Genomic DNA, 257,143 nt, shown 5'->3' with positions numbered 1-257,143 from the left:
GTGCATGGGTGCGCGTGGTGGCACGGACCCTCGGGCTGTCCCTGTGCCTGGCAGTGCAGCGCGGTGGCCCCTTGCGGCATTAGCGCTGCTGCCGTCCGGGACCGTCCCGGGACAGGCGCCCCGGCGCTGGCAGACTCCGAGACAGCGGGCCCCAGCGGTCGGAGATGTGCTGGCACCACCTCTGGAAGGAGCTGCCCTATCGCCCTCGCCTTGCTTCCCCTCCTACGGATGACCCTTTGCGTTTTCACAATTAAACAGCACTTCGCTGCTAAAAATACTCCAGGAGACATGGGCATGTGATGGGGACACAGCCGGGCCAGCTCAGCCGGGGGGAGGAGGGGAAAAGAGCTTTCCCCAGGGGGCACCAGCCTCACGTGCATCGCCTTTGTGCCCCACGGTGCCCTGCCCTCAACATTGCCCAATGCCGCAGGGGTGACAGAGGGGCCAGGAGGTCCCAGCCCTCCTCCTGGCAGGGGAATGGCACGAGCTCGTGGCACCGGGATGCTGTCAGGCAGGAGGAGCAGGGGGGCACAGCCAGAGTCAGGAGCACCAGGACCCTCGCTTGGGCCAGGAGACCCCACAGAGCCAGACTGGTCCCAGTTTGGGTCTGAGCTGCTGTCCTGTGCTTCAGGCTGATATCTGAATCGTAAAATCCTGGAGAGAAGGGCTGCAAGGGATCTGAGAGTGCCTGGACCCCTCCTTTGCCCCAGGTGCTATCCGGGCGCTGCAGCTCTCCGTGCGGTCTCTCCCATTGCTTCTCCACTCTGACCACCTGACAGCAGGGAAAGCTTTCCTACCGAGCATCTCCCGCTGCATCTTAACCCAGTATCATGTCCTGCCTGCAGCAAGCAGGTCAAGCGGGTTTTTCTCTCTCTCAGCAGAGGTCCTTTCTACACTTTTGTACAAAGTCTGTTTTATCCTTTGCCATGCGACCCTTACTCCTGCTCAGCTTGTGAGATGCAGTGACGCAAGTACTACCCAGAAAATAACTTCCCATGAAGCACTGATTAATCCTGCCTAAATGCAGTACCTTGCGCTGGTGCATATTGAACTGCACCCTGTATTCCCAGGCTGCTTCTCCAATTTGTCAAGACTGTTTTGAATTCTTAGCTTGTTCTCTAGTAGGTTTGTAGTCCCCTCCCTCTCCGGCTGTGTCTCCTCTGCAGAATTATAAAGCAGAGTCCTATTTCCACCATCTGGGGTGGTAATGGGCCTGTCGAGGGGTACCAGGACACCCCTGGACGTGCGTGTCTGCTTTGACTATGACTACCCTTCACCCATTGTGAGAATGGTGCTGTAAAATGCCATTTAGGAGGAAACTGGAAGTGGCAACCAAAAGGATAAACATGCAAATACATGAAAATGCAATAACGTCACTGTATTTGAAGCTCAGAATAACTATGTGCCACCTTTAAAAGGAAAACAACTCTAAAAAAAGAAAAAAGCACCCAGTGTGATCTGATCTCTCAATGACAGACTGACATGGGAGATCATCTCAAAAACACAGCAGGGCAAAATATCCTGTTCCTCATTATCTGCGTTGATAAGCAACCCAAGATGCAAAGTCTGATCTCCAGCAGATGCAAGAGCACACAGCAGACCACAGTTGTTGCAGACTGCACAGACATGGATGCTTGTAATAATTTATGTTATTACAAGCCTAACAGACCTAAGAACATGAACCTTTCCCTTCCAGCTTGCTAGCAAGGCCATGGCTAAGCGATGCTCAGTGCAGAGGCAGCCTGCGGTGGCCCCCACCAGCAGATTTTCCCTGAGACACCCAGCTGATGGATAGACCTCAGGACCACCATGTCCTGCTTGGTGCCCCCGCCAGCAGGAGACACAGTCAGCCCATGGACACTGCCTAAACTTCACGCCTGGGCAGGGGGAGCTGAGGCAGCACCACTGCTGGCAGAAGGGCTGCAGGTGCACATATACCAGTGGGAGCAAGACCTCAGCTTCATTTGGAGGTGGAGGTCATGGCTGCACCAGGAAATCAGGGCATGGGGCAGATGTGGGACCACTGCAGGGCAGGCACAAGTCACTGAAGGCATGAGAGCGTAAATGGGCACACTTGCAAGTATACTGGAAGCAGGGAGCCAGCTAGATAATCTGCAGGGCTGACACACCATCACGGCAGAGTAGGAGGGCTCAAGGAAGACAAAGCTCTGCAGAAAAGTTAAATGACGTATTCACAGTGCTGCGAGTAAAGTAGATGTGAGGAGGCTCCTGCACTGCAGCTTCCCTCCCAATGGGATGGAGCTGCTTCTAATCAGAGTAACGATGAAAAAAGGCTTTTAGCGCAAATCAGCATAAGGAACAGACCTCCAGGATCAGCAGCACTCACTCAAGAGCCCTGACGGAGCTCAAACACCAAAACGATGCAGAACCAATCCCTCAAACTAGCCCCAGGGGGAGGAAGGCTGGCAGCGCAACACCCACAGCCCCCAGGGGGGCTGCGGAGGTGACGCCGGGACCACAGGAAACCCCGAACCTCCCTCTGCAGAGCGGCAGGCGACAAGCAGGGAGACACGGGAGCAACACGCAAACACCATCCACACGCAAACACCATCCACACCCACCCGCCTTAGCCGCCCGCCGCCAGCACACAGGCGCCCTTATCCCCGGAACCCCATTATATAGGGCCGCTCGGCCACGCCCCTACGAAACGCTCCTATCACGACGCCGTCCTGCGCGGAGTGGCAGCTCGCCGCCCAATCAGATGCGGAAGCAGGCGGGCCGTATTTGCGGTGGGCGCCGTTGGGAGTTGCCCAATCGTTTTCCGGAGCTGCGGCTACGCTGACTGACACTTTCCCCTCCAATCAGCATGCGCCTCCCCCTCCCCGGGCAGCGCCTCGCCAATGGCCGCCCAGTGACGCGCGCCGCTCTCCCTCTCTGCCCCCGCCCTCCCACGCCTCCGCCCGCCGCGGGCCGACGGGAGGGCAGTGGCGCAAGCGGAGGGGGCGAGGCTTCCTGGGGGGCTGGGCCAATGCGAGCGCGGCGCGGGAGGAGCGTGGGCCGCCATTGGCGGGCGCGGGGGGCGGGGGCGGGGCGCGGCGGCGGCGGCGGCGGCGGCGGCGGCGGCGGCGGCGGCGGGGGGGGAGGCGGCGGGGCGCGAGCGGAGCGGCGGGGAGCGGCGCGGAGCCGGGCGGCAGGCGGCGGCGGCGGCGGCGCCGCCCGGGCCCATGGAGCTGGAGAACATCGTCGCCAACACCGTCCTCCTGAAGGCCCGCGAAGGTGAGCGGCGGCGCCGGGCCCGCCGCCGGGCCGCCCTCGGCGAGCCGGGGCCCGCGGGGAGGCGGCGGGCCCGGCCCCGCCGCAGGGCAAGTCCCGCCGCGGCCCGGGGGGCGCCGGGCGCCAGGCCGCCGCCGGGGAGCCGGGCGGGCGGGCTCGGGCGGGCTGGCGGCCGCGGTACTGCCTGCGCCCGGTGCCGGCCGGGAGGGCCGCGGCCCGGTCAGCCCGGTGCTGCGGGCACGGGGGCGGCGGCGCGCAGGTCTGGCCGCGGCAGCCCCGGGGGCCGGCGCTCCGCCGCGGGAAGCCCGCGTTGCTCCGCACCGCCGGCCGTGTGTCCTGGCCGCGGCCGAGGCGAGAGGGATCGCGAGCGGCCGCCGGGCAGCGCGGCCGGGAGGCGCCTCCGGCCGCGGAGGGAAGGAGCAGCTCGCGGTGTCCCGGGCGGAGAAGTTGCTTTCGGGCTGAAGAGCTGCGCCCTGGCTGCTCCGGCCCCGCAGAGGCCGGTGCTAAAGCGGGAGGCACCCGTAGGTTCTGGGCGGTACGTGGGTGACAGCGGAGCTGTGCGGGGAGCCGCGGGACAGCTCCCCGAGAGCGCTGGGAAGTCTCTGTCTTACCGCCCAGGAGGAGCCTGCTCGCCTGGAGAGAAGATCTACTGCAGCCAGGCGTCGGGGAGTTCGTTAGGTCACATTAAGTGAGGGGGAAGTACGGTCTCTCCTGGCGCTGAGGAGAACTTTCTGGCCCACTTTGTGCAGCTTTTCTGAGCCCAAGGGCCTGCTAAAATCTAGTTAGAGGGCTTTAGACATTAGATTTGTGGGAGCAAAGAGGAGTGAAATTAAATCTGCACAGACAGAAACATTTTTGAGCTGCTTGAAAATCAGGCTTAGTGTAGATACTTCAGGCGTGGTGACCACAGAAGCAGTGTGTCTGTAAGTGGGGAATCTAATCCTCGCCATTATGGTTTAGATGAAAGCAAATTTAGAGAGAACCAAACAGCGGCAGTTGTGACTTCTAGACATGAGGCGCTGCTTCACGCAGAGTAAACCAGTGACCAGGACCCTGGCCTCTGTCGTCTGGTGCCTTCAACAGAGTGGAGTTTGGTTAGTGGTGCAGAGAGAGGAGTTGGACAACTGCTGCGTTATCTCTGTGTTCCTCCAGTGCCTCTCTGCCCCTGTGGGTAATGGTCACTTTGGCTGCAGCCAGGTGTGCTCCACTCCCATGCACGCGTTGGATGTATGCGATAGGTGTGCCGGGGCAGAGCAGGCAGCGCGTGCCAGTGCCTCGGGTGGGAGATCCAGCTGTACCCCTGTGTACCAGGCAGTTCGTGGCCTGTAAGAGCGGCAGGCAGCGCAGCTCTCCCACCTACAGCTGCGTGGCTGTGGTGGCCTCTGAGGTGAGCTGCAGCATCCTGTGTAACAGGACAGGGCTGCTTTGCTGGCCAGGTCTGGAAGCAGCACATGCTTTGCTCCAGCTTTTTGGAAGCCTCCTGGTCTGGTGTGGGAGTGCAGGGCTGAGGTTGCCCTGGACCTGCTGAGGAGGCTGCTAAGAGCAATCTTTAGCTGCTGCTGTAAGATGACCAGACTCTGCGTTTCCTTTAAACTGTTCCAGGAGCTTAGGAGGGTCTGGGCTGAGGAAGGTGAAAGATCTGTTGTCCTGTCCCTGTTGTCCCCCTTGCCCTGTTAGCCTCTGGTGGAGGGACAATACACCAGCTTGGAGATACCACCAAGCCCTGAAACTCTCTGTGGGGAGCTTTGGATGGAGACTGCCCTGGGTGGGGTCTGCCCTGTCCCCCAAGGGGGGAGGGAGGTGTGCAGGCAGGAGGTGTGCAGGCAGCACCTGCACAGGATGCAAGTTCCCTGCTCGGCTGTTTGCTGCAGCGCCTGGAGGGTGGGGGAGAACCTTGCTGAAGAGCACTGGAGCCTCCTCGCACAGCAAACAAGTCAAGGAACTGCAAGGTGCAGATCCTCATCCTCAGCGTGCTGTAGAGCCTAACTGCCTTTCCTTAAATGCTCATGGGGATGGGGATGGCTTATTCTCCTGTGCCTTCCCTTACTAGTTGTCCCTGTCCGTTTTGTTGCTGCAAGCTGTGGCTGACAAGAAGGTGTCTGTGCTGCTGGTTTCTTCCACCCCTGCTTACCCTTGAGTCACTTCCTTCCTGAGTTTGTACAATTGTGCAGCCCAGCTGCTGGTGTGGGGCAGATGTAATAGTGCTACCCAGAGTGTGCCAGGAGGTCAGATGTGAGGCCTGCGCTGCAGAAGGCTGGTTGTGATGGCCCTGTCCCATGGGCCTGTCCAAGGCTTTGTATGATGGTGGGTGCAGGATGGCAGGAGAGTGGCTGCAGGGACTGTCTCGGCTAGGGGCAGCCTTGCATATGCAGTGGAGGAATGTGTTCTGAAAGTGTTTCCCAAGAGCTGATAAATGACATTCAGCACTCCCTGATTTCAGAAAGCCATGCCTTTGGCCCAGCTCAGCACAGTGGTTTAATACACTTCCAAAGGGGATTGTGTGTTTGTTGGGACTGAGCGGGAGGGAAGAAAATCCCTGGAGGTTTGCTGATCTGAGCAATCAGGCATACAAGTATTTCAGTACTTAGTGCTTGCTGTAATGTAAATTTTTCGGTCTATCTAGAAGCTTTCCCACCCTGTCCTACGGCAGTGGGCATTTACTGCAACAACTGAAGCTGGAATGATATCTGGCTCTTGGATCTTGCTTTTCTGAGGCTAGCTTATCTCTGGAGAGAGGTGGGAGTGTCCCCACTTCACAGGTGGGAAACCGAAGTGATGAGCCCCAGGCAATGCAGTGAGTTGTCTGTGGAGCAGGGATAAGGGCAGGAATTCCTGTCTCCCAGCTTCATGTCCTTTCTCTAAGAGCCCCTCCCTAAAGTAAGCAATCAGTCTGGAATGAGTAGGTGGCATGAACATCTTAACTACAGCAGGAAACTCACAGTGAAGAGCTTCACACCGAGCAAGGCTTGGTTTCGAAAGGTGATTACTTATGCGGAGGTCCCGAGGACAGGCCTGGGAGCCAAGAACTCTTGTGCAGATGTAGAATAACCTGTGGCTTTGGGCACTCCTGTCTCTATGCCTTGATTTTCCCATCTTAAATATAAGTAACTGAAATGGACAGATGAAGGGTGTCAGTGTTACTGATTGTGACTTCGTGCTGCCTTTGAATAGCCAGATTGGTTAGTCCTTCTATTTCCTGCAGTAGTCAGGCTGAGACTCTGGCATGTTTGTTCTGTCAGCCAGAAGCAGCAATACAGCCTCTGTCTTGTTTTCCTGCATGGACTTTTGCCTGGACTTGCTTGTGTAAATGGCCAGAAGGGTGTCACCTCTGTTGGCTCCTAGTGCTGTGAGATTGGGCTGTAATTGGATCTCCTTCATTCATAACTCATAATGCCAATTTTGTATCTCTTGCAGGTGGTGGTGGAAACCGGAAGGGCAAGAGTAAGAAATGGCGTCAGATGCTGCAGTTCCCCCATATCAGCCTCTGTGAGGATCTTCGACAAACCCTTGGTGAGACATGGCTTTTGGTGGGAGCTGAGCGATGCCCTGGCTCTGCTCTGGAGTGGTGCGTTTCGGTGAGCGCGTGCAGCTGATGGGGCTGTTCATGCCTGGTGCTGCCAAAGCTGGATGCGCTTAAATGCGACTGAGTCATGCAGAGGTCAGGGATGTGTAATGGGGCACACGTTGGCCAAAGCCCAGCCAGGCTCGCTCAGAGTCAGGGGTGCAGGGAAGAAAGGATGGGTAGGTAAATCACAGCTGCATGGCGCTTGCTGGTCAATACCTGTTGATGTAGTCACAAGCCTTCTAGACTGCGATGGGTTTCACTAAAGATTAGCACCTTTCTCTGTGGAAACAGACCTGCTCAGCGTTGTGGAGCTTTGGAGCATAGCTCAGGGGTGCCTTTGCATTAACAATACAGGTTCTGCTAATGTCCTCTGGACTCTCTGGCTAGGACTCGGTCCTGAACTGTAGACCTGAGCTTCTGACACTAATGTAGCAGCTTTACTCCAGGCAAAACTGTGTTCTTGCTCTATAGCATGGATGAGAATTGTGCAGTCGGGCAGGGCTTGGTCTGTCATTTTAGTATTGCACTTTGTACTGTTCATGGTTTTAATGTTGTTTGTGCAGCAGGCTTGGTCCTGATATCATGTGAAATTGTGTTGGGACATGGCTTTGGTTCTTGAACAGGGAGCACTGGGGAGCGGGAAAGCTGTGCAATAAACCTGTGACATCTTTTGGGGAAAGGGAGAGCTTCTTTAAGTTGTCAATCTGGATTCAGCTGCCAGCTGGGGTGGTGACACACTGGTTAGCCTTGCTTCAGAGCAGGTGTCACTGAGCTGGCTGAGTCTGGGAGGTTTCTGCAGCTACAGACCCAATTCTACTCTGTCCAAGTGTTTCAGAACCTGGTAGCCCCAAGAAGGGTCTGGCTCCATTTCAGGGCACATTGGACTGTAGCAGTTGGTCTAACTCCACCTCCATCATCCACACTGTACCTCCAAGTCTGCAGTAGCCCAGGTCTGCTGCCCGTATGCCATTCACTATCTCCCTCGGATGGGCTTCAAAGTTGAGTGTAGCAAATCAGATGCTCTAGCCCTGGTTTTGCTGAAAACTGCATCTCTGGAGCAACTCCTGACCCCTGAATGCATTTCTGGTGTGGGCTCTCCTTGTGCTTCACATCTTGGCCATCCCAACCTCTTTCTCCTTTTCTGACTGTTGTGTGCCCTCAGCAGAGCTTTCCTTCAGCTGAGGCCTCTCTTCTGAGTGCAGCTGCCCTTCCTGTGGGTGTCTTGATATGTTTTCCAGCACTGAAGTTCATCTTTGTTATGCTGCCCGTTTGCCAGTGGTGAGTGCTGGTGCTCCGTCTGTCTCTGTTGTCCCAGTGTCCAGGACAGTGCTGTTGTGTTGCTTTGGGAGGCAAGTCCCTCCCCACCTCTGGCTGTCACAGCCCATGCCCCCACTTCCCCTCGAGGAGGCACGAGAGACTTGCTTCTGCCCCGTGGCGGCTGTCTTTCTCGGTTCCCCCATGGGAGAGACGGCCCCATTCCTCGTGCGTTGGTCACCCTTCGCTGTCTTTGTTTTCCTCTCGCAGCCTGCTAGAAAGACATTTGCTTCCTATTCCAGAGGTTTGGCAGGATCGCAGCATGGTGGAGCTGGCTGCCTGCTTTGCATGCCCTGCCCGCAGAAAGCAACCCCATGTGTGCCTGGGCAGCTGCAAGGGCACCTGAAAACTTCAGATCTTGCTGGCTGCAAACCCGTGTCTTCCCCAGCTAAAGGGAACTCCTTTCCCTGCAGACAAGGAAACAGCCAGGCACGGGCCGAGCCGATGCAATGGCCCCCTCCCCCACTGCAGGCCAAGCTGTCTCGGCGCTCTTGTACACCCATCAGGAAGCCACAGCTTCCTCGGGAGAAACTGCTGTGCAGGGCGGGGAAGGCCTGCAGTACCCAGCACCGGAGAGCGCGAAGGGCCCAGGGCAAGCCGCAGGGCAGGGTGAAGCACGGAGGGTGCTGATCAGGGTACCAGGCACTGGATGGATGCTGCAGCAGGGAAGACAGAGGTCAGATTTCAAGAAGAGCTTTCTAACAGCATAGGGAGCTCTGAAATAATTTGGCAGGAGAGGGAGAGGAAGAGGATAAAAACCCCCAGCACTGGGATCTTTACAGACAGATGAGACAGACCTCTCTGGTGTTTGGTTTGGGTAGCAGAGCAAGTGTCCTGTTGTGTCACACTTACGGGGAGCATTGAAGAGTCCCCAAGAGCCAGAGACTGGCTGCACATCCATATTCCAGGCAGCCTGTAACTGTCCATGGCAATGACTGTAATAGAAATCTGCTCTGGCCCAAGGCTAGCTGATAGTTTACTGGTGACCTGGAAGGGGAAAAAGCCCTACTAATATTCAGGAGAAAAAAAAAAACATTTTAAAGGTGGCTGGAGAAATGAGGATAGATCACTAATCTTTCATTGAGCTGGAAGTGCTCTAGATAGTCAAAGGTGTTTGGGCCTGGCATGCCAGAATGCAGAGGACCTTGGGGAGAAGGGCATGGGGAATCACGAGAGGAAACAGCCCCAGAGGGCAGTAGGAACCAACGTCCAAACAGGCGGCTGTCCAGTGAAGCAGAGGTGGTCTAATTGCTGTATTCAACATTAACAGGAAATACTATGGAAATAATGCTCTCTATTTCGGTATTACTGTTTCCAGAAGGACTGTGGTAAATTTGAGGTCTTTGTAAGAGCCAGCAAAGCAACTCCTGCCCAGGAGATCTGCCTAGGAACAAGCTTGATGTGTTTCTCTTGTCCCAAAGAAAGTTGTGTGTCTGGAACAGTCAGTTCATCTCTGTGAGTAGAGGATTGAGAAGAGAGCTTCCAGCTGGGCAGGAGATACGAAGATACCTTCCTAGAAACAAGAAGGGGCAAACTGTACAGAAAAGCTGTTAAAACTTCTTTCAAGGAAGAAAACTCTTCTGTAGGGTGATATAAAAGCTCAGTCGTGCCAGCCTCTTGTCCCTGTTGGGTGTATTTCGCTGTCCTGGGAGTCTCAGGCTGGCAGGGCTTGTGTGAGCAGCCAGCTGATTAGTCAGGACCCTCTCCATGGCTGCCTGTGGCCAGGGCGGTGGGCTGTGGCTGCTCCTTTGGGGTTGGCAGTGCGTGATCTTCTCCTCCACATTTGCAGAGCGGGACTACCACAGCCTGTGTGAGAAGCAGCCCATCGGGCGCATGCTGTTTCGGCAGTTCTGCGAGACACGACCTGAGCTGTCACGCTGCGTCAAGTTCCTGGATGCCGTGGTAAGAGCAAAGCCCATCGTTCTTCTCTGGGGGGAGGTAGGGATGATCTTGGTGTTCTGGGCACAGACCAGCTGGCCCTGGGCATTGGAGCTGTTGCCAGGTACTTTTGGGCCTGTAAGGTTTTCCCGAAGGAAGAACCTGTGAGCTGCAGTTTCTCCAGGGCTGGGCCTTTGCTTAGGGAGGTGTTTGCTAGAGATCTGGTTCTCCAGGAAAGCATAGGATCCTGGTACTTTGGGCAGGGTGTTGCTGCTGTGCAGCTGTTGCCTGGTAGCAAGGCTTGGTTACTGGCTGGGCCTGCTCCTGACGGTGTTTGCTCTGTGCAGGCAGGGTACGAAGTGGCTCCAGATGAGAAGCGGAAGGAATGTGGGCAACACCTGATTGAAAAGTACTTGAAGCCAAAGGTGAGTGAGAGGGCTGTGTTTGCTGCTTGCAACAGTAGAAAAACAGTTGGAAAGCCAACAATTGTCATTACCCGTGTCCTGCTGCAGTGCCTGTCCTGGGCAGCGTGGGGAGTACAGCGCCTCCTGTCGCCCCACAAGTGACTATGCTGCTTTTCCTTCTGGCCCTAAATCAGATGGGCACCTGTGTACTGTTCCCGTGGGTTTGTCTTGCTAGGCTGGGCCCTCAGGCTCTGCTCCCTGTGTCTGACTTCATCCCTTTGTCCCCAGAGCGAGGACCATGTGCCTGAAGTCTCCTCACAGTTGGTGAGTGCCTGTTGTGAGAGGCTGGAGCAAGAACCTTCCAAGGAGCTCTTCAAAGAATCCACTAAGTAAGTTGGAGGGCTGGGGCCTGCCCACAGGTCGCACCATGGTCCAGTGATAGATCCTGCAGCTAACTCACCTCATCCATCATGGTCCCTTCCTCGAGGGCAGTGAGGGCTGGTGCTAAGACTGAGACTGCTCAGGCTGGAGCCTGGGGAGTTTCAGGCTAGCAGTTTGCAGCAGTCCATGCAAGTTTGGCCAGCTACAGGGAGCTCCTGTAGGCTCTGGGTGCCACATGTTGCAGCAGAAACCTTTGTCCCTCCTCACAATCTGCCGTGTGTCTGAGTTGCCATTTGGGAAGACCCCATTTTGGCAAGCCTCAGCATCTGGCCGTGCTGTTTCTGGTCTTGTGTCTGGGTCTCGTAGTCACCCGTAATGCAGTGCTGATTGGTGCAGTCCCAGTGCCAGCTGTCCCCTCCCACTGTCCACAGATGTGGCCGTTGGGGCTAGGTTATGGCAGCTGTTGCTGCAGGAATCTGAGGTCACCTCTATTCCTTGGACTCGTTGCAGAAACAGTGACTGAGGTCTTGGATCTGGGTGTGAAGAGGAAGCTGTTAGGCAAACCGGGCTTACAGCCTCCACCCCTTTCTGAACAGGAGCTTGAGCACATTGCCTAATCGGGTGCAGGGCTGTGGCAATGGGTTTGCTGCAGTCTTCTGGGTAGCGTTAACTCTGTGTGTGGTAACCAGTGTCACTGTCTGAATGCAGAGCCTCCAGGCTGGGCCCTGCCTTCTCTTGGCAAGCTCTGAAAGGGAAAGGACCCATCCGCTTCTCCTTGATGCATGTCTCCAGTCTAGACACTATGTCTAAGGCTCTTTACTCCGCTGGGCAGCCCTGGCACCAGTCTCCAAGGCAGTTAGCTCTCTCGAGCAGGATCCCCTGTGGCCTTTTGTGCCGGATATTCATCTGAAACTGAACAGCTCAGCGCCCTGTGCTGAATGTTGCTAGCGGCTTGAAGCAGCTGATTACAGCCTTGTGTGTGCATTTGCCATGCAAGCAGAGGGGCAATTGCAAAGAGCCCCATCGTCCCCCTTTGTCCTGCAGTCAGGGCTGATGCAGAGGCCGTAATTAGCAGTGCCAGCCCAGTCCCAGGGTGCTGCTTTTGTCACAGCGGTACCTCCAACACATCTCTTTGCATCAGGCTTCTGTGTGCTAGCGCAGAGGATGGGCTTTCTGGGCCAGGGCTGCACAGGGTATGTGGGTGATTCAGCGCAGCACCAGGCTGGGTGAGGGGATGGCGAGGTGATCAGGCTCCTGTTGGGGCTGCTTACCTTCTCTTTGCTTGGACCGCTGGCCTGTTCTGTGGCTGGCAACAGCTCTCAGCAGCCTTGCTGGCTCTCTGCTCTCTCCTAGGCTTATCCACGATTACCTGAGTGTGGCTCCCTTTGCTGACTACCTCGACAGCTTGTACTTCAACCGCTTCCTACAGTGGAAATGGCTGGAACGGTAATGTTCCCTGGCATCCCTGAGAGACCTGAACCCTGCAGCACAGTGGCTGCCTTGAGGGATCCCTACAGCTCCTTCCTGTGCTGGGTCCTGGCAGGAACTGAAGGTCTGGCCTTTGCCTGCTCTTGCTCTCCTTCAGGGCCCTTTCCTGGCACAAGGAGCCTTTTCTAACTACGCCAGCTTGCCTGGGGAGCAAGGTCTGTTCGAGCAGGGGTTCTGGGGTGAGCCACAGTACCTCAGGCCAGGGCATGGGGGTGGCTTGGGCTTCAGCCCCTGCTGTCTCCCTCCCTGTTCCCATCTCACTCACTCCAGTTTCCTTTGCCTCACAGGCAGCCAGTGACCAAAAACACTTTCCGCCAGTACCGTGTGCTGGGCAAGGGTGGCTTTGGAGAGGTGAGTGACCATCATTTCCTCTGCACTCAGGCCACCTGGCAGCCACCTTTGCCCACTGGGAGATGGGGGCCCGGGCCTGCCGACCCAGGCTGGAGGCAGGTGCTGTGGCTGGCTGGGCTGGGGGATTTCACTGGGATATTCTCTTGGGCTCTGTGCTGGGCCCCACTGCCCTCTGGGCATTGCATTATCTGTCAGTTCCTCTCTGATGGGCTGGAGATCCCCTCTTGCTGGACACAGGACATGCGGGAGGTGGTTGCACAGGTGGGTAGCATGTGCTTTGTGGTGCACACTGCTGCCTGGGTGGAGGGCTAGGTGTATTCCCAGTGTCTTGGCAGGGAAAACGGCAGTCCAGAGAATTGTCACTCTCTCAGGCTTCCTTCTGTTTCTGGAGTGGCCTCCTGTCTTCCCAGGCGCCAGGCCTCAGACACCTCCTGGGTGTCTCCTAAGGGATCTGTTCAGAGTGAAGTTATGACAAGGGCATCTTTGCCTTCCCATGCCTCTTTCTGAGAGCAGGACATAGACCCTCGTCCTGGATGCAGCAGTGGGAGGTTGTTGAGCCTTGTCCCTCCTCCAGGTTTGTGCCTGCCAAGTGCGTGCCACAGGGAAGATGTATGCCTGCAAGAAGCTGGAGAAGAAACGGATCAAAAAGCGGAAAGGAGAGGCCATGGCCCTGAATGAAAAGCAGATCCTGGAAAAAGTGAACAGTAGGTTTGTAGTAAGTACATAGGAGCTGCTCTCACTTTGCACCGCGGGGCTGCGGTGGTTGATTTCTCCTGCAATCAGCCAGCCCAGCACCTCTGTGCTCCTCACCCTGTGTGGAGAGGCAGGAGTAGGCCCTGCCCATGGGGTAGGGTCTTGGTGGCTGCTGAACTTCACTTCCCTCCCATGAGGCTGGGATCTGGCAGGACCTCCTGCTGCCTCCACAAGGTGACCTAAATGCTCCAGGAGGCAGGTCGCAGGGTTCCTGTAGGCAGGACTGCACTGAGGCATGGACGGCCTGACACCTCCCATTGTGGAGGATTCATCAGATGCTGCCCTGGGGTTGCTGTTGGGTACTGCTTGCCCCCAGAGGGGAGCAGCTTTGGCTCGGAAGAGCAGCATCCTCCCCATCTGCGGAAAGCTGGGGGTGTGCAGGGGCTGCTGGGCACTTCAAGGGTTTCAAACCCTCCCTGGGTTTGAACAGTTCCCCCTCTGCCTCCTCTGCTGGCAAAGACCCTGTCCTCAGCCCCTCTGCGTCTGGTAGGGGATGGGGGTTTGAGGCAACTCCATCCTGCTGTGACTGGCTTCTGGGGTGACAAGGTGCCCATCAGAGTGTGGGCACCTCCCTGTTGCAGCTGTGTCTTCTAACAGCCTTTCTGCCCTGAATTGCAGGTGAGCTTAGCCTATGCATATGAAACTAAAGATGCTCTCTGCCTAGTGCTGACCCTCATGAATGGAGGGGACCTCAAGTTCCATATCTACCACATGGGAGAGGCTGGCTTTGAGGAGCCCCGGGCAGCGTTCTATGCTGCCGAAATCTGCTGCGGCCTCGAGGACTTGCACCAAGAGAGGATAGTGTACAGGTGCGTGCTGCCTGTCCCCCACTGGGAGGCCTTGTACCAGCTGCAGAGGCAAGAGGGGTTCTGCTGCTCTTACCAGCCCAGCTGGGTCTGTCTGCTCAAGGAAATAAGCTCAGACTTAAAACCAGCACAGAGCTGGATGAGTGGGGATCAGGAATGAAAAGCTGATCTCACGGGAGAGACAGGAGAGCTTGGCTTCTTATACTGGTAAATGAGCACCAAGAACAAGATGTGATCGTGCTGTGAATGCCTCAGGGTGCATACTTGGGTGCTTAACTCTACAGACAGTATTGACACTAGAGCAAAGGAGAGTAAGCTTCTGTGCTACACTCAGGCTGGGAGCTGAGCACAAGGAAGAACAAGCTGACTATACTCGTTGAGTTGTATGATACAGCATTAGGGATAGCATGGCTGCACACAGAGCCAGAAAGTCCCCTGTAGTCTTACCTTCTGCCTTTCCCAGGGTTGGTCTTGGAGCATGGGCAGGGCAAGCAGAAGTCCCTGCTTCTTCGCTCTTACAGGGCCAGCTCTGTGCTGAGTTCTGCACCAGCGAAGAAGGAAGCAGCAGTGTGCTCACCGCTTCCTTCTGGAGGGTTGAAGTCACTGTCATGACCTGCCTCTGTGCCTGGGAGGGGGGAGTTTGCAGGGCTAACCCCGGGAGGAGGTTATCTGTGTGCCTGGAGCAGGAGCCTTATATCCCTCTGCTGCTTATCTATGACTTTGATATGTTGCTGCTTCCTGTGTCCTTGCTTTGACAACAGGCTTCTTGCTAATCGAGTCTCTTCCTCCTTAGGGACCTGAAGCCAGAGAACATATTGCTAGATGATCACGGTGAGTGCAGGGTGAAGAGACCTGGGTCTTTCTCCCTTCTTGTGCTTGAACCAGGGTTGCCCTGTGTTCTTGGCAGCTTCAAGTACTGTCCTTTGGCCCTGTCCTGTTAACTTGCCCTTTCCTTTGTGCAGGTCACATCCGTATCTCAGACCTGGGGCTAGCTGTGCATGTGCCAGAGGGCCAGACAATCAAGGGCCGGGTGGGGACAGTTGGCTACATGGGTAAGTGGCCCCAGTTTAGTCAAAAAGTGTGCTCTGACTGCACACATGCTCTCCCTGCCCTCACACATCCCTTTCCCCTGCTCCTGTGCAGCTCCAGAGGTGGTGAAGAATGAACGCTACACGTTCAGCCCAGACTGGTGGGCTCTGGGCTGCCTGGTGTATGAGATGATCGAGGGGCAGTCCCCGTTCCAGCAGCGCAAGAAGAAGATCAAGCGGGAGGAGGTGGAGCGGTTGGTGAAGGATGTGCAGGAGGAGTACTCAGAGAAGTTCTCGCCCTGCGCCCGCTCCCTCTGTACCATGGTACGAGTGGGCATCCGTGTCCCTTTGCACCCACCACCCTTTTGCACATAGTAGCCGAGTGTCGGGGCTGTTCACCGTGGAGGTGCTGGTGGCAGCCAGGTTCCCTTGCTCTGGCTCTGATAAGACAGCACAGGAAGGTTCAGGATGCCCCAGTTCCTCATGGTCTTGGCTGGCTAGTGAGCTCATGCTATCCTTAGATGTACCACAGGAGCCCAGCTGACCTCCGGGCTGCTTCTCCTGCAGATGACCCTGTCTGCAGTGCTGATTCCCTTTGTGTTGCAGCTTCTGTGCAAAGACCCTCTGGAGCGCCTGGGGTGCCGAGGAGCTGGGGCCAGGGAAGTGAAGGAGCACCCTCTCTTCAAGCACCTTAACTTCCGGAGGCTGGAAGCAGGCATGCTGGAACCCCCCTTCAAGCCGGATGTAAGTGCCTGCCCAGGAAAAGCAGTCCGTCTCCCAACCTCTTCAGTCCTTGATGCTGTCAAGGGAAGCAGAAGTCCTGGGGTGACTCACCTGAGGAGGGGGGGTCCTCCCCCTGCCCTCCTGTGCAGGGATGTTTCTGGAGCTGCTGCTCTGGCTGCTGGCAGGAGGGATGCTGGTTGCAAGTGGATCTGGCCAGTTCTTCTAGCTGGCAGAATGGGGCTGGAAGCCCTGGGCTGCAGGGAGAGGGGGCCCTGGCTTGGCCGGGAGCCACAGTTGTTGGAGTGGGGTGGCATCACTGTGGAGCCTGGCATTAGGGCAGTGTTTGTGCTCTTTAGCCCCAGGCCATCTACTGCAAGGATGTTCTGGACATCGAGCAGTTCTCCACAGTGAAGGGGGTTGAGCTGGAGCCCACAGACAATGACTTCTACCAGAAGTTTGCTACGGGAAGCGTGCCCATTCCTTGGCAGAACGAGGTAAGTGGGGACTGGTGTGATGGGGAGCCCCTTTTCGCAGGGCGGGTCTTCACTCCTGCTTGTGCTCGCCCGGCTGGCTGAGCACAGTGTCCTGCGGGGCGCAGGTTCCGTGCTGTCCCTGCTGCTCTTGCGCTCTGCCAGGCTCTCCATGCTGGGCTTGGCATGCAGGTGTCTGGCAGCTGCTGCAGCCATCTTTCCCCTTTTCCAGATGATTGAGACAGAGTGTTTTAAGGAGCTGAATGTCTTTAGCACAGATGGCACAGTGCCCCCAGACCTGGACTGGAAAGGGCAGCCTTCTCCACAGCCCAAAAAGGGCTTACTTCAGCGCTTCTTCAGCAGACAGGTAAGAGTGTTAGCTCAGCATTTCCTCCACAGCAAGTCCTCTAGCAGCACTGAGCCTGCTGCCCACCAGTGCCAGGCAGATCTGGCAGGGAGGTGGGCACAAGGGAGCAGCAGGCACAGCGTCTCCCTGTGCCAGGTGGCCTGACTCCGGGGCTCTCAGGAGACCTGTGCAAGGCTGCAGAGAGCTCCACTGCCTTCTCTGCACCGCTCCTCTGTCCTGCCGGTGAGATAGGCCTGCCACAGGGAGCCAGCCCTCACCTGGCTGGCACTCCCCTTGCTGCACGTGAGGGGACTAGGACCAAGTGTCCCAGCTAAAACATGCTGCAGTCGGTGGGGGGATGGTGTTGAAGGCACTAAAATGGCAAGTCCTCTCCCTTCCTACATGAATGCTTCCTTCCCTGAGGAAGACCTTGCTCTTGGTATGGGGCTTGTGGGCTCCCCAGAGCAGTTCTGCCAGATCTGGAAAAAGCAGAGTACTTCTTGGAGCAGTGCTTTTGAGGGATGAGGAGGATGAGAACATCTTGAGTACTGCTGTTGATTTTCTTGCCTGCCTGTCTCCTCTGGGCCAGAATAGCCTTTGCCTTTCCAGGACCGGCAAAGTCTGGGCTGCTGTCCTTCAACAGCTGCTTGCAGCTGTGGGACTTGAGCATGGTTGGCTCTGGCCTGCTCTGGACCCACTTTCAGCCAGCCAGTCCTGACTCCTCCCTCGCCTAGCTCCAAGTTGTGCTTCAGTGGTGGGAGAATTATGTCCTGACCTAGCCGGAGCCAGCTCTGGACTGGGGTAGCCTGCTGTCTGCTCTTCCCTTGGCAGGCAGAACCTGCCCAAAGATGGACTGCCTGTGGCAGGGGTTGAGCTGTGATTTGCCACGTGTTTTCTCTTTCCAGAGGTGAGCAGTCTCCCTCCTGGCTGCTCTGCTCAGGGAAATACCTGGTGGCCCGTGGACATGGCAAGATCTGGGAGAGAGGAGTTGTCCTTCAGTGCCTGACCCCTTCCCCCAGCAGAGCACATGCTGCTTGTGTTCTAACTGCCCCCTGAGCCACTAATCCTGCTTTCCTGCTCTCGCTGCCTTCCCCGCTGCGGGGGAGCCTTGCCTCCAGCCTGAGCCGAAGCTGCCCCCACACTGCCGCTGCTGGGAGCCCTGCTCCCAGGGGGCCTCAGGAAGCTCAGGGTTCTCTTTCCTCCCCTGTTGATGTCCAGGACACACAGAAGGGCTGAGAAACTGAAGGGTTTGTCAGTGCCCTGTGCCTCGACTCCAGCAAGGGGGCTTCAGTTGCCTTTCTGGCCTGGCAAGCCCTGCCTGGGACAGATTGTATCTGCTGGCACTGAGCTGTGCGCCAGGATGGCTATAGTCTGGGGAGCCCATCTTCCCCCCAGCTTCTGAGCTAGTCAGCTGTGTGCTCATGTGTATGTCTGCCAGGAGCTGACTCCCAAGATGCAGCTGCACTGTTCCTCTGCGGACCTGGGGTCCCCTCTAGCCCGTTCCCTCTGTGTAGCTCTGCTGCGCACAGGCTGGGGAGCCTGGTCCTTCCCTGCCAGAGGGCAGCTGTAGGCTGGGTTGTGTGACCATGCTCACCCTCTGCTTGCTGTGCTCCTCTCTCCCTCTTCCCTCTCATTGCCCTTCTGACTTCAGGACTGTTGTGGAAACTGCAGTGACAGCGAGGAAGAGCCCACCCGGCTGTAGAGCACAGCTTGTTCTCCAGCCCCTGGGACCCTCTTGCCTCTCCGGGTGCCCAGCAGAACAACAGGCCAGCCTGAAGGACAAGGTAGCAGCGGCTCCACACGGTGGATTTGTTTACAGCTTTGCACATCTGTATTTGAAGACTGTGAGGATGGCTTCAGGGCTGGCAGCAGCACATACCGTCTGCCTCAGGCCGAAGAGCCTCTAACTATTGGGAAACTGTCATCCCTAAGACAGACCTGGATGCTCCTGAATCTGCCGCTTGGGATTGTGCTGCTGCCCGCTGGCTGCTGCTCCCCTCCTGGGCTGAGGGTGGGAGGGAGGGATGGCGCTGATGTCGGCAGGGGCCAGGCTGGAGCAGCTCTGTTGACACATTCCACGGTGCTGAAGCGGCACTGCAGGTTTGGTGTATATTTATATACGTTGGTCTGTACATATCACATGTTGGTTTTTAATCTATAGGTGGGGGCCTGCACTGCCCCCACCCTGTCACAGGCACAAATGTCCTCCTATGGGGGGAGTGACAGTCCCAGCTTTGTACCAGGGAGTCCTGGGCAGAGGCCTTCTGTGCCTTGAGGTGTCTAAAGCATCTTTCCTGGACCTTTCTGGCCATGCTGAGGCGTCCCTGGCTCCAGAGGAGTCCATTGCTCAGCCTTGAGGCACAGGAAACTGCTGTGCCAAAGCATCTATCATCGCATCCTGGCAGCAGAGCGTCACTGCTTCATCCCTGCTTCCCTGTCTGCTGGAGCCTGCTTCCTCCTGCCTTGTCTTGCACATGCTGCCAGCTCCCGGGAGCTGATCCCAGCCCTCTCTTCAGACCGTTGGCAGGCTGCCCCCAGCACAGCAGGATGTAGCTGCTCCCACAGCACCTGCACAGAAGGTAACTGCTACTGGGTCTGAAGGGTTGATCTGATGCCCCGCGTGGTGCGGGAGGTCCCCAGCACAGCCCCACCAGCTCTGGACCAGCCATCTGTGCTGGCTGTGGGAAGCTGGTGGGCGCAGGCAAGCCCTGGGCCCAGCGTGCTGTCTCTCGGTGGCTGCCATGCGGTGGCATGGGTTATGTCCATGCAGCGGGCATGCAGTCAGACCTTGGACACATAAGGGGCCCCACTCTTGGGCGGCAAATCTGTGGTAAAGGAAACGTGCCCTTCTGTGGCCATGCTGTGTGCCACTAACCAAGGGTGAGCAAGGCCAGGACCAGCCCACCTGCTGCCTCCAGCACGTGGCCCCAGGGGCTGCCGGCGGCACAGCTCTTGTGCCGTAGGGCGGTGCAGAAGGGAGAGGGGCCTGAGCCTGCGCTGGAGCCCCCCACGTCTCTGGGGAGCAGCGTCGCTTGGGCCTGATCTCCCGTCTGTCCGTTCTGCTTGTCTGGTCCTGTGCACACGTGGTCCCAGCTGTGTCCCTAGCAATAACTGGTCTGTTCTGTGTGTATGTACACATGCACGTGCGTGCGCGCTTGCGCGTGCGTGCGCGCCGCTGCCTCGTGCTCGTTCTGAGCCAGGCCCCATGGGTGGGCTGAGCACCTACTTGGACCTGTGGTATTTGCTTGCCTTGCACTAAAGTTTGAGAGTATTTAAATTTTTAACCTTTTGTTAAGTGTAAGATTTGCTGTGTCTTGTGTTACTGTCACGCAGAGGTGAACGGAGTGAGCAGCACACGGTGCCTTGTGCTTGCTCCCTTTCCCCGCCTGGTGCTGGCCCGGTGCGGTTGCAGCAAGGTGGCCCTCGGTGGCTTCCCTGGGTGGATTGCACCAGCGCAGGGCAGTGACAGCTACAGAGCCTGGTGCCAGTGTGCAGGCACTGCTCATGCCTGCTGTGCTCCCCTGCTCCGGGCACGGCCCTGAGCTCCCTCACCGGCCCTTGGCACGGCCCCTCCTGGGTGCTGCACACCCCGGGCCATGCTCCGGGGCCAGGCGCAGAGCCCCGTCCCTCTCCCAGGCCCTGCACCCTGCTCCCCTGCACCATGGCCACAGACAGGAGCTGCGCGCGGGCCTTGTGCCGGCACTGGGTGCTGCCTCCTTGGCCCAACGCACAGGGCTGGGGCGGCTGGGGCCGGGGCCGGGGCTGGGGCCGGTGGCAGTGCCTGCAGCAGCGGCCCCAGCCTCGTGTGCAGCGCAGGGCGGCCAGGCACACAGCTGCACAGGGATGAGAATAGCAAGTGCGGTGCGGTAGCTAGGGAACCGTTGCTATGGGAGCGGGCCGAGGAGTTCTCACACTCGGAGGGGGCATCTTGGGGTAAAATCCAGGAATTTTCTGCAGCCGTGGAAAAAAGGAAAGCACAGCGGGGGGATGGGGACTGCCTGGGGAGGGCCGAGCCCACGCGCCCACCGAGGCTGGTCGCGCTGCCCTTCCAGCACTGCCTGGACTGCAGCAGCCTGGCACGGTGCAGGGACTGGGCCCTGGCCCTGGGTCACCAGCACCTTTACTGGTCTCCTCCCAGCCCCAGTAGCTCTGCGGGACAGGCTGGGGGTGGCTGGGGCCGAGTGACGAGGACAGCCAGGGAGGCCCAGAGCACGGCCTGCGTGTGGCGAAGCGCTGTCCTGGAGCCGTTCGCACCCCCAGGTGCTGGTGGGAGCTGCGCGGGGTGAAGGGGTGCTGGTGCACGGCCCAGCACAGGCCCCGGCGAGCGGGTGAGGAGGGGCGCTGCGGCGCCCGGGCTGGCTCAGCCTCAGCACGAGGGTCCCAGGCTTTGGGTGCCCCGGCCACAAGGTGGGGAGCTGTGGAGGCAGCACCGGCACACGATTTTCAGGGGTGAAGGATGCTCTCAGCCGTTGCCTGGGCAACAGCTCCTCCTCCAGCCCACCATGTGGCTCGGGGAGCGCTCCCCCGCCTGGCTCCCCCCGCCGCCGCCGCGGGGAAGGCAGCTCCCGGCCCCGGGCTTGGCTCCAGCGGGGCCCGAGGCCTGGCCGCCACCACACCGGGGGCAGCCGGTCCCCGCCTCGTTCACCCACCTGCGCCCCGGCCTGACTGTGGTGCCCGTGCCCCCAGTGAGCGCCCCAGCCCCCCTGCATGGCCACGGCCTCCTGCCCGCCGTGGGTGCTGGCCGGGCGCCCCCACGGCGCCGGGCTGCCGAGGCCGCGCGCTGAGAGCCTCCCGTGGGAGGCAGCTTCCAGCAAGGTGAGTCAGGGCCCGAGCGCGCCAGGCCGGGGGGACGAGGCCGGCGGCGGGATGGGCTGCCGGCGCCTGGCTTTCCTGGGCCCTCTGCTCTCCGGGAAGGGAGGAAGCCTTTCCGGCCAGGCCGGCACAGAACAATACGCCAAGTGTGAGGCCACGGCGGGTGGGCGGCCCACGGCGGGTGGGCGGCCCACGGCGAGGAAGCGGCCGCGTGTGGCGGCACCCCCGCACGACACGGCGGACGAGTCGCCGGAGCGGCCTCCAGCCCTGCATGGCCGGGAGGAGAGCAGGGCCCGGTGACGAGGGCGCCCGCCACCCCGTGGGATGGGACACAGCCCCTCCGCTTCGCCCGGCGCCACCCATGCCCCTTGCCGTCCCCAGGGCTGCGCAGGGCTGGCGAGGGCACGTGTCTGCCCGCGGCGTGCCGATGGGTCCCCGCGGGGGGCCGGCGACCTCGAGGGGCGACCAGGTCACATGCTGTGAGGGCAGGAGGGTGGCCGCCCCCCCCGGGGGCCCCATGGGGCGGCTGGTACGGCTGACACCCCCCCCCAGGGGCTGTGGACATCATCCCGGGGGTTGTGTGGCTGTCACCGGGGGTGGTCCCGCGGCCGCCCCCCCCGGGGGGAGCCGCCGCCGCGCAGCCCCGCGGCCCGGTGCCGCCTCGCGGGCCGCGCCGATGCCCCGCCGTCTGCGGTGGGGCCGGGCCGCGGGTGCCGGCGGGCTGCGGCGGGGGGGGGCCCGGCGGGTCCCGGACGCCTGGGTCCCTCCCCGCGCCGAGGGCGGGGCGGAGCGGCGGGGCGGGAGCCCGGGCGGGGCGGCGGCGGCGCGGGAGCGCTCACCGGAGACAAAGGCAGCGCCGGGAGGCGGCGGCGGCGCCGCGCACCGGGCGCGCACCGGGCCCCCCTTCCCCTTCCCCCGCCGCCACCGCCACCGCCACCCCATGGAGCCGCCGCCCGCCGCTGCCTGAGCCACGTGCGCCGCCGCCGCCGCCGGTAACGGGAGCCGCGGAGGGAGCGGGCGCGGCGCCGCCGCCTGTTGCGCGGCGGGGAGGGCGCGGGGCGGGGGCGGGGGCGCGCGGGCCCGCCGCCACCGGGAACCGGGCGCCGGGGCGGGGGGCGGCGCGGCCCGGGGTGCGCGCCCCCGTCCCGGCCCCGACGGGCGCGCGCTGCCGGCGGCGCGGGCAGGCGGGGGGGGGATGCCGCGCCCGGGAGCGGGGAGGTTCCCCGGGCCCCGCCGCAGGCACCGGGCGCGGGTGGGACCCGGGAGCGGCGGCGCTGGGGGCAGCAGGGCGCCTGGGGGTGCCCGCGGGCCGCGCCGCCTCCGTGGCTGCCCTCCGCGGGCGGCGGCGGCGGGGCGCCCGCCTGCTCCGCCCGGGGGAGCCGCGCTTGGAGTGGGCGCCCCCGGATTGCCCGGGCCCCCAACAGCCCCAGCCCCCAAAATCCCCGGGGCCCAACGGCCCTGTGCCCCGGCCTGTGCCCTGACCCCCATCCAGAGCCGCAGCCGCTGCCCACGCTGAGACCTCTCCGGTGAGGTTGGCAGCGGCGGCCGGTCGCTGCCCCGTGGCCGGCGAGACAGCCAGGCCTGGTGCGCTGAGCCCACCACGGCGCCCAGCAAGGGGGTCTGGCGCCCCACCGCCGCCTCCCGCCCCGCTTTTGTCTGCGCGGCGAGGCGGCCCCCCTGCTGTCGCCGCTGCCCTGGCGCCGGGACTGCCGGAGCGTGGCCAAGGCTTCCCGGCGGCCTCCTTCCGGCCGCCACTCGGCCTGGCCCGTGGCCGCCCGGGCTGCTCGCAGCGCCCTCCCCGCTTCCCCACGCCGCCGGGGTCCCGCTCGGCCTTGCGCCAGGCAACGGAGGCATGCGTGGACCACGAGACCCCGCTGCTGCCCGGTGTCCGCAGGCGACGGTCACGTTTTCTTCCAAAGCAGAACAACGCTCTTGATGCATGGCTGCAACCAGAGCCCTGTGGCGAGCGGCACCCATGGGTGCTGCTCCCCCTTCGCTAACATGCAATGTGCCTCCGTGGCGCTCACTGGCCGCGTATGGTCTGGTTTTCACGCAGCGGCCACCCGCCACCCTCGCCTAAAGCCGAGGCCTCCGCCAGGGCACCGCTCCCATCGCCACCAAACCCCCCCGCGGCACTGAAACGGTGGCTCCCTGGGCTGGGCCCAGGGGTGCCGCCGTCCCCCGTGGCGTGCTGTGCCCCGCCGTCACCGGCACGTGCTCGGGCTCCCGCGGCGGCCGGCTGCCACGCGGCGCTGCTCCTCCCCGCGCGCCTCCCCGCGTGCCCGGGCTGTGCCCCCGGGCAGGGGTCCGGCGTGGGCGTGCGTGGGGCCGCGCGGCTCCCCGCGCATGCGGCGCGCGTCGCCATGGGAACGGGCCGCTGCGTCCCCGCCACGCTCACGCGCGCTCTCTCCCCGCCTGTCTGTCCGTCCGTCCGTCTGTCTGTCTCTCCGCAGGGCACCCTCGGCGGCGGCGCCGTCACAGCGATGGGCAGCAGCCGGCCCCGCGGCTCGCCTCAGCCCTCCCACCGCCCGGCCCAGCCCGGCGCTCGGGGCGCCGCGTCCCGCCGCCGCCCCCCCGCCTGAGCCCCCCGCTGCCCCGGGCTCCATGGCGCCGGGCGCCGCGGGCCCCTGAAGGCAGCCCCGGCTCGGCCCGCCGCCGCCTCGGAGCAGCCGCCGCGCGGGGCATGGGGAGGGCTCCGGCGGCCCGGCCCCACTGAGGCCCCGAGCGCCCCCCCAGCCAGGGCAGGGAGAGGCCGGGGCACCCCCCCGGCAGGCCCACAGCGAAGATGGTGATGTCCCAGGGCACCTACACCTTCCTCACCTGCTTCGCCGGCTTCTGGCTCATCTGGGGCCTCATCGTGCTGCTGTGCTGCTTCTGCAGCTACCTGCGGCGGCGCATGAAGCGGCAGCAGGAGGAGCGCCTGCGGGAGCAGAGCCTGCGCACGCTGGAGCTGGAGCCCCTGCACTACGAGGGCTACGCTGGCAGCCCCCCCGGCATCGCCATCCCCCACCGGCTCCGCATCGAGCCCCACCACCCCCACGTCCCTCCCCCGCGGCCCTGGAGCTGCCGGCACGGTAAGGAATCGGGCCCGGCCCCTGGGGAGGCCGCGGGGTGGCGGGGCGATGCCACAGGCCTGAGCCAGAGCTGCCTGCAGCCCCCTGGCTTGCAGCATCTCCACAAGCGCGATATAGCGAGGGCCATTTGCAGCCCCCCCAGCTCACAGCGGCTCCACAAGCACTCTATAGCAAGAGGGGTTGCAGGCCCCTCCCTCCCCCCCAAGCTTGCAGCATCTCTATGAGCATGCTATAGCAAGAGCTATTTGCAGCCCCGGCTCCCCCCCCCCCCCCCCCCGGGTCTCGCAGCATCTCCAGCAGCACACTATACAAAAGCCATTTGCAGCGCCCCCCCCCCCCCCCCCCCCGGCCTCACAGCGTCTCCAGCAGCCTGCTATTGCAAAGGCTGCCTGCAGGCTCAGGAAGCAGGGTGCAACCCAGCGGACGCAGGCAGCACACGGGCTTCGGTGCCACCAGCAGGACGAAGGAAAAATAAACCCATGCCTGGGACAGACGGCTGGGTCTGACGTGCCCGGGGGCGGGGGGGGGGCCTTGCCTTGCAGAGTCGGACCTGTCGAAGCCGCCGTGCTACGAGGAGGCGCTGCTGATGGCAGAGCCGCCGCCGCCATACAGCGAGGTGCTCATGGACACGCGGGGGCTCTACCGCAAGATCAACACCCCCTTCCTGAGCCACGAGCGGCTGGAGAAGCAGGAGCAGCCGCCCAGCTACAAGCCCCTTTTCCTGGACGCCGGCTACGGCTCGGCGCTGCACCTGCCCCGCGCCGCCAGCCCGGGGCCGGCCTGCCCGGACCTCTACCTGCAGGCCGAGTGCTCACCGCGCATGTTCCCCAGCTGGACGGACTCGGAGCTCAGCAGCAGGGATGCCTACGAGCCAGGGCCGTGGCACCTGCCCGTCTCCATGCCCCTCTTCGGCAGGACTACGGCCGTGTAGGGCCCCGGCGGAGCTGCAGCACGGCCGGCAGCCCCCGCCGCGCAAGGGGGCACGGGGTGGGGGGCTCGGGCCCCCGCTTTTCCCGGCGATGCTACCCCCCGGGACAGGCACAGCGCCCCGGCCCGCGTCGCCACTGCCGTCAGCGCGTGAGGGGCTGGTTCCCCATCTCGCCCCCCCCGCCAGCCCCCCCCGCTGCGGCTGGGGGGGCTCGGAGCTGGGCCCGGACTCTGCTCTGTTTCTTATCTTGTTTGTTACAGTTTGAGAATAAAAGTTTGTGGAAGCGGCTGGCCTCCGGCCCGGGCTGGCATCGCAGGGCCCCCCCGGCCCTCCCCAGCGCCCCCACGCAGGCGGCAGCCCCCCTCGGGAGTCGCTTTATTTATTAACATACATGAGCACACCGCCGTTACAGAACTTGTGCTTTCCAAAAAACAGTTACCGTACGTGAGAAAGGGGCCAAGCGGGGGGCGAAGCGGGGCAGGAGGGGGGCTGGGATGGCGGGGGGGGGCCGGCGGGCATGCCCAGGCTGCAGGCGGCCCTCGGGCGAGGAAGAGGAGGGAGGGGGCACCGCGCTGGCGCTGGGCCCCCGGCCAGCCCCACGCAGGGTCTGGCTGCAGCCAGCCCAGGGGGAGGGGCAGCGGGGGTTTGGGGGATGGGGGGGGGGCGCAGCCTTGCCTCGGTAGGGTCGCTTTATTGCCATATTCGTTTATTATTATTATTATTCCTCTTTTGAACTCGTGCAAAGTAGTCGGGGGCGCCGGGGGGGAGCCGGCGGGCAAGGAGCGAGCGAGGAGCCCGTCCCACACCCAGGAGTGGGACACCACGGGGCGGCACCGTCCCCCCGGGACGGGGGGCAGCGAGGGGGGGGGCTGCTAATCAGGGCGGGGGGGGCTGGCGGACTGACACGTCTCCTACCGACAACTTAAAAAAGAGAGAGAGAAAGAGAAGGGGGAGCTGTAAAAGGTGCCCCGGGGCAGGGGCGCTGCGGGGCGGCCCCCCGGCTCGTGGCCGGAGGCCTCAGCCCACGGGGCTGCAGCGGGGAGGGGGCCAGGGCCGGACCCCAGCTGCGGCCACCGCGTGCCCCGCGCCGGCGGGGGCTGGCTCCGTGCGCCGGGAGCGGGGCCCAGCCTTACACGCCGCCCCCGAAGCTCTCCTCCTCCTCCGGCAGCGGGTCTGCGTCCCAGCACGTGATGTCGATCTCTGCAGTGGGGGGTGAACAGGGGGTGGGGGGTCAGGAGGTTGTGGGGCGCTCCCCCAGCTCGGCGCAGTTGGGGGACCCCCCCCCCCCTTTCCCCAGACCGCCCCACTCACCTGGGGGCTTGTTGTAGAAGATGGGCTGGGGGGCTTTGGCCGACAGCTCCTCGGGCTGGGGCACCTCCTCGTCCTGCGATTGGCTGAAGTAGCCCTCGCTGGCCTGCGGGAGGGACGGGGTGCCGCGCTCAGGCTCCTTCCTGTCCCCTGGGTGCGTGTGCATGCCCCCACCCCGTGCTGAGGCCGGCCACACTTGTGACAGCGATGCTTATCTGCTGCCCCCCACCCCCGGCGCTGAGGCCGGCCGCGCTCATGACAGTGAGGCTCACCTGCTCCTTGGGGGGGGTGGTTGGGGGGGGGGGGGTGTATGCGCATGCCCCCACCCCGCGCTGAGGCTGGCTGCGCTTGTGACAGCGATGCTCACCTGCTCCCCGCGGCCCTGCGTGCCGTCCTTGAGCGCCATCTCCCCGTTGGTCATGAGGGGGGTGTCGGGGCCCGGGTGGCCCAGGGTGGCCTCCTGCAAGGCGTGCTGGTAGCCGAGCGTCACGGCGTGGGGTCCCTCCAGTGCGCCCCCGCTGCCTGGCTCCTCCTCCTGCTCCGCATCGCAGAAGGTGGCCGGTGGCTCCGGCAGCTCGTCCAGGCTCAGCAAGGCACCGTCGTCGCCAGGCGAGGCCTCGGGGACAGCAGGGGGGGGCCCCTGTGGGGCAGGGGCGGCGGGCAGGGGCCAGGCGCCGGTGGGGGCCGCCCCATCGCTCTGCCACAGCTCGATGAGGCTCTCGGGCTCGGGCATCCCCGCGGGCTGGGGCTCGGCCACTGCGGGCGCCGGGGCCGGCTCCAGGCTCGCCAGGTCGCCCAGGGCATCAGCCCCCGCTGTCCACGCTGGCCCGGGGCCCGGCTCGTCCCCGGGGGGCTCCGTGGCCTTGTCCTCACCCCCCGCGAAGGCCCAGTGCTGCTCGGCGGCGGCTGCCTCTGCCTCCCGGGCGCCGGGGCTGGGGGAGTCTGCGGGGGGACAGCGCCGTCAGCAGGGCCATCCCCAATGGGGCCAGGGCCAGGGTGCAGCCAGGGCAGCCTTGGGCCTGGGGGTGCTGAGGGGACCATCCAGGGAGGGCGGGATGGGAGGATGCCCCAGGGGATGGCTGGGACACGCACAGGGCAAGAAGCCCTCTTGGGGATGCTGGTAGCTGCTGGGGAGGGGCTGAGACACGTGGGGGGTGCAGAGGGAGTGGAGGTGCGGAGGGGAAAGGAAGTCTGCACCAGTGGATGCGGGGGGGGGGGGGGGGCTGCACCAACATATGCAGAGGGGATTGGGGGGGTGGCCCAGGGGCTGGTGGGGATGTGCTGAGGGGATGCATTTGGGGGAGGGGTGCACACTGCAGGGAGGCACTGGGACAACAGGAGAGGCACCAGGGGATGTGCTTTGCAGGGGCAGAAGGGACAGCGGGGATGCACGGGGGACGGCAGGGATGCACCGGGGAGATGCACGGGGGATGGCAGGGAGGCACTGCGGGGTGCAGAAGGGATGGCGGGGCTGCAATGGGGAATGCGGCAGGGATGGCAGAGCTGCACCAGGCGATGCAGGGAAGACGGCAGGGATGCAGGGAAGACAGCGGGGATGCGGCGGGAATGCACCGGGGAGTGCAGAAGGGATGGCAGGGATGCGGCAGGGATGCACCGGGGAGTGCAGAAGGGATGGCAGGGATGCAACGGAGAATACGGCGGAGATGGCAGAGCTGCACCAGGCAATGCAGGGAGGATGGCAGGGATGCACCAAGGATGGCGGGGATGCACCAGGGATGGCGGCAATGCACTGGGAATGACGGAGATGCACCAGGGCATGCAGAGGGGATGGCAGGGATGCACTGGGAACAGCGGGGATGCAGAGAGAACAAGGATGCCCAGGGGCCAGCGGGGATGTGGCAGGGATGCAGTGGCGGGGATGCAGCGGCGGGGATGCAGCGGCGGGGATGCAGCTGGGACGGCACACATGCCCTGGGGGCTGTACGGCGGGGGGCAGTGGGGACCTGCCGGGGGGACAGGCAGGGCCAGCCCCGCGCCCACCTTTGGGCGTTGCCGGCGTCTCTTCGCCCAGGGCGCGGGCAGCCTGCTCGCCCCGCGGCGTGGAGGCCGGGCTGGACTCGCAGGGGCTGCAGCCCGCCGCCGAGGCCTTGCGGTAGGCATCCGACTGGCTGCCTGCAAACAGGGAGACACGGCTTGGGGGGGGACGCCTGCGTGGGGCAGGGGGACCCGGCCCCCCCAGGCCGACAGCGCTCCTGCTCCCACGCCAGTCCCGGCCACGAGCAGTGGGACGCGCACCTCCATGTACCTGCCGCCACATTGCCCCCCTCCTGCAGTGGTGGGGCAGAGGTGCCCCCCAGCTGCCCTACAGCCAGAGCCCCCCCATGCCAGGGGGACGGGCAGTCCCATCCCAAGGTCCCAGGCACTGCCCTTCCCACAGTGTCCCTTCTCTGCCCTATGGGCACAGCCCCACACAGCCCCAGGCACTGCCCAAATGTCCACCTCCGCCCCACAAGCCCAGCCCCAGGCACAAGCTGCCTGTCTCCTCCTGCCCCAGGGGCACAGCCTGCCCTGCACCCCCCTATGCCATGGGCACAGCCTGCCCCGTGCCCCCCCCCCCCCACATGCTATGGCATAGCCTGCCCCATCTCTTTCAGCCCCATGGGCACAGCCTGCCCCATCCCCATCTGCCTCATGGGCACAGCCTGCCCCACGCCCCCCATGCTATGTCACGGCCTGCCCCATAGGCACAGCCTGCCCTGTGCCCCCCTATGCTATGGCACAGCCTGCCCCATGGGCACAGCCTGCCCCATCTCCATCGGTCCTGGGGGCACAGCCTGCCCCATGGGCACAGCCTGCCCCATCTCCATTGGTCCTGGGGGCACAGCCTGCCCCATCCCCATCTGCCCCATGGGCACAGCCTGCCCCATCTCTGTCTGCCCCAGGGGCACAGCCTGCCCCATGCCCCCCATGCTATGGCACAGCCTGCCCCATGGGCACAGCCTGCCCCCCTATGCTGTGGCACAGCCTGCCCCATCTCTTTGTGCCCCATAGTCACAGCCTGCCCCGTGCCCCCCTATGCTATGGCACAGCCTGCCCCATGGGCACAGCCTGCCCCATCCCCATGTGCCCCATGGGCACAGCCTGCCCTGTGCCCCTGCCCGTGGCTTGCAGGGTGGCCCTGGGGCACAGGCGCAGCCCCTGCAGTGCTGCCCGGCCCCCCCGGCGGGTGCCGCGGGAAGCGGGCGGCTCAGCCGCCGGCTCCGTGCCCAGCGCGCCCAGCCTCTCCCAGCTACCTACATGGAAAGAAAGAGGAGAGATTTGGGGTGCGGTGGCAGGAGATATAGGGGAAGGGGGTCCGCGGGGGGGAGGAGGAGGAGGAAGAGGAAGAAGGCGGCCCACTGTCAGCTGTCTTTATGAAAGGACAGTGCAGACGACCTGCCGAGAGAAAGACAGACAGACAGACGGACGAAGAGAGAGAGAGAGCAAAGAGATGGGTCAGTCCCTGCTCAGAGTGGCCGTGGCAAGGCCGGGGCACCGGGACGCAGAGGATGGGAGAAGGATGGAGGGGAGGAAGGCAGTACTGAAATGAGATGGGGAGGAAGGCAGTGTGGACAGCGGGACAAGGAGGATGGAAGGGTGGATGGAGGGGAGGAAGGCAATGCTGAAATGAATGGGATGAAAAGGATGGGGGGGAGGAAGGCAGTGCCAACAGCAGGATGGGGAGGATGGAGGGGAGGAAGGCAGTGCTGAAATGAATGGGACGAGGAGGATGGAGGAGTGGAAGGCAGTGTCGACAGCAGGATGAGGAGGATGGAGGGGAGGAAGGCAGTGCTGACAGCGGGACAGGGAGGAGGCCGGGACGTGGCGGCAGCACAACCTGCCTGCTCAGCCACAGCGCAGCCCCCCAAGGTGAACCCACAGCACGACCCACTGCACGGCCCCACGACGCAGCCCCATGGCACAACCCCCAGCACAGCTCCACAGCATGAACACGCATCACAGCCCCACACCACAGCCCCACGGTACAATCCCCAGCATGGCCCCATGGCACAGCACCCAGTGCAGCCCCACGGCAGGAGCCTCCGCGCAGCCCCACGGCACAGCACCCAGCACGGCCCCATGGCAGGAGCCTCTGCGCAGCCCCACGGCACAGCGCCCAGCACGGCTCCACGGCAGGAGCCTCTGCACAGCCCCACAGCACAGCACCCAGCATGGCCCCATGGCAGGAGCCTCTGTGCAGCCCCACGGCACAGCACCCAGCATGGCCCCATGGCAGGAGGCTCTGTGCAGCCCCACGGCACAGCACCCAGCACGGCCCCATGGCAGGAGCCCCTGCACAGCCCCACGGCACAGCACCCAGCATGGCCCCACGGCAGGAGCCTCTGTGCAGCCCCATGGCACAGCACCCAGCACAGCACAGCCCATAGACCAGCCCCACAGCACAGCCCCACAGCCAGAGGCTCCCACTGGCCAGACAGACAGCCCATGTCAAAGAGCCACAAGTGGGGACCCCACGCCGTGGGGCAGACCAGCCTCCGCGTGGGGCAGCCTCCCACTGACCCCCTCTCCAAAGGCAGCCCTCCACAGGGACAGCCCCACTTCCACAGCCAGAGACCTGCCGGCATTGCCTGGACCCCACAGAGGGGCCCTGCCCTCCGCATGCATGCACCCCAGAGGTGCGCGGCAGGTGCCCCACGGGGCCCATGGGTGCCCCACGCCTGTCCCGCACATGCCCAGCTGGGGGCAGAGCCGGTGCCCTGCATCTGCCCTGCAGGCACCCATGGGGCAAGCAGAGCTCCCACGCCAGCCCCATGTGCCCCCAGGCGAGGGCACTCCGGCTGCCCCACGGCTGCCCCCCAGCCCTGGCAGCTCTGCCCTCCAAGCTGCCCCAGTGGGCCGTTTCCCCCCCCGGCCCTCAGCCTGTCCCCCAGGCTGCCCCCCCCCACCTGCACCCCGCACCGCTGCACGGGGACAGGTGCCCCATCCAGCGCGGTGGCTTCCCCCGGCCCCACACTCACCTGCTGCACAGCCCCCGCAGCCCCCGCGGCCCCTCACCTGTCCTGTGGCTGCCCGGCGAGACGGCCTCGCCGCTGCCCGACGCCACCCGCTCCTGCTGCTTGAAGAAATCCCGGGGGTTGTCGGGCCGCTGGGCGATGATGGCGGCGGCCTCCTGCGGGACGGAGGCAGGCTGAGCCCCGTGGGCGGATGGGGGGCCGCGGCCCATGCCAGGTGCCTGTGGGGCTGCCGCCCTGGCCGCCGTGCTCACCTCCACCTCCGACTCGGATTTCCTGAGCTGCTGCCTGTCGTCCTCCTCTTGCTGCTCCCCCTGGGCAGAGAGGTGGCCTCAGCCCCTGCGCCCCTGGGGCACCCTCGTGCCCGGCAGCCCCACAGTGGGAAAAGTGGGGGGAAAGAGGGGAGCTGCCCCGCGGCGGCACTTACGAAGATGGACTGCTCCTTCAGGCGCTGCCTGGCCTCCTCCGCCTCCATGCTCTGCTGCTTCCGCCTGTGACGGGGGCATGGCGAGAGGGGCTGAGCCCCGTGCACCCGCTCCCGGCATGCCAGCACGCGCACATCCTTGCACACAGACTCCCATGCACGTCCTTGCACACCCAAAATGCCTACGGATGCATCCTTGCAAACGCACGCGCTTGCACCCGAAAACGCCCCAGCCCCATGCATCCTTGCCCCCTGTGCCCCCTGCGGCGCCGTGCCTGTGCTCCTCGATCTGCTCCTCGCGCTCCCGGTAGCGCCTCTCGCGCTCCTCCTGCTCCAGCCGCTCCTGCTCCATGCGCTCCTGCTCGAAGCGCAGCCGTGCGTCCAGCGCCTTTTTCCGCTCCTCCTCCTTGCGCAGTTCCTCCTCTTTCTGCAGGGACGGGATGGGACGGGGCAGCCCGTCAGGCCGCCCGCGGCTCGCCCCGCTGCCGGGGGTGCCCTGGGGGCGCCCCTACCTTGGCCTGCTCCCAGAACTGCTCCCGGTTGATGCGCTTCATCTCCACGGTGGCGTCGGTTTTCTGGTAGGTGGTGCCCTGGGACGGAGGAGAGTCAGGGGGGGAACAGGGGGGCGTCCCGCGGGACGGGGCTGGGATCAGCAGAGGGAACAGAAGGAAGCGGCCCATGGGGCGGTGGAGGGGGGCAAGGGGGCAGCCCCGCTGCGCGCCCCACTGCGCCGTGCCGGCGACGTTACCACGGGCTCGGCGGTCTCGTCCTCCCGCAGGCGCAGGCGGTGCAGCACGGGGCTGGAGACACGCGCCAGCCCGTTGGAGAGGCGCTGCCCGATGGCACCAGGGTCGATGTCCTCCACGCTGCTGGCGTTGACGATGACGTCCACGCCCTGGGAGAAGGAGCCAGCAGGGGGGACACCGGCCATCAGGGACCCGTGGCCGAAAAGCAGGTGCCCCCAGGCGGGGTGCTTTGGGGGGCATGGGAGACCCCCACGCGCCATCCCCGCTGGCGCCCACCTGGAAAAACTCGGCGATCTTGGCGACGTGGCTGGCGCAGGCGCACTTGCGGGCGTCGGGCACGTCCTCACCCACCTGCAGCAGCGGGACGGGAGGCTGAGCCGTGGGCACGGCCCCCCGCGGCCCCCCCAGGCTCAGCGCCGGAGCACCCACACGCGTCCCACCCCATCTCCGCTCACCCAGTTGACGAGGACGTATTTGGGGAGCACGGCCTGGGGGTCCTTGACGCTGCAGAAGCCGTACATCACCTTCTGGATCTCGAAGTGGCCCGAGAGCTCCAGCAAGCCACCGCCTGGCGCGGCAGAGAGTCTGGTCAGCCCATGGCTGCCCCGGCGGGCACTGAGCCGAGCCGCGCCACACCGCGCCGCCCGCGGGGCCTTACCTCCCGACGCCGCCAGCTTCAGGTCGTCGGAGTCATCCTCGTATGTGTAGAGAGCCCTGGGGAGAGAGGCCGGGTGAGTGGCCGCCCCGCCGTCGGGGCAGCGTGGCACCCACCGGCAGCCCCACCGCGGCCATCAGCGCCCGCCGGCACGGGGCACGCGGGGTGACAGCGAGCTGCATCCGTGGGACCCGGGGCAAGGCTTCTCCCCCCAGCACCCGCTCACGCCGTGGGGCAGGGACCCCAGGATGGGGGCGGGGGGGGGGGACACAGTTGGGGCAGCTGGGCGTCACGGCAGGGCTGCTCACATGCTGGGCTGCGTGAGCCGCCGGCCCGCTGGGCCCCAGGCCGGGGGAGGACGCTGGAGCACCGGCAGCAGCAAATCAATGTGCCGCCGGGGTGTGATGGGGCCGTCATGGAGACCGTCTCTTGGATACCAGCCCCTCGCCTGCTGCCGGTGCCACCGCCGGTGCCGTGGGGAAACCCCCCTCCGGCTCCCGCAAGAGCCCCCCATGGCGGCGCAGCCGCCCCCCCGGGGCAGGTGGTGAGGCTGGGGGTGGGGGCCAAAGGGGTCTGGGCATCGTGGGCGCCGGGATGGAGATTGCAGCTTCTCCAGGCAACCAGCATCCTCTGTCACCACAGCAACCCCCGGCGCCCAGCCGGGCCCCGCGCCCGCTGCCGAGGGGATTAGCGGAGGGAAGCGGGGGAGGCAGGCAGCGGGGACCCGCCGCGGCCTGGCAGCCTCCCAAACCGGGGCGCTATCATCACGTGCTGCTCCCAGAAAGCCGGGGCAGCCCGCACGGGACCCCCCCCCCGCCGGCCGATGCCCGTTTGGCTGGCGAGCCCGGGCGCCCTGCGGCCGCCGGCGAGAGGATGAGAGCGGGCCCGGGAGCAGGGCGACCCCGATTCGGGCCTGGCTCTGCCCGTAGAGGCCCACCCGACTCCAGCCCGGGCCTCGCCTGGAGCCTGGGAGCTGAGACACGACGGGGATGAAGCATCAGGGCTAAATATGGAAAATCTGCCCCAGCAAACGGGGGGGAAAGGCGCCTGCCTTCGGCGCCCCGGGCTGCCCTGCCGAGCCCCCCAGGCTGGGGCCTGGCCCTGCGCCTGCAGCCAGGCACAGATAATTGCACCAACGGGATTGACTTTAATCTGCACGTCCGAATCCGGCTAATCGGCAGCCTGGGCCGGAGCCAGCCGAGCGGGCGCGAAGCGCGCTGCAGCCCCTGCTTTACCCACCCCCGCCCGGGAAAATGGGGCGGCTGCGACCTGGGGGAGCCCCAGGCTGCAGATGGGAGCCGGGCGCCGGCAGAGGGGGACACGACCAGCCGTGGAGGGGAGGGAAGGGCAGAGCCGGAGCCTGGCGGGCACTGGGGATCCCCGACCGGGTGCTGGGGACAGAAGCCCCGCTGCCCTCGCGCGCACCCCACCGCCCGGCTGGAGGATGCCCGGAGCAGGGGGTGGCGGACCCGCACCCATGGGTGCCCGGGGTGCCCGCAGCCCACCCGCCCCCCCCATATGGTGGATTGGGGGGGGAGTGGTGGCCCCCAGCCCGCCTGCCCCAGCCTGGGCACATGTGTTTCCAATGTGGCTGCGAGCTCCAGGGAGTCGGCGTGCTCCGAAAGCAGCACCAAATTCCTTTCCTATCGAGTAATGGGCCCCAGCAGCCTCCGCGAGGCCGGGCAGGGGGAGGGGACGCTCGGACCCTCCAGGACTCGGCTTGGGGCGGGGGGAAATCCCAGACTAAACATCCTTCCCCCCCCCACCCCGCGCGGCCGCGGGGATCCCAGCCGGGCGACAGCACGGCATCCCCCGGCGCCAGCCCCACTGCCTGCAGGGAGCCCCCGCCCCCCCCAGCGCCCACCGCTGCCCTGGCCGGTGCCGTGGCCCCCGGCCACTGCACGGCCCCCCACGCCGCTCCGTGTCCTCGGCCCCGGATGAGTACAAAGGCATCAGGCCCTGCAGCAGGGATGCTGCCGCCTCCAGCCCCCGGAATGGCCTGCCCCAGGGGACCCCAGGGCCGGAGGGGCTGGGGAGGACAGGGCGAGCTCAGCCCGGAGGATGGGGGCCGGCCACAGCTTGCACCCCGGCTGGGGTCCTGCATCGGGGGGGGGGATGGGGGGGATGGGGGGGCCCAGCCCTCTCCTTGCCGGGAGCCGTTTCTGCTGCTCTCAGCAGCTTTGGCAGGGAGGGAGCCTTTGCAGCGGATGCCGGGAACTGAGACGTACCCAGGGCTGACAGCTGCCTCCTGGCCAGCAACCGGCGCCGCGCTCGCTCGGGGCACCCTCGGGGCCAAAGGGCTCCCCAGGGCCCGGCGGGGAGCACCGGCCGGCCCAGCCCCAGCTTGCTGTGGCCACCGCCACCCCATGGGGCCCCCCTGGCGAGCAGGGCCTGGCAGCCCCCCCGAAAGGCGAGCGGGTGCCCGGCCTGCGCCCCAGGTGGAAAGCAGCGCGCCGCCGGGGCACCCGCAGCATCCCCCACCCAGGGGCGGAGGGGAGCGCAGCGAGGGCACTGGGGACCGGGGAGACAGGGCCGCGGCCACCTGGGTGGGGCCGGGAGACGCATCCGGCGCTGCCTGCGGACTGGGGAGAAACGGGGTCGGAGCGGCGTGGGGGAGATGCTCCCTGCGGGCCCCCACGCCAGGAGCCAGGGCAGAGGGGCCTGGAGGTGGCCGGGCCCACGGAACTCCCGCAGCACGGGGGCACCCATCAGCACCCATCACCACGGCTCCACGTAGGCACCCAAGGGTGGGAGCACGGGAGCCCTGCGCGGGGAGGCCCCGAGCGCGGCAGCCCCAGCCCGGCGGTGCTGCGGGGGGGGCTCCGGTGCCCTGCGTGGCACAGGGGCACCCGCGCCCCCGGCCCCCCCCCGCGGGGCCCGGGAGCAGGAGAGGGGCGGCGGCGCCGGGGGGCCCGGGGTGGCCCCACACAACGGCGAGGGAGCGCGGCCCCGCCGGGCCCCCGCCGCGTCCCGGGCCCAGGGGCCGCGGTGCCCTCCCGCCGCGCACGGGCCTCCAGCTCCTCCCGGTGGAAGCGCGCGGGGGGGCGGGGAGGGGGTTGCCACCGGGGCCCACCCCCGGGGTCCCCGCCGCGCCGCCCCCCGGCGCTGCCGGGGGCGGGGGGTCCCGGCGCTCGCACGTGCCGGCCCCGTGCAGACAAAGCGGGGACCGCGCCCCGGGGCGGCCCGGGGCGGGCGGCGGCGCGGGCAGGTGCGGGCCCGGGGGCGGCGGGCCGGGCCGGGCCGGGCCGGGCCGGGCACACCCCCCGCGCCCGCCCGCCGGCCCCGCCCGCCTTTGTGTGCCTGGGCGGCCCGGCACCTACCGGCCCGGTGCGGCGGCAGGTGCCGCGGGCTGCCGGCGGCCGCGGGGCGCCCCGCGGGGCGCGGCCCCGCCGGCGGCGGCGGCGGCGGCGGCGGCGCGCCCGGTGCACCGGGCGGCTGCGGGCACAAAGGGCCCCGGCGGCGGGGACAAAGGGGCGGCGGCGGCGGGCGCGCTCACCAGTCGGTGGGGCTGTCCTCGCCGATCACGTCCTGGTAGGAGGCGAGCAGCTCCAGGCGGTGCGCCGCGAAGCCGACGCCAGCCATGGCGGGGCCGGGATGCTGCCGGGGGACCGGAGGGACCGGCCGCCTGCCCGCCTCCGAGACACTGCCGCAGCGGCCGGGCGGAGGGGCGAGCGGCGGGGAGGCTCCGCCCGCCGCCGCGCCCGGTCCTAGCGCCGCGAACGGCGGCCCCCCCGCCCCCGCCCGCCCCGGCCCCCGCCCCGGGCCGGGGGCGCCGGCAGCATCGGCCCCTCCCCGGGCTGTCCCCGCGCCCCGGGCACCCTGCGCCCTGGGGACCCTACACCCGGGCTGTCCCGCACCCCGGGGACGCACCTCGGGTGCCCTGCACCCCTGGGACGCTGCACTCCAGGGACCCCGCAGCCCGGGCTGTCCTCCACCCTGGGGACCCTGTGCCCCGGGGACCATGCGCCCCAGGCTACTCTGCACCCCGGAGACCCTGGGCTCTGTCCCCCATGCACCCAGTGGTGCCTCCGCTGCCACACAAGCCGCGAGCGGAGCCAAGCTTTTGGGGGCCCCCTCTGCTGCCGGGCTGCTCCCTCCATCCCTGCCGGTCCCAGCTGCTGCCTGACACATCCTGCTGTGTCCCGGAGTGGCTCCAGTCCCCTCCGGACCCTGCCAGCGGGGCTGCACACAGCTGCTCCCTCTGCACACGTTTTTGCCTCTGTGCGCCCACTGAGTTGCTCTAGGACCAGCCCCACTCACAAGCCCCCCAATGGGGCCCAACCCAGGGCGGGCTGGGTGCTGCAGGCCCCCCAGGGCCCTTGGACCCAGCTCTGTCTGCTCCCAGTGAGGCCCCATGAAGCCCCAGGAGGGGCCCCAGGACAGGCGTGAGGCTTCGTCCAGAGCAAAGCTCTGCTCCTCAGAGACGGGGGCTCAGGCCAGCGCCCTCCCCGGGCTCCCCTGCAGCTGGGCTCCTGCGGGAACCAGCCCTTGGGAGCGTGAGCTCAGGCGCCCCCAGAGCAGCATCTGCCTGCTGGGAAAGCTGGAGTCACCCTGCACCATCCTGCACTCCCAAGCCTGGGCTGGCTGCCCCCCTCCCCCCCCGGCCTACGTGCCCTCCTCGCCCCGCGCCTCCGAGCCGGCCAGAGCCGCCCGCGGGGCCACCGGAGCAGCGAGCAGCTGGCGCACAGCTGCCGGCGGCCAGCGAGGGGGCAGGCGGCCAGGTCTCCGGCAGGCGCCTTGCAAGCGGCCCAGCTGCCCTCGGGGGCGGAGGTGGCAGGAGCCCGCGCAGGGACCGCCGGCGCCCACATGGCTTTGTTCTCTGAGAGGCACAGCCGCAGCCCCTCCCCAGGCTCCACCTCCGCAGCCCACCCGAGACCGTCCTTCCGCTGCCTGCGCACAAGCCCCCCGCTCGCTGTGCAGGGCTGGTGGGCCAGAGCTGCTCTCTGCGCAGCACAGAGCAACGCCGGGGCTCCTCAGGGCAGCTCAGCTGGCAGAGGCCATCAGTAGGGACCAGAGGCAACAGGGTTTCAGAGAGTACAGGGGCAGAGACCCCAGTGAGTTCAGGCCTTGCACTGTACCCAGATCACAGCAGGGTCCTGGGGAGCTGCTCTGCAACCATGTAGCCATCACCTGCCTCAGGGGGAGGCAGGCTGGCTCCAGCTCCGCAGGTAGCTCGCCCGGCTCTGCCCTGGCCCTGCTCCAAGGCTAGGCACCCTGCGGCTGAGCTGGCACAACCTGTTCCCAGGACGCGCTACCCCGGCAGCCTGGGCTCTGCTGCGCGCGGCTGCAACTTCCACCCCGCGTTGCTGTCCCCGCCGTCCCCCAGGCCGATCCCCTGCCTGCGCCAGCTGGCTGCAGCTGCCCCACCTCCCCCTGCCCGCTGCTCCCGACCTTGGGCCCGCACCCAGGTGCTCCTGCTCCACCATTCACCTTCAGGCACTTACCGCAGCCTCGCGTTTCTGGCCCTGCCAAGCGAGCACTGGCTTTCCGTCTCTTTTTGCAGCCTGGCCCGTTGCTCGTCACCCTCCTCACCCCCCTGCTCCCCCGAGCCCGCATGTAGCATCCCACTGAGCCCACGCTGCCCCAGTTATTCCTGCTCTTCCCCCTCAGTCTCTGACAGGGTTTCCCAGTTCTCCAGGGGGCAACGCGGAGGCGCAGCCTTGCGCCTTGCCGTGGCCTCCGGCCGGCTCTCAGCGGTGCTGGGAAGGTGCTGGCTTCCCGCAGCCCACCCCAGCCCCGGCCGAACCTTCCAGCGGATTGGCGCAATGCAATTTTCCTTACAATTGCTCATCGCATTAAGAGCTGCAATTATTAATGACCGTTACAGCTGCCAGAGAGGAGCGGCAAGGCCGGCTCGGCCCCACACCCACCAGCCCCGGGGCCTGCTCCGAGCGGAGGTGCCAGACCTGCCTCTCACCCCTCCTCCAGGACAGCAGCTGTATTTAATGAGGAATGCTTGGCCGCTTTGCACCGAAGCGCGTCCAGAATCGGTGCGTTTGTCCCACTCGGGCCCAGGGACTTCCCGTTCCCCGCACCAGCCTCGGTGCCGGGGCGCGGCGGCAGCAGGGCAACTCCGGGGGGTTGGAGCTGCGCTCGGCTTCACGGGGTTGCTACCCATTAAAAACGGGGAGGGACGACCCAGCCGACACGGGGGTCCATCCAGCACAAGCTGGCTGGCATAGGAGAGGAGAAATGGGAGTTTCCCAAGAAAGCTTCAGGGAGCCGAGTGAGGCCCCAGGGCACAGCTCCAGCCGGGAAAGGGGCATGGGCCGCGCACGACCTTCCGGGCTGCACCTCCCGCAGCGACCCCACAGCCCCAGGCAGCCGCCGCTTGCAGAGACGTGTTTATTCAAGGCACTAAAAGCACCGTGGCTACATCAGACACAGCCCAACTGGAGAGTGTGGGTTTGGGAGAGGCGTTTACAGCTCGGGGACAGCAGTGGCACACGCTCTTTGGTAGGAAGCCATTGCCGAGCCTCGGGGGAGCCCGCAAGCTGGACATCAGCACGAGCCGCCAAGGCGGGCTTGGCACGCAGCCCTGCGCCCCGGGCCGCGGCTGGGCAGCCAGCTCCTCGGCCCAGCCTCGGCGGAGCAAGGGGCAGGAGGCAGCTGGGTGTGGGGATGGGCATGGACCCCCCTGACTGCGCAGCCCTGGGGGGCGGGCTGGGGGAGGAAGCCACCGCAGCAGTTTGCACCGTGGTTTGGCTGCGCGTTTGCCACAGGCAGGGCCCCCGCGGGGAGAGCAGTGGTTCTCCAGCCCCGCACAGAGTCTACTGCTTGAAGCGGGCGAGGTGGGGACAGCTTGGCACCACTGCTGGGGGGCTGCTCCTCACCCGCTCAGTGCTGAGCCGCCGAGGCAGCAGGGCCCCATCTGAGCAAGGGAGCAGCCCGGCTGCAGCCTGCCCCGACTCCGAGCAGCTCAGGGGCAGGAAACCAAGCAGCGCTCCCTTCCCGTGGCTCCTAGGGTCAGCCAGAGGTGCACAGAACAAGCGACCCAGCCAGAAGGGAGGGGCTCAGGGCACTGCGCTGCCTCCGGGCTGGAGCAGGGCCAGGAGACGCCAGGAAAGAGGTGGGAGCAAGGGGAAGGGGCGAGTTCCCAGCCTGGCTCCCTGGGGGCAGGGGAGGGGGCAGAGGAGCATGCAGGGCCAGGGGCATGCGTGGGCACAGCTGGACTCTCGCCCCTCACACATGGGAGAAAGCATGGCTCTTGCACAGCGGCTTGTCCTTCTTGGAGTAGAACGTCTTCCCTTCCAGGTTGGTCTGGCAGATCTGGGGAGGAGAGCACGCACGGTCAGGGGGCCGAACCAGCGGGGAAACCTCACCGCAGCAGAGTCCCAGGGCGGCAGCAGCCCCCACGGGGTGCACGAGTGTGGGAGGGAGCTGAGGCCCCTCACTAGCCCCCCGCCAGCGCCCAGGGAGGCAGGCAGGCAGGCATACGGCTCACCGCGCAGACGAAGCAAGTGTCGTGCCAGCTGAACCCCAATGCCTCCAGAAACCGGTCCCCGGCATCGATCTTGAAGTCACAGCCGCGGCACTTGGTGCCAAACATCTTCTCATAGTCTGTGAGGGGAGGCAGAGCCCAGGTCAGCAGTGTCCAGCACTGCAACCCCTCGTCCCAGGGCCACAGGGCTACAACACAGTCTGGCGCCCACACGCGCAGCCCGGGGACCCCTCGCTCCCAGCCCAGGGGGGGCCGAGGCCCCACGTGCCAGCTCCACGGGGTGACGCAGCTGGGGCAGGCCAGGACGCCCCCGTGCCGCACAGGGTGTCCCCGGCTGCCCCCGGCCACCTCCGGGCCAGGGGAAGGAGGCGAACCTCATCTCCCAGGGTGCAGTGCTCGCCTTTGATGTACATCCTCCATCGTCACCATGGCAACGCGGGAGCAGCGGCACCACCCGGCAGAGCACAGGCACCCAGGGCCGGCGGGAGGCCCCTGCCCTCCCCATGGCCGGGGACAGCCCCGTCGCGCAGTGCCGCTGCCCCCACCCTGGTGAAGCCCAGCGGCCACGGGGGCAGTGCGTGGGGGCCAGCGTGCGGGGGCCCCGGCTCCTACCTCTCTCGCAGTAGGGCTGTCCCTCCTCCATGTAGAAGGCACGGTTGCGGATGGGCGTTTTGCAGGCAGCGCAGGTGAAGCACTGCACATGCCAGGTCATCTTCAGCGCGTGCATGACCTCCTGGGGGGGAAATCGCTGTCAGCTGGGGCAGGACCCGCTGTGCCACGCAGGACCCCCCCACACACAAGGCCAAGGGAGCCTGGGGGCAGAGCTCCAGAAAGGTGCAAAGGGACAGAGCCAGGGACACATGACCAGGACACCAAGGGAGCACAGGGCAAGCAAGGGCTAAGCGATGCTCACCCCGGTGATCTTCTTCTTGCACTTGGCACAGCTGGGCGCGTAGCGCGAGTCATAGCACTTGGGGCAGAAGATGGAGCCCTTTTCCTCAAAGAAGCCGCCCTCATCCAGCACCTTCCTGCACTGGCAGCAGATGAACTCCTCCGGGTGGTAATAGTGTCCCAGGGCCACCAGGTAGCGTCCCCTGCAGCGGGACAGAGCCAAGTGAGCCACGCCACGGCCTGGCACCCCCAGGACGGTGCGGCCAGGGCCACCAGCCAGAAGAGGCCGTGTCTCACCTGATGACCTTGTTGCACTTGTAGCAGAGCGGTGTGCGACCGGGGCCCTCGGGCGCCTGCTGGGCCGCCTGCACGATGGAGCTGCGGTTCTGCATGGGGGTCGGTGTGGCCGGCTGGCTGTGCTTGCTCAGCACCGTGCTCGTCTTGTCCGGGGCGTAGCGCTCGGCGAAGGACGGGTCCACAGCCCAGGGTGGGCGGCTGGCAGGGCCGGGGGTGGCCGTGGGGGTCCTGGGGGCTGTGCACACACAGAGATCTCCATGATGCTGCTTTCAATCCCTTTGTGGCCCCCTCCCAGCACCCTCATCCCATAACAGGGCAAGAAGCATCCCCCAGCGCCAGCCCTTCCCTTATCTCCCCCCAGACCTGAAAGACCCAGAGGAAATTTTCTGCTTACCCAGTCCCGGCTCCGTCTTCATCACTGCTCCCGGGGATGAGTCCGGCACGGATACCTGGCTACAGAATAACTAGTTAATCCAGCCTGCCACGCTTGCCCCCGTGGCCCGGGCTGGCTGCCCCGGGGGCCTGCGCACATCAGCAGGCCCCCACCCCACCACAAGCCCCCGCGCCAGCCCGGCAGCTGGTTTGGTGGCAGGGGACCGAGCCGAGTGCCACCAGTGCCGCAGAGACGCAGCACCCCAGGGTCTCTGGCACCCAAAACAGCACCCTGGGGTGCTACAGCTGACCAGGCTGCTGCCGCCCGCTCAGACATGACAGGCGCCAGACGCCCCTGGCCTTGCCGGGGCTTAGAGGGGCTTTGCTTGCAGCTGGCATGGGCAGCCCAGGGCCCAGCGCCAGCACAGCCGGGGAAATTCAGGGCTCCGCATCCCGGCCAGCAAGGCAGGACCAGCTGGTCCGGGGAGGCCAGGCTGCGCCCCCCACGGCACGCTGCCAGCACCGGGCTCGTGAGCAGCCAGAGCGGCGGTGAGCCCCGACAGCTGGCGAGCAGTACCCAGCTCCAGCCAAGGTGCGGGCAGCGATGCCCACCCGAGGGAAGGGAGAGCCCGGAGGCTCCACACCCTAACAGCGCAGAGACGGAAAGGAGCTGGCTACAACAACAGGAGCATTTATTTGCCACAGCACAAACCAGACAGGCCCAGAGCCCCAGCACCATCGTGGCACCAAGGCCGAGGGCAGTGCGGGAAGGCCGAGGGCCAAAGAGGTGCCGGAAACGGGCTTTGCTCTCCCTGGCCCCTGCTCCCTTCCTTGCTTCCACGCGCGGCCCGAGCCCCATGGCGGCACCGGCAGCATTCGCTCCGGCTCTGCCTGGCTTCGCAGCCTCTCCGCAGCCCCAGCACCAGCCTCCCAGGGCAGCGGGGTCTCATGGCCAGGGTCCAACTACCGCCAGCCAGTTTCCAGCACCCAGAGCAGGGATTTTGCCAGCACCATCAGGCTCCCCCTGCCCCGCTTTGCCCAGGACGCCGCGGTGCAGCTCGGCCGCCCCAGCTCAGTGCCAGCAGTGCCCAGAGGGTCCTGGCCGGGACAGCCGGCACAGACGGGGATGGCCCACCATAGGGACGCCCCAGCTGGCAGCGAGACGGCCTGGGCAGGCCCGGCCCCTCACGACTTGACGTTCAGAGCAGTGGCCGAGCGCTGGTGGTGCCAGTCGCGAAGGCGAGCGTAGCGCGGGCTCTGCAGCTCAGTGAAGAACTTTGCTCTGGAGAGAAGGAAGGACAGAGAGGGAAAGGGAGGAAGGAGGAGGCAGGGAAAGAAGAGAAGTTACAGCGATGGGAAGAAAGAGGGTTGCTGGAGTCCCAACAAGCAGCTAGCACGAGGGCGAGCCAGCTGGGTGGGCTGAGCCCTGGGCACCCCGCACGGTGCGGCAGGGGTCCCAGCGCCCGCGCCTCGGCCCCTGCTGCCCAGGGAGCCAGGCCCCCACGGCCCAGTAGCTCATGCTGCTGCCCTGCTGCGCACACCCCTTACCTGGACTTGTTAACAAGCTCATCATCAGGATCTTCCACTGAGAGCAGCGGGAGAGAAAGGAGGAAAGAGAGTCAGTCTGCTGCACCCAAGGCCCTCAGCAGAGCAGGAAGAGAAGAAAAACCTGCCGTCTCCTCCCTCACCCCTCCTGCCCCAAATGCCCCGCGCCCCTGCCAGGCCACAGGATGAAGAACGGGCTCCCTCCGAGTGGCACCACCACGTGCCCACACGAGGCTGGCATTCCACGGACGGCCCAGGGCGGCTCCCTGCCAGCTGTCTGCTCCCCAGAAAGGACAAGACGGTGCCAAAACTAAGGCTGGGTGCCACCGTGCACCATGCAGCCCATGCTGGGCTCCAGCTGCCCGGGTGCCCTGCAGGAGCCAGCGAGCACCAGGGCCCCTGCAGGAACTTACTGCAGTCTGTGCCCGTGAGCCGGGCCAGGATGCGGAAGGTGCGGGACTGGGAGGTCCCGGTGCGGGGCCGCCAGTCCTCCGTGTCCTCTATCAGCCTCAATTTGCCGGGGTCACAGGGCAGGAGGCCCGGGGGGCTCAGCGGCCGCAGGGGGTGCCTGCGAGTGACAGAGGGCAGGGCGCTCAGCCAGCGTCGCGCACAGCGCCCGCGCCCTGTCCCTGCACGACAGCACGGGGAGACACTCCCAAAGGGAGCCGGGGGATCCCCGCGGCGGCAGCTCCCCGGGGGCTGCCCCAGGCGAACAACGGCGGCACAACAGCGAACGTTTGACAGACGGCACATCGCACCCCCCCCCCCCCATCTTATTTATCCTCCAAGGTAAGGCCAAGGTAAAAATCATACCCAGGGGAGCAGCGCGAGCACCCAGGAAACACCGGTGGTGCCAAGCCCGGAGGCCCCCTGCCTGCCCGGCCCTGGGCAGGGTGTACGGCACAGCCAGGCACCCCAAGTCGAGGCGAGCCAGGCGGAGGCGGCAGGGCCCCAGCTCGGGGAGGGAAGGGGACCAAGCGCGAGGATGCTCTGGGGCCCCAGCAGGCACAGGCAGCACTCGCACAGCTGGGCCCCAGCACTGCAGGCCAAGGACAGCTCATGGCCAGGAGCGACCGATGCGGCCAGTCGGGCGTGCTGCCAGCCTCGGAGACACAGAGCCCATGGGCTTAACCCTGCCCCTAGAGAGCAGGGCACTAGCAGGGCACTAACAGGGCAAGAGGCATGCAGGAAGACTAGAGAGAACAGGCAAAAGGCTTACTGACTTGTCAAGGCTCTGCACCTGCAGGAGAGAGAGAGGGAAAGAGAAAGGGAGGAGAGAAAGAAAGAAAAGGAAGGTGAAATTAGACCCACAGCACCCAAGATGTTTCCAGAGCTCACCTACACCTACTGCACCAGTCCCCTTGCCCCCGAGACCCATGCCCAGCTTGCCCAGGGCTGAGAGAACACTGGGCCACAGGGGCAGTCACCAACAGACCAGACCGTACCTCCCTCAGCCCCCCAAAACAGGCCTGGGTGTATGGGGCAGCCAAGGCCCCGGTCTGGCAAGGCCACATCCCTAGTTCACTTAGTTTCAGGGTGTCACAACCACCCTGGCCAGGACGGGCAGGGACCGGCAGCTTGCTGGACACGCAGCGGCCTTGTGGGCAGCGTGCAGAGACAGGAGCTTCTTCCCAGGGCTCCGGCCCAGCCTGCGGCCAGCGGGGCACAGACAGCGCTGCACTGGGTTTGAGGGCTCCCCCTTTCCCAGCCCATTCCCGCAGCCTCAGGGCTACAAGAGCGTCCACAAAACGCAGCTGGAGCTCCCCCCCAGCTCTTGCTGCAGGGCTGTCACAGACGCCAGCGAGTGCCCTGCGTGAATGCAGACGCTGCCAGGCTGTGCCCTGCCGGGCTCCCCAGCGCCTGCGGGAGGAGGACACGTCCCCCAGCGAGGAACAGACACGTGCGTGTGCGTGAGTCCCCACGCATGACAGTCCTGTCATGCAGTCACAGCACCAGCCATCAGGGTACCCGAGCAGGCGGCACAGGTGCCATTGCCCGCTCCCACCTACGGTGCCTGGCATGCGGGGCGCAGCGGGGCCAGGCAGCGGGCAAGGCAGGGCTGCCCCAGGCTGCCCCCAACCCATCCTTGGGGAGCAGGACAGACAGCAACGTACCCGTTGTGCTGGGGGGTGCAGGCGGGCGCCAGGGGCGCGTACGTCACGGGTTTCGTCACCAGCCCGGGCCGCGGGTTCGGAGGTGAGCTGGCCCCAAAGGGCCGAGCTGTTTTGTTGAGGGCGGTGCTGGGAGCGAAGTTATATTTCGGGGGCTCAGAGCAGGGGAGTGAGTCCTGAGCGAGACAAAACACACGGACACGGGCTCACACGTCAAGCAGCATGCAAGGGGCAGCCCCGGGTCAGGCAGTGCGGCAGGCAGCCAGGTGAGAAAGCCAGACCTGCCCTCGCCTGCAGGTCCCTGCACGGACACACATCCAGGCACACAAACACAGACAGCACACGTGCCTCGGGCACCAGGCTCCGCCAGGCAAGGTCCCTTCTCCGCCGGGCGTTCAGGCCACAGCCATCAGGCCCTGCAGCACAGCTGCTAACCTGGCCCAAGGGTCACCAAGAGATTAGTAAGTGCCCCGTGGAGGGCCCCGCATGCACACACGCTGCTCACGCACATCCCACAGGAAGCAGGCAGGAGAAGGCATGCAGGTGGCCTCTGCCAGGAGCCACCAGCCCTGTCCCTGCCCCCCTGTGCAGCAGCGGCAGGGAGCGAGCTCTGTGCCAGGGCACTCCCTGGCGCTAGGAAATGTGGGGCCCAAAGGCAGTGCCGCGGCTGCCTGGCCTCCTGCCCTGCCACGGGCCTCTCTGCAACCCGTCTGCGCCCAGGACCAGGGCAGGCCCAGAGAGATGGCAGCTGGGTCTGGGGCACTGCCAGGCTGGTCCTGCCCCTCGGTTTCCCTGCAGTCCCGGGGTCACAGCTGCTCTTGCAGAGGGGATTTTTCCAGCTCTCTGAACAAGCCCTGCTCCCCCAGAAGCCCGCAGGCCCCAGGAGCAAAGTCTATTCCCTCTATCTCAGCTCAGACGTTTCCCCTCCCCCAGCGCAGGACCAAGCTGCTGCCGGCAGCACCAGGAGCAACACGTACCTTCTGCTGCTTCCCCAGGGCATTCGGGACCCTGCAAGAGAGGAGACAGCGAGGCAGGTGCTGGAACAGGCCCAGCATCCACCAGTGCCCGGCCGACGACACCAGAGAGACAGGGCACTGGGGGAGATACAGCCGGCTGGCACTGCCTTGCGGCTCAGAAGCGATGGGCTTGAGCCAGGATCCTTGCAGCCAGGCTAGGCCTGCATCCAGCCGAGTGGGGAAGCCCAAGCCCAGGGCCAGAGCCTGCTTCACACTGCCTCAGGGCTGCAGGGCTCTGGGTGAGGAGCAGCAGCGCCAAGAAACAGCGCTGGGCCGAGGGCCCCGGCCCTGCTCGCGCCCCCCCGGGGCCACCCCCAAACCCTACCTGCTCAGGGTGAGGCAGAGCCTGTCCCCGCAGGCGCGGATCCTGTTCTGGGCCTCGATGTGCGTCATGGGGCTGGTGAGCTCCCCGTCGATGCTCAGCACCCAGTCGCCCACTCCCACGCCAGCCTGGGCCGCCTTCCCGCCCGGAGTCAGCTGCAAAACAGAGGTGTCAGGGAGAGGCAACTGGGACGCGGGAGCAGGGGACGCTCTCGCCCCCCACAAGAGCAGGGGTCTGCCACCAGCCCAGCCCCCTTCACGCAAGGCCCAGCCAGGCACCGTACCCCATGGCACGGGTGGGAAACACCAACCCGGTCCCTTGCCGTCCCCCCGCGTTCCCCCCCACCGATGCCTCGGTGCCACAGTAATGCAGGGCTGGAGCAGTGCTGGGCCTCACCCAGCGGTGGGGACAGACCCCCAGGTCACCCCACATTTCCCCTTTTGTTAGCCCAGAGCAGCCTCTCCCTCTTGCAACAGGAGAGGCCTGAGCACTGCCCAGCCCCTGGACCCAGGACGGCCGGGGATCGCCCCAGCACTCCCGGCCCCCTGGCCCTCACCCCACAGATGGCCCTCAGGAAGGCCCAGACCTTCCCGGGCAATGGCAGAGGGCAGGGCGCGGAGCCGCGCCGGCTCGACAGGAGGCCCTGGCCACCGCGCAGAGCCGTCCCCGGGGTCCCCGGGGCAGGAAGCGAGGCGGGTGAGTCAGGGCTCGCGGCGCGGCCCACGTCTGGCCCTGTCAGAGCTGCGAACCACAGGCATTTCCCAGGCCTGCGCGGCAGGAGGGAGAGGGGGCAGAGGCAGCGCTCCCCCGCCGGTCCCGCAGACCCCCGCTCCTCTCCTGGTCTCCTTCTGGCGTCAGCAGGCGCAGACGTTACCTCATCCCGCCGCAGAGCAGCACCAGCCACCCCAGGGCAGGGAGACACCCGCCCCCACCCACACCGCTTCCTCCAGCCCTCTCCCAGCTCCAGGCAGCCGCTGGCGCTGGGGGGGGGAGCGGCCGCCTTGCCGGCGGCAGCTTGGGCAGGTCTGGCACTAGCTGGGCCCTGCTGAAGGAAGGGGCAGCCGGGAGCAGGGCCGCGGGCTTCCCTTGCCCAGCCCGCGAGCAGTCTCACCCGCGCCAGCCCGCTCATGCCCAGCCGCCTCGCTGGGAAGCCGGCCTGCCCTCTCCTCTTGCCCAGGTGTCCGGCGCCGGAGGCGAGCAGGCCCGGGGCACGAGCACGCTGCCGTGCATGGCTCCCAGGCACTGACAGACAGATAGACAGATGCAGGCAGACTGCAGCCATTCCTGCTCCTCCAGCACAGAAGAACTCAAGGCGCTTGGACCAGGCCCAAGTATTTCCTCAAGTCCTGTTCAACATGAACATAAAAGGAGCGAGCCAGATTCCCAGCGCTGTCAGAGGGCTGGAAAATCCCTGCCACTGAGCATCAGGCGCTGCTCGCCCACGCGCAGAGCCCAGCCCGCCCCAGTCGCAGCACATCCCTTCCCCAGGTACGAAGCGTGAGCCCTGGCCCTCCATGCAAGGCCAAGTCCCACTCCCGGGTTGGATAAAACCCAGCTTGGCTCCAACTGCATCTCACTGCTGTCCCCTCTGGTGCCCCATGGCTGCCCGGCACTCACACCCATGCCGGGCAGGATGGTGCCCTCTGGCCCCCAGCAGCGAGGCCGGCTCCTGGCCACCCCAGGGCCCGGCAAGCTCCGGCTTGCTGCCCTGGAGGCTGGGGAAGGAGCCGAGCCGCGTGGGCTTGGAGGCAGGAGCTGGAGCAGTGAGAGGTTTTCACACGGCTGCTCGGGAAGGGGAGAGCTCGGCAGGCTGCGTCACACAGCCACACCCAGCCCGCCCCGGCACCACCGCGCTCCCATCGCCTCCAGCACCGGCACACCAGGAAGCCCCTTCTGCAGGTGCTGGCTCGGCCGGGAGCTGCTGGCCTCCCGCGGCGCTGGCCCGAATTCCCTGCCCGGCCCCGCTAACCCAGGCTTCCTTCCTCCCCTCTCCACCCAGCCTGGCTTTTGTTCTTGGAGCCAGCACCACCGTGCCCAGCAGAGCGCCCACCGCCGCCGCCGCACCCTGCTCCCCAACTGCTAACTCTGACCCCAGCCCGACACCAGCAGCGCAGGGCCGTGGCCTGCCGGCACGTCCGCTCCTCAGGGAGCACCTCGCAGCCAGGGCCCTGGCAGAGCCCCGGGAAGCGTCTGCGCAGGGGACAGGGGCAGCCCTGCCCCAGGCTCTGCCACCGCTCGTAGGGCACCCAGCTGAAGCTGCCTGGCCAACAGGCCTCCCGGTCCACCCCACGCTGCTGTGGCGGCGTACACGGCCCCGAGCCGGAGCGCGGACCGGCGCCGCTCGTCCTCCGCATCCCTTGCCCCACGGAGCAGGGCACCACTGCAGCCCTGGGGCTCGGCCCAGGAAGCCTCCTTCTAGCCGGCTGTGGTGGCCTCAGGCCTGGCAGGACAGTCTGCACCATCAGCATCACCCTGTCAGGGCAGAGCCCTTGCTCGGAGCAAGCAGTGGCAGAATATGCCAGGCAGTAACGTCAGGAGAAACACCTTGGGGGTGCAAAGCAGCACACAGAGGTCACCCCTTCCCCCCAGACCGGGACCCAGCACCCCACGACACAGCCCAGCCATGCCAGAGAGCCCCTGCCGCCGAGCCCAGCTGGCTACGCCCCCCAGGAACGCTCTCGCTGATCCCCGCAGCGCGGCTGCCTGGCCCTGGGCTCGGCTTTCTCAGGAGCCGCTTCCACCCCGGAGCAGGCAGCACGCCTCCGCCCCAGGCCCCGCACGCTGCCCTGCCCTGCGCAGGAAGGCAGCGTTTCCCCAGCCCTGACAGCAGCGCCGGCCTGCGCGCACATCAGGCCGCCGCTGTGCAAGGCCCCTGCCCCGGGCCTGCAGAGGCTCCTCCATCTGATCAGACCCTTTGTTAGGCGCTGGCTCACGGCCAAGAGAAACATTTTTTTGAGAATAAGCTCGCTGGAGCCGTCTCAGTGCGGAGCCCTCAGCTCAGCAAAGATCGGCAGGCCCCGGGGGAATGGCACCCCCAGGGTCCGCACTCCTCGCCGGGGCGCTGCAGTGACCCGCACCCTCAGGGGTGCCTGGCCCGTGCGAGGGAGCAGGCCCTCGCGCAGCGCTCAGCACCCGCGAGCGAAGCCTTCGCTGGAGAAGCGGCCTCCCGCGCCAGCTGCCGGAGCGGCACAGGCGACGCAGACACATTCCAAGGCTTATAAGGCAATCGCACGGCCGGAGCCGCCTGCTAGCACCCGTGCGGGGACCCGTCTGCCCAGCCAGAGGGACACGCAAGCGCCCAGGGACCGAGCCTGGTCTGGGCAAGCATCGCACTGGGAGCGGCTTGCACGAAGAGTCTCAGCCATGAGAAGCCGGCAGCACATGTTCGGCACTGGAGAAACGGGCCGGTGCCGCGGCCAGGGGCTTCCCCCCTCCCTGCCCGCTCCCAGGCCAGCAGGAGCCCAGACTCGGGCCGGAGCTGGAAGCCGAGCAGCGGGAGGGAGGGCGTAAGGGCCAACCCCACTGCACAAGCCCAGACCCTAGGGTGCCGAGCCCAGCGCCACAGCCCGGATCGGGAGGCAAGCCGCCCGTCTTGGAGGCTGGAAGAGTGGCTCCCCTCCCCCAGCTGCCGGATGGGCTCCGGAAGAGGCCTCCCCTACCTCCCCCAGCATCCAGGGTGACTCTGCAGAGGCTTTGCAGCGCTGTGCGTTTGTGCCGCACTTCTTGCCCGGAACACCCCTGCGCTGATAAGGCAGCGGGCTGGTTCAGTACAGGCTAAGCGGAGCGAGATCATGGCAGGACTCAGCACTCCAAGGGTCCTGGCTCATCCACGTCCCCACACAGCCGCCACCTCAGTCACCTGGGCCCAGCAGCCCCAGCCTCCCCCCAGCAGAGGCAGGAAAAGGTTGGGCATCACAGAGGCTCAGCTTCTCTTACCCTGGAGATGGAGAGCGGCATGCTGAAGTCCTTCCCCCCCTGCAGTCTGAACCCCCAGGGCGCAGGCCCGTCCAGAATCACCTTGTAGGACTCCACGTCGCCCATCTCTGCAAGGGAAGAAGGTGCAATCCCGGTGTTAGGGTGCACGGGAACAATGCAGGGAGAGCAGTCGAGCAGGGGCCCAGTGCCTGGTGGGATGAGGCAGGAGGAGATCGGTCACCCTTCCAGGACCAGCTCCATCCTGACCGTCCCACACGGCAGTTAGAGACGCACCCCAAATCCCTCAGCCTCTCCTACGACTGAGGGGCCCAGGCTACCACTGGCCAGCACTGAGGAGCCGGATGCAGCCTGACTGCCACACTCAGCACTCATCTGCTCTCCCTGCCCCAAACCCGGGGTGCGCTCTCCCACACGGCAGCACCTGGGAAGCTCATGCTGCTGAAAGCCAAAACTGTTTCAGACCCTGGAGAAGCGACAGCAGGTATGGAAGGATGGAAGCCAGAAGCGTTTTCACTGGGTGAATTAGCAACAGCAGCACAGTAGCTGCGCGGTGCCAACCAAGCAGACTGGCAGCGCAGCCGGGCTCGTGCTCCAGCAGCTGGCTGAGCAGATGCCGCCTGGGAGCGAGCCCATCTCCGGGCACTCGGAGGAGCTGGGGCTTTAGCAAGGAGGGAATCCCCGCGCTTCCCAGCGTGCCAGCGGGGATGGCGCTGACAGCTGTCAGCGGGCCAAGGCACGGGCACGCAGGCCAGCCCCAGCCTCCCAGCCCCTCCTCGCCCCAGAGGAGCCCTCCAGCACCTTGGGAGGTCCCTCGAGCCCCCGCTCCTGCCCCGCAAGGAAGGGGCAAGCCTCGCGCCCCGAGGGCCAGGCCCGCAGGCTGCTGGGTGGGAGGCACAGGGGCCGGGGGCCAGCGTGCCCCCGCTCCCCCCAGGCCCGCAAGGGCTATATAAGGCTTGTAAGCTGACACCAGCATGCTCCCCGCTCCGGCTGGGCGAAGGCTGCATGTCAGACATTCCCCAGCACGGAGCAGCGCACAAATTGGGGCAAGGCGCCGCATCCTTTGGGGCTGGGACCAGGGCAGCCAGCAGTGCCCCACATGCCCCAGCCTGGGGGGGCGGGGGGGGGAGCGGGGGAAACAGCTCGGGGTCTCCGGCAGCTGGGGGGTCAGAGGAACACTTTGGAGGGATGGGATGGGGTGGGGTGGGGTGGGGCGGGCCCCCTCTGTGAGGGGCTACGGCCCAGGTGGGGCTCACAGCCACGTCCCGTGGGGCTGGCACAGGGCACCTAGGGGGTTCTGGGGCACCTGCTCCTGATGGGCAGCTGGGCTGCGCCTCCAACTCTGCCCCACACGGCCCCCCCCAGCTCCACAGCCCTGCCCCACAAGGGCCCCCACCCCATATTCCCCAGCCCTTCCCTACACAGTCTCCCCCTGCTCCCCAGCCCTGCCCCACACGGGCCCCTTACCCGGACTGGTTCGGCCTCCCTGACCTCGACCCAGGTCGTCCCCCCCTGCTCCACGCAGCCCCCTACTCAGGCGGGACCGGCCCCCTTTCCCGTAGCTCGCCCCCCCATCCCGACCCAGGCTGGCCCCGGGCCCCCAGCCCTGCCCCACACAGGCCCTGCCTGACCGCTCCGACTGCCTCCCCCACGCCCGGCTCCGCCTCACGCAGGCCCCTTCCCGGCCCCATACTGGCCCCTACATCAGGCCGGGCCCCTACCCTGCCCCACATCGCCCCCATCCCGGGCCCCACCGCTCATCCCCCGCCCCGCAGCCCCGGCCCCCGCTCACCTGCGGCCGGGCCGGGCCGCCCCAGCAGAACGGAGCGGGGCCGAGCAGGCGAACGTGGGGCTCGAACTCAGGGCACCGCCCCCGCCCGCCCCGGCCCGCCTTTAAGTAGAGCAGAGGGGGGGGCTGTGGGCGGTGCCGGAGGCCGGCCCGGCCAATCAGCGCGCCCGCCCGCCGCGCCGGGGCGGGCACCGCGGCGCTCCCTGGCGGCTCCGCGCGGGCGCCCCCTCCCGCCCGCGAGCAGGGACGGAGCCGAGTCCGGCGCAGGCTCTTTATTCCCCGCAGCGCCGAGCCGCAGCGGCCCGGTCAGAGCCAGTCCCGCTGGCCGGGGGCGGGGGCCTCCCTGCTCAGCAGCCGAACGAGCTTGGCCTTGAGGTTGCTCTGGGGCTTGGGCCCGGGGGGCTCGTCCTGGGCGCAGCGCCCCGCCGGGCCCCAGCGCTGCTCCGGGGGGCCGGGGGGCTGTGGGCCGCCCCAACTTGGAGCCGCTGCCACTGCAGCCCGGTTGTCGTAGATGGGGCCCACCTCACCGCTGCGGCCCTCAGGGGCCTGCCGGTACCCCAGCTCCCACCGCCCGCCCTCCTGCTCCTCCTGCTCCTCCTCAGCGCGCGCCGGCTCCGCCGCGAAGATGTTCTCGTAGAGGTGCTCGGCGGCCGGCTTCCCCACGGCCCAGGGCTGCGTCGGTCCCAGAAGCGGCTGCTGGCCCCGGGCGATGGAGGCGTAGATGATGGGGCCAGTGCTGTCGGGCTCCGGAGGTGGGAAGCGGAGGAGGCCCAAGGGCGCCTGGGAGTCAGGCTGCGCCCTCCCCGCGGCTGGCCCGGCTGGCAGCTCCTCAGCGCCAGGCCCCCGGGGCTGGGGCTCAGTGCCCGGGGCGGGCAGCCGGGGCTCAGGGGCCTCCTTGCCCTGCTGCTGGCAGGCAATGGCGGCGGCTACGGCCCGGCAGAGCTCCGGGGCCCGCGGCGTGCTGAAGGTGAAGGTGCCCTCGCCGGAGTCGCTGCGGCGGCCGGCCTCGAAGGTAAAGACGGTCTGCAGGGCCAGAGGGCAGGGTGAGGGGCTGGCGCCCACCTCACCTGCCCTGGGGGAGCCAGGGAGCAGGGCAGCACCTACCTGGTCCTGGCCGAACTTGCGGAGGAAGGGGTAGGGCCAGGTGAGCAGGGGCTGGCGGGACTGCGGGTCCTTCAGCGTCAGGCTCTGGGGAAGGGCTGCGAGCAGGTAGTGCCCGTGCAGGCCGCAGCGGGCGGCCGCGTCTGTCCTGAGCACCAGCACCAGGAACTCGGTCACTGTGGGAGCAGAAAGGGCGCCGGGGTCAGCCCTGCCGCCCGCCCTGGCCCTGTCCACCACCCCAGCCCATGGCACGTACGGTCCTGCCACGAGGAGTAGAGGGAGTTCTCCTCCATGTGGATGTCAGGGTTGGGCTGGGTCCTGGCACTGCTCTGCGGCGCCTGCTTTGCACCCTGAAACAGAGGGACATGAGTGTGGCCCCCCCAGGCACCCTTATCCCGCAGCTCAGCCCTGGGGCTGCCCTGAGCAGGGCATGCACAGGGATGAGCAGCGCTGTAGCACCTCTCCCTGCTGCGCAGGTGCAGTGGAAACTCCCAGTAGGGACCCGCCTCCACAGGACCCCAAACCAGTCCCCCTAAAGGGACTCATCCCTTCCCCTCCTACATCCCTGCCGCAGAAACATCCTCCACCCTAGGGTGATGGCTAGGGCCTGGGGAAGGGTGCCCCCAGCAGCCAGGAGCCCCCCCAGCTCACCTGAACCACAAGTGGGGCGAGGGGGGTCCCAGCCGTGCAGCCTGCCCCCCCCGCTGCTCACGGCCTCGCTCACCCCGACTTTGCAGTACCTGGAAAGCCAGCTGGCAGAGCTGCGAGATCCACTCGTCCCGCTGCTCGGCCGCCAGCACATAGCTCTTCTCCGTGGTGTTGAGGTAGAAGGCAGCGGTGGCTTTCGGGCAGCTCTCGGTGCTGGCGGGCCCCACGGAGACGCAGTCCGAGAGGCGGATCACCCGGCGGGCGCACCTCCGCAGGGAGGACTTCTCCAGCGCCGTGCCGTCATCCCGCACATCAAACTTCTCCATCCGAGCCACGCCGGACGGGCTGGCAGCGAAGAGCTGGGCTCGCATCTTCCTCCAGGACCTCTGGGGTGTGGGAAGGGAGCAGACGATGGGAACAAGGGTCAGCAAACAGCTGCCTGCTGCCTCTTTGCCGGCGCTGCCCTCCTTACTGCAGCACCAGCAGGGTAAGGGCTCCAGCCCATGCTTGGCAGGACAGGGCACACTGGGCACAGGCAATGCCCTTCTCATACCCTCGGCGAGGCCCGGGAGACCGCATAGGCTGGGGGAGGACACAGCAAGCAGGGGCCTTCGCAGGTCCCCCAGCAGCTGCAGGCCAGGCCAGGCCCAAGGCCAAGGCTGCCGGCCAGCAGGTTGGCGAGGCGGCCAGCCTGGCCTCCAGCGAGCTTGGCTTCGCTCGCCCAGTGCCACGCTCGCCCTCGGCCGGGAAGGGAACACGGGCATCCTGCTTGCTGCTCCCTGCTGCAAGCGTTGGCCTGCCACTGCTGCAGCTGAGCCTCCTGAGCTGTTTTCAGGACAGACCTCGATGCAAATTAAAGCCATTTTGAGCTGCCTGGGCTCCTGCAGGCAGCCCCGCACCTACCGAGCACAGCTAGTCCCTGCAGCTAGCAACCCGCTTCCTCCCAGGGGAGCCTCTGCGGTACCCAGCACCTCCCCAGCCTGTCATGGGATAGAGGGGGCACTTCCCCCCACGCGCCTCAAGAGCACAACAGGGCCTCCACCCCAGCGAAACCAATGCAGCCGGGCACCCAAAATACCCGCCACCGTAGGCCCACCTGTGTCCTGTATGGCAGGGCGCTAGCCTCTGCTCACACGGGGGTCTGCCCGCTTCAGCTCTAGGACACGGCTCTCGCGGGCAGGGAGACTGGAGCAGCTCCGTGAGAGTATTGAAGGCAGAGTCATGGCCCAGCATGTCTGCTGGGCACAGGGAGGGCTGTCTGCACCCCGTGGGCTGCAGGAAGGGGCACAGCCACCCTGCTGAGGCGGTGGGGATGCTGCTGGGCACGGCCAGCGAGCTGGTGGCACCTGCCTTGTAAGCACCATCTTGCAGCTCCATGGGGTGGCTCGACCCAACCAGGGCTCTGGCACCATAAGGCATCATAACACCCCCAGAGGGTTTCGATGGTCAGTGCCCATCCCCAAGGACCCAGCACACAGAGCAGCCAGGCAGCAAGTCCAGCCCTGCGGCTGGCTTTTCCCACAGCACTGCCCTCCATGGTCAGGCTCTTTGAAGGCTTGGCGCACAGCAACTTCCTACGCATGGTCCCGCCACCCCCATGTGGCGCGAGGGGCTCCCAACCCTGCTGCCCCACTTGCACACACGCACCGGAGCTGTGCCTCATTAACACGTTTATTGTTTCATTGCAAATCGCATGGCGATCAAGCGAAGAGACAGACCCTGTACATGGGGGTCAGCGTGAGCAGGGGCCCATGCGGGTGAGTCCCCTCAGCCGTAGGGAGAGCCCCCTTGCCCCACTGTTACAGCTACAGAGCCCAGGGCCCCCTCTGCCCAACGCAAGGGGTCTGGCTCTACATCTCCCCTTCCTAGGCTGTGGAGAGCCCAGTTCCCCCATCCAGCGAGGGCCGCCCCCAGGGCCTAGCGTCAAGGCAGAACAGGGCAAGACAGTGCTCTGCATCCCACCCCAAATCCACCCTCCACCTTTTACCTTTCCAAATTTGCTGTGCTGCACATAGAGGATCCCATCCTTCACAGGTCTCTCCATGGGCACAGCACTGCCCTGGCAGCCGGTGCAAGGATGTGGGACTCAGACCGTCATCAGCAGAGAAATGTGACTGCTGCAGCTGAAGCAACTGCATGGGGCAGACTTCCTTTTCTCAGCAACTTCCCCTTTTTAGTGAGTGGGATGAGGGGCAGGCTGGGCCACCGGAGGTGTCCATCCTCCCTCCCCCTCACACGAGGGCAATGGGGCAGAACGCATGCAGCAAGAGCACAGGAAGCTCCTCGGGGACTGCCTGACATGAGCACAGCATGCTCTGCCCAGCCCTGGCTGCATCAGGGCACAGTTGGGGTTAAAAGAAACTGCCCTGGCCAGAGAACAGCAGAAAGAGGCAGCCACCAGCTGAGGATGCACAATCTGAGCTGGGGAGAACAGTCCCAGAGGAATCCAGGGGCTTTGGAGGGAAGCAACATAAGAACCCAGCTGTGCCACCACGGAGAAGCTGAGTAGAGACCGCAGGCAGCTGGCTGCAGAGCAGCTACCCCCCAGGCACCACTACCTGCTTGCCCAATGCTTCATGTTAACACACTGCTGATGTAACGGGCTGTTGCAGCACAGCTCCTCACGTTTCCTCCTAGGGCGGGAGCTTCAGCAGGCTGAGCTGGCAGCAGTCCTAGTGGCCTAATGCCTGGAAAAGGGGCCACAGCAGTGCAGCACAGGGCTGCAGTCCAGGGCTGGTCTGGGCTTTGGGAAGTGAGGGCAGCTGGGGCAGCGCAGTTGGCCCAAAGGGAGCCAAAGCACAGCCCTCTCTCTCAGCCTGGGTGGAGGCAGCGCTGGGCAGCATCGTCCCCAGGCTAGAAGTCCATGGAGCTGTGGGCCAGGTAGTCCTTGCGGCCGATGTTGCTGACTTGCTTCGTCTGCATTGCCTCCAGCTTGGGGCAGTCGGTGATGCGATGGCCCAGGCCGCCGCAGAAGGCGCAGCCCCGTTCGCCTGCAACGGGAGGAGCGAGGTCAGGCAGAGTCACACCGCACCAGGGAGGAGAGCGGTCCCCACCCCAGAAGCAGAGGGGCTACGCCTGCAACTCCCACCCTGTTGGCAGCGCTGGGCCATCCACACAGCCAGGCAACAGCCCTGAGCGAGGTGGGAACTGGGAGCCTGGAGCAATGGGAGCTGGGGCTTCCTATTTGCAGCCTGCGTCACTCCAACAACCCTCCCAGAGTTCCCTGTCCCTTGGGGCTTCTCACCTCCGATGTCCAGCATGGTCTCATCCCCACAGTGCAGCACCTGGAGCACAGGAGGCACCTTCTGCTTCGCCTCCAGGAGCAGAGCCTTGAGATCCATGAGCACCGACTCATCTGGGGGCAGAGACACAGATCAGACACAGCCCAAGCAGGGGCCCAACGCGGGAGTGTCCCAAAGGATGGCCTGCAGGGCCTCGAGGCCAGCCGGAGGCAGGGGAGCACTGTCTCCTGTCACCATCTCCCCTCCACAGGCCCTAATGACTCGGCCCTGCTTGCCTGGGACCACCACCACTGCCGAGGCAGAGGCAGCTCTTGGGGAAGCAAGTGACTTCGTCCCATCGCCACGTACACCTGCAGCCCACCGCACAGGCCCTCCAGTCAGACCCCAGCCCAGCCCCACACCATTTCTCACCGCAGGCCTTGTTGATGAAAGTGGTAGCAATGCCAGTGTTGCCTGAACGGCCCGTACGCCCAATGCGGTGAACTGCAGAGGAAGGCAAGTTCAGGCCTGGGCAAATGCAGCCCAGGCAATGCAGCAACAAGAGACAGCCCCACCCCAGCCGCTGCAAGGACGAGCACATGGCCCTCCTGGCCTGCACCCACCCCGTTGTGCTCCCACAGTTCCCACTCCCCACCGTAGTTCTCGATCTCCTCTGGCATGTCGTAGTTGATGACATGCTGGATAGCTGGGAAGTCCAGGCCCTTGGAAGCTACGTCAGTGGCAACCAGGACATCCTTCTTCCCATCCCGGAAGGCCTCGATGGCTTTTGTCCGCTCCTCCTGATCTGCAACGGACCAGCACAGAAAATCAGCAAGGGCAGAGCTCCCAGTCCTACTGAGTCCTGCGGCCTCAGAGCCAAGCATCACTCACAGCCCAAGCTCCCCCACTTTGAGAGAACCTACACATCCTTCCCCTAAATAGGGGAGCAAAGGGACATGTGGATCCACCACTAGCGGCATCCTAGACCTCCCTTGCCTCATCCACTGATGCAGAGAAAGATGCCCAGCTGGGTGCAGAGAGATGCAGCTCAGCCCCAAGCACCTCACTACAGCACAAACTCAGCCAGCCTTGCAGCAGGGGCCCAGCATGGGAAGTCCCAGCTGCTCCCAGGCTCTGCCTTTTAGGCTAAGCCAAAGTGCACAGGACCCGAAACTCTCCCTCAGATGATCACGGTGCCACTCAGCACTGCGGCAACACACAGCTCAGCTGATAAAAGCAGGCTGGCAAGGCGAGCTCACTCATCCCGACACATAGAGAGAGCAGGGCTCAGGGAAACAGCCCCGGAGACAGTCAACCAGGCACACGTGCATCTGTGCACGAGGACCCAAAATGCATTTGAGAGCATATTTAACGAAAGCCACATGGAAGCTGTGCTGTGTTTGGGCCTCCTATGCTAGTGAATGATGCCCTCACAGGCACGTCCCATCTAAAATGACCACAGCTGCTTCCACCTTGGCTGCTACCCTGCTTCCCACCCTGAAGGACAGGACACTCCTAGGTGCTCCTGACATTGCCATGGTCCTTCCTCAAACCATTGTGAACTGCTACATGTTGGGACCTGCCGTACTCAGGTGCCATAGTGGCAGGAGCAGGGTGACATCTGTCTGGGTAGTCCCAGCCTGCACCTCCCGACACCCTCACAGACCTTTCCCTCCATGGATGGCCACAGCTTCCACACCCTTGAGCAGCAGGTACTCATGGATCGCATCAACATCCGCCTTCTTCTCCGCAAAGATCAGCACCTGCCACAGCACAGGCATCATGGAAAGAGAACAGCCCTTCTGCCTGCTGGTACTGCTAGGAACCAGTACAACCTCCAGAGAAACTCCCTCCCTCTTGCCGAACAGACAGAGCACATGATAGCTCTGGGCCCAAAACAATACATAGAGTCTGGGTCACTTGAACACCTACCCCCATATGTGGCACTGCCTTGAATTTTGCCCTGCAACATCACCGTCCCGTCCCCACTGCCAGCTCGGGGACACGTAGTGGACGTAGCAGTCAGCTACATCCATGCTGCTGGGCTGAGGCGCACCCACACAGACCCAGACATGCTGCCAGGGCAGCAGGAGCACACTACTCACAGGTGGCGGGGTCTTCTGCAGGCACTCGAGCAGGTACACCATCTTGGCCTCCTCCTTCACATACTCCACTTCCTAGGAACATGCACAGGGACCACTGTTGGCAGGTATTACATGACTTGCTGGGAAGGTCTGCCAAGGAGGGCCAAGAAGCCCAGGTCTCCAACAGGGAGAAGTATCAAGTGTCCTTGTGAACTGCGCTGGCCTCCCACGCAGGCATATGGGAGCACCCAACTACCTCACCTGCACGACGTCCAGGCTGGCAGCACCTGCTCGCCCAACGTTGATAGTGATGGGCTTCACCAAGGCGCTCTTGGCAAAGTTCTGGATCTTCTTGGGCATTGTGGCGCTGAAGAGAAGGGTCTGCCGCTGGCCCTGCACAGGGAACATAGTGCAGGTAAGGATTTAGTTCCTGCATCTGCCCGTTTGGGTGAGTGCTGAGCCCCAGGGTAGGATGCTTGTATCATGCCAGCTCAGTACCTTGAAGTAGGAGAAGATGGTACGGATGTCCCCCTCAAAGCCCATATCAATCATCCTGTCAGCCTCATCCAAGGCCAAGTACCGGCAGATGTCCAAGCTCACCATCTTCTTCTGCAGCAAGTCCATGAGGCGGCCAGGGGTTGCCACCATCATGTGTACACCACTGGGGGGACAAGAGAAGGCCACAGTCAGGCACTCAGGTTCCTGCCCCACACAGCAACATGTAGGGAAAGGCTCAAGGTACAACTGTTCAGCACCCATGCTCCTCGCCCCAGAGCTCATGCTGTGCGCTGGCAGGCCAGTAACATCCGCCCGGGCCCTCGCCTTCGCCCACCAGGCCAGTCTGGATGCCAGTTCTTAGTTCCCTGCCAGAAAAAAGAGCACAGCTCCAGCCCCCCACACTAAGTCTTACTGTTTGATCGTCTCCATCTGCTCCTTGACAGACATGCCCCCAATGCAGAGGGCACAGCGCAGCGGGGGCAGCCCATCCTCCTGCAGCAGGCGGCAGTAGTATTCTATGATGCCATGGGTCTGCCGGGCCAGCTCCCGCTGCAGACAGAAAACTGTTAATCCCCACGCTCTGCTTATCCTGTCGCAGCTGCATCTCTTCCCACTAAGCATCAGTAAAAGCTTCCCACCACGCTTCACTGCACCCCTGCAGGAAGGTGCCCTGACACACTCACAGAAGGACAGATGATGAGTCCATAGGGGCCCTCTCGCTTGGAAAACGGCAGTCTCTTCTCCTGTTCCAGGCAGAACATGATAACGGGAAGCGTGAACACCAAGGTCTTCCCAGAGCCAGTGAACGCGATGCCAATCATATCCCTTCCTGAGAGGCTGTCAGAGATACAGGGCTCAGCGTGAGTGGGAGCACCACAGAAAGGCTCAGAGCTGCAGGGCAGGCTGCGTGCAGGGTAAAGGGGGTTTCACCTATCAGCACGAAAAGCACCCAGTCAACACCACTGGGGGGGCTGTAGGGAACAGAACACTCCCCACACCGGCACAGAGCACTCACATCGTGGGGATGCCTTGGATCTGTATGGGCGTTGGCTGCTGGATGCCTTTTTTCTTCAGGCCCCTCAGGACAGCTGTCAGAAAACAAGAGACATGCATGTTCGGAGACTGAAGTTTTCCCTTGCTTTCCTCCTAGCTCATTCTTCAAAAGCAGCTCTTCCACCAGTGATAAATACGCTCCAGGCCAGCAGCTAGACACCTCGGAAAACATGGCGACTGTCTTGAATTTAAACTGCGATCTCACTAACACAGCATTAAATACCTGCCAACTCTGCTCGCCAAGGTGAGTGTCCCACGAGAACACTGCTCCCCCGCCCTGCCAGCCACGCTCCCGCTCCCAGCCCACCTGCTGGAAACTTCATCTCCTTGAAGCTCTTGATGGGAGGGGGGATGCCCTCTCCCTCCACGAGGATGTGGTACTTCTTGCGCACACGATCGTGTCGTGCCTCTGACATGCCCAGGATGTAACGAGGCGCTCTCCAGCTGCGGAGGCAACAGGGAAAGGTGACGGTGCCGAACGAGCCTGGCGCTCCACAGTCAGCGGCCCCAGCCAACAGCCTGGGGAACTCCCAGTCTGGCTCTGATGCTCCACTAGGGAAAGCAGGTAACCCCGCAGGGCTCCATGGTGTGAGCATGTGGGAAGATCCAAGCCTGTCCCACGCATTTAACGTTTTCCCAGAGAGCAAGTAAGAACTCCCAAGCCAGCAACTGAAAACAGTCCAAGGATGATGGATATAATGTGCCAAAATCTTTTGGACACATCTCACTTCACCAGTTCCCTGCTGCTGCAGGGCCTTGAGCAATACTGGCTCCTTGGGCTCTCACAGTCTCCTTCTCTAGCTTAGCCTTTGCCAAGAATTAAAAATCCAGCTCAAGTCTTCAAGCTTAACACAGATGTACCCTAGCAAAGCTTACTATCTTACCGTATATAAAATAACATCCAAAACAACTCGACAGTCTTTGATCTTACATACGGCAATAAGATGCCAGGCAGCGCAGCACGAGAAGAACCAGCAGTCACAGAGCAGCACTCTACCTACTAGGCTGTGTAGCTTGTAGTTCTCTTCAGCTGCAAGGAAGTGATGTTTTCAGAAAAACAACATCTGTATTGTAAAACATACCTGGTTTTAATAGGATCATCGTACGTGATGCCCTTTGCCATCTCCTTCACCGACATCAAAGCTGCAAGAACAGACCCAACGAGATCAGTGCAAACTATCCACCTCCAGACACATACCACTTCAGCAAAGAAGTACTTGGGGCAAAGGCCTGGGGGACCATGCTCAGAGACGGATGAAAAACAGCAGTACCTCAGAGAGCACTTCTGGGCACAGACATACTGGGTGCTGCAGGCCTGGTGTGTCCAGGGGCCAGCAATGGCAAAGTGTTAAAATTAAGTCAAACACTCAGATACCCGTTGAGGGATCTGAGGGATCCTGCTCTTTTATTTTCTCATCCTTGGCTGTAAATTTCACCAAGCATGGCAAGGCAACTGACAGGCTCCCTGCTGCAGTGACAGCTCTAGAGACCAGCCTGAGGGACACAGAGTTCTCACAACTCACCTCGGCCCTCTGCCACACTCTCCAGGATCTTCTCTTCCTCTTTCAGCTGCTTCTCCTTAGCTGATTCCTTCCGAGCTGGGGAGAGTCAGGGAACAGTGAGAAGGTTTTAGTGCCCCAGAGCTGCCCAGCCCTGCCGCCAGCTGTCCCCCCACCTTCCGCCTTCTCTTTGAGGTGCTGGTGCTGATCCAAGAGGCTGATGTTGGACTGGGGCCCCAGGGGGATATCGTCCTCGTCGCCCCGCTGCTCGCTCCCACTGTCCCGCTGCTCCTCTTCTGACACCACCTTCCGCCGCATCTGCAGCAGCTTCTGCAGCTGGAAGAGAGGGGGGAGGGTCGGAGGGGGCCACGCACGGCCTCCCCTCGGCCGGCCCCCGCCGCGGAGCGCCCCGGAGCCCCGTTACCATCTGCTGCTTGCGCTGCTTGACGGGCACGTAGGGCACATAGTCGTCGTCGTCCTCCCCGGACAGGCCCGACGCGTCCGACGCCTCCTCCCGCTGCCTCTGTGGGGACACGAGACGTGAGGCCGGCCCGGCCCTGCCCGGCAGGGCGCAGCGCGGCGCCGCCCGGAGCGGAGCGGAGCGGAGCAGAGCAGGCCCGGCGCGGCCCTACCTTCCTGTCGGCCGCGGCCTCCATGGCGGCGTCTCCACGCAACGGCCGCGCCGTCCCGGACGCAGATCCCGCGCGGCGGAAGTGCGGGCCGCGGGGCGGGCGCTGTCGCTTAGCAACGTCCCCGCGCGTGACGTAGGCCAGAGGTGGGGACAGCGCCCGACGGGCCGCCTCGAAAGCCAAACTGAGTCGGAATGCGCGAACACCCCCCCCCGCCCCCTCCCACGTCCCCCGTGGGCACGGCCCGAGGCGCGGGAAAAAACCACCAGAGAGCTGGATTTAAATAAAATAAAAAATTAAAAAGTTCTTTATTGGGTCCAGCACGGTCCTTCCCCGCGGCGCAGGGAGCCGGGCGCCCAGAGGGCAAGGAGCTGGAGGAGGGGGACGGGACGGCTGGGCAGGCACCCGGGCGGAGGGATGGGCCGAGCCCCGGGGCCCCGCGGCCCGTGAGAGCACCGGCCCCGCGGCAGCGAGGCGGGGGCCTGCGGGGAGCGGGGGGCACAGTGAGGAGAGCGGAGCGGCTGTGGGTGGCAGGGGGCTGCCCCGCACCTCACTGGGCTGCACTCGAAGTGGTTTTCTTCAGGGTGAAGTTGGTCCAGTTCACGGCCACCTTCTGCCGCGTCTGCTTGGCAGAATCCAGACAGAACCTTGCCGGGGAGAGAAGGGAGCCCCGGTGAGCCGGAAGCTTCCCCACCCGAGCCCCCGCCGCAACTGCCACCGCCGCTCCCAGCCCCGCGTGGCCCCGGGCAGGGCTCCCCCCGGCCCGGCCCCTGCAGAGGGGCCTTGCGGCCAGGTGCTCCCTCACCTCTTGAAATACTCCACTTCTCTGTCAGTCTCGTCCATCTCGACCCCGTCTAAGTCCTTGGGCAGGAACACGTCATCTGGCAAAGCAGAGCACAGAGAGTCAGCCCGACGCCGCGGCCCCCTGGCTCCCTCCGAGCGGAGCGGGGCGCTGCTGTGGGAGGGGAACCCCTGCACCAGGACAGGGCAGAGCAGACAGGAAGGACACGGCGGCTGGCAGGGAAAGGACCAACTAGTCACAGCACGACAGGCGAGGAAGGGGCGCAACGCCGCGCTGGGACCGTGGCACGGGGCAGAGCTCCCGGGACTCACCAATAGAGGTATTGGATTTCTCCACCTTGTTCCGGCTCTTCCTGCTCTTGCCCTTGGGCTGCGGGGAGCCCCCCAGGGCGATGGGGTGAGGCAGCTGGCGGTCCCCAGCAGCAGCTGGGGGAGGCAGCTGCGCCAGCTCCGGTGGCTCCGCTTTGCCCTCCCCCCTCCGGCCTTTCCAGTCGCCGCTTCTCTCCTTCTCCGGCCTAGCGCCGCTGCAGCCCCAGGGCTGCCCCTTGCCGCTCTCCCCCGGCTCGGCACAGCCGCCTACCCGCTGCGGCTCTGAGGCGCTGGGCTTCGAAGGGTGCTTGGTTCCCAGCACCTGCCCCTTCGCACCAGGGCTCTCCAGCCTGGTCTGGCCGCCAGGCGCTGCGGCGCCGTCCCCCTTCTTCACCTGCCCGCTCTGCCGCTTGTTCTTCCGCTGCCGGCCCCCTGCAGGCACCTGCTCCTGCAGCTCTGGCCCCTTGGGCTGCAGTCCCTCCTTGGCCTCCGGGCTTGGCCCGCCGCCATCTGCAGCAGAGTCTGTGGCCTTGGACTGCACCCAGATCATCCGAGAGAGACTGGGCACAGCGCTGAGGCGCTTCACCACGCCGTTCTCAGCTGCTGGGGCTGGCAGTGGCTCCCCTGGCCCCTCACCCCATCGGGGGCCCAGCTCGCCCCGCAGCAGCGCGTGGCTCTTGGCGGGGCCCAGGCTGAGCGGGGCAAGGGCCAGGTCTATGTCCTGCAGGTCAGAGGAGCCATTGAGGTGAGAGAGCAGGTTCTTCTGCTCCAGGACAGCTGCCTTCTTGGGAAAGTCATTGACATCCAGGTTGAGGTCATAGACGCTGAAGCTAGCCCGGATGGAGTCCTTGATGGTGTTCTTGATCTCCTGCAGCCGGCTGCTGAGGAAGCTGTTCACCCGCTCCAGCTCCAGCTCCGGCCACTCCAGCAGCTTCTCCTCGGCGGGCTCCCTGGCCTGGCTGGCTGCAGGGGTGCGCTCAGCCCGCTTCTGGGCCTCTGCCTCCAGCTGGGCTTTCTCCTTCTCCTGCAATACAGGTGCCATGAGGATCAGAAGGCCTGGGCCGCTGAGCAACACACGCATGCCACAGCACTAGCTACGCGCTGGTCTTGCCAGGCAGCAAACCCAAGCGCCTGCTCTCTGCCCGGCTGAGCCGTGTCCTCCACAGCCCCCAGAACTATCACACATCCTCCAAGAGCACCACAACAGCCACCACCTCACACACTAGACACCGGTCTGGACATGAGGCACCAGCAAACAGCACACGCAGGCTGTCACAGCACCACCCCTCTCCACCACACACACATGGTGTTTGCCAGGGCCACGGCATGGAGCAGTTGGAGCCTGGACAGAGTGTGCAGCCCTCTGTGTGAACAGAGACACCAGCAGCCTCCCAGGGAGCCAGGCACCGGCTGTCACCTCAGGGGACAGGGGCAGCAAAGGACACAGAGTTTCAGAAATCAAATGGAGGGAAGCAAGCGAAAGTGAAGTCCTGCAAGGAGCCCCCAGTCTTGCCTTGACCTCCCAAAAAGGGGCATACAGGTCTCTCCCTTGCAGTGTGCCCCCCTGTACAGCCGGGCAGGGCACAGAGCAGTGCTTCCCTCCGCCCAGCCTCACCTTCTTCTTCTGCTTGTGCCGTGCCCGCTTGGCTGCCTTGGCACTGTTCAGGGGCTTGGGCTCTGTGCTGTTGATGTAGTCTAGCAGCTCGTCCACGTTGCGGTGGTCCACAGCAGGCTCTCCCGAGCTGCTGCTGTGCCCTAGTTTCTGTGGCAACTCCTCTTTCCTCTTGGTGAGGCGCGAGCGTAGCTTCTCCCGGATCTCAGCGTAGTTGCGGCTCGTAGGAGCGGCCGGGGGCTGCGGGGCGTCAGAGCTGTCAGGCTCAGCAGGCGCACAAAGCCAGGGCGATGCACAGGCAGCCCCAGCTCCCACACTTCTCCTCCACCCAGCTACCCTACTGCTCCCTTCCCCAAGGTCTCAACGAGACAAAGTCAGCGCAGCCCAACTGAACCGCTTTTCCCCAGCGAAGCCACAGGATTTGGCTGGCCACGCCAAGGAAATCCCCAGGGCTGGACAGGCAGGAGCAAGGGGACCACTGGGCAGGATGGAAATGAATGGGCGGGTGCACACGCTGCCAGAGAAGGGTCACAGCCAGACCTGCAAGCAGGGCCGTTCTCATCTTCACACCCTCTGTACACAGAGGCTAACGCTTCCCACCACAGAGCAGAGCATAAGGACCGGGGGTGGCTGCGGGCCAGACCCTCACTCACCGCGTTGTGGCCGAAGAACTCACAGTAGCAGCAGTCACAGAACTTCCCATCTTTCTGGTTGGTGGAGGAGGAGGTGCAGGAACTGCGCTCCGAGCTGCTGTCCTCATCCTCCCCGAGCCCCTCGTCTGCCTCACACGGCTGCGGCGGGTGGCAGCTGGTACCGTTTGGGAATTTGTGCCCTTTGCAAGAGGGGTCCCTGAGGAGAAGGGAAAGCAGGCAAGAGGTGAGCAGGAGCTGGTGGTCTCACAATCGCCCCACACTATGTGCGCAGGAACACCCCTCCCAGGGCCTGTGCCAGAGCAGAAGAATTTGCAGGGCAGACAAACCCCATCCCCTGCATCCTCCTCCAGAGGAGATGCCAGAGGAGCCCACGGCAGAAGATGTCAGTAGCTCGTCGCCCCCCAGGACCTCTGGCACGCAGGAGGCTGACGCCAGAGCTCCAGAAAGCAGTGTCCCCCTGCAAGACCACGAGCCGATTCCAGGGCAGGGAGGGTACTCACTGGGGGCGGCAGGTAGCACAGGTGAGAAACGCTGGAACTGCATGCAGCTGCCAGACATCCCCACGGGCTGGCAGGCCTGACTCCCACCGGCACAGACCACCCAGCTCAGAGACAGGGAGGCCAGGGCACGGCCCACAACGCCATTCCTCTAGCTCCAGCTGGGGACTGGGCTGGCCCTCCGCAGGGAGCGCTAATCAGCAGAGAGAGACCAGTGCCCTTGACTCAGCGTGCTCTCTTCCAAGGCACAGGCAGCCCAAAGAGGGCCAGGGGAGCAGGCGAGCAGAACCACAAGTCCACAGGCTTCATCTTCTTGAGGACCTTGGCTCAGTGCCACAGCTGCCCGACGGGTCTCATTGACAAAGGTCCTGTTGGCCAACAGCAGGTTGACCAGGCGGTTCCTTTGGGTCTTTTAGCTGGAGGAGGAGCAAGCACAGTCTCTTCTGCACCACAGTACTAAAGGACAACCGCAGGGAGAAGACACGTGGGGAGAAAGAGCTTAAGCCTCAGAGACCAGGGGACTACGGCAGTGGATTCAGCCTGCAAACACAGAGGCTCTCTGCACCACCGCTCCACGGCAGTCGATCCCTTGGCAGGGGAAAGCACATTTTGGGACAGGGTTGGGAGAAAGGGTGTGCTGCCCAGCAAGAAGAAGCTGGAAGCATGCAGGGCTGGTCCACTCACCTGTTTGTACTGGGCAGCTGGTGGGAGGCAGGAGGAGGGATGAGCGAAGTACTGCAGTGCCCGTTGCAGGGATGAGTGCAACCCGAAAGCGGAGGTGGCATCTTCAGCAGCGGCACGTTAGCAGGGGGCAGGTGGGGGCTCTTACACGAACCCGGGCTGTGTGAGACAGTGCCAGCAGGAGGGGACTCGGATGCTGGCTTCAGGGCTGCTGCCTGCGCGCTGGGCGCAGGGAAGAGCGTAGCCTGTGGGGAGGTGCCCAGTGGGACACGTGGCGGGGAGCCGAAGGGCCCCGGATGGGCAGGCGTCTGCTTGGAGGGAATCAGCGCTGGCGGCTGGGAGGGGAGGCCGGTGGGACTGTTGGGAGGAGCAGTGAGGTCCGAGTGCTGATGATGCTCTGAGGAGTGGAAGGCCTCACCTGCAGATGGGCAGAAGCAGAGATGGTCAGCCACCCCCTGCCCTGTGTGGGCCAAGGCCACAGTCGAAAGCCACCCCCACGGCCCCTTGCCACCTCAAGCCCAGAAGCACACACGTCCCTTGGCACAAGATCCAGGCTGGCCTGAAGAAGGCCCAAAAACTCCACTGGGGCTGACATGCCCACAATGCCACTCCTCAGCCAGGAGGCCGTGCTCAGGGGCCTCTCCTGAGGGAGCAGGACAGAGAGCACCCAGCACTTTTGCACAGGCTGCTTCTCTGTGGGGCTCTCCCTGCTTCCCCCCCAGGCAAGAAGGAACCTGCACTAGAAGCCACCCCTGCTTGCAAGGTGCCTCAGTGTCCCACTGTCCCCCAACACTGGATTTGGCTCTACCCCACACACAGCTGAGAAAGGGGAAAGGTGCTGAGGCAGGAAGAGAGCCCAGAGCAGTGGGCTGGGAGGATCAGGCCAGGCCTGACCCTGCGCGCACACACCTGGTGGGGTGGCCCTCCGGCACATGCTTTTGAACTGCTTCGGCAGTGTCTTGCAGAAGTCGAGTGAGGTAGGCAGAGGCGAGCCTGGGGCAGTGCCGCTGGACGCAGGGGAGGCCGTGTGGCTGTATGGACAGGCCTTGAGCCCAGGCGCCATGGCAGGAGCCTGGCTGACGCACTCTGGAGAAAGAGCGAGGCCAGGATGCTTGTCACCTGAAAGGAAAGCGCAGCTAGGGCCTGTCTCTGCCCACCGTCTCCTAGTCACAGAGGAGAACAGGAAGCTCCATGGCCTCATGCAGACACATCTATCCTCCAGCGCAGCACCTCTGCTCACAGTCACCCTGCTCTACCTTGCCCGCAGCTCAGCACACCAACACGGTGCTGGGCTGACTCTCCCGGGGAAGAGGGCAAATGCTGCAGGACCCCAGCACCCTCTGAATCCTCTGCTGTGGCAGAGGATGGAACCCAGGCCTCCTGCTGGCATCGGCATTCAAAGGCACAGCCTGGCTGACCCCCCCCCACCCACCAGCCAGAGGCCTGCGAGGAAGCAGACTAAGCCAAGGCCCAGACCAAAAGCACTGCTCAACCCCACAGCTGCCTTCAACTCACCTAGTGCAGCCGCGGGGGCCCCGAGGGGGCTGCCCTGCACGGCCCCATTGCTGTGCTGCGAGTTCCAGAGGCCCGAGAGCTTGTGGGCAGACAAGAAAGAGCTGGGGTCCCAGTCCCCTGAGTTCCCGTGGCACGAGGAGGAGGAGGAGGAGGAGGAAGAGGAAGAGGAGTGGGAGCCACCCCCACAAGACTGTGACTTGCAGGATGTGTGGGATAACGAGACCTGGCAAGAAAAACACAGTGTGAAGCTGCAGCGGGCTGCGAGGGGAGGTGGGAGGCCTCCGTGCCCTGGCACCGAGACCCCTCCGCCAGTCTCAAGCAGGATCTTCCACACTGGGGCACAACTGCACCTCCCGCTGTCTCATTCAAGGCAAACGGCCTGTCCAGCCCCCAGCGATGCCCCCAGCTCCTGGGCATCCAAGGCAGCAAAGCCAAGCCTATGCCAAAGGCCACGTGCCTGTTCCGGACCCACTCAGACCGAGTTGGCCCAGGGTTAAATAAAGCCAAGCAGGAAACAGCTGCTCTTCCCTCGAGCTCCACATGTGGCCAGGCACTGCCCGCTCATCCCCTGCAAGAGCCCCAGTGTAACAGCACGGAGCTGGCCTACAAGGGACGTGGTGCAGACCCCAGCGCAGTGGGGCAGGCAGAGGACCCGTGGCACTGCCGGCCTCACCTCACAGGCAGCTCCATCACAACCCAGGCTGCCAGCCAAGCCCCCAGCCCACTCCCTGCTCCACCGCGCAGCCAGGTCCCTCCCACAGGAGCTGGCACCAGCCCCAGAGAGGGTGGCAAGGCTGCAGGGACCGGCGATGCGGAGATGCCCAGGGCACTTGGCTCTGAGCAAGGAGGAAACGTAGGCACCCAGCTAATGCCGTAAGACGAGCAACACCACGCTGCCATGGTCCAGAGAGCTACGACCCTGGCCCTTCCATCCACACCTCCGTAACCGCTTACCGCCAGGGCCTGCTCCTGCACTGCCCGCCGCTCTTCTTCCTCCACGCTCTTCCGGCAGCTCTGGCAGATCCACAGCGGCATTTCTCCCAGGAGGTTTTGCACGAGTGTTGGCACAAAGTCCGGTGGCAGCCTCTCACCCGGGGAAACGAGCCCATTGTGGGACGGGCCTCCCCAGTCCTTGCGCTCCCTGTGGCACAGCAGGCAGCACGTCTGCACTGACTGGTTGGCGGTGGGCAGCACCTGCAGCGGGAGGCACAGGCCGCAAGTCACCCCAAGGCGCGACCGGTCCCGCGGCAGGGCACATCCTGCTGCAGGGCACCAGGTCGACACAGGCGCGGGGCAGACGGGGCAGCAAATGTTGCCCCAGGATGCTGACATCAAACCAGAGGGTTTCTCGCAGGCTACATATGGGACTGCACTTTCTCCTATGGGAACTGAGCAGCCTCAGGGCTCCCCAGCTGATGCCGGCCTGAGCTGGGCCAGCTGCCAGCATTTTTGACCCCTAGAAAGACCATGCTATGCTAAAGAGCCAGTCCAACCAGCAGTTCCCGCTTGTGTCTCCAGTGCAACAAGACCACGGGGAATGCCAGGGCAACGTGGGACCTGCAGGAGTCTCCCCACAGGGGCAGAGAGGCTGGGCCGGCAGCTGCAGCCCCCTTCCCTGCACACCGCAGACCCCCGCCCCGAGCGCTGCGGCCCCGCCGCCCGTCTCTTTGTTCCGCGCAGCCGGCAGCATGGACGTGCTGGGGCGGGGTGCAGCCCCCGGCGTTGCCCCAGCACAAGGCGGCCGGGTCAGGGCTTCCCGCCCGGCGCCGCAGCGGCAGCCCGTGGGCTCGCCGGAGGCCCGACAGCCGCGACGGGCGGAGCGCGGCGCTGGCGAGGGGGCCCCCATTGTCTGCCACCGCCGGCGGCCCCGCGACAATGAGCCGTGCGTTGGACCGCTGCTGCGAAGCAGATGGCGTCTCTGAGGCTCAAGGTGAAGCAAAGGTCAGAGGCCAAGGAGAGCAGAGCGGGGGAAGCCGCGTCCCTTCCCAGCCCGGCTGCCGTGGGGCGGAGGCAGCTCCCAGGCCACCCTGCTGCTCGCCGGGGGCGGACACGGCCAGTGCCACACACGCGCGACGACGGCGCTCCCCGAGCCACCACGTGCATCCGCGCCAAGCCAGGGCCCATCCCGCGGGCAGCTGGGCTCCTCGAGGGTCCAGCGGGCACTCGAGCCACCGGCTGTCGCCTGGGCCGCGAGGGCGCTGGGTCCCCCAGCAAGCGGGAGCATCCCTGAAGCACGCCAAGCCGCCAGACGAGCGAGCGCATGCCCGAGCCCCGGCTTTGCCCTCCGGGGAGCCCAGGCGCCCCTTGGTCAGACCAGCGAGATCCTGCCACACGCTCTGTCCGCGTACAGTGGCTGGCAGCCGCAGCTGCACTTCGGGCCGGTTCGACTCCCCAGGCGAGAGCCGGGGTGGGTTTTTGCGGTCACTGTGGGAGGGGGCTCTGGCTTGGGCCGTGCTGGGGTGCGCACGGGCGAGGGCCCCACCGGCACAGGTGTCTGCCCGACGGAGCCCAAGTCCAGCCGCGGCTTCGTGGTGCTCCTGCCGTCCAAGGCAGCCGTCGGCTCCGCTGGCGCCCTCGAGGGCCGGGCCAGGCGCTCACCCTGCCGCCGGAGCACGGGACGGCGCCGTCCCCGCCCCGCCGGGCGCCGGCCCCACAGCCCCGCTGCTTCGGGCCACGCCGCCGGGCCGGGCCGGGCCGGGCCAGGCCCGCAGAGCCGCGGTGGGGGCCAGGCGGGAGCAGGGCCGGGCCCCCGTCCCTAAGCGGGGCCGGGAGCGGTGCCCGGCGCCCCACGGCGGCCGCAGCCCCGTCCCCGCCCCGGGGCGCAGGGAAGCCCCCGCGCCGGCCCCCGCGGGGCACCGGCCGTCGCCGGGATGCTGCGGCGCGGGGCTGGCGCAGGGCCGAGCCCCCCTCCGGTCCCCCCCGCTATCCGCGCCGCCCGGCCCGGTGCCCGCCGCGGCGGGGCCTAGCGCGTACCTGAGCGGCGGCTCTGCCCGGCTCCGCGCTGCTGCCCGCCGCCACCTCCGGCGGCGCGGGCGGCTCCGGCGGGGGGGCCGCGGCGGCGGCGGCGGCGCCCCCCGCCCGCTCCCGGCGCGTCCCCGCGCCGCCCGCCGCCGCCGCCGCCTTGTTCCGCCTGCGAGTCATGGCGAGCGCGACCCGCCGCCCGCCGCAGACAGGACAACAGCCAATATGGCGGCGCGGCCCGTCCGGCCCCTGCCCGGGGGGGCGGCCCGGCGCGGGGAAGCCGCCGCCGCCATCGCCCGAGCGGGCAGCGCCGCCGCCACGGCGCCGCCTGGCGGCCGGAGGCGGCACCGCCGCACCCCCCTTCCCCCCCCCGCCGCGGGGCTCCAGCGGCCGGGCTGTCCCCGTCGCCGCGGCGGCACGGCGGGGGGCCGCGGGGCACCGGGAGGGGGAGCCGCGGCTGCCGGCGGCGGGACCCTGCCCGCCCCGACGGGGACCCGCCCTCGCCCGCAATCCCGCCGGGAAACCGGTCCGTCGGGTGGCGGCGGCCACCCAGCACGGGGGGGTTCCCGGTCCGCCCGGGTCCCCGCCCGGGTGCCCGCTTGGCCCCGTGCCCGGGGGCGGGCACACACCGCCCCGCTCCGCCCCCGGGCGGTGCCCGCTGCCGGCCCGCCCCGTCGGCGAGCGGCGGGCGCGGGGAGCCGGGCGGCAGCGGGAGCTCCCGGTCGCGCCATGCTGCCCGCCGCCCTCCGCAGGTGGCTGCACCGGCCCAAGGTGAGAGCGGGGCAGGCTGCGCCGGGGACGCCGCCCGCCCCGTCGGGGCTGCCCCGGGGGTCGCGGCGGGCAGCTGCTCTGGCGCCCTGCCGGGCACCGGGGGCTGCCTGGGGCCCCGATCCGTGCGGGCACCCCGGGCAGAGCCTGGGCACCGGGGAGGGGTGCCAGGACAGCGGGGCTGGCCAGGAGGGCGATGGGGTGTTCCGGGAGGGGGGCACCCCTCGATGGGGGGCACCGGGGGCAGCCAAGAGCACCCTGCCCAGGGCCCGGGGCTGTCCTGGCTTGGCGGGGGCAGCAGCGCCCACCGGGCACCTCACAGCGATGCCGGGAGTGAAGACCGGCCGGGCCGGATGGGTGCCGGGCAGGGCTGGCGGGGCCGGGCTGTCCCGGGGCACGGTGCCAGGAGGAAGCGGTGCCAGCCGAGCAGCAAGCCTGGCCCATGACTCAAGGTGCGGTGGAGGCCATGCTGCGGGGCGCCGCGCAGGACTGGGCAGCTCAGCGCCCAGCCCGGCACCGTCCAGGCATGAGCCGCGCTTGGCTGTGCCGCAGGGTCTCCCTCCGTGGGGTCTGCGCCCCGCGGCATGGTCCATCCCTCAAGCCCCCGGCCGCGCTGCCCTTTTCCTAGCCCGCTTGGCCTGGGGAAAGTACAGGGGAGAAATTGGGCTGCGAGCTCGTTTCCTGGTGTCCTGCTCCCCAGGAAAGCCTGGGAAAAGGCTTCCCGCAGCCCTTTCACCTGCTCTGGTGTTTACAGCCATGTACGGATCCGTGCCCACGCTCCCGGGACGCAGGCGAGCTTGTTAATCCTGCCCTGCCCTTGGGGAAACTGAGGCATGGGTGGGGAGGGCAGCGCTGCTGGGGCCGCGGCAGGAGCCTGCGTGGGGGCTCAGCCCTGGGCCGGCCGGCGGCAGGCCGGGAGGCGCTGCGTGGGGCGGGAGCTGCCTGGCCGCTCATCTGCCGGCTCGGGCATGCCTGCCCAGGGCGTGGGTGCGCGGGGCCCTGCGTGGCGCCGGGGGCTGCCCCGGAGACCCTCCGTGCAGGAGAGTCTCGCCCTGTGGCCGCTTCAGCTCAGCCCCTGCCCCGGGCTCCAGGTCCTCGGGGTGCTCAGGGTCGCCCCCGGGCGCTGGCCCGGATAACGCTGCTGCCACTCTCCCCGCAGCGGTCCGACCCCCGGCTGCTCTCGCAGTTCTTCTACGCCGACGAGAGGGTGTCGCGGGTGGTGGCGGAGATCAACGGGCTGGATGCCGAGCTGGACCCGCAGCAGTACTTGGTGCTCCTGAACCAGCTGCACCTCAGCCAGGTGGGGCGGGCAGGCCAGGCGCCGCGCTGCAGGCCGCCGCGCAGCCCCGGCATCGCGGTGACGGCCCCGCTCTCGCCCAGGCTCAGCTGCTGGCCGTCATTGAGCGCATCATGGAGGAGTGCATCCCCACACAGAGGCACAGCCGCGACTACCTGGTCAAGTTCCCCGAGGAGCTCTTGGGGGACAACCTGGGCAACCACATGCTGTTTGCCGCCGAGGTGAGCCCCGAGCGAGCGGCGCCCTGCGGCCGGGGCCGCCCGTCCCGGGGGCTCCTGACGGCCCCCCGCTCTCGGCAGTGTCTCCTGGCGGGCACCTTCATGGAGGTGGAGGAGGCGGACAGCGTCCAGCTGCGGCCGCAGGCCCGGAAGCTGCTGGGCAGCCTGGAGCTGGTGCGCGCGGTGCTGCGGGAGCAGAGCCTCAGCCAGCCCGGCAGCTACTCGGAGCCCGTGCGGGCTGTGCTCATGCAGTTCGACAGGCTCTTTGCAGAGTTCGAGCTGAGGTGGGTGCCGCGGCGGGGAGGCGGGCGCATGGCCCCGCTGCGCCGCTGCGTCCTCACGGCCGCCTCCCTCCCAGCTACGTCTCCTCACTGGTGGCGGTGAAATCGCCCGAAGAGATCTACCGGCAGCAGGAGCTCATCGTGCTCTTCTGTGAGACGGTGGAGAGGTGAGGCGCCCGGGGTGGCGGCTGGGCTCCGCTGCCGCGGGGGTGGCGAGCAGCCGGGGGGCACGCGCCAGCCCCGCGCTGAGGCTACCCCTGCCCGGCAGAGCCCTGCGCCTGGGCTACCTCACCCAGGAGATGATCGATGGCTACGAGCCGCTGCTGATGTTCACCATCCCTCGCCTGGCCATCATCAGGTGGGTGCAGCCCCCTGGGCGAAGGGGGTGCCCGGGGCAGGGGGGGGCTGGGTGCTGGGCTGTCTTGAGTGCGTCCCTCCCCGTGGGGAGGGGGGCAGCCCCTCCAGCACGTGCCCACAGGGTGCTTTCGCCCTCGCAGCGGGCTCCTCATCTACCCCGAGGGGCCCCTCAGCCTGGAGCAGAGCCCTGAGCAGATGTCCCGGGTCTTCAGCCCCTTCTACAACCTCCTGAAGAAAATCAGGTATGCAGGCAAGGGGTAGATGGCGGGGGGGGCTTGTGGTGGGGCCGTGGCCTGGGGGGTCTCACGCTGCGCCCTCGCCGCAGGGACCTGCTGCAGGTGCTCTCGGCGGAGGAGCTGGCCCTGCTGGAGAGGAGCCTGTGCACCGCTGAGCTGGAGGAGCCCCGCGGTCCGGCCACAGCCCCGAGAGTGGACCCCCCCACTGCCTGGGGGCTCCTGGAGGCTCCCCACACCGATGCGCCAGCCCCCGTCTGCCCGGCAGGCTCGGGCCTCCCCGGCAAGGCTGGCGGCCCAGCCACGGACAGGCACGTGGGGCACGGCCAGGGGAGCGGGGACAGGCTGGGCTCACTGCCCCGGCCGGGAAGGGGCCCCGCCGCCGCGCCGCTGCTCACCGCTGCCTCCTCTCCGAGCAGCCGCCAGGCCGCCGGGAGCAGCCCACGGGTGCGGCCTGGCACCCCGCAAGGCCAGTCGGAGCTGCGCTCCCGCTATGGCAGCACCCGGGACATGCTGCACACCCTCTTCGTCTGCATCTCGGGTGAGCGCGTGCCCCGCTGCTGACCGGCACCGTGCCCCCGATGTCGTCCCCCCCGACAGCGTGGCCGGGGCGCTGACCGCGATGCCCTGCCCGCGCAGGGGTGGCCGATCAGCTCCAGACCAACTTCGCCAGCGACCTGCGCAGCATCTTGAAAACGGTCTTCAAGATTGTCGCCTCGCAGCCCCAGCCGGCCGAGGAGACAGGCGCCAGCCGTGAGTCGCCCCGGGGCGGCGGTGCGGGGCACGGGGACCGCGCTGCTACCCACACCCTGTGCATGTGCCTCCCGCGGCTGCCGGGCATGGGGAGCGGGGAGGGGGGCTGCGGGGCCGCAGCGGCGCTGCTGAAGGCCCCTTTGCCCCGCAGAGGCAGAGGAAAGGGAGGCGCGCGCCGCAGCAGCACCCCATGTTCCCAACTGCCCTCTCTGCTCCAGCGCCGCTGAGCTCCACAGGGCAGGTAAGAAGCCATCACCCAGCTCTGGTGCCGTCCCTCCTTGCTCTGGAGGGTGCACGGGGAAGGCTCGGCCGCCTGTCGGCTTGGAGCCGCCCGGAGCCATTTGGGAGCCCCTCGAGCGGTGCTTTCGCCCCGCCAGGCGTCCTGCCCGAGTGGGTGCCGGACAGCAGCTGCAGCCAGTGCTCGGCCTGCCGCTCGCCCTTCACCCTGCTGCGCCGGAGGCACCACTGCCGCAGCTGTGGCAAGGTATGGCGGGGGCGCTGGCGGCGGGCTGGGTGCCGTGGCGCCACTTGCTCACCCCGCGCTCTCCCCGCAGATCTTCTGCTCCCGCTGCTCCCCGCACGCCGCCGCCCTCCCACACTACGGGCAGCTGCGGCCGGTGCGCGTCTGCGCTCACTGCTACGCCGCCCACCTCGGGCCCGCGCACCAGTGAGCGACGCCCGGCCCAGCACCGGCCCCGGGACGCCCGCCGCGGGCCGGACCCGCGCGTGCACCCGGAGCCACAGACGGCGGCTGCATCCGGACGACGCTGCAGACTGGGGCGGAAAAGGCCACTGCGGGGGTGCGACGCCGGCTCCCAGCCATGCCCTGCGCCCTGCGCCCGGCGCGCTGCCTGCCCTGCCGCCGCCCCCGGCGGGGAAATGTGCTTCGTTGCGGTTTTCAGGTGAACTTTGGCTGCTGTTTGGACCAGGGCAGAGTCTTCCCCTGGGGCTTGTCCTGGGAGTGCGCAAATACAGCCCTCACATGACGGCGGGTGCCCACGGGGCTGCGCGCTGTGGGCGGCTCCCCTCGGCAAGCTGGATTTTAATAAACACCTTAAACCTCGCCACTCTGCCTGCCCCGGGTTGCGCCCCGTTGCTGGGTCAGAGGGGGCTGCCCCGTGTTGGGGCATCTCTGGGTGCACAGGGACCCCTGCGCGGCTGCGGTATGGGGTGCGGGGAGTGCGGCACCGTGACAGGCCTCGCATGGGTTGCGTGCATGTGTGCGTGCACGGGTGCACGCTGCCAGCCCCGGCACAGGCACGGCCTGCCGGCACCCTGCACGGAGGTGCCGCCCCATACACGCTGCCTGCGTGCGTGGGCAGGTAGGTGGGTGCACACGTGTGTGCGCACAGGCACACCCTGCCTGGCCTGTGCACACACATACATGCTCACTGTGTGGCCCCAATTGCAAGCACACACATGTACACACGTGGTCCAGGCCTGCCCAGTGCAGCCAGCCCCACAGGCACACATGTGCATATATACGCACAGATACCCGTGTGCACATATACATGTGCGTGCGCACTGACGTGCATACACACATGGACATGCATGTGCACCCACATGGACACACCGATGTGCACAGACACATGGACACACACACCGGTGTGGGAACGCCCACATGGACACGCACGTGCGCAGACACACGGACAAAGGCGCGCGCCCGCACGCACACGCGGGGCGCACACAGACCCCGCGGGCGGGGCCGCCGGCGGGGGCGGGGCCGCAGGTGCCGGGGGGCGGGGCCTCCCCGCGCCCCGCCTCCCTTCCGCCGATTCAAATTTGAAGCACGCGCTTTCCCGCCCGAAGTTGTTTCCAAAGCGCGCCGACGTCACGGGCGCGGGCGGCGCCGCAGCCAATAGGCGCGCGACTCGCGGCCGCCCGGCCCCGCCCCGCCGCCGCTGTCGCCGACGAGCGCGCCGAGCCGGGCCGGCATCCCCGACGGGACGCCCGCACCGCCGCCACTATGGAGCCGGCCCCCAGCAGCATCCAGGTGCTCCTGCAGGCGGCTGAGTTCCTGGAGCGCCGAGAGGGCCGGGCGGCCGCTGCCGCCGGTACCGGTGTCGCCCGCCCCCCGTCGTGCCTTGCCGAGGCCGAGCACGGCTACGCCTCGCTGTGCCCCGCGCGGCGCCCGCCGCGGCCCCGCAAGGCCGTGGGCAGCTTCAGGTGAGCGGCGGGGCGGCGGCGGCGGCGGCGGGGGGAGGTGGCCGGCCGTGCGTGGCCTCACTGTCGGTGCTCTCTTGCAGGTCGGTGCACAACGCGCTGGAGAAGCACAGGTACCGCCGGACCGGGCCGGCTGCGGGAGGGAGGGAAGGAAGCAGGGAGGGGTGGTGGGCTGTGCCCCCCCGACGTGACCACTGCCCTCTCCCTGCCGCAGGAGAGCCCAGCTCCGGCGCTGCCTGGAGCAGCTGAAGCAGCAGGTGCCGGTGGGCACGGAGCGTGCCCGCTCCACCACGCTGAGCCTCCTGCACCATGCACGGCTCCACATCCAGGTGAGTGTGGTCCGCCGGATGGGGCGGCCCTGGCCTGCCAGATGGGGCAGCCCTGCTCACAGCCCTCCGGTTCCCTGCAGAGGCTGGAGGAGCAGGAGCTGAGAGCTCGGAGGGTGAAGGACCGGCTGCGCTGTGAACAACAGAGCCTGCAACAGAGGCTGGAGCAACTGCTCTCGCCCCCCAGCAGTGAGCGCACGAGGGTGGACAGCCTGGGCTCATCCCAGCTCTCGGAGCACTCTGGCTCCGATGGAGGTCAGTGAGGGGATGGTGTGCCCAGCTGCCCCGGGCTGGGCAGGGAGGGAGGAGTGGCCTCCAGGCCCTGACCCAGCCCATCCCTGTGCTCAGAGGAGGTCGAGATCGATGTGGATGGAGCCGTGTTCGGCGGGGACCTACTGGCCAGCTTCAGCACCGGGAGGGACCACAGCTACTCCAGCCCCCGTGGGCCCTGGTCCTGACAGCGCCTGGCGCTAGCTCAGCCCTGTGGTTCCCCGGCGTTGTTGCAGAAGTGCTGTGGAACTGCCTCCGCCTGCTCCGCCTCCCCACCCAGCGCACAGCCTGCCTCTGCCGGAAACGCCGCCTCGCTGCAGCTGCCTGGAGAAGGGGCTGAGGATGGGGACGGGCACCTGGCTCTGCCTCCCGCAGCTGGGCCTCTGAGCTGAACCGGCCACAGTGCCGGGCGCACAGGGCCGGGATCCCTCTGCATGCAGCGACGCACTTCAAAGGCAGGGTGGGGGGGTGGCACAGGCCCTGGAAGACAGCCTGGCTGTAACTGGGACACCCTGCCTCTGTCCATCTGCTCCCAGGCAGGCCAGGGCCCAGAGCTGGCTGCAGTGGGTGCCAGACAGCCCTGCCGCCCCTCGAGAGCCAGGCGAAGGTAAAGAGCGCATTAAGCACCTTGCCTCCGTGCTCCCAGAACTGCCTCACCCCGGCGACCTTGTACATACCCAACACTATTCTAGTAAATGCACTTAGCTAAATCTGTGTCTGCGCCTTGCCTGCGTGCCCAGCGCTCCGGTATCGTGGCAGCTGTACTGGACTCAGTGCCTGCATTCCCCAAAGCAGAGGGTAGCACAGGGCTCTGTTCCAAATAGGCCAGCCCTAGGCAAAGTCAGAGGTGGAAGTAGATTCTTTAATGATAATTACATCTTAGAAAGGATCTAACAGCAGCTGATTGTCAGACTTGTACAGTTTGTTTAAAAATATAAAATCTAAGAGGCTCCTATCTGTTCTGGTGCGGTCTTGATTCTTGCCTGTGCCAAGCTCCTCACACGTAGTGCTTCTTCTTGGTGGCTGCCTTACTGGCCAAGTCCTTGGCTTTTTCCGTAGCAGCTAGCGCTGTCTCCTTGGCTTTCTCGGTCGCTTCCTTGGCTGTCTCCACTAGTGTTTTGGATGGAGCTTCTCCTGTAACACCCAAGTCGTTAACTTAACCCAGCAGTTCTGCCCTGCCCTGGCACTGGAGAGCTGCTGGAGTGACTGGCTGACGCAAGCTAGACAAGCCTGAGCTTTGTTGCCTCCTGGGACAGAGGATGTTTCCCCATGTGGTGGGGGAAGGTAAGCTCTATTCCTGACACCCAGCTCCGTGCAGCAGGGCACGTCACAAGGGAGAAACACAGACACGTGACTGCTGTGTTACTTCCTCCCTCATTCCCACACCCCGCCACTGCCAAGCTTCATGACAGCCCTCTGAAGAGGCTGGGACTCTAAATGCTACCTGGCTGCTCTGCTCAGGAAAAGCAGGCTGTGCCAAGACATGGGGGCAAAGGCAAGGGACTAGGATTCCTCACTCAGTTTAGTTCAAGCCAAAACCTGCCTGTGGACTGGAGTGTACTGGTGTGGCCTGTTACCCCAAAAGACCTGACCTGGACAGCCAGGCTCACCCTCAGGTACTCACCTTGCATTCTTGCTAGTACGTATTCAAATCCCTTAGTGCTCTTGGTCACGTTGCTTTTGAACCTGGCCAGACCAAACTCCTGCAACAGAAGAATGTGTGAAGATGCAAGCCCAGACCCTGATTTGTACAGAGGTGCTGTCTCTGGTGTGGTGGCCCAGCTCAGTCAGTCCCAAACATCTGGTGACTCGGAGGTGCTATGCTGCCCCTTCAGTAGAGGAGCTGCTGCAGTAATGGGTCTGGGCCCCACAAGCTCACGAGGACTGGGGGAGCAAGGGGAAGAGGAGAGAAAGGACACGGGGCAGAGGTACAGCAGAGGAGGAACACCCTCCTGCTTAAGCAATGGGTGGTCAGCAGCACTCACCTGGACAGCCCGCGAGACACCAAAGAGGCTGGAGGAAACCCAGGCTTCTCGCTTGACCTCGGTCCAGTTGCTGTTCTCCGGGTTCACCTGGTAAACACACCGCTCCTCCACCACCTGCATAAGCACAGCCCTGATGGTGAGCCCAGCCTGGGGCTGGCTGGCCCGCCCATCCCCCCCCCGCAAGCACCCACCATGAGACGTGCGTGATTGATGTTCCAGGTGAATGTGGTCATGGTTCGGTTCTTGGGGTCCACGATAGAGTCCTCCAGGATGTAGACGGAGTGGGCCACGTTGGCGGGGAAGAAGCGCTCTGCCCAGCGCGGCATCCTGTTGGTCTTGGTCAGGAGCCGCCGGGAGAGCAGCTTCTGGTCCGGCGTCACTTCCCGGTGCACGATGTCTTCGGTCAGGACATGTTTGCTAAAACGGGAACGAGGGGCAAACGTCAGGCCCCGCTCCCGGTGCCACCGGGGCCCGGGGGGTGGGGCCCTTGCAGGGGAACCCCGGGGGTGGGGGGGCGGCGGATCCTCTCGCCCGAAGCGGCCCTTGGGCACGGCGCGGAGCCACGCGCGGAGGGTCCCGGCCGCGGGCGGTGCCGGTGCCCGGTAGGGCGCGGTAGGCCCCGCTAGGCCCGGCGGCGGCGCGCACCTGTAGGGGTTGGGGTAGCGCTGCCAGAAGGCGGCGAAGACCTGGTCCCAGGGCCCCTTGAGGACGCCCAGGCTGGCGCAGTACTTCCCCATGGGCCGCCGCCGCCGCTCAGGCCCGCGCCGCCGCCGCCGCCGCGCCCGCTCCGGCCCGCGCCCGCTGGGCGGCCGCCATGCGGCGAGAGCGAGCGCGAGCGCCACGGCCTGCGCCGCCACGTCCGCCCCGCCCCGGCCCCGCCCCCGACGCACAGACCCCGCCCCCGACGCACAGACCCCGCCCCGCCCTCCAGGCCCCGCCCCCGCGGCGCGCTTCCGTCGCGCCCGCGCCCGCCCCCGCCGCCGCTCCGCCCCGCTGCGGCGCGGCCCCGGCGCGGCTCGAGGATGAGCGGGCGGCGCGTGGACGCCAAGGTGGTGCTGCTGGGGCAGGAGAGCGTGGGCAAGAGCAGCCTGGTGGAGCGCTACGTGCACCGCCGCTTCCGCCCCGGGCCCTACCAGAACGTGAGTCCCCGGCCCGCCCCGGGCCTGGCCCCGCCTGTGTCCGGCCCCCCGCCGCGGCCCGCGCTAGGCCTGCTCCACCCCGACCCGGCCCTTCCTGCCGCCGAGCCGGCCCGGGACCCGCCGGGCCCCCGCCGGCCCCCCCCCCCGCGGCCCTGTTCAAGCCCGGCCCGGGCCCCTGCCGTGTCCCTGCCCCGGCCCGCTCCAGGCCCCTGTGCCCCGGTTCGCGCCCTGCTCCCCCGGCCCAGCCCCGGGGTAGGGTCCCGCTGCCCCCCGCCCTGAGGGCCGGGCCGCCCCCCCCCGAGGCCGGGCCCCACCACGCCTACTGCTTCTCTTCCAGACCATCGGGGCGGCCTTTGTGGCCAAGGTGATGCCCGTGGGGGACCAGACCGTGACCTTGGGGATCTGGGTAAGTGTGGGGACGTGGGGTGTCCCCAGAGCCCAGGGGCCATGCCGGCCACAGGTCCTGACGCCTCCCTGGTGCAAGGAGCCCCGAGCCAAAGCAGCAGCGGGGGCTGCCAGGCCCAAGCCGGGCCCCCGCTCACTGCTTCCCTGTTGCCCCCCAGGACACGGCTGGCTCCGAGAGGTACGAGGCCATGAGCCGGATCTACTACCGTGGGGCGCGAGCAGCCATCGTGTGCTACGGTAAGGGTGCAGCGTCAGCGGGGCCTCCGAGCGGAAAGGGGAAGGAGCCGGTGGCCGCGGAGGCTTCGCTGCGGGGAGCGCACCTACGGCGATGCTAGCCCTGCTCGAGGGGCGAAGCAGCAGCGCTGGGCGCAGCGCGGGGAGCTGTGCCTGCAGCTGCCTGGCTGTGAGCGCGCCCTGTTTTGGCTGCAGGTGCTGCCCCCCAAGCCCAGGTGCTGGTGGCTCAGGCTCTGCTCTGCTGGGGATGGAGGGTGGGATGGCGCAGAGGGTCTCGGGGCAGGGCAGAGCCTGACGTTTCTCTCGCAGATCTCACCGACAGCAGCAGTTTCCAGCGAGCCAAATTCTGGGTGAACGAGCTGCAGAACTTCGAGGAGGTAAATTGCAGAGAAGAGCTAGTGCTGCAGGGCTGGGAAAGACCCTCTGGATGTGCTGAGGATGAGCAGGAGTTGGGGATTCACCTTCCTGCACGAAACTGTTACCATATGCGAGCAGGATGTCTTGCCCCCTCGGGCATATGGCACCTTGCTGGGCTGCTGCGAGTCTTGTTGTGTTCGGCCTTGGCCTCAGGAGCACTGTGGGAGGACTGAGGGTTGCGATGTGTCTGGTCTTGCTTAGCCTCAGCGGCAGGCGTGTGGCTGTCTGGCAGCTTTGGGGAAGGGAGGAAAAGTTGGTGGCAATGCCTGAGCTCGCAGGTGCATCTAACCTGGCCCTTCTCTGCCTGCCGCAGAACTGCCGGATCTACCTGTGTGGCACCAAGAGCGACCTGCTGGAAGAGGACAGGAGGAAGCGGGGAGTTGACTTCCACGACGTGCAGGACTATGCGGACGGTACGTCTCCGCTGCATGGCCGGGCAGCTGCTCTTTGCTCCCTGCTTCCTGGGCTCTCGAGTCACCATGGTGCTGTGCTGCTCCAGCGGAACCGTGAAGCTCGTTGGCCGGGCAGCGTCTGGCCTTTCCGTATTTCCCCAGGGCCAAGCAGGGCTGGGGGTGAGCTGGAAGATGGAGCCGTGGGGCTTGAGGTGCAGAGTCCAGCAGCAGATCCAGCGGCTCTGTGCCTCTGGGTGAATGGCAGGAGCACGTGGCACAGCCTGGCCAAGGCTCCCTGTGTAACGAGCCTCCGGGTTTTCCAAGAAACTCCCCGAGCACAGCATGTCCTGACAGCGCGTGCATGGACCGGTGGGAGAGGGCCCTGGGAAGTGGTGCCAAGCCAGCTGGGGAGAGGGGGGTGGTGGGAGCAGCTTGTTGAACCCTGCCCTGGGCTCCAGCCAACTTGCCATCTCTGAGACAGCAGCCACAACTGCCGCTGCAGGGGAGGGGTGGCTCCCGGGAGAGCGCAACTCATGGGGCCACATCTTGCACCACTAACCTGTGCCCGTTGTTTCAGAGATCAAAGCAGAGCTGTTCGAAACCTCCAGTAAGACGGGCCAGAGCGTTGGTGAGTATCCCCCTCTCTGTGGGGCTGTGCTCTGCCCTTGCCTGAGCAGCGCTGGGGGGCAGCTCCAGGGGGCGGTTGGGCCCGGTGCAGGCAGGTGGCCCCACTAGCTGCCAAGGGGGCAGAGCACCTCGATGAGCTGCTCTCGGGGGCTAGCGGGGATGGCAGGAGTAGCCATGAGCTCAGGGGCTTCTGCCCTTGCTTGGGGAGGAAGTAGCTGCCCCGAGGTAGAAGAACAAAGCCTGGGTGCTTGGCTCCGGCACCCTGGCCCCGTGCCCAGGCAGAGCGTCGCCTGGTCCCTGCCCTCAGCCACCTCCTGCCTTGGAGGGTCCTGGCAGCTGCCTGGCTGTAGCACATGGGAAGACACTGACACACTCCCTCCTGTTGCAGACGAGCTGTTCCAGAAGGTGGCCGAGGACTTTGTACACTTCACTGCCTTCCAGGTGATGACAGGTGAGCACGTCAGGATGGAGCACTCCCCTTGCAGCACCCTCCCCAGGTGCTGGGTCTGGGGCATATTGGGTCTGGGGCATATGTTTCTCCAAGCCCCCTGGGGGAGGGCTTAGATGAAGAGCACTATGGGGTCTCGCAGGGTCCTTCCTTGTCCTGGCCCTGCTGATGCCCAAGGGGCAGGAGGCCCCAGACCCTCGTGCTGCTCTGTGGAGGTGTTCAGAGCAGGAGCGTGGTTACAGGGTCCTGCTAAGTCTCACCCACACCCTCCCTGAGGTTTCTGTGGCTTCACGCTGGGGTTTTTCCAGCAGAACTTCAGAGGAAGTTCCCCGTCTGTCGTGTCTGTGTCATCTTGTTGCACAGGACAGGCTTGCACGGCACGTCCATGCTGAGACTGAGCCATGGAGAGACCTTTGGGAAACAGGTAGCCAGAAAGACCCCTCCCTGGCTGCATTACCTGCTCCCAGCACGTCACGTTGGGCCTGTCCTCACCTGTCTGCGTAGGCTCGGCTCGGCTCAGCTCAGCTCAGCCCAGCCCTGGAACGTCTCATAGCGATGAGTCCTGCAGTTTCACTGTGGGTTGTATTAAACCTACTTGTGCCAGAAATTTCTCCCAGAGGGATATTCTGGCTTTCCAAAGGCCAGGGACTGGGGCTGACAGGGGGCAGGAAACTTCTGGCCTCTGCTTGGCATCATGGTGTAGTATGTGTCAACACCCTGCCTTACCCCACTGCTCTCTTTCAGAGGAGAAAGGCATTGACCTGGGCCAGAGGAGCGGTACCTACTTGTACAACTGCTGCCACCACTGAGACCGTCTGCCAAAAGGGAATCGCTGCTGTGGGCTGGGCAGTCCATGCTCTCTAGACTTTTCCTATTTTTTACCTGCTGTATTTTAGCTGCATGGGCTGTTTGGCAACATAGAAACGGCACACGGCCCTGCGGACTGCTCTCGTCTCCCTGGACTTGGCGTGCAGAGCAGCGCCAGCCGTAGCGGGCTGCTGCACGGTGCTGGGACACTGCTGCTGTGTGAGGAGCTGCAGACTGTGACGCCTTGGGACGCTGGCAGAGACCTCTCCCTGCAGAGGGTGTATCTGCTACCCAGTGTTGGAAAGAGCTGCTTCCCTAAGTCGTAGCTCTGGCCCAGTGCAGCTGTTAATTTATTCTCTTGGAGATATTGCCTGATTCTTTACAGATTATTTAAGCGTCTTCTTTTGAGGTATACAATGTAAATAAAATGCATTGTGGTCTGAGAATGGGCTTAGAGTTGAGACGACAACACGTGCCTTGACTAGGGCAGGCAACAGGGTTCAGGCTGTGGAGGTGTGGGGGAAAACTCGTCTCCTGAAGGGCGCGAGGCCTGTGCCTGGGGGAAGGCAGTGCCCGTGTCCTCAGCAATGCCTGAGCTACTGGGAAAGGCCACATCCTTGCCCAGTGGGAGCTGATAATCACCTTGATGCGCTGTTGCCTAAGGCCTAGTGAACTCGCTGCACCAGCTCTGCAGCCTGCCACGGGTAACCCTACCTCCCAGCAGCACAGGCATTAGCCCATTCTGCGAGGCCCTTGGGCCTGGAGCGGAGCAGCCAGCCTCGGGGTCTCTGGCCAGATTGCTGCTTGAGCCAGGACCAGTGGCAGGTGGCTGCGTGCCGCAACACTGAAAAATGCCAAACCCAGATTTGCAGTCAAGAAAGCTGAAAGAAACCTTGTCCTGAAAGGCTCCGTGAAAATGTGGGCCAGGTTGCACCATGTCCTGTGCCCTGTGGCAGCCCCCCCGTGCTGGTCCCACAGCCAGGCTCCCTGCCCAGCAGCCACCTGTGGGCTCCAGGCTCCCCCCAGCCCAGCTGCCTGAAGGGTTGCACCTCTAAGGCATTCTGGGTCAACCCGAGCTGGCTTTGGAGGAGGATTTCCCATGCCTGCCATGGCCTCTGCGAGCAGCCAAGTCGCTCAGCTGGGAGGGGATGGCTCCACACTTAGTCCTTCCGAAGGGCTCTGAGACAGGAGCACGGCTACCAGTGCGGCAGCAGTAATGCAGCCGCCCTTTGGGCCTCGTTACAGCCTGGCCTTACCCCATCCTTACAGAACAGCACCGGGGTTTTAAGGCTCATTTCTGCATGGAGATCACACAGAGGCTGCCCTTCGGGGAGCATAGAGCACCTCCCGCGAGCCCTGGCATGGAGTCGGCATCAAACACAGCAGAGCCGGTCTACCCTGCCGCCAGCCTGCAGTTCGCGGATGTGCTGCTATCAAACTGACCTTCGCTCAGCCATGCACTGGGGCCTGCTCGTCAGCCGGGCAGCACCGCCGGCTCCTGCAGCCGTGAAGCTGGGCAGCGTGTGCGGGAGGAAGATGCTGCGTTCCCAGCTGAGCCAATTCTCCGCGCTGGCCCGCTCTCCCCAGAGCAGGATACGGCCAGGCGCAGCCGGGCTCCCTCCTACGCGACATCCGCCCGGCTCCTCCCCGGGAGCACGCTCGCCCACCTCCCAAACCGCCTCTGCCCCCACGCAGCAAGACAAAACACAGGAGGACGTCGAGAGTAAAGTTAAACTTTACTTTACAGTAATTTTTCTTCTATATACAAAGAATTACAGTACATGTTCTGGGAGCACCTGGGCAGGGCAACCCTCTTTTCATTATAAGTTTCACATACACAGCCAACAGTCTAAGGGGAGCAAAATGAAAGTAATCAATGGTCCAAGACTCTCCCCTCTCCCTCTTCTAAAAATAATATACATGCTGGAAATATGTAGGTTTCTCTCACCCGCTCTGGCATCCTCCGCTTGGAACTGACGGACAAGACCGGGACAGCTCTGAGCAGCTACACGTCTCCCAGGAGCACCCACGTCCGGCATCGCCCCCAGACACCACCCTGGCGGGCGCGCGGCTCCAGCCAGCCCCCAGTGGGCCCCTTCGGCGGCCGGGCGCCCACGCCGCAGTCAAGTTTTCCTTCAGCAAAGCCTGAAAAATGGGACCCTGCGAGAGCTTCCCCTCCGCCACCTCCCGGCAGGCAGCAGACCCTGGGCCTGGCTGGCAAGCAGTGACCGCCGCAACGCCACCTCCTCCGCGCCGATGCTGGCCCTCTGCCTCCCCCGATGCCGGGGCTGTGCTCTCAGCCCCCGGCGCTGCCCGCCAGCCCCACGTCCTGCTGCTCTGAAACGCAGAGGAGCAGTCTCAGGCGCAGACACCAGCGTTAGCTCCTACCAAGCCTCCCGCCTAATGCTTCAGAGCGGCTCTGGCCAACCGCACCCCGCGTTGCTCCCTTCCGCTCCACATAGGGCAGCCAGGGCACCCCCTTGCCCAGCCGCCCGCTCGCCCACCCCGGGCTGCAGTGCTGCTCCGCGGCCAGGCTGCCCCCTGCTTGTGGCAGGGGGGGAGAGCCACCAGCACCGCTGCTCCCTGTGTGCCCCCGCGCCAGCCTGAACCATGGCCGATGCACCGACCTCGCTCCCACCCGTGCTGGCCAGGGCAAACCCTCAGCCTTGCTTCACCTTGAGCCTCCTGGTGCTGCTGCTTTTCCTTTTAATAAGTTCCCAGTGTCTAAAAAAAATACACAAAACCCAGTTTCTTGAAGTCAACAACTAGGAAACATCAGAAAAAAAAAAACCCAAAAACTGAAACCAGCTCAGTACCAAACAGACACAAAGAACATGCAGTTAGACGCCTGGCTTGCTTCATGTGGCTCCATTCGCTCTCTACACTAATGGGGCCCCACTGGCACGCTGGTTTGAGTCTCAAAACCATCATAAATCAAAGGAATTGAGTCTCTCCAAGCTTAAGAGACATGCCTTGTCCTGTTTCTGTCACACACACCAAAGCCCAAGCCCCAGCTATCCGGGGACAGGATTCGGCTGACAAAAACTCCAGCCCAGGGGCTAGGAGCTGTGAGTTCAGCCCTACCGTGCTAAGCTGCCAAACGTTTTACAATAGCACCACAATAGCCCAAGTACTTAGCCAAGGGCAAACTGATTAAAACTTTACCTTGAAATAGGACATAGCATCATCAATTTCTCGAGATTTCCCTTGGAGGTAGATTCAGTGCTGTAGGGACTGTCCATCACCGCCACTTCTCTAGCCCAAGTTCACGTACACCATACTGCCACCGTGCTTGGAGAGCACCCACGCCTGACTTCACTTCAGGAGACCCCGAAGCACAAACAGGCATCTCCTACCTCCTGCTAACTGAGGGCACTGCCACCCCGTCACCACCGCACAGGCAAGTCTTGGCTGACGCCAGACAAGCGGCAGAGTGGTCCCCAAACTACGGAGTCCCGTCTCCCAGGGCCTGGGAACCCAGAGCGCCCATCAGCAAGGCTGTGCCGATGCAAGAGTGAGCACCTCTTGCTTGCAAACGCCTCAGCTGGGGTGTCACCATCGCACGGAGTAACTAGTGTGGACAAAGCTCGGGCGATCAAACCACGTCACGAGAACTCGCTGAGCCCAGCGGCCGCCTCTGTAGCTTCCTTTCAGAGTAGCTGCACAGTTTGACACTTTGCTTTAACATTCACTCGCTGGCAAAGGCTGAAAGACTCATCAGTAATTTAGGGCAAAGCACATTACAAGCAGGTTACAATTACGGTTATTCCAAACATCAAGCAAAGTCAGAAGTTAAGGCTGAAATTAAAAATAAACTGAAGGTGTTGAAGGTCTGAGGTTTCTCAAACAAACTCTCCTCTGCCCTGCAGTGCTGCTGGCTACCACGTCCAAGTACAAGCAACATACACCAACTGCGCTCAGGTTAAACCAGCTGGCAAGATGCGTTAGGGTTAGGGCTCATTTTTCTTTATTATTCTTTTTTCAATTAAACAGTCAAAGCTTTTCCAGCACCCTAACTCCACATCTTCTCACCTTAATATGTTGCTGCTCTTTAGATTTAACCATATAGTTGATCTCTTGAATTTTAATACTGCCCCCACCTTTAAAGCCAAGCCTGAGCCTGTGGGGGGAGGGGGTTAAATCCTAAATTATAACGCATGCTCCCACAGTACTATCTGGATAGTTTGTGCATGGAAATGAATCTGTTATTTATTTTTTTTTAAATAGGAGAAGTTTTAACTTGAGAACAGTAATAAAGAATGCTACCGTGAGCTAGTTAGTATCTGAAGAGACACAGTATGGGATTATCCCTTGCAATGGTCACTTTTATGCCAGGTTCACCAGAGCCCTGGCTGGCAGCGACCAGTATGAGTGTAACGTGTAACTGGTGTAAACGGGATGAGCCGAGCAAGACGGTAGCCAGTGTCCTGCTCCTCTCCTGCACACACACCCCGTACCCCTTCCTCCTCTGCAGCTCTCCTCCTGCCACTTTTGGCGGGCAGATCTTGTCCCCTGAAGTCCATGACTGCACTATCATCCCTCAGAAGAGCTCCTCTATCAGCAAAGGTGAATGGAGACCACTTTGCCCAAATTGCTGTTGAAGTGGGCACCACGGTGCCCCAGCCGGTGGGGCTGTGACCGCAGCTGCCATGAAGCCATCACTACACGCTGCTCCGAGCTCGGCCATCCCACAGGCAGCACACCGTTTCAGCCCCCAGCAGAGCGGTGGGAAGTCACAGATGTTTTTACAAGTGGACTGTTACTGGGAGGTTTCCATGAGCATCCTCAGGATGCTACGGAGAGGGACGCAGAGCTGAGCAGAAATGACAACTACCCTCGGCTGTGTTTGTAAACTCTCCATGGCAGCACGTTAACACAAGAGTCCTCTCTCCTCCACCTTGTGCGCAATAACATCTGATCTGAGACCACTTGTGGCCAGGAGATCAGATCCCTTCAACTATCCAAGAAAGTGCCCTGGCCTTAGTTGCGGAGCTAGAGCCTGACAGCAAAGGCAGCTCCCCTCCCATGCTGGCAGCACGGTGCCGGCCATCTCCCGTGGTGCAGGACCTCCTGCATACCGCGTCGTGGGCTCACACCGGCAGCTTCCCTCCTGCATTAACGTTCTGCCAGGGCACTGCGTTACCTGCCGCTTCCTTCTACGTTAAAAACATGCAGCGATTCAAATTGACAAGACTCTGAAAGGCAGCAATGAACTTCAGAAACTGAACCGAAGGAGCGCCAGTACGCACCTCGCCCTCTCCTCCTCCAAGGAAGTGCTACCAGCTACCACAAACAGTAAGCGTCCCCTCAAGTGCTGAAGAAGCCCACGTTTTCTTCACATGGGTTTTGTCTCCTGAAGCTGTCTGCCACCCCGAGATCACATTGTTCACCTCCAGATGAAAGAGAGGCTGGTAAAAGCAGAGCACGTCTCTCAGTCTGGCCTAGAGGGACCTATCTCCCTGCCTTTTCAGGCCTTGCCCATTTTGCTGAGGTGACCCAGCACAGTCAGTTATTCCTAAAAGCATGAATTCTCCCTCTGCGAGCCCTGGGCACATCTACGAAACCCTCCTGATTTGACAAAACATTACCCAGGGGACCACGAGGGCTGGGAGGGAATGACAGCTTGTTGGCGTCCTCCTTCAATGACATTTCCCAATGCCAGGTCATGTTCTACTGAGCAGCCTCCCAGCTTTGTTGAAGTCAACTTTCCAACACGTAGCAAGGAAGGCAGCAAGCTGGAAAACTGGTTCCTCATGGAAAAGGCATGAAGGGAGACAAGAAGAGAGGTGGGGTACAGTCAGATGCAAGGAATAAGGCTGTGGGTTGGAAACGCCATGCAACAGTTCAATCTACGTTCACTGTTCAAAACAAGTTTTTAGATAACAGCTTGCTGTGTTGTGTGAAAGGCTTCTGCTGCTGTGAACCTCACCCTATTATTTGAACACATGACTTATAGAAGTAATTTTTTCAAACCTGCACTTACGAGAATTCATTGAGAACTTCTCCATTATACAGATTTAAAATAGCCTGCACCAAAAATATTCACAGTTTATTTTTCATGAAACAAATAACTAGTTAACACATGACAATGCAAAGCGGAGTTGGACAGAGCAGTGCAGATACCTTTCTGGTTACAGCTGTAGCTGGCTGGGTGGCTGGCACGGAGGTAACCCTACTTACACAATCTACATGACTAAGTCCAGCTCATGGGAAGGCCTATAAATGTAAATTCAAGATTTATTTTCCTTCTCACACATGATAAATACTTAATATACTGAACCTCATTACCATTTTTTATTTTGTTTAAAAAAAGTTAATAAATGCCCTTAGTATATCTTCTCTCTCAATGGCTCTGAGGAGTTGTCCTGATTCCCTTTGTGCAGGAGTCACGCAGAAACACAAGCTGCTTGCATTTCCCCAGTTTCAGCAGCAAGCAGGAATTGACCTGCCAGTCTTCCCGGAAAAACAACATTAAACAGTAAGTTTCCATAAGCCATAAAGCTTTTCAAAGTCGCTAGCTATTCTACAAAGGATCTGAAATGATTCGGACTAGAGAAGGGATGCACCATAGTACTGGTAATGTCCCCTCATGCCCAGCACACCCAGCCTTTACAGCAGGACATTGTCTTGGGTGCGCACAGCAGGAAAGGAGAATGGATCAGGATTTGTCTTGGTACAAGTGTCTGTCTCCCTTCATAGAACACTGCAAAGCTAAAGACCATCCGGCTCCGGGAGCAGCAAGCACTTGCAAGCCAAATGCTAACGACCACCTGCTCCCAAGTCAGGAGGAAAGGGTCAGCCTAGAGCTAAAGTCTCCCTTGGAGGGGAGATCTACAGATCTGCCTGGACCTAGAAGGATACACTGGAGCTGTACAAAAGTCGAGTGGCTGGCACAGAGCAATCCACGGCTGCGGGACTCGCGAGCTCAGGCAAATCACAGAGGTAATGTGTTGTGAGAGTGGGAGAGTGTGCTGGTCAGCAACGCTTCCTGATGGCAGGATACCGAACCCGATCAAACCCGGGCAGCGCTGCCCGGGGATGCCTGCCCTCCTCCTGTCCGCGAGGGCGGTGGTGGCCGGTGTCACAAGGTGCCACTCCTTCGGTCCCTGGTTCTACCGCTTGCCTCACGAGCGTCACAGCAAAGCAAACTTCTGCCTCAGCACTCAAGTAATGAACTGCTTTCAGCAGGCCTAGTCTGGACACCAGCCTGACAACCACCAGGTACAAAACAACTCCTTAACTGTAAAAGGGAGAAGAGGAAAAAAGAATGCTAGCCAGCTGCTAGAGCCCACCGTGTTCCAGTGTGAGAACTACTATTCAGTTGGAAGGACACACACGCGCGCACACACACGCACACACACACACACCAATACAGTCCAGTTAATTCAAGTCTCCTTTGGTTGTAGATGAGTTAAGCCAGAAGCTACCCAAGGGGAAGGTGTTGAGATGGGTCCCGAAACAGATACAGCATTCTTGCCTCTGTGCTGCAGAGCGAATGACACAGGCTTCACTTGCAGCTCTGCAGTGCATCACTCTGCTGGGAAGACCAGATATGATGCGAACACGTGTCCTGAACACGTCAGAGACAAGCGAAGAAAAGACCGCTTAGTTTGCTGGCTCATGGTAATGACAGAAGTCAAGAAGAGACTAGATGGAAATTTCAAAGGGAGCACCGACACCCTGCAGGGGTGGCGCACAGCACCTTGGGGAAATTCACTCTGCTCTACTCTGCTATTGCTGCTTTACAGGTAACAATGTTTTCAAGTGCAGGAAACACTCTGCGTGTCCTGTGCTAAAGGATTAAGACACAAGAATGAAAAAACTGCCAGATGGCTTCTTCCAAAATCTCTCTTTCCTCTGACCTCCTTCAGATTTCCCGTTTCTTGGGCCTAGACAGTCGCAGCTTTGTATAAAGGAGCCTTAATGGATATTGCCTATTGCTGGAGTAAACTGCACAAACCGGGTGCAGCTGGCTCCTCTCCTAACTCAGCTGGAGACAATACCTGTCCTTCAGTGAACCATGCACGCAGCACATCCCAGTGAACGTATGGACAAACCTTGCAAAGCAAAACCCTGGAGGGACAGAGAACTGGGCAGACCACAGATAAACCCCTTCCCTGCTTCTACAGAGTCTAGCAAGGGAATACAACTGATTGCTCACCATCTGATCCAATTCCAGGGCAGCCTAACCAATCTGCTCCCTCTAAACACAGTAAGAAGAAAGGGCCCCCTAGCTGCACTTGGGAACCCACCTATGAATCAGACGTGGAGCTTGAACATGCTGGATCAGTAATGTGACCATTCCAATGGAATTTCAGATTTTATCCAGAGTGGACTCTTTATTTCAGCTTTACCATTTGCAAAAGGAAGAGGAAAAGGTCACGGATGCTCTCTCCCCTTGGCTGGGCCACACTCAGACTTAAGTGAATGTCCTTGCTCATGTCATGAGAGAATATGGATAGGATGTGCATGGGTTAGGGGCTGGGCTCAGGGAAGTGAATAAAAATAAAAAAAGAAAACACAAAGAATAACCCCCTCCCTAAACATTAAAAGACTGAAACCTGCCTCCCATATTCACCAACCTCACTTTGGCTCTGAGTCAGCCAATTCATGACAGACAGAATCCTGGTTATGGGCTAGCGCTGTGTTTTGTTCAGGCAAAGGGTCCTGCCCCCGAGGAGTCTGTACTTTTCCAGCCAGCCAAGAAATCTGGTCAATTGTCTGAACGTTCCTGACAATCCACTGCGTCTGCTCTGGGGACACTGGCGCTTCCCTGGCAGGCCGAGGGGTCTGCTCAAATGCATGCAACCTTTCTGATGTCCAAGGGGTTTGCTCTGCGGGGGCTGAAGCCACTTCCCAGCCAGGCTGAAGAGTCGGCTCTGGTAGTTTCTCTGCTGTCCGAGGAGACTGCTCTGCAGGCGTCAGGGCTTTTGCAGCGGGCCAGTGGATTTGCTCATGTGTCTGTAGTTTCTCCGTAGGCCAAGGTACCTGTCCGACATGCGTCGCTGCTTTCCCAGCAGACCAAGAGATTTGCTCACCAGGTAACATGGTCCTCTCTTTCTGCTGGGGATTCACCTCTATAGCAGTGGCTCCTCTCTCCTTCGGCTGAGCGTTCTGGTCGACGGGCCGCAGCGCCTTCTCAGACAGCAACAGCCTTGGAGCTGACGCAACTGGAGGCTTATCCAAAACTTGAGGCCGAGGAGCTACAGCCACAGTCAGCTTGTCTGATGCCTGAGGCCACGGGGCTGCAAGAGTGAGGGGCCTCTCCAACAGCTGAGGCCGGGCCGCTCCAGAGCCAAGAGTCTTCTCTGGAGTCAGAACCCGCAGTGTCCCGGAGCCAGAAGCCTTCTCCGGAGGCAGGGGCCGCAGCACCCCAGGGGCGAGGGCTTTCTGCACAAGTGGAAGCCGCAGCGTCCCTGAGCCGAGAGCCTTCTCCACTGGCAGGATGTGCGGTGACCTGGAGCCAGGCGCCTTCTCTGGAGGCAGGGGCCGCAGTACACCTAAGCTGGGTGCCTTCTCTGTGGGTAGGATCCGTGACATCCCTGATGCAGGAGCCTTCTCCAAAGGCAGGGGACGTGGCATCCCAGAGCTGGGAGCCTTCTCCATGGCTGGGAGCCGCACAGCTCCGGAGAAGGAAGCTTTTTCCGGAAACAGGGGCCGTGGCACCCCAGATCCAGGAACCTTCTCCGTGGGCAGGATCCGTGAGATTGAGGAGCTGGCAACTTTTTCAATGGGCAGAGGCCACAGCACCCCAGGGCCAGGAGCCTCCTCAGATGCTGGGACACGTGGCTTTACAGAGCTGGGAGCCTTTTCCACAGACTGAGGCTGTGGACTCTGAGCAGAAGCTTTATTCAACAGCTGAGGCTGATTGGCCACAGGAGGCTCATCCACTGCCTGGGACTGCAGGGTCCCAGCAGTGGTGAGAAGTCTGTCCGACAGTTGAGGATGCAGGCATTTTGTTGGAAACTCATCCAGCAGCTGAGGCTGCTGGGTCCTGATGCCAACAAGAGACTTGTCTGAGAACCCCAAAACCCCAGCAGTGGCAGGAGGCTTGTCCGATAGCTGGAGCTGCAGGTCACCAGCAGTAACAAGTGACTCGTCTGATGACTGCGGAGTTCCCGGAGGAGATTTGCTTGGCAGATGAGGCTGTGAGGAGTCGCTAGGAGACTCATCCAGTGGCCACAGCACTGCATTGGTGGGAGGTTTGTCAGGCTGCTGAGACCTCAGCGCTACAACGATGGGTTGCTTCTCTGATTGCAGCCTTAGGGACAGGGCAGCCTGGGGCCTGTCTGAAGGCTGCAAACAGAGCGACAGGGTGGTAGGAGGTTTGTCTGAAGGCTGCAGCCGGAGTGAAAGGGTGGTAGGGGGTTTGTTGGATGGCTTCAGCCTCAGTGACAAGGTAGTGGGGGGTTTGTTTGATGGTGGCAGTCTCAGTGCCAGGGTGGCAGGCGGTTTGTCTGGTGGAGGCAACCTCAGGGCCAGGGTGGTGGGGGGCTTGTTTGATGGCTGCAACCTCAGGGCTAGGGTTGTGGGGGGTTTGTCTGATGGTGGCAGCCTCAGGGCTAGGGTAGCAGGGGGTTTGTCTGATGTCTGCAGTCTGAAGGCCACGGACTGAGGTAGCCTCTCCAAAGACTGAACACTCAGGTCTGTATCTGCAGACGGCTGCTCTGGTGGCTGGGTGTCATCGCCGTTAGCCAGTGCCCCTATGGGCGGCACATACTCACGAATTTCTCCTGGCTCTAGCGGGTTGGGCCCACAGGGATCATGCTCTGTGCAGCATAAACGTCCATCCAGCTTGGAGATGAAGAGCATGCCTTCTCGGTGCTGCTTGCAGAAGGATCTGGGGCACATCTCGCAGAAGGAAGCTGCTTCCTTGCCACACAAATCACACTGATGCCATGGGCACTCCCATTTTCCTGCAGTATGGACACAAGAGAAAAGACTTAGGAGTGGTACAAAGGGACGATACAAGGCCTGCTGCAAAGAGAGTTCAAGGGACAGTGCGAACACCCCTGTAACGCTCGGATATAATTCTACAGCTGCTGGTTCTTCTCAGTCTCTGCCATAGCTCTTAGGCTTGAAGGCCACTTAACAGGAATTTGCAGTCCTTAGAAGCGACAAGGGAAATCATCATCATGACAAACATACACCATGCCAGATGAGACCAAAGGCCCACCCGAGTTCAGGATGACACTAACCAGTAGGGCACATAGACAAGAGCAGACACCTCCAGCTTGCACCTCTTTGTGGCTCTAATTTCCAGACACTCCCCCTCCCCCCCAGCAATATCTGCATACAAGACATCCAATGGACTTTTTGAAGTAATTTCATCAAAATTATTTTTAAATCCTGGCCATCCAGATTACAGACTGCTGCAAGTTGTGCTTCAGAATCGGCCCTCCACACTGAATGATTTGTAGATGTTCCAGGTTCATCTAAGTCTTTATTAATTCTGGGGCCAACTTCCTCCCTTCCTGTTTATCAGAAAGTAGTCGTCAGAGGACAGCGGATATAAGGAAATGAGTTTCTCTTGTCTCCATCCCCAAGGCATCTTCCTTAACCTCTGTGTATGCCCATGATAAACATGCTTCTTAATACAAAGCCAAGCTGTGCCCTGAGGAGCTCACTGTCCACGCTGAATCTGTTCACTGTCAGTATCAAAACTATCATGGAGGAAAAGAAAATAAACATGACAGTTCATAGAGGTTATGTGGTTTTTTTCACATGAAGATGGATCTTACTGATTCAGTCCCCTGCTTCCCACCAGCCAAGGCTGCTGCCATCTCAGCCAAGCTTCTAACTAGTTCACAGCCCCAAAGAGAACGAGATCATTTGCACCCAAGGTACAGTATGCACTGAGCCTCTGACCTCACATCATGCTATCAAGTGAGGCCTCCGCAGCCTCCTGGTCCCCCATGCTCCCAGTGCCCAGGGGTGCTACATCCTGCTGCCACGAGCAGCTCCTGGCCGAGCAGCCCTCCCTGGGAGGCTGGAGCAGAGCCACGGGCCCGTCTGCTCCCTCAGAGGCAGCCAGAAGCAAGGGCAGAGGACAGCCATCAGCACGGCAGCAACGCAGCGCCAGGGCTGGAGCACTCCCCACCCTTCCCGAAACAAGCCCACACATCTGTGGTTTTGGCTACTAGCTCTTTCCAAGAAAGGCAGGAAGAGATAGAGACTCCTGCGCTGCACTGAGCAGCTGTGGTCACTTCTTGATGCACTTGTGCAACATCAGCTTTCCTCTCCCCCCACCCCACCTCACATGCTGCTTTTCTCCCCAGGCTGGAGAGAACATGCAGCATGTTTTTCTGTTCCTTTGAAGCTAATCCAAGACTTCTGTTCCAGTCTTGGAAAAAACGTACACAGCTTCTCTGTGCCTTTTCCAATTTTCAACATCATTTTCAGAGCACGGAAACTTCAAACTAGATATGGCTTTCCCATTTTGGCCTCGCAGTGCTGCAGCACAGGTATCACTGCTTCCCCCCGTTCCCACACCAACCCCTGCACCAAGCCTTTTCCCGCTGGACAGACTGGCGAGCTCTCCTGACATGCTCTTATTAAATTAGAGAGCAGCCACTTCGAACAGTCACTTCGGCCATGGGAGAGACTCTGGAACTAGTATCATAGAGGTCATTTGTAATGAGTGAAAATAAAATAAGAAAAAAAACCTGCCAGTGTGTTTCATGGAGGATAGACTGCATCAAACAACTCTAACGGCCTCTGACAGGATTAAAGGCCTGATGAATAAGGAGCCTCTCCAGAGACAGCCCATAGCAGAGGAGCTCTCAGAAGTACAATCACACAATTAGCGGCATGCAAACAAGCAGGAAATTCCTACTATTCAACAGCAATCCCATGACAGAAGAAGCTTTTGAAGTAAAAAGCGATAAACCTTTAACATTCTGCATGATATTCTAAGTTGCAGGTTATGAAAATAACAGCCTACATACAAAAAAAAAAAAAAAAAAAAAAAAAAAAAAAAGGTAAAATGGCTGTAACCAGCTCAAAAATATTCTCAAAAAGCAGCTATTAATGGTCTTCTGCCAAACTGAGAGGGCATTTCAAATGAGGTCCTACAGGAGTCTGTTTTAGTCTGTATTTTAATTTAAATTTTGGAAGCAGAATACTAAATATCTTTACAGAAACATCTGTAGATGACAACAAGGCTGTGAGGGGCTGTAAAAATTGGGTTGGACAGGCTCAGATTCCAAAATTATATTGATAAACTGGACAGATACTCTTACACCAACAAGACGCCATAAAATGAAATAAGACCAGTGCAAAGCATGATTTTAGGAAGAAGAAATAAAACAAATATGTTAACAAGATCAAGACAAGCGGACTCAAAGATAATAGGGCAAATTACAAACGAAATATAAATAAAGTTGTTTTTGCAAAACAAGTCCAATCTCATTTCCTGAAGAATTTTATGTAAAACACAAAATGTAATTACTCTGTTCTGTTCGCATTAGCAAGGCCTCAGTGGCAATACTGTTAAATATTCTTATTACTACACTTTAGAAAATATGTCGGCAAATGGGACACAATCCAGAGTAGAGTAAGAATTATAATTTTAGAAAATAAGAGCTGCAAGGACAGATTGTGTTTGTTTAATCTGGAAAAGGACTAAGGAGATAATACAAGTCTTCCAGTACGTAAAAAATTGATATCAGAGAGACAGCAAGCCATTGTTTTTGAAGTCTACTCAAAACGTTAGGCTGTTTAATGGAATAAACTTCTCAAATGTAAAGCCGGGGAACAGGAGACATGCTGGATTCTGCCCTGTTGAAGATTTGAAAGCACGGGAAAACATTGGCCAGGATGTTCCAAGGTCCTGTCTTAGCACAGAAAGGTGGCGTGGAAAGGCAATATTCAGGACTCCCTCACCCCATTTGATTACGTTTCCATAGGAATTGCCTGCACTCGTCATCGGCTTTCACATGGCTGTGTTACAGCGTTTCTTCGAGGAGCAGAACAATCCAAGCTATTCCGTACAAACGTCCTGTTCTCCCTAATGTTTAAACACACTGATAATTCCTGTCTTCTGCAAAATGTATTACTGGCACTTTCTATACTTAGCCAAATTACAGCAAATGATGTTGAATGTCCAGTTCTGGTTCCTTGGGGAGCTCCAACAGAAACGCTCTGTTGCATGCTGACTCTCCTGACCATTTCTTTTAGATACCTCTCGGTTACACACTTCTTAACCTGCCTCTGAGGTGATCAGAAAATACCGTACAGAGCTGCACAGAGAATTTCTAACGACAACGCTGTACAGTACTAACTGAAAAGACACACAAACCCCTAAACCCAATTACATCAATGCAGTTGCCTCTATTAAACAAATTTCTAATCTTAGCAAAATACTAAATTAAGTTTGATGAGTTTTTCTGGTTAAAAACCTAGTTATCCAGTATGACCCCTTTATGCTTTGGCACTTGGTCCCGTATCAACTTTTCCATCCTCTTGGCCCAGCAGAAATCAGGCTAACTGGCCTACCAAGGCTCAGGTCAGACATTTTCATTTCTGAATATTGATTAAATCAAAACACTCAAAGGTCCCTGGAACTTCTTTAGCAACCAAGAGGAACTGCAACAACAGAGGAAACACTGCGCTCAACCAGCTCCTTTAAGACTTCTAAAAGTAACTTAAATGTTTTCCTCTAATAGATGCTATTTTACATCTCTTAAGCTACTAATGAACTGGAAACTGTTAAATCATTCTCATACAGTGAGTACATGAACTTCTTCTTTCTCTGCACACAAACTAGAACTACTTTTTGAATACTTTTGCCTTTTATGCTAAATTTCTGTCCGTATTTCACCACAAAGGAGGATATGCTTTGATACTGTTCTCTTCCTTAACTATGAAATCATGGCTTTTTAGACATCTAACACATTCTTAACTCCCATTTTTCATTAAGAGTTTTTCCTCACAATTCATTTCACTACCTTCTGTTCAGCTTTTTCCAAATCTGAGTGACCGACATCTCTCCTATCGTTGGGACTGTCCTCTGCCAGGCCCAGAGGATGGGGTCAGCTCACACGCACCATTTTCCAGGTGACGACAAGCTCCCCATTTGGCAATAAACTCACCCTCTGCAGTCACAGCGAGGTGCAAACCAGGGCTATGTTGTGTGGGGCAAAAGCGTGCTAAAGTGATAAAGCTCTCTAGTTTTTTGACACGGTAGAGAGCATGCAACACAGCGAGCAGCGCTGGGGAGACTGCGAGCTAGCGCTGTCACTGGAGGCCAACACACGGAGCCGAGCTGAGCCGCGCAGTGCACTGACCTGCAGGCCTCTTGGTCAGGTTGAGGCAGTCGGCATGGTACACTTTGGGGCAGCCTGGCTTCTTACAAGAAACTAGCTGCCCTCCATCCCCACAGCTGAAACACTCGTCCTCTCGCTCCTTCATGACCTCCGCCTGTGACCTGCGCTTCATCTGTGGCCGTCTCTTTAGCTTCTTGGACTTTTCCTCAGTGAGACTGGGTTGGCTCTGCAGGTGAGACAACATCAGTTAATACAGGTCTCTGCCCCTTCCACCTGTTCCCTTCCTGCTACAGTGGATTAAAACCACAAAACCCACAATTAAAAGCCGCCACCAGCCATATCTGAAACATCTCTATTGATGCTTTGTAGTATTTGTCAACCGTGTTCCTATAGTAAATTTTTCTTACTTTTGTAGAAACACTCTGGAAGCTCTGCACCCAAAGCCTGGCTGAACGCATGAAACATGCAGCTAGCAACGGCAGAACAAGGAGCCGAGGGCTGCCCGGTGGCGCTGAGCTCAGGCCCCTTCGCAGGCAGCCTCTCACAAACTCTCCAGGTTCTCAAAGCAGTTGGGTCTCCTTGTACCCATGACTCTCATGGGAAGTTCATTCCAGGCCCTTCCTGGACATTTTGATGTTCTCACCCCTCTCCTTATTTTCAACCTGAATTTATCTGCAATCAGGTTAGACCTATTTGTTCTTGTGTCAATACTGTTCTTTTCCTGAAGAAGCTTTTCTCTCTCTCTGAAGTAACCACCAAGATACACTTGCAAGCAGCAGTCATGGTCCTTCTCACAAACCAAACTCTTCTACAGTCCTGATCTCCCCAATCCTTTTAATGGCTTTTCTCTGCCCGTATTGAGTTCACCTCTCCCTAACACAAGTTTCAGAATTACACACACTACTTCAGATGATGCCTCATGAGCTGTGTACAGCAACATTAACACCTCCCTAACTGAACTGGAAATACCTCTCTGCAAGCACCCTGACTGCATTTGCCTTTTTCACAGCTGCATCACAACAGCAGCTCACAGTCATGCTGTGACACAACAGCACAAGAGCTCCTTCTCCACCATTATTTCCCATTGATGACCTTCTTATTGCAGATTTGTTTTTGTTATTACCCTTCAGATGCGTGTTCTGCCATATCGAATCACTAAATTTAATCCCATTTCTAGTACTCAGTTACTCCTTTGCAATTGTCTAATCTTCTCCTGCACTGATGACACCTGATATCTTTGTGTCATCAGTATATGTAAATTAGCAGGCTTCCAACATCTGTGTTACAGACAAAAATGAAATAATCACAACTGCTCCCAAGGCTGATGTCTATATGGCCTACGTACTTACTTCCCTGGCCTAACACTTCCTCTTTCAATGCCCGCACTGCCACTCCCTTTGGATTGAGCCCCTTGGCAAAGGCCTAATTCCTGTAATAATGATCCTCTCCAGCCTGTCTCCCACTGTATCAAACACGCTGCTCAAGTCCAGAAAGATGACACCTTCCTGTGCCCAGTCAGTGATCTTATCAAAGACCTATTAGTGTTTATCCAGATTACTCTTTGATAGACACAAGCTAAATTTTATGCCATTTTCCATGCACCTTTGTGTCCAAGTATGTGTTCTACATGCTGCAAGTAGAATATCTCTGCATGCTGAGATGAGACCTACAAGCTGATTTTTTACATACCTCTATTCTCCATAAATATTAGGCACTCTTTTGTCATTCTCCAATCAAGGTAAAAATAAATAATTTAAAAACCTTTGTCACCAGACCTACAATTTCAGAATCCTGCAGTGGTGATTGTCCAGCTGTCCTGCCATGAATGTATTACATTTCATGTTTGCTTCCCTTTCACATGTGGATACTTCTGTTTTCATACCTGCATTCCCATTGACAACAGGGACGAGTCAGGCCTTTTTTTTATCATATTGAAACTATAGGCAAAGAAATCATTCAATTTGAAGGCCACACCTACACTATCCTTTTACCTACTCTCTCCCGCTTTTCAGCCCCATAAATACAAAGAGAACAAGAAAAACCTTTCACAACTAATTTGAATGTCCTAAACAATGTCCTACGCTAAATTTCAGCGATTCTCACTTCTTCCCTGCAGTACAGTAGACTTCCAAGCATTCTTCCAAACTCAGCTAGAAAGATCACTTTTAGAAGTGAACTGTGAGTATAATCAATGAAGTTTTGTCTTGCTGTATCTTCAAGAAGTTTAAAAATGTATCTATTGGGGGATGAAGTTTGGGGGCGGGGGGGAGATACTGCTTCTTGGGTATTTTTTCTTAGCCCATCTCATTGACATGGAATGAATTGCCTCAGTTATCACAATGGAACATTAATGCCAACTTAAGGGCACTTTTCTCTGATTTCCATCATGCAACCTGTAGTTTCAGGACCAAAATATCAGGCCACACATAACCCAGAGGCAGCGCAAAATAAATTGAACTTTAAATCACAACAAAAAAGAGAAATAACTACACCAGATGTGTAATTCACCTCATCCACCGTCCTTTGAACACTTTTTTTCTTTTTTTTTTAATCAGAAATTAATTTTTCTGCAGAACTAAGGCCCAGCTCTCTGGGAAATAGGCAACGCCTTCTCTATATTTTCATGGAGCTTAACAGCTGTACTGCTAGAACCTTTAACCCTTAACTGTGGGTAAGCTGTCAGCATCTACATGCCAGAGCAGAGGGTTTACAGAGTGCTTTGGTGTATCTCTTGAAACAAACCAACAGCTGAGACATAGATTTAGCTGAGGACAGCTGGGAACTCAGCCAATTGCTTCTGTAATTTCCTTTTCCCAGTAAGAACCAGCTCACGCAAGCATGATAATTGAAATCAATTTCTGTTACTGCAACGTTACAGTTATAAAACTAAGTTCTCAAAAGTCCGTAAGTTCTAAAAGCTCGTGATTCTTCTACTGTAGATATAGCAAATTTCCTTTTCTGTCTGATGTGTATACTTTCATTGTTTAAGTAAAAAAAAGAAAAAATATCAACCTTCTTATTGCAGGAAAGATGGTGATGCAGAAGTCTTCTGGCTCTAAGGCATTTCTAACTCCAATCTAAAGGAATATGGGTTTGCTGGCCTTCCAAGTATGCTCACAATTTACTCAGGCCTTTACTTAGGGAAATGGGCTGAGCTAAGGCTGCTTCACTCTCTGATAGAAGTCTTACATGCTTGTCCTTTCCCTCTTTAACAAGATGGAAATTGCCATGACAATTAGAAAAAAATTCTGAAAAAAACATTCATTTATTTTTTGTCATAAAATACAGCTTCCTGTGTTTGTTTGTAGCAACTCCAGCTCTAATATAATTGGGGTCTAAGATCTGAGATTGAAAGCCTGGATATTCATCTCAATTCAAGCAGTGTTCTCATGGCCATGTGAAAATGGATTACCCTTCCTGCAATCTCTGCAGCAAATGCACCACTTCTATGCAAAGAGATCATTTGGAAGAGTTTAAAGGAGGCATCATACCTTCGGCCGTACTCCCAGGAAGCCACTGCAATTTGGGGCACCACATTTGCAAACTGTCTTTCCATTTCCCAAACACTCCAGGTTGTAGTTAAAAGTCAGCTCAGTTCCTAACACAAAAGCAAATCAAAAACAGAAGATGAGTTGTAACAAACTATGTAGCAGAATGTCTTATTACTACTGCTAAAGTACATTTGAAATACAATGACACAAATGACTGGCAAAACTATGCAGGGATTTCAACTACTATTCTTCCTGTAGATCTGTGTGGATTGAGAACTCAGTGCAACCCCCCTCTCCTACCACATACTAGAGCTGAAAAGGGCATTTAACCCCATGCTGTGGCACACTTAGTTCCATTTCTTGGTTCTGTACATTATACACATGAACCTCCATTTATACCATGGACGTTTGTGTTTCACTATGTCAGTGCTGGTGTTTTGTCTCATGGAGGCCTATGCGAAAACAGAAAAATTAAGTATGTTCCCAGTGAGCCACAAACCTTTCCCTTTCCTTACAGACCCCCCCACTCCATTCCAGGTCCTGACAGGGGGGTTCCTTACCAGCTTTGATATTTACAAGCGCGAAGAGACCAACCCGAGTGTCACCATTCACACACCATTTCTGAGTCTCACAGTTTGGCTGGCAGCAATGGTTCATGAACCGAGCGTAATTGCCCTTTGGCCCAGCATCAATGATTCGATCCTAGAATCGCAAAGGAAAAGAAAACCATGTTTAATAAGTGATATTTCCGGCTCAAGCCATTCCAGCACAGGTACTGGTGTGCCAATAAAGCATTTTATAGCAGTGAAAAGTATGCACAGAGACATCTGGTGACACTTGCAAAGCACTTGAGAACCTACGTACAGTTTAACCAAGCATAAGTGACAGGTACCATGCTGTGTTCCTTGGACAATCAAGATAACCATTTTCAGCACTCTGACGTCTCCGGACAAGGCTGGCAGATCATATGGCAGTAGTGTCTCCTGTGGGACATCATCTTCCTCTTCAAAAGATATGCTCTCCCAAACAGCTGGCAAAATGTTACCACTGCTTTCTGGGAACTTAGCTCTTCTTGTAATATCAACACTGGATAAACACCACAGCTGCACATATCCAAGGCAGCACTTGCACTTCCTGACCCTAACTTCTGCTTAAAAGCAAAATATCAGCTCCTATTTCTTATAGTTTAACAAACAGCAGGTAACAGGAACAGTATGAGGTGACAACATCCCTGTAGAGTGAACTAAGATTTGTTAGACGGCATCACAGAGGACAGGGGAATTGCAGCTGAGATTGGTTTTGTCACAATGAGTCACTGATTACTGAAATGATTACTGAAATTCACCCTGTTACACACTGAAGCATGATCTACAATCCTCAGACAATTGTCTCTAGACAACCCTCTCACCTCTTCTGTATAAACTCCAATGAACTTGGTTCAGATTTTGCTCCTGATCCTAATATCCAAACTGAACCTTCTCCACTGCACAGCAAGTCCATTCTTTCAGTCTTCATCTTAGTGGAAACGCATACCAGCTCATCAGCACTCTTATTACCTTTATAATTACTGGAAGACTGCTATCACACAGCCCTTGAAAAATCATTTCACTTCTGCCTAAGATCTTGGCCAGAGAAACTCCTTCCATGTACCTTATCCAGTGTCAGCATGTAGAAATTGGTGATGTCATGCTCCTGAGCATAGCGGATTCGGGCTCGGCACTCTTCTTCATCAATCAGCTCCCCAACATACTCATTAACAAATTCACCCTGCCAGAGAGAAAACAACAGGCTGATGATACAACAAATTCCCTCCAGGAGAGAGGGACATCCATCTCTGTGCTAAAACTTAGTGCCTGTTTCCTTTGTAGAAACATTTTCCTAACAGCCTTCCTCTGTGCTTTGCAGTCAGTTTGACCTGCAACCTTCACTAAGAGCTCTGAATTATACAGCCATTTCACACGCTCAACAAATAACGTGAAGAAAATTCAACAAAGCAACAACAGCCATCATATTATTCTTTGTGCTATGGAACGAATGGACATTCAGAGACAGCATAAAGAAAAGAACAGATAGCTGTTTTTTCTGCAAAGCTGAAAATACTATCTAACTGCATTCCATTCGGAAGAAATATCCATTTTGGGACCTGCAACAATAAGAAGCATAATGCACTTAGGGCATCCTCTCCTGCAGTAAATCTGTGGAGTTCACCTGCAGCAAAGTACTACAGAGACTGTACTCCAGCCATCAAAGGGAACCACAGCTCTGCTCCACTGTAGCCAAGAGGTGTCTCCATTAAATAAAGGAGTTTTGCAGTTTCCACACCGACAGTTAAGAGAGAGACAAAATAGGCGCATGGAGTGGCAAAGAAATCCTTCAACCTATGTCTCAGCAGGCAGTGAAGCCTAAACAGGACAGACTCCTGCACTCTTCCTACTGATATCAAGCCCTCCCCCACAGTATGTTCTCCATGCTCCTCCTCCTTCAGACATTCTTTTCCTACTATGCTATCTAATTGTCCTCTATTTCAGTTCTTCATTTCTTCACTTTGAGGTTGTTATAATGCTCTTCTTCATTCAGCACAGATGTGTGGCCACAGAATAACTACTCTCTGGATTAAAAGAAAAATAGAAATGTTTCAGCTGCCTGGAGATACTAGTTTCAGCAATAATTATAGCCATCTCCAAAACATTCCCCCTTTGTAAGAGCCAAGCCCTGGTCTCGGTAACAAGATTCTCATGTTAGAAGAGCCTGGTTATTCAAGAATGAGAGGGGGAAAAGCCCACTGTCCCTTGTCTTGAAATCCCAAGCACTGTCTTCAGGCCAGTGTTCTAGTGTATTCATAATGTTCATCACTTTAGTGCCTGTCCATACAAGCAGCTAAATCAAGCAATCATCTGTGTTACCCTGTTACATTAACATACAAACCACATATTTAGCTAGGCCAGAACATTCTTGCCAGGACTGGAAAAGTTAAATTCATTCATTTCTTTTATAAATGACATTCTATGGCAAGAAAATATTTTTCAAATCATGGAAGACATTCGAACATATCTATTAAAATTGACACTGTGGCAAGAGAGAATTAAATGTAGAAACAGATTACTTACTTTTCTAATGTCTGTTTTGGCTTGTAAGCCCCAGCCTCGTGCCAGCGTGCGGAAAATTTGTACCTCGGGATACTGCCGTTTGGAAAAGCACTGGTTCTGACAGCGCTCCCCAGCAGGGCAGACCATGGGATGGCATTCGTAGAGCAACATGCGATTGATGCACTCCGAGTCCAGGCCACATGGGTTTTCATCTGTTGGTTTGCAGTTGCAACGTGGTATCTCCGACAGGTCTGCAGTGAAGATCTGCACCTTACCCACTGGCCGGTTTACCTTGAATGCACATGAAGGATGTTAGCTACTTAGGAACAACTGTTCATCGTGATAGTCACTGCTATACTTAACCCTTGCCTACGAGCTTACAGGCTGCAGCACAAGTTAGTTACAGCAAGGTGTAGAAGGACACAAATATACAGGCACATATGTACTTCTGGGCACATTATTTCAGGATGTGTACATGTAGAGGAAAGAGCTAAGGAGGATATAGGTCCCCCATTAGCACCACCTGGTGCAGTGTGTATTTTTTTATCCCCTGAGAGGGGAGAGGCTGCAAAGTGACCCCCTCCCAGCACCACTGTGACTACATCCAGCCCTGTCTCAACCCTCGTGGTCCAGTGCTTAGGCTGGATATGCACAACACTTGTGACTGACACCAAGCATTCACTGTGTGAAACAGCACCTTCTCCAGTCCTGGGAGTCGGGTCTTTCTCCTTAGCTTTTCCTTATAGCCCTCTTTCTGGAATCTGTTACCTTCGAGCTGTTTTCTGCTCTCAGCTGTCACTATAAGAACCAGGCTTGTGTACCTGTGACAGCATGCAGAGGGCCTACCTACACACCAGGACACAAGCAGTTATCTCCCTACCCAACTTTTCTGCAGATGTAAATGAAAGAAAAACCAGACAAGGCTGGGGTTTGAAGGCCCAAACAGTAGCTCAGAGTTAAGCCAAGGAGCTTTCTAAAAACCGCTCCTGAAGGAAGCAGAGTGCAGCACCAGGTGGAGAAGCGACTGGCTTGTCTGTGGCACGAGCAGGGTCCTTTGGTTTTGGTTAAAGGCAGCGAACACTGAAAGGCAGGCAACAGAGAGTCAGGACTTTGGAGAGAGACACTGAAGAAAAGCTCCTTGCTGTACTTTGCATGGGCAAGCAATACCATCAGGTCCCTTTCCTCTCCCAAGAACATGAAGGAGGGGATTGTTTAGCAAAACTATTCCAGTCCAGACACAATTTCTCAAATCCCACCCACAGAGCACAGTTTCTGCACGGGAAGCCTACCACAGGCTGGCCTAGGCCTTATCCTCTTTCTTTGTTTAAAAGCAAATCAATCAGACACGCCAGGTTAATCTCTTTAACACACACAGTCTCCTCTTCCTATTATTGCAGTCTCTTCCTCCTATTACTGCCTCCCATCTGCAACTTTCCTTGTCACTCTGTGTTCCTCTCCTCTGCTGCTTCTCATCTCTTACTTAAACTGTTAGCTCATCACTTCGATAGAGTGATGAGAGACTCACAAAATTAGGATTAGGACAAAATTAGGACCGTTCAACACTGGGCAGACAGAGGTGCCGTTGCTGACTCTGGCACTGCCGCTCCAAACTGTAACGCTGTCTAAGCAAGATCACCCTCTCAGCCAGCATGAAAGACTCTAATCTCAGATATTACTGGTACAAAACCAGTTCCCAAACAGGGAGATGCCTGGATGAGCCATGACCGTAATCCTGGTGTCATGAAGGATCCCAAGTGTACTTTGCAGCAGTCTCCCGTGTTGGTACTCTTCAGGTTAGACCTGAGGTGCTGATCTCCTTAGAAGGCCAGGTAAGGGAGTGGACACAGCTACCTTCTGCCATTCCACCCTAAAGCCTTGCCTAACTCATCGTATGTTCCTGCAAACTGTTTCCTTTGCTTTCGCAGAGACAAACAGCTTGTACCCAGACCTCAGAAGAACAACTGTCATGGCTAATGGCCATGACTATTGTTATTTATGTTAAAAGACTATCCAAAAGGCTCCAAACTGCTTGCACAATTTCTTTGTGTTGCAGCCAGAGACAGACTTAAAAATACCTTTAATGAGAAACAGGATTTCCACCACTGGAGCTGCATGGCCCATGCTGTTGGCACAGTGCCACAGCATTCAGTTGTATTCTTTACACTGCACAGTAAGTCATGCAGGATCTACCTGCCTAGAAATCCTAGCTAGAAACAAAAAAGGTCAGCAATCAGTTGAGCTTTCATAGTTTGCCACATAAAAAAGGGAAGGGGCAGAAGAAGGCAATGAAAAAAGGAACACAGTCCCCAAGTCACTGGGTTTCTGATCACCCTGCATCCCAACTGGGCCCACACCTGAAGTGCATGAACCTGCTCAGCCCTACCTCTCACCCTCTCAGTCATCTCCACCCTGCAGTACTCTCTTCTTTTACTGCTCCAAATCTATCTCAAAACATAGCCCTAAATCTGAACAGTTCCCCAAAACTCAGCAGAATGGCAGCATATACATCTGCTTTAGTGGTTCTGTTCAGTCAGCAATTGATACAGAAAACCCTGAAACAACAGGAAAGATGAAACAAGATACTACCAAGCTCCAGTGTGGGTTACCATATTCCCCACAGCTCTGTTCCACTGTACCTCAACCCATCTGCTTTCCCTCCAGCTCTGTTCCACTGTACCTCAACCCATCTGCTTTCCCTCCATGTGGGAAGCCCACCTTGCACCACTAGCACACAGTACTTGGGCGCACTGCACATTTTACTAGTGCTCTCCCTTAAGTCCCCAAGGAAGAGATACTTCCTTCACACCACACAACTGACATGGAACAGAGATGTCCAGATCTGTTCCAGTAAATCAGAGTACCTCTATTACTGGTGTCCAGCTTCCATACAGCTCTGCTGATACATGAATCCTTTCTGTGGAGCATGCCTGAAGATGCCAATGGGACCAAAGTAACCTTCAAATGCAGCCAGATGCGCAAACAGTAGAAATGTTTCTGTATACCTGTAAATCACCTGCACCGAGAGCTCAACACTTCTCTTCTGCACCTGTCCCCCCACACTTGCCCTCACCTTGATGTGTTTGTACGGAGGAGGTTTCTTGTCATTCTTTTTGTCTTCCTGAAGCTGTCTCAGTTCTTTCTGTGCCTTCAACTCTTCAAATCTTACTGCAGCTTCCTGAAGAGCTAAGTGAAAGGACAGGGTATGTTATGAGGAACTCTCTATGCTCACATAGAGGTAGGCTGTGAGTGTCCACCTCATGTGCAAAGCTCAGGCACTTGCACTCTCCTGAGTGGGCAGCCTGTGTTACCGTGATCTTGAGCATGATTTCTGCAAATGGCCCAACAGTATCTGAGCTGGACTCTCACAGGAAAGGTTGACCGGCAATCATGAACTGACAGCTCCACTGACAGCACAGAGCTGCACGGCATTCAAAAGGCCAGTTCTCACCCTCCACAACCAAACCTCCCTGGTAGAGGGCTGCATGTTGCTCTGGAGGGAAAAGAAGAAGTTCACCAGAGGGGCATGAAGAAAAAGCCAGTGCAGTAGGGCAGTCACAGGAGCTACAGTTGGCACAGTGCCACAGCATTCAGTTGTACTACTTGCCTGTAAGTGTTGAAGCATCCAAACCATCAGCTAGGTTTGCCTGCTTTTATGAAGACGTGTCAGACAGCTGCATTCAGAAATAACTGCGTGTTTATGTACAGATAATGATGGTATTAGACACAGGGAAGCTGACAGAGCAGCAGCTTTACCAAACTTAGAGCAGCTGTGGCAGAGCTAGAGAAGAGTTCAAAATCTGTGCATCCTGCATGAACTCAGACCTATGAAAATTTTGGGTGGACTGGATGATAGATAAAAAGCAGTTTATTCTGCAAATTTAGTCTAGCTTTAGCTCTAAAAGATCATTATCTCTCTCATAAGAGCACCACTTCTCCAAATGCGAAAGAAGAGAAACAGAACATGAAGCCATCATGCACCTCCGTGGATCAAGATGAGTTACCTTTCTTGTATATGCCATCCACACCTTTCCCCATCTTGTCTTTGCTGCTGACATCACCTTCCATGTAAGGGAACACACGGGCCTGGTGGGTCCACAAGTAATCGTTGGAGCCAAAGAACAGCACAGGGAACTCGCCAATGTCATGTTTCATTTTCTGGATGTTGACAGGAATTGTCCTGGGATGGCAAATCTCAGCTGGCCACCACCTGCAGAGGGAAGGGTGGATGAAACCTCAGACTTCCCCACTTGCAATGGGCTCATATGCATGCTACTGGGTTGAGAGGAACGGGAAAAGAACTGTGTGAGGGCAATCACCAAGGCTGGTGGGGAAAGAGGAGGCTACAGGAGGAGGAAAGCATGCACTTTACCAGCAGCTGCATGCATGGAAATAAGTCAGAGGCTGCTGCACTGTACCCTATGAAGAAGAGCAGTTTCTCATCTTGGACACCATGAGCATCCCATGAAGAAGGAATGGGGACAAGTCTGTTCTGCCTTCACCTACCTGTAGCGCCCAACTTTCACCCAGACTACTTCCTTGTAGTGTGGCTTTTTGCCTGCCTTGCAATCATTACAATACCAGCTTCCCTCTGGCATCTCAATGTTTAGACACTCACGGTGAAAGGCAGCCGGGCACGACTCACAGCATAAAAGGCTGCCCCCTACAAAGAAAAGGAGGAGATATTTATCAGAGTCACTGTGCAGAAGCACTGGCCTCTATATTTCTAGACAGAATCAAACAGCTGGCAAAAAGGTATGATGCCCTGCTGCAAACTCTTTTCAACAGCTCATGCCATACTCATGTTGCACAAAGAACCTCTTTAAGGATCCAGAAAAAGTCCTAGTCTGAAGTTAGATTTCAATGCAGATGGATAGGAAGACAACCTGTTCTCTTCCATTTTTACCGGCACACTTTGCACAGGCAAAGCTTCTGCCTGCTACAATGAGCTCTTCTGACAGCATTTCTGTTACTGTTTATCATTTACACTGAGGCCTTGCTCAGTGACAGCAGACCCAGCGCAGACTGTCTCACCTTCCGAGCAGACGAAGCACCAGCTGACGTTGACGTGCTCATGGTTGCGGCAGCCCCTCCGCGCAGTGAAGTGATTGGGGCAGATGATGCTGTTGGAGGCTAGGACCACGGACCCAGCAGCAAGGCAGAAGTCGTTGGAGTGGTATGCAACTGGACACCGCACACAGCGCATCAGGCGACCTAGCACCAGAATGTGTCAGAAACACAGTGAGCCTCTAAAGGAGGTCAAGTTATTGTTTCCTCTCAAAACTAGTCTCTGTTGGTATACAAGCACCAAACAAGCAACTGTAGGTGATTTTTGGAAAAGGAAACTGACTTTTAATTTTTATAAACAATCCATGACATATTCACTAGATTCCTATCAAATTATTTAATGTAACAAAACCTGTTATTTAGAGCTGGGCCTGTTTAGCCTGGAGAAGAGAAGACTGAGAGGGGATCTTATCAATATGTATGGGTATCTGAAGGGAGGGTGTAAAGAGGATGGGGCCAGATTCTTCTCAGTGGCACCCAGCAACAGGACAAGAGGCAACGGGCACAAACTGAAACACAGGAGGTTCCATCTGAATATGAGGAAAAACTTCTTTACTGTGAGGGTGATAGAGCACTGGAACAGGTTGCCCAGAGAGGTTGTGGAGTCTCTTTCTCTGGAGATATTCAAAATCAGCCTGGACGCGATCCTGTGCAACGTGCTCTAGAGGACCCTGATTGAGCAGGGGGGTTCAACTAGATGATCTCCAGAGGTCCCTTCCAACCTCAACCCTTCTGTGATTCTGTGAGAAGTGAAAAACCTCCTGCATGCAGTACAGAAACAGTTCATGAGCCCACAGATGAGGACTGTTTCCTATCATACACAAATAGTTAGTAAATTAGTTCAGACAGTAACTACAGAGGGGATGTTCCAAGTGCTTGGCTGAACATCAGGAAAACAATCCATGTGGCTTTTGAAAACATCAGCACTCACCTCACTACTTTACTACCAAATTCCAGAAAGAGAGCTTAGAAACTGCTAAAGACCTAATTTATTCAAAATTTTTCAGTGCTTCTGTTCAATTCCTCACTGGAGACTATTAATAGGGAGAAGAGATGAGAGGAAAGGGGTAAATTTGACCATTGAGAAGTAGCCAGAGAAACACGAGGCAAACGTTCAGTGGAGAAGAGGTCAGCTGTGGGCTCGAGGCCCTGGTGACTTCTATTACACTAAGTATCAGTATGTAGAAAAAAAAGACAGGCATAGCAGAGATGAAGGATAAAAATACAGCTAATATTATTGTCACCAGTCTTAAGATACCAAGGATTTAAAGACAGGCAGTTTTGGAAGCAAATATACAAGACACATCTAAAAGTTTTAAGTACAATCAGGGGGTAAAAAAGGTCAAAGCATTGCTGTGAACAGCTCAAACAAACATTTGCCTGAGAAGTTAAACCCAAGGGTGTCACTACAAGATGAATTTGTGTTAAAAAAAAAAAAAAAAAAAGAAAAGAAAACAATACCAAAGTTAGTACTATGCTGTTTTCTGTACCACTGCCTTGACAGCCAGTGCTGCTAAGCAGGGACCGATTGCAGCACTAGCACAGTGAAAAGCAAGTAGGAGAAATGTGAGAGTCCATACAGCTCCAGAGACTTATTCAAAAACCCAGAAAGGAATGTGGCATTGCTGGACGTGCAGGCAGCCAAGTATCTGGACAGGCAAGAACATTTTAGTTGCTACCTCTGACCATCAGGAGTGCTGATGAGCAGCAGCCTCACATTCAGACACCTCCCCCGCCTTACTCACTGGAGAGGAGCTGCTCCCCAGGACACGCTACAGCAAGCAGTGTGGCAAGGACAGAAAATCGATACAAAAAACCTAGCGGACTATGTAACAGCATAGTGGACACGAAACAGAAAGAAAAGGGTTCTGATCGCCTCCCAGGACCACTAGTACCTTTAGATGCGGAGATGTTTGCTGGGTTAGCAGCATGACAAGTCATACATATGTGCAGAGAGCATCGGAAGCCCTTGTTCTGCATGACCGTGGGTGGATACTTCTGTATGCACTCCTCATGGTAATACTTCCCACAGAGGGGCAGCAAGCACCGTTTTACATCTTCCCCACTACTCTTGCACACAAAGCAGGTATGGACCCCTGGAGAAAGAGCAGTAGACATAACACCAGTCATAAGAGCAGAACTAAATGAAAACCTGTCATGTCCACCAAGTTGCATATCAGCACCATATGACTTCCCAACCCACTGTATGTGTCCGAAAGCACAGCTCTCTGCAGCAGGCTGGTTCTGCCTGCAGCTGCAATACAACTCCAAATGGAAACAAAGATTGTTATAATTGTGATCACAGGCTGGAGCTGGGGGAAGAGAAAATAAAAACCTACAACTCCACTTCGATATTTCCCACTTTCCAGCTTGCCCTGGACTCATCTTCCCCACCACTCCTCTCTCTAATACCAGATATAAATTTTCCCCTTCTCTTTCCCACCAGGCTCTGGGCATTCCCTTCTTCCTAATCCACCTGCTGAAGAATATTTGTTCAATAATGAGACCAGTTGATTAGAAAGTGATCATCAAACATTAAGTCAATAAGCAGAGAACGGAGAGGCAGTTAACGGCCCTACTGCAGGCATAAATACTGCAGTGAAGAAAGCGCCAGGTAAGCACACAGTAAGCACCCTGTCCTTCTGCACTCACAAAGGCTGCCGTACCTGTGGAACACTCATTGCAGATGAACTTGCCCTTTGGCATCTCCGAGAGCCCAAGGCACTGCAGGTGGAAAGCACCACAGCACTGCGCCTCACACAGCAGCAATTCCCCTGGCTTCTCGCAGATCTACAGGGAAGGAAGCACATCATCAGCTCTGAGCAACCCCCTTCCCCAACTAGTCACAGACAGCAGCAGCAACCTGTGCATTGGCCAGGACTGCCAGTAGAGATCCTGCAGAAAAGTTCTGAACTCTACTTGCCCCAGTAAGTTTGGGTGGTTTCTGCACCACCATTGCCACTTGCTATCCAGTCCCTGCTACCACACACCAGCTAAAATAAGTTATACGTTGGTCATGTTTTCCTTTCTCACATCCTTAACTTTTAGCAGAATGAGACACGCTCACACCGGGAAGGCTCAGTTCAGAACAAGGGATGTTACCAGCTGAAGGACAGCCAAAGCCTCCAGAACTGCACAGCCCTCACACAGAGCACAAAAAAGCTAGTTAATTCTTTAAGAGGTGCCTTAAGGCTACCTGGTTAGCTGGGGCACTGGTGCACGCCAGAATTTACATGAGAAAATTTGAAGGTGGCAAAGTTTCAAAGACATCCCTTCAAGGACACTACCTGACACACGTTTTCCTTGAGAGCTGCTCCTCCTCCACGCTCCCCCTGCATCTTTTTGGACGAAGGCACTCCATGGTCATTCTCAGACCCCTCTTCATTACCCTCTTTGGGGCTTGCAGCAGTCCCATGAACTGATGTCTCCCCCTTTAAAAAAAAATCCAGAATTGGGGCTGTCAGTATTTCCTGTCCTGGCTTGCAAATTGCAAATTGGGCTATCAAACACATACAGGTTTGGCAGTCAGCCTGCATACTGCAGTACAGGCTTTGATACCCACCCTGGAGAGAATACCCCTACACAATTCCACCAAAAATTTTAAGGGAGGGAAGAAAAGAGCTCTTGGTTTATTAAATCATTAAAAAAATATACATATACATTCAATACAACCATTTTGCTATGTATATCCCCTTTCTGAAAATGGAAAGTCATGGCTGTGGAAAAGAGATATTACCCCACATAAAAACAAACTAGGCAGGCTGGAAGAGTCTGAAAATCATGCCCTCCACCCAATGCCAGAAGTGTCGCGCATCATGTTTGCTTGCACTGGAAATGTAAATGAGAACCTTCAAACAATCTTTACGGCAGGTTTTGCCCAGCAAATGAGCTGGTTTTCTCCAGACTCTTCTCAGCTTGTACTACCCCTGCACAATACACCTACACAGGTACTCAAGGCCCACAGTGCTATGAATGAGCAGGCCTACCCTATATGAAAAACAAAGCATGGCATTTACACTACCCGTCCTGCCTGAGGTGGCAAGTCTATAGTACGCACTTGACCTGGGTGACTGTGACAGCACTGACTGTAACACCTAACAGAGAGTGAGCATCCTGCAGAAAGACAGACAGACTTTGCATGATGGAGACGCCATCACACCCATATGGGCCGAGCTGGCAGATCCTGCCAAACAGGCCACAGCATTTCCCAAGGTGGAAGGACACCCTCTTACACACGTGCAGAACCTGTTTAAGGGAAGGAGAGCAGCAGCTGTGTTAGACCCTGGTTGCCACCCCAAGATGCTGCTGTTCTGCAGCTGGCACATGGCAGAACATCCTTCACTTTCATCAGGACAGATGATTTCAGCTAGGAAACGTGACCACCCCAACTTCTAAGCTCTTAGGTACAATATTGGCAATACTTCTGCAGTCTTTTATGAGCCCCAGCTGCTACTCCATAGTGGGTAAGCCTTACAGGACTTTCACCACTGCACCACCATATTGCTTAGAAACTGGCTAAGGGCTTTGAGCAAGAACATTTTAGAGAAGTCTGCCATTTTTTTTAATAACCCAGTCCACTGCACAGATAGCCAAGAGATCTCAATGGCTAGCCACCACTTCCTCCTTGGGTCACAAAGCCATCCCCACTGTCTGCATATCCAGACATGTACTGTACACCTCAAAGACCTTGTCAGGAATTCAAACTCCTGTCTGGAGTAGCAACCATCACTCTCAATATGCTTGAGGCTGCCCAGTAGTGGGTATCCAAATAGCAGTCAGGAGAGGGAGCCTGACACCAGTTTCTGTATGGGAGAATACCAATCAGAATTGTTGTGCCACTAATGCTAGGATGCATGTGAATACAGCTTGCAAGTTGAACTAGGTATACTCTGGACACACGATTAGCCTGGGCAAAACAAATCTTGGGAAAGCTTTATGTCCCTAAGAGGGAAGAACTTGGAGCTGGTATCCTGGTTAGATAATGTTGCTTCCTCTGCTTGTTTTTCATTCTTTGGATGCAACAGTATGCTTTCATCTGGGGATATTTTAAAGCCATGTGAATTCTGTGGAGCAGTGAAGCACAGATGCACTGATGGTATATTAAAACACACAATGCAAAGATGAATGGTACAAACTTCCTTTATTGAGCACAAAAAAGCAAATTCCCAGCTACAAACTACTGCCAACCCAATATACCATACAGTGTACAACCTCACAGACTATCATCACAAACACGCTGGAAGGCCAGCATCAATATAGCCTGTGGGAATGCTGAGAAAAAGCATTTAAGCTGCTGCCAGCACCCTAACACACAGCCCTGGTGGAGGGACAGGAAAGGTCTCTACCACGTTGGTATAAAGACCGGCTAACAAAGCTACTGCTGCCTTTGCCTCTGTACCCAATAGCATCTTCTCAAGTGCTGCCTATGATACCTCTGTTCCTGCAGCCTTACTTCTGCTAGCAAGGACATAATCTGTCACAAGACAGCCCTCTGGCCCAGACAATGGATTTGGTGCCCTAAAATTCATGAGGTTACTTCTGCCTCGAGTCTGCACGCATTGACAGCCCTCTCTTCCACATCAGCCTGCAGCTCCAGGAGAAGCACTGGAGACCAGCGCTCCAGGGACCGGATACAGCTCAGGTCCTCCTATTCCTACATTCGTGCTCCCTCTTCTGCTCAGCTCAGCAGTGACCTCGAGGTTGCAGGGGTCACTGTAACAAAGAACAAGAGCAGGGTTAATCAGCTACAGGTACTGGCAAACAATGTCAGCTACTGCTTCTGCTCACTCTGGGGCCCCAGGGTTGCAGACACACAGTGAGCTCAGCTCCCCTCACAGTCACTGAGGATCCACTTCAGGAGGTACAGGGAGCTGGTGAACAGGCGCCACTCCTGTGATTAATGACACTATCTTCCTGCTGTAGCAAAGGTTCAAGAGAGTCAGGGAAGGGCAGAGACTCAGACTTGCTATAGACAGGAATATGAGGGATTTCAGTGTGGTTCATATTTCTATCCTTCTGGCCTGTGGCTGCCAGGACTACTTGTTTTGAACCCTGATGGCCATGTTTCACGCGTTAATGGAATGGCAGAATAAAATGCATCTAGAGTTATATAATATTAACCAGCAACCCTGTCTTCAGAGCTGGTAGCATTTGCTGGTAGCAGAAGTGCTAACAACTGGGCCCACACTGCACAGTGTGGCACAGCATGCTCTAGCCCTGATCTTTACAGTCTAAATCCATCCTATTTATTCTACAAATATCTGGCCAATCTACAAGTTTCACACACCAGAAAGCTAAGTCTTATTTGAATCAAGGCTTCCTACAGCCACATAGGGAAGGGAATGCCAGAGCCGAGAAAGATAGGCAAGGCCAGATATTTGTGCTTTGAGAACAGGGAAAAGGGACTTGCCATTCCAGACAATGACTCAAAAGAACCTGTCACACTGTTCCCCCTCTTCTCCCCTACCCAATGTGAGCACTGCAAAACTACATACCTCCTACAGAGGGCAGGTCTGTCATCTTGGGTCTTCTTCCAGAGCTATTTCTGCTGCCGCATCTGGCAACATCCTCCAGAGCCTGGCCTGTTCTTTGGCACAGCCTGACCTTGGCTCACAACCTTGACAACCATTTCAACAGCATTTTCCATCCCCTTCTCTCAGTCTCTTGCTGCCCTGATGTTGTGAGCTTGCACTCCTGGCTCCATTGACAGGCAAGGACAGAGAAAGCTGCCTAGTTCAGCCCAGGTGGACAAGCCTTCCTCTGCCCTTTTTTCCTCTGAAAGCAGCTGGATCCAAGACTTCACTGTGCTGTATCATCAGACCATCTATTTCTTCCAGCACCATTCAGCAGAAAGGAGGGGCTCCTTGCCTGGTGTGTGGACAGTCACTTAGGGACCAGCGTGGTCTGAATTCCAAGTGAAAATGTAATTGCATCTCCACAGCACCCCAATACTCACCAGTACCCATGTACCCATCTAAGCCAAGTGGTTCAAGAGACCCACAAATCACAGGGAAATGGATGCTGGTAAAAGGTGCCAAGCATTGACATTACTTAACTTCAGGTACTCAACACAGATGTCTAAGGCTGGAGGCACTTAGACTCCCTGGACTTCCTCTGCAGTGAACAGTGAGTGAGAGATTCAGAGCTTTGGCCTAGCTACCCTGGTGCTCTGAACTGCTCCCTTGTTTTTTCCCTATAGAAAATACACGGATAATTTGCTCACTCTGAACTAAGCCAGCATCTTAGTGGGTATGTAACAGCAGACAGTGTTAACTACCCCCAGCATTGGCAAAGATATTGGTACAGGCTTCTTGAAACACGATTCCAGGTGAGCACACCTCAGAAACAATAGAATGACCTGTGCACTAAAAACAGCACAGGGAGGATTGCCCAGCCCAGGGTTATTACCCCAAACTTTATCACCCCCGTTAGAAATGCCCTTCTCAAAAAGCAGTAGCAGCACACAGCAGGGTGGCTGGCACTGCTCAGACAAGTGGTGTGCTGCTTGTGCTCTGCTGGAAGCTGTATAACAGTAACAAATATAACAGTATATGTCTATAATTGGCTCCTGAAATACATACTGACTATCCTGACAGAACAGCCTGCTGCTCAACCTGGGCCACTGGAAGAGAGGCGATGGTGGGAGGCCCAGAGGTGTCCCGCCTCTCCCAGGAAAAGTCTTGCTTCCCCTACACTTGGTGATACCTGGCTCATTCCTAAAAGGCAAAATGCGCTTGTCAGAGATATTTGTATGCCAGCTCTACTGGGATGCAGAAGGGAGTTGCCCCAGTTATCCCTTTCTGTTGGATGGCAGAACATAATGAGGGGCTCCTGCGAGCAATCACATATGCCCCCCACCCCCCATCCCCTCCACATGGATCTTCAGCTCACCCTAGCATGCCAAGGGCACGCACTTCATATTGGTATGTAAAATGGCAAGATTCCCACCACCAGCAGACAAGACTTTTTACAGCAAGAAGACCTTCTGAAGTGCAAAGCAACATGCCAGGCAAAACCTGGTTTTGTCAGATCAGAACAGCCTTTCTCCTGGAGAATTAGCTGAGTAGCAGCTTAAAAACTGAGCCTGAGTTAAGCAGTCACCATCAAATAGCTACTAAATCAAGGTGGTACCTTCAGCTTCAACCCCAGGCTCATGCCACTACATCAGTGGGACAAAAGTCCCAACTGAAACACCAACTTCACATTCAGCAAGCCAAAGACTACCTGGCCTTGTTTCTGCACAGGGCCCTGAGAAGCAGCAGACAGGTTACAGAGATCACAGCACGTAGGAAGACTCAACAGTACCTCAGAGTGTGGGGCCTCCCCCAGCCCTTCCTCATTTCTCTCCTTCTTGGAGTGCATCGCAACAGAGGGATGGCGCTGTCGCTTCCGCTTCCGCTGCTTCTCCAAGAGCTTTTCAGGAGCTAGGATGGGACAGAAATACCTCTCAAGGAAAATGCAGAAATAATTCTCTTGCTACAGGCACCACCAGCAAATTCTACACTCCTGCTGACAGTTCCAGGCGAGGCCCTACTGCCTTGGAGGCTGTAAAGCCTGGGGCAACATCAGCCTCCAGGCAGTCTGCCCTCTGTCCTGCAGCCATCAGAAGACCTGGACAACATTGATTCATACTGGTCTAAGCTTCTTCTGCTGAGCTGCCATAAAACACCTCTTTCACTTTTCTGAGACTGTCCCCCAGCAAGAAAGAAGGTACCACCCAAAGTTAAAATTACTAATCAAATGCTGATTTGATGCCTCCCCCCAACACACTACAATAAAAATTCTCCTCACATCGATACCAGTGTGATGCCAACATAGGGAAAAGGAAACAAAACAAAACAAAACACAGTACAACTGCACAATTCTTCATGGGACAGAGCAGCCACTGTTGAGCCTGGTCACAACATTCCATCAGGCAAAAGACACCACAATGGTACAGGACCCATGGTGATGGGTTTCCTTCAAGCACCCAGACTAAGAATGAACAGTGAACATCTTCCTGGAGAATTCTTAATCCTGCTTTTCTACTTTCCATAGAGGAGTCAGACATAACAGCACCTTTGATAAATGATCTCGGTATCTTCATCTTCTGCCACTGCCTCAGCTGAGGCAAGTACCCCCTGAGAGCCCAGGACACATAAGACCTCGCATACATGCTAAAGCCACAGGCACTAATTCAAACAGTGGCAACAGCTTACTCACATGGTCTCGTCTTCACTTACCTTCTCCCAGGTCCAAGAAGTGGGCTGGAGAGTATAGCTCAGAGCTGTCACTCTCTGAAGGGCCAGTGCCCTACAAAAACACAACACAGACACAATTCACCAGCTGCAATCAGATGCAAATTGGAGATGCACGTTCCTCAGCCACTCAGCACTTTGACAAACAACTGCAGTAAGTAACATTTCAGATCATAAATTCATCAATGATTAGAGACTGTACAAGAAAACATTTGGTTTCTGTGTTTGATACATAGCACATGGAAAAGTCAATAGTCTGTGGGAAGGCAAGAATACCGAGTTTGCTGTGTCTCATGCTGGCCAGCATCACCTACTGTTTCCTGAGCTCTTCTGGAAAGGCTGCTAACACCCTGCAAGTAATTGGGGAGCAGAGACTCTCTCTCCCGCTTTTACATCTTCATGGAGCCTATGACTGAAACACACTGGCCTCCGCACTACTGCAACTATAACTCTACCAGACAGCGAGCGAACAAGGAATGCAAGACTGCTTTTAATAAACCTTAGGAACACTGATGAGTCTTGTACACTGCTGCAACACTTGAAATAACTCTTTACAATTGTTTTTTCAAACCACATCACTGAATGAACATGGAGTATTTAGCAGAGAAGAGGTGCATTATATTTAAAAATCTGAACCAAGCATTGCATACTGCATATGCAATATAACTCAAGCCTCCATCCTGCTACAAGCTCTACACTCGGGTACCATTCACCAGCCCCCTGGAGAGGGTAACGAAAGAAACACTATTCAGAGGAAATCTGACAGAAAAGAACAAAGCCTTCAGTTCAAGCTCAAGCTACAGTGCAGCACAATAGGGATTCCCTGCGACAGAAAACCCCTGCCCAGAACATTTCTGCTCACACCTCCTCATCCAGCATTCGGACAGATCCTTTTCCCATACAAATGAATAAAGACAGGAGGTTTGACAGCCAGAACTTCCCAATCCACATTACAAGCGGGGAGGGGTGGGGAACACCTCTGTATCCAAGAGATTTCTTCATCATAACACAGCAACCAACACCTTTGGGAAGGGTGAACCTTCCCTCCTGGACCACAGCCACAAAAAACCACAGCCCATTGCATCGCATGCCTCGTTCAGGAGTGTGTGCTATCTGGGCTCATTTTCTATCTATCTTTGAAAACACTGGAAAGGAAGTACCTTCTTTGGGGGAGTCCACTCCTCCTTCTTTGGCATAAAGGCAGTGTCCAAATCATTAGATTCCAAAAGCTTTTTAGTGGGCTTCCTTTGACGCTTGCTTTCGAAGTTTCCTGCAATAAAACTCTTTTTGTTAGATAAACAAGGAATTTCTTCAATCACACTAACTCCATTAAACAAATACCAACCAACAGTTCAACACTCTCAACCTGCTTCACCTTGTCTTCTGAATTATAAACTCTTTTGGCAGAGATGCCAGTTATCTGCATCTGTACAGCTTTCACAAAAATGGACCTCTGCCTGCTGTGACCTTCAGGCATACTTTAATATTAAATATTTAAACAAAAATCTATCCACAGAAGACAGACTATGAGGTTAATGCCAGCAGATAACACATTCAGGCAGTGCAATTCAGATTACAATTTCAGAATCACTTTGATCTGGCATAAGCCAGTCCTGCCACACATGTAGACCTGCTTCCTCCTGCTCCCCCCACCACTCACACCAGCATTCATGCTTTGTATGGAAAGCAAGCTAAAGGCCCTGATCCTGGTTAAAAACTACCTGGGGAGGGGAAAAAAAAAAAAAGCATTGTTTCAACCTGCATCAGTTTCTATATCCCGCTCAAGCTTTTTTGCTGGCACTCAGGAGGTAACAAGCAACCAGACAGCAGACCAGCCACTGATTTAGGCAACACTGTAAACTTGAAATGACCAGGAAATTACAGTGCTATGAAGGGCAAGTCAATCCACAGAAACAGCCTACTCATACCCTGTTCATCTGCTTCCTTTCTCATCCTTGGCTATGTCCTTCCTACGACACACACCTCCGCTTGCACTGCTTGTGCATCAGATGCCTAATGAAGGGACAACATGACATCACTCGCAAGGTAAGCCTCCTTGCCCACACCTTGGATTGTTTCCTTTAGCAAGAGAGTTTTCTTAGGAGTGTGAAGAACTGTGTGCCCTCTGCTTACCGGCTGTCTGCTCCCACTGCTGCACTCTGTACTGTTCTCCTGTATCCCTAACCTCGGGTTCATGTCCCCATTTTTTCCTTCTTTAATCCTCTCCAACTTTCCATTTCCTTCTGATTTCTGCAAGTCCCCACAAAAAGAACAGGCTAACTGATTTCCCTGTGTCTGTACCTTTCTGCCTGCTCAGCTTCCTGCTTGGTTTATTTTTACAGTAGGCCTATAGAAGAGATACAGCGTTGCCTACAAGTTAGTGTAGCCAGAACACCAAGGCTTTTACCTTGGACATATCTTTAGACACTACCAGAGAACATACCGTTAGGTGTACTCTGATACTGACTCCGTTGAAAAGGGGAAAAGTCTATCAGATCACAATCTCTCTTCACATATTGTGCCTTGCTGAAAGTTAGTGCTCTGGCCTGCAGTCACACGCAGCTGCTGGTGCAAGTCTGTGATTTCTTCAGATACTTAGGACTGCTAAAAAAATAAAGTTCAGGAGGGAGTTCTGTGCTACAGATCCCTGAGCTCACTACAAGACCAAAAGGTCAGCCTATTACCTATACAAAAGATCACACTTTGCACATCAACTGCAGCACAGCAATGCTCATCCAAAATGTTTTAACAACAACGAGACTCCTTCAGACTAAAAATAATGTAACTGTTTGCAAGCACAAGCCAAGCAAAGATGACAAGGATTCAGTAAAGGAGTCGTGGCTATCTTCATTTGGATAAAGTGGCACTCTGTGCCTTTTAGTGTATGATGTCTTCAAAAGGAAGACATCACACTCTAGAGAATGCTGAAACCAGAAATGTAATGAATCAACTCACTGGGCCACCCACTTCACCTCTCCTCTCCCTTTCAAGCAGCAAAACAAAAAAACAGATCAACAGTTATTAACGTTTTCCACTCTGACTGGAGCAACAGTTTCCACTGAACTTGTGATGTGTTCACTTATGTGAACAGAATCACACAACCACCAACTTACCTGTTTTCAGGAATCTTTCCTCTGCTTCTGGAGAAGCAGAAACTTCAGAAACATCTGAGGAAGACAGCACGAGCTCTGGTAAGTCCGAATGTTCTTCTAAAAGTTGGTCAGTGGGATCAGTGGAATGGGATCCTAGTTCTGACAGGGAGCACTCTGCTTCAAGGATTGGAGGGGACTCTTTGGTTGAAGATGGAGTTGAAACCAAAGGACTCTGCCCTCGCTGGGCATCGTTTCCAGGACTGCAAAGCGCAGGAAGTCCTCCTTCAAGTTCAGACTTCACCACAGAATTCACCTAATGCAGCAAAATGTGGAGATGAAAGCATTTATCCTGCACAGCACTGCACACACCAAGAAAACTCAGCAAGCAAGAAGGACACAAACCAGAGCCCTAGAGTAACAGCCATGAAGAGCTTATTTGCCTTAACCTACCTTCTGTAATTGCTCCTGGCTCTTCTTTGATTTTTTCTTGGGTGCAAATAGGTGATCATATTCTTCTGCATATTCCAGAAGCCGTTTACTTGGCTTTCTAAGGCGTTTCCTCTCTGAATGTACTAAGAAAAAGGAAAGCAGCTTCAAGACTATGTTTCTGAGAAGATCACAAGACAAAATTCTCCTTATGATCTGCAGATAATAGCTGCTCCTGCCTTCTCTTCCAGAGGCTCCATGTGGAAAGAGCCCTATGACTTCATTCTCTTTGATCCCTATAACCTTCCAGCTTCATATTTTCCATAATCCTGACACAGCAGGTGGGATTTTTAAGGACCTAAGAGACTTCAAGCAGGAATTCAGCAGGTAAGAATTCAAAAAAAACATTAGCTATCCAACTGACTCAGAAGCTCCAAGGAATTTCACCCATCTTCTTAGAGAAATGACGTCTAACCTTCTTGCAGTACATTTACCCAAACCTAAGTCTGTTTAGCAACTCAGACTCTTTGCACTACTTTTCCCGTTAACCCAAACTCCTTTGGTTTTAGTGTGGAGGCAAAGGAAAAGCATTGCTCTCCCTAATACAGTATGGTTACTAGCTTCACTAGTAACACATAAGCCTAGCTCCTCCTGTTTCCTCCCTAGCATCACACCCTCTTCTACACTACAACCCTACAAGAGCCTACAATTCGCACCTTGCTGCTGCAAGCCTGCTTATTCCCTTTGCTTCCCAAAAGATTCTACAATGAAATCGGGATGACCAGGGAGTGAACAGATCAGTCTGCAGCAGACTGGAAGCTCTTCAGGGTCAGATGTCTTCTGTAAGTTTGAACAGCACTGCACCTTCCCAAGGGAAAATTCTGGTAACAGGTATTTCCCCAGTACAAACATAACCCCCATGCTATACTACCTCACAACACCTCGACACACGTCGAGCTTCAAAAAAAGAGCCCTGACACTCTGTGCCAGCTCTGCTTAGGAAGTTTCAGAAGCAAGATAATGCAAGTTTCTTTCTTTTTGTCACTTTCTGGAGTATCTCTGACCAAATGACACTTTTTCTCCTGGCTTAGATTTCAGAATTATTAGACAATATTCTCAAAAGATCACTCCTGGTCACCAAAACATTTGCAGTCTCTGCAATGCTGGAACAAACAGTAAATATCTTCTTTTCTTCTTCTTGTGTGTAGGAGGTGGCTTTTTTTTTTTCTTTAAATGGAAACATTTTATAACAAAGGATTCCAGAGCAATACTTAAGAACAGGGATGTTGGACAAGATTGCTACACTTTATTGTGGCTTTGTGGTTAAACAAGCATTAAAACGTCAAACTTGGCCAAAAGAGAAGAAAGGAACAACTTTTTCAAACACAGCTATTCTCAACCACTACTGCACAGGTGTCTGGGTGAAATATATATTTCAGTATATAAACAGTTTATAGGATGAGTATCTTCACTAGGCAACTACTTGGAGCCCCAAAGCAGGCAGCAGAGCACACAGCACCATGCCAAAAAGGCTGGCTTAATTGCATTTGTTTCCAAAGTGAATCCTGTACAAGAATCCCAAATGCAGTCTGATTGGCAATAGCAAATCACATACCTTAAGAAACTATTATTATAAAAAAATGTTCCAAGTCAGCAAATTCCAGTCTTCATTTCTGTCTTATTTGCTCTAAAACATACAAATGTTTGTAGCAAAAATATGCCAAACATTGCCCTTCAACTAACAGGAGGAATTATACTGTCTGTGCTTAGTGGAAGTTATACAGTTCTGAATGCAATCTTTTATGCTCCCTTTTGCTGATATTCTACCTGTTGTGGACAAGGATTAATCATGTCTTCTCAAAGCACTAGTAAACTCATTCTCTTAAGCTGCAGTTAGTCAAATTTCCAACATCATACGCTCTGCTCTCTATGGAATTGGCCTTGTCTGATATGAGAGAAGGAAGACCAGTTTCCATGACTTTTCACAGCATTAGAAGTTTACTCAGTACCAATATTGTGCTGCTGACCTTACAGCACTCCAGACAGCTCCTTATTCACAGAGGCTCTGGTGTCTTGTTATTGCACATTTGTAAATACAAGTGTCAGATGTGCTTCAAAGCCCATGTGCTTTTTATGGCAGGGGAGTTAGGTTAAACTACAGTTGCTGATCTGTCATGTTTCTGCTAAGCAAACCCAGGCCCTTGAAGGGTTCCTGCGTTGCATTGCCGCCTGCAGCACCTGGACAGCTCTGCTCTCCAAATGCCACCTCACTCTGGGGGCCATCTGCCTCACTCTGCTGTTTTTTTCCTTTTCTCTCAACAGCGTTACCCTCTATCAACTATTAGTCTCCAGTTCTCTCTGTAGACTTGCATCTCCATCTCGCATAGCAACAGAGAGGGATTCTACAATCACAAAAAACATGAAGCCATGAGAATCCAGCTGCATCTAGAGTAAGCCAGGAGTTCACTTCCTTGATCAGGCCATGACACTCCTCCGTGGTAGAGCCTATCTACAGAGCACAAGCCCAGGACAAAGAATATATTTTCTACTTGCTTTGTGAAGATGTTTGTACTTAAGTCCTCAAAAAACACACAGCCACAGTTCAGGAGTTAATGAATGATTAAGCTTGTCATGATTTCAAAACAGAACTTTTACTCAGTGCATTACACCCTATGAGCTCATTCTTGTGCCTGTCGTGACTTGCCTTTACCAGTTCCTATGACCACTGAGCCAGGTGCTGTCTTCTCTGTATTGAAACAGAGGTGTGCAGGCAACCTCCAGCAGCCTCTTACTAATGACACAGTATACACACATGAGAACGTGCACGCAGGCAACATAGAGCAAAGCAACAAAAGAGAGGTTCAAAAATTCTGTCAGTTATATTAATTTACAATATTACTTATAAACAGATTGAAGCCATTTAGTTTGGTGAAATCATTGCAAAGATTTCATTTTGATCTTTTCATTAAGGCTTGCTTCCCCAGATTCTTTACAGAAGCCTGAGAATGGCATGTGTTGAACATGGCCCTGCTGGACCTATTCCTCTCTCTCCCCCCCCCCCCCAACCCCAACCGCTTTATTGGCTTGCAAAGAAAATTTCCACCTTAGCTATCCCTAAGAAACTCACCTATATCTTCATGGGAGAGGCAGGGTTGTCTGACCTTGCAGCCCTCAGCAGCTTTCTTCTTCCTAGGTCAGCTTCTTTTGGATGAGGCTGCCTTACTTCTGCCTACCATCTTCCAGACCCACCTCAGTCCCAGACTCCCTGGCAATTTTCCCCTCTCCTCTATTCTCTCCTTGTCCCTCAGACAGTCCCCCATGCAAGCTGTAAATTAGGAAATCTGTGGGGTTATCAGCAGCTAATAAACTTCCACTCTAAAACAAACAAACAAGAACCCAACACAAGAAGTCTTGATGACACCCTACAGAACAAACCAAACATGGATTCTAAGTCAAACAGCACTAGAGAAGGAAAAAAAAAAAGAAAAAAGAAAAAAAAGAAAAAAAAAGAGCCACTGAACCTTTGAGGGTCAGTTTCCCACAACTTTCTAGAGTTCATCTATACAGCTAAGAACAAGCACATGCCTAGGGACCACGGTATGAAGGTATAAGTAAAAAAAGAAAAAAAAAAGCCCCAAACTCATTAGGATGAGTAATTTACCTTTCATTGTGGAGATAAATCAATCCCCATAATCAAGCCACCTCCTTTGTTCTCCATCCTTACAGAGAACCCCAAAACCAACATATCACACTTTCTTCAGCTCACAGATATACGTATCTCCATGTTGTCAAATAGCCCCAAATTCCAAAATTTATGTTTTAAATAAAAGATTATAAAATGTATACAAATATACACACTCTGGTGCAAGTCCAGCTCCCTTACCTTGTGCAGAGAATTCAGACTGGGGAGCAAAGTTGCCAAGCTCTGTTTCTGAGTCCATCACACTGTTGTTTGGCTTACCACATACATTCAAACGTTTCTCAACTAAGTCTAAATGATTCTCATAGTCCTGATCTGTTAGGTCTCCCTCAAGCACCTTCGAATGAGAGGAATGCCTACGTCCCAAGCACTCTTTTCCCTTCAGCAAAAAGCCACGAGAATTCAGGCCAAAGGCACTCTCCAAGTTTCCTTGTTCCCTAGATCTACTGATGTGCTTATTGGATCTAGCACTGCTTTGGTTAAAACGCTGCCATCGCTTTTTGGGTGCTACGTGATTCATATCATTAGACTCATCACCAAGAGAGCTCTCACTATTTGCCTCTGAATCCAAGTCTGGACTCTCCCCATTTTCAGCAGAAATGCAGCTCTCAATATTTCTACCAGGTTCAGGTCTCCTTCCAATACGATCTAAATTGTCATCAGATAAACAGGCAGAGTCTTCATCAGTTGAATGCTCTGTTAAATCAACAGACTCTTTCCTCGCAGTATCTTCTGCTTCATTACCTAGAGGACTGGTAACCAAACCACGAACACGGAATGCATGTTCTCCTGAATCTCTGGATAACCGACTTAACAACTTACTTTGCCCTCCTGGTTTTAAGTCCTTTCTGTTTGAAACTGTTTTATTTCCAAGTTTTGATGGCTGCTTAGATTTTGAACAGTTGCGTTTGGATACACAATTTGTGCCATTTGTCCCAGAAACAGCAGTATTCATGGGCTCCCTTTTGCTAGTACCAATCCCCGTTAACTTGGTTGTAGGATTGCGTGAAAATGAGGAGTTGCTTATATTGGAGTTTGGATTTACTGTTTCCTGGACACAATCACCATTTTTTTCTATTTTATATGGGGGGCCTACAACAGCCAAAGATTTCAGACCACTCGCAGAATTGCTTCCAGAGCCATCAGCCGTACTGGTATTTCGATATGGGACCATATTCTGAGTAGCCATCAGTTGCTGCTCTTTTGTCTTACTATCATGCATATCCTTCAACATCATTAACAAGGTGCTGAATTTGTAATCTGGCTCAATAGGTAAACGACTGTGACCAGAGGTGGAAGAGAAAAGTAAAGGTACTGTGGCCTTCGGAGTGCCAGAGTCACTAGCATCATCATTTATGGACCGATAAGACAGTTCCTTCAGCTCTGACAAGACATGTTTCACCACAGCCGTTTCTATTTCAGCAGAATCCCTGGCTTTTTCATGCATGTTGTTTAACAGTTTCTGACCATCAACTTTTCCACTTTTAGGAAGAGAATCTCTATGAAGGCCAGAGAAACCTTTGGTATCAGGAGAGCAGCAATTCACGCTACGCTCCTCTTCTGCAAGAGAAGGTTCCAAGCCAGCAACTTTTTCTTTATGTTTACACTTTATACTCCTGATCCGGGGCAGTTTCATGCTTTTCGGTTTTAAGATTGCTTGATTTGGAACAGCAGCCCAGGAGCTGTCCTTGGAAACACTTTGGGGAGTAGTGTGCTTGTTTACTAGGGAAAGATTGTCATTTCTCATGTCTGAAGAGCACTCAAGAGCCATCAGTGACATCTCAGCATCAGGGGAGCCTCCTTCAAGCTCCCCATCTGCAAATTCAGCATTAAGTCTGCTGGCTACTGAACCTCCCAGAGATTTGCGATCTCTGTGTGACTTCTTCCTGGCCCTTCTGTTGCTCTTCTGAGACAGATACATGGAAAGCTTAATGTTTCCACTTGACGTCATAGGAAACTCCTTCTCCATTTTATCTGAAGAATCACTAACTTCAAGAGTGCTAGAGGCTCTCTCCGAACTTTGGTCCATGGTATCTACATCACTGTTTCCATCATCAGAGAGGGAAGAGGATGTATCCGATTCGGTTTGCTTTTTCTCAATACCAGTATCAGACGCGGAATAGTGTATTTGTAATTTGGAACTGCACAGAATGCCCAGGGAGCTCTTCTCTCTCTCCAAAGATGCACTGGAAAACAAATCCCCCTGGAGTGTGTTTTTCAGAGTATCAGTTTTACGAGTCTCATACTCTGGTTTCAAAGTCGCCTTTTCAAAACGTCTTTCTCCAAAGGAGGAAAGCAAATGGTTTTCCCTGCGGCCACTGGATGCTGTTAGGCTGCTTGCAATGCGGCGAAGTTCATGAGATGCATGTTTATCTGGTAGGTCCCCAACAATCATGTTTCTAACTATGCTCTCTGACGTCTTTTCTTTGATTTCTCCCCTAGATGCTTCCCCTCTTGTGCCACTCTTTTTTACTCTAGTCCTTTTTCTACTGTCAGAGCTCTTTTTCATGTGTGGCTTAATGTGCAACTTTCCTTTCTCACTGGCTGGGTGTCTGGAGTCAAACGCCAAGGATTTAAAACAACCATTCAGCTGCCTGTCCCTTTCTGCTCCAGGGCCATTGGCATAGTATTCCAACTGCGCTTCCTTCTCGCTGTCCAGCTCGCTGGAGTTCTGGCTGCACTTTTGATCCTCTGGCCCCCCGAGAAGAACGTCTTCTGCCTGTCCAACACTGACTTCCCATTTAGCCATAAATCTTTGAGGAACCTTAAAGTTGGAGGAGACAAAAAGAAGAAAAAAGAAAAAGAAAAAAATTTGAGGGGGTAACCAACAGGATAAAAGGGAGAGAGAAACGGACAAAGCACAGCACAGAGCAACGGTCCTGCATTTGTTATCTATGGGACAATCACAGGGATTCCCAGAGACAGTGCCTAGAGGACACAGAAAACACTTCTCCTGGACAAATACCTGGCACTCCAAGTGAAACTAAAAAAAATCCATGTACATTCCCAAAACAGTAAAAAGGTTCCTTCGAGCACAGGTCTCACAGGGACCAAATGTCCTGGCACCCCAGCACATCCTGAATGCGACAGTCTGTAAGGGGAATGCATATGGATCCCTGGCATAGAAGTGCAAAGCAACAGCCAAAAGGCCTCTCAAGGCAACTGCGACATCATTTTCTCAAAATATCTGAACAGACATGTTTGCTTTGCTCTCTCTTGATTCTTCCTACATCACTTGAATTCGGAGCACAATTCCATCTGCCCTCTCCATCAGCTCACCCAGGTACAAACGTGAGATCCAGACATACACAACTAAAATACACCCAACCAAATTCAACATTTCTATTACTTAGAAGTCTCCCAGGTTTATCCCTGTACCTCTAGCATAAAACAAAAGGCGCTCTGCACATTAGAGAGGAATCTCTGCTGACATCTAAAACAAAAAGAAACTTATTTCTTATTTGCGCATGTTTTTCTTGGCTGCACAGCAGTAAACTGAAGGCTTCACAACTGCTCCTAAAATCAAAACCAATTCCAAGGCAGGAGGAACAGGAATTTCTGACACTTTTTCTTTAAAAACAAAAACACTCATCTCAGCAGATAACAAAAAGGTATGGAGCCTGGTAGCAAAGCAGCCAAATACTCTCAGCTTGCATCAGATCTTGAATTCTGGAGATCAAACCTCGATATCTATGCAAGCAACAAACATCCAATTCCCTCTGCTGCAGCCACAACGGCACTACAATTTATATACTGGATGAGACTCTAGCCCATGAAGCACTTTAAGTTCTAGGACCAGAAGAGTTACTTGGGAGCATATAACTAGTGGTTAGGAAGCTGGGAACACAAGGGGAAGAGTCATGAGAGAAGACACTGAGCATGCTCTTGGAAAAGGGAAACCCAAAGAAAGCATTACATACAGGGAGCTCAAATCTGCAAGAGCACTATATTTAATCCGGTGCTTTTCATTAACATGGGTTAAGTACTTAACCACTAATAAATCTGCTATTTAAAAAAAGGAGAAAAAAAAACAGACACCATGTTGCTCTTACAGCAATGCAGTAGCATCTGTACTCCTTCTCTTTAGCAATTCTAAAAAGTGAATTTCTCCAGTCTCCTTCCTAAAGATGTAGAACAGACCTCTGTGTCACATTACATTACACTGTCCACGACTGCTTGGGGCTGTTATGTTTGGAAGAGAGGCAGATGCAGATGATGCGATGAGCCACAGAACTCATTCCTACAGGCTCACTGACAAGGTATTTTCCAAGTCAAATCATAAATACTTACAGGTTTCTATAGAGAGAATTGCTGAAGCAGGGTTAAAAACCCCACTGCTTTATCTCACTCAGTGATCCAGTAAAGTGTGCAACTCCACCTCTACTTCAGATCAGCCAAAAGAGGCTGCCAGAGAGTAGAGGAAGTTATCTAAAAGTGCACTGTAATTGGCATCAGGAGAGGGCTATGCAGCTGAACAAATCTCATGCTGACAGAGAGACCTGAACTTCTCTACCTCTCAGAGCTCTGTAGGGCAACAAAAGCAACAGGCCACACCTCTACATAAAAGAGCCTAGAAAACTCCTGGCAGCTTATAAACTCTGCTTGTTATAAGGATACAAAGAATCACTTTGCTGGCTGTGTTGCTAAAAATCATTGCCACAAAAGAAAGCTGTCAAAGTGCAATTCCAGACACAAAGGAATATTTTTACTGTGCAGATTCAAAGAATCAAAAACATACTAGAGAAAACAGATCTTCTACCTTATGTTTGTAGCCTTTTTCTTTTTGCTTTCCTCTTCTCCGAAGAATAGGCAGCTCTTCAAACTGATGTCTTCCTTCAAAGAGGACAATAGCTTTTCCAGCAACCCAGGCTTTCTCTGAAGGCTCTCCTAAGGCATCCACATAGTACTCTCGGTATGGTCTCCGATTGGAAACTATTTCAAGAAATTTAACAGGATTAACCTCTTGCATAAAACAGAATAAAGATACAGGAAAAGAAACAGAGAAAGCAGTAGCAATTTGTTACTCAGTTCTTAACAACTTTGCTTAATAACATTCCCGTATGAATGCCAGTTCTGGGGATCTCTAGTTAGAACTCAAGGAGATCCCTTTGATCTCCACTTTCTACGTTACTTGCTGCTACTCTGCATCTCTGAATTTTTTTTCTTACAGTTGAGCAACAGATCTAGGATGACCTGTCTTCCTAGAGCAAAGACCAGAGTTTGGCTGCAAAAAAAATAGCAAAAGTATCCGAATATCTTTTTCCTTGAGAGAGATAACGTACTAGGTAGGACATTTCTTTTTGCTCCTCCCTGATCAATGATTAAACAGCCCAGTCCACTTGTCCGTTGGGAAAAGGCAAGACTGTGCTGGCAACACCCAGAAATAACATCCTTCTGGATATGATTTACTCACAGAGGTTTTACCTCCCCCACAACATATCCCATCTTGTTCCACATTTTATTGTCAAACACATTCTTATTCTGGACATAAAATGTTAACAGCAGCATTTAAACAAGCACGTCTCTGGAGCAGAAGTACCACACACACACACTACCAGGACTAAGTCCAATGTGACAAAATGCCAGTTATAATGAATATATCCATACTTTGGTCATTAAGGTGCAAAGAAAGAGAAGAAACTCCACCATAATGGCACAATCACAACCATGTTGGAGATTTAAACTGTGCTTTCTGCGTAAGAACACTGGACAAATGTGGTACTATTAAGAACTGAATCAGAAACTAGGTATGTCAGTGAAAGAGGACAGGTTAAGGGCATTAGAACAGAGCTAGCTAAGCTGGAACAAGGGATATAAACTTTTCCCCTCTATTTTCCTACAATGTCTACTTAATGTTCTGCTGGGAATACTTCCACCTTCTGAACATGTAGCTACAGTTTCACATCCCATTTGGTTTGCGAGATCTCTTTGAAGAATGCCAACACAGTGCCAGCTTGCCCTGGTGTTCAGCAACGCAGACATTTAGATTCTGACCAAGACCATCAAGAGGATGACAAATAGCAACTGGGGCAACATCAAGTCAAGGACAGACTTCATCCGTCCCATTTACAATACAGGGACCGAGCTACTGAGCCTAAATTTCTCAGCTCCAAAAACCTTTTAAGCTATGCCATTCAAGAGCTTGCTGAGAAGAGGCAAACTGCTTTAAAAAAACAAAAAAAACAAAAAAAACAAAAAACCATGCCACAGACCAAGAAGAGAAAAGCTTTTTACACAAGTGATGAGTTTGAAGCAACCTGTCTTGTTTTGAATGGCCTGTTCCCATGACAACAGGAGAGGCAGCTAAGGTAGGAGGACTGTGCTTCCTATGGTACATACAGAGCTCAGGCAGCTCCCTTCACCCAAAATCACCAAAGTTCAGATTCAACCAGTCTTCTATTTCTGGCTCAGGGAGGCAAGACAACCAGATTAAATAAAGTCACAACTGGAAAATACAATTTTCCCCAGATGTCTATTGGTTTGAACAGGGATAGAGCATGATGGGAGAGTCTATCACGTGGCTGGAGATCAGACCTTGCTGGAATTTGTTAGTAGCATGCTTCCTCCCTGCAGAATTCCCATATTAGAAATCATCATATAAAGGCTGAGACAGGATTACTGGACAGCTATATACACTAAATCCAACACAAAATTTCATTGGCCTGGGGACAGAGGGGATGGAAACATGGCTGGCATATCTTCAGGCAACATCTTTGCTACATGCTCTTCATGAGTTCAGAAGAGACTATTTTAAACCGCACATTCAGTATTATCTAGAATCAGGATGAACGCCTCCCAAAGGAAGAAGAGGGAGGCGAAGGAAGAGCATGAAAGACTGCAGCAACCAGACTTGGGGCAACACACGTGCGATGCAGGAAAAGCTACTTCATGTGTCTAGAGGAATAGCACAAAGAGCTCTGAGCTGGTGGTCGCTGAAACCTGCTCACTCTCAGCACTTGATTCTTAGGCCAGCAAGAGTCACGAAAACTGCAGACAAATATGTCAGTGAGCAGCAACCTTAACAGTTCACAGAGCTGTCAACGACAGACAGTACAAGTTGCAAGGAGTTTCCAGTTACCCACAGAACAAAGAAAGAACCAGAAGGAGAAACCAGGAAAAAATACACAAGTAATGAGCCTTTCCATTTGTGGCAGTCTCCCCATGGCAGCTAATATGATCCTAAAAGCAACCCGAGGGCCTTCAAATAGACGGCAATTTCCAAACAATTACTTCCCCTCTGTTCTCTTGATCGCTCATCTACACTTCTCTGCCTTGGCCTTACAGCACCCTGTTCCCTCCCAGCTCTCCCTTCTTTTTCCTGTGTTCAGGCACACACAGCTCTGCCTTATTTCCTTCCATCTCTTCCCCTTACACTCAGCTGCTCCTTGTCTCTCTAACACACTATGCCCTAAACTTTCACATATGTGGCTCCATCTCCAGGTTTTTCTGATATTTCCCCATAAACAGCCCCGTGCTTCTTTGTGCCAAACAAGGCAAAAAAATTTTTTTTTTCCACTTCCTCCCACACATTCACATCATACCTTCAGGCATTCAGCAGCTACACTGCTCTACCCCACACCCCACTCCACAGCCTCTCCTGCCTCCCGTCCTCCAAGTCTGGCTGACTCTCCGCATCCTCGCACACTCCAGGCTACCCAGCTCTGCTTGCCCACCCTTTTCACCCATTGCACTTCTCAGTCTCCACTTCTGATCCATCCTCCTTTTCTCAGCCTTCTCTCTGTATCACTTTCTCCATAGGCTGCTCTTTCTTCTGCATTGCCCTGCACTCAACCTAGCTTCTCATCCTTCTTATACCCTGGGAACCCGAGCCAACATGTCCACCTATCTGTGCCACATCATTCTCACTTCCATCAGCTTCAGCGCCCTTTTCCTCCTGATATCTCCCAGGTCCAGGTCTAAGTCATAGATACCACAGGCCTCTACAGTAGAGTCTATTTCTTTAGACCTATCGAGGGCCGGGAATGTTTGTTTAATCAATAAAAAAAACCTGTAGCCCCTTGCCATACACAGCTCCTTCACTTTGTGGTCTGAGTAGATACAGTACCTTTCATTTTTGAGTGACAGTCCAGCACTGGGTCATGACAAATTGTGCATGGCCACCATGGGCGTCTGTTGAACTTGGCCCAAACAAGATCCCCAACTTCATACTTCACTGGAGTAGGTTTCTTCTTGGCTCGGATCTTTGGGGAAAAACCAGAACACAAGAAATCACTAAAGCTCCAGATGCCTTTAAAGAGATTTGCCTCCCCCCATGTACAGATTACATCTGGCCACCAGAGATAGTTACATTAAAAGGCAAGCCCTGATTTTACTCCGCTGCCCCTATACCTTCAAAGAACATGATCCTTTTCCCCATCCTTCTGAAAGAGCAAAACAATAAACTAGGGCTTGATTTTTTATTATTATTCTTAGCAAAGAATGTGACCTCCGGTAAATGACTGCACTCAAACTTCATACAGTTGACCAGGTAAATATTTCAGGTTGTCACTAGCATCAAATACTTCACTAACACCGATTCACTCATTTCAAAGGTGGCAGTGTACAGAAAAAGTAGTAAGAGAAAATAAAATATTCCTCACTGGAAGAAGGTGGTAAAAACAACACAGAAAGTGTCTACCAATAGCAAAAAGAAAGGTTTACATTTACAAGCTAATAGCTGTCCTGCTTCTCAGATATGCTCAGGAAACAGTTCACAATAAAATATTCAAAATCAAAGGTAGGCACTGTCAGAAAAACTATGCATCTTCTAAACTGTGGTTTACATGAGCAGAACTGCCCCTGCTCTGCCCCAAGAACTACATAGAGGGAATAAGGGAGAAGCTACCCTGCAGTCCTTTTCTTTCTTCGTGAGGAAGACAGGACATAAGGACGTGCCCGTTTCCAAAAACTGCTTACAAATATTAACTTGGTAGAAATAAACACCCAAACCTGCTCTGCATCAGAGGCCTGGGAGCAATCGGGAGAATGCCAAAACCTCCCAGCACACTGAACCCTAATGCTGCTTAACGCCGTTTCTGCCTTATGAGAGAGGAGCAGAGAGCAGGTCCATTTTTGTTTGCTAAGTACGCAGACCTCTTTGGTTGGACACGGTGCTACCCATGGGATCTTTGCCAAAATGAGGATTCATGAGCTGAAATGTGTTGTGACACATTGAGCTGAGACACGGTACAATAGGTTTTCACATGATACGGGAGTCCCTGTGCCTGGCTGTGGGGTATCCTGCCCGTTTACCAGCACCTGCCAGTGACCTGTTCCAGGGGGTTTCAGCAGTTTAAGAGCTCTAAGAAGTGCCGCAGGTATTACTCTTCCCAATGAGTATCAGCAGTATGTTCTCCATTAAAGCTGTCAGGGCACAACTACACATCATCTCATGTCACGTTTTTATTCTGCTTACTAGTCTTTCTGAGGCATGCCTCTTACAGGTCACAGTTCAACATCCTAGTGACTAAAATGCAACAGATCTCTCTAATAAAACATATATTACACTTCAAGTCGAATTTTATGCATTTTCTTCATGTGGTTAAAGAGAATACCAAAGTCTAAACTCCTCTGTTACATGAAGAAAAGCAGGTAATTACGTTACAGACATTGGTGAAACTCTTTTTGCTCAGCCACCAAAAGCCATGCAATAACCTATTCCTGAGCAAGAGCCCAGAAACAGGCAACGTGGACGAGCACCCGGAGTGCAGGGACCTCCTAGCTCTGCCCCCACTGCAGTCATGCCACTTCTCTGCATCGCCTGCATGCGCAAGCTGCCTGGCATGAAGAATGCGCCCACGAGCTCGGCAAACGCAGAGTGCTGCCCTTGCTGGCGCTTGGAAAACGTAGATGTACATTCAGATGCAAAACCAATTTTCTTTTGGTCTGTTTCTAGCTTGTGTGTTCTTCCTGCAAAGGGCTTGAGGCATAAGTAACATTTAGTCATTTTTTAACTCAAGCGAAATTTAAGGGGCGTATGTGTAACATAACTATACAAGTATCACAAAAGCACTGCACAGTACACACACCAACTGCGTGCACGCACCTTTCTGAAAACTGTAACCTGAGCACAGTCAGCTGGACCAAACAGTACAACTATGCTGGAGATTTGCCAGAGTTATTCACCATGATTCACCTGAGTGACATCCGCAACCCCTGCCCAGAGGCAAGTCTGCATTTAAACCAATTCTTTGCTGTCTCCCTCTAATACCACACAGAGAAGCCAAATGAAAACAGAGCTTTTGAGAAATTATTTGGGCAAGGCTTACAGAGTTCACTTGATTTCCAAGCATTCAGCAAGCTTTTCACCAGTTCAGTTCACAGCTATTTTAATTCTTCACCAGTTCTGCTTTCTCATTTTCCCAGCGCTACAAGTCGGGTGTTGACCTAGTCGCTCAGCGCCACAGAAGCCCGCTCAGCGCACTCACCGAGGGCAGCTACCCGAGTGCCCAGAGTCGCGGCGCCTTGACCAAGAACGCTGCGACAGGACACGCTGACCCAGGCTGCTCTCCTGCACTATCTTCTCTCCACTCCCCCTGAATTCCCACCACGCTGCTAGAAATGCCTTTATGTTTTCAGGAAACAAACTTCTTCTAGGGAGTTTTAAATCTGTAACATTAAAAAAACAAAACAAAACCAAAGCACCCTGCCCACTAGCAGATCACCTCCAGGTACCGTTCGCCTCTTCCTTTAAATTCTGCAGCGCAATGCCATAGTTACAGCCCCCAAAGTGTATATTCCTTGGGTCAGAATACAACCCATTTCATTTGCAGTACAATTAGGATTTACTACACTAAGAGGAAATTGTTAATATATGCTGATGGTCCAAACTTCAGTCCTGCAGTGATGCCATTTATGACCTCCTTTCCATGAGTTAGGGAAAGCCCCAAGCTTAAACACAACATCAAAACACTGAACTTCAGATGCAGAACTTACATGTGATCACAGTAATGAAACTTTATCTACAGAGCACTAAAAAGTTCAAAAGTTTAAATACGAACAAAACTAACTCATTGCTAACGAGCCACTGCAGACAAGGGAAGTACCACGCTGTAAACCCTGTGGAGATGTACTAAAGCGATTCAAAGCAGGTATGAGACTGGGCTGGCAAGGACGGAAAGGACAGTGTCTTGCGCTGTTTGCAAGCGACAGCGCAGCGCCTGTACTGTTAGACACTCTCCTAAAGGGAGTCAGTACTGTCTACTCTTATCAGCTGTTTGGCATTAATTTGCCGCTTGGATGGGACAAGCTACAGACTAAACTCTACATTACAAGCAATATTTTAGAACACTTTGTTCTATTTTTGGAAAGAGCAAGAATCTATCTTTTGGGTGTTTTTTAATTAACCTTCTCCACCAAAGAATAGCCCCCAAACAACCATTAATCACTGAGGATGGGGTCACAAGCTGAGGTTCAGCAACAGGGTGACACAAATGCATCTACCCTGAGAAGCCACCTCCTAAATGTGTGTTATGCAAAACATACCAATCTCTGTAATTCACTAAGTGAAGCTGAGCATCAACTTACAATATCTCCAGGGAAAACAGGCTTTCTAACAGACATGACATGCACTCCTGCAATTCCCACTGCGAGGCAACTATAAAACAAATATTGAGCAAAGAAAGATTACATTTCTAAATGATTTTATTTTTGTAGTCCTGGACTCTGTCTCTCAGCAGTAGTCTTCCCTTTCAAATAGCCACATTATTAAGTGGTGACAAAAACAATCATCCAGTAACCACTCTTCGTCGTGTCATTTTAAGTTGCTGTTCAAGCCATCAATTTTGCTGGAAGAAGTGGCATGAAGCACAAGCCCACAAGCACACACACATGCTGCTATCCATAGGGTGCACCTTTGTGCACCACTGGTCAACCTTGCTTTAACTCTGTCTCCATCATCTCCAGCACAGCAGGGCAGGGTTACGGGTACCCCTGCTGTCCTAAGCAGCATGGCTGGGGGAAGTGACCATCTTGGCAAAGCCACAGCAACACCAAACCATGCGCAAAGAGGCAGAAGAATATATTGCTATAGACCTAGTATCCTAAGTAACATGCACCCAAATGCCTAGTTTTCCAGAGTCCAAGCACCAAGCTGCATCCATCACAGTCAGCCCTGCACACTACTAAAATTCAGGCCCATTTCAGGAAGCCGTCCCGGAAAAGTTTAGCCAAAGTAACCCTTACGGTTTAATCCTGCTTGAAAAATGTTATTTTTACAATTAAATGAAGCAAGGGACAGAACATGCTTTTGGAGAAAGAGCCTGGGACAGCAAAAAAAAAGCGGTATGTGAAGAGAAGGAATAGAAAACATTAGAGAAAAAAGATGGACACGGACACAGAAAAGAAAGAACTTACCCTTAAGGATAACGGGGAAAGATAATACCAAGCCTATCAAGGGCAAGAAGTAGACAGAATCAAAGTCAAGAACGGAGGAGGTCCATCCAAACCATAATTAAACAATACAGTATAAACAATGACACTAACAGTGTTTCCAGCTGAGCGCACAGACAACATAAAACCGCTTATTTCTTTAAAGTGCAGCAGATATCTCCTGAGGGCCCTGTAGCACAGGCACGGCCTATCTCAGGATAGATCTTACCACACTAGTAGCTGCCAGGTAACATTCACACCTGGTATGTAAGCTGATGCATATATCAACGCCAAGTGGAGAAGGCAGCCAGAACTCTGCCCCATAAGCTTCCAGCGCTTTCTTTCAAACCTTCTTTGCAGTTCATTCCTGGGGCATTGCCTCTCCCACCTCTTCGGACAGCCTGTCTACCCCAGGAGTGTTTGCAAAGGAGCTGTTCCCAACACCTACTTCACACCAGCTAGAGCTGGAAGCCCTGGTGAGGATCAGTCTGCTGCCCTTTTGTTTATTTATTTTTAAAAAACTCTGTGATCATCAGTCTTTGCCTGAATGGGACGAGAGGATGAGATCGTCTAATTCCTACCAGCCACCAGACCACCCCAGGTGTCCTAACATTGCTAAACCTGCTTAAGATCAGCATCTCTTTTTCACAGCAAAAAAATCTAAACAAGAACAAACTCCAGACATACATGATATCGGAAGGCACATGGATTAGACTGGACCAGCATGCTTAAATTAGCCTCCATTAACACAATCAACCAGGCAGTTGGTGTCACAGGTATGCCCTGCCTAGAACATGATGCTCCCACGTGCCTATCACCTCACCATCAGGCAGCAGGTTGCTCATCTTCTGCCCTCGCTACTAAGGGGAAGCAACAGGGACAAACTCTATTAAAAGTACCCCCAGAATTAGCCTCAAAGGGCATTGCTAGCAAGATCCCACGAGTTTTCATGGGATGTTGCTTCCCTCCATGCAAACTCAGGCCAATATTCTTTGTTCCCTACTCTTAAATCACCGAGTTAACTTGGATTTTAGGACAAAACAGAGAAACTTCAATCTCAGTCCTTTTTGCTCAAGCTTGTCCTTCTGTTCTGAGTCTATAGCTCCTATCACTGTGGGTCCAAATCCTTTATAACTCACCAAAGAAGCTAAGCAGCTATACTGCAACACACATACAGTGACTGCTTCTGAGTCAGCGGTAGTTAAAAACAAGACTTCTACCACATTCCTTCTCTTAGTCTTCTTTCCATCCCCCCATCCTTAAGTGCTTGCTCATGATTCCACTATTCATTATCTCAGTCAGTTCCAGCACTCGTGCACCGAGAATTGAATGAATACGGAGAGAAGGAGAGAAGACAGGACTTGGAAAATAATCTTTGCTTGTGAAATATCACATGAAAAGATAAAAAGGAGATGAGATTAAGAACAACACTGGAGCAAAGTCAAGAATGGAAATTAACTGCCTGTGATGAAAGCTCCGAAAAATAAACTCTCATTAGCAAAGATTCTTGTTTCAAATAAGCTTTTCTAGAATCAAAATAGAATCCATCAAGAAACAAAAAGTGGAAAGAAATTAAATTATATCCACTTCATAGCTTAAGTATCTGAAAGCAAGCAAAAAGAGGTTATCAATTAAAGTTTCCTCAGCACAGAGTAGCAATATAAAGCGTATGAGCTTGAAAGCTTCCACGTACAGAAGCTGCGATGCTGAACCCGCACTAGTGCGGGCAGAGCAGCAGCCCTCTGCTTGCTGGTAGGAGAATTCCTCCAAGAACAAATCCCTGCACAGGAAATGGGGCAAGCCCAACTGCAGTAAGCATTTAAAAAAAAAAAAAAAAAAAAAAGGAAAAGAAAAGAAAAAAAACACACCCACACACCACATTGTATGGCTTAACTACCGAAATCATCACCACCCTCACCAAAATAATCACACTAGCACTTAACTTCTTTAAGCTTCAATTCAAACACAGAAATTACAAAAGCCTGCTGAAAACCCACCAACAGATCCTGGATGACTGAAGACAACAGGACATATCCTTTATCTTCACTGCTCAGGGACAGATCATCAGGGAATGTCCACCCAAGGACGAAGGGAGTTGTGAAGGATACATCTGCTAACAAGGGTCACCAACCAAGACCCCAGCTCTTTTGGGGCAGCTGCCAGAGCAGGGGATTCTCTAACTGGCTTTCACTATCAAAATGGTTATATTTTTGCTCCTGCTCATACTACATTAGTCCTCCTTCAGCTTCAGTATAGCAGTTCAAAGTAAACAGACATCCGACCTACATCAATGTTTGAAAAAGTACAATACCTCTTATCTGGGACTTTCATCACAATGAAGTGATAAATGCTCACTATTTAAATATTCACTATCTAAAAATAAAGCAGAGATTACGATACAAGCCTAACTTCCGTTAGTTACCTGCTTACAGATATTTGTCGTCTTTGACTAGCTTTTAATATCCTTTTCCAGGTGGTGACAGCCCACAAATATCAAAGGGTTCTACGCACACATAAGCTACTGTGAAAGATTAAAATACAAAGAGCTGATTGCATTATATTGGGTAATTCATACATGGAAACGTTTAAATTTAGGAGTTATAAACGTATATTATTTTAAATAAAGAACATACTAACATGAGAACACCAAGTTTCAGACACAAAGACAACTGGTTAAATGCATTACGACTGAGAGAGGGGTAAAATAGAGATGATTTACCCTGTGAATTTGATAGAGCAGCAGAGTGATATAAAGCTTTGGCCCTTTAGTATCATAATAACCAGAAACGCAAGATTTGAGAAAGAAAGGGGGAAGAAGTGGGAGAGAAAGGGTACGAGGTTCTCCCCCAGGGTCCCAGAGGACAGAAGTCCCCAGACTGATACTGATCACGAACAGAAGATTTCAAACCACTGCCAAGCAGCCTGAGATAGAGGGAAACTATTCCTGGGAACATTTTAATGCTAAACTAAACTCTCTTTGAGTCTGGCTCCTTTAATCAACACCAATTGTCTCAAGAAAGGGAGGAAATGCAGACATTACCAGAACTTTGCTATGTCTTACAAAGGAGACCTATCATCAAATATTTTCTAATGTCAGCTAGTGAAAAAACAAACTGAAATCCGGTCATCAAATCTGCCCTCTTTTTAAGCTTTCCTTTTGTGTTCCTTCATTGGGGAACAATTCTTCATGAGCAAGACATCTGATAAATACGTTAGTTTTAGAAATTAAGTTTCAAAATCTGTGAATTGAAAACCCGAATCAAGATTGTGCAAAACTAAGCCTGGCTATACACCATACACCTTCCAACTTCAGCAGTAACCAGAACGAAGCAGTACCAGGGAACGGCATGTACATGCAATGCAAAAGAGCAAATACCGCTTTAGAACCTTTGACAGCTAAAAACTGGGATTTGGGGTTACCTTAAACATGCAACTACACTAACACTTTTCTTTTCTTTAATTTCATAGGCTTCTTTAAAAAGAACAAATATTTGAGTGGGGCTCGCAAGTTTCATCTTCTGCAGAAATTATGATTTGCCCACAGCAGGAGGCTGTACGATCCCACTTAGTCATTCAAACTGCAAAGATGCCACTGTAAGCAAAACCGTAACCTCCTCAAAACTATAAAGCATTCAGCATGCAAATTTTTTTCAGTCAAACCATTTTTCCAAACCAAGAAGAGACAATGAATGTTAAGCTCACATAGCGTTAAGTTTTAATTTAAGTCAAAAATGTCAGCTTCTTCTGCTTAATCCCTACTAAAAGGAAATCAGAATTTTTGAATACTAGCAGTACAATAAACTTATGGTTTTTTATTTCTTGATATTACCACTTAGAGCTATGCCCCAAGGAAGGTTCAGGCTTCAGTCACCAGTTTCTACAAACTTATGTTTAGGAGAGGCTTCCTAAGCTTTATGTTGTGAAACCGGCTTCCTAGACGTACTCGTGAGCATACCGAGAGGGGAGAGCCAACTAGAATTAAAAAGAATCCAATTTGTTTCACTGCTGCTATTTAGAAATCTGTGGGCAGTTGCAACATAATCCAGAACAGTAAGACGTCTGAACAGGTGCTTGGGAAAGCCAACTATTTATAAGAAACTATTTAAAAGGGAGATAATCACCGTGCTCCTAGCCCTTCTCGCATTAGGCAACAGGCAGGTTTCTGCCTTTTCACTAAGACTCGGAGCGAAAGAGCATCAATACATACTCTTTAAAAACAAAAGGGACATGCAAGCTTCAAGCAGGCTTCAGAGCCAGAGCCCAGCTGGACACTCAGCACTGTGGGGCCTACAGGAGCTGAAAAGAAGCTGAAATTTTCCATAGGTGCTGTCCGGAGATGTCCTGGGCAAGGAAATCTCTATCCAGTCTTTCCAAACATTCCCCCCCTCCAAAAAAACCCTAACCTAACAAAAGCACACAACCAAAGTAAAGACCCAAAACAAAACAACCAAACACAACATCCTCTGCTTACTCTATAACATTTTATAGGGTTGCTCTCTCCAACCCAACACTTTCCGTTTGACTTAGAAAAAACAATTCTGCAAGTACAAAAGTGAAAAATTAGTCCTTAATGAAGTACTTTTAATGAGTGTCTGAAAGATGAAGTTATTTTTGCTATTTTGCTACCAACTAAAATAAAACTAATTTATTTTCTGAAAACCAGAACAGTGTCAACGTCCACTCTCAAACAGCATTCATAAGCGTCGGATAACATATGTAACCCACAGAACAAGTTCTCTATCAAGAATTAATAAAAACAAAGCTTTGCTTAGCAACCGCCAGACTGCCTAATACCATCAACACTCCACCCCTTCAAACCCTGGAGAGGATGGAAAGGGACATGGGAGAAGTGTCCTGTACTGGAGGCTTGCTGCCTTCCCTGTGCCTTCGGCCCCGAAAGCACTCCCAGCAACGCTTCCTTCCCACACGCGCAGCTCAAAAAGCAGCGCATGCGTCACCTGCGGACTTGCTCCTTCGCACAGTTATTTATCACCGCAGAAGCAGCAGACGGATGCAGCTAGCTGCCCGGCAGCCCATTCATTTGTGAATCACACCGCTCTGCCGCTGCTGAGGCCATAGCTAGATAGTGCAATGTGGTCAGCAGGGGAACTCTGCACAAAACTGCTCTTCAGACTGTGCTACGGATTGAACTGAAGGCTTTACATCCCGGATCAGGCCATCTCTGCAAGGACTGGGAATGAGAAATGACATGCAAGGGCTCTCCCACCCTTCCCCTCCCCTCTTGTTTTGCCATTCTTCCTAAGACACAGGTGAGGCAAATCTTGATGTAATCATAATGGCAATTAAATAAAGTCAACATGTAAACTTTAATTAATGTTTTCCATGCTTCAAGAGAAAGACAAAGTGCACTGCTGAAATTACTCCTGGCTTCACCGGTGCTTTTGGAAACACAAGAGACTGATGGACACAAAGTGCATCTTGATCTCTGCTGAACACTGAAGAATCGCTGCTGAAAATGTTCCTGAGTAGCTAAACCAGTTTCCTAATTTGATGAAAACAAACTAGGAGAACAAAGAACTTCAGCTGGCCGGTGCAAAAGGATCTGTGTCAGCCACAGCCTCCCTCTAACACCCAGCAACATCTTCCACTCTTCCGGAAATGGGTCAGGAGCATCTGCTTAGACCAGATAGACCCATGGCCGTGCTCCTGCACAGCTCAGAGCCAGCGGGAAGCACAGTACGCACACCAAATTCCTTCAGTACTACAACTCATCTTCCCTACTGCAACTGCGTGGTGGAAGGAGCGTGCTACGCTCCCGAGGGAGCCCAAACATACCCCGCAGCCTATGCACGTCATTAACAGCGCTCCCGCTGCTGCCCTATTCCTGCATCGCCAATGAACCTCACGAACTTCGCGTGGAAGCCCCTCAAATCCCCAGGCACCGCTGCCAGCTTAAGAATCTCCCAACCTAAAAGCACAAGCCCTGCTGCAGCTCTCTGATCTTCCTGCAGACCAAGCCCATTAATTGCTCTTTACAGCCCTTACCGTGGAGCAGTGGTAAGGCAACACCTGTGACAGTTCACAGTCCTGTAACACAGCACACCAAATAACCCTAAAATCCTGTGCCAGAGCCATGACACTTCTTTGATGCCATGATGCCTTGTAGTTTCCAGCACCAGATTGAACTTAACTGATAACACAGCACTGACATCAACATACACAAAAGTAACATTTAAACTTCCAGTAAATATTTCACCAAAGCACACTGCAACTTTTATCAAACATTCTTGCAACATATTGACAGCCGCAAGTCACATATGCTTTATGGCACACCTGCCTGCTAGAGTTTGTTTTTAAAAATGACACAAAGGACAAATGCAACATTATAGCCATATGGCACCTTTTACATTTTACTCAACAAAACCACCACATAGGTCAGACACCACAACTAACACTTGCAATACATCCCTTAACCTGGTGGTCTGCAAACATGTATCCACAGAAAAATACTCTGATGCCATGAAAATACAGAAAAGAAAGCTAAGCTATTGCGGATAGGTCCAAATTCACTATACAAGAGTCTGCACCTGGGAAGTGTTTAGGGGTCCGCAAATCAATAGAGGTTGAAAACTGCTGCTCTAATTCAAAGCAGACTCTCTTACAGACCTTTTCCACCCATTAACTTGGAAATCCTGGCAATGCCTTAACCATCATAAAGGATTTAACTCCCATTTTACTGAGCTAAGACTTCACTGTACAGCACAGATGGCTCCATGCAGACAGAACAAAACATATGTCATCTTTTTCTGGTATTAAAAGTGACATTAAGTTAAAATTTCTTTAAAAGAAAAGCTGCTAGGACAAGCCCCCTCTTGCTAGAATTTTGTGTTTCTTTCTTTGGGTGATTCTATTTCATGTGCCCTTCTAAATGCCACAGCAAATAACTGTAGGGGGAAAAAATTAAATAAAAAAAAGACTATATACAACAAGTTATCAATCACAGCAAAGAAAAACGTGTGTTTTAAAGCAGCTACAATGAAAGTTAGTTGTCACTCATAATACTTAATTTTTGAGCTAAGAATGTCTTTTTAAGAAATACAGTCAAAAATAGTAACTCAGAATATACCACTTTTCTTCTTCGGCCTCAAGCAGGTAGTTTATTATTCAAAGTTTGCAGCTCTTCAGTGATCTACTGAGCTGTGCTGTAAACATGGGGAAATTTTAAAAAAACTAATAATCATGGAGCTTCTGCTTATGCAATCTACTGTCATAAAAGAAAACCACACATTTTAATCCCACTTCTGGAAATAGCATGCAATGAGCTCTAAAAGAAGCTACTACGCTGCAGGAGGAAATCAACAGATCCAAGAATTCACGCAGAACAAATACTCTACTCTAACATCAAAGTCTACCGTGACAGAACCAAACTGAGCCACTGCCATCAACTTTTAGCAAGGGCTTAGAAGAAGCTGTAACAGAACCAGAACCATCACAGCCTCAAACCTTAAATTTGTTAGAAGAAGCCAAACTTCTGAGATGCATTTTTCTACAGACAAAAATCATTAGCAGACCTTGAGAGACTTAAGCCAAAGCAGCATGCATTCTAAGAAAAAGTCCCTGTAAAAGCTAGTTTTGTTGTTATCGTTGGCTTTTTTCTGTAGTAGCAGGTGATATACTAAATATCCTAAATGAAGTATAGGCTAGATCTTAATGACTAAACAGCTGAGTGAAGTCTACACTTTTCTGCTAACAATCTTAACACAGCTTAAAGTCAGAAATACTTGACTAAGAGCAACACAGTGAAAAGCAAAGTATGTTAATCAGGACACAGTTTGAACAAAGTCTCTCTGACCCAAGCTTTAAATTTTTAAAAAATTTAGAAAGCAGAAATGACATAGAGCTTTTGCCATTATATTCAGTAAAACATTACCTTCAAGACTATCCAATTTGCAAGAAAATACCTTTGATTTTGCTATTTACACATGAACGCGTGTTCAGCTTCAAGCAGCTGCACGGCCCCCATAGGATTTCTGAAGGCATCGATCACACAAGTTTCACACTGCACTACAGGTAGTTGGTAAATCCATATTCACTAGACAAACCACGCTATTTTCTGTAGCATCACACATGCAAACAGGTATTTCACACCTTATCAGAAGTACTAGATTACAGAACAAATCTTAATGAAACAAGAAAAGTAAAAGCAATCACAGCCAAACGCTAGAATAAAGACTTCCATGATTCAGTTCACTGAGCAGGTGAACTTTAATTCCTACAGATTATTCATAAAACTGCAGCCACCCAGAAGTGAGCTGTTCCTGACATCTACGGTACACAGTCCTACCATAGCAGGATCTTTAACAGCCATCTACTCACATCACCATTAACAGGTAAGGCAGTGCTATCATTCACATCATGAAAGCGCTGAAGTCACCAAGGATCTCAAAAATTTATGGTCAAGCAGTAACAGAAGCCAGGACAGTGCCCCAAACTATATTCCTTCTGGACGCCCACCACGTCTGAAGTCTTCTGCATGCAAGTTGAGATCTGCTCAAAACATGAATGCACTTTTATAGGACAGAACTAGTCACTTCAGACACAGGGGACCCAGTGGATGTCAGCTGACTTTGCAGCCAGATGAGATCCAGCTACATGCTCCTTTCTGAAAAGAATTAAGGTCGTCCCAATGGATAAATGTCAGTGGTAAAAAAGGTTGTGTGAAAGATCAGAAGCACAAGGACAGAAGTATCCTGAGCGACTCTGCTCTCATTAGGTGTACATACATTGAATATATGCCTGCATGAAGTACAGACAGCCAAACTGAATCCATTTCCCCACTGGGAAGGAGATGTCAACTGACCAAGGAAATTTATGTTCCCTGCTCAAACTACTGCCATGCCTATTATATCTCAGCGATACAACGTTACCAGTAATTACTCATACCTTAAAGCAACACTCAGTCTTAAACCCTGTAGCAGAAGATCCTTTCAGAAATGTTTACAGGACTAACTAGTATCAAAAGGCATTAGTTCCTGTATTTTATTTTTAGTAAAGAGAGAAATGACACAAGACAAGCCAGCCAGTATATGGAGAACCACCATAACTCCTGTATACAGGCAGCCGAACACTTTCTTCCTAATAAAAGTACTTTCCCACATCTGCAGGGTGCAAGAGAAGTTATCATGGATTAACTCTACGCTTAAAGCGATGATTTTTGCTGGCCTTTAGTACTAAAACATGCTCTGTGTGTTGAACACAGCTGAGTGCTGCTAAAACAAAAACCTTCCAATAGCTCTGCACGTTCTCCCTACTCGCATCATACATCCAACCACTGGAAGGAGCCATCTTCAGTTACAACAAAAAAGAAAAATACAACTTGGGATTTCCCTGTATCTCCTCATTTCCTCACTTCCATCACAAGAACATCACTCTCCTACAGAGCGGAGCTGGGCAACAAAGAAACAGTATGAGAAGAATGAAAAGCAACATTGAGCGATGGCCTCGCTCTGAGCTCTGCACCTCCTGCAGCATGAAGTCATCAGGGTCCTGTGGAAAAAACAGCTTGTGAACACACAACCCAGGACTGTACACCGCATAATGTACATGCACTCAAAGTGGCACAGGCCTACTTAAACCCAAGACCTCTTTGCTTTCAAGTGCTCAGCTCAGCTAACTCCATGATCCCAAGGTGTTTTGTGGACAGCAATTAAAATCAACAAACTGGCAAAGGGAAAGCAAAGTAAGATGACACCAAAAATTACACAGAAAAGCAAAACTTAAACCTGGGAATTCTGTCAGAAACTAGTTCACCTGTTTCAATACTTCAGCAATTGAGTTCAAGCAACATCATCTTTGGTCACAAGTCACGTGGCTACACCCTCACCAGCACTGCAAAATCTGGGCCTAATTCTCCATAAAACTCCTCAAAACGCTGTCAAAGGACCCTTACGACTTACAAAGGCCAGAAGCGTGCTAAAGACCAACTCGCATCAAGATGATAAGCAATAAACAGAGGAGTTCAGAAACAACCAGCCACTTCAGTTTAAACCTGCTATAATCCAACATCAACCCCATGTTCAGAAAGAAATAACACCTCAGATGCCAGCAATCACCGTATGGTCACTTCTGGGGCAGCCATGGTAGTCCTGAGAACTGCTGTTATAATTTGTTTCTCTCCAACACAAAATCTGGCAGCAGCTGCTGTAAGAAGAGTTTCAGACAATCCTGAACTAACAGAAATTCAATATAAAAAAAAGGGGGGGGAGGGGGTTCAGAACAGCACATCCCTGTTTGCACCTGAATACTAACCGAGCAACCCCTCCCCAGTTTGGTGCAGAGTGCTAACAGATGCCAGAGCTATTAACAAATCACCATACAAAACAATACCTGCCTGCTACCTCACCTCACCCAAGGCATCACTTAAATGCTGGACTTTGCATCCCAATAAAGGCTCTAAATCAAATCCTGCTCATTCCGCTGCAAGCACCCTCGCGTTTTGGAAAGCAGCCTTTTCAAAGGGAATTCTCAATGATCCAGTGAAAAACCTAAAATTTGCAAGGGTTAGACGGGCAGCTGAAGCAGGCATAAAGATGAGGTCTGAGATACATGCATGCTTTTCTCTGGGCAAAACAGGAAGTTGAAGAAGCAGTGGGCATACTCAAGGCTGCAAGCCTCATGAATAAAAGCTCAGAGAAAGGCCTTCTGCGAGGTGGAGCTCCATCCTCAGGGTGGGGGTAAAAGCAATTATCTGAAGGAATGGCCCAACTATGACAAGCCACCTTAAAAACAGCAGTGCAGAGCTCCTGGGGGGTTTTGTTTGTCTGTTACTTTTTGCAGGCTCTCCAGTGAAGCTGACTGGTTACCCAAATACAAAATGGGACAAGAACCAAATGCCTGCACAAATACAGGTTCTGAAGAGCAAGTCTGGTTATTTCTAGTTACTATGTCACGTTTAGCAATTAAAGGATTCTATGTATCCCATCGGTGTCTGGCACAGACTGAAGTCTCTCTTCCCATCCCACAAGCAGCAGGACTAAAATGAAGGAATGGTCAACCTTCCCCATCTCTGCAAAAAGAGATGCAAAACAAAAAACCTCTTACTTATTAAAGAAAATGCAAGGCTCTAGGAGAGAAAGATGCGAGGCTGCTTGAAAACATGCTTTTCTTTTTAGTATTTTTTCCTAAACACAGCTGTACTTTTAAGTCACCAGAACAAAGCAACAAGATTAATCTCATACTACAGCAAGCAGGATTGCCTTTTTTACTGAGAAGTCAACCCTTTGTTGCATATTCAAATAACAGGCTCAATCACCAAAAGAAGTTTTCCTGCTGTACAAGCTAGTGTTCTGTGGTGCATGTAAAGCCACTGGTAGTAGAGGCAAGAGTTGTGAAAGTACCTCTGCTAGCTTCTGTTTACAAAGTGAGACCCTCCCACAACCGCATCACTGAGCACATGTCTGGTGAGAGGTCCCTGCTTTACTCTGCAAAACAAAGCTGAGTATACACAAATCTCAGACCTTCCCGAAAAAGAGATAAAAGGAGGGGTCTCCACAAGGACACTGATTCTTCCTATGAAACACTCAAAAGAATCCATGACCCGGACCAAGAGCAGAGCCTAACGCAGTGCCACAAACAAATTAAGCTGCTTTGAACATCTTCCTGAAGTCACCCCTCCTGCGGGCACTTGTGACAACTGCTCCCCCATCTCTCACAGCACGCAGGAGAAACCTTACTGGTTCCTACAGGGGTCGATTTATTTTGCCCAAAGAACACAGCTGAAAACAAGTAATTTTTCCTCAAATACTATGTGCACAAGTAGCATCTGTCTGGCTTCAATATCTATACTGAAATTAAAAAGAATAAGGTTTCAGCGGTCAATGTCATCGCATTAGTTAATTTTCACACCTCATATCAAATATTACTGAAAACCCAGGCACAAAACATCCTTGATCAAGCAACATTAAGTTCACAGAAGTACTCAAGGAAAATATTTAAGTACTGCATCGACTCTTAGCTATATATCTATATAAAACATAGATAAAATCTGCACTAAGCAAAGCTGAAACCAATCCAAGAACTATGTCCACATTCACAAGACATAACTACACCAAAGATGTTATACACATCTAACCACTTTCAGAACTCTAAAAGTAGAATCCGCTTTGCTTCTTAAAAAGCGCATAGGAAAATCAACTCGAGGAATATATTTGCGAGCACAGAGTGAAATTAAAAAGGAAAAATTCAGTCTGGGTAACGGGCAAGATCTCCTAACAGGGAGACCTGGTAGGCCATGACACAGCCCCTCCCTAGCAGTCAGGAAAGTCCGACGGCTTGGGTAACTTACAGCTAGACCAAACAAAGAGAGCAGGCTGATACAGCCTTAAAACAGGGCATGCTAAAAGACAAGAAAGCTCTGCTTCTGCCCTTGTTATTAAAACCCGTGGCTTAAAAAAAAAAAAAATCCCATAATGGGAAGAAACTCCACCAGAACTTTGTGGCAATCCTGCTTCTATGATGGAGTAACTGGATGTCTCTTCCTTTGGGGGGGGGGGGGGGGGAAGAGGAGGGAGGGGGAAGAGGAGGGGGGGGATAGAGAATTAAAGCGCTACAACAAAGCTACAGGTCTCATCTGTTCATGACAGCTTGCTCCCAAGGTCCAGCATGCAGACACGTGAATGCAGACAGGCCTCCTGACCCTGGGCGCCGCCGCCGCAGGCAGAGCCGGGCCGGAGCGCGGGCGCGGCCCCGCAGCGGGGACCCGGGCCGCCGGGGCGGCAGCGGCCGCGGACGGCAGCAACTTTTCCGCGGAGGGCCCGGCGCGAAGTCCCCCGAGTGTCAAAACTGTCCCTTCAGCAAGATGGCTGCCAGCCGCCGGCAGCGCAAAGATGTCAGCTGCCGAGCGGCCGGGGCCGCGCCGGGCCGGGCCGGGGCCGGGCGCGCCCCCCCCGCGCAAAATGGCAGCGGCGGCCGCGCCGGCTTTGTGAGCCGCGGGGCACCGGCGCCGCGCCCGGCCCGGCCCGGCCCCGCCCGCTGCGCCGGGTCATGCCGCGGCCTCCCCCCGCTCCCGGCGCTGCTTACGAGCTGCAGGGCGGCGGTGGCCGAAGGCTCCGGCTTCTCGGCCGCGCTGCCCAGCGCGCCGGGGCTGCCCGGGGGCTCGGGCGGCGCCGCCGGCGCTCGCTGCGGGCAGGGCGGCGGGGGTAGCTCCCGCGCCGCCGCGTCCCGGCAGCCGGGCAGCCCCGCGGGGCGGCCCGCGCCGCCGTGGCTCGGCTCCGCCACGCCACCGCGCTCCCGCGAGCCGGCCGCGGCCAGCTCGGCCTCCTCCGCGTCCTCCTCCCCGTCCTCCTCCTCCTCCTCGTCGTCGTCGTCCTCCTCCTCTTCCTCCTCCTCCTCCTCCGGCGTCTCGGCGCCCTCCTCCTCCTCCTCCTCGCCGTCCCGCAGGAGCAGAGGGAAGGCCAGGCCCCCGCGGGGCACGTCGGCCACCAGGCCGGGGCAGTCCGCGCCGCCCGCCGGGTCCTGCGCGGCGGGGGCGCGCAGCGGCGGCGAGCCGGGGTCGGGCAGGGCCTCAGCGCCGTCGGCGGCGCCGCCGAGGTACTCGGCGTTGATCATGGAGGCCAGGTCCTGCAGCCGCCGCAGCGGGATGTAGCAAGACGAGGGGTCCTGGCCGTAGACGGGCTTGGCGGCCGCGGCGGCCAGCTGCATGGCGGGCGGCTCGGGGCCGCGGCCCTCGCCGAAGGGGCCGCCCTTGGCCTCGGCGGCCGCCAGCGAGGTGCCGAAGGGGACGAGGCAGCTCCGGCGGCTCACTTCGCAGGCCTGCTCCATGCCGGGCCGCGGGCATCAACCTGCGGGGCACAGCACAATGGGGTCAGCGGCCGCCGCTCCAAAATGGCAGCCGCGCCCGCGGGGCCCGCTCCGCTCCGCTCCGCCGGCCCCGCGCGGGGCGCCCGCCGCCGCCGCGCCAGGCCCAGGCCGCGGCCCGGCGCCGCGGCCCGGCGCGGCCTCGCCGCCCGCGGGGCGCCGCGCCCGCGGGGCCCGCTCACCTGCGGCCGCCGCGGCCGGCTCGCCGCCTGCCCCCGGTGCGGGCCCAGAAGGAGACGCGCCGACCCGGCCCGGCCAGGCCCCGCCAGTGCTCCTCCGCCGCCTCCCTCCCTCCCTCCCCCGCATGCGCGCGCCCGTCGCCGCCATCCCGCCGGCGCGCGCCCCCGCCGCGCGCCCCGCGCCTGCGCGCGCGCCCTCCGCGCCCGCTCTCGGGGTTCAGCGGCGGCCAATCAGCGCGCGCCCGCGCGCGCCCGCGCCCCCCCCTCCGGGCGCCCCCCTCCCGCGCGCGCCTCGTGCCCGGGGGTGGGGGAGGGGCGGGGGGGGCCGCTCAGTGCTGCCCCCCTCCGGCGCGCCCGCTGCCAACGGCCGGCGCGCGGCCTGGCCCGGCCCGGCGCGGCCCGGCTCCCCCACCTGCGGCCCGGCCCGGCCCGGCCCCGCCGCACATGGCGGGCCCGCCGCTGCCCCGCGCCGTCGGGCCCGCCGCCCCCGCCTCCATCTTAGGCGGCGGCGGGCACCGGGCACCGGGCGGGCAGCGCCGGCCCCGCCGCGACGCCACGGCACGGGACGGCCCGGCCCGGCCGCGCCTCACCTGCGGGCCGCGGCGCCCCGTGCGGCCGCCGCCGCCCTCCCCGTCCCCGGGGCCGCCGAGCGGGTCGCGGGCCTGCGAGCGGCTGCGGCTGCGGAGCGGGCGCGAACAAAATGGAGGCGGCCGGGCCCTGAACCCCGCCGGGGCGCCCGGTGGGCAGCGGCTCCTGCCCGCCGGCCGCGGGGAACCCGCCCCTCCCCGGCCCGGGCAGCCGCGGCGCGGCGGGGGGGCGCGGGCCGCGGCCCTCCCCCACGGTGCTCGGGTTACCGGGCACCCGCCGGCGTTGTCCGCTGCGCTGCGCCGCAGGGCCAGGCCCGGCCCGGCGCCCCCGCGCCGCGCACCCCCCTCACGCACCGCCGGCGCGGCCCGGCCGCGGCCGCCTCCGCAGGGCCGCCGGGGAGCGAGCGAGCGAGCGGCGCCCGCGGCCTGCCCGTCCTCGCCTGGCTCCGCCGCTGCGGGCAGCGCGGGCCGCCGGCGAGCGCCCCCCCGCCGCCCCCCGCCGCCGCCGCCCGCCCGCACGGCGGGGCGGCCATTAGCGAGCCCCCCCGGCCGGCGCTGCGCGGGGCTCGGCGGCCCCGCCGCTACCTCCAGGTGGGGGCCGGGGTCTCCGCGACGAGGAGCGCGGCGCGGGGTCCCGGCTGCCGCGCCGCCGCCGCACCGGCTCCGCAGGCGCGCGGGGCGGGGGCGACCGCGCCGGGGGCAGCGGCCGGGGCAGTAAATGGATGTGGCACCGGGGCGGTGCTGCCCGGCGCCGGCGCTGGGGGAGGGCACGGCTGGCGCCCCCCGGGGTGCCGCGCTGGGTGCCGCCGCGGGGCTCGGCCGCGCTCGCCCGCTCCCCCCGCACGGCGCTGCCCTTTGTTTCCCCCCCGGCCCAGCTGTGCAGGAGCCGCTGGTGTGTTTGCGCCGCGCTTCCTTCCCCTGCAGGGCAGCGGCGCGGCCGCAGCCGCCGCGCCGAGCCGGGCTGCGCGGCCCCGGGCTGCCGGGCGGCCCCGGGGCGCCGCCGGTGCAGCCTCTCTGCACACTCAGGCAGGGCGGTGCGGGCCTCGCACGCAGCCCGCCCGCGGCGAAAATAGCGTCCCGGAGCGGCTGCGGGTTGGCACGTCGACGCGGCGGGCAGGATCCGGCCTGCAGGCCGCCGCCACCGCACCGCGTCTCTTCCCCTCCCGAGCGCGTCGCTCATCTAGGGCTGGTGGCTTTCTCCGCACATCCCACTGCTCCAGCAGGTGCTGCGGGCTTGTGGGTTCCTCCACACCCTCCTCATCCCCTCTGGTCTGGCTCCGCCGCACTGTCCTGCCCTAGCTGCTGGGCGCTGCCTCTCCCGCCGGGCATCCTGGCCCCTTCTCGCCCCACGGGTTGGGGCACTCGTTTGTCCCCAGCGGCCACCCCAAAGGTGTCACACCATCACCACTGTCCCCCCCATCCCATGGGCGCGTGTCGCCCTGCAGTGAAACTGCCTTGTTTGGTTTCGTTTGTACCTCTCGCCTCCCCAGCACACCCACGGAGGGTGGAGTGCCTCGGCAGGAAGCACCGCAGCCGGAGGTTTTCCTCACGGCTTGTTTATACCTAAGAGGTCCCCAGCCTGGGGTTTGGGCCAGCCCGGTGACCCAGCCTGCCCACGGGCAGTCTCGCCCCGCGCACCGCTGACGGTGCGCTGCAGCAATGTGGGGAAGCAGGATGCGCGTGGCACTGTACAAGCGGAGTGTGGGCAGCCCTTGCCCCAAACGCCTCTCAGGCTGCCGGGTCCGCTCCCGCGCCGGCAGCGATGGGGCAGCACCCCTGTTGGCGTGAGGGCTGCCAAGCGGCCTGGTTTGCACCGTTTCCCAAAGCCACTCAGGAACGTAGCTCCAGCACAGCCTGTCTCCACTCATGGTGATACCGCGTGCCCCAACTCGGCTGAGGCGATGGCTTGGGAGCCAACTTTCTCTTCCTCTTTGGAGTAACCTGCCACATGCGTTTCCGTCACATGCCCAAAATAAAACTAATGATTTTATTTATAACCCCCCCGGGGGCATGCAGGGCTCTGCACAGGATGAGTGCGAGTGTGTTTGGAGGAGCTGTTTCCCCATGTTCATTCCCTCATGCTTTAGTTGGCCAAAAACCCGCAGCAAATGAGAGCAGACGTGGTGCTGCGAAGGGTTTTAAGACAGCATTCCCAATACAGAGGAGCTGCCCCTGTGCCCCAAACTGTCACCAATTTTCCCTCTTGCTCTGCTGACTTTCCTCCTCTTGTGTTTGCTGAGCAGGGGGATGTCAGGCCGCCTGCAGCGGGCGTCCGGGCCTCAGCCCGAGCCCCAGGAAGTGCCGGCCATGTGACGGAGCCCATTCTCACCTAGGTGTCTGACCCACCCCACCAAAGTCCACACCCGCCGCCGGCCTTCCCCTGTGCCGCTCGCAGCACCCGCGCAGCCTGGCGAGGCTGCGGAGCCGGGCGAGGCGGCTCAGCCCCACGGGTGTGGGGATGCTGGTGCGGATGGGGACGTAGCATCCACCCCCTCCCCAGCAGCCCCAAGGCACCTCCCCGCCCTGCCGCCCGTGGGGCACCTCCCTGCCGAGGGTCCCAGGGCAGCGGGGGAGCCATTTCGAGTGGGTCCCCTCGTGCTGCCACCCTCCACAGCCATTTCGTTACGGGTGTAGCCAGGCACAGGGCCGGGGCAGCCGCGGGCTCGGCAGGCAGGATGGGGCGCGCGTGGCGGCCTGCCCGCACGGCAGCCCCGCAGCTCACCCTGCCCTCAGATGCACTTTGCTTCTGCTGTGTCACCTTTTCCTGTGCCGCATCCAGAGCCCAGCAGGAAGGGGAACTTCCCCAGCTCCTCTTTTCCGGCATGGGAGCAGGCAAATGGCACCGCTCGCCTGCACGCTCCTGGCCCGGATGTGCAGCGCGGGGGGGGGGGGGAGCGCAAGGGCAGCCACTGGCTGCGCGGGGCTTTGTCTGCGGGTGCAGGGAGGGAGCCGAGATGCCCGGTGGCCTCACGCAGAGGGCGTCCCTTGGCGCTGGGCTTCGTTTGCGAGCCCCCCCCACCCCGGGCCTCCTCTCCCCGCCCCGTTTCCGAGCCCTGCTTCCTGGCTCCCGCGTTGCGGGCGATGCGCGGTGGGAGCCAGGGCAGGCTGCTCGCCTGCGGACGCTTAGGCCGCCGGCAGCGGGTGCCGTGCGCCGCTGCGGGCTCCCTCTGGAGGCCCCGGGCCCGCGGCACGGCGCAGCACAGCCGGGCTTGCTGCAGAGCAGCCGCCGGGGAGAAGGCGGCCCAGCCGCGGCTGTCCAATCCCCGGCAGACACTTGGAGACCGGCCGCGGCCGGGCGCCCGGAGCAGGCGTGCAGAGCCCCGGCTGGGGCTCACGGGGGGCTGCGGTGGCGGGGGAGCGAGGCCAGGCGGCTGCTGGGGCCCAGCGGGGAGCGCGGCCCCGGGGAGCCACAGCGGCACGGCCCTGGCACACAAAGGGCCGGGCGGGGTGGCTGGCAGCCGGGGCCGAGGGCTGGCGCGTGGCCGGCGAGCACGGGCGAAAGGGTTAAGGCGCTCTGGCGGGCATGGGGGAGGGCTGGCCAGGCCGGGGGAGAGGAAGGAAGCAGAGGAGGAGAGGAGCATCCTGCCCAGAGGGCTTGCCGGGGGCCCCTTTCCCCTGGGAAGCGGCTCACGAGGCCCGAGACCGAGGCTGGAAACCGCTCGGGATGGAGCCGTGGGGAGCGAGCCAGGCGCAGCCCCTCTGCATGCTGGCGGCACCGCTGCACCCTGCTTGCAGCCCGGGGCTGGCCCTGCTTCGCAGGCAGACGGGGCTGCCATCTCCTCATGCTGCGGCAGCCCCGGCCTCGCAGGCCCTGCCGCGCTGCAGCCTCCCTGCCTGGCCTGCTCCCCCCTCCAGGGGCCTGCTGCACCCCCCGGCAGGGGGCAGCCCCAGAGGCAGGCGGGCCGTGAGCAGCCCCAGCACACACTGATGCATGGGAGGATGCAACCCCTGGAGCTGGCATGCTGGGCACCAGCAGGGCACGGGCAGATGGGACCCCAGAGCTGGTGCACTGGGCACCAGCAGGGCACAGGGGGGACAGGACCTCTAAAACCAATGCACTGGGCCCTGGGAGGGTGTGAGTGGATGGGACCCCAGAGCTTGTGCATTGGGCACCAGCAGGGCATAGGGGGATGGGATCCTTGGAGCTGGCACGCTGGGCACCAGCACGGCACGGGCAAATGGGACCCCCAGAGCTGGTGCACTGGGCACTGGCAGGGCATGGGGGGGGAAGGATCTCCAGAGCTGGCATACTGGGCACCAGGAGGGCACAGGAGGACAGGACCTCTAAAGCCAATGCACTGGGCACCAGCAGGGCACAGGGGGATGGGACCCCTGGAGCTGGCATGCTGAGGACCAGCAGGACACGGAGGGACAGGACCCCCAGATCTGCCCTCTCTGGGAGAAGGGGACTGGCACAGGGTGCTGCTCTCCCTGCCCAGGGCCCTGGCTTAGTGGCAGAGGCCTGGCTCAGTGCTCTGCTCTGCCCCCGGGTTTCCCTGCTGGGTGCTCTGGGATGCCCTACCCCCTAGTCCCACGCAGCTCTCAGCACAGCCCCGAGTGCTGAGGGGGCTGGTGGCTTCCAGGCAAGTTTGGGTGCTGGCCGTGGGGGCTGCTCTGTGCAGCAGGTTTGCCCCAAATGCTGGGGAGTCTCCTGCTCCCTCCAGCCCCCAGGGAGAGAGGCGCTCCCATCCCCCAGCTCCTGCAGCAGACACTCACCCACCCCCAGGGCCATCATACCAGGCGCCAGCCTGCCTGGCACCCTGCCGCAGAGACCGTGCCCCTGCCCCGGCGCCCTGCCACGCTGCGCCGCGGTGTGGCCACGCTCACAGCGCTTGGGGGTCCCTGCGTGCATCTCCCCCCTTCCCGGCTTGTGGATGCCTATGGTGTCTCCGCACTGGCGCACCACCGGGCTTTGCTCCGGCCATTCGAGACACAGTTGGGTTTGCCTGGCTCCTGCGCCCACACCGGCAGCCTTCCCGTGCCGGTAGGGCCAGGGTCTGCGCTGGGGCGCAACACGGCTCTGCAGCCCGAGCCCCCCACCTGCCCTGCATCCCCAGGAGCCCGGGCTGAGCCAAGTGGCAGAGCTGCCCGTCCAGTCCCATTTCTGCACCGCTCTGCACAGAGCTGCTCCTGCTCACCAGGAGATGGGGCTCGCAGCCCGGCTTCCCCTGCCGCCCCGCGCGGCACTGGGGATGGCGGCGGAGCACAGGGGGCCGCGGGGCCGCGGCAGGGCCGAGGGGGCTTGCAGCTGGGACCCCTGGCTCGGGCTGCCCCGGAGCCCGGCTGGAGCACAGAGCCACGGGCAGAGCCGGGGCGGGGGCGGCTCTGCCCTGTGCAGGGAGCGTGCCGGGAGGGTTGTGTGTGCGTGTGTGTGTGCATGCGTGAATGTGTGTGCATGGGGATGTGTGTGGGGGGTCTGTGTGCAAGGAGGTGTGTGCGTGTGTGTGTATGTGTGCATGGAGATGTGTGTGTGCATGGGTGTGTGTGTGTGAGTGCGTGGCTGTGTGGTGGAGTGTATATGCACAGGTGTGCGTGGGTGTGTGTATGGGTGTGTGCATGGGGGTATGAATGGGTGTGTGTGTGCACAGAAGGGGTGTGCATGGGGGTGTGTGTGTGCATTGTTGGGGTGTGTGCATGAACAGGGGTGTATGTGCACACAGGGCTTAGAGGTGCGGGGGGTGTGTGTACACACATGCATGGGGGTTGTAGAAGCTTGCATGCTGGGTGTGCAAGGGAGGTATATGTTGACATGTTTGTGTGTGTTTGCGTATGTGTGTGCTTGTCCATGAGGTGTATGTGTGCATGAGGGGGTGTGCACAAATGGGCTGTGTGTGTCTGTATGCAGGAGCACATGTGTGCACTGGGGAGCTGTGCGCATAGGGGGTTGTGCTGGGTGGGGGCTGTGAGTGCTTGGGGGGTGTATAGGGGCTGTGTGTAGGGTGCATGTGCATATGTGCACATGTCCAGGGACTGCTTGCGTTTGGACGGCTCCATGGGAGAGGACAGACCCCTTCCTCACTGCGCAGGGTGCTCATGCGTGGGTCCCCGTGGGCCCCATTGCACCGTCCTCTGGCCCATGGGGCCCTTCCTCCTCCAGCCTGGGCACTGGCAGTGTGCGTGGGGCACAGGACACAGGCAGGGGACACGGGATGCGGGACAGGGGACGTGGGCCATTGGGGTTGGGCACAGCAGGAGCGGGCAGAGGGGCAGCGGTGGGAGGCAGGGGCCTGATGCCTGCCCCCCTCACCCTCCCTGCCGGGCAGTACCAGCCCCGGGGCAGAGGCTCTCTGCAGCTCACAAAAGCCAGATTCTCCTCACAGATAAAATCCCATCGCCTTTGTTTCGGGGAGAAAAGACACCAGGAACTCCTGGCCCTACAGCCGAGAGTCGTTAAGTGAAGGTGTCTCTGAGCCCATGGCACCAAAAGCCGCAAGGAGGGCCTGGCCCCTGCCTGGCATCTCCCTGGGGCCGTGGCTCCCGGCCCTGGCTAAGCGGGTGCTGCTCAGGAGAGACCCAGGCATCCGGGCCACGCAGCCCCCAGCAGGCAGGGTGCTGTGGGCCGGGTGAGCGGTGCCAGGGCCGGCAGCGGCTGGGGGAGGGCGTGTGGGAATGCGGCCTCAGGAAACCAGCAGGATTTACTGGGCTACACGGTAAATCCCCCTCACAAAAGGGGCCTGTTCGTGGGGACGAGATGCCGGTGGCTCAGCCGCACTTGTTTGGCCAGCAGAGCCTGGCGGATTAAGGACAATTGGTTCAGCCCTGACAGAAAATACCAGGAATGTTAAACAATAAAAACTGCCTGCAGTTGCTGCGGGGCCGTGGCTGCCTCCCCTGCCTGGCTGTGGCCTGAACTGCCCCGTGCCCGGTCAGCCCCGCTGCGGCACAGTGCAGGGCCGGCTCTGGGCGCCGCGGCTGGCATGTGCCGGTGCTCCTGCCCGCCGCGGCCGTGCCCCCAGCGGCCGGCGTCCACCTTCCCTAGCTGGGGCGGAGAGGGCCCTGCAGGCCTGGGGGAGGGTGATGACAGCAGCACTCGGTGGCTTGGGCACGCACGTGCCCCCTCCAGCACCCGACAGCCCTCCCCAGCCTTCCCAATTGGCCATGGCTCCGTTTTCTGGGCAAGCCGTGAAAACAGGAGCGAGTGAGCGGGGCGGCACGCTGCAAACCACGCCGGGCAGCGGGTGCTGCCTGCCTCCCAGCCTGGTGTCCCCGGTGCAGCCACCCCAGCACCACGGCACCGCCGGACGGGCGCGCAGGCAGGGCGCCGCTGCGGCTCGACCCCAGTCCTGCGCCCAGGCGCTGTTTCGCGCCGTTTCCCCGGGGCTGGCTGGGGAAAGCCGGCTCCTTCGGCGGCCCTGGCCAGGGCATGCTGGCGGGGAGCCGGGGCCGGCCCTGCGGGCTGCCCAGGCAGTCTGCCCTCCGGCATGTGAATGCCCCATTCAGGGCTGTGATAAATGCATTGGTTCTGGCACATTAGCAGACAGCTGGGATCCTTCGCCGGAGCATGGAGGCTGCTGGGACATGGCAGGTTTCACACCTGCTGGTGGTCCGTCTGCCTCTGCCGGCCCCGGGGGAGCGGGGGGAGGCTCTGCCGCCGGCCAGAGGGCCCCTCAGCAAGCAGGGCTGGGGGGACGGAGGCTGCAAGGGACCGGTCCCCCTCTGGCAGCCCTGCCAGGGCTGCATGAGTGGGGGCACCGTGGGCAGCAATGGCGGGGCAGAGAGGAGGGGGCCTGGGAGGGCTCTGTGTGCTGATGGGCTCCTGGCGTGGGCAGCGCCACAGCAGGTCTCACCCACGAAGGGCTCTCTGGTGGCAGCCTGCGAGTTTGCCGAGGTGGCTGAGCCGGACCCTGGCCCCCGAGAGCCGGGATCCAGGCCTGGCCCTGGTGCCCGTGCAGCAGAGCCATCCAGGCAAGAGTCAGAGGCACCGGGTGCAGCCGCCCTGGGCCCGGCTGGCACCAGGCCAGTCCTGCTCGCAGCTCCTGCCCAGGGCTGCTCGGGTGAGAGCGGGTTCCCGGGCCGGGTGGGGGCCTGCCCCCCTTCCCTGTGGGAGCTCCCAGTGCAGCTGGAAGCCGGAGAAGGAAACAGGATCCTGGGGCTAACGGCCCGGCAAAGCCCAGCCCTCGCCGGAGCGGAGGAGACGAGGTGAAACCCTAGACCCAGCGAACAGCCCGTCGGGAGGGAGGGGGCGAGACAGCTGCAGCCCCTGCCTGCCCACACTCCCCGCGGGGCCGGCCGGGGAGCGGGGCTGGGTGCCGTGGGGCAACGGGGGAGGCGAAGAGCAGGGCCCGGGGCTGCAGCTCCCCAGCCCACGCTCCCAGGAGCGCAGAGGCGCCGGGGTTACAGGAAGGCAGTGCCGAGCCCATAACTCACTTTTATCTGGTGGCCGGGGGCCGGCCCAGGTGGGGAAGGGGCAGGGGGTCCCCCACGCACGGGGCCGGGCCTGGAGTGCTTTCCCAGCCTGGGAGCCAGCAGCAGTTGGTGGATCAGTTTCAGGGCGATGCTGGTAGCGGAGTTCACGGTGGCTTAGCGCAACAGCGGCTAATGGGGAACAGATGCACGGGCGCTTTGTGCAGGAGCGCTGCGTGGAGTGCCTGGAGGCACCGGAGCGGGGACACCGCTTCCTGCACCTGTGGCACTGCCTTGGTGCCCCCCGGCAGCGCAGCCACCCCCTGCACAGACTGGGCTGTGCTGCACCCTCCGCGCTCGGCCATTCCCTGCTCACCCCTGCCTGGCTCTTTGCCCCCCAGGAGCAGCCCAGAAACTGCACCAGGGTCTATTCCAAAAAATAATTTATCAGCTCGATAGTTCATGTACATAAATATTCATCTCTATGGCTATGTACAGAGGCAGGCAGGAGCCAGGCAGGCAGCAGGGCTCCCGCCAGGAGACACTTCCATTGAAACATCCAGTCAAAGCAACGCCGGACAAAGCCCGGCTCTCTGGGTGATGCAGCAGGTGACCTGGGGCAGCGCCCGTCCCAGAGAGGCACTAGCTCATGCAACGCCAGGCCCGGATTTGCAGGTCTCAGTCTGGACTGAAGGCACGGCGCAGAGATGAGGCCAGGCAGGGAGGAGCCCAAGTCCCCCAGGCCCTGGAGAGAGGGGCCCCCTGCCCCAGCACTGTGGCTCGGGGCCCTGCCCATGCACAGCAGGGAACAGCCCTGCGCCCGCTTCGTGCCCGGATCCGCTGCCCCCGAGAGCAGCGGTGCCCTTGGCATCCCCCGTCCCTGCCCGCCCTTATGTCCTCACACTGGGGTAGGTGAAGAGGCAGGGAGCGAGCGGCAGCGGGTCGTGGGTGAAGACGGAGTCGTCCGAAGAGCAGGTGCTGGTGGTGTCCTCGCAGGAGGGCGAGTACTGCTCGAAGGGCATGGAGAGGTCCAGGTACTGCAGGGGAGAGACGGGGCCGTCAGTGCCCGGCGCTGCCTGCCTCGCCGCCCGCGGGCGCCGCGCAGGGCCCTCCCCTCCACAACTCACCTCCTCGGAGACGGCCGCCAGGATCTTGTCCAGCCCCTCCACCAGCTGCTTGAAGGTGGGGCGCTGGGAGGGCACGGCGTGCCAGCACTCCCTCATCAGCATGTACCTGGGGAGCGAGGGCGCATCAGCGGGGCCATGCCACAGCCCCTGCCCCCCCTGCCAGGCCAGTACTCACAGCTCGTGGGTGCAGTTGGACGGCCGGTCCATGCGGTGCCCCTCCTTCAGCAGCTTGAACAGCTCTTCTACGGGGATGCCGGGGTAGGGGGAGCCCCCCAGGGTGAAGATCTCCCACATCAGGATCCCAAAGGACCACCTGGGATCACAGGCAGCAAGGGGGGGGTGTCAGCCATGTCCTCGGCCCCTTCCTGCGCAGGCAGGGCCCTTGCTGCCCCCACAGCACCCTGCTCTGCCGTGGGAGGAGGGGACAGGAGAAGGTGGCAGGTCCAGACACCCACAGGGCCAGGTGTCACTGCCAGGAGAGATGTGCCCTGCCGTTGCATCCCTGCGGTGGCTCTCCAGTGCGGGCACAGCCCCATGGAGCTGCCTCCTCCCACGCCCTGTAGCAGCCCTCAGTCCCCGGGACTCACACATCACTCTGGTGCGTGTAGACACGGTCGAACAGGGCCTCCGGGGCCATCCACTTCACGGGCAGGCGACCCTGCAAGAACAAACCCTCTGCTTAGCTGTGGCCACGGGCCCCGTCCCCATCCCTTGCCCTCTCCCAGGCCCTGCCACACTCACATTGCTGGTTTTCTTGTAGTAGTCGATGTCGTGGACATCTCTGGCCAAGCCGAAGTCAGCAATTTTCATCACGCTCTCCGCCGTGACGAGCACGTTGCGGGCAGCCAAGTCACGGTGGATGCACTGCCAGGAAGGAACCATCACCCGCAGGAGGTTTGAGACAGCGGCTCCGGTTCAGCGTGTCCCCTTCTCACACCCTGACTGCCACACACCTCCCACGCACCTCATGGCCCCACCAGTCCTCCCCACACTCCCACGTCAGGGTCCCCAAATGGGGCTGGCTGCAGTGACAGCTGCATCTGGGGAAGAGAACCAGGAAGCAGGACAGGTCTTTTGTCCTACACAGATGTTTCTGGGGAGATGCTGCCCTGAGCTTTGCTGGACGTGGCTGGGAGCTGCTGGACAGCCTGGAGGAGGTGGCTGGGTTCGCCCTCTTCGTTCAGAGAGAGAACAGTGGCTTCAGCAGGGACATGAAACACACAGCTCCTCCATCAGTGCTGTGCCCACCCCAAGGTTTTTGCAGGCACAGGCACCCAATGGGCTGTGCCAGCCGTACCCGTTTGGACTCCAGGTACTCCATGCCACGGGCCACCTGGTAGACGCAAGAGACCAGGTCCTTGAAGGAGAGCTGCTCCTCGGGCATCGCGGTGACGTTGAAAGTATAGTCAGGCGTCGGGGGCCGCCGGGCCCGGAGGTACTCACGCAGGTTGCCCTTCGCAGCAAACTCCACGATCACATACAGTGGCCCTGGAAAGGGTGTCCACACTGCTCAGCCCCAGTGCCCCATCCAGGCCCCCTCCAACTCTTCCCTGCCCACCCAGAAGCCCACCCAAAAGTCCCCCCTCCTCTGCTCACAACCTGCCCCCTTTCAGCCCCATGCCTGCCCTCCCCGTTCCCCTGAGCCCTGCCTGCATAGCCCCCCTCACCATCCTGCGTGCAGACTCCCAGGAGATTGATGATGTTTTTGTGCTTGTCCATGAGCTTCATCATCTCCATCTCGGAGATGAGGTCAGCCAGGTCCTTGTCAGTGGCGTTGTCTGGGGAAGGAGGGTCTCGTCACTGTGCTAGTTGGGGTGGCACCCCAGCCTGGCCCCACACCTGGCACCGCCACAACCTCTGTGCCTGGGAGGCCACACGGAAACGGTTACCTTTGAGCATCTTGACGGCCACAGTGACGGCTTGGTCCGGCTGGTCTCTGTCGATGCCGTACGCCTCTGCCCGCACCACCTGGCCAAAGCAGCCTTCTCCCAGGGGCTTGCCCAGCACCAGCCTGGCAGGGTGAGACGGATCCGTGAGCACCCCGCAGGGAGAGCCCTGCTGCCCACCCCACAGCACCGTCCGACACCGTGGGGCAGAGCCGGCGTGGCTGCCCTTCTCTGCCCTGGGCTGGGGTGAGTGCAGAGTCCCAGCACTGGCACCCATTGCGGCTGTCAGTTCTTTATGCAGAGCCTGGGGGTATAGTGGTGCTGGCTCCCGGTTCCTGGTGATGGGGAGCCCTGACCCACAGGTCTGCGTTACAGACTGACAGGGTATCAGGGCAGCCAGGAGACCTTCCCATCCTGCGCCCACAAGCTGCTGGTCCCGGGGGTGGCTGCAGACAGCAGCCCTCAGACACAGCCCTCCCTCTGCCCCGTGTTGCGTGGCACCATACTTGTCTCGGGGGAACTCCCACTTGGAGTCAAGGGGCAGGTCCAGCTCCATGACCCCAGCCAGCATCGGGGCACAGCTAGAGGAGAGACGAGTGACGCGCATCAGGGACGTGCTGGACTTCCCGGAGGAGCTGGAGTCTAGGGAGAACTGCGGAGAGAGCACAGGAGACCTCAGCCATCTGGCCCTGTGCTCTGGGGGGCAAACAAGGCTCCCAGCCTGAGGACAGCAGGGACATGCAGGATCCAGTGGTGCTGCAGAGACACCCTCACTCAGAGCAACGGGGCGAGGGAGTTCCCAGGGGCTGAGGGCAGGAGGAGGCAGTGGGGAGGGCTGGCAGGACAATAAGGGGGCATGCGTGCAGGTGGCACTAGCAGCAGCCGGCCCTCCACGTTCCCAGGGCTCCCACTTGGCACGTACCTGTCGGATGAGTGGGAATTTGGAGAGCTTGTGGACAGCCATGGGCTCCAGAGGCTGCTTGCTTGGCTGGGTCTGCATCCGGCACAGTACCACAATGATGACAGCCATGGCCACAGCCAGCGAGCCCGATGTGTAGATGATGATGTCCGTGTACTTGGCCTCGGGGGCCTCGGCTTCCCGCTCCAGGTCCTCTTCTGGAGGGAGTGAATGAGTTGGCCATAGCCATGGTCCCGCATGCCCAGGCCCCTGTTTCCCAGCGAGGCCCCCCGCTCCCGCACCAGCCTCGCGCTGCTGCGCCGGAGCCCCTGCCCTCACCTGGGAGCACGGTGAGCCAGGCGGACTGGTAGGAGAGGCCGATGGAGTTCCCGGCCAGGCAGGTGTACTCGCCGGCATCCTCCATGGAGACGTTGCGCAGGTACAACACCTCCACCTCTGAGCTGTTGATGTCCGCAGTCTGCCAGGGAAGGGAACAGAGCGTGAGCACCCCTCCTCGAAGGCAGGCTCTGTGCAAACCCCTCGTCATCACTTCAGGGTGGACGCCTGGTGTCTGGGCACTTCCAGTTCTGGTCTGCAAGGTGGCTTATTCCTGATCTCCCAGGGCCGGGTGTTACCTTGAGCACTTGCACATAGGGGACGCCGTCAGGACCGTAGCTGCTGCCGTTCACCTCGATGTGCTTCAGCCACTGGATGTGGGGCTGGGCATCGCTGTAGACCTTGCAGAAGAACTCCACGTCGCTGCCCACCAGGACTGTGGTGTTGGCAGGCAGCCCAGCCTGCAGGATGGGCCTGTGCGGGGATCTCTCTGCACAGAGGAAAGCAGGGCAGTGTCACCAACACAGCACGTGACGCTTGGGGCAGGGCCTTATTTCTGCCTCCCTCCCTGCCCTCCGTGAACCCCAGGAGCCATGGTGAGCCCTTCCCAGGACCTGGCAGTGAAGCAGTGCAGCTCCAAGCCTCGTCTCCCATCCCCATGTCCCTTGTGTGCTCGGGACTCTCCAGGGACACGTGGCCTGCTCAAGCAGTGAGGACATGAACAGACTCCTCTGCCTCCTTCCCCGTGGGCCTGTGCCCCTCTCCCAGAGCCCTGCATGAGCAGAGACCCAGCACCAGCACTGCTCAGAAGAGCGCTCACCCAGCACATCCAGGAGGTAGCTGTAGCGGATGCTGCCGAACCTGTTCTCCACCAGGCAGGTGTAGTTGCCGCGGTCGGAGGGCACCACGCTCTCCATGACCAGGCTCCAGTGCTGGTGCCGAAGCTGCAGAGAGGGAGGTGACATGGTGAGGGGTGATGGAGAGGGTGAGGGGAACAAAGCTGCTGCTGAGCCGGGCCCCGGGATGGGCAGACGCTGCAAGGGGAACCTGTGCCCTTACCCGGATGCCTCCGATGCGGTGCTCGCCCCGAAACTCGCGCCCGTTCTTGAACCAGCGGATGCTGGGGCTGGGGCTGCCCGAGGCCGGGCAGCGAAACTTGACCGTGTTCCCTGCGGGCACCGCGTACAGCTTCTTGTCCATCCGGTGCGGATGCGTCCAGTAGGGCGCTGGGGAGACACGTGGTTAATGCACAGCAGGACGGGGTGCAGGTCCCAGCTCGGGGGCCAAGGGGCAGCCTGGAGCTTGGCTGAGCTGCTCCTAGCCCCTTGTGCTGTGAGCAAGGCCCTGCCCCACACGGCATTCTCCGGGGCAGGACAGACCCCGGATGCGGCCTGAGCTGCTCCTTACCCCAGGCAGCACTGACCTCTGTGCACGTAGATGGGCTCCTCGTTCCGGTCTCTGTGCAGACCATCCCTGTCACTGTCTTCATCGTCATCACCCGATGCCAGTGAGTCTGCAAGGGAAGATGGGTTGAGAGGGACATCTCTACCTGCAGGACTGCATGGGATGTGGGGTGCCCTCCTCCCCACGGCAGCCCCAGACAGTGGGCTGGGCGCTACCTGGGCTCTTACCCACAACAGAGATGGTGAAGTTGCGCAGGATCTCCCCAGTCACCCGTGCCCGGCACACGTAGAGCCCCGAGTCCTCATAGGCGACCTCTGAGATCTCCAACAGGCTCTGCTGGAGATGGATGCGACCTCCTGGGACAAGAGGCCTGGACTCCTTGTACCAGACCACGCTGGCACTGCTGTGGTTGGCATCGCAGTACAGCTTCAACACATTGCCTGGGTCCAGCAGGAGATGTTCCTCTTCTGACTCCAGCAAAGGGCTCTCGAACATCTCTGCCAGCCCGGGAGAAACGCGCTAAGCACCAGACCCAATGCTCACTGCTCCTCACGTGCCTCCACCAGCAGGACCCGCAGCACATCCCCACCCCGGTGCAGAGAGCACACGACACAGCATGGCCCGGCGCCCGGCTCCATCCAGCCTGTGGTCATGGGCGAGGGCTGGACTCTGCCCTCAGGTGTGGGACGAGGCTTCTCCGACTGCCTGCCTGGCACTGCCGTGTCCCTGTCCAAGGCCACACATGCCACAGCCCTTCTGGACGGGCTGCTCCCTGCGCCCCACGGTGCCTGAGCCCCTTCTGCCCCACAGAGGACGGGCGCCCCTCGGCACTGACCGAGGGCAGGGGCTCCCCAGCTCCTCCGTACCCCCGGCCTTGCCCCAGACAGGAGCAGGGGCACTTGGCATCAAACCCTCCCAGCCGTCCTAGGTCTGCTGCTCCCCGGCAGCCCTTCCTGCAGGGTCTGGCCCACTCGGCCGCTCAGGATCTCCGATCATGCTGTCCCATGTCCCCTCCACCGGGGCCAGGCTCTCCATGCCCTGCATCCCCTCCTGCCATGCAGTGGGGCCGCTGCTCCCCAAGGCCGGGCGCCTGGCGAGGGCTGAGCGCCGACTGTCCTGCCCCTGTGGGTGCTGCCTGGGCCAGCCCTGACTTCCCTGGGAGCCGGTGCTCAGTGCTGGCTCCTGCATGGACGTTTCCCGGGAACGCTCTGCTCTCACCCTGCTGTGGAAGCCAGCCCCAGCGCCAAACCTGCTGTGGAGCAAACCCACGGCAAAGGCGACCCTCGCCCACCCAGTGCTGCGCGGGAGCAGCCAGGCTGGGCTGGGGCCATGCTGCTAGGACAGCGCAGCCCTGGCTGGCGGAGAGGTTCGGAGTCGAGCACCTGCAAAGCGGACCCAGACCAGGGACCCACAGCAGCAAGCGCAGAAGCCGTGTCTGCACACCCTCCTCCGCGGCACTGCCTGTCTCACGCAACACATCCACATGCCACAAGTGCAGCCGGGACCCAGCCCTGCCTTTGGCCAGCTAACGGCCGTCTCGTGCAAACATCAAGAGCAGAAATGACCCAACTATCAGCTTGGCAAACACCGACTGCAACCTCGCTGTGTGCTGGGGTCTTGGGGACCAAACCGATACGCAAGGACTGAAGAAAGCAGGACCAGTGGCCCAGCAATGCCTCCTCTTTCCTAGCCTGGCCCCAGATGACATGAGCCCTGCCGTCCACATCCCTCCCATCCACTGAGCCTTGTCTTGGTCACTGTCCGTGGGTCCTGCACACGCACACCCATGTGCTCCCTAGCCATCTGCTCTGCCACCAGAGACAAGCTGTGGGGTGGCCCCTGCTCCTCTGTGCACGTGGGCTTCTCTGGTACGCACTCGAACCTGCTGAGAGCATTCCCGGCTGCTAATGGATAACACGCAGCTGCCACAGCGACAGCTTTCACACCGTCCCGCGCCATGGCACTCTTCCCAGAGCAAACCTGAACCCCCGGTACCGCAGAGTCGCCCACCCCGAGCAACAGCCTGTCCCGAGCCAGCCCTGCTTCTTCCAGCCTCCAGCCGAGTGCTCAGCACCTCCCATGCTGCATGCCCCGCCACGCAGTGCCCCCACTCCCTCAGCCCCTGCTGCCCAGCCACACGCACACTCGCACACACGCGTGCACACATGCAGCTCCGCGTGCCCGGGGCAGGCAAAGCAGGTGCTGAGAGCACCCCCAGCACCACAGGCTTGCTGCCCAGCTTGCAGGGTCTGAGGATGCACTTGGAGGGCAGCACCCCCAGTCCCACCGTCCCCTCTCTCCAAGCCCCGGTCTGTGCCCCCAGCCGCCGTACCTGGCTCCAGCGTCCTGCCTGGGGAAGCAGCTGGCCGAGCCCCCGCGGCCGCCAGCAGCAGCCCCGGCAGGATGTGCAGCGGGAGCCACATCTTCCAGGCCCCGCTGGCGCGGCGGCTCGCACCCTGCAAGACAGGCAGGAGCCCAGTGACCGGAGCCAGCAGCAGCGCCCGCAGCCGCCAGCGCCCTGCCCTGTGCCGGGCAGCCAGCTCCCGCCCCCGCACAGCCCCGGCCAGCTGGGACGCGTGGGGAGGGACGGGGGTGTCACCTCTGCATCTTAGCCCTGCCCCGGGGTGCCCCGGGGGACACGCCACGGGGGGCCTGGGTGACACGAGTCCCCACAGCATGTTGTCCTGGTGGGAGGAGGGGGGAGCCCCGAGCCCCCTCCAGCCCTCAAACCTCGACGGCTGGGTGAGGGGACATGAGTGGAGGGACCCCGCTCAGGCACAGGGACCTGACCCCTGCAAGCCGGCAGCAGGGACCACGACCCTGACCCCCGTGTGGCCAGGGCGCTGGGCACAGGTCTACCCGACCAAGGGGGACCTGCGGCTGCAAGGGTCGGGGTGCCCCGAGGTGAGGGGGGTCCCGGGGACAGCCCCGAGGGTAGAGGGTCCCGGGATCAGGGTCGCAGGGGGGTGCTGGGGCCCCACCGACGTGGGGGGTTACAATTCCCAGGAGGGGACAGCCCCGAGGGCAGAGGGGATGGAGGGGGGGCCCGGGGACAGGACAGCCCTGAGGTGAGGGATCAGGGGGCGCAACGCACGGGGGGCGCAGGGGAGACCCGGGATTCAGAGACGGGGGGGCGCCGGGAACCGGGGGTGGGGGGGGTCCGGGACAGCCCCGAGGGGAGAGGGGGCCGGGATCCCGAGCAGAGCGGAGGCCCAGGGGAAGGGGGTCGCGGGCGTCGTTACCGGCGGTGAGGGGCTCCCTCGGCGGAGCCGCCCGCGCGCCGCGGGGAGGTCCGGGCAAAGTCCGCCGCCGCTCACGTCGGGGCGCGGGGCCGGTCAGCGCCGCGGCGGCCCGCAGCGCGGCCCCATGGCGGGCGCAGCGGCTGCCGAGGGCGGCCCCTCGCCGCCGCCGCCTGCCTCCCTGCCGCCCTGCCCGCCGCCGCCCTCGGTGCGCGCCGGCCCGGCTCTGCCGCCGCCGCCGCGGGCGCGGGCACTTTGTAGGGAAGCGCTCGGGTTACAGCGGCGCCGCGTGCGGCCCTCGCCGGGGGCGGCCCGCCCGCGCCGCCCTCCCCCGCGCCGCCCGGCCCGGCCCGGCCCGGCCCGGCCTCCGGGGCCTCGCCGCTGCCCGCGGGGCTGGGGCTGGGGCTGGGGCTGGGGCGAGGGCGGGGCCCAGGGGGGCTGGAGCGGCCCCGGGGGGCCGAGACGAGACCCCGTGGGGCTGAGCGAGACCCCGCGGGGCTGAGGTGTGGGGCTGAGGCCGCACACCGCGGGGCTGAGACCCGCTCCTGGGGGGCAGAGGCAGGCTGGGCCCCGCCGGGGGGGGGGACAGAGGGACGGACGGGGACACGAAAATGCCATTCGCCGCCAGGCGGGCAGCGGTGTGGCCGCAGAGCAGGACGCGGCGCCCCGCTGCTGCCGCCACCCCCAGGCCAGTTGCTCCAGCCAGACGCCAGGACCAGGCCTGTGGGGAGCAGCGGTGGTGGGAGGATGCTGGGGGCACCTCCCCATGCCCCCTGTCCCCACTGCGCCCAGCATCCCAACCCCCACAAGCCCCAGGCCTCCCTGCCCCACTGCACACCAATGCCCCAGCCGCGGGCAATCCGCCGGCCCCTGGCCCCTGGCCCCCAGCCTCCCTCCCACAGACACATTAGCCAGGCCCCTGCCTTCCCCTCGGGCCGGGCCGTTGTGCTAATGGCCCCTGCGATAGCGGCCCCCCCACCACCACTCTGCTCAGCACCTTTTCATATGCAAACCCAGGCGCTGCCAAGCTGGGGAAGGGCAGCGGCCAGGGGGGCCCAGGGCCTCCCCTTCAGCACCCAACGGGTGGCTCGCAGGCACCCTCCCCAGGTGCCCCCACCCACCCGCGGGCAGCGAGGCACCACGCTGTCACCATCCCTGCAGGCGGGACGTCAGCCCCCGCATGGCGCGAGGACGGGGGCAGCCGGGGAGCAGGGCAGGATGTGCACCGGGGAAGGCCCAGCGTGGGCTCCCGCCTGCCCGGCCGCACAGGGAGCCGTGTTGGCCTTCCCTCTCCCTGTGAAGGACCCGGCTGCTTCCCGGCGCACGCTGGGCACGGGGAGGCAAGGCTGGCGCGTGGCGGCTTGGACTGCCGGGCAGCAGGGACCCGTCTGCTCTCCCCTGCCGGCCAGCAGAGCAAGCGGAGTGCTGGAAGTGCCCAGGGCACCGCGGAGGTTTTGGGCATCCTGCCAGGGCGGCTCCGCGTGGCGCGTTGCCCGGTGCGTGAAGCAGCCCGCTCGCTAATTCTGCCGCAATTAGTTGCAGCGTTATCACTGCCACTGCCATAAAGTGGCCGTGACCCTCATTAGAAGCCTGTAACAGGCTGCTGTAAAACGCAGCAAGGCTGCGCGCTGGGGCTGGAGGGGCCCTAATCCAACCGATAAACACGTCGCCTCACTCTCCGGCAGCCGCAGCGTGCCCCGGCCCGGGACCCGCTGCCTCCCGTGCAGGACCCCCAAGCACGGCCAGGCAGCCTCGGCCCCTCCATGCACCACGGCGCCCTTCCTGCTGCCAAAGGAGGGGACTCTCTGCACCCAGCCAGGATGTGGCCCCACAGCCCCCTCCTTGCACACGGGCTGGCTGGGCGCAGCTGCTGTGCCTCACTGCGTTGCTCCCTGCTTCGCCATCCGTCTGCCTCCCTGCAAGATGTGTCCTGAGCTGGGGCGAGACGTGCCGGCGCCACGCGCTGTGCTGCCAGCCTACCTGTGCTTGGCACGGCTTGGGCGAGTGGGGACAGGGCTGTTGCTGGATGAGGCCACCACCCTGCAGGCCCGTGCCAGTAAGCTCAGGCCCAGCTTTTCCCATGCAGCTTCGTCATGCAAAAATGGCAATTTCCAGCATGATAAAATCTCATTGCAGCGGTGGCTCGGCCTGTTCGTGCTGTGAGCACTGGTGGCAGTCACCACCCAGCACACACGTCCCCTTCCTGGGGCACTGGGCCGGGCCCAGGGGGCCGGGGCATGCAGCAGGCCCTGGGGCTGGGAGCCCCTGGGGCTGCTGGCAGCTGTTTGGCATTCCTGCCGGCGCGTGAAGCGGACGGGAACATCGATTTCATGGAGCAGCAGCAGCCCCTGTGGAGCTTGCAGCGGGCCGGAAGCGCGGAAAAACGTTGTGTTCAGCTCGATTCGAATCAAAACCAAATCAAAACCAAAAGAACCCAGAAAGCACCTGCAAACACGAGGCAGCAGTTGCTGCCGGCCCCGCTCAGCTCACCTCCATGGAAGAGCCAGGCAGGCCCGGGGTGCGCAGAGGGGCTGCAGGGCAGCAAATCCCCCCAGCTGCCTGGGGGAGAGTGCACAAAGTGTGGGGTGATGGGGGCAAGCGCGGGAAGGGGGCACCTCCCGGCACTGAGAAGGCCGGAGGAGCGCTGGGACGCAGGGGAGGGCAGCGCGTGGCTGTGTAGCGCCCGCAGGAGCTGCAGCCCGGGCAGCTGCCCCGCTCTGGGGCACTGTCGTGCCCTGCCCGCGCCGCCTGCGGTGCCCAGCCCCACTCCCATGCACCGGGGCTGCAGGAGCCATGGGAGCCGGGCCCAGCGGCTGCGCCTGCAGCTACGTCTGCTGGTGGCTGTGGCTGGACCAGGCTGGGCGTCTGCCGAGGGTTCTGTGTGCCGGGGGGCTGGGCTGCGTGGGCAGCACCGAGGAGAAGGCAGGGACGCCCAGCGATGCCCGTGTCCCCTGGCAGGTGGTGCCAGCAGCCACCATTCCCACCATCCCCAGCGCATGGCTTGTGGGCCCCCAGACCCCCCTCTGTCTGAGACCCCCCATACCCCAGCCGGGATAGTGTGGGCGCAGGGGAGCAGGGCAAGAGCACCCCATGCTGGCACCGAGACGTGCTCCCCCGGCCCCTGCCCCGGAGCTCCCTGCTGCACGGGGCTGAGCACCCCTTGGGGCAGGGAGGCGCTGGGGTGCAGGCTCAGGACGCCGCGGGGCTGTGCTGCACGAGGCTGGGAGCCCGTCCCCTCCCGGCTGGGGGGCTGAGCCGGGCCGGGGGGCTCAGGCTGCCTGCCTTGATTTATAACAGCAACTGAAGGCAAACAAAAAGCCCTTCATGGTAGCACGGCCCACCGCCTGCCACCCGCCTCCGGCAGCGCCGCCGCGGCCTCCGCCACGCCAGCAGCACAACAAGGGGGGATTGTGCCAGTGCCGGCTCCCCTGTGCTGCCGGTGCGCCCCTGCCCCAGCGGCCTCCTCCGCCACTCCAGCCTGGCCCTGCTGGCTGCTGCCCTCAGCCGCAGCCAGCGCGCGTCCCCGCGGCGGGCAGGAGCTCAGGCACGGCGCGGCTGCCCAGAGAGGGAGCGTGTCCGCCGGGCAGCGAGGTGGCAGGCACGGTGCAGACAGGGCTGCGGCAATGCGGCTCCAGGCAGGGTGGCAGCGTCGGCGAAACGCGGGGCACAGCAGCTCTGCTGCCGTCCCGGCCTTGCCCCCGCGCTGGCGTGTTGTCCTGCTCCCTCCCGTGATGGCTGACGTGGGCACCCTCCCCTCGCTTGGCGCCGGTGTCCCCCCCCCCCCATGCCCGGAGGCACCCGCTCTGCCCCATGCCGCCTGCAGGGAGGCAGCCCGCGGTGAGCCCCCGCGCGAAGCCGGACCCACAGCCCCGCTGGGGCGTGCAGAGCCCAGTGGCAGCGAGCGCGCGCACGGGGCTGGGCGTAGGGGCAGGCACACCATGGCTCCATCCTCCCACCCCTGCCCCTTCCCCCAGGCAGTAAATCATCACTGCTCCCCTCATGAAAGGCCCGTGTATGTGCTGCCGGCGCAGGGAGCCTGCCTGGTGCCAACAATATTGCTCTTGGAAGGCAGCCGGGGCTGCGGGAACACAGCCGCCCCTTGTGCCTGGCCCCAGCGCTCGCTGCCGTTCCTGCTGCGGTCGCACCTGCGGCCAGCATGAGCGCGCACGGCCTGGCGGCTCCTGGGGGGGCCGGAGCCCGGGGGGCTCTTTCCTCCTGGAAGTTTCTCTTGGCCTCTCCTGAACGGCTGTTGTTTGGGGCACCGGCTCCCCTGGCTCCTAGCACCCCCAGCCTGTACGTGCACAGGGTCAGGACGCTGAGGCCGAGCGAGCTCACTCCATGCGTGCTGAGGCCGCCAGGGCCCCGCAGTGCCGAGGGAGCAGGCCAGCGCCCGAGCGCGAGGAGCTGCGTGCAGGGGCCCCGGAGCGGGTGGGCCGTCCCGGTGCAAAAGCTCCTGGCTCCCTGCAGCCCCGTCGGCCTTGACATGCCGGCAGCTTTACAGCCCTGGTGGCAATCCGCGGCCCTCTTATCAGCGGGGAGCCGGTGAGCCCGGGCAGGGGCTGCGCGGGGTGGGTGCCCTGCAGAGGGGAAGCTGGCTGGCTCCAGGCCAGGCAGGACCGCTCCGGGGAGGCCAGGAGCCAGGCCCTGCCCCAGCATCCCGGCTCCAGCCTTGCTGGTAGCTGCCCTCCTGCCACAGGTGCTGACTGCCCGCAGGGCCCTGTGCTGGCACCAGGCCCAGAGGTGCCGGTGTTTCCAGCTGGGCACCTCGCATGGGCTGTGCGCATGGTGCCACCATGTCTAGGGGCTCCCCGGGATGTGCGTGCGGGACCAGGTCGCAGCTCCGCAGCCTGCTTGGCAGAGCAGGGGCCGCGTGGCGAGGGCAGGAGCCCAGCCTCAAGCCCACCCTGGCCCCGTCCCTCTGCTTTCCCCCAGCGAGTGCCCGCACTGTGCTGCAGCCTGAGCACCGGCCTCGGGGCAGTGCTCCCCACGCGGCGGACTCAGGCGCGCCTGGCGATCCTTATCTCCTGCAGGGAGGGACTGATGGAGCAACTCAGCCCGGTTAAGTTTTAACCAGGCAGAACTCAGCAAACATGAACCTGCTGCTGTCTTTGGGAAGCTCAGAGCATGGGGCCAGGTGCAGGGGCTCCTGGGCAAGCGATACCATGACACTGGGCTTCGGCCAAGCCCCCAGCCGGGCGCATCAGCACCCACAGAGACGGGTGCATCCTTCAGGATGGGGCAGGAACAGCTCCCCAGCCCCAGCAGGGAGCTCGGTGGGGCCAGGGCTGGCCCTGCAGCGTTGAGCCTGCTGGCAGGGAGCGAGCAGTGAGATCGCCCCTGCCGCATCCCTGCTGCCCCTGCTTGGCACGGCCATGCCCAGGTAACATTGGGTGCACCAGGCTCTGGGACAGGGGTGCATGGGGCCCAGGATGGGTGCTGCTCCCCTTTGGGCAGCTGCACACCCCATGTGCTGGACTGCACAGCCGTGGTGCTGGCTGGAGCCCCCTCCCTGGTGCCCATCTATGGGCTGAACAAGCAGGGCTTGGCAAAGCCTCGGGGACGGGACCCAGAGCCTTGCCCGCTAGCTCTGTCCCCTGTGAGGCACCAGTGGCTCCTCCTGGAAGCAGTGTGCCTCCAGCAGGGGGGTGCAAGGCAGGAACAGGGCCACCCTGATGGTCCCAGCCCCTGATGGCAAGCAGGCACCCAGCCCTGCCTCTACATCTGTACCTCATTTACTTGCTAGAAACAGCGGGGCCAAAAGGGATGGGAGCAGTTAGGGCTGCAGACAGGGCCACATTCCCCCCAGCGAGGGGGGAACCTGGGGCCCAGCCCCATGGCGCTGTCTCCTCGCAGCACCAGCGCCATGCCGGAGGATGAGCTGGCTCCTCAGACTGGCAGGCTCCAAGGAGCTGGCTCCGGCACGGGCAGGGGACGGCAGCATTTCCGCGGGGGGATGTGGCTACTTGGTGGCTCCGTGCCCTGTGTGGTGCCTGCCAGCCCGGAAGGCGCTGGGGCTCGGCCTGTCGCGGGCAGCCAGAGCCCTGGCCCAGCAAGGTGCTGCCTGCAGAGGCCCCAGGCAGGGAGGCTGAGCAGGGCTGGGCAGCCGCGGCCGCGCAGGCAGGCAGGCAGCAGTGCGCCGGCACGGGCTCTGCGGCACAGCCTGCCTAGTGGAGGCTGCAGAAAAGACCACACTCAGACCTCAGCCTTCCCCAATGCATGGGTCGCTCCAGCCCCACAGCATGGCTAGCCTGTCCCATCACACTCCAGGGCACCCATGGGTGCTGCACCGCAGCAGGCAGAGGGGCTGAGCCACAGGCCTGGCTGGTCAGGCAGGCACAGCTGGGCGCTGCATGGGCACCCAGGCTGCTGGGCCCCCATCAGAGCAGGCCATGAGCTGGAGAAGCCACCAGGACAGCATGCACCCAGCACAGCTGGGACGCCAGGAACTTCGGCACCCAGGCTGCCACATCTGGAGCACAGGGATGGGCCGGGATGTCTCTGAGCACCCTGGGCTGCAGGACACCCACTGCAGCACCAGGTATGACCGGCAGGGCTGCCATCTGGCGGTGACTGCCACTGCAAGACCACTGCCAGCCATCCCTCCACTGGGGAAGGGGACACGCTAAGGGCCCAGGCTGCCCAGGAGCCTCTTCCACCACAGGCACCTGCCTCAGGGAGTACCTGCGCTCAGCTAAGGGCCAGGAGCTGCAGGAAACACTGCAGCCCCACTGTGATCAAGCAGAAGGGTTCAGTGAGGGACAGCTTGGAAGCAGCAGGCACAGGACCCTGACAGATGTGCCGTGCCATGCCTGCAGGACTCAACCAGTCCCTCCCAGCACCCACCAGGGAGGCCAAGGGCAGCACCACCCTCTGTGCCAGTGCAAGGCCCTGCGCTGCTCCCAGGACACTGGTGTTCTGTGCTCTGCCGCAGCCTTGGCTGCCAAGGAGCTGGACAGCCAGTACTGGAGCACCGGAGCCCACGGCACACAGGTGAGCTGCCCTATATTATAGCATTTCTCATGCAGGAATGGCTCTGGGCAGTGGGGATCAGCAAAGCAGCACCCTCTCAAAGCAGGGGTATGCTGCTCTGCCCAGCACATGTCAACACTCCCCAGTACAAGACAAGCTATTTTGAGACAGCCTCAGATCTGGCACATTGTACCCAGCAGGAGAGCAAGCAAACAGAGTCTGCTCCAACGAGGCATGGTGCGAACAGACAGAAGCAGCGCAGCCTTGCCATCACACTGCTCCTGTGCTGCCACAGGACTGCCAGAAAACAGGGCACAGCCTCTTACAACAGTCACTGACATTTTTCCAGCATGAGCCGCACAGCTTGCAGAAGTGCCAGCAGTCTAAGTCCAGACTGTCCTGTGTTCCCCTCGGTGACTGTGGCATGCCCAAGGCCACACTGACATGCCAGAGGAGCACGGAAGAAGGTACTTAACCAGCTTTGTCTGGACCTCAGGGTGCCTTGGGATAGCAGCAGCTTGAGGAAGGTGGTTAGAACACAAGCCTCCCTCCCATCCCAAACATTTTAAAAGTGTCTGCATCCTGTTCTTTGCTTTGAAGGATGGCAAAAACCCAGGACAGGCTGTACCAGAGACACAGCACCCAAAAGTAGTAATAAACACTCTATTTGGAGAGCTTCACCTTAGGGAAACAGCAGATACATTGGGTACAGGAGAAGGCAAAACTGTCAGTACACAGACAGTGGAGTGACACACCAGACTGGACAGTGCTGGAAGTGGATCCCTCTTGGTGTCAATGCATAGCACATCTAGCAGGCACCTGCCCTCATACAGCAAGACGAGAGCTAAGCAGCAGAGTTCGGAGTTGGAGGCCATCCAGTGCTACCAGGCACACAATGCTTCCTTCAGTTCATTGCAATTTTCTGCTTGTTGATCAACTTGCAAGGTTTAAAAGCACTCCCTCTTTAGCAGGAGACTAAGGTCAGACCTCAGCAGTAGTGCAAGACTGGAAAACATTAGGAAGGCAAACCCAGACCAGCAGGAGCCTGTCCTAAGGGAGGATGGCAGATTCAGTGCAGGGTGAAGAGAGAACAAAGAATATGCACACTCTGGAGCAGGCAGGGGAAGGCACTCACTCCAAGCATAGAGATTAACATCCAACTCTCTCTCTCCCTGATTAACCTGATCAGTGCACATGCTGGTGTTTGGAAGTGCCTCTACAAAGACTGGCTCTCAGCCTCACGAGGGCATCAGCTGCTCACCCTGGAACACAACATTTGGAGTAAAGGACCCCAGCCTGCCCTTCCAACAGCTGCCGAAACCATGTGATGGGAGGCAGCAGCTCTGCTCAGCCCACCCCAACAGCACAGTGTGTCTGCAGCCTTCACCCACGCTTGTCAGCCCCACAAAGCTGCGGCTTGCCAGGCAAGTCCTGAGAGAAGCCACATCCCTGTCCTTCTGGCCCATGGAAGAAAAGAAGCAGGAGATTAGCCAAGGGCTAGCAAAGCCTCAGCTCCATGGAGGCACTAAGGCTGGGACAAAACCCTGGGGTGGCTGACTTGGAGCACTGGCACTGAACATAAGGCCAGCCCAATGCACATGGCTCTTGTGGCAGGCTAGCAGCGAACAGGCAGTGCCTTAGCTTAAGAGTAAAACATTTAAAGAACTCATCCAAAACACAACAGTCTCAGAAGCCTGCCCTTCCTTCCAGGGCTTTTTCTAACAGATCTCGTGCATTAGCACCATGAAGAGACCATTTAGTTTTAATTTCCATGTTTGAAATATAGAACACCTTTTTTTCCCAGGGTGATACAGATCTGTAAGAACCTTGTGGAGAAGGGTTGGGCAAGTAGCAACTAGCAAAGGGCTAATGAAGGCAGGTTTCCAGAGGATTTGTAGGGTTTTTTGGTCAGCTGACAATTCAGCTGAGTTACACCACAGTTTTCTGCTGTATCCAGATTTATTCCCTCCTCTTTTTCCTTAAAATCCTCTTTCCCCAGAGTATATTGGTGGCAAAATGGAAAATTCTGCACTCCAATGCAGACCCTGATAGAATTAGAGATAAGTTCATCTCTCTCTCTCTTTCTTCACTGATTGCATTTAGATCTTCGAGATCTCCATCACTGCCAAGTTTGGCTGGGGTTGATTTAAGTTACAGGGGATACAAAGACACACATGGTGAATGATCACATACACCAGTTTCCATAGGAAACCAGGCTAAACAGTTACTTCCTTCCACATGGAAATCCTCAGAGCAGAGGGCTGAGCTGTCTGGAGAGCCGGGAGCTCTAACTGCTCTTTCAGCCCTCCACTCCTACTACTAGCAGCTTGCACAACAGAAATTGTAACTACTTGTTAACCAGATCTAGACAACAGAGCTCCAGAACCAACGGCTGCAGTACTATGAAAGGCTGTAACAGCAAGCAGTGGCTCAAAAAATCCTGCACATAAACCTGACCAGGGGAGGCACAAAGAGATGCCATACTGCTATTTCCTATTTTAGGTCTGTAAAAAGCCAGGCAGCCTGCACAGTGTCCCATCCACACTGCATAAGTGCTGCCTGCTAGGGTCTACAAGCTCTCCCCCAGCAACAGACACCTTTGAGCATGGGATGCTGGCCTTCCAGGTGCAAGAATCCATTATTTGCTCTGGTGAGGGAAGAGGTGGCCTTCACCAGCCTGTTGCCAAAACCTCCTTATTCCAGATACACACTTCCTCTCACACCGCACCCACCTTTACAGGAAGCAATTACACAATGAAAACTACTCTAAGGGAGTGAAGTATTTGCTGTCTAGCAAGTCTTTTCCAGCTGGATCCTTTTTCTGACAGATTCAGCCCCCATTCTGCTCAATGGGTGCATACAGGAGGGCAGGGTTTTGCTTATCCAGAGGGATAATGAAACCATTGTGGGCTGGCAAAGGATGTGTGTTCTTGGGCCACCAACAACTCCAAGAACAGTGCTGCAACTTGCTCTAGAAGTCTTGGCTGAAATAACTGTAGCCTCCTGGGGCAGTTGACTCTTCCCGAACATACTGCTGTGGTGGGAATGGTCCTACAATCGGCACTGCTCCTGGCATCCTGGACATCCAAGAGAGCAATAAGAAGAGAATGGAGAAAGGAGAATGTCAGAACGGCTCCGAAATCTGTGAGCTGCAAACACTGCTCAGCAAGCACTGCTATCAGTGGAGTAATGGCCTACTATAGCCAAGTCAATAGACCTGCCAGAAAAGCACCCAAGTGCATTCTTATCCTCTGCATGGGCGCATGCATGCGTGTGCGCAAACAGCCACCTTTAGCATGGCAGAATTAGCTATTGCACAGCTAAAGGCTGTTAAGAGCTTCCATTACAAAGCAGACACCCTTGCTCCCCTTTCAGACTGTAGGAGCTGGCCTGAAACATGACGTCAGAGCTAAGTCCAGGAGCAGCTTTCTGAAAGGGAGTTGTGCAGCTCCAAAAACTGGAACAACATTTATGCCCTTAATGGGAACAGTATACATTTGTGTTGGGAACATCTTTGATGTTATCTTTCTAGAGTGGGATGAATCCAGGCTGGATACTTGCTATTCACTACTCCTGCTGTGCTCTCCAAGAGCTGAAACTTTTTTGGAATAACAGATGGAGCATATGTCTTCTTATCAAGTACTGCACAGGGCTAGGATGTCTAGGGGCCGTTATTCCACATTTAAGCAATAGAGAAAGTTCCATGTTTTCCCCCTACCCTCTCTGGGCAATTCGGCTAGGAATCTGTCTGCACTTCAGGCAGGGTTTTCCAGTGCATTGTTCTTTCTTTTAAGAAAAACTCCAACCAACCTGGCTTCATTACTGATCATCTCTTAGTTAAGGCTCTAGAATTAAAGATTCCAACTTTGACAGTGTCCAGAACAAGTATTTTTAGTATCATGTATCATCTCCCTGGCAGCCTAACATGTTCAGGTCAATGATATTCCCAGGGGATCCTGCTATTTAACTCACTAACCATGAGAGTGAGTTCAGCAATGTAGTCTAGGTTTCCAGAGTGTGTTGACTACATCCTGAATTGTAAGACAAGCAACTCCATGAGAGACTAGAATGGCAAGCAGACCTCCACTAAGCCAGTCTTGAATTAAATTAAAATCTTGCTTGCTACAGAAACAGTGTTTAATAGGTGTCAGCCTGGATGCGTTCATTTCAGAGGTCCACACTGATCTCAGCCATCAAGAACCAAACACAACCAAAGGGCACTTCTACTTTGGCAGCAGCCCAGAGCTGTCTGCAGAGGGAGCTGTGGAAGAAGCTGAGCAGGTGTTAAGCACCCCAAGTGTGAATCTGCTTCAGAGCAAACAGCACAAGCTTTCACAAAACTGTATTGTTCTGCTTGCAAGTCAGCTTGAAATATGCATTCAAAACTGTATTTTACGTTACAGTTAAGCCACTGATTTGAACAGCAAGCCTGGAAACACACTTAAACAAGAAAGTTACTTACTGATTCTTGTGTTTGAAGCCACTGATGTGAGCTTGGTACTGCTCTATGGAGTTCAGTACTATGTTACATGTGTTGCAGGGGTACCCCTTCCCAGCTGAAACAGACATCAATGTTAGCACACACAGCTAGCCAACAACTTGGTGCCTGAGGTAGAAACAAGTGAGATAGATAGTCAATCACTTGATGCGTTAGTTAACTGCTAAAGAAATAGCAAGTCAATATCCTGACCAGGCAAGGTTGTCACAGAATCCAACCACCCCATCAGCAGCTTAAGACATTGGTCAGTCACTGCAGAGTGGTGCGAGGGAATCACTAAGCCAAAAAAGTTTTCCTGGTCACACAAGTTTGTTCATAGGAAATCTGTATTAATTTTTATAGATGAACAGCGCACACTATCAAGCTTAGTAAAATCTTAGCATTAGGAAACCAAACCTGATGTTATACTACCTTTGCAATTCCACTTCTCTCCCAAACTTTCACTTCTCCCGATCTTTATATTTCATAACAGAATGTGAGGGAGATACTTAAATTTGTAAGTTTGAAGTGTTTCAATTAAAAGTCAGAAGAGATTATACACGATGTCAAGTTCCACAATGCAACATTCTGTTAAGCCTTGTTGAAGTGTGAATTGAGAATACTAAACTCTGTGCTCAAGCAGTTCAGCTACAGTCAGTGCATCAGTTAACTGCAAAAAAGTTTCCAACAATAGTTGTACCAGACAGATTGATGGTCTTGTGTAACATGACAACTCCAGCTGGAATGAAAGTTCTGGAGGTCACAGATACCAAACAAGCAAGCATGGTAGTACAGCTTACTACAGGAGCCTGTAAGAGGGGAAACTCCTGGCAGTTGTCCTCAAGACATTAATTACTCTTGAATTCAAGCTCTCTGGGGAAGGGCTCTGCCTTAGAATCTCACATAAAAGAAATATTTCCTTAAGGTGAAAGAAATTTCAGACATTCACCCCAAGAGTGCAGAGCAATGTAATCTTTGAGAGCAAGAAGCACAACACAATGCAGCAGACATTTCCCCATCTGTCTTCTTCACTACAGAAGAGATTTTAGACACTCGTGGGCCATTTAACTCTCAAAACAGAGAGTTGGACACAGGCACGAAAGGCCAGATGACCCACTACAGTCATCACATCCACCCCCTGCATGATAGAGGTCAAGATCTCTGCTGCAATTCTGGCAAACAGGTGTGTGCGCCAAGTCCTTTAAACAGCACTCCTGCACCCCAAGCTGATGGTTCCTAGAGGAACTTTAAGCAGACAATATCTGGGTGTTGTTCTGTGAAGAAAAGAACACCTTCACTTGCTGCCAGTCAGATCCCAGCAGAGATAGGTTTAGGGATGGGACGTGCCAGAAGAAGATACCAGCACCCTCACAGAAAATAAAAATCAGAAACTGAGCTCAATTTTATAAAAAAGAGAATTAAGTGGATTGTGCTGGGAAGAAATCTGATGGCATGCCAGCTTGGCATGGCTGACAGCATACAGAGAGGGGCAAAAGGAGCAGGAGAAAACATCCCTGACTTTAGCCCTCTGAGCCACCCATCACATCAGAACAGCTCCTGGTTATAGCCCAAGCTCTAAAATCTTGCCTGGAACAGCTTAAGTGCCATAAAGATGTGGACGTAGATACTCCAGCTCTGTAAGCGCTTCACAGAAGACATCCATCACACAGAACTAGCCACTTACCCAGCCTGCCTGGGTTGCGGCTCCTGCCACCATCAGATCCTGAGTCACAAAGTGGAGCCATTGATCAGGCCCTACTAATTAGGCAAAAAACAGATGGGTAACACTAGATATCAAGCACCTTTTCCACCTCCCACACGACTATGCAATGTGGGAGAGCATACTGCTTGGATAATTGAGCCTCATTTCTCATAAGTGCTACCAATATCTAAAGGTGGCTTGCAAAGAATTAGGATAATTAATCTTCTGCTTATGGGGGCTTTTATGACAGAGAAAGAAGCCTTCGAAGAGGATTTTAGGACAATTTATCTGCTTTTTTTTTTTTTACCTCAAGCATCCAGCAGGTTACTAGAGTTTCTGGTTCAACAGAGGGCTGCTGGGAAGAACAAGGAAGTTTACTCTGGGCTCCTAATGCTTTCACTGGACTCCAAGAGCTTTCATCACTTAGAAGTACTCATAAGCAGCAGATCATAAACCAAGTGAAGAGTTTTAACTGTTTGCCTGAAGTTCCTCCTTAATAGCTCAATTTTTCACATTCCTGCCTGCTTCAGAGAAAGCTACATTAGTTCATCAGATGGAAGTGCCCACACAGAGGCAAAAAGGCAGAAATCTCTCTAGCTTTCATGTGCTTTGAAGCAGCAGCTGCAGTTAAACCTATTTCTTCCATCTTTGGCTATTCCCCTCTGAAGATTTTTTTTTTGTATCAAATGCCACTTTTATCTTTCCATTTTGGACACAATCCACCTAGCTAGAAACAGTACTGGCCAAAATCCCTGGGTTACCCACAGGGAGAATAAGATGGACATACCTGATTAGACAACATCGCAGAACACAACCCAAAGACAGCCACAAGTAGCTGCAGTCTCACCCCCTCCTTGGTTTCAGGGGTTCACAACATCATCAAATCAATCTTACAGTGAATAATCACTATCCTCCATCACAAGCAATTCTCCCTTGTTCCCTCCTCATGGACTGCCTGGCCCAGAGACCTGTCGGACACATACTGTTACTCTCCCACCCTGCTCTTCAGCAATTTATTAACCTGCCTGCTAAGAACTCACCCATGAAGGACGATGCTGGTGCATCAGGGGTTCGGCCATAGTGTGCCATCAGCTTGTGTTTGGTCTCTTGCTTTCTGTGCTTCTTGCCTACATAATGCTGTTTTGCCATGAGGGGGTTGTTGAACGTAGCATGGCAGAGGCTACAAAACTTGTCTGGGTCAGTAATGTCCTTGTTCTCTTCATTAGAGGACACAGTAGAGGCAGGGAGGGTGGCAGGATGTTTCTGGGGGGCCACCACTTCTGTAGGGTGAATCGAAACTGTTGATCAGTCACAGAACTTAAATGTAAAAAGCAGTCATTTCATTTCCAAATCCACATTAAAACAAAAACACAACAAAAAAACAAAGAAAACAAAAAACCCCAAACAATCTTAGACAAAGAATGCAAGACCTCTAAATAAATTCAGGTTGTTCCTACCTCTTCCCTTAACATTCCAGAATCAGAAGCATGCAGTAAGACAGTTTAAAGTAGGCCAGAAGTACTTCCAGGGTTAAAAAAAAAAAAATCAGATTTGCATATTTCTCTTTAATAGAGTAACATAATTATGGCTTTATGCAAAAGACGCAACATAGATTGTCTCCTTTCTGCTGTTATCATCCAGGCAAAGAAAATAGGAGGCAGTTAGAACACAGCCCTTCTATAGGAAAAGCAAGCAGGTTTCTGGAAACACTAACAGTAGAACTTGATCCTGAACCAAAGTCAAGAAGAGTCTTGCTTGAGAAATAACATGAGCAGAACTAGGTCTAATGAAGTGAACTCACACAGAGAGCCAAGCACTCCTGTACAATGGAAACAACTGCTACGTCCTCTAATTAAGGGGTACTTGAACACCAGACAGGAACTTTCTAAGTACCCAAGAACTCTTCTCAGACCGATGGGTGGATATGCTCCAGACCGCTCATGCTTACTGCAGCTTGGTGCTAGCACAAACCATCCTCTCCAGGGGCACCCAGAGGCCACATTTTTCTTTTGTCCTGACCAGCTGCACCACCCAGGACTCTCGGATGTCCCTACCTGCTCCCTACCCCTCCACCCATCAGACCTTTCTATCTGCCGACAAAGGGGTGGGAAACACAGGCAGCTGTTTCTGGGTCAGACTCAAGGTCTGCTTGGACAGTACCCCGTCTTGACAGCCATCAACAGCGGATGCTGCAGGAAGAGCACAAGGTCAGGACAAGCACAAACTGGTACCTTCCAGCTATATTCTCCCAGTTTCCAGCTATCTGCAGCTCAGAAGTTCCTGAATCACAGAGACTACATCTTTGTTTTGAATAACCTTAGTGAACTTGTCTTTTATGAGTTCCCCCAGTCATTTCAGTCCCTGTAAGTTTTCAGCAGGCACCATATCCCATAACAAACATTTCTACGGCTTAACTTCATGTTGCATGAGAAAGAGCTCTCTCCCGTGCCCAGCATACAGAGATGGATACAACACGGCAGCAAGCTGCGTTTATCTAAACAAGATACAGCCCTACCCAACTTTTACTTAATGCCAGCCTACCAAGCAGGCTGCTGAGAGAGGCTGCATCTCAGGAAGCACACTGCTAGCCCACCCCACTTCATACATAAGAGCATTTGCTTACTCACAAAAGCTTACACATGTGATCTAATGCCACTTCTCAACTTGGAATCTTTACATGCAGCAATTTTTAGCTTGAAAAGCCTCCCTTTGTGCCCAAAGGCACTGCAGACAGACATACCTTCCACTTTGGGGGACTGCTGCTTCATGTTCTTGGCATGAGTCTTGCCTAAGTAGTGAGAGGTTGCCACAGCCGGAGAAGAAAAGGTCATATTACAGATGGGACAGCACTTGTTCCTGTCTTCCCCATTGCTGTTCTCCTGCTTGCTCTCCTGTTTACAAGAGGAAATACCAAGGTTTAAGTATCTAGGAAAACAAGCTAATCAGAGACATTTAAGTGTTAAGTTGAGGAGAACGGACTGAACAGGATTTCCGTGAGGCAACACCATGTTTCCCTTCGCTGGACAGTGATCTCATTTCAGACTAGCCTCTTGCTTTCACCTGTTAGTGAACCACTTTAGCTAGAGGGGCAGTCCTGGCCTACAAGGGTTAAGGATAAGGTTAAATGAGTGGCTACCAGAATTGGAACAGCCAGCCTTCTACTCTCTGCAAGGTGTGAACCGAGCAACACAGACATCACTATCAACTGGGTCATCTGCAATATGATGCTAGCTGAGCAGGCAACAGCAGTCATTTCTAAGCTTAACGTTATGTGCAAAGGAATCCTTTTTTCATCCCTCCCCCTTCTGCTACAAATGCTTGAGGGTTAGGGATTAAAGCTGAAGCAATCATCAAAGTAGAATCTGTTTCCCAAATGAGTCATGGGGCAGACAGATGGCTGAGTGGAATGCGTTCCCTCTACTGACCAACGGTTCCTAACTACCAGTTAAAGAAAACCATGTAATAAGGGATCACCCCAAAAAGTGAATTCCAGTAGCTGGTCACTCCACAACATGTTCTCACTGAAAGGAAAAACCATTGCTATACACTTTCCCTGTCATTTGAGATAATTCCCAGGAAGACTTCCAATAAAAGGAAATGTGCAGTTGTTTCAATACAAAAGGCAATAGGAACTGCACTCACTGAAATATGGCTTCGTGACAAAACTGCCATTGAGCTACTCAGTTCTGGCAATGCCCTTTCTGAGAGCACATTCATTTACTTTCAAGGGCCTCCAGATCATGTAGCAATCAACTTTCTGAATTTTAATTAAAAAAAGGTACTTTTACCTGCTTAGCATCCAGTTTCATTTTCTTCCCCTGTGAAAGCTCCTCTTCACCATGGATAGACAAATATCGCCTCACTTTGTTTGCATGTTTCTTACTCTGAAGAAAGCACAAAAAAACCCTGTTGTTTAACACTTTGTCTATATGCTCCTTAATTAAAGACAAATCAAGAAGTTTGGTTACAGCCTGTGATCTAACCTGGTAATGAGCAAGCTTCTGGGACTCTGAGATGAGCAGAGCACTACACACTTTACACTGGGCGTCTGTGAAAATGTGACTGTTCTCTCTGATCATACGATCGACTGCAAAGAACACAACAGGGGAGTCAAGTTTCCCGAAAAGCCACTTGCTGCCTCAAAGGTGGGAGACATAAGCACCGCGGCCGGCAGCGCCCAGCGCCGCCAGGCAAACGGGGGCGGCCTGTGGCGGCGGCCCGGCCGGCCGGCCCCAAGGCGGCGAGGGGGCTCGCGGCCCGTCCCTGGCACTGCCCCGAGGGGAGGCGGCGCCGCGGGGTCGGGTCGCGCCGGGGAGCTGCCCGGCGGGGGTCGGCGCGGACGCCACAGCAGGCCCCACACCGCGACCCGCCCACGCTGGGGCAGCGGCAGCACCGCCGGCCCCGCTCACCTGCCTCCTTGCCCACCGGCAGCACCACCGCGTCCCCGTTGCTACCCGCCCCGTCCGCCATCTTAGTCGCGCGCCGCCGCCGCCGGCCCCGCCCCGCCCCGCCCGCCGCTCTCGCGAGGGCTCCGCGCGCTCCCTGGCGCCTAGCAACGGCGGGGGAGGGCGGAGCGAGGCGGCGACTTCTCGCGAGAAGCGGTGGCGGTCAGCTTCCCGCGAGAGCCCCGCCGGCAGGCGCCGCGCGCCGTCACGTGCTCATGCTGGAGGCGGTGGCGGTCATGTTGCTTGCGGGCACGGCGCTTTGCTGGGGGCAGCGCCGGCGGCCGGGGCGGCGAGAGCGGCCCGCGCCGGGCGCGGAGACTCCGCCGAGCCGGGCCGGGCCAGCCCCAGGTCACGGCACGGCCCCACAGCTGTCCGAGCAGCACTCTTGTGCTGGTCAGCCATGGTCTCACACTGGCTTCCTCATCTGCGTCTTTAAATGACACTACTGGTTTTTGTCCCATTTTCCCTAAAGGAAAAAATTAAGCCAGAAGATGCCTTTGGATTTAAATCCCATAATGAAATCTAAGCAATACCCAAAAGACCTAAACTGCTTTTCTCCCTGTGAATTTGACCAGGAAAAATGCTTTAAATCATTCCTAACTCAGGTTGTGTTGACAAGGATACTCTCCATTTAGTGTAAAATGGAAATGCAGCTCATAAACGAACACCTGCGAGCACGAAGCTTTCCGAGGAGAGTCGGCACAGCAGCACGTCCGCCCTGCTAACGATCCCCTGCTCGCAGCTCTGTTGGGGTGGCCGATGCATTGCTCTTTGCCGACCTCGTGGTGGCCATGCTGCCCGTGCCGCCAGCCTTCGCGCCAAGCCACAGCCCTCACAGGCTCCTGATGCCCCGTTCCTGAGAAAGCCCCAGAACAACTACAAGCAGAAACGATATTTGCGCAAAAAACAAAACGTCTTGGGTCATTTGCAACTGGCTCTCGGATGTATACTTCCAACAGCTTCATTCTGGCTGTAAAGTCACTTGAATCCAAAGCTTTTATATGACAAAAACACCAAACAAATGCAAACCACAGCTGTAACTACGTGACAGCACAGTGGCCCCACCTTTATGCGCCAGGGCACTGCGGAGGCCAGGAGGGGGGCTTCCCCCGCCACGGTGACCCCTGGCAGCCCGTCACTGCTGCGGTCCCCCTGGGACGTGGCAATTCTGGCTCATCATCGCCCACCAAAGTGACTGAACCCTCCACGCTGTGTCAGCGCGGCAGCGCTCCTTCCGCACCTCCAGGACACCCAGCGGGAGGAGCCGGATCCGCCAACAGCCGCCGCGGCCAGCAGTCGTCGCCCGCACGCGACATGGCGCCGTCCGCCTCGCCGCCGGCCACGTGACGTGCGGCGAAGCCGCCGCCGCCATCTTGGGAGAGGGCAGTGAGGCCTCCGCCGCCAACTTGAGTGCGGGCAAGGGACCCGCTGACCGGGGCCGGCGAGGCGGTGCGGGCCGCGGCGGGGAGGCAGCAGCGCCGCCGCCTGTCGCCGCGCGGTGGGGCGGCCCGGCGGGGGCGGGGCGCCGGCCCGCGGGAGGCCCGGGCCCGGTGAGTACCTGTGCCCCCCGGGGCCTGCCGCACCGCTCCGGGCCGCTGCCCCGGGGCTCGCGCGGGCCTCGATCCGCCGCGGGGAGGGAGAGCCCGGCACCGGCTGCCCGCGTCCCCCACGGGGTCCCCGGGGCCGGGAGCTGCCCTCCCCCGCCGGGCCGCCCCTCTGGGCCCTCCCCCCGGGCTCTCCACCCAGGCCAGCCAGTACTGCACCCCCGGGGACGGCCCCGGTCCCTTCCCCAGGAGGAGACCCCGGTACTGACCCCTCGGGGCTGTTTGCTGGTCACTTCCATGCAGGGGACCCTGGGGCTGTCCCCCTGGGGCTGCCCCCCAGCCCCGCCCTTTGGAGCTGTCCCCTGGGGCTGTCCCCTGACCCGCTTCGCTGGGGTGAGCAGCAGTACCACACCCGAGTGCTGTCCCCTGGCCCTTTGCCCTGGGGACCCCATTACTGACATCCCTGGGACTCTCCCCGGTCCCTTCCCTGGGGAACCTGACCCCCCAGGCCCGCGCCTGTCCCTGTCCCTGGGGCGCTGCTGGCTCAGTCCTGGGGCCATCTCCTGCCAGGCTGACCCCAGGGCTGCCTCCTTCCCCTCATCCCGGGGCCACCCCAGCACTCCCCTTCCCTTAGTGTATCCCACCTCCTGGTCCTCCCGAGCTCATGCACCATCCAGCCTATGATACCCCACTTGTGCTTCCTCCCCGAGGTGACACTTTTCGAGTAGCCCTCATCCCCTCCTCAGCAGCCCAACCCTTGTTGCCCTCCGTGCCCGGGGGTAGTGGGTTGGGAAGGGCACATCCGTGCCCATGCCGCAAGGGGGTGGGAGGACCTCAGGCGTGTGGACGGGTGCTGTGGGAAGGGTCGTTCTCTCCCCACGTGGGGCCTGTCCTTGGCAGAGAGTGCTGCTGTGTGCAGGACTTGTTGGGCTTGGGTAGAGGGGAGCTGAGTAGTAAACATCTCCTGTGGAGCTCAGTGGCATTTGCAGATGCACAGTGCTTGGATGTACTTGGCCTCTGCGGTCTCTGTGCCTCTTCTTGTGAAGGGCCAGGTCTATAAACAGATAATTCCTGTAAACAATTTCTTTCCCTCCGGGGTGCTGTGAACCATAATGTCCTGATGGTCACAGAGCATCAGCTGGGCCCCGCGTGGCACGGATAAGCAAAGGGTCTGGGAGTGGTATTTCCAGGGATGCATGTGGCGCTGGCCTGTGTGAGCGGGGAGCTGCTTCGCAGCGCTGCCCAAGAGCATCGTGCCTCTTGTTTCTGAGGTGGGGGGAGTTGTTTACAAAGCGACAGCCTGTGTCTCAAACGGCTCAGAAACTCATCCGGGGATGAGAGTCATTCATTTTTGGCTTCATTTTCAAGCATTTTTCAAGCTGTCACAGCTTGGCAGGTCTGTAGCTGCAGTGTCAAGATTTAGAATTATTCTGTCGGTAATTGCTTTCTGATTCATCAAAATGATAGATGAGAGGGAAAATGACAAATAATCACAAGTTGGGGATCTTCAAGGATATCCCTAAAAATGCGACTGGAAAAATGTGACATGCGTGAGTTCCCTTGTCAGGAGGTCACCTTTGCTGTCAGAGCATTTACAAAGAAATTCTCTTGAATTCAAAGTTGGGAAAAGTGGGTAACTGGAAAACTAGTCTATGAGCAGCACTGCAAAAGTATTTTTAGGTAATGCGATCTTTGGCCTTTTTCACTGAACCCGAAAGCAGATATTTTCACCTTGGATAACTGTCCTTTCCAAGGGTGCTAAAAGCAAAATACAGCTTCTGTACTTTACTTCCTTACCTGAAGAAGGGGGATGTGCTCTAACACTTGTTTTTTTCCCTCAGCTATATCAGTTTGTCTAATAAAAGCTATTACTGCTCTCCTACTCATACCCACAGACTAGCACAGCTACATGTGCTCTCTTACTTGTCTTGTTCCCTTAGCTACATTTGCAGAGACTCTTTTTGCCACAAGTCCCTTCGTTTTCAGCAGCATAGTGGGAGTTGTGTGGTTACATCTCTTACATCTTTTTTATTTTCTTTAAATGTTGGAGGCAGGTGACTCATCATAACTCCAGCTGATATTTCTCAGTGATTTCTTATTTAGCACAGTGTATCAGGCAGAAGATGTATCGCGCAGTCAGAGGGGAGCTGGCGATACCAGCATGGATTAAAAAACTGTGAGGCAGTTGCTTGTTGCTGTTTGCTTTTGTTTGAGTGGCAAAGGTTTACAGACTGTCTCTCCAAATATAGAATGACCCTGCGTAGACTCGTGTATTGGAGGCACAGGCCTCTCCCGTACTCGTCCTCATCATTGTGCCAAAAAGCCTGTCTGCGTAAGTGTTTTTCTTCCGATAAAAGAGTGTTCCCACCTAGACAGTCGTCTTGTGGTGGCAGTTCTTGGCAGTTGGGTATGCAGCTTTGCTCTTCTCTCAGGGCAGAGGGCAGAGTAGCTGTTTGGAGCAAAAGATAAGAAATGGAGAAAGTGTAATAAGGATATTCCAACAAGAGCTGAGTTCAGCTCAGCTAGAGCAGAACAACTTTGTTTTGCAAGAGCCAACGCTTTTCCACAAGCCACGCTTGTTTTTATTTCCCCTTTCCAAACAGACAGACATTTGTGGACTCTGCAGTGATGGTTGCAATCACTTACGAAGCTACACATGCAATTTGTACAATATTCTGTCTTCACAGTGCTCAGCAAGCCTCTAGTGCAAATCATTTTTCACCAGGATAATCATCTTTTTCCTCTAGGCATGTGTGTGCATGTGTTTGCAGGGAAAGGGAGGCAGAGAGGTTAAGAGTTTTCGAAGGCTGCAGATAATCCGAGGGGAATGCATATATTCCTCTCTTAGTCTTACCTCGCTGCCTCCTGTAGATGGGGGGTGCACTGCTCTTCTTAGTACTATGTGGATTTTGAACTTCTTGCTTATTAGCATTTTTATACATAGTTGCTGTTTGTCTGCAGTTCTGTGGTGTTAGAGTAGATCTGGCTCTATACTGGGTAATGTGGGGTCCTTGTTGCATCTCCTCTTATATTCTTATTTTAGATTTAAGCAGTGCATTTGAGCTATTTCAGTGATTTTGAAGGAAGGCAGAATGATCCTGTGGAAGGACACTGGTCTGGGAACCAGCCAACTTGAACTATGTTCCCAACTCTGCCATTGTCTAGTGTGTAATGATGGGCTTGTTGCTTAATCTCTGTGCGCATGTTTACTTCTAACTTAAACAGAGCTGATAATGTTCAGTCTGCTTTGTAAGGCTCTTTTGGATCACGGTCCAAGAAGCACTGAATGTTGTTGTAAGTCATTTGCTCAACTGAAAGGCAAACGTAGAAGGAAAATGGTGGTTTAACTTTGTGTGCCATCCTGCTGCTCTCATTCACCGAGATCTCTTCCTGGTCCTCTTGTCTGAGTCCTTTTTGATCAAAGCAGCCAACGCTTGCTGTGCAGCTCTCTCCAACCGTCTATAGGCTGGCAAGGAACGGAGCCACTGAAGTACTAGCTTGTATTGCGTGGGCACCTGCCCTCAATTGTGCTGTTCATAGAGCACTCAGGCTTGCACTAATAACGCTCAGCAGGTTCCTCCCTGCTTGTCAAGTGCCCTCTTTAATACGAACGGTTCAGGCATGTCTGTGCGGAGGACTTACAGAGTCTGCTTCTCATTGAGAAATCCAAGCTATGAGATAAACCTGTGGTCTTGTTTCCAGCATACCTACTGCCATTGCCTGTGTTTTCCATTCCTGTAGTGCTTGTGTGGCCTTCCATGGAGCTGTTCTGAGAGCAAAATAGCATCCTCTGAGAAACACGCCTTTCCCCCGTATTTTATTGAATATGAAAGCTGGCAAATGGTTGCACTGCTGTGGTGTCTTGTTCTAGCTTGCAAATTTCAGCTTGATTCACTGCCACATCCTGGTTTGTTCTGCATCAGGAAAGTGTGGGACCGAGGAGGGGAAGCTTGGGGCTGTCATGGAGGGCAGGAGACTGCTGTGAAATAAAGGTTTGGGCGAGTTTGCTGATGAGCTTTAACAGGAGAAGTTGAGAGGCGATTGCCTCACTGCTTTGGAACAAGGACATTCAGAGTGGCTCTCGTCTGCACTGCTGTTCCCCTGAAACTCCTTTCTGGCAATCAGCTATAATAAAGTATTCTTAACTAGACGAGTGGTAACTCGTACGTGTGGCTCCCAGTAACACTAAATCCACCACGCTTTATAATAAGGTTCTAATGCCTGGAGTATTTTGCCTAAAAATAGTAAAAAAAAAGGATGACTGTTAGGGGAAATCTAAACCAGAAGGAAACAAATGGCTTTTAATTTTTCCCTCTGTTTCAGAGTGAAGGATGCCGAGGAAGAGGAAACCCACAGAAGGTCTTGACTCTCGAGGTCAGGATGGGGAGGAAGAGGAGGAAGAGAAGAGGGGTGCACTCAATGCCAAGAAGAAGCGCAGTTTTGTGGACGCGTTTATTGTTATATCCGACAGCGATGGAGAGGTCAGTGGTCAGAATCCGTGCAGGGCCGTGCTGTTCCAGGAGAGTGCCCGAGCATCCCACACTGTACATGCTGGGGTCAGACTTCGCTCTGCATGTATTGTGCTGTTCTTCTTATATATGAGATGAATCAAATCCTATTTGGCTAGGAAATGAATGGTGTGCTTGGTGAGGGTGAGTTATGAGTCTGGGATTTGATAACCAAATCCTCTCAGTACTGAATTTGAAACATAATTTAAAAGTAACCTTTCCTCAATCCCTTTACAAATCTTTTTTTCATAATTTTTATTTGATTGATTTCCAGCTAAACCACAGAAACATGATTCTGTATTATGTGCAAATAGATAAGAAAATGATTCAGAACACAGGCTTGCAAGTAGTTCAGAACACAGCTGGTGTCTGATAAACTGATCCTGAATTATGGAGATCTGAGCTTTTAATGCACTTCCATAGGGTGTAAAGGTGAACTGCAGTGTCAGTTTGCTTGGCCAAGACTTACGGGCCCGGATCGTTTATCCCTAGCATTATGTTATATCAGCCTTACCCTAAAAGATTGAAATGCCCATAACTGTTGCATTGGTCTTGAGGTGCCACTTTCTGGGAGAAATCCAGAGCCCTGAGAATCTGGCTTCAGCTGAAGTGAGGTACATGAGAGGAAATTATTAGAATTAGTTCTTTATGTATGGCCGTTAAGGCTTTGCTCTGTCTTGCCTGTGATTTGGGATCCTAAGCTGCTTTTTGTAATTCCACCATTTTCAAAAGCATTTCAGTTCACTCTCAAGCTGTAGATCTTAAATCAAGTCCCCTTCGCTCCCACATCTGGAGCATGAGTCTCTACAATAAGGTGATTATCATGTGAGAAGGGGAAAAGCACTAGAAATAAACAGTAAAAAGCTTTAGGGCAAATGATATTGGATGTTTTTTCTTCACATTGTCTGAGTTCTTTCCCATTGGGAAATTCCCTGAAAGAAATGGAACATATGGCAGTAATAGTTCATTGGGGTTAAACCCTTAGCTCTGCAATATGCTAAGTTAACTTCAGATGTCTGCTGCATCACTGGCCTTTATTGTGAAAACCTATAAGGAAAAAAGAAATCAGCAGCTATAAGAGATGCTGCAGTACATAAAAGATCAGGACCTGTTATTGTCTACAATTATTCATCTCAATGTGCATGTATCTGAAAAAGAGGAAACAAACATCTCTTAAAACACATCTATAAAAAGGTTAGGCTCCCTGACTGTTCTGTAAGTTTGTCTATAAACAATAAATTCTGATGGCATAATCGGTCATATTACAGAAAAGGATATGCTCAGAGAGGCCGTTAAAGAGCCAATTAGGTTCTGTTTAAGTGACAACAGTTCAGTCAGTTGAATAAGTGGATTTATTCAGTTCAGTCTCTTTCTTTCTGTGAGTCATCAGCTTCCAGATCCAGAGCCACAGTCTCTTGCAGTGTTGTTTTCTGGAAAAAACAACCAAAAATTTGATTTACATGGGATCTCAAAAAATAACTGTCTGGCTTCTGTAACTGTCTCAGCTTTTCTGTGTGCATCAAGTTGAATTTCAATCTCAAACCTTGTAACTGTTGTTCTTGCTCTAGTAAGACCTTGTTATGTGTTCAAGAAGAGGTGTGAGAATCTCAGATCAATAGCAATTTTAGAGAACAATACATTCTCAATTAATCTTGCATCTGTTAGGACATGGTTTCTTATGAATCAAAAGCTACAAGGACAATTTGGGCATCATTGATTCAATGGCTTTCTTCCTTGGCAGTCTCTTGGCAGGTATCTATAGAACAAGTCCCTAGTTCTGCTTCCAGACCAGCAGATCTTGTAGCAGCTGCACCTGGAAAGCCTCCAGCTTCTCACTTTTGATGATCTTTGGCAGACTGCCTCTCCCAGGAATTTTTCAGTCATGCTGGATTATCAAGCTCATCCATGTTACTTTGCCAAGTTTTCTTTCTTTGCTCATGTCTGTGCTGTGGCATCTGCGGAGCTGCATCAGAAGGAAGTTTTCTGGACATGGGGCTTTCTGATCTCTGTTATATCTAATCTTGGATTCAGGGAATGTGTCTCTTTTTTGAGTAGGGTCAGACAAATTAAGAACAGTCTCTCTGGCTCTGTGGAAACAAGAGGAGATGACCTTCGCTGTGTGCAGACAGGGTCTCTGAAAACACAGATGTGATGAATGAATAAAATGGTTACTGTCTCCCTTGACTGTTTGAGTCTTGCAGGGAATGCCAGAAGAAAGATAAGTCATTCACTTGCCCCCAAATACACAATATTCCAAGTAGTGCCAAGGAAAGCTTTCTTCAAACAACTACTGGCTTGTCTCCTGATGCTCCTCCTTGAATTGGGGTGCTGATAAAAGACACTTTGGCCGCCAGGATTTTCTGAAGCCATGTCTGAAACATGATTTTCATCCAGCAGGAGGTCTAGTCAAGCAAGAACATTGAGCATGGCTAGAGGCCAAATAGTTGTGCTAAAATATTTGGCTGATCTGCAGCCTTCAATGCAGTTGATCCTAAAAGACTGCTAATCTGCTGGGGGAACTTGCAGAAGGGTCACACAAGGGTGATATCACCCATTTCTCTTAGAGCCTTTGGGAACCAAGAGGGTACCTGCTTCCACTTGTAGAGTTTACATGAAGTCTCACAGGCTCCTTCTGCCAGATCTTCTGTTCATCAGTTCTGCCAGCCCCTGGGGGACATGATGAGACTCCAACGTGACAGTGCCATTCTGCATGGCATCCGGTGCCTGTCTTCCTTTAGATGCGGAACATCTTTTTGCTTGAGTATTCCTGTTTTTGGAGATACTTAGTGTCTGGGTAAATAGCATTAAGTTTATAGATGTTTCAGATAAGACCATATTGGTCTTGGTAGAAAGAAGAAAGCATTTTTGGGCATTGGCTGTAACAACAGGCCTCTGCCCTGTCCTGTTCTCTGTTGGATGTGGACAGTGGGCATTTCGTCTTGAGACCAGACACAGCCTGATGGCCCTCTCTCCAGTGGAGATCTTGCTATAGAGACGACGGTGCTGAAAGCGTCACAGCTAGGATAGCAGTGCCCACATTATACTGCTGCCCATCTTCTTGTGAACCAGAACCATATGAGAATATCAGTGCAGCATCCCGCTGTCCCTGTTGGCTTCCTGTCTCTGCTGTAGTACCAAGGGAGCCAGTGCGTCCGGTCCCTGGGGAAAAACGCAGTCTCAGGTATGCTCTTGAGGAGGCTTCTTGGCTCTGCTGCGTTCCCTCATTGGAAGTCAGAGTGGGTCTGAACCAGCCTCCTGACAGCCCAGTAAAAACCCTTTCTTTCCACACAGACCTCCCTCCCCTGTGTCTGAAACCACAAGTCTGGCATGAGCTCTGTTGTGTCTCATTGTTCAAGTCTCCACTTCCAGGAGGTTTGTTCTAATGAGCTGAAAGACAGAGCAGAGCTGAAACAAATTCTGAACTGAAGTCAGAGACTAATAAAGTGGGGTGTGATATTAATTGCAGCAGCAGCCTTGGTTAGAGCCAAAATGTGGTATTTCCAACATCTAATTGGCTTTTTAAAATAATTTAGTCTCGTTTTCATCTGCATATTTCCCATGCAGGACGTGTGTTGTTTGGCTGTGCCCTATTGTTAGATGGTCCCAACTGCTGTTGAACAGTAAAATTAACCAGACCTTTTGACTTTGCAGTCTGTGCTGTTAGCTATGGAGACATTCTTTTGTAGCCTTTCCTTTCCTGAGTCAGTAGAAGCTGATTTTTGTCATTTATAATGTGGATTCAAGGGAGCTGCATGTGAGAGAATGGCTACTAGATTCTGTTCATGGGCTTTTAGAAGTGAGTAGAGCTGTATATTTTCTGCTGACAGAATCGGGTCCTCTAAGGATGTGCCAAAGTGTTTTTAAAATGGGAGTTTGCTTTCCTGCTGTCTGCTGCAACCCAGCAGGTTAAAAAAGGAGGAAGAATAGTGGTTGCCTTCCACTAATGTGTAAAGAACTTTGGAAACCTGTCTTTTTCTTCATCTGTGTACAATGTTGACAGTGAAATTGCTCATAGGAGAGCATCATAAATTAAACTGCAGAGCGTGACACAGAGAAAGAAAATTTGGATTCCTTCTGGCCATTATGCTATAAATTGACGACAATGGAGGAGAGACGCTATCCAGGCTGGCACTGAGCAGAGGTGCGCAGTTCCCACCTCGCCTCAGCTATAATAATTGGTTTCCCCTGGAAGTTGTGTGTTGGAGATGACCTTGTAACTAAGAGCATTGGTTGCAGTTTGGGAATATTTTAATTGATTAAGATTATTTTTGGACTAGTGATCTTATTAGAAAGGCAGTTGGTTGAGTGGCCCCCTGAGTTCCTATTATCCTTGTAGACAGATGAGCATTAAAAGGTTGGGTCAGACAGAGCAAGCCCTGTTGTCTTCTCTGAATTTTCTTGGCCCCTTCTGTTACTACCATCCATGCCTGCGTTTATGCAGAGCACTCTGGGGCTTGTGGGGCTGTCTCCCAGCAGAGGTACAAACAGCCATAAATCCTAATTAAAAGGTATGTTTTATTTTCTGGTTTTAAAAATAAAGAAGATTTAAGAATTCTTGGAATTGAGATGTGTGTGTATATTTTGGCCCATCAGGATTAATTGGATTTGCTTCAGCAGTTCCCTGTACTGTAGCTGTTCAGTAGAATGCTGCTAAGCAATTTAAACATCTTTCTCAAATGTATGAGGTTCATACAACACGTGTCCTGCAATAATTTTGCTCCTGGAACTGTTGTAAATGTCGACATTCTTCAGGACCCTGCATGGGGAGCAGAGGTATGTACTCCACTGAGCAAGGAAACCAGGCAGTTCTCCTGGGAGCCAGGCTTGCCATTAGTCCAAAGCCCCAGAGGAGTTTGAGCCCTGTACTGTCTTGTACTGCATATTGTAAATGTGTGTCTGTGTACACAAACCAAACGTTGGTAGCCGTGGAAAGTTCGGTGTGCTCATAAATCACATCAGTGCCCTGGAAGAGAGCGGCAGATGAGTGTCAGGGTTGACCTTCTGACAAGTGCAAGAGCGGTAAGGGGAAGATTGATGCCTAGAGAGAAGAACTGGGGATTTACAGAGCCTGCTAGGATTAAATTGCCCCGTCTTAAGCAGCAGTAGCACTGTTTAGCACTGTTGGATAGTGTTTAGTGGGAGAGCTTTTGCATAACGTCCTCCAGCATGTAATTCCAACATGATCTGGATGTGATCCCACAGATTCTTCCGCACTTCCTTATGAGCCACCCACAAAGTCAGCATGGGGGATGCCAGTGCAAACCATGGCAGGGCAATTTGCAGGTCGGCAAGTGGTAAACGATTTGGTGTAGGAGCACCAATGGCATTGTGGAAAACTGTGGAGGGGGTGAGGTGCCCTGGGAGAGAAGGGAGCTTGAGCTAGACATGCTCACAAGTTGGTAGAATCTGTCTTCTAGCAAGAGAGAATCTGGCTGTGAAACAGTCTTTTGGAGACAAAGGGGCAGCTCTTAGAAATGGGGTACCAAAACCAGGTTGGTTGGAGAAGAGAAGGAATCAATCAAAGGAAAAACCCCTTAGGAATGATCATGAGTGTGTGGGGGGGAGAATGACTTGCTAAGCATGATTGCTTCCTTATTGTGAGCTGATTCTTAAATCAGTAGAAGAGAGGAGTGAAGTATACATTACGGGATGTAAAAGGTGTAACGTATTAGGGTTTCAGGAAAGCACTTAATAGCGTGTCTTGCAAAATCTTAGTTGGATATGTAATTCAATTTGGTCTCGATAGTAACATTCCTGGATTGAAATCCTGCTACAAGACTGTCAGCAAAGGCTTGTGATGAACAACAGAGAGGCTGGTTCTGGGGAGATCTAAGGCTGAGGCCAGGAAGATCAATATTAGGGCTGTGTGTGTTTTAACATCCTCATTAATGATCTGTAAGAGGGAGCAAGTGGTATATATACATTAATAAAGTCTACAGATAGCACTTGAATAGTCTTGAACAAAACTCAGCGTAGAGATGCAGTCCAAAGGGCTTCATAGATTAAGATACATGGGCAACGAACAGAAAAAATAGATTACATTTGTAAATATGCTGTGTAATGATTTACATTAAAATAGTCCAAACCACATGCACCACCTTGAAGGCTGCCTTTTGGCACAGAGGGGCTGAAAGCGCTGTAAGGCACGACATGTAGCCAGTTTGCCATGGGTCTCGTGGGACTGCAAAAACCTCAAGCACAACTGCAGACAGAGTCATATGAAGCGCCTTTCTAGCTGGGCGTGGGTATCTTTTCCCTGAAACGGTTTTTGATTCTAATCCTACCTGATTTAGAGAGACAAATTGGAAGGAGTCCAGTGCCAGCCATTGGTAATGCGTACACCCTCACTTAAGCCATTAGGACAGCAACTTGCATAAATGTGTGCCAATTAAACCTGTGACCATTCTTGTTGAAGTCAGTGTGCTTAAAGTAACATGGTCTTAGATTGTTTTTGTGGGTAATACTCCAGGAGGCCATGTGACTACAAATATCTGAAGTATTCAAGCATCAAAAATTAAACAATTATGGCAATGCTCAGGGCAATACAATGAGAGAACAGCACTAGAAGTTAGTACAGCTGGCCTTCCTGCCCTGAAGATGCATTAGCCTGCATCCTCAAAGAATGGCTAGAAGAATTCTAGTTTTGGCCCCCTAAAATTGCGTGGGCAGGGTACTAGAAGCCGTATGGCAAGAAACAGTCCGGGCTTACAGGTGTGAGATGTTTTGTTACAAAAAGGTGTTGTTTTTCTGTTTTGAATGCTTACAAATACCAATGTTTAGCAAGGCCAAACAAATCCTGTCTAAAATCATGGGCAGCAGGTGCAGTTCATGGTGGTGACTGGCATGAAGTCTATTGTCTCTCCTACTTCTATGTTTATGTCAGTCTGTAACTCTTGTTGCTCGTTATGCTTATCACACAGCTTTTAATAGTTACAGAATGTGCTTGAATTATGTTTGAAATTCAAATTTCACACAAATGGAGGCTTGTTATTGAACCAGTGTTTGTATCAGAGTGGCAGGGGGGAGGGGGCTGGTAGTATTTCTTACATATTGTGAGCACTCACAATTTTTTTTTTTTTATTGCAGCAGGAGTCAAAGGAAGAGAGTGGATTGCAAAAGAAAAGAACAAAACAGCAGCTGGATAGAACGAAGTTTGCTGCTAAAAGAAAAATTGCACGTAGGTCTCAAGTGTGGGGCTGGGGAAGCAGACTGGTGCTGAGCAGCTTCCACTGTTTGTGTTAGACATTATTTCCCTTGCAGAAAGGCTGTGATGGAGCTTGGGATGTACAGCTCTCAGAGAAGACCCTCCTCAATGGTAAAATTTGCCTTCCTGAATAGGCAGGCTGTTGCTTGTTTGCTCCCAAGGCTGCATGTGCACAAATTGGTGCACTTCTAAAATAGGTGTGTGGGGGTGTCGGTCCCTCATCAGGTTTCACGACTAGTTGAAGCTGGTCTGAAGGCATTGTCAATCAGAAAGCGCTTTCCTGTTCAGGCCCCTCTGCTGCCATCTTTCCCTGAAACCTCATGATGCTCTGACCCAGCAGTCGCAGCTCAGGAAAGATCTCAGTTACAGTTGACAGTTCTCCGAAATCATCCGCTCACAGCACAGGGCAGCCAGACAGGCCAGCAATGTTGGGCGTCATCAGGAAGGGTGTTAAGAGCAAGAGATTTGTTATGTGTCATTTTGCTGTTATTTAAAATGTAGGTGCACCGACATCACACCATGTGTGCTGTTCTGGTCACTGCATCTCAAGGACATAGTGGAGTTACAGGATATTCAGAGAAGGGCAGGTAAAATCATTAAGGGGATGGAGCAGCAGCGTTGTGAGGAGAGACTGAAAAGCCCAGGACTCTTCATTTAGGAGAGGAGAAGGTTGAGATGGTTGGAATCAAAGTTCACATCAGGAAGGCAATACATAAGTTGAACTCAGAGCTGTTGTTTACCAGCTCCTACAAAGTCAGAATCAGGGTGCACTCAGTGGAAATAGCAAGAGATAGGTTTAAAACAGATAAAAGAAGGTAAATCTTTACACAGCACATAGTGAACTCCTGGAACTTTTTACCACAGGAGGTTGTGGAGGGGTCGATATCAGCAGCTTTAGTGATGGATTAAACACATTCATGGACAACAGGTCTATAAACAGATGCTAAAGGGAACAGGCTGGCATATTCCCTTTAACATCCCTTATACAGTAGTTCTGGAAGCTGTGGGTATACAAGCGGAAGGGACCACCGAAAGGGCCAGCTTGTGTGCACTCTCTATATAGCATCATTTTTTGCTACAATTGCTTGGCCAAATGGATCATTGCTCTGACCCAGTGGATCAGCTCTCATGTTCTTATGCTTTGTAAGGCAGCAGTCTATCTAGCACGTTAAATTCAGAATATTTTAAAATTAGAGGACGTTTGTCTACTGCAAAACCCAAAGCAATCACTGAACGTAATGGAGCACTCTGGTGCTCCACAAGCAGCAGCAGTTGGGCATGTCTGTCCTCAGAGGGTTTGTGTGAATTAAATTGTTTTTAACAGAGGCCTAAGGCCATAGCATGAAACAGCCTGGCTCTTTGTGGGAGTTGAAATCCACTGTGCATGTCCTGTGTCGAACAAGTAAGATAACAAAGTCGGAAACAGGGGAAGAGTGTTTTTGTTGGCTTGTTTTTTTTTTTTAGGTAAGCAAAGTAATACCCCTAAAAATGCTTGGAGGTAGCATTAAAATGTGACCAAAGATATAGTGCTAAGAATGCCATGTTGCTGCAGTTGAATGTCCTTGTTGCATCTTTGAGTGTGACTGGTTTAAGCAGCTAGTGTCGTGAGAAAGGTGTTCTGGGTGCTCCAGAAAAGCCACACGAGACACTGCCAGCTCTCTAGCTGTCGTATAACAGGGGAGTTTTGCTGCATTGTTAGATGCGGAAATTCTTGATAATAGTTTTTCTCTTCCTAGGGCAAATGCTGCCCTTTATTTCTGTGGGTGTCTCTGTGTCCTTGAAGCAGTAGGTTGGGGGTATCTGGCCAGCAGTTGGTTCTGAGTGCACTGAAATGTCCACTCTCACTCACACCGAGCCCCCAGCCCTGGGGCTTGGAGCAGCGTAGAGGTAGGAGAGGGACCGGGATTTGGGTTTTTTTTCACAGTTCCTGTTGTGGGCCAGATAGCTCAGAGTTGCCTCCTTTCCCTAATGGGGATATAGACTGCAGTGGGATTCCTGCTTGGATGGGCTGCCCTTCTCACCTGCTCTTCCCCCCTTGCCGCCAAGGAGCACTCCAGCACACCGCCTGCTCCGTGGGCTGGGTTGTGGCACCAGGCTGGGGCGCGCAGCCTTGCTCGGGGGACTCTGATGTTCGTGGCAGAGCCTTATCATTCATCAGAAGCTGCGCTGGAATGAAAGGTTGTTGGTACATTTGGATGCCAGATAGTATTCTCTGTTAGAGAGCGGTCACCTGTTTATTAAGCACATGTGATGGGTCTGCTCCCTCGTTTATTGGAAACTATAATTAGACTTTTGGTGTTTGCTTTCAGGCAAATTAAGATTTGAAGTAGTAATTATTTTTCTCAGTGTCTTTAAATATATTCTTTGAATTGCAAGGCAAATTGGTCTTTTGTAAAGATTTGGCGCTCCTGGGTAGAGTAAGTTCTTTCTCCTCAAAACTGGAAAATTGCAGATATTTGCAGGCTCTGGTTATAAAGCATATTCTCCCATTTTTGCTTTGTTGTGGTTTTATTCATTTTAACCTAAAGCCATAACTAAAATATATCTGTGACGTTTCATCCTGACAGGATAAATGGAGACACAAAAAACCTAAAGAAGTCTCTCTCTCTTTTTCCGGATGAAGTCAGTGCTTTAAAGCACATTTGAATGTTTTTACTGTAATTGCTCTTTGGATATGTGGAGATACTGAGATCCTGCATTTCCATTATTTTTGAGTAAATCTCTTATTAGTAAGTGTTAGAACTACAACTAGTAGGGTTTTGCATCTAATTCACTTTGCAAACGTCAAAATGGAACATAAATCGCTTAGCAAATTGCCATATTAGCATTTAAAAAGGCTCGGAAATGGTTTAATTTGTTTAGGGCTGTAATGCCTTCAAAACAGTTTTTTCCTGACCCCTCCTTCCCTTCTGTGTATTTCTTGGATGGGACTGGTCCCAGAAGACGTTCTGTGCTGGATTTCGTGTTGCATTGAGATGGACGTGCCATTAATGGATTTTGAAATGTGAAATACAGAATTCCCAGCTTGGAATAATAGTGCTATCCCCACTCCTTGCACCAGACAGCAGAGACATCCTCCTAGGAAGAGTTAAGATGTGTGTGAGCATAACTGAGTCTTTTCTGTCTGGATGGAGAAGGGTTGTTTCTCTGAAAGCCTGAGAAACCCACTGCCCAGCTGGGATGCTCCTGAAACACAGCTTGCCCTGTAAACATGCTTTCTGTGCTAGCTCCTCAGAGTTCTCAAATTTGCACACATCAGTTGGAGGCTAACACAATACTCAGAATTTCTAATCATCATAAATTATGACCAATGTAATCAACATCAGGTTTAGCAAAATGCAAATCTCTGCACGCGCTGCAGAGAAATGATGAGATGTGAAGCACGGAGTACTGCCAGCTAGTCAGCTCCAGACCTCTCAGCTTAAAGCAGGTCAGCTCTCTTGGAAGCTGTGAGACCAGAGCTGTTCCTTGCTCTTCCCACCGTAATTCCAGGTTGATTTAAACTCAAGATTTCCCCATTGCCAGAGCACCTACTCAATTGGAATGTGAACTAAGTGCATTTTGTTTGTCGCTGGTTTCTTTGCCAGAGGCAGCATTTGTCTGGCACATTCCCTGTCCCCAGAGGGGAAATTGCTGTGCCAGGGAGGGAGAAGAAAACAAAATGTACACTAGTAACTCGCCAGAAAATGTTTCTTTATATTAAGCTTCATGAATGTTGATAGCCTGAATTGGTGAACACTTAGGCCCCTGTTTTAATTTGAGCACATGGGAAGTCTTGTGTTCGGCGGGGGAGAGGAGAGTAATCACATGCACCACTTCTCTTATACATGTCAAAGTTTGCAGGATCTGGCCTAATTTTCCCTGCTGTGATGGTCTGGGCAGGGAAACAAATCCGCACATACTCACTGAATGCTTGGGAGGTGCTGGGTATTACGGAAGTGCTGAGTATTACTGCTGTTTTGGGGGACAGGGAGCCTTCCTCATGCACCAGATTGTAGTGTGTTTTCCATTAAAATGACATTTTTTTTTTCTTTAGTCCCTTCTGGCTGTAACATTATAGAGTGACTTTGTCCAAGGACAAAAGATCCCCATGAGTCCTGAGTGCACTGCAGTCTGCCTTCACTTCAACCTCTTTCTTAATTTTTAAAGAAATTTCCCAGAAAAAAAAGCAACCAAAACCTAAGTGCTGATCTGGTAGGACGTGTAAGAGAATCTACTGCTGGTATTCAGAACAGTCAAAAAATGCTCAAATCCTGCCTCAGTGGGGAAAACAACAACCTGACATTAGCAGCAAGCTGGGGGAAGGGCAACCGAAAGCCTGCTGCTGCTGTGTGGCTGCCTCAGTGCAGTCGTGCTGTAATGCACAGTCTTTGCTAAGACCAGTGCAATACCAGGCTTCTTCGAGGGAGGCTGTGCTGCTGTATTTTGGTGGCAGCTGGTAGGAAGAGGATGGCTTAGAAAATGGGAGCCTGTAACTTCTGAATGCAGCTTTATCCAGGGAAACTTCTGTCTTGAAACTGGCTGCAGTGAAGGCATGCTTTGTGCTTGGGCAGCCTTTCTGTTCAATTCCCATATTTTAAAGCTCGTCTAACCCATCAGAAAGCAAGCCTTTTGCTTCATGCATGAGATGGCATGTGCACGATTCTGCCTGAAGGAGTGAGGGGGTTTTGAAGGAAATCTGTCAGTTTGTTGCGAGTGTGAAGATGTATTTTTCAGCTCCTGAGAGAGCTGTTCAGTTGTTTTCCAAGCTGCGCTCTGTTCTGCAGGCACTGTTTATTATAAGCCTAGTGAAAATGCTGGATTGAATCTAAGTAAATAGGTGTTTTCCAAAGTAACTAACTGCTTTGATTCTAAATAGCCAGCCTCAACTTCTGGATTGCTCTGAGTGAGGAATCTTTTCAAGAAGAAATTTTCTGCTGAAATAGCACTTACAACTCTAAGAAGCCTGTTTTCCATGCATGACTGGCTTAGTGATACAGTGGAGTAGTGATGTGAGCAGAAGGGGCATGTATGCATGTGAAAGATCCTTCATGGTACCACCAAGCAAGTAACATCCTCTGTAAAGGTTTACACCTGTGGCTTGGGGTGAATAACATGTAGCTCTTTTGCTCTTGGTTAGGTCTCTGAGGTATTGCAAGTATATTTGTGTCACAAGGCAATGGGACATGCTATTTGGCTAGTAATGAAGTATATTAGAGAAGGTCTGCTCTTTATCCTGCCTTGCTTCTGAGTCTATCCCATCTAAAAATGTGCATGCTTTGCAAAACCACCTTTCTCTCCTCTGTCTTTGCACATGCTGTCTGTAGCTGTAGAGTATGTTGTTGGATGACGGTGGTAAGATGTCCTATGGTAGTTAATACACCTAAGGATTCAGAGTTTAGATTGCTATAGAAACCCTAACTGAATTTCCTGATTTGTGTTCAGTGATTCAGCTCTGCACACATGTACTATTTTCATTTAGTGTTGCCTGCTCCAGCTTGGTAGTACCTTTTAAGGAAAGCTGAGATTTGGTTATTTTGCTCTGTGCTCATCCTGGGGAGGTGGGGCTCTTTGGGCATCGCTCTCAAGATGTTGGATAAATGTTCGGTGTTTACATACACCTGCAGCTGTGACTTGACATTTTCCTTTCTCTCTACTGTAGAGATGACTGAAGAGGAACAGTTTGCCCTGGCCCTGAAAATGAGTGAGCAAGAAGCTAGACAAGTGAACTGTCAGGAAGAGGAAGAGGAGGAGCTCTTGAGGAAGGCCATTGCTGAGAGCCTTAATGTAAGTGTGCTTCTGTGAAGAGGCTTACTAGGGTTCTTCAGAAACGTTGCTTTCTGTGCCTGCTTTGCCATATTGCACAAAAGAAGGTTTTACTGGGGGCCTAGCTATTTCTGGCATGGGCTGGAGATAGAACAGTCACAGAGAAGTTGTTTTCTATCATTCCTAACGAGGCGTGTGAAGTCTAACCTAGGCTGTGCTCTAATTTGGGGTGCACAGTTTTGATCTGTGGGGGGACAGTGCCCAGGTTCCAGAAGTCCAAGTTGCAGCTGCCTGTATGCTGGGAGTGTCCTTGGTATGCTCTGCTGATAGAGAATCAACCTTCTGTTTTTCAGAGCTGTCAGCCCTCAGATTCCTCTGACGCAACCCCTGAGTTGCCTGCAGAAGCAGTGGGCAGACCAGGCCAAAACCACCCCGCTGAGCAAGAAGGCTCTGAGATCCTGGGAGGTCTGGCACTTTGCCCTGACACCCCTCGCTCTGAGTGCAGCTCCCACTCACAGAGTGCAAGAGCTGATGGGAATGGACAGATGGATGTCGCCCGGAGTCCCCTTGTAGTGTTGAGGAGGTTAAGCCAGGAAATTGTTGAAAGCTCACTAGTATCCAGCATAATCGTGTCTCGGGGGAAGGGCCAGCCTTTAACAAGGTCAAGTGAAAAGCATTCCTCACCAGCAAAAAGTGATTCTAGTTACGTGTTACCCAGCACTCTTGGAGAGGACCTCATCTCTTTGAGTCCCACCTTTGGCAGGATTGCTTCAGGCTCCTGGCGACTGACACCTCGGAGACTGTTCACAAGCCCCTGCAGCCCTTCAAAAGCAGCAGGCCACGAAACAGAAGAGAAACCCCTGCCTGGCACTGATCCTTCTGTGGGTGAAGCTGGTGCTGGGAGCTCAGCCACACTCTGGAAGACCTGGACCATGGAACAGTGTGACAGTCCCGGAAGGAGCTGTGGAGGGGCAAGCACCAAACACACCTGGCAGCCTGGGCATGGCACCAAAGTCTGTGTTTCCACACAGCAAGCAGAACAGAACGAGGGGCCCAATAGTGCCCCAGAGCTTTGCGTGCTCCATGTGCCAGAGGAGAGCAGAAGCAAAGAGGAGGCGAGAGACACAGTGCACTATTACTGGGGCATTCCGTTCTGCCCCAAAGGGGTGGACCCCAACCAGTACACCAAAGTCATCTTGTGTCAGCTGGAGGTTTATCAGAAGAGCCTGAAGCAGGCTCAGAGGCAGCTATTGCATAAGAAGGAGTTTGGTAACCCAGTTGTGCCCAGCTCTTCTTCCCTGAGCCAAAATGAGCTTGGGAAAGGAGATCAGATAAGTAGGGAGAACGGGGTTGCTGATGATACGGAAGATGGAGACTCAGAAGTGCACAAGGAGTCTGAGAGCATCACCTGGCTCCTCCCTTCAAAGAGGAGGGAGGCAGAGGAGAGTCCAGGGCAGAACATGGAAGAAGAGAAGAACTCTGCCTCCGACGATGAACCAACCACCAGCTACTGCCAGGTAAGAGCTTGACCACAGAGCAGAGTTTGAGCAGGGATGAGTCATGCTCTTCCTTTCATTTTAGGGTTCAGTTCCTTCTGCAAAGCAGGCACTGCTGATGAACATTCCTCTTAAATTTAGGGACTTCCTCCCCTAGCCATGCAGCTTACTGTGAAAGGCAGAGGAAAAGTATACAGGCTGAGATCCAGCTCACAAATGATAGTGGCCACCGTGCAACCTGGCAGTTGTCCATTAATGCACCACTGAGATGACGACTTCCAGCTGAAACTTCTCTTAGGGGTGTATGGCAGTACATCAGGATAACGAGCTCTGAGAGAATGCTGGCCACCGGCAGGTCCAACAAAGCAGTTTAGGGGAACCTGTGGCCTTGTGGGGAGCCCTCTGTTTTCCTTTGTGGTGTGCTTAGCTGTAGCTTTTGCAGACAGAAATGTGGCTTTTGTCATTGCAGTGCATCTTTCCTTTCACATCTACATGGTTGTTTGTGTTTGAATGTGCTTCACCCCGCACGTGCTCTTTCTCCCCTTGTTCCTCTGGTTGTAGCCGAGAGGCTCTGCATGCTTGCACGCGTGTTCTGCCTGTCCAGAGGTGATCTGTCATCACAGCAGCCCTCACTGTCCTTGTTCTGGTGGTTGGGCACCTTCTCTCTGCGCTCGCTTGTTGGGTTTGGTAGACGCTAGGTGTCAGCCTCTGTCTCTGTCAGGGCTCTCTTGTTGGAGCGGAAGGCAGCTTTCTGTCACTGCTAAGTTTAAACAGATTGCTAGTCAGATGAAGTATTTATTACTGCTGTATTTTAGGTTTGTGTCAGCCTTTTCCAACCCTCATTTTTCATAATGACTTCACTGCCGGATCGTTGTATAACTTTATCTTCTCTATGACTGAAGCCCCAGCTCTGTTGTTCCTGTTTTCAAGTGTATTTGATCATTTACCCTGGTGTTAGAAAGATACTTAACTTGTTTTGTGATATTTATATTCTGTCTTGTAATATTGAACACTTAGGAAAAATGTCATGTCTGCATTTTCTGGTTGCAGAAAAAGTGCAGAGCAGCCTGTGCTGAAATGTGACTTTTCATGACAGTGCTTAGGTTGGGTCTAGCAGGTATAGATTTAAAAAAGCCTTAGAGGTGACTTGCAGAGGAAAGAAATGGACTTGTGCCCTTTTTCATTTCTTTAGGATAGACACAAAAGACCTGAAAGGTTCTTAATGCAAACTGCTTTTTTTTCTCTGTGTCTTTTCCTTCGGAAATTGAGGTTTCTTTATTCTGGAAGATTGGGGTGGCTGCAGATCTATGGAGGTGTAAGCTAAAACCCTAGGAAAGCTGCAGCAGCTGGGAGGGGCATGAACTTTTAATCATTATTGAAAAATGTGGTATATTTTTTGTTGTTATCCGTTTAACGGTAATACCTAATTAATTCTTGGGGAGAAAAGAGGCTTTAGTGGTGCTGAGTGGGAGCCTGTAATGTACTCATCCTGACCACAGGAGCTCTCTAGAAGACCCACAGAAGTGTAGATTTAATCTTTCTGATATTTTAAGATGAAAAAACAAGGAAGGAGGGGGAAAGCAAACTTAAAATTTCAACCCCAGGCAAAATTCTACGAGTCTTTTATTTACTTGAGAGAAAACAATTTCTAAATATCCCTTCATCTGCCTTATCACTTTTAGCTTAAGAGGTTGCTCCCTCCTCCTTTTGCCTCTCTTTGCAGTTGCCTGCTGAGGCCAGCACAGGCGATGTTCTTTCCAGATCGATATGTTTGATGTTTGCTTGTGCCTCGTCTCAGTTTCTTTTTTCTATCAAATACAATTCCACTGGCAGTGACAAAGGAGGACCCCGAGCAGTCCCGGCCCCGGTGTGCTGCACTGCTCAGAGGCCACTGCTGCCTGCGCTGCCCCAGGGCTCCCCCAGTGCCATGGGGGCTGCTCCACTGGTGGGAATTGCGGGAGATTTTAGGCTGTGCCAAGGCTAGAAAACATCCCTGGGGACTCGAAGCTGTTCTCTGACTCACCGCACCCATCATTTAAAGCAGTGGCTATTTTTTCAGCAGTTCTTGAAAAAGCTTCTTGCCTTGTGTTGTGCCAGTGAAATGAGGGTGCAGATGATGTGCTTGGGGGAGCCCATCTGTACGCCTGCTTTGAAACCTCTCATTTGCAGCGGGCAGTGACCTCCCATCCAGGCAATGGTCAATTGCTGCGACTGCAACGTGCAACCGAGTAATGTTGGTACAGAGGAAATCACTGTTGTCAAGAAATCTCATAGCTTGTGAACCTGTACTAACAAACTTCAGGGCTAACAGAATACCTTTCTCCATACTCTTTCAAATAAGGTTAGGAGACTCCTAGTCTTTGAAAGGTTTAGAGAAAAATGACCAAATTCTGGAGAGAGAGAATCTGTGACCTGAATTGGTGCCATACCCTCAAACATATCTGTTGGGGATAACAGAAACATGGTGACACAGTATGTGTGACTGGAGCAGAGATATCGAAAGAGATGCACTGTTCAGTAGAGAGAGAAATAAAAATAAAGGAACAGATGCAGTATTTTATGTTAATGATGAGTCACACTAAAAAAAATAAAGGACATCTTAGATAAAACAGAACCTTTTTGGGTTGGAATCACTTTAGGGAACTCTGGCCAGAGGCTTTGTGTGGGGGTTGCTGGGGAAGTACATCAGCCATCCGGGACTGGAGTTGATCTAAGTCAAAATCTATGGTGAAAATCAAACTTGGAGAGTTTAATATACTCAAGGAAAGGGGAAGAAAAGTCCCTTAGATTTCTTTCAGAAATGGCATGAGAAATTGCAGGTGTGACAGCAAGGACTGCTAATAAACTGTTGTAATTCCATCTGATTAGAGACTGGCAAGTGTAATATGTACACTGAAGAAGAAGAAAGGGATCTGGGTAATGACTGGCAGGTTAGCCTGACCTCAGCAGTGCATAAGGCTTTTGAACAATTTTTAAAGGAAAGAATAAGTAAAGTCATAGAAATAAATGGAATAGAATAAATGGAAAATGGGATAAAATGCACATGGATTTACCAGCTGTAGATTGTTCAGGTTAATCTGTTTCCTTGCTTTGATGGGACAGCTGATTTCCTAGTCAAGAAAAATGCCACAGAGCTTATCTATATGAAATTCAGAAAAGTACTTCTTCTGGTCAAACATCAGCTGTAACAGTTGGTCAGGTCAGCCAAGCTCAAGATTTTAAACTGTAATAGACAGGGGCTGCTAGAGTGTCTGAGGGAACACGAGAGGATGCTAACTGGGTTGTTTAGCTCAGCAGAAATGGAGATGGAGAAGGGCTGTGATTGCTGCCTACAAACACATCAGGGTAGATACCAGGGACCGGCAGAAACTGTGGAAGTTGAAGGACAAGGCTGGCATGAGAACGATGGGCATAGACTGTCCGGGAATACCTCTAGGCAGCAAGGCAGCAAAAGGTACTGCCAGCCGTTGTTGCAGAAGATTGCTGATGCACCAAAAGGAGTAGTGGAGGCAAAAAGCTGACTAGTTCAAGGTGGATACTTAACCATTTTGGAAAAAAATACATGACGTAGTGGGTTCGATACCATGGATAGAACCTGATGACCCAGCAGATCCTTTTTGACCCTGTTAGCTGCGTATATTGTTTTAAATAATATCAGAATTTTGCCTTTTCAGGCCTCCCAGGTGCTGGCTGCAGAGGATGTGCCTGAAGATGGGGAACCAATGCAAATTACACAGAGGTGAGGAGGGTCATTTCAGAGCGTGGGGTCCGTGGCCTGGATTCTCCCTGAAGTGGTTTGAGGCATGGTCTCACTGGGGCTCTCTGGAGCCCTGGTTGCTGCAGAGCCTGGCAGCAGGTCGTGCTGCAAAGGCTGCCTGTAGTTGCTGCTGGTGTATGGCACTGGAAATATGTGGCATTGGAGCATTGTGGGAGAGACAGGTAGGGCACAACAAGGGAGAGGGATCAGTTACTACTGGTACTTTGTAAGACATGCGCACCGGATTCTAGCGCAAGTGAAAGGACTTGATCCTTACCCTCTGAAGCTATGTCTAATTTGGCATACGGTAAAGCTGTAGAGTGGGGTAGGTGAGCTGCAGGTGAGTTATAGCAGTGGGATCGCATGATCTGTCTGTAAAGGCACATACGCAGCATGGTGGATGGATTACTGGATGTGTGCGTGTGTATTTTTATATTCTTGCCTTACTGCAGAAGAGGAAAGAAGGGAGGAGGAAGCCAGACGGCACTGCCTATCAGCCAAAGATAGAGTGCAGTGCTCCAGAAAAGCCACTTCAGCATGTGACAGGTGTGGGACAAGTCAACATGATTTTCTTCAGATTTAAGCCTACTCTTCTTTTTCCTTTTTTTTCCCTCTGGGATGCAGTTCTGCAGTGAAGACTGTGGGAAAAGCAAGGCAAATGGGAGAGGATTCAAGGAGGAAGTTACAAGAGAGGGCAGATATGTCATGTTTTTTATTTGCTAGGTTTTATAATTCAGACTTATTTTGGAGCAAAACTGCCAGCTTTTCTGCAGTCTAACAATCTTTGGTCTGAACATTTGATATTAATATGCAGGGTTTGAAAATCCCTCATGCTTGCACCTTTCTAACAAGCTTAAAGCTTGCCTTGGGGAGCAAAGGAACCTGCAGCTGCAGTTGCTGCAGAAGCTGATGCGTCTGTGACAGCTGAGTTTTTAGCTTGCACGTTTGTGTGGAAGGCACTGAGGTATGAACTCAGGAGCTCTGGCCTTCCTCGTGTTTAAGGCAGAAGAAGCCAGGGTTGAATATGAAAAGAGAGCTACACAGCTGTTGCGTAGCTGATGGGGTTAGAGGCTTTTCTGGTTTGGCTGTTTGCTAAGATATGCTGTTTAGCTGGTGAAACCTTCCTGCCCTTTGCCAGCCAAGAGCTCCTGGCTGCCCTGCTTAGGGCTGAGTCTCACCTCGGTGTGCTGTGCCCCTCGTTTAGCAGCTGGCACAACTGTAGTAGGACAAAAGATGGCTGCAGTCTTCTCAGTTCTGTGCACATTAAGTGTTACCATCTGGCTGCTGGTAATTTGCCAGAACAGTCGTGAGTAAAGTTCAGGCACCCTGGTTGGCTGGCCTCAGCACCACTTAATGGAAAAACACTGCTCTGAGTTGAGTCTTGAGGTACTGAAACAGTTTTGGAAGCAGCAGTAGTGAAAAGAAGCTGCTTTGCTTTCTGTGGGTCACTCTGCCTGATTGTTTTATGCTTTGTGCAGAGTCTGGTAGATTGGGGTTTTAATAAATGATTATAGGCTTTGTTACCAGGAGATAGCTGGTGTAGCAAGCAATGTGGTTTGACTTCAAATTGATTAGCCCATTTTATAAATGTCATAGCAAGTTGTTTTGTGTGAGTTCTTTTGAAGTGAGCCCTGATGTTAGACACAGAGTAAAACATGCTCAGCCTGGATTCATAACAAATGCTTTGAGATGCTTTATTTAGAGAGAGAAGCCACTTGTGATTTTCTATCAGAATTTTGTTATTTATCATAAATCAGCAGTGGCTGTTCTCTCCTCTCTAAGGCCTGTGGTTGAGCTTAATAAATCTTCTGTTTGTCAGTATGGGGATTCATGTTTTTAAAGTGTATTCTTGCATACTTGATCAGACTAATCAGAAAGCCGTGCAAAGCGCTGAGGGTGTCAGCATGGGTGCCAGACTTACTCAGCAATGCCTGCCTGTTTCAGAAAGGCAGTGTGCTCTGTGGGGAAAAATTTACAGAGGAATACCAAGGTCAAAAAGAGAGGAGTTGTACACAACGCTGCACGAAGGAACCACTATGCCAATGTTAGCAGGACTTTGCTGCAAGGAAGCTTTGTGTTGTATTTCATTGATGCTGCTGCTGGCTGCCACGTGCAGTGATAAGAAAAAAATTAGCAGTTGGAAGAGGGAAAGAGAGTAATACAGTGTCAAGCAAATCTGTGTCTTTCCTCTGTAAGAAGAGCCTTGACACAGATGAGGAAGTGTTGGTACCTGCAGAACTCCCTAATCTAAGAGTGGAAAAATCAAGAGTCCCACAGATCTGAGCAAGTAATTTTGCTCCTGTCACATGAAATAGTGACCCTTTGTATTTTTTTATCACGGGCTTCTAGAAGAAAAATAGTTCCTTTGGGGGTTTATGCCTAGGGTAGCATTTTAAACCCATGTATTTCTCTGTTCTCCTGGTCATTGGAAATTAAAGAGTTGTATGCCTTTCTAAACTGTGTGAGACAGGCATGTGCATACTGTAACTCCTATTTGATGTGAGATTTATGTTGTATATTTATATTTTGACAGCATCTCTGTATTGACCCCACTTGGCAGTAAAAGGAGTCCGGATATTGCCACAGAAGACTCTGCTGAAGAAGAGGTCACTGTTTGCCCAGGTAAGAGGCACTTGGGAATGTTCTGAATATTGCATTGAAAATAACACACTGATAAAATTCAGAGAAAAGAAGAGAATTGTCAAGTTATTTGAGCAAAACAAGATCTCCTTCCCAGCTCTGTTTATCAGGGCTGAAATTAACTAACTAACTTTGTTTAGTTCCCTGGTTTTTGGGCCCATTTCCTTTAAGACAGTATTACAGTTCTGTGAACAGAGATTGCTAGGGACCTGCTGTTGAAGAGATGCCAGAACGTATGTCAGGGCAGAGTGCTCATACAAAATGAGATGTCAGAAGTGGTCTCTTCAATACCATCAAGGAATTTTCAGGTCCTTTGGTGTAAAGCTATGTAAAGCATGAGAGCTGAAATGATTTTTTTCTTATATTAATTAACAAACCTGTTTGGGACCAATGAGTTTTTCTTCCCTGGTCTTTTCTATCATGTTTGATTCTTCACCTGATTTTCCAGTTCAGAGTTTTAAGTGAGAAACCTGATGAAAAGACCGCTCTTGTTCACGAGCAGCTGTAGAGGGAGAGGTCATGATGGTGCTTGGAGGCATTTTTTGTTGCTAAGGAAAACATGGAGGTCTGAACAAGGTGCGACTGCGTGACAGACCACAGAATGAGAGCTCTGTCTTGCTCCTTGGATGTAAGGGAGGGCTCTATTCTTGCATTGTCTCTATCCCAGCAAGTGTCCCACGCACATTCCCTGTGTCTAGTCTCACTCCCCATGAAGCTGCAAAGCTACAGTGGCTTTGTCCTCGCACTATTGTGCTGTGACTTTTAACCCCTCATCTGGCTGTGTTGTTGCACATTGTCTGTTAACATTTGTGTCAAGTCTAAAAAATGTTTAGAAGCTGTGAAAACACTGTTAAGAAATGGGCTAAGTTACACCAACAAGTGAGGAGAAAGTTTGGGGGCTGCAAACCTTCACTGACATGGCCATGTTTCTTGCAGAGACCCAGCCGAGTCCATCAGAAGATATTGAGCCAGAGAGAGAAGAACTCTGCTCGGACAGCAAAGATGCACCTATGCAGGTAAGAGAGTGTGAAGCTGAGGAAGTGTCCTGTTTCCAGTCCTGCTTTCTAGGTCTTTTGCTTAGCTAGGCTATGCTAGTATTTCCTCTTGGGTGGTTGAGAGCATGGGTTTCTGCTGCTAGGATCCTCATAATCACTTCTCTTTTCACTTTTCTCTCAATTGCTTCGTAACTCCGGTCCCCTTTGGTCAAGGGTTGCCTGCAGCTGCTTCTGGAGCCGGAGAGCTGATATCAATTCCAGCTTGTTATTTTACATCATGTCCATTTCTGGGCTGGATGATATCCTCAGTCTGGACAGCAGTGCCGTTGCTTGCCCAGGGTTAGAAGCATAGTGCTGTGGCGGTCGGCGATGCAGGGGATTTCAGGAGCTCTGGTGGGATTCCTGGTAAATCTTAGTCGTATCATGTTGTGACACATTTTTCCCTGCTACAGTCGTTTGAACTTCAGTGTCTTTTGTTTTTCACAGATCAGACAAAGAGGAGAGGTTCACTCAGAGAGATTGGGTTGGGATAAAGATGACATTGAAATGTTGAGAGCTGATGATGGTTTGCAGTCCAAGGAGAGTGAGCTTAGCCCAGGAATCTTGATTTTTACGCAGTAGTAGTTAATAGCAGTAGTAAGTCAGTGGCAGGGCCATCCTTTCTACCTCCTGATGCAGATGTGCGCTGTTGTGTGGCTCCTTTTCCTGTGTTGACACACCTGTGCAGCAATTGCTGTGCAGCTGTCATGGTACCGACATCTGACTTCAGTTCCTGCTTCTGATAAAACTGTCTTTGTCTATTAATTTAGAGAGCTGTATCAAAGGGGTTGCCAAGTACCGCTCTGGCAGGGTACATGAATACAGAATTGTACAGCTCTTGACAAGAGGATTCATTTGTGGAAGACTCATTCTGGGAGTCTGCAGCTTGTACAGGGTGTCTGCAGCTCCACTGTCTCATTGTCACAGGCCTCTTGATAAACCAGATTCTGCTCTCGTATGCCTTTCATTCTGCAGGTATCTTGAAGCACCCCTCAGTCAATTAGAGACTGCAGCAGAGGGGCAGTCATCCTTCTGTGCAGGGCCCTGTAGCCTTGGCCACTAAAGTGCGTTTGTGGCCCAGTCAGTTATGGCCAGAACATTGGCCTGTCCCTCACACTTTGTAGATGGTGCCTTTGGGTCTGAAGCTTCTGCCTAGACATCTGCTGGGCACAAGATGGTCAACCTAGTCTCCAGGAGTGATGTGGCTGTGCTTCCTATGGATCGTTCAACAACATTATCATTGGCAGCAGGCACCAGTCCTGAGCCTGCAGCCTTCCAGGAAGACTGCTGAAATAACTATCATATAGATCAGCAGTTAGTATGAAGCAGGCATAGACCAAAGGGACTGACTTCTTCCCAGCAGACGCTGAGCCAGAACAGGGGAGGCTTGTTCTTGAGCTCAGCCTCTAGCATTGCTCTTGGCTGGCTGTTGCCTGCAAGCACTATGTCTTGTAGGCAATTTTCTCTGCTGAAGAGCAGAGGCAACAATTCCTGCCTCTGGCAGGGGTGATTGGTTCTGCAGTTGAGGTTTCTTAGATCATTCCTGCAAGCTTTGGTACAAGCAGTTTCGGAACTGTGGTGCCTTTTGTTACAGAATGTTGCATTTCCATTTAAAATTAGTAATTTACCACAGAATGTAGGTGGCAGGGTGTGCAGAATTGGTGATCTCCTAAGATTGTTTTAAAAATGGCAGCTAGAAGGAGCAGTGCCTGCTGGTTTTCCCATCATATATTTCTGTGTTGTCTGACTAGAGTAACGCAGGTTTGATCTGATCATTCATATATGACATGTCTTGTTTTGTATGACTCCTCTTTGTGACACCGCACGGTGAGGACTTCACAAGATGTAGTGACACTGAGATGTGAGAGCAGAGTACGAGAACAAATGCTGGAAGTGATGTACTTCAACAGCCTGTGTTCGGATGGAGAAATTCTTGTAGCAACTCTTCCGTAGTGAAGAGAGTTTCCCTGGAAATGAGTGTGCTGTATGTCCTTGGGGGTCGCTACCTGTGGCCTGTCAGCCAGATACTGGGGGGAAGGGTTTTCTGAGTTGGATTCTCAGTTCGAGGCCCAGTTCTGCAATCTCTTGCTTAGCTCCTCTGAGTCAGTAAAGTGCTGCTCTTCCCCTCAGGATATAAAAATGAGGATGGGTGCTCAGGATCAAACCCTCATTTGGCAAAGCAGGTGATAAACCAAGTAATACGACAAACTGCTCCATCGGCACTGAGCATCTTGGCTGACCCCAATTACTGCTTCCCTGAAATTATACTGTTGGAGGGAAGGAGACAGCAGTTTAACTGCATGCATGTCACTGCTTCGAACCAAGGACAGAAAACTCTCCTATATTAATTTCCTACAGGTTTCTTCTGCGTGGTTAATATTTAAATAAGTTTTTTAATCATTGTAAAAAATAAATTCTTTCTTAAATCTATAGAAGTCTTGTAGGAAGCTTGACTAGGTAGAGCTCTATTTACAAGTGAGATGGTGGCAGTCTGCTGTGTCTTGGGCATGAATAGTGTGGGGAACAGTTTGAATTCCAGAGGGTGAGTAGCGGTGCACCTCTGCAGCTGTGTAATCAATGCAAAAGGATAGCATCAGTGATAATGGCACCTAGAGAACAAAGATGGGCTGTGACATTTTGCCCTCACAACACTGGTGAAAAGCCACCTCTAGTAATTTTGTGTGACATGGATTTTAACTATATTGCCTCTCTCCTTGATCTGTGTCCCCTCTGATGACTGCTCCAGCCACATCCTCTAGAGAGGAGGAGCTCCCCAGTGATCTCGCCATACTCACTAAGTGCACAGCCTCCTTTCATCCTGGAAGAAGATCTATTCCCAGACAGCGTAGCCTCTGTAGTGTGGATCATGTCCAGAGACTGATGAGCACAAGTCAGGTGTTGAACTCTTGCTCTGCCCCATGAATTTTCCATCAGTTTCGCTTCTGAGCTTTCTTGATTAATGGAGGCTTTGCTGTTTTTCTGCAGTAGTACAGGTGATGTTTGCCTTAAAAGTTGTGCACGGCTGTGCAGGGAAGTTTCACCGTGATTCAGCAGGACATGTTGCCTTTGGAAGAAGAATTAGATGGTACTGAACAGTTTACTCAGCCAGTGGCGTTATTTCTGACCTGTATGTGGTGAAGGGAGAATAAAACTTTCCAAGAAAATCTGAGTCTATGGGAGGGTGAGTAGCTCCCAGACAGCACAGAACTCGACAGATAGCAAAAAGAGAGAAGCAGCACAATGACCTGTCTGGCTGAGTTTTTTTCTTCTTCTTCCTTCTCAGGCTGGTGGAGATGAAAATGCTGGCAGGACTGTGTCCGAGTGCAGCCCTGCAGCTGCTGACCGTGTGTCGTGTCCACTGTGTGACCAAGGCTTTCCAGCCACGGAGATCGAGCTGCACGCCATGTACTGCAACGGCATCATGGGAGAGGAGGCTGGTGAGGACTCTCCAGGTCTGCCAAGCACTGGTTTTGTGTATTTGCTCTCTGTGCTTGTCCCCTTTCCTATTGCTTGCAGCTTTGTTCTGTAATACTGTCCCTGTCAGGATATTTTGTGCACGGCATGCAGAGAGGTTTGTTCTCTCTGCCTTTTTCCATCTCCAAGCTGGCCAGGGAGAGAGTTACTGGAGGCTCCTGCCTTTCTAGCACCTACTGCACAGATAGCTCTTCTCTCTGAATGGCTTCATAATTGATCATATTATTAGTCCCTTGGAAAGCGTATAAGCTGAATATTACCCCAGGATCTGGCCCTGGCTGCTTCACTCAAAAGGCACATCTTTTGTGTGTTTCATGAGGACCTGCAGAGAATTTGCCAGTGCTAGAAAATGACACACTCCAGAGCCACGCAAGTGAGAGTGTCCTTCAGGGCTCTCAGGAAGGGAGCATCTTCTGTACGACTCTGAGCACAGTCTGCACTGTACAATGAGTCTGACATTTGTATCTGTAAAAATGGTTTGTTCAGCAGTGAGAGACTGTAGAAAAGTTTCCCTCTTGTTCCTCTAAAATTATAAAATGATAACTATCGACCTGGGAGCTCAGATCTTTCTCCTTCATGTGAAGACTGAGGCATAGAAGTGCAGTCAGAATGCTGATATTAAACCTTCTTTGCAGTTCTCTCCATGTCAGTTTTTCATAACCAACCTTTGTAGAGCTTAAGTGAACAAACACACCAGTTGGTTATCAGCATATTCAATAAGTTATGTTGTAGCTTCTGCTTGATATGTAAAGTCTGTGTTAGCATAATGTCAGGTAATATCAAAGTAGTAGCTTGTAATAAGATTAACTTTTCAGGTTGTGCATATGTAATTTTCAGTTACATATTGAGTTATTAAGTACAGCCTTAATCTATGATGTCTAAGCAATTTGAGCAAATCAGAGCTGGTACAAGAACTGTAACTTCTGCATTTCCCTAGCAAAAGGAAGTTTCATCACGTAATCTTAATGCAGAGTTAATGTAGTTTTAAAATACAGCGTCCCTGTTATATAAATCTTTGGAGATATGACGTGGGTCCTGTCAAGACAGAAGGAGCCAGAGTAGCAGCTGATACTGCTTGGTGCTGAATTTTGGTGGGGAGTTGTCTCTGCAGGCACAAACTAACTACTCCTGCAAAAGGGGAATGGCTCATGCAAATCATGAGTTATCACAGTTCCCCTCCCATCCTCAGCACTCATAAAGGTCTTGTCTGTGCTACAAAATGAAGCAGAATTTTTAATATACCTTTTAGCAGGAATATCTTTTGTCCTGTGGTAATCAAGTCCCCAGTGTGCATGGATTGAGAGTCTATCGATTGATCCTAGGGAATCCTGACTGTGATCTGGAAAAGGCTTTGAATTTTTTGGCAATGCAAGGGAACCTGTTCTTTCCTTTGGTGTTGTATTTCAGCAGGACAGAGTTCAAGGCTGGCCTTTTCACTCTGCTTCCAGACTGGTCTCCTTGGGGATGTTTGTACAGGTAGCTATTTTGGAATTGCTACTCTGTTGCTCTGGCTTTTTCAGAACAATCCCCCCCTATGAAAACTAGCCTGGAATAGAAGTGATTTTGTTCTGCAATAATGGCTCTAAGAAGAGCAATGGTTCTGGGACAAAATCACAGTAATTTGGGTTTTTGATTTTCAGTTAGTCTAGCATTTTCCCTGTAGACACCAAGCTTGCTAGCCATAACGGTCTCTGATGCCTGTGTTGTTTGGGCCAAAAATCTTCACGGAACTGTGGGCTACTTGAACTTAGAGCAAAAGGTGATGTCTGGTTGGGGTTTGGCTTGTAGGGCACTTCAGTCCAGTTCCCAGTGCTTGTACAAAGACAAAAACCACACTGGAAGGTCTCAGTTGGTGAGCTAATCAGAGGCATTTGGGGTGTGTAGGCAGGGATGGTGTCTAGCTCTGAGCTGAGGCAAGACTGTAGCCTGGAACCTGTCTTACGGAGGTACAAAGGGACTCTCTTTCCAGGCTGTTATTGTGGCATCTTCCACTAGCACAAAATCCATATGTAAAGCTAATGTAAGGTGGGGAAAAAAGATGGGAGAATTGTCTTCTGAAGCAAAGAACAGAAGCAATAATCCCAAGAACACAGCAATAACCGTGTGTGAAAGAAAATCAAAGTTTTGGCCCCCTAAAGCCCTGTGCTGGTCTATTTAGAAAAGGCGTCTTCAGTTTCCCTTTACTGCACTGGGTCGGGGGTTCTGATCTGTCTTAGGATTTACTAATTGGATTTACTCCTGATATCTTTAGTACTGCAGATTGCTGTAATCTTCAGTGTTTTCTGTTTTAAAATTACAAAGGGATTCTTTTGGTTTTGCTCCTCTTCTTCTCTCTTCTAATCATCCACCAAAGCCTTCCAGTGTTTTGTATAAGGAGGCCAGCTCAGGCTGGCTGATATTTAAGGACAGGTTTTCAAACTATTTAGCTGGGCAAGATGAGCTACAGTTGCTTCCCTTATGTTTGTACATCGTTGCCTTGGCTGGATGCCTGGATCACCACATACCTGGACTGTATGAAAATCTGGTCATGAATTTCCATTTCCTTGTCATCTGAGTAAATGACATGGAAGAGCCTGCTGTTGCTTTAGTTACTGCACAAGGTTGGGGAGGCTTTGAGCCCTAGTTGCCAGCTCCGTGAATGTTACTAATTCCTGGAGAATGAATGAACCCCTTGGAAGTGTCGTGCCAGCTCCTTCTTCCTTGTGCAGTCATTTGAAGGGCTTGCTTGTGAGAGGGGCTCTTCGATGAAGTCGTCAGATCCATCGCCTTCTGCTGCTGCCAATACAAGAATCTGCTGGTCTCAGTCTGGAAGCGAGTCTTGGCTGTTACTGAGCATATTGAATAGTCTTGAGCTTTGGGACGTACTCTGTTCCTGTGGCCTTCCATCTATGCACTCACAACTTCTCAATTCCCAAGTGAGCCCAAGAAAAAGAGGATTTTATACATCCCTTCCTCCCAAAGCTTCGAATACAACCTGAAGCAGCTGTCAGTCTTCAGAGTGGCAGAAGCAGCAGTGATGGTACTGTTAAAAAGCTCCTGACATCAATAGAAGTGGCACTGTTACAGCAGAAAGAGTAACAGAATGGGTGCGGAGAAAAGCTTCATCACTTGTGAAAAAGGACAAGATGCTGGAGAGCCTGCCATTAATAGGATCTTGCACAAAAATAGTACAGCTGGTAGTAAGAATAGGGAGCTGGGTGCATGGAGGAGAAACCTGGTGCAGTGAACAGCAGATGCCTAGTGCAACAAGGCGAGGAGCTTAGTGCAGTATGGCACTTGCAGCTCGACATGTTGGCTGACCTCCCCCATCAGCCCCAGGAGGTAAGCCTAGAGGGGAGCGTGCCAACAGCAGGGCCGTGCTGGGAAGGGCTTGATCCTGTTCCCCCGGGTGAGAGCTGGATCCAAGCAGGCCAGGGATGACTTGTCAACCCGAAGAAATGCAGAGCTGGTGAAAAGGTTGTTTTCAGGCTACAGAATGTGTCTGACCTAGCAAAGAGCATTACATCTGGGAGAGTTACAAGGCACCCATCACACAGCCAGTCAGGGCTGCTCAGTTGCAGTGGGGATTTTCCCTATGGCAAGCTTTTTTTTCCCCCCAAGTTCTCTTCTGAAACCCCTTCCTGCAGGCTGCTGGTGTGTTTTGGCAGGGGCTGTACCTTGCCAGTGTGTGAACGTGTGAACTGGGAGCAGGCTGACTCTGCTGTGCTTCACCAAGCCTATCACACTGTTGGCCCTGTTCTCTCTCCTGTGCTCCTGCTTTCAGCAGCACAGCTGGGGGTCTTCCCCTGGGCATCTGTAGAGCTGGTCCCAGAGATCTCTAATGGGCCCATTATGCCAGATGTGTTCACTGCTTTTGGAAAAAAATAGAACTGATTAACACCTGAGCTAGTGCATGAGGCTCCCGAGACGGTGTTAAAAGAATATTAACAAGTGCACACTGATTTGGAGAGCAGCTTTCACCATGCTGTCAAATGCACATGTTAGTTGGGTTGTTGGGAGGCTGGATGGCTTGGGGGTTGGCCATGGTTGTCGGTCCTCCTAATCAGGCTGCCACTTCAAATCTGGGCCAGGCTAAGTTAAACAGAGATGCCTGCTTTGGAGCCTGTGAGAAAAAAGCTGTTGGTCTCAATCATCACCCGATGACGATATCCATGTCCTAGGAAGCGCTGAAGCTTGACCAGGCTTCAGCGTGGATGTCTCCCTTCATCCCCAAGAACTCCCGAGGGGCTCACAGTGCATTTGCTGGCTGTGGCTGCAGATCAGAGGTGGCTAGTAATGAGAAGGCCTTATTGTATCAGTATCAGGGATAAATATTGGAGCTTGCAGGGTTGCCTAATGCTCTGGAAATGGGGTTTTGCTAAAGCTGTGAAGGATTCCCCCCATTCTGTGCAGGATTTCCCCCTTCTTTCCCACAGATTTTGCGCCAATAATAACAGGCCTGTACATCGGATTCAGGCCTTTCTTTTAACGAGAATACCAAGTATGGGAAGCAATGTTACCAGGCTGTAAAACAGCTCCATGCATTCTCCCTTAGCCAGATTGTTGAGAGTGCTTACTGCAACATCTGTTTTGGAGCTGGAATCTTGAATGTCCCTGGTGAAGCGAGCTAAGATATCTGATACGCTCCCTGAGGATCTTTGCTGGTGGCATGTCAACAGGAATATGCTGAGAGGAATTCAGCTGAAAGAGACAACACTTAGACATGCTCCCTGCAGGTGCCTGGAGAGCAGGTTTGGAGAGACTGCTTGGGATTGCTGAGGGAACAGAAAATGTTGGCTTCTGTCATCAGCATGCTAGTCAGGCCAGGATTTCGCTAGCTACCTACGCGTATCGGAGCAGGCCCTTCCCTGCTGCTGTTAGAGAGAAGCGTCAACGATGCCTAACTTTGGTAGAGCCATCCAGAGACCTCATAGAGCTTTATGCAGAGAATCGTAAAGATCACCCCCCTTTCACTTTGAGGGGGGGGAAAGGCAGCGACCGTTTAGGCTATTTGCTGAAACCTTCCCTTTCCAGCATGAGCTGTGTCTCTCCGCAGCGAGACTAGCTCTTCCTACCACATCAGGAGAAGGGCTGATGCCTCTTCACAGCCTCTGCCTCAGCTCTCTTTCCTCTGCAAACCTGCAGTTGCCAAACTCGCTCCACTGTGGTAGACATGGGTGCTCAGTTTGGCAGTGAGCAGTACCATGATGCTGGAACAGCTGTGTAACTCTTCTCCCAGGCTGTTGCTCTGCTACACATCTGCTCTAAAATTACTGTAAATGGCATACTGTTGATAAAGCTCTTTCCGGTGGTCAAGACAAGTTACAGTGTGAAATGGCTAACTGGTCTGCAGGTGCAGGGAAGGTAACTCTTTCAGTATCCCCCTCCAGAAAAAAAAAGAATTGACCAGCTACGTCTTCTGCAGGAAAGAAGACCCTGCCTATCCCAGTCCAGTGTTTCTTTGCCTTTTCTGTCATGAATTCTGTTGCAGACCTGAATGGAAGAGGTTGAAATATATTCTATTTGGATGTCATATAGGGATGCGGTTGGGGTGAATGGTGGGTAACCCTTTCTGCTTTGTCTCCAGTGCTCACCCGACGTCAGAGAGAAGCAAAAAGTAAAGCTGTCAGCGTTGGAAGTGGCCCAACATCCTTAGACATTGACAAGTAAGTAGGTATGCTTGCTCCTCTGAGATTGTTTCCTGTGCTCCAGTTCTAGCTTCTCTGTGGATGTCTTTATACTTGCGTAAATGCTGGGAGTTGGCCTTCTAGCAATATTTTCTTAAGAAATTGCCTTCCCTCAGTCCATCTTGTTGCAGTACTGGATATTTTTATCCCAAAGCAAGAGGAATTTGCTGTTTTCAGATAGTTTATTTTTGCACTAAGTTCCTTTTGGCCAAATACATGGCGAGCTGGGATGTGCAGTTTCTGGCCATTGTGGGGGGAGCTGTAGTTAAAACAGTGCTAACTCAGCCAGTTTCTAATGGGAGATTTGAGCTTGGTAACCCCAGGAAAAGGAGAGGCTTGGACAGGGAGGCTGTCAACATGGCACCTGTAGTGATATTCTTAATTAAATTAGACTTTCAGAATAGCAGTGGCTTTGTTTAATCTCTTTCCATGCAGCCCCTCCTCTTCCCACCCACACAAAGCATCATAAGAGAGGATCTGACAGTAAAATCCCTGCTATGGAAGCAATTTTGCTGTTACAAACAGTGGATGGCAACATCACTAATGGAATTAGGCTAATTATAGAGAGGACAGCTTCTGTTTAGACACATTATCTGGGTAATCAGCACTGACTGGAAAGAAAATACAGGAAAAGTACTGCAGAGTTTTGCTCGATGGGGGTTCTCCATATGCATTTTAGAGCCTGGGGTGAGTTTTACTAGGTGAGTGCTGCTTATCAAACTGAACACAATACTGCTGGGGCTGGTCCCTTAGGGCTCATCTCTTCATGCAGACGGTCCATCCCTGAGTAACTCCCTGGGTGGATGCTCTTCTCCTGAAGAACCAGTGCCCTCTTCTGCATGGTACCATCCATGCTGAGAGCTGGTGTGGAAGCGAGTATTGCTGTATAAATCCATGCCTGACCTTCATCTCCCTTCACCCAGGGTAATTTTCTTCCCAGGCACACTTTCCATCCATCCTGCATGAGCCTGGGCATCTTCTGCACACATGAGGGGGTTTGAGGAACACGGCTGCAAGAGAGGGTGCCTGTGCCAGTCGCCCAGCAGGAGTATGTGCTCCGCATTCCTCTCCCAACATGGCTTGATGTAAAATGGAGACAGTACAGAGAAAGACTTGATTTACTAGTCAGACAAGTTCATCCAGCCCTGGTAAAATGTCTCTCTGATTTAACACACTTGGTTTGCTTTTCAGGCAGAATTTAACTCCCCTTTGCAAAGCCCTTGCACTTCATTTCTGCGGATTTTGACAGGGTGCTTTATGTCTAGGGAGAAGTCAGTGGTGTTTGAGATAGTTAGATGAGCAGATTTTATTACTGTCCTGCTGCTGCAGCAGCAGGATACAGAGGAGCAGGCAGGGAAAACTGATAATCACTCAGTCTTTGTCATTGGTGCTGGCCTGACCCCACTGAGCAAGTCCTGATCTGGTGACATGTCTCCTCTATGGCGTGGCCGGGAGGAGGAAAGTCACCGTTGGTGGCTGGTAGCCCAGCGCAGGGTGAATCCTAATGCAGTGCTCTGTCCTTTCCTGCCTGGCAGGTGTGAGAAGTGCTACCTCTGTAAGTCACTGGTGCCACTGCTGCAGTATCAGAGGCACGTGGACAGCTGCCTTCAGGCTGCTAGGCAAGCTCAGGGAACCAGGAGGCTGCGAAGTGCCAAGGTGAGGGGCGACCCTGCAGACTGTCTCCTTTGCTTTGTGCTGGGTTTGGGGGTGGGTTGCCAGCAGGAGCCGTTTTCCTGGATGACGGGATGAGCTGACCTGGTGTAGGATTGACTGCCTGTGTGGGTAGCTGTGGCCAGAGAACTTGTTGCCTTCCCTTTCACAGCGTTTTGCAAGAGCATGGACCAGTCCCAGGGGGTGAGCTAATCCAGCGGAGCTGCCAGTAACCTCTCCAGCAGGCAGGGAGCCAGGGCTGTCCTGCTGCCAAACAGTGCGCCTCAGTCCTGCAGGCTTCTTTGGCTGAATATAGATGGAGCAGAGGGCAGTGTCAGGATGACAAGCGTATCTGACTCTATCCACAAGCCCCTTCCCATCGGGGAGTGCTTTAGTGCCAAAGTAGGGAGAACCACTGAGTGCCAGGAGCAAACGGAAGCATCCCAGGAGAAACATGAGGGAGCGAGCATGGTGGCTGGTGTGCTGGGTGCGTGGGGGACATGCCTTGCTAGGGGAGGTGGGAGGCAGCGAGCATGGGTAGCAGCTGGCACACAGTTGCTTGCCACGTGTTGGCCCCCACCATGATTTTTCCTGCTCATGGCTGTCCCGGGGGAGCGCAGAGAGGGGCCCTTCCAGGCCTCCCTGCTGGTTCCTGTGGGCAAAGCCCTAATGCAGCAGCTTTGCCTGCGCTCAGAAATGTGATTCTCAGCATGAAGATGCAACATGATGTCTTAGTTTCGTATAATCCCTTAAATCCATCACAGGCCTCAGCCCTTTGGGGATTCAGATGCAAATGATGAGATTTCTGGTTGATGATTTTTGGCTGGGATACAGCCAAGTGCTGTGTGGTTCAGAGTACTGCAGGGCATGGCTGCTCCTGCATGTGACCATCTCCATGGGACTGATTGACTCTGCCCCTGCCCCACTTAGCCAGCTGGCATGCTGGAGGTTGTGCGTGCAGGCACGGGCATAGGGCACTGGGAAAGGTGCTGGAGCCAGGTTGCCTTTGGGACAACTTGGCAAGGCTCTGTGTTTCCTCTGGCTCTGCCTTGTGTTGAGTGGCAGCTCACCCGTGGGGAGCAAGTCATGCCTGGGCATGGGCTGGGTCATTGGAAAGCTTCCTGGTGGCACTGTTGGGCTTGCAGGTTCCTGCCCAGGCCCCTTTTGGGGTGATTTTCAGCTCCAACCTTGCAGCAGGGCTGCCAGTGACTTCTAGAGCAGTTCTGGCAGACAGAGGGCAGCCAGGAAAGGAGACTTTGGCTTGGAGCAGCATGGCCACGTCTTTCTAGGGGCTAAGAGAGGGCACGAGATGCGTGTTCTTCATCTGATTGTGCCATGAAGGAAGTCCCTTCACTCCAGCACCAAGATCTCTTTAAGATGGAGCAGGATGGAGCCTGCACTCGGAGTCACAGTGCCTGGGCGATGTGCCTGAGGTGTGGCAGAGCCTCTTGTGCCCAGATATCTGTGTTGCAGCTCTGTGCTCACTCGCTGGGCTTGGGGGTGGCTTCCTGCACTGTGGCCTCCCTTCTGATCAGGTTCTGCTTTATTAACTGCTGTCAGCTGCCTCTGCTTGGGTACCGGTCAGGCTGGGTCCAGGGCAGTGCCATTTGTGTTGGCTGCTGGCCTTGCTCAGCTGTATGCTCTGGAAATGTGGCCACCCCTGCTTGTGCCCAGCCTGACCCCGTGTGCTGAGGGAACACACAGCCAAGGGGCCACCTTGGGCATGGGCATCTGGAGGGGACGTGTTCCTCTGCGGCAGTGCTGTGATGGCTGTTCTCCTCTCCCTTGGCAGGACATTGGAAGGCATGAGGGGCGACTCCTCAGCATGCTGGAGCTCTCGGAGAGCAAATCTGCAGGTGGGAAGCTGCTTTCTGTGCCTGCCTGGCCAGGTCAGGGCTGCCGAACCTTCCCTTTCCTAGCTGTCTCCTTTCGGGTCCTTCAGCTGCTGCTGCAGGTCCTGGCTTGGACTGGGCTGTGTGGGCAGCGTGTTCCCCTTTAAGGAGCCTACTCTTCTTGAGCAGAGCAGGAGGCTGTGGGCATAGCTAGCCTTTTGCATCCCCCTCAGGAGGCCCAAGGCTGCCACAAAGACCTGGGGCAGGAAACCCTGGCATGCTGAAGAACATGTCAGTGATGGCATAGCCCGGGTCTGCGTTGCTGGGGAACTGTTGTGTCATCTTGGTGGCTCCCAGACCAGGGAGATGTTGGCTGGCCTGCTGGTTATGCTGCAGGCTCTGAGGACCATGCCGAGGGCTCCTGTGGCTGGACACGGCCCTGTCTGTTCCTGCCGGCAGGGCATTCGGCAGACCGGGATCCTGCTCCGATGCCCGGAGCCCAGGCAGGCAGGGGTGTGCTCTGAGCCACTGCGCCAAGAAACGTCCATCCATCTACCTGCTACCTGGGGGTGGCAGAGTGCTGCCTTCCCTGCCTGGACGTGGGCACTTTCCCCCATGGGTCTGAGGACAGGTGATAACTGAGCGTGGAGAAATGCTCTTCATCGCATCCTCCTCCCCTCACCAGTGCTCTCACCTGGCTGCGTGCGCTTTTGTTCCAGGTGCTGATGCGGGGACCCCCCTCTCTGGACTAAGAGACCAACAGTCGCCTCCTGCTTTCTCATCCCGAGCTGAGGACAAGGCTGAGGATAGCCCGAGCTCCCTTTTGCACGTTCCTTTCAGCGTTTCCCTTGCAAAATCGCGCATCTCCGTTTCAGAAGCCGCAGACTGCTTGGTGGACTTGGAGCCACACCTGGCTCTTCGCTTGGGCAGTCGGCAACAGACCAAAGCCTGCCGGCGGAGAAAGAGGAAATTCTGAGACGAGCAGCGCAGAGGGCCTCCCAGCGTGGCTTCGTGAGCCGCAGGAGTGCTTGGCCAGCGAGGATCTGTGCAGTGCCGTACCCGTGCTTCACCTGCAGCCTTTTTCTCCCACCCCCGTTTTATATGTTTTATACGATCTGTGCAGGGAGCGCTGGGTGGAGAAGTGACTGTGTGTTTTATAGGTGCCTGTGCAGCTTTGCTCTCCCGTTAAAGAAATGGAAATATATTTATGTATGTTTTTATGAAACTGCAGCAACACGGAGGAGCTGTGCTGTCTTTCTCTGGGGAATGGGGAGGTGCTGGAGGGAGGAGAGGAAGAATAGCAGACGATGCATCTAAAATCATGCTTCTTGAGGCCTGTCTTTGGGCTCCTGGGGGCTGCGAGGCCGTGTGAGCACAGGGCTGTCCCTGCCCGGGTGGTGTGTGGCCAGTGCAGGGTGCTGCGGTGCCTGTTCTGGGAGCGCTCCAAAGTGACAATGTGCAGCAAGCAGCAGTGCAGACAACTGCGTGGCTGCTGCTGGCCTGGATTGGGAGGTTGGTGCTGCTGGGAGCTGAGTCAGGAGCTGTGGACCCTGGCCAGCCATGCTGATGCCAGGTGTGAGCTCGGCTGGCGGCTGGTGTAATCCAGCTGCTCTGGGGTCTTTTGTCCTCTCCGGCATTGGTTTGTGCACATGCCAGCGTCCCTACGCGCTTCTGGCAGGGGGAAGCCTGTCTGTGCCCCCTATGATGGTGCTTTGATGTGAGTTTTTGCCACCAGCTGTTGCCTTTCCACGCTGGGGAGCTGGGGGAGCCGCACATCGATGACTTTCCCTCCTGGGAGGCTCATGCTTGTCTGCTGGTGCGGAAGCTTCGGAGGGCGCCTTGGTGCCAGCTGAGCGCCACAGCCAGGGGAAGCAGAGACCAGGCAGGCAGTGCCAGAGCCATGACCCTGGTGTCCTCACCACACCTGCTGGCTGGCCCTGCCAGATGCTGAGCGTGCTGTTGTGTCAAACCGGGTGAGACCCTGATCTGGTCTTCTTGATAGAGAGAGGGCTTCTCTGTTCCTAGCTCGGGGGTGTGGACTGCCCTGTGCTGGAGCCTGCGGGGGCTCGTCGTGCCCCCAGCGTCCACCCCTACCTCGCCAGGGACGCTGCCACTTCATGTTTGTAGCCCCAGGGACTTTGAGGGCAGCACAGAGCCTGGGGCCTGCTGGTGCCTGGAGCCCCTTGGGCGGCAGGGCGGCTCGGCCTCCCTCTGGGCGCTGCATTGCAGGGGCCCTGCCACGTTGGCCCTGAACCCGGCCTCCCAGGGTGCAGCCTCGCCTCCTGCTGTGGAGCCCCTCATTAGGAAGGGGAGGGCTTATTAATGTGCCTGCTTAATTAATGGGACAAGTTGACGCTGAGCTAATTAAAATTTGGGCTCAAATTTAAAAGTGCTAATTGGAAACACAGCCGAATGCAAATTGGCCTGGAAATAGGCCACCCCAGCTTGGGGCCGAGTCCCAGCCAGGGGTGCGCCCATGCAGTGCGGCGGGGTGAAGCCGTGGTGAAGCTGGCCGGGGCGGTGCTGGGACGCCCTGGGGATGGGCGCGGGGCACCCAGCGGCATCCTGGGCAGCAACGGGCCACCCCATTGGTCATCGCTGGGGCCAACGGCACGGCGTCCTGGCCAATGGCGTGGCAGGGCATCCCTGGGGGCTCTACATCTGTTGCCAAGGCAACAGCATCTGTGCTGGCAACATTCCCCGGGCGCTGGGCCCAGTGCCCCACCATCCACCGGCCCCCTGCCACCGGGCCTGGTCCTCCCCGCTGCAGGAGCCATGTCCCACCCTGCGCCCCGCGGCCCTGGGGGTGGCCAGCCCCCCTCTGGCCAGCACGGCGGGGAGTCGAGGGCCTCCCGGGGCCGGGGCCCAGCCACCCTCACCACTGACGTCCTCGTCCTCCTCCCGCGGGGGCTGGTGATGGTCCACAACGAGAGGAGCTGGGTGGCCCCAGCCCGCTTCTTGAACCGGTGAGGGATCGGGTCTGCGGGGCCTGCTGGGCCCACAGCCGACGGGCCCATGGGGCTGAGGCGCGAGGTGCTCCTGCCACCAGGTGCTGCCCACAGTGCTGGCATGGCCTTAGCTGGGCAAAGCCAGGCGTGCAGAGCGCCCGGCGCCTGGTGAGGGGAAGCCACTGTCAGCACGGGGGACAGGGCAGGGAGCAGGGTGCGAGCTGGGGCTGAGCCACTCTCCTTGTGCTTGTGCACCTCCCATCCCTGGAGACAAACCAGCCTCCAGCCTCTTCCCCACAGAGGGGAGACATGAGCAGGACGGGCACGGTGAGCTGGGGCAGCCCCCTTCTCCTGCAATGCTGGGCCACGGCAGTACCATCTGCACCACGTGGCGCAACTGGCCCCGGCTCCCAGGTCGTGCTTGCAAGGAAAGGGCGCTGAGAAGTAAGGGTGCTCCTGGCCCTGCAGAGCATGGGCACAGTGGGGAGGTGGCAGGGCAGTGCCAAGCACCGGACACACAGCCACCCAGGCATGTGCCCCAGCCCTTGGCCTGTGTCCTCCCGTGGGCCAGGGCTCAGCTGGGTGACGGGCCACCTCCTGCCACGCAGGCCCCAGGAGAACCTACAGCTGGGCAGCCGTGATGAGGCTCCTGCCCTCACGCCGGTAAGGCCGGACCCTGCCCCGGCGCCCGGGGCAAGGTGTCCCCTGGACCGGCCCTAAAGAGCCGCCCCCAGGTGCAAGGAGCCCTGCTGGAGCTCACCCTCTCACTGGAGACGCTGCAGGCGGTGAAGGGCCACATGCTGGAGGCCATGGCCAAGGGGCTGAGCCGGCAGACGCACGCGCAGGCCACCGTGCGGATGCTGCCCACCTACATCTGCTCCACGCCTGACGGCACCGGTAAGGCAACCTGGCCGTGGCCGTGGCTGGGGGGATGTGTTGCTCTGCCCCCCGCGGCCCTGCACACCTCTCCAGGGCTGGGGCTGCCAGGGCCGGGTGCAATGGGAGCCCCCACCTTGCCCTGGCTCCATTACGGAGCCATAAAATGCCCCTGCACAGCCTCCGCCGGCCCCTGATGCCATGGGGCAGAGCCTGGGAGCCAGTTCCCCAGCCCCTGCAGTGGTCCCAGGCCGAGAGTTGCTGCCTGCTGCGGGGGCGAGTGGCTCTGGCTGGGACAGGCGAGGAGGAGATTTTGGGCTGCTGGGATTTGATGCCACCTCTGCTGTCCGACAGAAAAGGGTGACTTCCTGGTGGTGGAGCTGCGCCGGCGGCATGTGCGGACCTTGTGGGTGACCCTGCCGGGCGACGGGAACCAGAGCCCCCAGCTGAAGGAGCGGCTCTTTGACATGCCGGAGGACATCACGCAGGGCAAGGGGGAAGCGGTACGGGGAGGGCTGCAGCGGAGGGCGTCCCCGGCCACAGGGACATCGCCAGGCAGTGGGGAGGGCGAGCGGCAGTAACCCCCGGCCGTGCCTTCACAGCTCTTCGACTTCATTGCGCGGTGCCTGTGCCAGTTCCTGGAGGGCGTCTGCCCCAGTGAGCCCCAGCAACGCCTCCCCTTGGGCTTCGTCTTCCCCTTTAGCTGCAGGCAGATGCGGCTGGACCAGGTGAGCGAGGCATCCCTGGGGCCACCTGCCACAGCCGGCTCCCTGCGGCGTGCTGGCAGCTGGGCGCGAAGCCGGCCCGGTGCCGGGGGACAACGGCTCAGCCGTGCTCTCTGCAGGGCGAGCTCATCACCTGGTCAAAGGGCTTCCACTGCAGCGAGGTGGAGGGGCACGACGTCGTGCAGCTGCTGCAGGCAGCCATCGACAAGCAGGAGGTGGGCAGTGGGGCGAGGGGCCCGGCCGGGCCACTGCCCCCCGCTGAGGGGCTGACGCAGTGCTCGCTCTGCTCCCGGCCAGCGCTGCCAAGTGGATGTCGTCGCCCTGATGAACAACACGGTGGGCACCATGATGAGCTGCAGCATGGAGGGGATGCCCTGTGAGGTTGGCTTGGTCATCGGTGAGCAGTGGGTGCCCCGCAGGCCGGCGCGGCAGGTGCTGGGTGCCCCACGCTGGTGCTCACCCCCCCCGCCACCCGGCTCCCTGCAGACGTGGGCACCAACAGCTGCTTCATGGCTGAAGGGTGGCATGTGGAGACAGTGGAGGAGACCAGCGGGCGGATGTGTGTCAACACCGAGTGGGGCTTCTTCGGGGATGATGGCGCCCTGAGCAATGTGCTGACCCCCTACGACCAGTGTGTGGACCAGGAGTCTGCCAAGCCCGGGGAGAAGAGGTGCAGCACCCTCCCCAGCAAGCACAGGGTCCTCAGGCACTCACCAAGCCCTGGGGCCCACAAACATGAGCAAATGGCCCCTGTGATGCTCTTGGGTGCTCTTGCAGGGCCAGCAGAGTGCTGGGGCAGCGCTGGGCACGAGTGAGAGCGATTGTGCCAGGGAAGCAGGGCTGTGGGTGCTGATATTTGTAGGGGGGGTTTAACGCAGGTTTGAGAAGCTCATCGGCGGTCTGTACCTGGGGGAGATCGTCCGGCATGTGCTGGCCAAGCTGGCTGCGGAGGGAGCGCTCTTTGGCGGGGACAGCATCGCCATCCTGGAGACCAAGGACACGTTCAAGACCCAGCAGGTCCTAGAGATCATTGAGTGAGTCTTGGGTCTGGGGGCTGCTGTGGGCATGTGACAGGGGAGGTGGCGGGTGGGTGGCACCCAGCCGGGAGCGGGTGCCAGCGCCCTGCTCTGCGTTGCAGCGATGAGGCAGGCCTGGCCATGGCACGGAGCACCCTGCAGGCGCTGGGGCTGGCACCGAGTGAGCAGGACTGCTGCCACGTGCAGCAGGTCTGCCGGGCGGTGGTGACCCGCGCCGCGGGGCTCTGCGCCGCGGGGCTGGCCGCCATCCTCAGCCACATGTGCCAGAGCCGGGAGCTGGAGCAGCTGAAAGCCAACGTGGGGGTGGACGGCGCCGTGTACCGGGGCCACGCCAGGTGAGGTGGCACGGGGAACCCTCCACCGCGGCGCTGGTGGCCATGCCAGTGGGAGCCCGGCCCTCACCGTCCTCTCCCTCCCACAGGTTCGGGGAGATCCTGCAGCGCATCACCAAGCTGCTGGCCCCCGAGTGCATGGCCACCCTGGTGCCCTCGGCGGATGGGGGCGGGCGGGGGGCTGCTGTGGTGACGGCGGTGGCGCTCCGCCTGGCGGCCCAGCGCCGCGAGGTGGACCGGCTCCTGGCCCCGTTGCGGCTCGGCCCCGCCGACCTGCAGCGCGTCCAGGCGCTGATGCGGTGGGAGATGGAGCTGGGCCTGAACCAGGACACCAACGCTCAGTCCTCTGTCCGCATGCTGCCCACCTACGTCCGCAGCACACCGGACGGCACCGGTGAGGGCTGGGGGCACAGGGAGTGGGACAGCCAGGGGGCACCGTGGTCCCGCTGACACCCTGCACTGGCTCCCCACAGAGAGAGGTGATTTCCTGGCACTGGACCTGGGGGGCACCAACTTCCGCGTGCTGGTGGTGCGCGTGGGGCAGGATGGCGTCCACATGGCCAGCGAGATCTACGCCATCCCACTGGCCGTGATGCAGGGCACCGGCGAGGCGGTGAGGCACCCGGTGGGACAGGCTGGGCTGCTCCTGGCCCCGCCGGACCAGCCCCTCACAGATGGGACAGGACGGGGATGGGGTCGCGTCTCCCTCTGCCGCAGGGGAGCCAGGCGAGCACCTCACCGCTGCGTGGTTGCTGGCCCCGCGCCCTGGCTCATGACATCCACCCTCCCCAGCTCTTCGACCACATCATCGATTGCATCGTGGACTTCCAGCAGAAGCAGGGCCTGACGGGGCAGGTCCTGCCGCTCGGCTTCACCTTCTCCTTCCCCTGCCAGCAGCTGGGCCTGGACAAGGTGAGGGGGCCGCTCTGGCCCCACACAGCAGGGGAGGGCCTCAGGCTGCACCGTGGCGGCCTGGCCCTGCTCCCCGCTCTCTTCCAGGCGGTGCTGCTGAGCTGGACCAAAGGCTTCAGCGCCTCAGGCTGCGTAGGGAAGGACGTGGTGCAGATGCTGCGGGAGGCTGCCCAGCGCAAACAGGTAGGGACAGGCCAGCGTGGGGCTGCCGTGTGTGGGGCTGGGGACATGGTACCCCCCCCCCACCCTGCGCTCCGGGGCCACCCAGTGTGGTGCTGTCCTCAGGAGCCGGCTGGGCGCCCCTAAGCCACACGTGTCCCTGCCACTCGCTTTGCAGCACTTTGGGCTGGACGTGGTGGCCGTGGTGAATGACACCGTGGGCACCATGATGTCCTGCGGCTACGATGACCCCAGCTGCGAGATTGGCCTCATCGTGGGTGAGTGCTACCCCGTGCCCACGCATGGGATGGCTGTCACATCCACACCGCCCCCACCCCAGCCCGCCGGGCATGGCCACGCAGAGTGAGGGCCGATGGTGGCATCACGCCCGCAGGCACGGGGACCAACGCCTGCTACATGGAGGAGATGCAGAACGTGGGCACTGCCGAGGGGGAGCAGGGCCGCATGTGCATCAACATGGAGTGGGGGGCCTTCGGGGACAATGGCTGCCTGGATGACATCTTCACCGACTTCGACCGGCTGGTGGATGAGAAAACCATCAACCCGGGCAAGCAGAGGTGGGCAAGGGGCCTGGGGAGGGGGAATCCCTGGGGTGGGCTGCCTGTGCCTGGCTCAGGCCACCCGCCGGCAGGTTCGAGAAGCTCATCAGCGGCATGTACCTGGGCGAGATCGTGCGCTACATCCTGCTGGCACTGGTGGAGAAACACATCCTATTCCGGGGCAAGCCCTCACCCAAGCTCCAGACCAGGGACATCTTCCAGACCAAGTTCCTCTCCACCATCGAGATGTAAGTGCCGGAGAGAGGGGCAGGTTGGCCGTGCCATGCCGGCGGGGTGAAGCCATCTCCATCGGACGGACAGGGGACGCACGGTGCAGGCCGCTGGTGCTAACAGGGGCCCACGCTGCGCTGGCAGCGACGGGCTGGCCCTGCGGCAGGTGCGCGGGGTCCTGCATGACCTGGAGCTCGACGCCAGCTTCGAGGACGGTGTGCTGGTGCGGGAGGTGTGCCAGGCTGTGTCCCTGCGGGCAGCCCAGCTTTGCGCTGCCGGCCTGGCCGCCGTGGTGGAGAAGATGCGGGAGAGCCGGGGCCTGGCCCAGCTGGCGGTGACGGTGGGGGTGGACGGCACCCTCTACAAGATGCACCCGCGGTGAGCGGGGCCGGGCCGGGGTGGGGGCAGGAGGTGCTGGCGGGAGCTGAGCCGGGAGCCCTGGGGCAGCTCACCCCACTCTCCTGTCCCCACAGCTTCTCCCAGCACCTCCAGCGGACACTGCAAGACCTGGCGCCCAACTGCACCGTCACCTTCCTGCAGTCAGAGGACGGCTCGGGCAAAGGGGCCGCGCTGGTGGCCGCCGTGCACTGCCGGGTGGCCCAGGCGCAGGGACCGCCATAGCCGCTGCCACCTCCTCCCCCACCCCAATAAAGCACTTTGCTCTGCACTGCTGCCTCCTGGGGGGGGTCACTGGGGGTGGGTGGTGGGGCACAGTGCACGGCCGGGCAGAGCCCCACGTAGCAATATATATCGAATTTATTTACATTCACGTCCGCCAGACCCCCCCCCCAGCCCCCGCCCGCCCGCGGCACCGTTATGTACATAAGGCCAAGTGTAAATACTTGAATGCACTTAATACAGAATTAAAAAAACGGTCTTTACACAACACGGCACGGGGCCCGGGGCCGCCCGGCCCCACACGGAGACAGCACGACGCTACCGCACGCACCACGCACACCCAGCGCCCGCCCCATGGCCCCCTGCCCTGCCTCGGCCAGGGGCTCGGCCGCCGCTGCTTGTCTTTGGCTCTGGGGCACCCGGGGCCCCTGCCTGCCCCGCGGCCGGCCGCGGTTTCCCGGGAGAGGGGCTGTACAGGGGGGCGGGGGGCTGGGCCCGGCCGCGCTCAGCACTCGGCCTCAGACACGGAGAAGAGGCCGCCGTCCTGCTTGCCCACCTCGGCCACGGCGGCCGCCAGCTGCGAGAGGTTGCCGTTGGGGAAGTGCCGTGCCTCCCATAGGTTGAGGATCATGGCCGTGGGGCTGGGCTTGGAGGCGAAGAAGCCGAGATGGCTGCATGGTGGGAGGGACAGCATCAGGGGCCGGCCGCGGCCACTCCGGCGAGCAGAGCAGACGCCCCGGCCTCGTCCCCCCGCTCCCCGGCCCCAGCGCCGGCCATTACCTGTCGAGGTTGAGTTTCTGGGCCAGTGTCCGCCAGTCGGCCCCGCGGGCGCACGGCGTGTCCAGGCTGCTGATGATCTTCTGGCGGATGAGGAAGGGGATCTTGAAGGCACTGGGGCCCACCAGGGCCGGGGAGCCCACCTCGCCGTCGGGGACCAGCCAGTCGGAGAACCTCGTGTCCTACGGGAGTGCGGTGGGGATGAGCCCGGCACGGGGCCCGCTGGCCCCCGCGCCCGGGCTCACGGCCCTGCCCTCACCTTGGCGATGTTGAAGTTGATGGTGAAGCTCTGCCCGTCACCCTCCACCTGCCAGATCCAGATCTTGCAGGCCAGCTCACAGGTGCTGGGGCTGAGGCGCTCCAGGGTGAAGGTGCAGTGCAGGTAGGGCTGCAGCCCACTCCAGATGTGGTAGAAGGGGATCTCCTGCAGCGGGGACACGCACTGTCACGGCAGCAGGACCCCCACCCCACCACGGACGTGGGCTCCTGCACCAGGGAGCGGGTGCGTGGGCCCCAGAGCTGAGGGCCGGCTGGGCTCCTTACTTGGTAGCTGGCCAGGAGCTTGCTCTTCCAGAGGGAGCTGGGCATGTCATGGATGGAGAGGCGCAGGTTGTGGTAGCTGTCCTTGAAGTGCAGCACCCGGGGGGCTCCGATCAGCTGGCCACCCATCTGCTTCTCCAGCTGGATCACCTCCTGCCAGCGTGGCTGGAGTTCAGCCAGGCACCCACTGGCCTGGAGTGCGAGCCCTGCACCCACGTCTGCACCGGGAACGAGCCCCGCGGCACCCTGAGCCTGGGGTGCAAACCCTGCACCCATGTCTGCACCAGGAACGGGCCCCATGGCACCCTGAACCCGGGGTGCAAACCCAGCCCCAAGGCACCCCAGGGCCAGGGCACAAACCCTGTGCCCGTGCCTGCAGAGGGGGAGGAGGCGGCAGCCCGTGCGGCGGTACCTTGAGCACGTCCTGGGTGTCGCTGAGGCAGTACACCCGGATGTTGTACTCCAGCGAGGGGCAGGCGGCCGGCGCAAACAGGACCAGCTTGAGGCGCTTGGAGGCTGCCATGCTGAGGGACTCCCCGACCAGGGCGAAGCGCCCCAGCTGCTCCGTGAAGATGTAGCAGGCCTGTGCCTCGAGCTGGCAGTAGTACAGCTCCGAGCACGGCTCCACGCCCAGCTGCAGCACGTCCTGCGGCATGGAGCGAGAGATGCAGCCCCCGCCTGGGCCCGGGGGGCCTGGCCGGCTCCGCTCACAGCCCACAAACCCTCAGCGGGGGGGTGGCATCGCCCCAGCGAGTACCTACCTCCCACGTGCCCTCGCACGACTGCTTCTTGAGCCGAATGCTCCAGTTCTCAGCGCTGGCCTCCACGCAGTGGCCCATGGCCAGGATGGCAGGACGGGTGAGGAGGACGCCCGGGGGACCGCAGCTGACAATGGGGCTCAGCAGCGTCTGGCAGCCGGTGAGGGGTAACCTGGGGTGGCAGGGGAGGGGTGAGTGAGGCTGGCATGGCGGGGGCCCCGTTGCACGCGCTGCGCCAGCCCCGGCCGTGGCACCTACCTCACCTCCTCCTGCTTGTGCAGCGTCAGGTAGACCTCGTAGATCTTGCCTCGCGGGATGGCGTCCGGAGGGATGAGCAAGCTGATCCCTGCAGGCGCGGGCAGCAGGGTGAGGCCCACGGCGACGTGCAGCCCCATGCCCCCCTGCCTGCCCCACCATACCTGTGTTGGGGATCATGAGCCGCCCCCCCAAGAAGTTGAAGGTGCCGTAGGCCATGTTGGTGGTGCCGCGGGGCAGGGAGCGGAAGTAGCTCTGGGTGGAGAGGCGGGCCACGAAGTCCGCGCCCTCGGCTGCCGGCGAGCTGTGATGCAGCGTGTGGCGCCCGGCGCCCAGCGGGCTCAGCAGGTGCCCGTTGGGCAGCTGGAGCTTGGCGGGGCCATCCTGGCGCGGGCACAGCGAGCCTTGGTAGGTCATGGTGGTGCTGCTGAGGTCGGGCTGGATGGTGAGCAGGTTGTCTGTGGGCACAGAGTGGGCCGTGGTGCCGGAGCCCTGGGATGGGGCACCACAGCGCCAGGAGAGCCCCCCCAGCCCAGGGGCCTGTGGAGCACAGAGCCCCTACCCATGGTCAAGGATGCCCCAGGGGCATGGCCACCCCAGAGGTCCATGCGGCATGAAGCCCCCTACCTGGGCCAAGAACCCCATGGGGCACAGAGCCCCTGCTCAAGGCCATGGACCCTCTACAGCCCACCCCCAACCCACAGCCAGGAACCCTATAGGGCACAGAGCCCCTGCCCAGCGCCAGGGATCCTATGGGGCCCAGAGCCCTGACCCAGGGTCAGGCATCCCATGGGGCACAGAGCCTCTGCTCAGACCTCTATATGGCAGAGTCCCCTACCCAAGGCTGGGGACCCCATAGGCCAGAGTCCATACCCAGGGTCAATGACCCTATAGGACATGGAGTCCCTTCCCAGGGCCAGGGACCCCATGGGGCAGAGAGCCCCGACCCAGGGTCAGGCACCCTATAGGACACCAAGCCCCTACTCAGCGCCATGGACCCTACTCAGAGCCCCCTCCTCAAGGCCAGGGACCTTATAGGGCAGAGTCCGTACCCAGGAGCAGGGACCCTACGGGGTACAGAGCCCTGACCCGGGGGCAGGGATGCCCTGCCCAGGGACCCTGCGGGGCAAAGCTGGCCAGGGGCCGAGGGCCGCAGCACCCAGCCAGCACGCGGGTCGTGGTGAAGGGGTGCACCCAGGGGGCTCAGCCCACGGCGGGCACGGCCCTCGCTCACCCGCCTTGCTGGGCTTGATGCTGACGGGCTGGAAGCCGGCGGTGAGGATGGAGGAGTCAGCCACGTCGGCGTCTAGGCCCTCCTTCTTGCGGCAGTACACCAGCACCCCCACGAGCAGCAGCAGCACCAGGCACACGGCCACGGCGATCAGCCCCACGTACAGCGCCACGTCCTCGGCGCCCGAGGCGGCTGCCGGTGGCAGGGCGTGAGCGCCGCGCGCACCCTGCCACCCTTAGCGCCACCAAAACGGCCCGGCAGCCCCCCCGGCCACCCCAGCGGCACTCACTGTGGCTGCAGAGCTCGGAGGTGCAGTTGCGGGTGTCGAGCTCGGGGCCGTGGCACTCGTGGCCGCCGTTGCGCGGCGCTGGCTCTGAGCACTCGCGGCTCCGCCAGTGTGTGCACTCGGCGCTGCACACCGACCACTTGCTCCACTCTGACCAGGCCCCGTCCACTGCGGGCACAGCGGCAGTCAGTGCCCGGCCGCCCCGGCCTCCCCGGCCCCAGGGACACAACGGAAGGATCGAACACACGGAGGGAGGGCAGGAGGACGACACGGAGGGCAGGGCTGGGCAGCGGCAGGGCGCCCGGTGCTCACGCAGGACACGAGTTTGCGCGTCCTGGGTGAGCCTTGCGCTGCGCCGCCCGGTGGGTACCTGGGCAGAGGGTGGTGCAGGCGCTTTTCTGCACGTTTTGGCCCTCACAGAAAGCACCCCCGTTGAGGGGCGCAGGGTTGGTGCATGTCCGGCTCCGCTTCTGCCAGCCCCGTCCACAGCTGGTGCTGCAGGCCGACCACTGCGTCCACGTTGACCAGCCGCCATTCACTGGGTGCAAAGGGAGCTGTGAGCGCCCCGCCGTGCCGGCGCGCTGCGGGGCTGGCTGGGGCGGGGGGGACGACGGGGACAACGGGGAGGGCGACACCGGGGCTGCACAGCGGGGTGGGGAGCGCGGCGCGGGGCCTGGCGTGGCCCTACCGTAGACGGTGATGGCCGCGGAGGCACTGCGCCGGCGGGCCACGATGTTTTTGGCCACACAGGTGTAGTTGGCAGTGTCGGCCAGGCGGGCCTGGCGCACCACCAGGCTGTGCTCCGGCGTCACGTAGACGTTGGCATCCAGCGCCGGGTCCACCAGCTCCTCGTTGCGCAGCCACTCCACCTGCGGGGCACAGGGGACATCAGTGGGGGTGCCCGGGGCACCCCGTGAGGGTGCTGCCCTGGGGCGCCCCCGCAGCTCACCTCGGCAGGCGGGATGCCCTCGGGGGGCCGGCACGGCAGCACGATGCCCTGCTCGATGGAGACCTCCCTGGCCGTGGGCTCCTGCTCGAAGTTCTTGCGGAGATCTGGGGAGGCAGAGGGTGAGTGGGGCTGGCAGGGGCCTGTGCCGAGCCGCCCCCGCACCAGGCGGGGATGCTCAGCCCGCAGCACCACCAGCGTCTCCACGTAGGGACACAGGGGACAAGGCTGCTCCGTCCCTGGGGAGCACCACGAGCGCTGCGCAGCTGAGCAGGAGCCACGGCCCCCAATGCCTCCACTCCCTGGCCGGCCCGCGGCACTCACAGGCGATGCGCACGAAGGCCTTCTGGCTCTTGGTGGTGCCGGAGGAGCTCCAGGCCACGCACTGGCACCAGTACTCCTCCAGGCCAAAGATCTTCTCCACTTGCTGGCGGGAGATGTCAATGCGGACCTCCATCACGGGCAGCCCTGGAGCCGGGAAGGGGCCCATCAGCACTGGGGACCAGGAAAGGTCCCCACTGGGGACAGCTGGAGAGTGGCCAGGCGGGTGCACGGCAGGGCTGGCTCCTGCCCCAGGGACCCTGCAACGACCGTCCCCCTGCAGCCCTGGTGGCCCCGGCGCTGTGCCATCCCCTGGAAGCAGTGCGTGGCTCCGTGCCGCTCCCAGCCTCCCGGTGCAAGGCAGGCCGGGGCGAGCAAGGCAGCACCCGTCTTCCTGCGATGGCGCTCACCGGTGCTGCGGTCGGTGCTGTGCTGCGTGACATGGTCGCCCTGGTGCACCCACTCCCCGTTGCACTTGAAGTAGATCTGGGTGGCGGGGGTGGCCCGGCAGGCCAGGCTCACTGGCTTGTTCTTCACAATGTAGACGTCCTCGGGCTCCAGCAGGAAGCGGGGCAGCAGGTCCGGGGAGGCGCCGGACACGGGGTTGGCCACGGTCGCGCTCTGCTGAGCACCTGCAGGGAGGCAGGAGGCTTGGCCCCGTCCGTGCCCAGCGTCCCCCATCCCCCGCCAGCGATGCAGCAGCACCCCCGGCCCCGCTCGTCCGTCAGTGTGAGTAACGGCCTGGTGGCTGTGCCCGCTGAACCCGCACCGATCCCTCCTGTCCGTACTTAGCGCTAATGAAAAGGAAATGTAGTGTGACCAACACGGGACATCGCTCACGCTGCCGGGGGCGCAGCGCCTGCAGCCCTCCCCGGCACCCACACCATCCCTGTGCTTCGTCCCGGGTGGCAGGCGCCGGGTAGGAGGACCGGCACCCCGTGGGGACGGCGGGGTCCCGGTGCTGCCCGCGACCCCCCATCAGCCCCCAGATATGGCTGTGCCAGACGCAGAGCTGAGTGGTCTGGCGGCCGGCACCCCCGCGGGTGCCCGCTGCCGAAAGAGTTAATAAAATGGGGCCCTAAATAAGCATTTGATTAACAAACGATAAAATAGCGATTGTGTCACTGAATGAAGCTGTAATTGCTGCTGCTAATTGGCTGGTTAGGATTTAATAAGCAATTAAACGGAATGGAATGCGCAGTAATTAAGTGCCTTCATTTGGCAACCGCACCCCCCCACCCCCCTGCACCCTCCACCGGACCCCCGCGGCACCCCCTGCCCACCCAGGGCCAGAGCCCCCCCCTGCGGCCCCGGTGCCCCGGCTGCCCCTGGAGCGGGGGGCACCCAGGGGCCAGGGCCCCGCTGCCGCCCGCGGGCTGGGCGAGCCCCCGCGGGCCGGGGCGGCGGGCACCCAGTGAGCCGGCCGGCGGGCCCCTGGCGTGGTGCGGCAGCTAATTTACGCGGGGAAGATAAACGGCTGCCATAACGTGCCGGTTATTACCCCATCAGCACTTTTACAATGTCGCCAGCAATTAATTTAATTAAAACCCCTGTCCGGCATATAACAGCGGTTCATATTTCACTGATTTAACAACCCCCTCCCCGTCACGCGCAGCCTGGGGCCGGCCCTGGGGCGGCGGCGCGGCTTGGCGCTGCGGTCCCCCCGGCGCAGCGCGGGGCCCAGGCCGTGTGCCGGCTGCGGCACAGACGCCTGGCGCGGGGCTCGCCGCAGCGCCCGCCGTGCAGCGCGGTGCCACCGGTGCCGGCATGCTGCTGCCGGCAGGCTATGGACTGGCACAAACGCAATCAATCGCCCGAGACTTTATTTATTCAGTAACCGCCTTGCCTCTGCGCGGCAATAAAACACCCTCTCCCCTGCCTGGCTGGGGCTGGCACGCCAGGTTAATGGGATGGCGGTTCTCCGGAGAGCTGCCTTTTAATCACACGTGAAATGAGTACGGTGGGCTCTGAGCTGCGCATTTACCCATCACAGCTGAGCGCAGGGGCGTGGGGAAGCCCAGGGCTGGGGGAGCCAGGACCCCCGGTGGGCGCAGCCCAGCACTGAGCGCCCTGGCCACCCTGAGCCACCCACTGAAGCGCAGTGCAAATGAGGCCGGGGCTGCGTGCCCAGCGGCAAGCAGAGCGTGGGGGGCCGCCGGACGCCGGCAGAGCCCTGGGCGGGCTGCCGCGCTGCCACTCTGTGCCACATCGGGCACTGGCAGGGCTCCGCGCTGCAGCGTGGGCATGGCCAGCTCCAACGCAGGGGTGCCGAGAGGCTCCAGTGGGGCCAGAGCTGTGCTGCAAAGCAGGGGCTGGAGCTGGCCTGCAGCCCCCAGTGAGGGAGTGGTGGGGCTGTGGCATTGGTGCCCCATGCACCACGGCCACCCCATGTACAGGACACGACCCGTGCACCCCGAGCATCCCATGCACCACGAGCATCCCATGCATGGCACATGCCCCGTGCACCACGGTTGTCCCATGCACTGTGGCCACCTGATGCACTGCGTGTATCCAGGACGCTGCAGCTATGCAACACACCGTGGGTACCCCAAACGCTGCTGGCACCTCCAGGCATCTCTTGCACCCCGTGCACTGTGGCTGCCCAGCGTGCTGCGGGCACCCCACGCACCACAGGTGTGCCATGTGCTGCAGGTACCCCATGCACCCAAGCATGAGCAGGCACCCCTACGCACCGTGGGCCCCCCACACACCGTGGGCGCCCCACGCGTCGCGCTGTGCCGTGCCCACACCGTTCAGCTCGGCCTCTCTGCTCACCTGCCGCTGCGTTGCCATGGAAACAGGCGAGATGCTTATGTCACCTTGGCAAACGGAGGCGCGCAACTTCAGGGAGGAGGGGAGACGGGGCAACGGAGGGGCACTGGGTGCCGCTTGCCCCCGGACCCCCAGCACCGCGGCAGGGTGCACGGGCCCCACCAGCCGCTGTCTCAGCAGTGGAGTGGGCGATCGGCAATGCACCTCGCTATCAGCGCCAATAAATCACCGCCAGTAAACCCAGTGCATTAAACAGGGCTTTATTACCAATTATCCCCTGCCCACGTGGGCTAACAAGCATGCTGGCAGGCCTAACGAAGGGGGCAGCGTGCTGGGGGGGGCTGGCAGGAGAGCAGGGCCAGGGGCCCCCATTTGGGGTGCAGAGGGACTGGCCTGGCCCTGCTGCCCTCCCCCCCCAGGGGATGGGACACCCTGGGACAGGTGCCTGGGGGCAGCTCCCTGCGCCCCCCCAGGTGCTGCCACCCTGGGGCCTGTCTGGCCGTGCTGCCAGCATGGGACCCTCCAGTGTCAGAAACACCAGCCACACTGGTGCCACTGGGCGGGCAGGGCCATCCCCGCGGGATACCGCGCACGGCCGGTGGGGAGGGGGTATGCTGGACCCACTGCCACCCCCTGCACCAGCAAGTTGGGGGTGTCCCTCTGCCCAGCCTGGTGCCCCAGTCCCCAAGGGGCTGATCCTGCACCCTGGCCCCCACGCCAAGCCTCCTCGGCGGTGCTGAGCAGAGGCGCTGGTGCCAGCGCGGCCCCGCAGCCTCTGTGTGTGGAGACGCCGGGAAGGTCAGCGTGCTCTTGGCGAGAGGCTGCCCGCAGGCGGCTGCAGCAGCACCAGCCTGCAGCGCCGCGAGCTCGCCCTGCGCCCACCCCGCGTGCCTGCCTGCTGCTCCACGCCAGGGTCCCAGACGCCCTCGCCGGCAGCAGCCGTGCACCACCAGCTCGCTCCGTCCCTGTGCTGGCAAGGACGTGACGGGCGGCAGAAGGTCGCAGGGGAGAGTGGGGCTGCACTGGTCCCCCTCGAACGGGTGAGGGTCCTGCCAGCACCCTGCCCGCATGAGGGTGCACGAGCACGCGCAGGGCCGGCGCGGAGGCCGTGCTCTCAGCGCGCATGCAGCAGCTTGCATCCTACGGCGCACGCCCTCCTGCTACCCAGGGGCACGCTGGCACGTGCGCAGGGCATGGCCATGCCAAGGTAGTGCTGACAAGGCAGCTCCGCTCCAGCCGAGCTGGCTGCCCTGCTGGAGGCACGGCCCCCTGCACGGACCGGCATGCCAGCGCGCTCCTGCTCGGGCGCAGCTGCACCAGGTGATGGGAGCAAGCAGCTGTTTGCAGCTGGAGAGCTCTCCGACGCCTCGGAGCCGTCCTGAAAGGTGCTGCGCAGCCCACGCCGCAGCGGCTCCCGTCCCGCAGCGCCGCCTTCCCGCGATGCTGCTTGGGCTCTTCCCCGCGAGGACGCCCCGGCCGGCAGCAGGCACCTAGTGCCAGGGCACCGTGCTGCGGGCTGTGCCGCGCTCTGGGGACCTTCCCGAATCACCGCGGGCTTTTCAGGCGGCAAATTAAGTCCCCAGCTGGAGCCCCATAAATCGTGGCCTATGCCAGGCCTGGCGCTTCATTAAAATGAAAGATTTTATCGCCTTTACAAGCGCCCGGCCCGCGCCCCGGCAGCAGGTAATTAAAGCAATAATTGCTGCTGATTGGGCTGGCCTAAACGAGGGAATGGCAGGCGCCAGGGGACGGAGGACGCTGATCCCACGATGCCCAGCACCCAGGCAGAGCCTGTGGGTCCCAGCTGTGCCTGCCGGCACCGACCGTGGCATGGGCAGCGGGGCCTCGCCGCGGGGATGCAACACCGGGGCGCGGGAGCAGTGGGAGCAGCAGGCAGGCCCCAACGCCGGCACTTTGTTCTCAGCACGGAGGAGGGAACTGGCACAACTTGCTTCATCAAAAATTCTTTTGAGGCTTTGAGCACAGAGACATCCCGCTGCGAAGGCCAGCCCCGAGGAGCCGCGAGAGCCGCCGGCAGATCCCGGCTTGCTCCCCATGCTGCCCGGCCCCAGGGCCCCCTAGAGACCCCAACCCAGCCGTGAGGCTCCGCCGCCCCCACCCAGTGCCTACAGCATCGCCCTGGCGCTGCCCAGACGCACGCCCTGCTCCAAAGCTCACCCGGAGCAAGCACACCCCCTGCGTCTGCCTTGGCCACCCACTACCGCATCCGCCGGAGGCCGGACCCAGGCGTCCTGGCTCCCCGGCTCCTGCTCAGCCTGCAGGTGAGCCTGGCACCACCGCCACAGATGAATGGGGAGGCTGAGGCCGCAGGGCGGACAGCCCGGTGCGGCAGCCACGCGCGCCAGTGCCGTGGGCACGTCTCCCCCAGTGCTGCTGCCGCGGAGGCCGCCGCAGGACCGGCAAGGCCGGAGGGTGCCGTCTCCCGGCGAGCGCGTGGCAGCGTCTGGGCGCTGATTAAGCGCACGATTGTTATGAATGAATTAGGCGGGCGGGCTTGCATCGCAGCGACGCTGCCTAATTACAGATTTTAGCTGATAACGCTCTCCCCGTTACATGCAATTAGCATGTGCGAGCTCTGGCACCGCTCCCCCCGCACGCAGCACCCTCGCGCCGCCCCGGCACCAGGCTACATTTTGCCCGTACGGTTTGGGGTGCAACAGGGTGCCAGGCACCCTGCCCGGGCACCCCCCGGAGCCAGGCCTCTCTCGGCCCCATCGCAAGGCTCCCCCAGGGCAGCCTGGCCTGGGGACAGCGTGATGGGGACAGGAGCGGTCAGCGCCACAGCTGGAGCTGAGCGGATTTTGTGGCTCTCCTTTAACTGACCGCAAAGATCAAACGCTCCGACTCAGCTGTGTCCCTGCTAGGAGGAGCATCAAGGTCACCCTCAGCCCAGGGTCCCCGGGCTGGGGCGGGGAGGGGGCCAGGTGGGAGGCCAGGAAAGCCCCCCCGGTGCTGCGTACAGCCCCACTGCCTCACCCCATCCTGTTGTGGGTCTGTGCCCCATGGGAGGCACATGACTGTGACCTGCACATCCAGGAGGGGCCAGGGAACAGAGCCCCCATGCCCGGCTCCTGTGGCTGCCTGGAGGCAAGGATGAGCCATGCTCGGCCCTACCCCCCCGGGGTGCGTGCAGCAGCACCCGGCAGCGCCGAGGGTGCACCCAGGCCGGCTGGGGTGGGGAAGGGGTCTCCGCTCGCCTCATCTGGAGCCAGTCCACCCGCAGGCATGTGCGCGATGCGTGGGAGCAGATCCGGTGCTGACAGCCAGAGTGGTGCTGCCAACGGGGCACCCTTGGGTGCAGAGCAGGGGGTGCTGGAGGCCACGGGCTCTGCGGGACCGGCATCCCTCGGGCACCGGCACCAGCCCCTGGGTGGCACCGTGCCCTGCAGCCCTCCAGGTGGGAGCCGCGCTCAGCTGCGCCGGCGGGGCTGGGAAGGGGCGGCTCCGCGGGGAGGGGTGCCCGGCGCCGGGCGGCCCCGCCAGCGCCACAGTCCCCTCCTGCAAGCACCTGTCAGGCTCCGCAAGGTTTGATTTAGTGCCAGCCCCACGTGGCACCGAGCCAGAACAAACAGCCCTGGGCAGGCTGCGGCTGCCGTGCTCGCGCTGACAGCCGTCACGGCAGCTTCCCGGCCGCGTGGCGCACGCCGGCCCTGCCCGGGCACCCTGCCCTCCTGCCTGCCCTGCAGGGCTGCCGGTGCCGAGCCAGTGCAGGGTGCACCAAGTGGGGTACAGCCGCCTGGGGTCCAGGCTGCAGAGTGCCGCAGGGTGCTGCTGCCCGAGCCCAGTGCGCAGGGGTCACTGGCAGCCACGTGAGCCCGTGGCACTGAGCAGCTCAGCGTCCGACACAGCAGAGCCCACGGCCCTGAGCTGTCGCCAGGCCCTGCGGCCCCAGGGGTGCTGGCGCGATCTGCACAGGGTTTCTGCCCCAGCGCCGCCAGCATCCCACCGGGATGAGTGCCCGCTGACGGTGGGGAGATGCACGAGGGCCTGGCTGACTTGGGGGGGCTGAGATTTGGCTGCCCCAGATGCCAAGGGGAAGGGGAAGAGCCCACAGGCAGTGCTGGGCTGCAAAAGGGGCAGGGGTAGCTCCGGGTGCCCTTGCCCGCTGTGCAGTGCGGTGGCCAAGCTGGGCAGCCCCGGCACCTCCGGCTGCTCGCCTCACACCGCTGCCCATGAGCAAGCCTAGCCCACGCATCCGCTCACCCCTGAGGGCACCAAGACCCCACGAGGCAGCCGGCACCGGGGGCACTGCTCCGCCGCTGCAGGTGAGTGGCCCCTGCCCCGACACCTGGCATCCCACGTCCCCTGCCTGTGCCTCGGTTTCCCCAGGGAAGGGGTGCCCGGCGGAGCGGGGCATGAGGCTGCAGAGGCGCCCAGTGCGCAGAGGCCCAGCGCTGCCAGTCTCTGCCAAACAGCCACCACGCAGGTGGCTGGGATCAATCGCGGCACGGCTGCCGGCAAGCTGCCTGCCAAGCGAGCGGCGGGGGGTGAGTGCTCCTGTGCCGCGCTGCCCAGAGCCGGCACCGCCGGACCTGCCAGTGCGGACCTGGGGCCGAGGGTGAGTGCGAGGTGGCCTGGTGCACTCACCGCCTTGCTGCCCCCCATCTCCACTGCCCCCCATCTCTGGGTCACCACAGATGCAGCGCCGCGTGCCTGGCTGGCTATGCGGTACCTAGAGCACCCTCCCTACGGGCTCCCCAGCACCCGAGGGGGCTGCGCCTGGGGGGAAGCAGCATGCGACCCCCCCACCAGCCCTGCAGCGCCCCTCTGCAGCTGGGGCCATGCTCAGAGCAGCAGCAGGTGCCGGGCCCTGGCAGCACCTGGCCGGGCAGGGCGGCTGGGCTGGGGGGCCGGGACCCCACTGCGTGGCGCGGTGCCCGCACCCCAGGGTCCCCGGCAGAGCACGTCCGGCTCGGGCGCAGCTCCCCTCCCCCAGCGCCGTCCTTTGTCTGCAGCCGCCGCTTCCAGGCTAACGTGACACCCACCATGGGGCCGCTGGCCCCGAGCACCCGGCCGCCTGCCCCGCAGCCCCTGCAGCCCCCCAGGCAAGCAGCGGGGGGGTGGTGGGCAGGGCCCAAGGGGGGCTCACCCTGCCCGCCATCCTCTGCCTCAGGGCTGCGTGTGCAGGCAGCAGCTGGCCTCCGGACCTCCGCGTCTCTGGCAGCCCCGATGCAGCCCCATGTGTCCCCCACGCCAGCTGCCCGGGGACACCCCACTGGGGTGCTGGGAGCCCACCAGGCTGTGCCCCGTGATGGGTGCCCCAGGTCCTGCCAGGTGCACGGGGAGTCAGGGACGCCGTGCATGGGGCAGGGACCCCCACGGGCACCCATGCCAGGGCTGGCAGGGGCCCAGGCACCCGGGGGCACGGTGCCATGCTGGCGGGGCGGCGAGCGCCCGGCCCGGCAGGCAGCGTCTGGGCAGCGTGGGGGAGCACCAGGCGGGCACACGTGTGCAGCACTGCGTGGGCACAGGGAGGGGGCGGTGGCAGTGCCAGTTTTGGCACAGGGTGCACACCCCCTGCCTGGCAGTGCACCCCAGGGACCCTGCCTGGGAGCACACCCAGCACACCATGCTCCGGGCAGCACTCAGCACCCTGCGCTGGGGAAGGCACCCAGCATCTCTGCCGGGAGGGGACCCAGCACCATGTGCTGCAAAAGGCACCCAGCACCCATACCCAGGAGGGCACCCAGCAGCCCTGCCCAGGTGGACATCCAATACCCCATAGCCAGGAGGGCACCCTGTTCCCAGGAGGGCACTCAGCACCCTGCAGCTGGGAGAGCGCTCAGCACTGCTGCTCGAGAAGGACCCAGCACCCTATTCCCAGGAGGACGCTCAGCACCTCTGTGGCCCAGAGGACACCCCTGCCGGGGAGGGCACCCAGCACCCTCTCCCTAGGAGGGCACCCAGCACCTCTGCAGCCCGGCAGGCAACCAGCATCCTCTCCCTAGGAGGACACCCAGCACCTCTGCGGCCCGGCGGCACCCTGCCCGGGAGGTGCCCGAAGCCCGGCCCGGCCCGGCGGGGCGCCCAGCGCGGGACGCTCTCCGGTGACCTTGCCCGGCGCCCGCCTGCGCCGCCGGGGAACCGCCGCCCGCCGCCCCCCGCGGGGCACCGCCGCCCCCCCGCGCGGAGCCCGCTGCCCGCGGCGCGGTGACTCACCGGCGGCGGCGAGGAGGGCAGCGGCGAACAGGGCGCCGAGGGGCCCCGGCGCGGCGGCGGCGGCGGGGGCCCGGCGGCGGCGCGGCCGCGCACCCATGGCGCGCCCCGCGGAGCGCTGCGCGGCGCGGCGCGGCGCGAGGGAGCGGAGCAGGGCGGGCCGCGCTCCGCGGCGCCCTCAGCGGGCCATGGCGCCCCGGCCCGGCCCTGCCCCGCCGCTGCCTGCCGCCCGCGCCGCGCCGCTCCGCGCCGCGCCGCTCCGCTCGGGCGCCGCCAATGCGGGGCGGCCGGGCTCGCTGGGTCCGCCCGCCGAAGGGACGGCGCAACAGCTGGGCGCGCCCCCGCCGCCGCCGCGCGGGCACGGCGCGCCCCCGCCCCCGGCGCGGCCCCCCGGCGCGGCGCGGCGCGGCGCGGCGCGGCGCGCCCCCCGCCGGGGCACCCCACGGCATGGCACCCCCGCTCCGCACGGCACCCGCTCCAGCACGGCACCGCGAGCACGCTTCCCCTCCAGCATGGCCCCCCCCGGCACAGCAACCCCCCGGCACGGCTCTGGGGCACGGCACCGCCCCCGCCCCCGGCATGGCAGCGGGGCACGGCACCCATCCTGGCATAGCAAGCCCTCCCCCCCGGCATGGTGCTGCCCCAGCGTGGCCTCCCAGCACAGTTATCCCCCAGCATAGCCCCCAGCATGGCCACCCCGCAACACAGCACCCCCACCCAATGTGGCACCCCGGCAGCAGCCCCCCCCCCAGCATGGCAACACTTGCCATACAATGTCCCTTTGGCAACCCCCCCCCCAGCACAGCCCCCCTCAGCCCCCCCCAGTGCAGCACCCCCAGGCACAGCACCCCTGCACTGAGCCTGGCACCTCCCAGTCTGCAAGCTGCAGGCACGGCATCCCCCACTCTGCACCCCCTAGGTGCCCCCGGGCCTTGCACCCTACCCCCAGCCAGCACCCAGGTGCTTTGCACCCCCCCCGGGCACAGCACCCCCGGCTGGCCCTGGCGCACTGCACTCCCCAGGCCCCCGCTGGGGTGCTCTGCCCCAGCCCTGCTTGTGGGGGGCAGCAGGAATCAGGGCCCCCCTGCACCCTGCTGTCCTCCCTCCCCGAGCCCCGTGGGTGCCCCCCTCCCCTTGCCAGGGGACGCCCAGGGGGTGCCCCCCACCCGCCCGGCCCTGCGTGTGCGGGAGGGGTGTCTCCAGGCGAGGGGGTCCCAGCCCTGCACCCACTGGCCACGGACAGCCCGAGCTGTGCCCGCACGCTGGGGGCGACGGCAGCACGCTGGCCCCGGTGCCGCCGAGGCGCGGTGCCCCGCACGCAGCACTCCTCACCCGTGCTGGGGGTGGGGGGCACCGCCAGCACCGCGCCGAGCTAATTTCATTAGCAGCTCTCCATGAACAATTAACGAGATGCTCTGATGCCTTCGAGAGCTTAAGTGGGTGCGAAGCCCGCGCAGCCAGCGCAGCTCTCCCGTGGGGCTGTGGCGCTGCAGGCACTGCTGGCCCCCCGCCGCCCCTGCGCACGGGGATCCTGTCGGTGATGGCGGGAGCAGGCCCTCGCCACGCGTCCGGGCAGCGGAAGGCGAAGATCTAATCAAAGTCTCCCCAAATCGGCACTCTTGTTGCCACAGTCTTCCTGTGCCCGCAGGGTTGTGCACTAGCTATGCATGCCGTGGTGCAGAGCGGGTGAGGCAGCACCCGTGAGTCCCTGCTGCCCATCCCAGCTCGCCACACTGCGCCAGAGCACAGCCCGGCCTGTGCCACGCGGGCCGGCAGCTCCTGCACGGGGCCCGGCAGGGGGAAAGGCCGGTGGGTCTGGCGGCACGACCCCCTCCCGGGCCCTCGGTGCTGGCAGGAGCCCTGCAGCCGAGGTAAACACCCTCCTTCGGGTTTGCTCATTATTACTAATGGCATTTGCATGGAAACAGGATGTTTTTACTCCTCTCGGCTCCATCTGCTCCTGCTGAAGTCACTGCCGCCGCCGCACGTGAGCTTGCTGGGGCTGCCATGGGAACGATGGCGGTGCGCCGGGCAGGGCAGGCTCGCCCCGCCGGAGCAACCAGCGCCTGCCCGCCTGCCGCCCGGCTTCCCCCACTCCCCTGGCTTCCCGCGCCAGCTCTGGGTGCAGCACGTCCTCTGGCGCCCTGGCACAGCTGCTGGGCAGTGCCACCCCATCTGGCCCCACTTCGCCCAGCTGTCATGACACGTGTTGCTGTCGTGGCCTGTCGTGACATGCTGCTGCCATGCCACGACGGGGCCCAGCGTGTCGCGGCTCTGCCGTGGCGTCCCCCCGGCCATCCCTCCTTCCCCACGGCCTGGCGCTGGCAGGGCCGTCAGCGGGAAGCGGCTGAGCGCCCTGATGAGTTAATAGACTCTAATTAATACAGATTGGGGAGATCACTTCCAATTCCGCTCGCTCTCCCTCTTGCAGAGCAGGAGCCGAGGGGGCGGAAGAGCCAGCGCCGGCTCTGTGACCATGCGGGTGCCTGTGCCTGAGGTGGCGTGCGGGGTGCTGCCTGCTCCCGGCCATGGCGACACTGGAGCCGCCCTGTGCCACGCTGCGGGCGAGGAGGGCATGGGCGCCGTGCCCACACTGCCGGCCCCAGGGGCTGGCCCGGCCGGGCTGCCAGCAGGGGCACCGGTCCCGCGACTGCGGCTCAGCCCCTGGGGAACCGCCCAGTGCACTGGCCCCACCGGGCGCTGTAAATGGATTATTACTCGGAGTAATTAAGATG

The 257,143-nt window shown here is 57.4% G+C and overlaps 16 protein-coding genes across 47 annotated transcripts; 7 read left to right on the top strand and 9 right to left on the bottom strand.

Annotated features, from left to right (window-relative positions):
* The first annotated feature begins 3,055 nt into the window (after nucleotides 1-3,055).
* GRK6 (G protein-coupled receptor kinase 6) lies at nucleotides 3,056-20,025 on the top strand. Of its 3 annotated transcripts, none has more exons than XM_064520998.1 (16): nucleotides 3,056-3,237; nucleotides 6,649-6,744; nucleotides 9,903-10,015; nucleotides 10,339-10,416; nucleotides 10,684-10,784; nucleotides 12,130-12,222; nucleotides 12,552-12,615; nucleotides 13,190-13,319; nucleotides 14,033-14,177; nucleotides 14,968-15,005; nucleotides 15,137-15,226; nucleotides 15,318-15,526; nucleotides 15,809-15,946; nucleotides 16,282-16,419; nucleotides 16,628-16,762; nucleotides 18,393-20,025. In XM_064520998.1, the coding sequence occupies exons 1-16, from the start codon at nucleotides 3,186-3,188 to the stop codon at nucleotides 18,441-18,443; spliced, it is 1,671 nt and encodes a 556-aa protein (XP_064377068.1). In that variant the 5' UTR covers nucleotides 3,056-3,185; the 3' UTR covers nucleotides 18,444-20,025. The 3 variants fall into 3 exon arrangements, with proteins under 3 accessions (XP_064377068.1, XP_064377067.1, XP_064377066.1); XM_064520997.1 differs by having other exon boundaries at nucleotides 13,190-13,330; nucleotides 13,987-14,177; nucleotides 17,647-20,025; XM_064520996.1 differs by having other exon boundaries at nucleotides 3,057-3,237; nucleotides 13,190-13,330; nucleotides 13,987-14,177.
* Nucleotides 20,026-22,329: 2,304 nt separating this feature from the next.
* Nucleotides 22,330-25,841, top strand: PRR7 (proline rich 7, synaptic). Its single transcript, XM_064520994.1, has 3 exons — nucleotides 22,330-22,545; nucleotides 24,007-24,627; nucleotides 25,170-25,841. The coding sequence occupies exons 2-3, from the start codon at nucleotides 24,339-24,341 to the stop codon at nucleotides 25,556-25,558; spliced, it is 678 nt and encodes a 225-aa protein (XP_064377064.1). The 5' UTR covers nucleotides 22,330-22,545; nucleotides 24,007-24,338; the 3' UTR covers nucleotides 25,559-25,841.
* A 77-nt stretch (nucleotides 25,842-25,918) lies between these two features.
* DBN1 (drebrin 1) lies at nucleotides 25,919-37,364 on the bottom strand. 3 transcript variants are annotated; one of them, XM_064520992.1, is made up of 15 exons: nucleotides 37,158-37,364; nucleotides 33,665-33,720; nucleotides 33,462-33,574; nucleotides 33,283-33,357; nucleotides 33,009-33,155; nucleotides 32,773-32,835; nucleotides 32,536-32,687; nucleotides 32,264-32,327; nucleotides 32,091-32,150; nucleotides 31,880-31,994; nucleotides 30,122-30,259; nucleotides 28,865-28,996; nucleotides 27,231-27,805; nucleotides 26,867-26,969; nucleotides 25,919-26,755 (listed from the first exon to the last, which is right to left on the bottom strand). In XM_064520992.1, exons 1-15 carry the CDS (start codon nucleotides 37,241-37,243, stop codon nucleotides 26,685-26,687), a joined length of 1,950 nt encoding a protein of 649 aa, XP_064377062.1. In that variant the 5' UTR covers nucleotides 37,244-37,364; the 3' UTR covers nucleotides 25,919-26,684. The 3 variants fall into 3 exon arrangements, with proteins under 3 accessions (XP_064377062.1, XP_064377061.1, XP_064377063.1); XM_064520991.1 differs by having other exon boundaries at nucleotides 32,773-32,850; nucleotides 37,158-37,362; XM_064520993.1 differs by lacking the exon at nucleotides 30,122-30,259 and having other exon boundaries at nucleotides 32,773-32,850; nucleotides 37,158-37,360.
* A 2,628-nt stretch (nucleotides 37,365-39,992) lies between these two features.
* Nucleotides 39,993-53,478, bottom strand: PDLIM7 (PDZ and LIM domain 7). Of its 7 annotated transcripts, none has more exons than XM_064520987.1 (13): nucleotides 53,382-53,478; nucleotides 51,593-51,699; nucleotides 47,660-47,811; nucleotides 47,296-47,326; nucleotides 46,322-46,494; nucleotides 44,621-44,775; nucleotides 44,211-44,247; nucleotides 42,685-42,743; nucleotides 42,291-42,525; nucleotides 42,016-42,196; nucleotides 41,715-41,835; nucleotides 41,106-41,221; nucleotides 39,993-40,930 (listed from the first exon to the last, which is right to left on the bottom strand). In XM_064520987.1, exons 2-13 carry the CDS (start codon nucleotides 51,695-51,697, stop codon nucleotides 40,844-40,846), a joined length of 1,452 nt encoding a protein of 483 aa, XP_064377057.1. In that variant the 5' UTR covers nucleotides 51,698-51,699; nucleotides 53,382-53,478; the 3' UTR covers nucleotides 39,993-40,843. The 7 variants fall into 7 exon arrangements, with proteins under 7 accessions (XP_064377057.1, XP_064377059.1, XP_064377054.1 ...); XM_064520989.1 differs by lacking the exon at nucleotides 46,322-46,494 and adding an exon at nucleotides 45,431-45,447; XM_064520984.1 differs by lacking the exons at nucleotides 51,593-51,699; nucleotides 53,382-53,478 and adding an exon at nucleotides 48,243-48,800.
* Nucleotides 53,479-53,642: 164 nt separating this feature from the next.
* DOK3 (docking protein 3) lies at nucleotides 53,643-57,211 on the bottom strand. Its single transcript, XM_026122615.2, has 5 exons — nucleotides 57,115-57,211; nucleotides 55,220-55,513; nucleotides 54,736-54,829; nucleotides 54,483-54,655; nucleotides 53,643-54,401 (listed from the first exon to the last, which is right to left on the bottom strand). Exons 1-5 carry the CDS (start codon nucleotides 57,169-57,171, stop codon nucleotides 53,685-53,687), a joined length of 1,335 nt encoding a protein of 444 aa, XP_025978400.2. The 5' UTR covers nucleotides 57,172-57,211; the 3' UTR covers nucleotides 53,643-53,684.
* Nucleotides 57,212-57,420: 209 nt separating this feature from the next.
* On the bottom strand, nucleotides 57,421-64,218 carry DDX41 (DEAD-box helicase 41). The gene is made up of 17 exons (XM_026122614.2): nucleotides 64,115-64,218; nucleotides 63,907-64,005; nucleotides 63,659-63,818; nucleotides 63,507-63,581; nucleotides 63,066-63,126; nucleotides 62,291-62,427; nucleotides 61,946-62,018; nucleotides 61,614-61,767; nucleotides 61,343-61,479; nucleotides 60,931-61,093; nucleotides 60,694-60,825; nucleotides 60,454-60,525; nucleotides 60,015-60,111; nucleotides 59,004-59,153; nucleotides 58,781-58,852; nucleotides 58,372-58,482; nucleotides 57,421-58,117 (listed from the first exon to the last, which is right to left on the bottom strand). The coding sequence occupies exons 1-17, from the start codon at nucleotides 64,136-64,138 to the stop codon at nucleotides 57,981-57,983; spliced, it is 1,854 nt and encodes a 617-aa protein (XP_025978399.1). The 5' UTR covers nucleotides 64,139-64,218; the 3' UTR covers nucleotides 57,421-57,980.
* A 171-nt stretch (nucleotides 64,219-64,389) lies between these two features.
* FAM193B (family with sequence similarity 193 member B) lies at nucleotides 64,390-73,386 on the bottom strand. Of its 2 annotated transcripts, none has more exons than XM_064520982.1 (10): nucleotides 73,153-73,386; nucleotides 71,134-71,373; nucleotides 70,180-70,402; nucleotides 69,574-69,783; nucleotides 68,668-69,082; nucleotides 67,487-67,682; nucleotides 66,837-67,073; nucleotides 65,225-66,245; nucleotides 64,917-64,992; nucleotides 64,390-64,758 (listed from the first exon to the last, which is right to left on the bottom strand). In XM_064520982.1, the coding sequence occupies exons 1-10, from the start codon at nucleotides 73,318-73,320 to the stop codon at nucleotides 64,662-64,664; spliced, it is 2,883 nt and encodes a 960-aa protein (XP_064377052.1). In that variant the 5' UTR covers nucleotides 73,321-73,386; the 3' UTR covers nucleotides 64,390-64,661. The 2 variants fall into 2 exon arrangements, with proteins under 2 accessions (XP_064377052.1, XP_064377053.1); XM_064520983.1 differs by having other exon boundaries at nucleotides 69,574-69,750.
* Nucleotides 73,387-73,708: 322 nt separating this feature from the next.
* Nucleotides 73,709-78,110, top strand: LOC112996904 (lateral signaling target protein 2 homolog). Its single transcript, XM_026122616.2, has 13 exons — nucleotides 73,709-73,911; nucleotides 75,068-75,208; nucleotides 75,289-75,426; nucleotides 75,505-75,707; nucleotides 75,782-75,871; nucleotides 75,973-76,062; nucleotides 76,202-76,303; nucleotides 76,387-76,605; nucleotides 76,714-76,835; nucleotides 76,934-77,047; nucleotides 77,199-77,288; nucleotides 77,425-77,531; nucleotides 77,602-78,110. The coding sequence occupies exons 1-13, from the start codon at nucleotides 73,870-73,872 to the stop codon at nucleotides 77,716-77,718; spliced, it is 1,575 nt and encodes a 524-aa protein (XP_025978401.2). The 5' UTR covers nucleotides 73,709-73,869; the 3' UTR covers nucleotides 77,719-78,110.
* Nucleotides 78,111-78,912: 802 nt separating this feature from the next.
* Nucleotides 78,913-80,761, top strand: MXD3 (MAX dimerization protein 3). The gene is made up of 5 exons (XM_026122727.2): nucleotides 78,913-79,213; nucleotides 79,294-79,323; nucleotides 79,425-79,539; nucleotides 79,620-79,791; nucleotides 79,885-80,761. Exons 1-5 carry the CDS (start codon nucleotides 79,014-79,016, stop codon nucleotides 79,992-79,994), a joined length of 627 nt encoding a protein of 208 aa, XP_025978512.1. The 5' UTR covers nucleotides 78,913-79,013; the 3' UTR covers nucleotides 79,995-80,761.
* Nucleotides 80,648-82,696, bottom strand: PRELID1 (PRELI domain containing 1). 2 transcript variants are annotated; one of them, XM_064520979.1, is made up of 5 exons: nucleotides 82,437-82,696; nucleotides 81,983-82,208; nucleotides 81,792-81,905; nucleotides 81,431-81,509; nucleotides 80,648-80,961 (listed from the first exon to the last, which is right to left on the bottom strand). In XM_064520979.1, exons 1-5 carry the CDS (start codon nucleotides 82,526-82,528, stop codon nucleotides 80,804-80,806), a joined length of 669 nt encoding a protein of 222 aa, XP_064377049.1. In that variant the 5' UTR covers nucleotides 82,529-82,696; the 3' UTR covers nucleotides 80,648-80,803. The 2 variants fall into 2 exon arrangements, with proteins under 2 accessions (XP_064377049.1, XP_064377050.1); XM_064520980.1 differs by having other exon boundaries at nucleotides 80,648-80,940; nucleotides 82,437-82,693.
* Nucleotides 82,697-82,729: 33 nt separating this feature from the next.
* On the top strand, nucleotides 82,730-86,706 carry RAB24 (RAB24, member RAS oncogene family). The gene is made up of 8 exons (XM_064520981.1): nucleotides 82,730-82,930; nucleotides 83,268-83,336; nucleotides 83,494-83,572; nucleotides 83,879-83,946; nucleotides 84,300-84,399; nucleotides 84,956-85,006; nucleotides 85,394-85,456; nucleotides 86,198-86,706. Exons 1-8 carry the CDS (start codon nucleotides 82,814-82,816, stop codon nucleotides 86,260-86,262), a joined length of 612 nt encoding a protein of 203 aa, XP_064377051.1. The 5' UTR covers nucleotides 82,730-82,813; the 3' UTR covers nucleotides 86,263-86,706.
* Nucleotides 86,707-87,977: 1,271 nt separating this feature from the next.
* NSD1 (nuclear receptor binding SET domain protein 1) lies at nucleotides 87,978-157,266 on the bottom strand. 4 transcript variants are annotated; one of them, XM_064520976.1, is made up of 23 exons: nucleotides 157,157-157,266; nucleotides 155,029-155,789; nucleotides 137,687-137,822; nucleotides 134,381-134,553; nucleotides 129,805-132,385; nucleotides 125,946-126,067; nucleotides 125,517-125,808; nucleotides 123,564-123,673; nucleotides 122,389-122,458; nucleotides 121,472-121,590; nucleotides 116,455-116,598; nucleotides 115,834-115,957; nucleotides 115,063-115,263; nucleotides 113,135-113,314; nucleotides 112,607-112,763; nucleotides 112,105-112,310; nucleotides 111,174-111,286; nucleotides 108,125-108,394; nucleotides 106,668-106,784; nucleotides 105,578-105,719; nucleotides 105,018-105,124; nucleotides 101,548-101,752; nucleotides 87,978-97,176 (listed from the first exon to the last, which is right to left on the bottom strand). In XM_064520976.1, exons 2-23 carry the CDS (start codon nucleotides 155,767-155,769, stop codon nucleotides 94,844-94,846), a joined length of 8,643 nt encoding a protein of 2,880 aa, XP_064377046.1. In that variant the 5' UTR covers nucleotides 155,770-155,789; nucleotides 157,157-157,266; the 3' UTR covers nucleotides 87,978-94,843. The 4 variants fall into 4 exon arrangements, with proteins under 4 accessions (XP_064377046.1, XP_064377047.1, XP_064377048.1 ...); XM_064520977.1 differs by lacking the exon at nucleotides 157,157-157,266 and adding an exon at nucleotides 156,575-156,594; XM_064520978.1 differs by lacking the exon at nucleotides 157,157-157,266 and adding an exon at nucleotides 155,988-156,152 and having other exon boundaries at nucleotides 130,444-132,385.
* An 8,074-nt stretch (nucleotides 157,267-165,340) lies between these two features.
* On the bottom strand, nucleotides 165,341-191,489 carry FGFR4 (fibroblast growth factor receptor 4). 6 transcript variants are annotated; one of them, XM_064520970.1, is made up of 21 exons: nucleotides 191,362-191,489; nucleotides 190,936-191,039; nucleotides 190,741-190,836; nucleotides 189,693-189,843; nucleotides 187,993-188,232; nucleotides 170,781-171,062; nucleotides 170,585-170,674; nucleotides 170,221-170,387; nucleotides 169,982-170,105; nucleotides 169,461-169,651; nucleotides 169,165-169,303; nucleotides 168,850-169,043; nucleotides 168,434-168,579; nucleotides 167,931-168,052; nucleotides 167,709-167,819; nucleotides 167,339-167,529; nucleotides 166,783-166,905; nucleotides 166,629-166,699; nucleotides 166,217-166,354; nucleotides 166,042-166,147; nucleotides 165,341-165,951 (listed from the first exon to the last, which is right to left on the bottom strand). In XM_064520970.1, the coding sequence occupies exons 1-21, from the start codon at nucleotides 191,420-191,422 to the stop codon at nucleotides 165,805-165,807; spliced, it is 2,994 nt and encodes a 997-aa protein (XP_064377040.1). In that variant the 5' UTR covers nucleotides 191,423-191,489; the 3' UTR covers nucleotides 165,341-165,804. The 6 variants fall into 6 exon arrangements, with proteins under 6 accessions (XP_064377040.1, XP_064377041.1, XP_064377042.1 ...); XM_064520971.1 differs by having other exon boundaries at nucleotides 170,793-171,062; XM_064520972.1 differs by having other exon boundaries at nucleotides 191,366-191,460.
* A 1,262-nt stretch (nucleotides 191,490-192,751) lies between these two features.
* UIMC1 (ubiquitin interaction motif containing 1) lies at nucleotides 192,752-233,187 on the top strand. 8 transcript variants are annotated; one of them, XM_064520969.1, is made up of 13 exons: nucleotides 192,752-192,947; nucleotides 197,265-197,422; nucleotides 204,539-204,626; nucleotides 210,295-210,419; nucleotides 210,752-211,915; nucleotides 215,569-215,633; nucleotides 218,185-218,273; nucleotides 219,228-219,307; nucleotides 222,609-222,762; nucleotides 228,366-228,444; nucleotides 230,001-230,121; nucleotides 231,908-231,971; nucleotides 232,667-233,187. In XM_064520969.1, the coding sequence occupies exons 2-13, from the start codon at nucleotides 197,273-197,275 to the stop codon at nucleotides 232,921-232,923; spliced, it is 2,436 nt and encodes an 811-aa protein (XP_064377039.1). In that variant the 5' UTR covers nucleotides 192,752-192,947; nucleotides 197,265-197,272; the 3' UTR covers nucleotides 232,924-233,187. The 8 variants fall into 8 exon arrangements, with proteins under 8 accessions (XP_064377039.1, XP_025978499.1, XP_064377036.1 ...); XM_026122714.2 differs by having other exon boundaries at nucleotides 222,609-222,777; XM_064520966.1 differs by having other exon boundaries at nucleotides 204,536-204,626.
* A 1,676-nt stretch (nucleotides 233,188-234,863) lies between these two features.
* HK3 (hexokinase 3) lies at nucleotides 234,864-240,364 on the top strand. Its single transcript, XM_064521245.1, is given in 19 exon segments — nucleotides 234,864-234,913; nucleotides 235,504-235,558; nucleotides 235,630-235,792; nucleotides 236,126-236,274; nucleotides 236,374-236,499; nucleotides 236,616-236,719; nucleotides 236,721-236,893; nucleotides 236,983-237,166; nucleotides 237,375-237,530; nucleotides 237,635-237,868; nucleotides 237,955-238,259; nucleotides 238,339-238,478; nucleotides 238,658-238,777; nucleotides 238,865-238,960; nucleotides 239,115-239,214; nucleotides 239,331-239,514; nucleotides 239,589-239,744; nucleotides 239,872-240,105; nucleotides 240,201-240,364. Coding segments are annotated over 19 exon segments (2,877 nt in total). The 3' UTR covers nucleotides 240,349-240,364.
* Nucleotides 240,365-240,583: 219 nt separating this feature from the next.
* Nucleotides 240,584-254,748, bottom strand: UNC5A (unc-5 netrin receptor A). Of its 5 annotated transcripts, none has more exons than XM_064520961.1 (16): nucleotides 254,412-254,748; nucleotides 245,870-246,091; nucleotides 245,463-245,606; nucleotides 245,142-245,245; nucleotides 244,881-245,061; nucleotides 244,563-244,730; nucleotides 244,196-244,360; nucleotides 243,910-244,098; nucleotides 242,840-243,133; nucleotides 242,679-242,766; nucleotides 242,424-242,592; nucleotides 242,075-242,308; nucleotides 241,666-241,854; nucleotides 241,382-241,546; nucleotides 241,126-241,304; nucleotides 240,584-241,016 (listed from the first exon to the last, which is right to left on the bottom strand). In XM_064520961.1, exons 1-16 carry the CDS (start codon nucleotides 254,506-254,508, stop codon nucleotides 240,851-240,853), a joined length of 2,754 nt encoding a protein of 917 aa, XP_064377031.1. In that variant the 5' UTR covers nucleotides 254,509-254,748; the 3' UTR covers nucleotides 240,584-240,850. The 5 variants fall into 5 exon arrangements, with proteins under 5 accessions (XP_064377031.1, XP_064377032.1, XP_064377034.1 ...); XM_064520962.1 differs by having other exon boundaries at nucleotides 241,666-241,815; XM_064520964.1 differs by lacking the exon at nucleotides 243,910-244,098.
* Nucleotides 254,749-257,143: the final 2,395 nt, after the last annotated feature.

Source organism: Dromaius novaehollandiae, chromosome 15 (genome assembly GCF_036370855.1).
Source record: "Dromaius novaehollandiae isolate bDroNov1 chromosome 15, bDroNov1.hap1, whole genome shotgun sequence".
Lineage (NCBI taxonomy): Eukaryota > Metazoa > Chordata > Aves > Casuariiformes > Dromaiidae > Dromaius > Dromaius novaehollandiae.
This window is presented reverse-complemented; position numbering and strand designations above follow the sequence as displayed.

Bases quoted from the DNA above. Each gene is read 5' to 3' on its own strand.
- PDLIM7 (XM_064520984.1), bottom strand. From the start codon at position 48,785: ATGAGCGGGCTGGCGCGGGTGAGACTGCTCGCGGGCTGGGCAAGGGAA. The intron at 47,327-47,659 runs GTAGGGTTTGGG...CCTCTCTTGCAG, and splicing joins CTCTGCCTCACCCTGAGCAG to GGTCCCGAATGCCCTGGGGA. The intron at 42,744-44,210 runs GTAAGGGGTGTG...GTTATTCTGTAG, and splicing joins GAGCTTGTTAACAAGTCCAG to CCAGGTATCCGTGCCGGACT.
- LOC112996904 (XM_026122616.2), top strand. From the start codon at position 73,870: ATGCTGCCCGCCGCCCTCCGCAGGTGGCTGCACCGGCCCAAG. The intron at 76,836-76,933 runs GTGAGCGCGTGC...CTGCCCGCGCAG, and splicing joins CCTCTTCGTCTGCATCTCGG to GGGTGGCCGATCAGCTCCAG. The intron at 77,289-77,424 runs GTAAGAAGCCAT...TCGCCCCGCCAG, and splicing joins CGCTGAGCTCCACAGGGCAG to GCGTCCTGCCCGAGTGGGTG.
- FGFR4 (XM_064520970.1), bottom strand. From the start codon at position 191,422: ATGGCGGACGGGGCGGGTAGCAACGGGGACGCGGTGGTGCTGCCGGTG. The intron at 169,652-169,981 runs GTGAGCGCTCTT...TCCTCTGTGCAG, and splicing joins CTACCTCCTGGATGTGCTGG to AGAGATCCCCGCACAGGCCC. The intron at 166,148-166,216 runs GTGAGTACTGGC...CTCGCTCCCCAG, and splicing joins TCCAACTGCACCCACGAGCT to GTACATGCTGATGAGGGAGT.
- GRK6 (XM_064520996.1), top strand. From the start codon at position 3,186: ATGGAGCTGGAGAACATCGTCGCCAACACCGTCCTCCTGAAGGCCCGC. The intron at 14,178-14,967 runs GTGCGTGCTGCC...CTTCCTCCTTAG, and splicing joins CAAGAGAGGATAGTGTACAG to GGACCTGAAGCCAGAGAACA. The intron at 16,420-16,627 runs GTAAGTGGGGAC...CCCCTTTTCCAG, and splicing joins CCATTCCTTGGCAGAACGAG to ATGATTGAGACAGAGTGTTT.
- PRELID1 (XM_064520979.1), bottom strand. From the start codon at position 82,528: ATGGGGAAGTACTGCGCCAGCCTGGGCGTCCTCAAGGGGCCCTGGGAC. The intron at 81,906-81,982 runs GTGGGTGCTTGC...GTGCTTATGCAG, and splicing joins TCAATCACGCACGTCTCATG to GTGGTGGAGGAGCGGTGTGT. The intron at 81,510-81,791 runs GTGAGTGCTGCT...CTTCTGTTGCAG, and splicing joins GTGTCTCGCGGGCTGTCCAG to GAGTTTGGTCTGGCCAGGTT.
- DBN1 (XM_064520991.1), bottom strand. From the start codon at position 37,243: ATGGCTGGCGTCGGCTTCGCGGCGCACCGCCTGGAGCTGCTCGCCTCC. The intron at 33,721-37,157 runs GTGAGCGCGCCC...CTCTCTCCCCAG, and splicing joins GAGGACAGCCCCACCGACTG to GGCTCTCTACACATACGAGG. The intron at 32,688-32,772 runs GTAGGGGCGCCC...CCGTCCCTGCAG, and splicing joins AGTTCTGGGAGCAGGCCAAG to AAAGAGGAGGAACTGCGCAA.
- DOK3 (XM_026122615.2), bottom strand. From the start codon at position 57,171: ATGGAGAGACCTGTGAAGGATGGGATCCTCTATGTGCAGCACAGCAAA. The intron at 54,830-55,219 runs GTACTGCAAAGT...CCTCTGTTTCAG, and splicing joins TCTGCCAGCTGGCTTTCCAG to GGTGCAAAGCAGGCGCCGCA. The intron at 54,402-54,482 runs GTAGGTGCTGCC...CTGGCCCTGCAG, and splicing joins GCAAGTTCGGCCAGGACCAG to ACCGTCTTTACCTTCGAGGC.
- PRR7 (XM_064520994.1), top strand. From the start codon at position 24,339: ATGGTGATGTCCCAGGGCACCTACACCTTCCTCACCTGCTTCGCCGGC. The intron at 24,628-25,169 runs GTAAGGAATCGG...CTTGCCTTGCAG, and splicing joins GCCCTGGAGCTGCCGGCACG to AGTCGGACCTGTCGAAGCCG.
- MXD3 (XM_026122727.2), top strand. From the start codon at position 79,014: ATGGAGCCGGCCCCCAGCAGCATCCAGGTGCTCCTGCAGGCGGCTGAG. The intron at 79,324-79,424 runs GTACCGCCGGAC...TCCCTGCCGCAG, and splicing joins AACGCGCTGGAGAAGCACAG to GAGAGCCCAGCTCCGGCGCT. The intron at 79,792-79,884 runs GTCAGTGAGGGG...CCCTGTGCTCAG, and splicing joins GCACTCTGGCTCCGATGGAG to AGGAGGTCGAGATCGATGTG.
- UIMC1 (XM_026122713.2), top strand. From the start codon at position 197,273: ATGCCGAGGAAGAGGAAACCCACAGAAGGTCTTGACTCTCGAGGTCAG. The intron at 215,634-218,184 runs GTGAGGAGGGTC...ATATTTTGACAG, and splicing joins CCAATGCAAATTACACAGAG to CATCTCTGTATTGACCCCAC. The intron at 230,122-231,907 runs GTGAGGGGCGAC...CTCCCTTGGCAG, and splicing joins GGAGGCTGCGAAGTGCCAAG to GACATTGGAAGGCATGAGGG.
- RAB24 (XM_064520981.1), top strand. From the start codon at position 82,814: ATGAGCGGGCGGCGCGTGGACGCCAAGGTGGTGCTGCTGGGGCAGGAG. The intron at 84,400-84,955 runs GTACGTCTCCGC...CCGTTGTTTCAG, and splicing joins CGTGCAGGACTATGCGGACG to AGATCAAAGCAGAGCTGTTC. The intron at 85,457-86,197 runs GTGAGCACGTCA...GCTCTCTTTCAG, and splicing joins TGCCTTCCAGGTGATGACAG to AGGAGAAAGGCATTGACCTG.
- DDX41 (XM_026122614.2), bottom strand. From the start codon at position 64,138: ATGGAGGCCGCGGCCGACAGGAAG. The intron at 64,006-64,114 runs GTAGGGCCGCGC...GTGTCCCCACAG, and splicing joins AGGCCGCGGCCGACAGGAAG to AGGCAGCGGGAGGAGGCGTC. The intron at 61,480-61,613 runs GTGAGTGTGTCA...TTCTGTCTGCAG, and splicing joins GACTCATCATCTGTCCTTCT to CGGGAGCTGGCCCGGCAGAC.
- FAM193B (XM_064520982.1), bottom strand. From the start codon at position 73,320: ATGACTCGCAGGCGGAACAAGGCGGCGGCGGCGGCGGGCGGCGCGGGG. The intron at 70,403-71,133 runs GTAAGCGGTTAC...TTTTCTTGCCAG, and splicing joins TGCAGGAGCAGGCCCTGGCG to GTCTCGTTATCCCACACATC. The intron at 64,759-64,916 runs GTGAGGGAGCAC...CTCCCCGGCAAG, and splicing joins GAAGTGGAGTATTTCAAGAG to GTTCTGTCTGGATTCTGCCA.
- UNC5A (XM_064520961.1), bottom strand. From the start codon at position 254,508: ATGGGTGCGCGGCCGCGCCGCCGCCGGGCCCCCGCCGCCGCCGCCGCG. The intron at 245,607-245,869 runs GTGAGCGCCATC...TCCCGGCTCCAG, and splicing joins CAGCACCGACCGCAGCACCG to GGCTGCCCGTGATGGAGGTC. The intron at 241,017-241,125 runs GTAATGGCCGGC...CCCACCATGCAG, and splicing joins CAGAAACTCAACCTCGACAG to CCATCTCGGCTTCTTCGCCT.
- NSD1 (XM_064520976.1), bottom strand. From the start codon at position 155,769: ATGGAGCAGGCCTGCGAAGTGAGCCGCCGGAGCTGCCTCGTCCCCTTC. The intron at 105,720-106,667 runs GTACATGGAAGG...TTGCGATTCTAG, and splicing joins ACATGCTGACACTGGATAAG to GATCGAATCATTGATGCTGG. The intron at 105,125-105,577 runs GTAAGGAACCCC...CTTTTGTGTTAG, and splicing joins GCTTGTAAATATCAAAGCTG to GAACTGAGCTGACTTTTAAC.